The 213,018-nt window shown below is 58.5% G+C and overlaps 1 protein-coding gene and 1 long non-coding RNA gene across 9 annotated transcripts; both read right to left on the bottom strand.

Moving 5' to 3' along the window:
• Positions 1-1,235: 1,235 nt before the first annotated feature.
• VAV2 (vav guanine nucleotide exchange factor 2) lies at positions 1,236-192,381 on the bottom strand. Of its 8 annotated transcripts, none has more exons than XM_070595452.1 (29): positions 191,321-192,381; positions 149,900-150,016; positions 90,180-90,238; positions 63,881-63,949; positions 46,277-46,379; positions 43,113-43,211; positions 40,779-40,847; positions 39,589-39,689; positions 32,582-32,681; positions 31,541-31,636; positions 30,847-30,915; positions 29,254-29,340; positions 27,067-27,152; positions 26,220-26,352; positions 24,985-24,999; positions 23,910-24,019; positions 22,564-22,665; positions 22,033-22,121; positions 19,196-19,212; positions 18,323-18,344; positions 17,165-17,292; positions 15,808-15,882; positions 14,955-15,007; positions 13,233-13,349; positions 10,908-10,995; positions 9,415-9,538; positions 8,446-8,532; positions 7,246-7,400; positions 1,236-3,525 (listed from the first exon to the last, which is right to left on the bottom strand). In XM_070595452.1, exons 1-29 carry the CDS (start codon positions 191,522-191,524, stop codon positions 3,478-3,480), a joined length of 2,622 nt encoding a protein of 873 aa, XP_070451553.1. In that variant the 5' UTR covers positions 191,525-192,381; the 3' UTR covers positions 1,236-3,477. The 8 variants fall into 8 exon arrangements, with proteins under 8 accessions (XP_070451553.1, XP_070451552.1, XP_070451556.1 ...); XM_070595451.1 differs by having other exon boundaries at positions 17,165-17,295; positions 191,321-192,380; XM_070595455.1 differs by lacking the exon at positions 24,985-24,999 and having other exon boundaries at positions 191,321-192,375.
• LOC139079617 (uncharacterized) lies at positions 55,815-59,631 on the bottom strand. The gene is made up of 2 exons (XR_011533376.1): positions 56,002-59,631; positions 55,815-55,909 (listed from the first exon to the last, which is right to left on the bottom strand). It is a non-coding gene; the product is annotated as an uncharacterized lncRNA (long non-coding RNA).
• Positions 192,382-213,018: the final 20,637 nt, after the last annotated feature.

The following is a 213,018-nucleotide window of genomic DNA, read 5'->3' on the forward strand; positions in this document are numbered from 1 at the left end:
CCAGGGCCTCTCCAGGGCTGCCCGGGCTGGCGTGGCCCCTGCTCAGGGCGGGGATGGGGGTGGGGGCCCAGGCTGGAGGGTGAGGGTCCCGGCCCTTCCATCCCCCTGCCTGAGGCCGGAAGAACTCAGACCAGAGGCCAGCTCTCCATGGAGGTGGTATTGGGACAACCAGGCCTGTTGGGGGGACTCAGCTTGAGAACTTCTCAGAGAGGGGACCGCCCCAGGACAGGCGGGCCTCTCCTCAGCTTCTTGGGGACACTGGCTTGAGCCAGGCTCCGGAGCTCTGGGTCCTGGAGGCGGGGGCTGCGGGAAGGCTCTGACACTCTCTAGCTGTGTCTCCTCCAACATGTGAACTCACATCCCTCGTTTGTAACAAAAACTGACATCTGCTGAGTGCCAGGTGTGCACCAGGCTCTGAGTCTCACCTGACCCTCACAACCCAAGGTGGGTCCTCTGGCTGGCTGCCCACAGCAACGGCCATGCTCCCATCTCCTCGGTAACACGACCTCAGTATTCTCTGGGCCGGGCACTCAGCTCAGCTCCTACATTTTCACCCTCCATGAAGCCAGGAATGGCCGCAGGCTCAAGCTCTGAGAAGGAGGGTAAGGGGAAGCATTGTGCTGACCTCCACCTCTTCCCATGGCCTTCATGGCAGGAGCTCCAGCAGCCACCTTGGACCAGGAGGCAACCACGAGCAGGGAAGCACATGCTGAGGATGAGAGGAGCCTGGGCTCAGCAGGAGGAGAGCACCAAACTACCCCTGGACCATTGCTTCTGGACTGCTTCTCCACGAGGGAGAATAAATCTCTACCTTACTATTCTGACTTTTTCTATCATAGGCCACAGAGCCCCCCTCCAGAGAGAGTATTATTTTTACCTCGAACTTGTGTATATAAAGCAGGGTCTCAGGAGATGAAGGACAGGCCCATGCCCAAGAGGCAAGGCTGGGGTTTGAATCCCATCCAGACAGGAAGACAGTGGTGACGCCGCTGACAGCTGCTGGGGGGGATCCACAGGAGGCTGGGGGGGGAACCCACGGCACTGTGCCAGCCCAGAGGAGACGCCTGGTTGGCAGGCTGGCAACATCATCTCCTCTCGACCCACAGCCTCTGCCCGAGGCTGTCTGATCCAGGCCACTGTCCCCTGGGCCAACAGCATCCCGATGGGGCAGACCCTGCTGGACACAGACAGAGGACTCCAGCCACTCCCTCCTCCCCGCATGAAAGGCCAGGAGCTCCTGCAGAAAAGAATGTAGGTTTATTTGCAGTAAAAACCGTGGTCTGAAAAAACCTGTTGGCGAATGTACAGCATGTGCTCCATTTGGGGTCGCCACCAGCTGCAGGACCCCCAGATCCGTGACCCGCATGCGTCGGGCTCCTAAGTGTTCACAGCTAATCTCAGGCCCAGGTCGGAAGCCCCCGAGGGCGTCCCGGTCCCTGCCGAAGCCCCCGCGTCCCGGCCGGCCCCTCCTCTCCTGCTCCATGCAGTGCGAAGACAAACCAAACCAGACACAGTTTCAAAACAAACAAAAACAGAACAAAACATTCACAAAAACCAGGTTCTACGTTAGATTTTCTCGATGTCCTGTTACCATGATGACTTCTTTCACGATGGCCTCAAATATACATCATTTCTTTGCTTATTATTATAAAATCTCTTCCTTATTATTCACAGACACATAAAGGGAACTTTGGATGAAATAATTACAAACTTTTTTTTCCCCTTAAAAGAAAACACGCTAAACCAAACACAAAACAAAACAAAACCCCCAACAACAACAACAACAAAACCAAACCTTTCTGACAACAGTAGACACAGAAGGGGCTGGCGGGTTTTCTCCCCTTCCAGCCTGGGCTCGTGCAGCACGGGCCGAGCCAGGGGTCATGCACAAAGTGCCGGGTGCGCCCTGACGACGAGGATTCGGGTCTGCTCCCTCTAAGGCCAATTCCTCCTCGCCTTGCCCCACTGCCCTGCGAACATGATCCTGTTCACCCTCACTTCTCAAGCCTTTGCAGGCTGCCTTCTCTCTTCCAGCTGCCGCTCATCATCTCAGACCCCTCCCCTCCTCCTCCCTGTGCCAGGATGCTGGGGGTGTGAGCCAAGCGTGGAGGCTACGCGGCTGACCTCAGAGGAACCCCAGGGTGCAGGGTGGCAACCAGCACCCCCCCAGCAGGGGCCAGCCTTCCCAACGCCCAGCCTCGGCCTGGTCCCTGCTTCTTGCACAGGGCTGTGCAGCTGACTGAAGCGATAAGGGGACACATGTGGCCCAGGTTTCACCAGTAGCTTTGGCACAGAGCTCAGAGGGAGAGTGTCACTAGGTCTCATGCAACATCTGGGCAGAGGAGACAGGGTCTGGCCAAGGCAGCCAGAGGTCAAGGACCAGGAGGAGTCAGGAGCAGGGGGTTAGTGGGCAGAGTCACCCCCAAGAGCACTTATTTTGGGCTGGCCACAGGCCCAGCTCATGGGCTACAGGAGCCCTCGGGAGGAAGATCTGCCAAGGGCCTGGCACCGACCTCCTGTGCAAAGGCTGGGAAGGCCCTCAGGGACCAAAGGGCACAGGAGACCCAGAGGGGGCCGCCTGCCTGGGAGCAGGGGGGCGTCCTCCTGGGGAGGAGTGTGAGCAGCAGGGACCGAGTGAGGGAAAGCCCTCCTTTTGTCCCACCCCCGTCAGGGTTTACAGAAGATGCATCTACCTGGCAGCAGGACAGGACAGACACACACCTAGGATTCGGGGCAAAGAACAGTACCATTGACTAGGAGTAGGGTCAGCCACTTCATCGTTCCTAAGGCCCCTCCCGAGAGAGGGACCTGCCCTGGGGATGAGGGGGGGTCTCTGCATGCCCCTGGTACAGAGGGACATGAGGTGGTGGGGGGACGGCACAGGCCCCCCTGCAATGCTCTCTTCTCTGACACCTGAGCACAGCTATGGCTGAGCAGGGGCTGCAGAGAACAGACTGGCTCTGGTCCCTTCTGCCTCTCAAGGCCTGAAGCCACCCCCAGGTGCAGCAAGAAGCGGGCGAGCTGAGAGTCCAAGGGCTGAGCAGAAGGGGTGGGGGAGGGACCCCTCTGCTGTCCCCAGTCCTCTCTGGGACAGTATCTGCTTTTCAGACCTAGGCTCCTGAATGCCATCTCAACAAGACAGGGGCAAGATGAGCTCTGGCCTCAGCTGTCACCCAGAACCTGGCTCAGGATGCCACTGGCGCTCCCTCTCTTCAGCGCTCAGGTGTGGCAGCCACAGCAGAGTTGGCCCCGATTTCCTCTATGTACAAGGAGCGTACCCAGGACAGGCCACCAAGGGCAGATTGGTGGTAGGACGGTTCACGTGTAGGATTCTGAACACCCTCCCCACCCGTACGGGCTGTTGAAGACTGGAAGCTTGGCGGGCATTTCTCCTCTGGGATGCGGACCTAGGGACGGACTTCAGAGCTGGAGTAACTCTTCCAAGAATACTGGCGAGTCCTGTCCGCGTTCCTGCTGTCACTGGACGCCCTCCTCTTCTACATACGTTGAAGGAAACCAGCCGATCTGAAAAAGAAGGCAGGCTCAGGTGTGTGTGTGCCTATGTGCACATGTGTGGGGGTGAGGGGGAGTAGAGCCTGTGGAGATGGAGGCCCCTTCAAAAGGCTGGAGCTCTAAGCCAGGCCTGTCCCAAGAGAGGCCTTGCAAAGAGGCTGAGAGCCTGGTGAAGCCATGGCCCAGGAGTAGGAGCGACCCCGAAATGCACCAGCCCTGAGCTGTTTTAGACAACCTGCCCATCCTCTAGCTGCAGCCAGAAAAAAGAAATCCTCTCCAGAGGAAAACAACATCACCCAGAGCCTCGATGGTGTTCTATCCACAAGCTCAGCATTCAATCAGGACCAAGTGACAGAAACTAGGAGAAAACGCAGACAACAGAAACCAGCCCACAGGTCATCCAGATGCTGCAGTCATCTGCCAGGAAAGGTAAATAACTCTGATTTGCATGTTTCCAAAAGGTGACAAAAAGGCAGGGAATTTTAGCAGAGAACTGAAATCAGAAATTAAATAGAAATCCTAAAAATGAAAAATATGCAATTACTGCCATTAAGAATCCAAAAGAAGGATTTAACAGCAGATTAGACCAAGCAGAAGAGACGATGAATAAACTGGAAGACGGGTCAATGGAGTAACTGGGTGGAAAACCAGAGAATGGATGAAAACACATAATACAGTGCAAATAACATCTGGGCCACAGTGGAAGAAATAACACCCGCGTGAACAGAGCCCTGGAAGGAGAAACACAAGAAAACAGAGCAGAGACTCAACCCGGAGAAATTCCCCAAACTGATGAGGGACATCAAGCCACAGATTCAAAAATCTCCATGAATCTCAGACTGAATACAGAGAAAACCACACCTGGGCATTGGTGGCAAATCTGATGAAAAGCAAAGGCATTTTTTTACATGTAGCCCAGCAGGGAGAAGCACAGACATTTCCTTCGAAAGAGCAACATGAAGGCTGTTGACTGATTTTCCTACAGAAATGAAGGAAGCGGGGTGAATAGGTAAAATTCATCAATGAAAGATGATACCGGTAGGTGAAAGTTTGATGAGAAATGGGATATTTATCTGATTTCAAAGTATTTCCCTGCAAATTACTTATTAATGACAGTAACTTCACAGTGGAGAAGCCTGGCAGATAACACCATAACCAAGCAATTAGAGTTAATGTCACAATAAGGGGACAAAATGATACCGTATGTCTCCTGATAGGACACACAGCACTGATAAAGACCCAACATCCCCACTGTGGCTCAGGAAGAAATACCAAACAAACATAAATTGAGGGATCGTCTACAAAAATAAGTGGTCCATGCTCTTCAAAAACATCAAAGTAAGGCCAGCCCGGTTGTGTAGTGGTTGCATTTGCACACTCCGCTTTTGTGACCCGAGATTCGCCAGTTCAGTTCTGGGCGTGGACCTGCACACCACTCATCAAGCTATGCTGTGGCTGTGTCCCATGTACAAAACAGAGGAAGACTGGCACAGATGTTAGCTCAGCAACAATTTTCCTTAAGCAAATAGAGGAAGATTGGGAACAGATGTTAGCTCAGGGCCTATCTTTCTCACCAAAAAAAAAAAAAGTCATGTAACACAGAGAAACACTGAGGAACTGTCCCAGAAGAAAGGAAGTTGAGGGTCATGGCAAGTAAGTGCAATTCATGGTCTGGGATGGATCCAGGCCAGGGAAAATAGCCAGAGAAGACACTCTGGGGACAAGTGGAGGAATTCACTGTGGACTGTGGATTAGAAATCGCACTGCATCAAAGGGGAATGTTCTTGATCTCAGGAAATACACACTGAAGTGTTCAGGGGGAAAGGGATATGATTTCTGCAACTGACTCTCAAATGGTTTAGGGAATAATAAGCATACACACAGTTACAGAGAGAGAGGGGGAAAGCAAATGATAAAGCAAATGGACGAACCATTCCTAACCTGCAAATCTGGGCTTGCGGGAGCTCTGTGTACCACAGCAACTTTTCTTTAACTTTGAAATTACATCAAAATAAATTACAAACATTTTACAATGGGAACACTAACAACGAAATGAAATAAAGATGTGTTCAAATCGAACAAAAACTGATCACTTATTAGCAGATTCACACTGAAAGCACACCAGGAGGAAGGAACCTGGGGCCGTGGAACATGGTCTTGGTGGACACACAACAAGGCAGGAAGAAATGAGGAGCCCCAGGCAAGGGAAATAGGTAGTAAATCTAAATGGACACTACCTACTCAAAACAAAAATAACATCCCATGGGTTTAAAAAAATATGTAGAATTAGGATACATGACAACACCTGCACAAAAGTTGGGAGGAAAATGAATACAGTCAAAGGCTGTAAGGTCCTAGCATCGTCTGGCAAGCAGTCACAGCACTAATTTCACATAGTCTGTCGGAAGTCAAAGTGCATGTTGTAACCCTCTAAGGTAGCCACTTACATAACAGGAAAAGAATGCGTAACTAACAAACCAATCAAGGGACGGGACGCGGAATAGAAAAAATATTGATTCATCCAAAAGTAGGCAAGAAAGGAGAAAAAAAGGAGAACTAGATGCAACCGATAGAAAATAAACAGAAAGATGATAGATTTAAATCTAAATAGCTCAGTAATTACACTAAATGTAAATGGAATACATTTTTCTATTAAAAAACAAAGTATCAGATCAGACTGGCTTTAAAAAGTCTGTTTATAATCAGTCGTATCTTAATCTAGCTTAAACATAAGAGCATGGGAAAAGCTGAAAGTAATACAAGAGAGAAAAAAGTAGGCCATGTAAAACACTGATGACCTCAAAAGGCTAGTGTCTCTCTAACAGCAGATAAAGTAGACTTTACAGCAAGAAGGACGGCCAGAGATAAAAAGAGACATTTCCTAATAACAGGGTCAAGGCAGCAGGAAGATTTAGTAATGCTGTAAACTAGTGGATCTAAAACTTAAGTCTGCACAGAAATCACCAGGGAAACTGGCTGGCCTCTCGATCGGGCTGAGGGCCCAGCTATGTGCTTATTAAAACACAGCCCCAGGAGGCACCTGGGAGCTAGTGGTCCCAGCTCTCTAGGTTGGCCAGCTAGGACTCGGCGGCCTCACACTTCTGAAGGGCTGCCAGGTGGGAAATGGATCAGGCCCGAGGTCCTGCCTCCAAGGGGCAGACCAGTTCCCACCACCTGGCAATGGAATGGCGAGTGATGGGAGCCAAGGCTGCCTGACCCTCCACAGCCCAGCGTGCCTGCCCGCAGGCAGCCACAGCCCCAAGGAAACCTGGAACGTTTCCTGCTCGGTGGTTGGTGGAGCTCCAGTACCACTGGGTGGGTGCTGAGTGGGCCTTAGGAAATGGCAGGAGCCCAGCGAGGACTCATGGGCCCTAGTCTTAGTCCTGTGGCCTCCTTGCCTGCAGAGAGGCCTGGGCACATGCAAACGACCTGAAGACTACATAAAATCTGTCTCCCTACAGTGACCACAAGGACTACAGAATAGGACCAAGCACAGACACGGTGTCAGACAGCCTTGGGTCCAGATCCAACCTGGCTTCCTCGCTGGGTGACCTTGGGCTCATGGTCAGTGTCTGGAGCCCGTGGACACCCAGCCTCCTGGGCACCATCAGCAGGTGCTGGAGCAAAGTCCTGCTGTGGTGCCAGCCTGCCCGAGCCCACCTCCCTGAGTGCCGCAATGAGGCCCGGCCTCCCCTGTATGGGGCCCAGGGGTCAGGGGCTGGCTGCACTCACCCGTCCGTTTGTCTCGCCCTTCCACCAGCCTTGGTCACCACCGATGCGGCTGTAGATTTTCACCACGTCGCCCTCCCGCAGTGAGAGCTCCCGCATGTCCCGGGCAGCAAAGTTGTACCTGGCCACAGCCGTGCCGATGACTCGGGGTGTGAACACTGTTGGGGGAGATGGACAGCGTCACACAGCTGCTGGGCAGGGCCCAGCCAGGACTGGGGGCCCTTGGGCTGAGCTGGGTCTCTCCCTCAGGGCTGGCCCTGGGCCGTGAGAGGAGGGCCATCAGGCGGAAAGGCTCTGAAGGGTCAGATCAGGCTCCAACCACAGGGCCCCTGGCTCCTCTGTGGGCGCCCAAACCTGTGGGCCCATGGCCCATCTGGGTCGTCCCCAGTCAAGGGAGTCACAGCAGTCACCACTCCCACTGGGGGCCATCACAGACGAGCGTGTTTGTGGGGATGAGAGTGGATGCCCATGCTCTGCCCGTTACAGCCCCTGCGGGGCCTCTCCCTGTGTGCCCGGTGCATGGGTGTCCTGTGGCTGGTGGACAGGTGAGTGACCACTGCCAACTCCCAGCCTCCACTCTGACAGAGTGCCTGGGACGGGACCCCAGAGCGCTGGCACCCGAATTCCCTCCTGCCCCCAATTCCAGAGCCCCAAACCAAACTGGAAACCCAGCTGGACCAGCTCGGCCCGGGACCCGGGTGTCCTGATGGACAGGTGACAATGACTGCGGTGGAGTCACACACGCAGCTGCCGGGGAGGGCTCTGACTCCAGCAGTGGAGGGCCATGCGGGTGGGGCCAACCGAGACCCCATCCCCCTGCACCCAAGTCCCACGGCTCCTCCTTACAGCTGCCAAGTTGGGCCCGCCCGGGTCTTCTCCCGCCTTTCCCCGAGGTGGCCACCCAGCTGGCTGCCGCTACCGGAGGCAAAGCTCTTGAGGAGCAAGAGGGACAGCGGCTCATGAGCTGGGGAGCAGCCGCTGGGTGAGCGTGTCTGAGAGGGGTGGCAGGGAGGAGGGCAGCGCCCGGCCTGACTGTGTCCTCGGGTGCCAGCAGCAGCCCCGCCCGCCCACTGTCCTTTCCCCCCATCCCGTGTCACCCGCCTACACCCCACCCCAGGCTGCGGGCAGCTGTGGACACTCAGGCGGGGGCTGTGGGCCAGCGGGCAGCCCCGGCCAGGCCCCCCGCCCCAGGAGCAGCGGTACCTGACCAGAAGGGCGCGGAGGAGCCCTGAGAAGCAAAGCTCAGACCCTGAGGACTGAGAAGGGAAAAGTTGTAGGAGGCGCAGGAAGCTGCAAAGAGGCAGAGAGAACGTGAGAGAGGTGCAGGGGCGTGCGCGCGCACTCGCAGGCAGGCACAGCCGGGGCTGGGGACGCAGCCCAGCCCTGCCCAGGGGCCAGAGGGACAGGGGCCAGCACGGCATCAGGCCCACCCAGGCACGGGAGTGGCCCAGCCATCTGTGAGCTGTCCTCACCCCACCTCCCTGCACTTGTTTGCCGGGACCACCACCCCGAAGCGGGCAGGCAGGCTTGCACGAGGATTGCTTTGTGCAAAGAGCCCAGCCCCTTGCCCAGCACACAGTAGGTGCTCACGAAAGGCCGGTCAGTCCTCTCCTGGCCTGCTCTGCCCAGGTGGGACTGCGGCCCTGCAGGCCCTGCGGCTGGAGGAAGCAGGTGCCTCAGTGCACAGAGTCCTGGGCTGGACGCCCAACGCTCTGGGCCCACCCACCCCTCACTCCAGGCGGCCCCTGCCCTGGGCTGTGGAGCCCATTTGCAAGCAGAGGGGCTGGCTCTGGCTCCTGCACGGGAGGCCCCCAAGGGGCTGGGCTCAGAGAAGGATCTGAGGACAGCCGGGACCTGCCCTGCTCTCTCCCCACGCCGACCTCCAGGCAAAGGCACCGAGAGTCGGAGCAGCGACTCAGAGCTAGCACTCTCCACTTAGCACGTGGGACCACCAGGGCACCCTGGCCCAGAGGGTGCTTGTGTCGGGCGGGGGGACCATGGCCCACTGCTCCTGGGGGTGAGGATCGGGAAGGGGCTCCTGGCCCAGGTCAGTGCAGCACACAGGAAGCCTTTCTCGAGGGCAGGTGGGCAGTAGGGGCCTGGGCAGTGGGAAGTGGGATGGAGGGGGCACCTCCGGGTGAGCCCTGGGGTGCCGGCGGGTGCGGGCATTACCTGGGGACCGGCTGGAGGCCCTGGAGGCTGCACGCTCCCGCGCCTTGTAGGGGTACTTGAGCGTGGTGTCCAGCTGCTTGAAGCTCTCCTTCAGCGAGTGGCACTGGTAGTACTCCACCAACTCCTGCAGGACACACACGCTCACTGACCACTGCCGCTGCCTCCTGGCAGTCCTCCGGGGTGTCCTGGTTTCCCTCTCCCACCTCCTCAGGTTCACTCGAGGACTCATCTTCTTGACCCCTGAGAACTACTCCTTTCCCTCCCCCCAGCCCCCAGCCCCCAGCCCAGGGTGAGTGGGCAGTATCCCAGAGACCTTTGATCCAGCAATTTCTCTCCCAAATGTGTCTAAAGGCAAAATCAGGGAGGATGCAGAGATTGAGGGACATGGACACTCCTACAACACTCTTTGTAATGGAGAAAAACGGGAGCCCCCTGTGTCCTACACCAGGGAAGTGCTTCCAGAAGTAACAGCCTATCTGAGCCACCGCCCGCCACACAGCAGCCAGCCGGGGCAAGAAGGGGGCTTGTTAAATGAGGACGTTGACTACGTGGAAGAGCAGGCTGGACGACGTGCAGGAGGCCCGGGGCTGTTTGGAAAAGCTGTGTGTAAGCCACCCCCGGGCCACACTTAGGGCGGGAGGACTCGCCCTGAAATGTGAACATCAGTCTTTTGGGGGTGGGGGGTCACTGCTTTACTCTGTGCTTTCCTGTGTCTTCAGCGGGGTGTCTAAGGGCTCTGATGCTCTAGTCGCGTGTTCTCAGTACGGGGAAGCCGGGTAACCAAGAAAAGAAAGAATGGGTCTGATTTTAAAACCATCTTAAGAAGGACTACGCCTTTGACTGCATTCTGGCTGGGCTGGGCGGTACAGGGGTCAGGGGGTAGTGGAGGGAGAGGCAGGTAGGGTCAGGTGTGGGAGGGTCACGTGGGGGCAGGTGGGGAGGGTCAGGTGGGGTCAGGTGGGGGAGGAGCAGGTGGGGAGGGGCAGGTGGGGGCGGAGCAGGTGGGGTCAGCTGGGGCAGGAGCAGGTGAGAGCAGGTGGGGGCAGGTCGGGGAGGGGTGGGGGACTATTAGAAGCCACACTTGTGTGAGGTCGGCTACATGGCCAGGCCCCGGATGGAGCCTCGTTGTGCTATGTTTTCTGGCTCTGGTAGGAGGATTGGGGTGAAGGGACTGCTGGTGGCCAGGGTGGGCTGGGCCCTCTCCCGCCACTGTGCACCAAAGTCAACCCACTGGGCCCTCTGGGGACTTCAGGGGACAGAAGGCCCACCTCGGGGCTGTGACAAGGCCCTAACTGTTCCAAGGTGCCCTTCGAGCCCGTCTTCCTGGGTCTCTCCCACACTGGGATGACTCGCTCCTCCCCGGGAAGAGTCCGCAGCCTGGCCTGCAGGACATGGGTGCAGCAGGCTGCCCCTTCTCAGTGTGGCTGCAGGGGGAGGCCTGGCCCTCCTCCCACGCTCGGGGCCAGGCCAGCGGGAGCCACGGGATCACGTACCAAGAGGCTCTCAAATTTCTTTGCTTCTGTGATGTGGATCCAGCTGTCCTTCTCCACCACCTTGATGTGCTTCACCTCGTCGTTGAACCTGGGCAAAGCGCACGGACCACGGAGGTCAGTACGTGGGCCACGTGGCCCCCAGCCCCCTGGGGGTCCAGGCTCACTGCATGTTTGCTGGAGCAAAGAGCCTGGCCTTGGCCACACCTCCCACTCTTATGGCCCTGCCCTCCCCTCCCTTCCCCTCCAGGCTCACGCCAGCCTGGGCCTGTCTCCTACTACTCGCCCTCCCCTCTGTCGGTCCACTTTGCCCGTTTGAAGCCCAAACTCCCAGGTCAGCCTCTGGCCCTGGAGCCCCACACCTCCCCTCCCTCCAGCCCCGCTGAGGCTTCCTATCTCAGGGTTCTGCTCATTCCCTTCTCTGCACTGGGCACGTCCTCCCCTTCTCTCCATTTCTCACATCGCCTGGAGAGGCCTTCACAGCCTGGTGTGTAAGTCGAAGGTCTGACCTTGGCCCATGAGGCCGGAGGGGAGCAGCCTCACCCTCAGGGCTGACACCATCTCATAAGTCTCTTCCTCCACACCTCCACTCCAGCCAGCGAGGCCTCCAGGCTCCTCCTCAGACACGCCAAGCACAAGCCCACCAGGCCCTGGCACGGGCTGTCCCCTCTGCCCAGAATGCTCACCTTCCTGCCGTCCTCACCACCCCCACCTTGCCTCTTCAGGTCTCAATTCAAATCTGACTTTCCTGGAGCCTCCTCCTATCCCTCCCTCCCAGAGACCAGCCCAGCCTTTGCCAGCTGACACCAAAGCCAGACAAAAATGTCACAAGAAAACCACACACCAGTATCCCTTAGGAACACAACCGCAAAAATCCTCAACAAACCATTAGCAAATGAAACCTCTCCACGTGCACGTCTCTACAAACCAAACACACAAAAGGACTTCACACCACAGCCAAGCGGGACATTGCAGGAATGCAAGGTTGGCTTAACACCAGAATCCAGTTTATGGGATAAACGGTTGTGAATGCCCAGCTTCCCAGTCTCCTCTCCTGTGGGGCTTTTGTGGACCACCCACTGTTTCTCCTGGATTAAAGTGAGCAGAGTGTGCTCAGCCCCACCCCACGCTCCTGGGGCAAGGCCCATCTGAGCCCCACTCCAGAGCCTGCAGGCCAGGCACACGGAAGGTGCTGTGCCAATTCCTATCAGGCAAGTGATGTCTCTGCCACTTCTCTGCTTGGTGCTGGCCTCCAGCCTCCGCCCCAGACCTACCACCATGCCCCACATTGCACGTTTCTCCCAGGGCCCTATGGAGACTGTCACTGACAGGACCCACCTGCACTGTGTCACACTCCTTATGATGCTCCCACCACCCACGGCAGGTACCATTGACCTCTGCTCGAGAGCAGGTCCTGAGTATTAGGTAAGCTGGGTCACGTCCAGCTGACCTTTCCTTGGACATTTGTCACTTTCAATGTTGGGGTTCTCTGGACTTTAGAGCCAGTGCATTTGTTTCAGACCCCAAACAATCGTGGGGCCTCTTGGAAAGGCCGTGGGGATCCTGGCACTGTTGGCCCACCTGTGGGGGCTCATCCTGCGTTCCAACTCCTTCTAGTTGCCCTGATCCTGACCCCCACCACTTCTACCACTTGTACCCACTGGGTGCAGATGTCGAGGGAGCTGGTTCACACGAGAAGAAGCAAACAGCAGCTGAGATGGGCAGCGGGCGTGGGCCATGTGTTCAGGGCCTGGGCGCGGCCCTGCTGAGCCGGGCCTGCACCTGCCCCTAAGGGCCAAGAGGCCTCCTGTGTCCTCCAGAACAGCCCCTCTCTGCTCCTGCATGTCGGCTCCTGTTACTCGAACCAGAAGCCCCCAGGCTGGAAGGCTGCAGACGTGGCCTGGTCACAGGGCCTGCCCCGCCCAGCACCCACCCAGCAGACCAGAGGCAGCCTTCCCTGGACATAAGCCACCTGTGTGAGCTCTCCCATCGAGGTCACGGCAGACCAGAGCCCTCTATCTGCTGGCCTGTGGCCTCCTGTCCACTGGACGTCCTACACTGAAGGGATCAACTGCCAGCCAGACTCCGTCTTTGAAGAGCGGGGGCAGACCCACCAGAGGTCTGGGCAGAGCTGACAGTGGGCCCGGATTGTTCAGGCATGTCTCGGGCTGCTACGTTGTGTAGACCCAGTGAAGATGCCCTTTCATCTCAAGTGTCTGGTTTGAGCGATACATTCCACGGCCACCCCCTGCCCTACAAGCCCAGGACCTGGAGGGCAGTGGGCTCCGTGGTTCAGAACCGCATTGGGGAGGGGTCCCCTTGACGTACTTGATGCTTATGGCAAAGCGCTCTGCCTCTGCCGGCCGCTCCCTGATCAGGTAGGTCCCGCTGGCATGGGACTTGAGCAGGTTGTCGGTCTGCTGCCTCTCCATGTTGCCTGCAAACCTGGAGCGAGACAGTCTCTTAGGGGCCAAAGAGGAAATGAGAGTGGAAGCATTGACCAGCCTGAAGGGTGGACGAAGAAGTCTAATATGCAAAATGAGCCCACCAGGAAATGTGGTCCCTCCCTACAGGAGGGAGAGACCAGACGGGGGTGGGTCCAGGGGCATCTGCATGCACACAGCGGGCGCAGGAAAGATCATGGGGGAGGGGATAAGGACCCCAGACCTCACCCATCCACTGGGGGGTTTCTGCTCTGCAGAACCCTCGGCCTGCAAGAGGTGTTCAGCGTAACAGGAACAGTAGATCAAATTTCTAAGTTTTCACTACTTAAGAAGCAATAGCAGGGGCCGGCCCCGTGGCCGAGGGGTTCAGTTTGCCCGCTCTGCTTCTGTGGCCCAGGGTTTCACCAGTTCGAATCCCGGGCACAGACATGGCACCGCTCATCAAGCCGTGCTGAGGTGGCGTCCCACATGCCACAACTGGAAGGACCCACAACTGAGAATGCACAACTCTGTACCGGGGAGCTTTGGGAGAGAAAGGAAAAATAAAACCTTTAAAAAAAAAAGGAAAAGCAATAACAAAAACTGCTCATGTGTGGGAGTTTGCATCCTGTTGGAACACACTGAACATCTCCGTGAATGGGTTTTGCATAGACTTGCCCCTGGGAGGGCAAGGCAAGCCCACCCTCACCCCCGCGAAACAAAACCTGGTACTGTCCACACCACCTGTCAGGCGGAACTGGGACTTTCGTAAACACTGGGCACCCAGGACAGAATCTACATTAGAAAATTAAACGGCCCTTTGTCACTCCGTCAACTGAAAACCACAAGTCAGTCCTTCACGGGGTACATGAGACCTCAGTGCATCGTGAACGACGTCCCTGATCAGACCCGGGGGCCTCTTGACCACATGGACAGAGTGCCCGAGCCAAGGTGCTGGGGACACCGAGGGTGCAGGCACAGCGTGCTGCCAGGCACAGGGGTGGCTTCAGGGACAAACCCCAAACCGCGACCACGAGGGCAAACCCTCCTGGGGCAGAGAGCCACCACACTCAAAGTGCCTATTAGTCTGTGGTGGCTGTGGGGCGAGCATCTGCAGGGAGACACTGTCACCAAGGGCTGGGCACTCGGTCATTGTTCGAGGCAGCCCAGTGACCCAGCAGGCAGTGATCAAAGTTGCACCCCAAGGCTGACATGCATCTGTGACACATGCCTAAAACACCGACCTTCACAATTTCATTACTGCAAACGGCCTCGCTGTTCTCATCCAGCAACTGGATGAGAAGTCACGCGATTGTAAACTTGGCCTTAAACAGACCCCTTTTATATATTTCATATGGTGAACTCAACTGATACACACAAAAGGGCTTCATTCTCCCAAATGTTCGGACCTGACGATCTGTTCTGGTGATGGGGAAACAGCACCTCAGAGGAGAGAGCACCTTGCAGGCCCCCGGCAGTTTAGGGCCGAGGAAGGAGAAGGGGGCTGGGGGCAGCGGGGCTCAGCCGCCCTGGAGACAGCGAGAGGAAGCCGGGGCCCAGACCCAGCCTGCTCCTGAGCTTGTGGGGCCGCACCCCACAGCCAAGGGCCCAGTGCCGATCCACTCACCAAGGGTACGCGGTGTAGTCGATCTCCCGGGACGGCGGCCGGCCAATGGGGGGCTGAAAAAGAGAGCATTCGGGTTAACACCCCGCACCCAGGGCCATCCACAGAGTGGGGGCCGGAGGGGGCTTGTCGGCAACGACCCCACCCTCGGGTCCAGCACCTGCCACCAGGACAAACGTGGACTGAGCCCTGGAGCCACTGTGAGGGCCCTGAGGGCAGCGGCTGGGTGACCATCTCTGAGTAGATGCTCAGCAGGTGTGACAATGATTGACCGACTGAATGAATGAGTAACAGCCAGCCAACAGTGCACCGAGTCCCCAGGGAGGGCAGTGACCAAAGGCGGTAGGAATTTCTCAGCAGTGGAGACAGCACACCCGACAGCTCTTTGCTGCAGAGGGGTCTGAGGCCCCGAGGGGGTGCGTGGCCGGCAGCAGCGTGGATCTCCAGGTGGCAGGCCGCACACTCCCTAGACCCCATCCCTGGCCGGAGCCCCCATCCTGGCCTCCCCTCACTGGGCCACAGGCTGGGCACACCCTCACAGGCTACCTATCTCCTCTGCACCCCATTCACCAGGCAGATGGGGAAACTGAGGCCCATGGTGGGGACGGAACCTGTCCCAGGCCACCCAGTGAGTTAGTCACGCTTTTCCTCCTCTGCTGTCTGGTCTCCCTGACCTGTCAGCAAGGCCTGGCCGGCAAGGCTTTCTCCTTCAGCTGGACAATGGGAGGGCACAGAAGCAGCCGGCTGGGCAGACAGTGTCCTGAACAAGCCCAGGACGTCCCAAGTGAGGCCCAGCTCTCAGAACCCTCAGCGCCCTGGCCACTGTGCTCCGGAAGCTTCTGTGGAAAGTACTCACTCTTCCATCTACGGGGCAGGGCTTCACAGACGAGCTCGGAAAGTAACCTGACTTCCTGGTTTGCACCAGCCGACCCTGGAAGAGGACAGAGAAGATCAGGGCCACCGGGGCCCGGCCTGGCCAGTGACGGGTGTGGGGGCATTTTAGTGTCTGCTCAGCTCGCCAAGGACAGGACGAGGGGAGCTCCTGAGAAGTGCATTAGAGCGTCACCTCCCCACAGGTGACGGGGGAGGAAGGTGAGGGTGTCCCCACAACACAGATGAGAACACTGAGGCCCAGAGAAGTTAAGTGACTTGCTCAGAGCTGGCACTAGACTAGAGCCCCATCTCCTGGCTGCCGTCCGGTTCTCTTGTCTACACCAGCCCTTCTCAAACCATAAGGGGCACATGGACCCAGGGATCTTAATAAAAAGACATTGTCTGGGAGGGTCTGGGGCGGGGCCTGGACTCAGCTTTCCCTCTCCCAGTTCCATCTGCCAGGAAGACCCTCCCAGGGTCCTCCCATACCTCCTCCTCAGCCTCTGCTTGCAGATCAGCAAAGTGTCTCTGCAAGGCCACCAACAAATGATGGCCCTGGTCACAGCTGGGGAGGGGACTGGGTGGCAGGGTCAGCGTGGGACAGAGACTTTGTACAGCAGACACCTTTCTGCCCCTTGAGAATCTCAGGTTATGTGCAGGCACGGTCTAGTACAACAAATTCATAAGTAAGCACATACTGACAAGGACCATTGCAAAATGACAACGATGGCAGTAACAGTAACACGAACATTAACGAACGTTTGCTCTAATGTCAGCTCTAGCTGGCCACCTGGGTGGCCCAGGCTGAGCTCCTGCGGCACCACGCTGACCCTTGTGGGTCTGGGGGCTCCCTTGAGCACTGGGGCTTGGAAGAGGTGCCCAGGGGCAGGTGGGCACAGACAGCGCCACCTATTAGGGCTTTTTAACTGAAACAGTGAGTTTCAAGGCTCAGAACTATAAACCATCACACTGGCATCTGTGGGGCCTCCTGGGGAAAGGCGGGGGGTGGGCCTCAGTCCTGGTGTCCCCCAGGGCCGAGCACGGTGCCTGGCCGCCTCGCAGCAGTGCTGGCCTGGACGGGGGCAGGGTGGGGAGGAAGGTGGGCATGATATGGCCGAGGTGGGGCCTGGGGGCTGTACAGGAGGCACCGAGGCAGGAGGCAGACGGGGACGCAGGGCTGGGGACCCCTCAAATCCATGTCATGGAGGGAACCGAGGCCTTGCCGACAGCCCACTTCTCTCCACCCGTGAGGGCTCTCACCCTCGCCTGCCCCTGCCCGGGGGTGCAGGACCCTGTGCTTCTGCCCTGGGGGACCCCACCCTCCCAGGCCCCAGACCCACCTCCCACCACGGAGACGCGGGGTCGCCTCGCAGTAGCTCGATCACGTCACCCGTCTGGAAGGTCAGCACTGGCTTCCCGGGGGGAGGGGGGTTGCCATGGTAATTCTGCACGGCCACCATCTTGGGACCTGCTGAGGACGGAGCAGCAGGCACCACTCGCTTGGTAACTTCGTCCTGGCTGCAGCCCGCCACCCCATCGCTGCCCTTGGCCTCCCCAGCCTTCTCAACCCCTCGGGGCTGCTGGACAAGAGACCACTCCCCACGCAGCCACAGACAGACACACGGACCTGTACTGCCCCCCAAATTCTTCCCGTAACCCCGCCCCCGTCTCTGTTCTGTATGGTAAGTAAACTGTTTATCCGAGAAACAGAGTCAGGGTATCATTGTGCGAAGAGCAACTTATTTTCAGAGGGCACTTTAGGTATTTTCTTCCAAACACCTTTCAAGTCTGTGACGAGAGACAGCCCCGAGGAGCAGGAGGGCACCTGCCTGTTAGACGGGGTGTGTGGGGGGGGGCACCAGGGGTCAACAAGGCCAAGGCCATGCCAAGGCCACACCACTGGTCTGGGGCAGCACTGGGGCTGAAACGGGGGTCCTGGCTGAGCCCCCTGAGAATCTGCAGGCAGCGCCTAGACCGAGCCCTGCTGTGACCCACGGGCCCCTTGTGGCTGTGTCTGTGGGCCCGGTCCCGATGCTGGCGTGCCCACAGCACTGGCATGGTTCTGGGCGTGCGTTTTCCATAATCAGGTCTAGATTCTGTTAGGCACAGCTCGGGCCACCCCAAACACGGGGCTTTCGATTCTCAGCATCTAAAAGCTATGCTCCTATTACACAACGCAAGGCACGGGGATACAAGGAAACAGGAAAATGGTCAAGTGACGTCTACTCTGCTGAGGGTCTTGGCTCAGCGCTCCGCCCCATCTGAAAGGACCCTGACCCCACGCCCAGCGTTGCATCATTAGAAACTAAGAGGGCTCCGGGGGAGGTGGCCGTGAAGGCGGGAGGGAGATGGGGCCAGAGGGAAGCACACACTCGGGGAGCCGGGAGCTGAGAATGCCGGGCCAAGCTGGGCGGTCACTGTGGCCAGGCGTGGCTCAGCTCCCAGGGTGACCAGTGGCACGGACAGTGGCTGAGAGGGCCCGAGTCCCGCAGACTCACCCGGTCCCGCTCCAGAGGTGTCCTGTGAGGGCAAGGACAGACAATAGTGATGAGGGAAGGCTGCCCAAGCATCGGACACTCCCTGCCCCCCACGTCCCAGATGGAAGGGTCAAGGCAGGAAGCAGGGGGGAGGAGACGGACACGCCCTGGCCTCCCACAGGCACTGGTGACACTGTTTCCCCAAGTGACACCCCACCTGCCCCCCACTATTATTACCTATACTCTGCACCTTTGTGCCTCTCTGCAGCCCTGGGACATCCATCCCTTTTCCTCTCCTATCCCTTACTATTAATTCCTACCTCCTCCAGGAAGTCTGCCCTGACTGCTCCCCGCCCTGAGCCTGGGGTTTGTTGACTGTCTGGGACATGTCCTGCTGCACAAGACTAAGTGCTGGATGTCTGTCCTGCTCCGAGAGCACCGCTCTGTCCCCTAGGCAGGGCCCAGGAAGTGTCCTTTAAGTGCTGTTTAGTTTGACTGAACCCCACGGCTGGGGTGAGGCGTGACGCCCACACCCCATAGATGAATTCAGGGACTTCATCCTCAAGTCAGCTAAACAGAGGGCCCGAGGTCAAATCAGGATGGGGGCAGGTGGGTGGATGCACGTCACAGAGCTGGGCCCCCCTCGCGGCATGCAAGCAGAATGGGGGGCAGCCAGCAGGGCGGCAGCTGCCAGGGCCCCGGGAGGCCGTGCACAGGGACCCATTCCTACTGACACCCACGAGGAGAACGAAGGCCCCTCGTGACCAGCAGCAGCTCGGGGTGTGTGGCCCCAGGGTGGGGAGAGCCGGAGCGAGGGGGTCGTTTTGGCTCCGGCTCACAGGGCTGAGTGGGGTGCGGGGCAGCGGGCAGGGTGGGGCAGTTTGGCGGACTCACCAGGTCTGCTGGAGAACCTGAAAGGGAAGCACAGTGGGCGTTAGGGGGCAAGCTGCCAGGCCCGAGGGCATGGTGAAGTGCGTGAGTGAGGCGAGCTTCGAGGCATAGATTACACACACACAGCTGGAGGTGCCAGAAGTCTCTTAATTACTTCTCACGGCAAATTCTAGCTCTGGTTTTAGGGGCGCACGGGAGAATGAAGCCTGGGTATCAGACCCGAAGGCAAACAGATTTTCCTATGTGGGCCGTTCTGCTCCAATGGCGGAGTACCTGGATCCCTCGGTGGAAGCCGGGCTCAAAGGGAAGATCTCCACAATTGATTAGTAATGCCTGCCGTGGGCAGGTGACAGGAGGTGTTGGTAGGCATGCTACCTATTTGCCAGGATGTTCATTTACCAACTTGGGGCACCTCAGCTTGTCAGATGGAAGGCAGATGTTCTGAAGATTCTTTCCACCTGCCCTCGGGTGACCCAAGGGGAGGACAGAGAGCCAGGCTGGCCCCAGCTTTCTGATAAGCTGGGCTGCCACCTCACTGGACAAAGCATGGACCACAGTGGCTAAGGCATGTGGCTGATGTGACCTCGACACCCTCTGACACTCAAGAGTTGCAGCCTGCTCGGGGCAGGTGTGAGTATCGGACAGACCCCACAGAGCAGAGATTCCAGGCTCAGTGGACGTTGGGCGGGGAGGGGCGGGCAGCCCACCCGCTGCCCACACGGAAGACAGCAGGAGGCTTTGCCCCGACGAGGGCTTCCCAGGGAGAGGCTGGCGTCTCTCGGGGGTCCCCTGGCCCAGGGCAGCAAACAGTGTAGGCTGCCTCGGCCCCGGTGATTGGCAGGTACAGCCCAGAGGTGGAGCTGACCAAGGGCCCAGCAGCGGCCTGGAGCCCACGCCCAGAGAGGGTAAGAGGGCAGAGCAGCTCCCAAAAGAGAGCAAGCAGCTGGGAACTCTCCAGAGGAACACGGCCAGAAGGGACTGGGGCAGGACAACGTCCCCAGCAGAGGGAGAAGTGAGGGAACCACGCATCGCCCTTGGGAGAACCACAGGCTCCTTGAACTAAAAGCAGGTGCCCAGCGAGGACTTTTAATGACATAGGGAGGATGCTCAGGATAACTTCAGCTTTCAAAAGAGGTGAAATCGCCTGCCTGGGTAGGTCCCAGGTGTGTTTATTATGAAAATATCAGAAACAAACAGAGACGGGGGTGGATGGGCACGTGCATCTGCAAAAAGGAGAGGAGGCCACGAGCTGTGCCTGGAGGCACTGAGCTCTTTTCATCTTCTCTTTTACTCCTCTCTTTCCACATTTCTATGGGAAACGAGGATTTAATAACCAGGGGAAGAAAACAGAAAGAATATTTTTAAGAAAGAAAACTTGCAAAGACATATACGAAAGTTTCGCCTTTGGTTATTTCTTGATACGTTTGTGGGTGATGTTTATCTTCTTTATTTCATTTCTTCTCTTTTCTTTCTCCAAGTTTTTGATAAGTAAGTATGTTACTTTTAGGATCAGGAAAAAAATGCCGAAAGAAACGAACTGTCCAGTCGCCTAGTGCGGGGGACAAGTGGCCACAAGAGGGCAGTATTGACGGGCAAAGCTGAAAAGCCGCGTCTGGGCCGGCAGGTGCCCGAGGTGTCTCCTGGCCCCGAGGAGGCTGCTGGATTGCGGACAGGGCAGGAGTGGGGTGCCTCGGGCCTGTGGCCGGGCCGAGGGGTTTGGGCTGACCTGTGGGACCCTCCTCCCAGATCAGGGAGCTGGGCCAGCCCTCACAGTAAATGCGGAACTGACAAAACCTTCTATTCTGGGCAGCGGTGTCTCGGGGTGACGAGCAGCTCTGATGTGATTTTCTGTCTACCTGGAACGAGCTGACCTCCTCTGAGAGCCGCTTCCCATGTGGGGACCGCCGTGTGACAGCACCATCTCATGGCAATGTGGGAGGGGCCAGGTCGCCCGCATGAAGCACGGGGAGCGGAACAGATCCCCAGCAGGTGCCCCGACCCCCGGGCTTGTGCTTCAGAAGGAAGCCTCGGCGCCCACTGCCCACTGGACCCAGTGCTCAGCCAGCCCCTGCCGGGTGGCTCGAAACCTTCCAGAACCATCTCAGGATTTTCGGCTGACCGTACAGCTTACCCCAGGCTGGGCACTCCCTCAAACCCATCCCCAAACCAAGAAATTTCAGAGGCGCCTCGGCACCCGGGTGCCAGCAGTGGGGCCCAAGTCCCTTCCCCTTCCTGAGCCTCAGGCATCTGCGTCTGACACACAGGCACAGAGAGAAGGGGGCCTGGTGAGTGCTGTGCGCACACAAGCGTGCTTGTGCAAGTACGTGCATGAACCATCTACTAACATGGCCGCAGCTGAGGAGGACCAGGTCTCCCTGGGCGCAGGATAACCAGGGTGAAGGATGACTGCGACCCGAGTTTCTCGGTGATCGGAAACCTCCACGCAATCGCCCAGAATGTTCCGTGCCCATTTTGGGGGTGGAGATTCCACAAATTTACAACTGGAATGGGGCAGGCAATGCAGGAGAGGCAGAGCAAACCCCTCGAGGCTAAGAGTTAGGAGGGAGCGCAGTGGCATGGAATTCCCCCACCGTCTGGGCCTCTCGACTGTGTGATCTGAGGCAAGTGTCCACCCCTCTCTGAGCCTCAGTCTCCTCATCTGGGCCCTGCCCCATGGGGTCACTGAGGTAGGAAAGGAGAATGGGCGCACATGGCCAGGGCTGGGAGGGTGGGAAAGGGCAGCCGTGAGTGACAGGACCCTCGGCATGTGGGGTGTCACGGGGCCTGAGGACCAGCCCCCGAGGCTCATGTCTGGTGGGCAGGGAGGGGTCGGTACTCACTGATCTTGCAGGGAGGCGTCACTTCCAGACACTCCTTGTGCGCCCCAACGCCACACTTGGTGCACAGGTACCCCTGGTAGAAGGTGCCCCTGCGAGGGGAGGGCGGAGTTGAGTCGGACGCGGGGCCGGCTCCTCACTCCCCACAGCCGCGGCAGGGCCCAGAGACGACCTTCCTGCCTCGCCGTGGACCCCAGGACCACCCATTCCTCAAAGGCCTGTGCCTCCAGGACCCCCACCCTGATGCACAGCCCTGTGCCCGCTCTCCCCTCGGACCGCCCCCGCCTCGTGTCCCACACAGCAGGACCTGGGCACCCACAGGGACAGTCACCTCCTCTCTCAGCTGGATCGGAAACACCGGAGGGCCCAGCAGGGTCTGACACTGAGGGATAGTCCCAGGGCCCTCTGGGTCCAGCATGGTGCTGGCCTAGGGGGTGGTCAGCAGTGAGGGGGACACTGGGTAGACCCCACACTAGGCCCCCTCGGGGCCGGGGGAATGTGGGTGGATGGGCAGTGGGGCGGGAGGCCCCTCACCTGAGGAACATCCTGCAGGCTTTGCAGTTGGTAGTCTTGTCAAACGTGTACATCTGGAAGCTGTGGTGGTTGGCGTTGGCTTTGTCAGGCCTGATGTTTGACCTGATGATGGGATGGAAAGAGGGCACCAGATCCCTGAGCCCCTGGGGGTGGGAGCCGGCCGGGCAGGGGGTCGGGGGGCCAGGACTCAGAGCCGGGCTCTGCTGACACCCAGGCAGCCTCGGGGGGCCCTGACACCCCGGGGAGAACAAGTGGGACCTTCAACACGATGCTGCGCTGGCCCGAGAGAACCTTCTGGGGTGACGGTGGTGGCTACGTCCTGACGAGGGTTTGGGTGTGGGCATCTGCGGAGCCCCAGCGGATGTGGACTCAGGATTTCACTGTGTGCAAGCTCGACGGTTCCAGACTAAACCACAGTGACCTCGGGCTCACAATGGCACCCTGACGTGTTAGGGGGACGTGTGCTGATGTCAGCAATTCCCTTAGAAACACACCCACCGTCAGGGGGCGCGAGGGCTGGGTGGAGTGGTCCGCGGCAAAGAAAGTAGGGCAAGATGTTAACGGTGGAATCCGAGGGTGTTTACCGGAGCATTCTTTCAACTTTCATGAATACTCGGAAAATTCCATGAAAGAATGTCGGGGAGGAAATTACAGCCTCTGGAAACCGAGGGGCAGACACAGAGATGGCCCATGGTTCCCCCCGCCAAGCCTTGGGGCCCGCCGCCTGGCCGTCACCTGTTCTGACGTGTCCTGGACGTGATCCCATTTGACCTCCCAATAACCCCGTAGCCTGGGCCCTCCTCTCACCTCCATTTCCCCAGGAGGAAAGGCGAGGGAGGCAAGCGCACCTGTCCGGAGGCCCCCAGCCCCCTGACGGCAGAGGCCACGTGCAGAGGGCCCTGCCACACTGGCCTCAAGGTCTGACGGGCCTGGGGACCCCACTGATCACTTTTCTCTGTGGGACATACTGGGCCTCCCCCTAGTGTTCACGGAGAAACAGCTCTGTGGCTTTCACAAAAAGGGGACGCTCCCCCAGCCTGTAAGGCCCTGAAGACCCAGTCAGCACGAGTCCCTCTGGCACCACGGCCAAACACCAGCCACTCTGCTCTGCCAGTCAGGCGAGTGAGGCCCAGCTCAGGGACAGCGGATGGCACAGCCCGCCTGGGACAGGCTGTAGCAGACGGAGGGCCCTCTTGCCCCAAGGAGATTAAATAGCTAGGATGCTACCAAGTTGGAGCTGGCATCCCGGGGGCGACAGAGCCTGTCTCAGTGTTGGGGCTTTCGAACCACCCCTTGTCTGTGAGAGCCCCGGACTGCATGCCCCGGGGCATGGACCGCAGACTCACATGGCCATCTCAAACTGCTCCATCCACTTCCTCTTCATGTCTTCCGTCTTGCAGAAAAACTGGAAGCCCTGCTTTCCTTGAAGGTGAATGAGATAGAAGCCGTAGGACCACTGCGGGAGGAGATGGCGTGCTTGCAACGGGCACAGCTTCGGGTGCCCTGCCTGGCACGTGTACACGCACACTCGTGCTTGTGCCTGCGTGTGCACACGTGTGTGCATGTGTCTGTGTGTGCATCCACCCTGACACGTGTACACGCACACTCGTGCCTGTGCCTGCGTGTGCACATGTGTGTGCACATCTGTCTGCATGTGTAAGTGTATGTACGCATGTACATGTGCACGCCCCTCTAACAAGATGTCCTGGGACCCTCTCCCACCCCCTCCAAGGTGCGCCCTCAACTGAAATCTCCTGGTTCAGTGGAGCCGACTCTAAATGATGGCACTGGGTCCCCAGGGAGCCTGTGTGTAGGAACCTGCCAGGGTGCTTCTAGGATACTGGCCCACCCACTTTCACTTCCTAAATGGGATGCTAAAAAAACTCACTGTCTGAAGTAAAATAACAAAAAAAAAAAAAAAAGGAAAAAAGGCAGGGAAAACCACGGGTTCAGGGAGCCCGAAGCAAAGCCGCCCACAGCTGCCCATCCCTGCGGCCACCCACCCGGCCAGCCGTCTCGCCGGCTTTTCAAAGGGGCCCAGGAAGAAGGGTGTGGAAAGACTGAGTCCATCTGTGTTAGAAAAGATGGAGGGAAAAAGGAAGGCAGAGAGGGAGGGAGGAGAAAAGGAGGAGAGAGGAAGGGAAGGAAGGAGAGAGGAAGGGAGGGAGGGGAAACACAAAGAAAAGACTAAGACAACACAGCGTGAGGGGCAGACACACCCCTGAGGGGCTACGCAACAACAGTGGCAGGGCTCCCAGTGGTCCTCCATCTCTGGGCGGGGCAGGGTCATAATTAAGACCCTGGGGGGACAGAGCCATGAGCCCAGCCTGCTCAGGCCCACAGGCCCCCTCCTGGGTCAGGATGGAAGTGTGGCCTCAGCCCCGATGTGAGGGGGGTGGGTCGAGGGTGCCTGGTGCTTACCATCTTCCCGTGAGACTAGGAAGCATGAGGGGAGGAAAGGAAAGGGGAGACAAGGTCACTAAGAGACTTGGCCGGGCCCCGAGGTGGGGACCGCAGCCCAGGATGCTGACCATGGCCAAGAGCCCCAGGTGGTGGAACCAGAGAGGAAGGCGCCAGGGGCTGGGACACGGGGGCTGCCTGGGGAGAGGCTCCGTCGCCCCCTCTGGGGCCCCAGCGGCTTGTTCTGGACATCAGGGCTGTGTGGGTCACCCTATGGCTCTCCCAGCTGGCACCTGTATTCTACACGGCAGCCTCTGAAGGCCAGGGTCCATGACTTTAGCACCCTGACTCCTGGCCCCCAATCTGACCCAGGGTGGCACACAGGGATTGCTCAAGCACTGGGGGCAGAAGCCTCTGCCAGAGCAGGACAGAGCCAAGAGGAGGTGGCAGCCCTTCCCTGAGGTCATGACCCTGCCCCAGATGTCATGGCCCCATCCCAGTGGTCATGGCCTCTGCCCAGTGGCCCTGGCCCTGTCCCAGTGTCCACAGCCCCGCCCCCAGCATCCATGGCCCCGTCCCAGCAGTCATAGCCCCGCCCCCAGAACCCATGGCCCCACCCCAGCAGTCATAGCCTCACCCCCAGCATCCATGGCCCCACCCCATCAGTCATAGCCCCACCCCCGCACCCATGGCCCCGCCCCGGCAGTCATAGCCTCACCCCCAGCACCCATGGCCCCGCCCCAGCAGTCCTGGCCTTGCTCCAGTGGTCATAGCCCGCTGGCTGGACATCAGAGACTGATGGGCCACAGGAGGCCCAGCCAGAGCCCCTCCAAAGGGGGCAGGCATGGGGAGGGGCAGGAAAGCCTGCTGGCTGGAGGGGCAACATGGCTGGCGTCAGGTCCCCAGGTCTAAGGCCCGCCCTGCTCAGTTGCTCAGTCTCCTTCCTGAGGAGCTGTGACCCCATGGTGCCCAGCTCCAGGAAGATTCAGAGACAAAGGCGCAGGAAGTGCTGGCCGGTCCCTGAGTGGGCGTGCCCTCGGCAGAGCCACAGTGACAAGAGGACGGCAGAGGAGGGAGACCCATCCTGGCTGCGGTGCAGAGGCTGCCTGGCCCGCCCAGCTGGCCCACTCGGGGTCGGCACTGACTTCCAGCCGGTTCACCTTTTCCCAAGGCCCCCCACAACTCGTCCCGCAGTGGGAGACCACTGCCCACCCTGTGCCCGGTGTGGCCCAGCCTCGGAAGGCCCTGTGTCCCACCTTCTTGACGTCCTTGTTGTTCATGGGGTCGTCAGTCATCTTGTGGAAGAGCAGCTCGATGATCTCCTTCAGCTCGTAGCTGTAGCCCCTCCTTTTGCAGACGATGACCACCTTGTCAAACAGGAACAGGTACCTGGCCCCACAGCGCGGCCAGGGGACCTGTCAGCACCACGGGCGCGCTGTGCTCTGAGGCCGGGCTGTGTGCCTCAGCTGGGCCGCGGGGGGCCCGAGACCTGCCCTCCCCACCTGCTAACTCTGACCCCTCGGCCAGGTCTGGGCGGCTCCGATATGGCTCCTCCACCCCCACGGGGCCTTCCTCACAGCACTGCCCCCGACGGTCAGTGCCCTTTTACATGTCCATCCTCTGCTAGACTAGGAGCCCCATGAGGGCAGGACCCATATCTGCTGTGACCCAGCCATGGCCCCAGACCTTGCACACAGTAGGTGCACAAGGAGGACAGAACAAGCAGGGCCGTGCCAGCTCATCCAGAGCCTTCCCTGTCACTGGCTCCAGCATTCCCTCGCAGCCATCAGCCAAGAGCTCGTGTGGCCACTCTGTCCCAGCTCCCGGGAGTCCGGGAGCTCGCAGGGCCTCCGGCTGCCCCCAGCCAGCCAAGTGCCGGCCGCGGGCAGAGCACCCCATGGGTGTGGCGGCCGCTGGCTGATGTGGCTGCCGGGCGCTCTCGCCAAGAAGGAAGGAAGCAATTAAAGCAGAACCACACAAAGCCGAGTGGGCAGGCAGCTCTTTCCACAGGAAAAGCTGTTTCCAGACCCGCCGGGCAGCGAGTGCCCTGGATTGGAGCGCCTGACCGTGACGGATGCTGCCCGGCCCGGGGCCACCGCTCACCTATCTTGCTTGGTGTGGTTGACTATGGACCGGACCTTCAGCTCCCCGTCGATCTTTGGCCTCCCAAATTCCTCCAGTTTCACTTGCTGGGAAAGAAGGGGAGGCTGTGAGCCCCAGGCGAGAGCAGCGCTCCCATCCCCCCAGCAACTGCATGGCGAGAAGGGCAGGTGGGCACGCGCCCAAGGGGGACGTTTCCCACGGAAACCAAACACGGACCAGTGACATGGACCAGTGGTTCCTGGCTGGGGCTTAAGGCTCGGAGGGGGCCTGCACTGGAGGCTCCTGTCCCTGTCCCCCCAGCCCCGCCGAGGACCCCCCTCAGCTAGGCGGGAACAAAGAGCGATTGATGGTGCCGGCCACGTCGACAGGCCGCTGTTGTGTGGAGCCCAGAGCAGGGCCTGGCAGGAGGAGCCAGCCGCCCCACCCCGAGAAACCAAATGAAGGGGAACAGACAGCCCTTATCAGATGCAGGGCGGGGGCGCGGGGGCCTGCACCGTCACCTCCCGCAGGAAGAGGCTCCCAGGCAAACCCGCTCTCAGATCCGCCGAGATTTCATTTTCGGTTTCCGTTTGGTTTCTAACTCCGCTCTGCTTTGCTTTCAGAGGACGCGTCTCCCGACACGTTCCCTGTGTGGTTCTCGAAGACAGGTCTACACGGACGGGAGTAGGAAGGGGGGAGCTCCCAAACGTTCAGGGGGCCCTGCTCATGGCGCCATGGTGGATGGTTCTCAGCATCCTCTTCCCAGTTTCCTAAATTTTCCGGAAGCTGCCGGAGCGAGACTAAGGGTGCAGCTTTGGTGTCACACAGCACAGAGGGAGCTGAGCGCCTGTGTCGCCGCTCGACTCCGGGCTCCAGGTCTTGTCTCTGAAGTGTGGGGACCAAACCGGGGGCCCGCCTGCAGTGCTGGGGCGCGGGAGACAGCCACGGCACTGGCGGGGCACCTGGCCCGCGGATCGCTCCACACCTGTTCACCTCTCTTGTTTTTGCTATTTAATGAACAATTATTACTCATAGATGAAAACTTTTAAAAAAAAACAAAAAGCATCTTTCTTCGTGTTGTCAAAGTGCTGAGGGCTCACCGCGTGGCCTTCAGAAACACGGGGGGGAACGAGGGGAAGGTGCGGCCCCCAGACCCGCCAGGCGCCACCCGGCTCACGGTCTGGGGCATGGCTATCCTTAACCTCCTCCGCACTCGGGCGACTTTCTTTCTTTCTAAAGAGAAAGAAAAATGGGGTGGTATCATAGCGCTGTTCGGCAGCTTCTTTCCTTTACTTGACGGCACTGCACGAGCGTTTTCTGGCCACTTGTTTGCAGAGGCGGGGGTCCTCTGGGCTCCTCTGACCCCAGGGGGTGACGAATGGGCCTCCGGGGGCATCTTTTGCAAAAGCTTCCGTGTTGATGCGCCCTTGACAGAGGCTCGCCCGACCCTGCCACGTCCAGGGTCCGGAGAATGAAAACGTTCGCACAGAAACCAGTGGTCCTCAACCAGGGGTGACGGTTCCAGGGGACATGGGGTGAGGTCTGGAGATGCACGTAGTCCTCACCACTTGGGCCCCCCAAGTGTTGGGGAGCTACTGGCATCTAGTAGGCAGAATTCAGGGGCGCTGTTCAACATCCTACAAGGAATGGAACAGACCCCATGACAAAGAATGATCCGGCCCCAAACAGCAACAGTGCCGAGGTGGAGAAACCCTGGTCTGAGCATTCGGCGGATCCGAGAGAAGCTGGAACAGCTGGCACAGGCGGGGAAGTGTCTGCCTCCTTGGATGGCTCGTTTCCTCTCCCCGCAGGACACAGGGGCTCACCCACCACCCCAAGGCCAAGCCTCTGCCAGACCGAGGGGAGAGGGTCCTGTGAAGTGTCAGCCCTGCCTGATGGAGGCCAGGGGGATGGGAGAACCCAAGGGCAGCTCCTGGGTAGAGCCACGAAACCCTGTCCATTGTCCCTCCTGAGGACAGTGGAGATGAAGGGGTCCAAGGACAAGAGGCAGCCTCATGCCCCAACGGAGCCACACCCTCCTCCTGGACCCAAGAGAGTTGAGGGCGCAGGCCATACAGTTCCTCCCTCAGGCCCTGCCCCTTAGCAAGCGGCCTCTGCTTCAACAGTGAGGCTGTGAATGCAATGTTTAACAACATGTCTACACGGTCATAATTAACCTTCACTCTCTGGAGGGTCAGCCGCACTCACCAAGTTTTCTATAGAACTCTGAAATTCGCTGATTTTCTTCAGGGTCTCTTTGTCCCGTTTAACCTCATTTATGTACATCGCCAAGTCCTTGAAAACAACGGGGAGCGGGGTGGTTAGCAGGCACGAGACCCCACCCCCATCTGCCCAGGACTGGCATCTTCAAAGCACCTTCCACATCCCCTGCAGGTGGCCAGCCCTCGAGGCGACACAGGGGTGAGACGTGCCACCCCCACTTGAAAGATGAGGAAACCGAGCAGGAAAGGTAAAACCAGCCCCAAAGTGCACCCCACGGAGGGCCGAGAACCCCAACTCCTGCCTCCTGCCTCTTTCTACCCTGTCAAGATCCCCGCCAGGTTGGAGGGAAAACAGCCACCTGGACTCAGACTAGCCTGCTCCTTCCTCTTGGGACAGGGGCACCCGCAGGCCGCCGCCTCCGGCACAGCCTCTGCAGAACGTGGGCGACCCTGTCCCCATATTCCCCCCGCAGAACGTGGGCAACCCCATGTCTAGCCTGGCCCATCAGGCGCTGGAGCCTCCTGCTGCCACCAGGGGGCAGTGCCCGCCGCGATCCAGACAGCAGCCTTGCTGGGCCGAGCACCCAGCGCCAGGGACAGCCCGGGGACCCGAGCCCTCCCCTCTGCAGAATGTGCGCGAGCGGGCGGCCCTGATCTGCCCAGCAGGAGGACAGGCTGCCTGGGGTGGAATCCCTGAGCCAGGCTGAGGCGGGAGCTGCTTCCGGCCTCCCCTCCAGCACCTCCAGCCTGGTCCCACAAGGAGCCCCCAGCAGGCCAGAAATCTGAGAGCCTGAGGCAGAAATGTTTCGAGATGGCCCCAGGGAACAGCCCCACCACTGTGGCCGAGGTGGTACAGGCCACGGGGCTGCCTCACGGCTGGGAGCGAAGTTCTCCAGGAGCGCGAGGCAGCTCGACGGCTCTCAGCACAGACGGCCGAGCAGCAGGGGGACGCAACGCAGAGGGGGCCACCCTCCTGGGAAATGCCACCTTGCTAAGACTGAGGGTGCACAGATGTAGCCAGGTGACAAGGAGGGGGTCCAGTCTGAGCCAGCACTCAGAGGTGGAAAAGGATGGAGCGTGTTCAGGGGCCTGGGAGGGGAGCCACAGGAGGTTTCTGAGCAGGGCAGTGACATGAGCTGAGCTCTCCTTCCAGGGGCTTCCACAGACACCGGAAGGAGGGGAGAGGAGGTGTGGCGGGTGGGGTGGGCATTTCAGAAGCAGAGGCCACAGGACCGGATGACCCAGAACTGAGTCCAGTGCCTGGGAACCAGTGACAGCCCGGTAGATGTTCGGGAAAGTAGGAGAGAGGCCCAGGAGAGTGACTGTGGGCCAGGCGAGGTGACAGATGGGGACACGGGGCAGGTGCCCGGCCTGCAGCCCCTCCCCCTGCCCCTCTGCCCTTGGGTGGGTCTGGTCCCCTGCTCCCCCCCTGCTCTGCCTCCTGCTTCCCAGGAAAATCTGCACCCAAGGTCACAAAGTGAGACTTGTCAGCAAGGCCAATTCCAGTCAAAGAACACAGGCTTGGTACATTAAGTCTGAGGCTGGCCCCGCCTCTCCCTGCCTCAGTTTACCCACTCACCTGCATGGCTTCCAGTGCTTCTTTGAGCTGCTGCCTCTCAGGCCGGTCGGTGGAATGGCTCAGAAGTTCCTGGAGGGGCGAGGGGAGAGCCAGGTCACCACTTGGGGGCGCTGGCCTCTGCCCCCACCCCCAGCTCAGGCTTTGGTTGGGCTGCCCAACTCCAGCAGACAGACAGCCAGCCCTCACCCAGGTGACACCCCGCTTCAAGGTAGGGGTGTCCCCAAATCCCGTGGATAACAGGGGGCCGTGAAGGCAGCACAGAGCACAGTGCTGAGCTCACAGTGACCTGTGGAGTCACTCAAGAGCCTCTCGGAGCCACTGTCCCTCCCCAGGTCTGTCTGTCCAGAAGGACTTCCTATTTCCATTTATACCGTGGCCACCAGGAAGCCCAGGGGCTGGTTACGTGATCGGCCACAGGAGCGCCTATTCTTGGTCTGAAGATGCTTTTTCTCTTTCAATTTTTCTCCTCTCTTACCCATTTTAATCATAACATTCCTTTGTTTATTTACTGATAAACACTCCTAACATACATATGTACTGAGCAGTTCCCAGTATATGCTGTGCAGTTTTTATGTGCTAGGCACAGACTGTCCTGAGTCGTCTGCTGCTTCTGTCTCAGCCCGGCCTGTCTGTGGGCCCCACCCCACTCCCCTGGAGGCCGCCAGGCGCGCGCCCGCCCCCGGCGGTGGCTCACCTTCAGGAGGAGGTGGTACTTGAGCACCCTCTGCATGGGGACCACAAGCAGGTCTTGCAGCTTAAACTTCCCATCCTGGACCTTCAGCGTGCATTCCTGGGGCGTCAGGAGCAGCAGGTCGATAAAGAGCATCCTTGCCCAGGGACGCTGGACCCCGACACTCCCATCCCCCAGCCTGGGGGGCGGGGGGAAGACCTAAGCCCTGAACTGGGGCCCGGGGGTCTGGTTCTTCTCTGGCCCGGCTCCCAGAACTGGGCAGCATCTCCCAAAGCCCTCCCCAAACCAGGTGAGTGCGGAGGGGCGGGCTTCACAGCAGGCGGGCAGGGGGCCTCAGGGGTCTGCAGTGGCCACGGGAGGACTCTGGGATTCTGAGCGACCCCTGGCCCGGCATCTATCAGGCCTGCCCAGAGACCCTTGGGGCAGCCAGCTCAGGAATCAGGGGTTCCCCACTGGCTGCTGGACACACGGGGGCATCGTGAGTCTCCAAGGGGCACACTCCCAGCATTGCTGGAGCAAAGGGGCCTGCGCCAGCATCCGCCCCGGACACAGGGTTTGACTGGCCAAGTACAACGTGGGAACCCAGCCTCCGGGAGCAGCCCGGCTGCCCCCGATGAGGGCGGGGAGGAGAGGGGCCTGGAGAGGGGCTCATGTGGGGAACTCGACAAGAGCCAGAGGCAGGCCCTCGGCCTGGGGTGAGAACGGGGGAGGGGTGGGAGGCTCCACGGCTCCCACAATCGTCCAGGGTCTTGGGGTCCACACAGGCCAAGGTCAGAGGTCAGTCACTGCCCCTCACTGAGCCAGATCTGGTCCCAGAGGACTCAGGCTGTGTTCTGGCCCGGGATGAGGACTTCTACCTGCCTATTCCTCACCCCAACAAAATGCAAAGGAAACAAAAATCATCTGCTAAAAACATCTACAAAATAGTCACATGGCTACCCTGGCTCCCACCTTCCTCTCAAATGGGCAAGCGGAAGGCAGCGAGCTGCAACCTGGGAGCCGACCAGGGACGGGCTGGGGGCCACCCGGGAAGCCCCCCCGTACCTCAACTTTTTGTCTGAAGTCCTCCCGGCCGGCGAGGAGCTGGTTCAGCGTGTTCTGGGCGTGCTCCATGTGGCTGCAGTATTCCCCGTAGATGAGGAGCCTGGACGGTGCACACACATGCACACTTTGCACACTCGAAGGCTGATAAGCCACCGGCCCCGCGGGCCTGCCTGGGCTTCCCGGGAGGCTGCGAGCGATGGCAAAGTGCTCTCTCCCCGTGACAGCCCCGTACGCGCTAATACGCTTAACAGTTTTGTTCTTGTGTGGCTGCTGTCTCCCCCTTGCCGAAATCCCGCCAGGCGCGGAGCGGGGCTGCCAACATGCTGGGAGGAGGGGCACCCCCACTCTCCCAGAACCAGTGGGCCCTCCTGTGGTTCTGTTTCAGGTCAGGACTGGGTTTGGGGATGTGGTTCTCACCACCCCATCCCACCCCTACAAGGGGCTAAAGCAGAGAGGAGAGAAGCCCCCTGTTCCCCCAGGGCTGGGGGACCCCAGGAAGGTCACACGCCCACCTGCAGGCCCGTCCTGGCTCTGGACTCGCTCCGGGGGGTGGCCCTTGTGCTGATATTTTGGGGTGTGTGGACCCCGGGGTCAGCCCTTGCTGCTTCCACGAGGCACCGACGCCCTCTGCCTGGGTTCTCAGGGCAGGGTGACATCAGCCCCGAGGGCCCTGCTCGTCATCTGCGACCTGGACATGGCTGTGCTGGCCTCGGGGTGCCAGAGGCGCCGCAGATGCAGAAGATGCTCGGGACGCAGGAGCTCGCTAATCCAGCTCCACCCGCTGCCCACTCCTCGCTGCTGCCCATCACGTCCCCACCCCCGCAGTCATCACGATTCTCAGCCCAGAGTCCTCATGCTGCTGTCTCCCAGCCCTGACGCCCTCTGCTGTGTCCCCGCCTGTCCCCCAGGGCCACTGGCTCTTCAGAGTGGGGCTCCAGCACTCTCGGGGCCTTGGGCTACTATCCTGAAACTTCATCTTTGAAAACCTGTCACCCGACTACAGAGCAGAATCCCAGAGAAGGACCGCGCAGGCGACGATGGCAATGACAAGGGTGACAGTGATAGCCACCACCCACAGGAGCCACGTGACACACAGCACGTCGTGACCCTTCACCCACTCATAAAGGCTGGAGGGATCAGCCCCATTCTCCAGGCAGGAACCGAGGCCTCAAGAACTTGCTAAGAGTCACCAGCCAGTAAGCGGTGACGGCCTGGCCTGGCCACAGTCTCAGCTTCATCGGGAAGCTGCGCCACGTCCACAGTGGTCTGTCCTGGCTCTGGGGAGCTCAAGGCAGTCTCTGGGAGCAGGTCAAGGTGACCTCAGGGCCATTTCTCTGTCCGTCGTGGACACTGCTTCACCCTGGCACCTGGTGAGGCTCGGGGCAGCCGGCTGGGCCTGTCTCTGGCCCGACTCCCGAGGAGGCTGGCACTCAGAAAGAGGCGGCCTGGTCTGCGGGACCCCTAGGCTCTCGCTGTTGGGCCCTAGGGGCCGCGGTCACCACAGCTGGGCCGGACATTGGCTCTGCCACATGAGCCCCAGGGCAGGTCTCCCCTCCCCCGGGCCCTGGGGGTTTGGGACAGATCACACCCCATTCCTCCCGGCCCTGGAGTTCCAGGCTTCCTGAGAACAGAGCGGCATGCCAGTATTTCTGACCAGAGAACACGTCATTTCAGAACAGCCCCGAGTTGGGCACAGACGACACCTCCCGAAGCACCTCTCAGCTTCCGACAAGTGTTCGGGATGCACTGTTTGTTCTCTGTGTGGTCGGAGGCTCCGGGGCCTGCACTGGGCCGAGCCACCTGCACGTCCTCAGGCCACCCTGAGGGCTCTCTCCCGCCTGGGCCTTCGGGGAGGCTCCCAGGCTCGGGGGCCAGGATCCTCCGACTCCAGCGAGACACCGTGGTCCAGTCCTGAACCGGCACAGAGGCTCACCTTCCGGCCACGGCAAAGTGAACACCCCGGCTGCGTCCTGCGTCCACAGCCTGGCGGCGAGAGACACCGACCAGGGGCCACTTTGCCCTGGTTTCCACTTAAATGAATCTGTTATTAAACTGAGAATTTTAATAAAAAACTTGATTAAAACCCATCGTCTCTGGAAGCAACTGGGGACGGATGGGAGACTCAGCCGTTCCCGGGCACGTCTTAAGGGAGCCGACCCGACCCGGGATGGCCCAGCCCCCATCGAGGGACATCTGTGGGCAGGAAGAGCTCTGAGTGCAGCCGGCAGATACTACTCGCAGCCCAGGTCGCAGAGGCCCTGCCTCCCACTCTCTCTCAGTGCCCTTCTGTGCCCCGCAGGCCTCCTAGGCACTCGGTGCTCTGGAGCCGGCCGAGCCGGCCTTGGGTGCTCCCCTTTAACTTCTGCACTCCCCTGGCTCACCTAAGCCCGAGATTCTGGCCCACAAGGTGTGCACAGAGGGGGTCCCAACTCCGCTTTCCTACAGCACACCCCACCAGACCCCACGCATCAGCCACAGCTTGGCTGCACAGGCAGCTTTCTCTGCCCCGGCAAACTTCTATTCATCCCTCAAAACCCTACCCCATCATTTCCTGCTCTGTGTCCCGGCGGGGCCAGACAGAAGAGCAAGGAGACAGATCAGGGAGATGTGGGGCAGAGGCCTGGCCAAGTGGGGTGGGGGACAGCCCTGGGTCACCCAGTTGCCCACCTCTGAGCTCCATGGACAGGCCTCACACCTCCTCGCGTCCCAGTGTAGGTGACCACAAGCCCCCTGCCTGGACTTGGGACTTTCTTTTCATCTGTAAATGGACAGGGGCGGGGACAGTGGCATTGACAGCAAGTGGGAGTGCCATCGTGGGGCAGAGAGAGAAGCTTTAATAATGATCTAGATGCAGCCACACCTGAGCTCAGCCCATCCTCCCAAAAACACCACCTCGAGGTCAGGGGCTCTGAGGCTCAGAGAGGGGAGATGACTCTAAGGTCACCCAGTAAGTGAGTGGCAGGGCCAGACTCCAGAGTGAATCCCATGGCTCCCAGCCCAGTCTGTGAGGCCCCGCCAGCCTCTTCTGAGTCTCGGGAAAGGAGGGCTGGACAGAGTGGGAAGGAGCGGTCCGTCCAGCTCAGAGGGTCCCACGCAGCCCTGCCGGATGGGGCAGCCAAGCGAAGCCCTGCGGGGGTTCCAGGAGCCTGGACGTGGGAGGCCCTCTCCGTGCACGCCTGGCCAGGACCACCCACCCTCGGGCTTTGAGGATAAAATGACCCGTGAGCAGAAATCCAGCCGGAGCTCAGTGTCACCCAACTAACGTTCCGAGATGCCAGAAGCCACCGAATGCAAAATGCTCCCCCGTCTCGGAGCCTTTCCATCCACACACTCTCGGACCTCCCGTGGGTCGGGGTCCGGGGGAACTGGCCTTTAATTGTATTCTGATCCGGCCCCTCCTAAAAGCTAGTCCTCCCACCTTCCTTCGGGGCCACTGACTCCCCGCGGCTGCTTCCCTTCGCAGTGCTTCTGCCCCACGTCCATCCAGCCTGACCCACTGACCCTCTAGAAGTCAGGCTCCAGGCCCAGCTTGGCCAGCCCCAGCTATCAATAAAAATAATGTGGCTTTATGTTACATCCACATCTGTAAAATGCAAGCCTTTCCCAAGGCCTACTTCCCTCTGTGTGGGAGATGTCCCCTTCAGGGCCACAGGGCGAGGCTAAGAGGAGCATCTGCTTTGTCTGAGCACCGAGGCCACATTAATGGAAGCATAACCTCCAAAAAGAGGGAGATGATTGTCCTCTGCCACTTGGCACTGGTCATACCACACTTGGATGCTACTCATCCTTCATCCGTGATGAGCTGCCAGGATCTTGCTGCTAGAATCGCTCAATGGCTTCTCCCGCCCTCATAAAAAAATTCTAAATCCCTATCTTGGCCAAGCAGACACCTGCAGAACCCTCCAATGGTTCCTTAGAGAACTTCCTCCTCGCCCACTTCACTCCTGCTCCTCTGGCCTCTGCTAGTTCCCAAAACAGCCTCTCGCAGGGGCCTTCCCATCACTTCTATTCCGCCCCCCGCCCAGAGCTGATCTGCTCTCACCCAGGTCCTCAGGGCCCATCCTCAGCCCCGGGCCCCCTGCCCCCGCCCCCTCCCTGTGCCCTTGGGCTCTCCCACAGCCACGGTGAGGCCTTCATCTGTGGACTTGTTCCTGTCTCTCCCCGACCCACGCAGAGCAGGGCCTGTTCTGTTCACCACGGTGCCCTTGGCCCAGAGCTCAGGAGCTGCACACAGCAGGCACTCTATAAATGCTTGTGGGATTAAGAAACCAGCAAACATCAGGACCGTAGGGGCTGACTTGGAAATAAGAAGAGAAAGTGGCAGGAGGTGGGCGCTGGGATGGAACCACATGACTTGGCAAGTGAACTCTGATGAAACTCAGCCAGCTCTTCCCCAGAGGGACCCCAACCACAGGGCCTGGGCCCCTGGAGCCTTGCTGGGCAGGTGACGGAGCAGCGCGTCGGGGGAGCTCCTGGTGCTGGAACACGTTCCACTCACGGCAGCAGTTTTCAAAGGTGGAGATGACCATCATTCCCGGAGGAAACAAGGCCCGGGAGCCAGGTCAGGTCCAAGGCTGCGCGCGAAGGATGGCGGCCAGCTCTTGTTTAAGGGCAAACGGACTGTGGGGACAGGCCAGACAGCCGAGCTCTTGGGCCGGGTATGCAGAGGTTCCTGGGGGAGGGCGGGTCATCCATCTGTCCCTTGGCCACGTGGCCAGCCATTTTTGCCCTGGAGCTGCGTTAATGGGCCTCAGAATGAGTCGAGCGTCATCCACGGCCCCCCACCCCCACAGCTGAGCAGCAGCACTAATGAGGGGCTGAGCCACGTCTGCTTATGTCTGCCCCCGGGGGGGGGTCAGGTCTGACAGTCAGCTCGAGCCCACCAGCTGGGTGCCGACAGCTCGCCTGGCACACTGGCTCACAGCCAGGTGAGAGGCAAACCTTGCTGGGAGCAGGGGGCGGGTTCAGGAGCCGGCCTGACCCCTAGCCCCCCTTTGCATCCCTCCCCTGAGGCCGGCCAGCATGCTCACACCTGCCGTGGCCTGGAGAAATGTAGTCTGCTCTCCTGGCCACCTCTGCCACCTGGTCGCGGGCACTGCCTACCCATTCATGGCTCCCGGGAGCCCCCCACCCCGTGGCCCCTTAGAAAGCAGACGCAGGGCCCTGTCCACTCAAGAGGGGAGAAAGCACCTTGCCAGGAGCCAAGGGGCACACAAGGGGAGCACCTTCGGGTCTCCTAGGGGAGGGTGCCTGAGCATCCAGCCTGGGGACGGGCTGCCTGGGTCGGGGGGTGTGAGCTGAGCTGACAGTCACCTGGTGGGAGGAGGACGGGTTACACCCGGGTGCCAACCAGCCCCCTCGGGCCTTCTACAGCTCCCAGGACCCCCTCAGACCCTGGAGAGTAAGCCCGGGAGCTGGTATTTCTAACAGGCTCCCAGGCGGCTCTGAGGAACAGCCAGGTTCAGGAGTCATTAAGACAGAACCTTCAGGAACCCGCTCCACAGACTCTACGAGGGGAAGAAAGCAAGGCGCTGCCTCCCGATGGTTCTCCTGAGGTTTTGTGGCTGAAAACCCCACCTCCCGGGCCGCCTGCAGGCCGCCTGCAGCGCCAAACACCCTGCTGAGCCCGTCTCGTCCTCATGTCGTCCTTGTCAGCAGCCCCTTTTAAAGGACCCGCTGCCAAGGCTCAATGGTCAGAAGCAGGGGCCCGCGATCCCGCTCGGACGGTAGAGCCATCCTGACAGCTGCCCCCTCACCTAGTCAGCAGCTTCCAGAATCCCAACCCTCTCCCTGCCAGATCCCGCAGGGCATTCCAGAGAAGAGAAGGCTGCCTTCACCCCATCCATCAACGGGTACGGAGTGGCTAAAGCAAGGAATCAAAGAGGTTCAGAGAGGCTTTGCAGCAGCGACGGAATTAACCCAAAGAAGGGTCCCTGCACTGGTCCTCAGTGGGTGGTCACGCTCCTCCATCCAGTGTTCCTTCTGGACGAGGGGCCTGGACGGCCACTGGAGCCATGCTAACGGGCGTGACTACTGCAGGCGTCCTTCTGGTGTAAGGAGGCCGGCGCCGTCCCTGCGTCCAGACTCAGCCCGACCCCGGGGCGCAATCCAGGCCCCTCAGCTTCTGACCAGGAGCATCTACACCCTGTGGGCTTCTCGGACGTTTGCCCCAAAGCCTCAGAGACTTGGATGAGACCACAGTTGGAGGAGCGAGGACTCGGCGCTTCTCGGCCCCGGAACCACCGTCCCCCGACATCCAGGACCGGTTTACACCAGGACAGTTGAGCACCTGTGCCTGCCGCTGTCACCATGCACCCCTCCCCTGTCCGTCCACCCAGGTCCAGGACCTTCTGCCCACCCGGCCACCAAAGCCCTTCGCTGGTTGTGGACCAGCTGTGTCAGTGGCACAGGCCCGGCCTCAGTTTACCCTCATGGCACCAACACCATCCCTGTCCCTAAGTGAAAAGTACGGAAGTCAAGGCACAGTGTCATGCACAGGCAAGGCAGCAGGGAAGCGGCCTCAGCCCTGGGGACCCCGGAGTCTGAGCTCTCAGCCACGTCCTGCTGAAGCCCCTCACTCAGACCTTTGCGGGGGCGGGTTTGGGTTCTGTCCAGCAGCAGCACCTGCCACATGCCACCTCCCCACCCGATGAGCTCCAGGGGGCAGGCTCCCCGGGTGCCCAATTCCCCTGGGTCCTGGGCACACTGCAGGCGCCCTGTAATGGCACAAATGTCCTTCAGCTGCCAAGACCCCCAGGGACAGAGGCAGAGGGAGCTGCCTCCTCCCATCCAGGCCGTCTCGGGGGTGCCCTCCCAGCGTGATGGCGGGGATGGTGGGCAGCCTTCTCAGTTTACAGGTGAGGACAGCAGTCTGGAGGGGCACAGCCACCTGCCTTGGCACCACAGTGAGAGATCCCACCTCACCCCGCCAGCTCTGCCTGGTCCCCAGCGTGGAACCAGAGAGGCGCCCGGACAGGGAGGGGCCGGTGAGGCGACCTGCCACTCACCTTTCCTTGAAGTCGAGGAAGACCTTGGCCAGAGTACTACCCCCTGCCATCATGGACACGTCGATGGCCCTCAGGAAGCTGTGATGCACCTTAATTAGGTCCTGGGACGAAAAAGCAATTCGCACATGAACGGGCTATGAGGACAGGAGGAGGGAGGTGCTCTTTAATTACACTTCTCCAGATCTGTTTACGAGACAGGCCCGGGTGCTGGGTGGGGCCACAGAAATGCCAGGCTGTGGTTCAGCGGGAAGGTGCTCTGGTGATGGGCGCACAGGGGGACCTGAGCCCATGAAGTCCTGAGGGGAGGCATCCACAGCCTGCATCAGCCTGCGTGAGGAAGCCAAGGGGCTCTTGGGGGCGGCCTGGGGTCACAGCTCTGAGGGATGGAGTCTCCGTCGCAGAGCAGGGCCTCGGGCCTGGGGAGGTGCGCTTCCCCACGTTTCAGAGCAGATGGGTGACCAGTAGGCAGCTCCTGTTCTGACAGTGGCCATTTGCACTGGCCACGGCAGGATGAACTCCGGATCGGCGGCATGGAGAGCGAGGAATCCAGAGTCTGGACCAGCCCCGAGCAGGCGGCGACCAGTGCCCACCCCTCGAGCTGATGAGGGGCCAAGGGAGACTGGTGGGAGTGGCCGCACTGGCTGTTGGCACCCTGCAGCCGCCAGGCAGAGGGGAGGAGCAGGAGCCGGCGTTCCTGGAGGAAGCCCATCCATGCGCAGCTTCTGGAGCCTCAAGCCAGCCCGCCCTGCTCTGCTGACCACGTCCAGGTGAACCTGCCCACAGGGAGTCGCCCTGTGTCCACGTTCAGACATCCGCAGAGCAGGGAAGGGGGCCCTGCTCAGAGGGGTGGAGGGGACGCATTTCTCTCTGGCTGCTGACAAAACCCTCACACCTCTGCCAGGACGTGTGCTTCTGAGCCACACCCACCGGCACAGACAGTGGGCAAGGAAGGCTCCCACAAACCACAGCCTCCTGTCTCCTAAAACCAAAGTTCCCGGGGAGAAGGGCAGGCTGCTGTCCTCCTCCCGTCTGTCAGCCATAAAAATTTCCTTTAGCCAGGAATAGCAGTGCCACTGGCAGGGACGCAGGTCTCCAGGACCCCCGGGGACAGCAGCGTGGGAGCCCGCCTGATGCTCAAGCAGGTTAGGAAGCAGAACCCGGTGTGGCAGGCTGGGGGCTGGGACCCTCACCTCCAGGTTGATGAAGATGGCCGCCATGTCCGCCGGGCTCAGCACCAGCCTCAGGGGCGCCATGTAGTTCTGGAAGAGAGAAGCCCATTGCTGCCATCTTGGCCTGGAGGGCACCAGCCACCTTTGAGGCCACAGCCATGGCGGGAGGGGCTCTGACCACTCCAGCAAGGTCCCTGGTCCACAGACAGGGACAGCTCCACAGGCCTGGCTCGTGGCAGGTGCTCGTTACTGGAGAATGCACGTGTTCGGGGGAGATCTGGGCTCCGTTCCGCAGGGCGAGTACAGTGCAGGAAGGTGCAGGGCCAGGTGCATGGGGCCTGAGTATCCATCATGTAAGTGCCCACACCCGCTACAGAGGCCACGACCTACGGGGGGGCCACTCAGTGTGGCACTGGACTTCAACCCTGCAGCAACCCAGGTGGGTGCTGCTATAGCTGTTTGAGACATTTGAGGAAACTGAGGCCCGGGAGGTGGAGGGCAGCCCCCAAGGGTACGGCGACAGGGCCAGCATTCCCACCCCTGACTCGAACTGCTGTGCCTGCATCCTGAGTTCGACCCTGACCCTGCCATCAAGAAACGTCCTCCGCCCGCAGGAGCCCCACGTGGACGGAGCAGCTTCGCCCCTCAGATGAGACGAGCTTGTGCAAAACTGTGGACTCCCGCCCCGGAGGCCCCTGCAGGGAGGGACCTGCCACCCTCTCCTCTCCCTGCCCTTCTGCCCCGCGGGGTCCTGGCCCCCGGACCTCTCCTTGGCTGCCATACGGAACGGGAGAGAATTGTCCAAGTGATCAAGCACAGATGGCCAACAGATGCGGCCGAGTGGTTTTCCCCACGCCCAGGACGGGCTGGCACGGGCCTATGACTCGGTGTCCTCACCTGTGACATGGGGACAGCCACACTACCTGGAACTGTTGGGGGAGGGTTATAAACACATTTGTCCTTGGAAGTGCTCAGGACACCGCACGCCTGGCCGTGCACCCTCCCGCTCAGCCCCCAGGTGCACTGCGCCCGGGACCGCAGCACCTCCCTCAAAAGCCGCGGCCCAGGGTGGAGACGGACCGCAGCGCCCCGCTGGTTTTCTGCACTGGGACTTGGGCCACACGGAGGAAACGAGGAGGTCTGCAGGGTCCTGGAAGGAGCTGCCTGGGGCCAGGACTCGCAGCGGTGGGACTGCAGGCAGGGGGAGGGGAACGGCGAGGGCCAGGGGTGCAGCCAGGACGGGGCCTGGAGGGTTTGCTGAAGGGCCGGTGGTTGGTGGGGCTGTAGGGTGGGCACACAGTGCTCGGGGGCAGGAGGAAGGGAAACATATCAGAGGCCTGGGCCAGACCTGGGGCCAAGGGGCATCGCGGGACTCCCAGCTGGAGGCTCCATGGTGCCCTGAACAGTGAGGGACCCACTTAGGTGTCCCCACTGTGGCCAGTCTTGACCCTGCACCGCAACCAAAGAAAAGTCAGGAAGGCTCCATCCGAAAACAATGCTGGTCCTCTCACCCCAGTAAGCTGTGGCCATTGGCAATGAGGATGCCCAAGTGACAGGGAAGTGCCACTGAGCCAGTGCCCATGGGAGGCCAGAGCGGGGCGGGGGCAGGAGAAGGCCCATCGGTGGTCCTCTAGGAGCTTGGCGGGCAGCAGCAAGAGAGGACTGACAAGCCACTCAGGGGAGCACAGCGTCTGCCATGGGGGCTCCAAAGGCTCACATCATCGGGCCTCACTACGTCCCAGGTGCAGGACACTCACAGCCACCTACGGGTGGTGCTGCTGTCACCCCAACTTACAGAGGGGGGCTGACCACAGAGAGCCCTAGGTGAGAAGGTATACACGGGAGCTTGCCCCAGCGCCCCGCCTGGGCGAGAGAGTATACAGAAGGAGCTCGGCCCGGCACCTGGCCTCAGGGAGAGAATATACAGAAGGAGCTCAGCCTGGCACCTGGCCTGGGGGAGAGAGTATACAGAGGGAGCTCAGCCTGGCGCCTGGCCTCGGGGAGAGGGTATACAGAGGGAGCTCAGCTCAGTGCATTGAGGAGCAGAAGCCAGGATAACGCACAGCTTAGGCTGGAAGGAGCTGCAGATACCAGCTCAGGACGGTCTGGGGCCCAAGCTGAGGGCCAGGAGATGGGTGGGTGGCAGCTGCCGCAGAGAACGGCCTGGGTACGGAGCACAGCTCAAGACGGGGCAGAGGGCAAGAGGGCTGCGGAGAAATGGGGAGGGCAGCCTCTTTCCTGGTGAGCGGTGCCTGATGCCAAAGCCGAGAGGGCCACAGAGCCCCTCCACTCGTCCCCACTGCCTTGAGTCCCTGCCTGTGATAGCACCCCCAGGAGACCGGGGCCCACATCCACCTTCTCAATGTCCTCCAGGGTCCGGTAGTACTTGGCTTCAGTCTCCTGAATCTCCAGCAGGCAGCAGTTCCTCTTGTCATCCTCGGTCATGCCCATTTTCTAGAGGAAGACACGAGATGTTGGCCAGGACCCCTGGCGGGCCCACCGCCTGCTGACCGCCCACATGGGCTTGGCTGTGGGGTCACTAAGTATGAATGGTGGGGCCAGATGGGAGGCAGAAAAGGGGCCCAAGCCCTTCCTCTCCCTTTTACAGATAAGGAAACTGAGGCACAGGGAGGGGATGTGGTGTGAACCTGAGAACTGGTGACAGCTCGGAGGAAGGCATGGAAGCTTCCAGAATCCAGGCTCCTGCTGCCCTATTCTGAATCTCAGTCTTCACCAGATGGGGTGAGGCCCTCAGTAGCTACCCCCTCCAGCATATACAGCAGGTATGACACACTTAAAGAGCCTACTGTGTGCACAGGGAGAGGCTGTGACCAGCTGCCTGAGGACCCACGTCTGCTAGCTGAGTGGCTGTCTCAGCACCGGCCAGTTAGCGGCTCAGAGGAAGACACCAACTCCCCACAGGGCTGGACCTTCCGAGTGTCCACTGCCTCCAACCAGGGTCCTGAGATAACAGCCCATTGGCAGGGATCACTGGGGTACAGGCCTCCACGACAGGACCTGCCCCCACCTCCAGGGAGCACGTGGCCGAGGGCGGGGCGGGTGGGACTGACCAAGAGTGTGGCCACAGGGGCCAGGGAAGAGGCAGCAGAGGGTGACTGCTGGGAGGCAGCTGTGATTTTACAGACGCTCTCCTTCAGTTCTTTTAGGCTCAGGGAGCCACATCTGCCCTAAAGGCTCTGGGGAACGGTGTGGGGTCATGCGACAGGCCATTGGGACTCCATCCACCCTAACATCATCCTCCTCCTCCAAGAAGTGCCCAGGGCCCCACTTGAGTTTGCGGGGGCCGCAGCTCTCCAATGCAACATGCCAGGCAGGCACATGCCCCAGGGGCCTGGCAGGTCAGTGGCCAGGGTCAGGCAGGAGGCCCCCCAGGTCTCCTTCCCGAGCCCAAAGCGCCGCTCAGCCTGCGGGCTGCACTGTTACTCTCGGAGCTTCATGCGGACGTTGAGGGTCCATGATCTCCCTAAAACCACGTGTAAAAATGTGGTGCCCCACCGCATCTCCCTGGGGACGGGGTCTGGAGTTTTTCCAGGGATTTGAGACCTCCCGGAAAGGTGGAGGAAGGTGGTACCGTCAGAACTTCCCGGTTCCCCTCCAGCGGCCACTTACCTGCATGTATCTAATCTGAAAGCATGGAGAAATAAACAACAGAAAGGACCTATTAGCGGTGGCGGCTTGTGACTCAAGCTGTGCTTGGGGAAGTGAGGGAGGTGCTCCCACATTTAGCCAACAGCCCCAGAGATCACAGCTCCCCACCTGCCCGCACGTCAGCCTGGCTGGGTGGGGGACAGCACTGGGACCGAGCATGTCGTCAGAGTCTTCCCCACATCTTGGCTCTGAGAGTGGCACCTGCCATGCTCTGGCTTTATCATCCTTTGCAAAAGTCACCAACCAGACACGATGGAGGGGGAAATAAAACCAACTGTTTCATCTCAGAGGAGGTGGCAGGAGGTGGGAGGCCCCCCTGCTTGGATCAAAAGGACCGCTCGTGAGCACCAGCACCAAGCGAGCCTTAGGATGCTGAGCTGAGCGGGGCAGGGGGGACACCAGCTTGTCCCCAGGACACAGGCGAGCATCTCCCCCCAGGCCCCCGCAGGTGCTGCAGACAGCCCCAGGTCCCATGGTGAGCATTTCAGGACCAGGGACAGCAGCGGGCTCTGGGGAGCGCCCACTCAGGGCCTCCGCAGGCCAGGCATAGATGGGGGTCTCTCGGGAGCTTGTATGCGGCAGGCAATCCTCCAGCAACTGCACGGGCCACTGCACCCACATGCTCTCGCTTTACTCACAGGACACCCAGCTCCCAAAGTGGGGAGTGAGGGGCCCCAGGCTCAGCTCGCTGCCAAATCAGGAAACCAGCCAGGCTCTCAGGCCAGGTCCAGGAAGGCAAAGCAGGCCCTCCAGGCTTTGAACCCCCTAAAAGACTTCCCTGGAAGGTTCAGGAGCAGAGCTGCCCCACTGCAAGTCTGCTGGGGAAGTGCAGGGCGGGCCCTGGGCAGACCTGGGGTCAGAGACCCACAGCCAGCCCTCCCGGAGAGAGACCCCTGGTAATTGTGGGGAAGGAAACCCACCTTCAGACCCTTCGGGGCAAAATGAGAAAGTGGTTCTTAAGAGCAGAGTTTGGAGGCTGCGATCACCACCAGCCGCTGTGGTGCTGGCAGAGGTGGCAGGTGCCAGCAGAGCGGGAGAGGCCTCTCGGAAAGGCCTCGTCCAGGGGCTGTTTCCCCAGCTTTCTGTTTCTCTACCACCAGCTGGTTATTCTCACAATGAAGGAAAACACTGGAATTTGCTTTTTGAGAAATTCCCCCCATTTCTTCGGGGAAAGTAAATGGCAGCAAAAGCCTCCACCGTTGGCAAGTGGTATCTTGACCACCCCCAGGAGCCTAGGGGTCCAGGAGGGCTGTAGCTGCCCCCGCAGGTCCCCATCCCCACCCGGCAGGGCCCCCACCCTCCACACAGCAGCTGTTGGCAATAAACCCACGCTGCCCCAAACTGGCGTCCGCGAGATTATTAGCGAAGGCCTGCTCAGAAATAAATATCCTCGCCACACAAAAGACGCACAGCTGGCTAATTGAGCCCACAGTGGTCTCGTCGCTCTCTGCACAAAGGGGTGAGACGAGGCGTGCTGTGTGAGACTGAGCACCGAGTTACTATTTTAAGTCTCCCTGGGCAGAAAGGACACCCTTCGGAGCAGAATTCCATGGCAACACGTTCTGGAAGGTCTCAATGGCAGTGGTGTCACCTCCCGGTCTCCTTAGAGCATTTCTTAGGGAAGAGGGGCCCGCAGTAGACCGGGTTCCAGGAAGGGGAGGAGCCCCCGGGGGCTGGGAAGGGCCAGGTACAGCCTCTGGAGCCCCCCGCCCAGGAGCAGCTCCTCCTCGGTGGCTCAGACGCTGCGGTTGGCTCAGAGTCCTCAAGGAAAGGGCCAGGCTGCTGCACCCAGGCTAAGGCCCCATCCGGGCAGGGGGAGTGGCGCAGGCACAGGTGGGCGGACAGCTTACCATGGGCTGCTGCACCTCCACCTTGATGATGTCCTCGTAGATGTCATCCCCTTCATCCTCGCACGGGACGCAGTCGTAGATGTCCTCCCCCAGGTCATGCTCGCTGCACAGGAGGAAGGTGGGTTAGAGGGACAAGAGGGGCCAGCCAAATCTACGAGGCGACACAGCCTGAGGGGGCCTGGCGCAGAGGAGAGGCGGTCAGGGCCACAGCGAGCTCTGCTCTCAGCCCCAGTCTCTCGGTCTAAGAAATGGGGTGAGGACATGCCTCCCAGGGTTCCGGCGAGCGCATCAATCGTCTCGTGCTTTGCCTGACGTACTTCTGGAAGGACCTCCCACGGTAAAGCCCTTTAGTAAGTGCTGGGGACACGCTGCAGGCCCAGGGGTGAGACCCCGCCTATTGGGAATCTTCTCACGGCTAGTCAACGCGAGCACCAGCCCTGGCACCTGAGCCCCGGCCTCCAGACCAAGTGCCCTCTCCCCGGCCCGCGCTTGTGACCCGGAGCCCAGGGCCTCCCCAGGCCTCACAGCCGAGGTGTGAAGGCCAACGCGCGGAGCTCACATGGGACATCTTCCCCACCAGGCAGGAGGGAAGCAGAGCGGAGACGGACGGAAGTTCCCGATGCGCCTGCCCCAGCGAGCACCAAGGAAGTTACCGCCCGATTTATAGTTCAGTAAACTTTGTTTCAGTTCATGATCATGTGTTCATTCTACTCCCACGTTATCCCCTCTGCCCTGCAAGACTTAGGTTGTGGGACACCTCCTCCAAGAGGCCTTTGGGGATCCCGCACCCAGCCTGCGATCTGGGACTCTCCCTGGCGCTCTCGTACCTCCTGCTGCACCTCCAAGGGTTTCACAAGGGCCTGTGGACGACCTGTCTCCTTCTCACATGGAACCCAATTTATCAATCCCTTCTCTTCACCACACCTGATACCAGCAGGTGCTCGGCAAAGTTTTCACCGAATCAGCACACAAGCCAATCCAACCGCCCACCATTCCCATGGCCCGGGACAAGCCCCCTGGGGGGAGGTCACTCTAGCCTGGGGTTCAGGGCCAGGAGCCACCATAGTCCTGGGGCTGGCCAGCTCTTCAATCTGCCATGGGGTCCATCCTCAGGGTAGATGCACCGTAAGCTGGAAGCCAGCTCGCCCTGGAGCCCCGTGCCAGCCCCGCCTGCCGTCGTCTCTCTCTGAGCAAGGACATCTCATAGTCTGGGCTCAAAGCAGGGCCTGGCAAAGTTCCCTTCCGGAAGGCATTGAAATGTGGTGGAGCGCTTCCCTTCCCTGCAGCACAGGGCGGCCAGAGCTCAGGGCACTGGGGAGGGACGAGGCGAGAGCAGAAGCGACACCCAGCAGCTCTCAAGAATGGGTTTGTGGCCCCGTCCCAAACCTGGCCTTAAAACACCAGCTGTATATTATAGATTGGGGAGGGCTCGGGCGGGGAGAGAGACAGCATTCAAAACCTGCTTGAGAGAGGGGCAGCGTGTTTGTATTCGAGCAAGGCCTCTGCAGACAGAGGACCCCCAAAGCCCAGGCACCTGCCCTGGGGGACAGAGGTGCAAGGCGACTGCAGGCAGATGCATCAGATTGCCCTCTGGGGGGTTTCTGGGTAGGGGGGCGACAGCTGGAGAGAAGGGACGGAGAAGAAGCAGCTGCTGTGGGTTCTTCGCTTTCGGTTTTGCACCGTGTGAGGGAGCCCAGAGTTGGCCTGAGGACAAGAGCTGCTGAGGGACGGATGGCACTGTGCTAGGCCAGCTAACGGACTGCTGAGCAACGATGAGACGAGCTGCCCACCACTGGGGAGCCCTTTGTGCCAATGCACATGCCAGGCACTCGAAAAGCACGTGTGCCGTTTGACCTCACAGGCCCGCGGAGGCAGAGAGCGCCAAGGCCATTTCACAGAGGACACACGCTGAGGCTCCACACTGCGTAGGCCACTGCCCGGCCCAGCCTTGTCCTCTCTCCCGCCGCCCACCCTCCGCTGTCTGGACCGCGGAACCCACTGTCCAGAGAACCCATTCTGGGCCCAAAGCAGAGCCGGACAGTGACCGAGGCTCCCCTCGGAACCTGCGGGAAGGCAGGCACGGGTGCCTGTGACTCATGGGGTGTCCTACACACCATCTCGGAGGCCCGTCCCTCTAGGTGGGCCTTGGGAACGGTCACTCATGTTGACACCAATCACCACCCCGGATCTCCAGATGCTGTCCTCAAAGGAACCAGCTCCGGTGGCCCCACCTGCCAGGCTTCTGGGGTCTAGGCAAGTACCCTCAGGGGCTCTTTCCAGCGGGTGCCAGCCACCCCGACCTCTGTCGTGCTGCAGAGCGAGGCTGGTGACAAGCCACTGTCGAGAATTCTGACAGCGCGGAAGAGTGGGAACATGGACAAGCTCCTGGGCTGCTAAAGGGGACCATTCCAAGGCAGACGAGGCAGTTCACGAGTCTGGAGACAGGCATTGGCTTTGCTCTGATGGGCCGGTGGGAGGAGGTGGAGGGTGGGCAACCCTGATGGTTAAATATTCTAGGAGCCGACAAAATGAATAAAAATGACTGGAAGGGGGCCCGGAAAGGGGCCTCGAGGTCATCTGGCGCAGGGACGGCAAACTGCCAGCCCAGGAGCCCCCCTGTCTCATCTCACGTTTGGTGAGGACATCCTGTCCACCCAGCTCAGATCCTTCCCAGCAGGGACCTCCGTGCAGCCCCCAGCGCTGGACAATGAGTCAGTGCCCAAGATGCAATGTCTTTACTTTCCCAAACGAGCCGCTATAGGACGGGACAGCAGGGTGCGCGACATCAGGGGACTGGCCGAGGTCTCCTGCATCTTCCGGAGACCAGAGACCGTAGTCCCGCACTGCTGCCTCTGGGCAGGTGTGAACTGTCACTGTGCTTTTTATTCGGCGAGTACTCAGCGACGAGCCGAGCTCTGAAGTGGGCACTGGGGGTGTTCAGAGCAAATCAAGAGGCGAGCTGTCAATCTCGCTCGGGGTGAGGCAGGCCCCAGCCTCACCGTGAGCCCCAGCAAGGAGGGAGAGGACAGGGACGGCAGGAGGGGTCACGAACTTCCTGGATGGGGGACTTGGAGATGTTCGGCAACCCGGGCGGATTGTTGGGTGCTAGAAAAGGTGCCTGAGGGTAGAGTGGCTTCCGCGCCTCCCAGTTCCCTGGCGCCACCTTTACGTCAGAGCTCACTCACCCCTGCCTGGGCCCGCACCAAACCTGGAGGGCACCTGCTGCGTTTCCAGCACAGGGCGCAGGTCCTAGCAGGCTCATCACCGTGTTTTTGCTCAGCTTTACGTAGATCGAGATGCACCCGTAGCTGTACCATTTGACAAATGGATACCCCTATGTGGCCAACACCCATCACATTCCAGAACACTCTCATCTCCCCTAAAAGTTCCTCTCCTTCCTGATCAAGCCCCATCCCCTTCTTCCAGTCACCGCCCCTCTGACTATTCTCCACCACACGTTAGTCTTCTCTGTTCCAGAACGTCACGTCAATGGTGTCGTGTTACGATCACTTTTGTGTCTGGCTTCTTCACCAACATCAAGTCTGCAGACCCCTCCACACTGCCGCCTGCACAGCAGCTCAGTCCTCTTCACGGCCGGGGACTGATCCATCCTATGAACATCCCACCGCTCATCATCCATTCTCCTTTGGATGAGCATTGGGGTTGCTTCCAAGTTTTGGTTATTGTAAGTAAAAGCTGCTATGAGAATTTGCCTTTTTGTTTCGTTCTGTTTTGGTGGACATATGCTCTCATTTCCTTTGGAAATGAAATTCCAGGAGGAGTGGAACAGCTGGGTCCAAGGAGAGGTGTGTGTTTAATTTTGTCAGCAACGGCCAAGCGTTCTTCCAGAGTGGTCGCAGCATTCACACCCCCACCAGCAGTGTGCGCGAGCTCCAGTGGTTCTGGTTCTCTTCCTCGCTGGTTGCTGCTGGGCTCTTTCATTTCAGCCACTGTAGTGGGAGTGTGGTTTTATTTTGCATTTCCCTGATGACTAATGATGTTGAGGATTTTTCCGTGTCCTTACAGACACTGATCTATCTTCCTTTGTGAAAACCTGCTCGAGACTTTTGTCCATTTCTAAAAATTAGTTGCCTATCTTTTTCTTATTGAATTCTGGGAGCTCTATATATATTCTGGAGACAAGTCCTTTGTCAGATATGTTTTGTGAATTTGTTCCCAGTCTCTGGCTATGGCTACTTCTTTTTTAATAGTGTCTTTTGATAAGCATCCATTTTTAATTTTAATGAAGCCTAATTTACCAAGTTTTTCTTCTCTGGTGTCCTCTGTCTTGTGTCCTAAGAAATCCTTGCATCTTGTGCAAGAAATCTTTGCTTTCTTCCACGTTGCAAAGGATTTTCTCCTAGGAGCTACATAGTTTTAATGTTTATATTTAGAGCTCTGATCTTTCTCAAATTAATTTTTGTGTGTGGTGTGAGGCAGAGATCGAGGTTCATTGTTTCGCACTGGGATATCCAGGTGTTTCAGGACAATTTGTTGAAAATTTTATTCTTCCCGTTGGATTGCTTAGATCCCTCTGACAAAAGCCAAGTGACCACGTGAGTGTGGGTCTATTTCAGAATTCTCTGATCTATTCCATCAGCCTATTCCTCTATCCTTATGCCAACACCACCCTGTCTCGATGATTTTACTTCTATAGAAAGTCTTGAAATCAGGTCGTTTAAATCCTTTAGCTTTGTTCTTTTATAAGATTGTTCGAGCTATTCTAAGGCCCCTTGTATTTCCATACAAACTTTGCAATCATCTTGTCAATTAAAAGAAAAAGCCTGCTGGAGCCATAACAGGAGCTGGATTGAATCTACAGTTTCATTTGGGGAGAAAAGACATCTTAACAATATCGTCTTCCAATCCATGAACGTAGCATGCACTTTCGTTGGTTTCGGTTGTCAGCATCATTTTGTAGTTTCATCACAGAGGTTTCGGAATTTTCGAAGTTTGGGGCCACTATTTTTTTCAGCAATTTTTCCTGCCTCATTCTCTCTTTCTTCTCCTTCTGGGGTTCCAGTTACACTCATGTTAGACCACTTGACATGGTCACACGTAGCTGGGGCCCTATTCACATTTGTCAGTCTTCCTTTCTTCTGTTACTTGGAGCGCATCACTTCCATTGAATACCTTCAGGTTCAATGACTCCTTCCTCCACCGTCTGCAATCTTCCATTAAGCTGATGCAGTGAGCGTACACTTCAGTTATGCTTTTCAGTTTTAGAATTTCCATTTGGCCCTTTCCTACAGCTCCTATTTCTCTCCCGAGGCTCCCCATCTGTTCATTCATTTGGCACCTATTTTCCTCAGTCCCTGACCATATTGCTAAAAGCTGCTAATTGTAACAGCTGAGTCATCTCCAGGTTGGTTTCCATTGACTGCTTTTTCTGGAGCATCACTCACTTGTTCCTGTTTCTCCGCAAGTCTGATGATTTTTTATTGGACGCTGGACTTGATGAATGATACATTATAGAGACTCTGATGCTGCCATTTCCCCTGAAGAGTAATATTCGTTCTGACAGTGGACTTGGTTGGACTCCAACTTCCAACTCTGTCTTCCGTGCAGAAGGCTGCAGCTGAAATGCCTGCTGAATTCAGTCTCCAGCTGCTGCGGAGGTTTTCTCGCTGGAAACCTTAGGGTCTTTCCTGTATGTGTGAGGTTTCAGGGTCAGCCAAGGATTTAGGAGGATTACAAGTGCAGATGTGGGGACTCCTGCTCTCTGTGGGTCCCTCCCTTCCAGCATTTCTCTCCTATTTTCTGGCTTTTCTGCCAGCCCCAATTTCTTTCCTCTGACACCTCAAGCCAGTGAGGATGCAGCTTTCTGCATGCATTGGGGAATGCCCTCAGACGAAAGGCTGCAAACTCTCAAATCCCGTCCACAGGGAGCCCCTCCTGGAGAACCGGTGGGTTCCTCCTGAGATGACACAGTCCGGTCCCCCTCCCTGCGCTCACAGAAAGGACAAGACCATAAGACTGAGACACCGGGAACACATCCAGCGTGGATACCCCAACACATGTCCACTACCGTGTTCTCAGCTTGCTTTTCTTTCTCAAAATCAATAAAGCCAAGGAACATTCATTCCTACGGGATCATTTTTCATGCACCACTTCCCATTCATCTCTTCTAATTCACTCAGCGCCCTGAGATTAAAAATAGGCAGCCAGAAACACGAGATGGAGAGCTGGGTCCTGGCATCTTCACTTGGGACAGAAAAATCTCAAAAATGCAGACACCAGCCCTTCTCTCTATTCTGCACAATGTCTGTCATCCAAAGCCTGGTGAGGACTGGGGACGTGAATCGTCACGTTCCTGCCTGTCCCGAGCTGGTGTCCCCTCCTCTGTGGGTCCCCATCACGGGGCCATCAGGACACCCACAGTCCTACTTCCTACATCTGTGGCACGCTCCACTTAGGAAAATACTCTCCCAACCATTATGTAATTCAGGTCAACGAGCACTGAGAAATACAGGTTCATACTTATCACGTGAGATTATAAAACGGTAGCACTAACATTTCCCTTTACGCATGTTGCACATTATGGGAGAAGGGAAATAAAAGAAATAGCAAAGAAGTGGGTTTTTTTTTTAAATGAAAACAAAATTATGAAAGTAAAATCAAACATGCTTGTTAAATTCAGCAACTAAGATAAAAAGACCATCAGATTTGATTGGTTAAATCAACACATCCCAGGACCAATTCTGTGCAGGTAACTCGTTGGGTCCGGGGCAGGGGGTACACAGACGACAAAAGGCAGCAACACTGTGCCATGGACCTCACGGCCCAGGTGGGGAGACCGACGGGGCAGCAGTTACTTGTGTCTGAGACACAGATGCTTCTAGAAGGCGGTCGTGTCATGGTGTGGGGGCACAAGCTCTGGTCCCCAATAGCTCTGCTCCCTTGGCCAGCACTGGCATGGACATTCCGCTATTTCCTCCCTTATTAGCAAAGGCGTCATCTCCAAAAGGAAGTGTCCCGAACAGGGTGAGGGACAAATGACAGTACCAGGCATCTGTTACATCGTGGCCAGTGGGGCCCAGGGCATCTGGCAGCCATGGCTCCTGGCCGGGAGGAAAAGGCAACGACAAGTGTGGGTTTGGGGTTTGTCCCTGAGTATCTGAAGTGTCCTGGAGGGCAGTGCAGGAACCAGGAGGTGGATCTGACTGTGCGAGGATCCTGGCCTCAGTTTTTACCTGCAACATGAGCTCACCGCTGAGTGTCCACCTATGACCCGGCCCCCAGAACCGGAGGCGGCCCCAGAAGGTCCCTGCACACGGTCCCCTAGGGGAGAGGCCAGGCTACTGTGCCCCCCATCCAGCCTGGTGCACTTGAGCCAACCCAAGCCCAACCTCCCACAGTCCTTGAAAAGGACCCCAAGGCCCTGCAAAATCCAAAAGCATCTTCTGAGCCACGTACAGTGCAATTCCATGGTGTCAGGCTATTCCCTTCGCACGCTGATTCTTTTCAAATCAGTCTCTCGGGCCAGCAAAGACACACCTTGTGGAGGCTCCCAGTTATCAGAGGCTACACTCCATGGGAAAACTCCTTATCCCTGTCACACTGGAGCTGTGCACGGGAACAGCGCTTGGGCGATGCTGGACCACAGAGCTGGTGGCTCCGCATCTCCTTCCAGATCATGCAGGGCACTCAGGTCTCTTTTAGGTAGAAACCCAACTCTCTCGCTAGTGACCGCCCCCTCCAGAGGCAAAGCGCTCAGGTAAGCCCTGGATTCTCAGTCCTGCTAGTTTCTGGCTTTTAACTCTGGGCAAAACAACCTAAGCCTCAGTTTCCCAATCTGCAAAGCGAGAACAAGACCAACCCCTTTGTAAGGTCATTGGAAGAATCAGCCACAATGTAAATGACCAGCACAGGCCCAGCACAGAGTAGGTGTTCAATAAGTGCTGCCTGTGGCCCACCACCCCAGAGGGCGGGAGGCGAGAACGCTGTCAGTATTAAAGACGGCGGACGTTTGGCAACGCGGGAGACTAGACGGTGAGGAGCCCGGCGTCAGCGCCGACTCGCCCTTCGCTGTCCAGTTGCCCAGGAGAGAGCCCGAGGAGGATGCGCACGGAGGCATCCTGGACCGAGGCAGGAACGGGGATGCCCAGACGCAGGCGAGCCTCGGGGCCAGGCCGACGCCACAGCGAGACCTCGGCCCAGCTCTCCACGTGGACACCGCAGCCCCCCAGCCCCCACCACCGCCCCTCCGCCCCCTCTCCCTGTCTCTTCCTTTCGCTCCTGCCGTTTTCCGGCAGGCAGCTGTGCTGACAGATGCTAAATCCCCACAATTATTCTAGTCCTCACACGGCCCGAGACCCTCCAGGAGGGGCCCGAGCCCGGCCCGCCGCCCTCCAGAGCCGGCAGGACCCGCATGCCCCTCCTCCCGCTGAGCCCCCGTGCACGGCCCCCCGTCCCAGGAGCTTCGCCTGCCTGCCCCGATTTTGTTACAGCAAGTCAGCTGCTCAGAGGGGCCCCCGTGCCCCCACCGCCTAAGGAAAATCAAAGAAAATTGAACAAACTCTCCGCTTTCCGCCTCAGGCGAGCCTGTATGTTTACGGTGGGCAGAAAATATCACTGCTGACAGGCGGGATGTGCCTTCTGGCCCAAGGCTGTCTGATGCTGGGCAGCAGGGTACAAAATTGTCCTTAACCTGCGACTAGGAAATGAAATCAGACATTTTCCAACCTCGGTCCACACCATTCGGTGGGGGCAGCAGAGAGAGGGGGCCTCCAAGGGCCTGAAGAAGCCTGCTGGGGGCTGGGTGGTCTGCATGTGGGGACAGACAGACAAGGGGCTACTTCCACGTGTGTTAGGGAAGTGGGCCTCACTCGCCCTCAGCAGACTCTCGTCCCAACCGGTGAGGGAGGGGCTGCTCTTCCTACAGATGGGGAAACTAGGGCGCAGAGAGGGCAAGATAGTCCCCCAAGGCTGCAAAGTCACATAGGAGCACAGCTAGACAAGACCACAGCTATCGGACTCCCAGAGTGAGTCTGGCTGCCCTGGCTTGTGTGCTCCCCACCATAACCCTCTTTCCAGGGCTTCTTTCGAACCAGCAGAAGGGCCTCCCAGCATCGGGACGGGTCACCAGGGAGAGGGGAAGCCAGGGGAATCTCCTGGGCCAGGGTGGCTCAGGGTTTTGATCCCGCCTTTGTCATGTAAAGTGTGCTATGTGACTTCAGGCAAGTCACCTATCCTCTCTAACCCTTAATTTCCTCAACTGCAAAATGGGGGCAGGACCACCTACCTTGCAGTGTTGTCACAAAGGCTGAGATGATGTGACAACACTCGGGCACAGTGCCTGGCACTCAAGGGACCCACAGAACTGCCCCTGGGACCACCACTTGGCTCCTCAGTAAAGGAACGCAAACATTCAGGATCTCACTCCGGGCACTGCCTCTGTGCCACAATGTGCAGGGACCTGTCAAGTCACCTGCCCTTGCTGTGCTCTGTTACCCTAGGGATGACTCTTAAGGAGAGCTCACTTCTGGGGGGTGGGGACAAACTCAGGGAGACAATGATAACACACTGACAAAGACGATCCTGGTATACTTTTTAATCTGGGGAAGGGGCACTTCATTCAACCTGGTAGGGCTGGAGACGGCTTCTTGGAGGAGGTGACCTCTGGGCTTGGTTCTGTAGGATGAATAGGAGTTTGGCAATCAATACAGTAGATTTTACGTACATGACAGGATTTTTTATAACAAAATCCGGCATGTTATGCTTACCCATTTTTTAACCAATATTTCTTAAGTGCCACTGTGCGTCAGGTTTGTGTTGAACACAAGAGAAATAATGTTAAAAAGGCCTAGTTCTTTATACTCCTGGGGTCCCAGAAGACAGTATCAGGAGAGTGATTTGGAGAGGCTCTCACTGGACAGAACATAAATCTCTCCTTCTGGCCACAGCCCAGCTGGTCCCTGCTCCTTTCTGGAAAACAGCAAGATGGATGTGCACGTCTCAAACACTTCCCCTTCCACGCTGGGCTCTCCACCCTACAGGGACTGTGTTAAATCAGACGACAGAATTGCTGTGACTGCCTCGGACCTGAAAGGACCCGGGTTTAACCAGGTATTAAAAATAAAAATTCATATAAGTCCGAGCCGTTTCTCCCAGACGGAGCGGCAATGGGGCGTCTGCTCTGTACTCACCTGGAAGGGCCCCGTGTGCTCACACTAGCAGAGAGAATGGAGAAACTTCTTCCCCAAAGTGCTGGGGGGTCAGGGAGCAAGGTTTCAAGGTCACTGAAGCCCCGGGCCCCGATGGCAGCCAGGGCCTTTCAGGATGGCTCAGGTCCAGATACCAGGGGGCCATGACGTCCCAGGAGGGCAGGCAGGGCCCTTGAAGACGCAGGGAGCAGAGCAGGCGGCTGTCAGTCCCGCCGGCTGTGGCTGCTGCCTCCATGTCCAGAGAAGAGGGAGGCAGTCCGAGCCCGTCCAGCGGGCAGGCTGTGGATGGGCTGCCCTCTGCCCAGCCTGTCCTGCAGCCAGCTCTGAAGGGCAGGGGCATCGGGCAGCTTGTCTAGACCAGAGGCAGGAGAGCGAGGCCAGGGGTCCCGTGCTGTCTGCGCAGCCACTGGGCTGCCTACACGGGTGACTTTGGGATCAAGACCGCCAGCCCTCAGTTCCCAAATAAAAGACACAGCTGAGGGGCTGGCCCGGTGGCGCAGCAGTTAAGTGTGCACATTCCGCTTCGGCAGCCCGGGGTTTCCCCGTTCGGATCCCAGGTGTGGACATGGCACCACTTGGCAAGCCATGCTGTGGGAGGCGTCCCACGTATAAAGTAGAGGAAGATGGGCATGGATGTTAGCTCATGGCCAGTCTTCCTCAGCAAAAAGAGGAGGATTGGCAGCAGTTAACTCAGGGCTAATCTTCGAAAGAAAAAAAAAAAAGACAGCTGAGACCCAGACTCTCCCAGGACCCCAGCCTCAAATAAGACAGTGACTGGCCTGGTGGGGATGCGGGCAGGTTTCCTAAATCACATTTTGAAAAATCCTGTGCACCCACAAAGTGCATTTCTAGCAACACCTCCTCCAGGAAGCCCTCTCGGTCTCTTGGCCTGTCAAGGTCTGATCCCAGTGGACACCACCTGGATAGCTCGTGGGAGAGGCAGAAAAGCTGTAAGAGGACTGCAGGCTCCCAGGTCCCAGTGGGGCTCTATCAGACAGCCCAGGGGCAGGGGGGAGGGAAGAAGGGGACAGACAGGTGGCCTTCTGAGTCACACAGACCTGGTTCAAATCTCTGCTCTGCCCTTAGTTGCTGTGTGCCCTTGGGCAGGTACCTTCACTTCTCAGAGCCCGTCTCCTCCCCGCCCTAAGGGAAGGCTCCAGGACCCAACCACGGACCCAACCATGGGGCTCGGTGTGGGATCAGACCTCAGGTGTGCTCCATGGGCGTTGGCTTCATTCCTGCCATTAGGTCAGTCCCCATGGCTGGGCCGGGCCTCCCAGCATTTCACATGAGGATGGAGAGACCCTTGACAGGCCCGGGACGGCATGTGCGGGGAACACAGTCAGCTCCCTAAGTGTTTGTTGTACAAACAAAGCCCTGAACGGCCAGAGGGGAGGCAGCTCAGCCGGCAGAGAAGGTGGCCTTGTGGAGGAAGGACGAGGCAGAGCAGAGGCCACTGTGTGCCCGGCTGTCACCAGCTCACCAGCCCAGAGCCAGGGAGCCCAGTTCTGGGAGGAGCCCTCCAGCAGCGAGACTGCAGAGTGAGGGCACCTGCACAGCACCATCCCCGGGAGCCAGCCTCGGCCCCGTGCAGCCAGCCTCGGCCCCGTCCAGCCAGCCTCCTTTCTACCCACCACCTGCTCCCACCATCGGCCTGAGGCTGGCGGCCATGCAGGCTGGCCGAGGAGGGCGTCTGCCAGCACCTCCGCTCTGGGGGGGCTTTCCTTTCAACCTCCTCAGACTGCGGTGGGGTCTGTGTTCTCCACCGAGGCGCGGGGAGGGGAGAGGCTGCCTAACAGGCTGGATTGTTCGTTCCTAAAGGGGCTTGTTTCTGTAGAGCGTTTTCAGACTTGTCCCCTTGGAAAGGCAATCCTTCGGGTGAACATGAGATGTCCCCAAACCCGGCCTCACACATGGTCGTCCCCACAGATGCAGGTCTTGCTGTGTGACCCTGCACTTTCACATGGGGCGGCTTGGACATAAGGGAACTCGGGATAGCTTTTAGACAAACTGCAGCTGGGAGAGGCAGGAGGGCGCGGACACGGGTGGGGCGAGGAGGGTCGCGGTCAGGCAGAGCGACATTCCTCGTCTGGCCAGTAAGGGGCGCCGCGCAGAGCGGGCACGGCTGCAGGGCCAGGCGGGAGAGGCGTGGCCTCCGCCCTCCCAGCAAGCAGCCCCCACCGCCACCTTGGTGCCCCCACCTCCCTCCCCAGGAAGAAGCAAGACCAGCTCCCAGAAGATGTCACACCTCCTCGAAGGCGGCATCCACTGCGGAAGCTCCCTCTGCATTTATGCACCTTAAAAAATTATCCCAACGATGCTAACATGACACATTTAAAGCTGCTAAGTCATTTTATGATGCCATAAAGCATGCTGCTATACGTTTACGGATAAATTGTATTGCCTGCCGCGTCGCGATCACATTTGTTTAAGCCTGAAAATCATTTTAACCCCGAGGAACGGGAAACCAGCGGTAAGCAGCAGGCTCCTCGATCATGAAACATGGATCCTTCAAGCTCGGAGGGATCCACGGACCGCCTGGGCTGACGCTTTCCTTCCAGGGTTGGGGAAACCGAGGCCCGGAGAAGTATTAATGCGCCCAGAGTAAGACAGAACACCACCCTCAGAGCCGCGGCCTCACCAGGCAGACACTGCCTGCGTGAGCCCCCGTGCTACTTTCAAGGCCCCCCCACACACACCTGGGTGCTCCCCGTCGCTGGAGCACACCCAGCGGGAGTCACAGCAGGCATTTCGACATGGGCCACGCCTTCCTGGGGGTGGGGGAGGTTGTCCCTGTGAGTCCCAGGGAGCCTCAATAATTCTGATTTCTTGCAAACACCACGAAATGTCGCACATCCACAGGGGCCATGCCATGCCACGTCTCTGAGCTGGGAGCCCTGGGTCCTGGGCAGGCTGGTCCTGCCTCGCTCTCCGGCCCCACCTGCGCCCCGCCCCAGGCACCAGGCCTTTGCAAGGCTGCTGCTTTTGCTGGGATGCCGGCCGCCTCCTCGGCAGTTGCTTACTTGGGCTCCCACGGTGAGCATCTCCTGTGGGCCGTTCTTCTGTGTGCAAATCTGCCTCCCAGCCCTGGACGGGGGCTCCGCCAGGGCAGGCCCCTAACCTCAGCCCCGCCCAGGAGTCGGCAGGTATGAGAAGTGAGCAATAGCACCCCTCCAGGCTCCCAGGAGCACCCTGGAACAGGAGAGGCATCACAGGGAGGGGTAAGCCATTATGCAAATGCAAGGCACCAAGGGTTAGGGCAATTTAAAAACAGGCTTCTCAATTTGGGCTCGGTTTGCTTGATAAAGCGTTTTTAAGTGGCAACATTTCATGTAAATTTTTTCAAGCAGCTGCTCTATTGTCTGATTATAGATGTTCAGTGATGGCAAAATGAGCCTGGCGCGCTGGAGAACATAATCCCAGTCCACTATCCTCCGTTCAACATGGGGGGCTCCGCAAGAGCTCCCGGATGACATCCTGGGTCTGAGACCTGCACCGCCCACACCAGGGCCACCAGCCACACGTGGCCGTGTGCTCACAAAGGCGGCCAGTTGGACTGGGCTGTGCTTACGTTCCACAAAAGAGAATGTAAGTTGCTTCATTAGTGATCTGTTCCGTTGTTATGTGTTGAACTGGATAATATGTTGGATATATTGGGTTAAATAAAAATAAACTCTTAAAATTAAGTCCACCTGTTTCTTTTTCTTTTTCTGATGTGGCTACTAGAAAATTTCCAACCCCGCCGTGGCTAGTATTTGATATCTCCCGGACAGCGTTACCATGGCCATCTGGAAACTGGAAAGTCACGTTCTTGGTAAAAGGGGCAGACGGGAGCCCATCCCTGCCCGAGCGCTCACGGCATACCCGCAATGTCACTGTCGACCTTCCTGGCAGATGCCAACACCGCATGTTACACACAGGGGATCCGAGCGTAGAGGCGTGGGTAACATGCCAACGGCCACATAAGCAGGACACGGCAGAGCGGAGGCTCCCCAGGTCTGTCTGCTTTGGGAACAAGGCGTGGCAGGACAGACAGTCTCTCCAGCACGGCCCGGTGCACCTGCCACAGGTCGGGTGGAATGGGGAGCAGCATCGCATGGGCTGAGGCTACGGGCCCTCAGTAACCTGCTGGGGTGACACTGGGGGCTGTGAAAGCCCCAGACACCCTGGGAAGAGTGGCCTCTCTAAGGGGTATTCTCTCACGTGGGAGACCCATGCCTCTCCTCCAGCGATGCCCGAGGCAGCCAGTGCCTGCCCTTCCTGCAACCCCCACCACACTGCCCCGAAAAGGCCCTCAGCTTCTGCCTCCCCCCATCGAGCTCGGGGTCCTGGGAGGCAGGGCAGCGGGGTGGGGGGGGGGGGGCGGGTCTTACTCCCCTTTATAGTTCCGGTTGCTGGCCTTGAGCTGACACAAACAGTGCTTAGTAACAACTGGGCAACGAATACATGGTTGACTGACTGACTGACTGATTGAGTGTGTGCCCGGGTGCGCTCACATGACACTCCGTCCCTCACTGGTGCCCCAAGGAGCAGACCAGGCTCTCGTATGAGAGGGAGCAACAGCCATGGAGCGTCTGACGTCTGGGCGAGGGAGGGGCCTTTAGAAACACAAGGTGATCATCGCTTCTGACACCCGGCCAAGAACCCAAAGGAAAGAATTAGCCAGTTCTGCCCAAAATGTCACTCCCTTGCTCCCCGCCACTGCCTGGCATCAGATCTAGGCCACTGCCCAGCTCCAGCCTCGACGAGTCACAGCCACACTCCCCCCACAGCAGAGGCCAGGTAAGAAATGGCATTTCTGTTTGTGCCCTGGAAATTGCCACGACGGATAAATATCAACCCCAGGTCCACGGAGACAAGATGCTAGGAGACCCTGCTTTTCAGTGAGAGGAGAAGGAAAAAATACCATGAAAAATTTATTAAACTGCAGCCACTGGGACCAAAGCGCAAGTTAAAGACTCGAATTCATTCCCCTCCCCTATAATTCGTGATTTACGTCTGCGGCGACTGCAGCCCTGAGGAGCTCACTGCATCCAGGAGGATCGCTCTCTCTGTCGTGAGATAATATCATTGAACTGTGGTCCCCCGCCCCGCCCCGGCTTCTCCGTGCGAGAGGAATTACGTCCCAGGTTTTGGTTCAAGAGGTCAGTCACAACCAGAACGGGCAGGGAACAGGGAAATGGGCACCCCGGGGTCGCTGTCAGACTCACGGAGAGGAGTCTGCAAAACTCCACGCGCACCGCAAGCCACGGGACACAGGCAGGGATCCCGGGTTGGGGGGCAGCCGAGGGGCGGGTCCCCGGCTGGTACTGAGACACTATTTCATGCTCGGTCTGGGCTGCACAAGGCCGGCGTGGCCCCTTGTCCTCCTGGAGGCCTCAGTCTGTGCTGACCCCTGAGGGATGTTTCAGGGGGGCACAGACCCCCAAACTCAGGCTGGTGACTTAGGAGAAACGGCAGCTCAGGACCTCGCCCTCCACGCTGGCCAGCGGGCTCCCAGGCCTCTGGGGGCACCGACTTTGCATGGTGGGGATGTTAGGGCACAGACTGGGGTCAAATTGCGGTTCTGCCACTTGCTAGTTGAGCGACACAGGCCAGTGGCTTCCCCTCTCTAGGCCTGTTTCCTTGTCTGTAAAATGGGGGTACCCACAGAACAGACCTCACAAAGAGACTTGGGGGAGATGAGGAGGAGTCCCAGCAGTGCCAGCCCCATAAAGGCTCTGAAGCACCGCCTGCCATCACCGTCATCGTCACCGGGGATTTCTGCTTCCAGAGTGGGCACAAGGGACACGCTGCAAGGGGCTCAGCGGGTGCGGGAAGAAGACGCAGGGTCTGACCTCGGCACCTTCCGGTCAACAAAGACAGACATTTAACCAGTTAATCGTGGTGCAGCCACCGACAGCCCAAAGGTCAAACGGCTGGGGGTGGTCCGCAGGGTGGGGTTCGGTGGCGATGCTGGCCGGGCAGATGGAGGATGAGGTGCTTCCCAGAGTGGGAGACCCCCGGGCCCAGACTCAGCAGGTGAGAAGAGCCCCATGTCTCCCTTCAGCGTGCTCTCCAGTTCTCTAACTCACATGGGGCCGGCCAGGTGTCCCAGGCAGCCCCAGCTTCACAGTGAGGCCGTCCTGGGGCCGGGGGCGGGCAGCCCGGTTTCAGGAAGATGGGCTGGCGGCAGCTACTCCACCAGAGTAGGTATTTCATTCACAGATCCCCTGAGATGGGGCCACCACCATGCTGATGTTTGGAGTACTCAAATTGTTTAAATAGACAGGGATCCTGCAAAAGATATTTGCCCCCGACCCTGGAGGCTGCCGCAGCTGTGAGGGTGGGCCTCGACACAGCAGGCACGCAGCGCACGCTGGCTCTTATTCTTACTGTGATGCTTATGCTCAGTCTGTACCGTAAGCTGAAGGGAGAGAGACCAGAAGAGTCAGCCCAGAGGAACAGCCATGTATCTGGGCACAAAGAAATGTCCCCTGTCAAACAGGAAGGAGGCTCCCCATCCACAGGAAGCCTGGGCAGAGTGTTCTCCACCTGGCCTGAGGGCAGCTGGCCAGCCAGGTGAGGGCCACCAGTGACCACCCCAGGGCCTGGGAAAGCCCGTCACTTGTCGGGCCTTGTCTCCCCTCCTGCAGGATGGGGCCAGCCCGGCCTCCCCCATCCTGCAGGAGGGAAGCTGCCCGGCCTCTTCCCAGCAGCAGGCTGCAGGATCCCAGCCCTGGCCACAGCGGACCCTGCAGAACTAGACGAGGTATTCAGGAAGAGCCACTGCCTAGGGAGTCTAGCGGAACTGGGGGGCTCCAGGACCACAGGGTGAAACAGCCGGGGAGGGATGGCCAGGCCTGGGCTGCGTGTGGATGGAACAAGGAAATCCTCAGAGGGGAACGAAGCAGACACAAAGCAACCCAAAGACGGGGTCACCAAGACAACGGGAAATGCCTCGTGTCTTCAGGTGGCCTGGTCTCAGTCCAGCCCCATGCCCACCCTTCAGGCCACGAGACAACCCTGGGCCCCAGGGCCCTGCTTCTGCAAACACCAGCTCTCCCATCACCAACACAGCATCCAAGGGCCCGGCTAGGAAACCCCTCAGGCCCAGGCTCACCCCGACCCTGGCTTTCCCTGCAGCTTCGCAAAAAAGAGCAGCCCTCAACATCCGACCTTGCAGAGGACAGCCACGGGCAGACATGCTGGGGAGCCTTCCGGAATACATAGGAGGTGTGAGCTGAGGCCCAGCTGCCTGACATCTTGCAGAAGCCCACATTTCCACTCGGGCATGGGGGAACCCACACCACCCTCAGTCACGTAGAGATGCCCTGGGCAGGACAGCGAGGCCAGTTCCACCTGGGGTGGGGCCGCCACATTTTCTCCCAACCCCCCGCAGCCATGTGAAGATTCTAACCGCCCCCTCTCCCCATCCTTCTTGGGCCTGGTTCCTTACTCAGCCAGCTCCTCCAGACTGCGGTAGACGTCATCGTCATTCTCCGCGGTCTCCTCCGAGGGAAAAGGCCTGTGGGAGAGGAGATAAGAGGGAAATGAGCAGGTCTCTGTGGCACCACCAGCCCCGACCAGGCCCCCAGCCTGGAATCCATCACAGGCCCGCCAGAACTCGAGCCCTGCTTGGCTCTGCCAGGAGATGCAAATGGGCTTCTGTCTGCTTCTCATGGAAGGAAGCCGGGCCTGCATTACACGGATGGGTGTTACAGATCCAACCGGGTGCAGGTGCCAAGAGCAAGAAGACCCTGCCCAGCTCTGCCCTGGGGCACCGGGTAAGTCAGTCTGTCTCTCTAGGCCCAGTGGCCCTGTTGACAAAGGAGGGAACTGGGTCAGAGGGAGCAGGAAGCTTTCATCCCATGTGACACTCCAGGGAAATTCCAGAAACAGGGGTGTGGGGCTCCCCTGGCACCCTCGTGGTGAAGCACAGGGCAGGAAGGCTGCCAGCTCCATCCGCCTGGAGGAGAGGATGCAGGAGGGGATTCTGGCAGGGAAGGGCAGAGCTTCTGGGGCATCCATCCTCCTCCCCCCAGGGTAGGGGCCTTCGAGACAGAGGACAATGGCAGAGTCCTGTGAGAAGGATGGCGCTCACCCACCACGCCCGCCCACCAGCCCACTGGGGCCTGGCTCAGGGTCAGAGCAGGTCCTGAAGAGCGATCAGCCCTCCTGACACCAGCTGCCTTCCCACAAGGACCTGGAAAGGGACACTCTGGGAGCAGGAGCCGCGTGGGGAAGAGCCCCAGGAGGGCAGTGGGTCTCTTGAAACGTCCACCCGATGGCAGCACCAATGTTCCCTCCCTCCTGGGTCACCCCCACCTGTAAGCTGTCTCTTGTTGCGCTCCTCAAGTGCCCCAGCTCTGCCACGAGCCTCGGGAGCGGTCTGCACACCTTCACCACCATCTCCCCCACGTCGACTCCTCACTGGCCCTTGACCCCGTGTCCACTCCCCCAGTGAAACTGCTCTTGTCCAGGGCGACAGTGAATCCAAAGGCTGGGTTACAGATGTGCTGAGCACTCTGCAGAGCGGGCGGGTGCAGGGTTCCTGGGGTGGGGGCTGTGACCCGGCGTGGGGTACTGGGAATCGGGTGAAGGGTTTCACTATAGCAGGCCTTGTCAGCGCCTTGGCGCTCGCATGGTCCTCGAGACTCGAGGAGACAGACTGGGCCAGCAGTCCCAAACGTACCTGCATTTGAGACCCTTTATTATTCTTTTTCCATGAAAACCTCACAGTTCCCTATTTGGGGGATGCGCAGGGTCCCCACCAACTCTGCCATCCCAAGACGCATCTGGGAGGAATGAGAGAAGAGGCGGGGCGTCAGAAAGCCCCCCGGCTGGTGGGAGGGGTAGACGGCCGCTGTGGCCCTTGGCACACGGACGTCTGCCTGGGTGGCTCAGAATCCAGTGGAACAGGGACTCAGGGAGGAAGGGGACTCATTGACAGAATGCGAGGGGCTCGGGCCGCACCCCCCAACGGCGCCTGACTCCTGCCAGCGGGCAGGCCCAGCACACACTGCCCGGGTGTTGGGGCGGCCGGCACAGGTGAGGCATAGAGGCCCCCCCAGGGACAAGGGCCAGGGCCAGATCCTGCCTTGCCCTCCCTCTGAGCCTGTGTTTGCGCATCCATGAGACAGGGGCGCACGGAGTCCAAGGCACAGCTAGGGCCAAAGGAGAGAAGGCAGGTGGGAGCCACACTGTGCCCGCACAGCATGCACTCGCCAGGAGGACGGGGGAGCCCCGCGGGCCTGTCATCTCTCAATGCCGCCTGTACATAAGGAGATCCCAATGCACAAACTGGAGGAAGGGGCAGGTCTGCAGAGAGCCGGCGCCTTCTGGTTAAAGAAGGAACCCGGGGAGAGACGGGGGTCGGGGCCACTGTGTGCACCACGCCCACCACCAGCACAGGAGCCCAGGCAGCAACACGAACGGAGTCAGCTTCCGACGCCTTCTCCAGGGCCCCTGCAGTCCCTGCGCGCCCGTGTGCCAGCGCCCACCCCCGCCGTTCCCCGCGGGGAACTGCAGACAAGGCGCATGTCCTGAGTCAGGTGAACGGCCCACGACAGGCAGGGAGGCTGGCCTCCAGGAGGGAGGACGGGCAGGACTGCAGAGGAGATGCCGCGAGAAGGGGCCTGCCAGCTCCTTCTAAAGCTGTGGGCCCAAGTCAACCCGCCTCGAGAGGAGATGAAATGCCACCTTTAATGAAAGGGCACATCTCCGTTGGCCCAGGGCTGCGTGTTCTCCTAGGAACCCATTCCTAAGGATCCCGCAGGAGACCCCGGCTGGGGGCTTCCTTGCTGGGGGTCAGGCTGACATTTGCTCAGCAGGGGGATGCGGGAGGAGTTGCTCCTACCAAGACTCCAAGGCTAGGGGCCTGTGCTTCCTGGGGTGGTGGCCCCAGGGGCCCACTGAGCCAGCTCCTGGAGACCTGGGTCCTGCCCGCTCTGTCACAGACCTGCTATGACCCTGGGTCTGAGGTCCCCAAGGTAGATGTACTGGCCCAGTGGTCCCCATCCCTGTGGCTTCATGGCAGTAGCCTGTGTCCAAGGGGGCAGCTTGACCTCTCCGAGGGTGGGCTTTCTCCTCCCTGTAGCTCTCCCCCTCCTTCCTCCCATCACCATGACAACAGCATCCTCCACTGGGCATCATGTGGCAAGAAGGGAGGAGCATAGCTGTGTGTCTTCAAGTCACAGGGAGAGCTGCCGGCCATCATGATGCCCTGGCCATAAGCAAGGCAGGCCCCTACTGCCCATCATCCCTCGTGGTTGATGGGATGAGGGCTGAGGGCTGAGGAACCGAGCTCTCGTTCCTTAACTGACCCTGACTGCCGAAGGTTCCAGCCCACACTCAAGAGACCACAGAAGGTGCCGGGGAGGCTTGGGGTGAACTGAGATGTGGCCGTGGGATCCCAGAGGCAGAGCATTTCCTCCCACTCAGCATGAGACCCCATTGCCGGGACAGGCTTTCCACCGTCCCGCCCCCATGCCAACCACCCTGGGTCAGTTCTGGCCACCTGCCTATCCAACCACCTCGTCAGCCATTTCTGCTTTTTCCAAATTTTGAGTGATGAATGGTGTTAATTCCATACTTGGGAAAGTATATAATCAATATTCTTACTTATTACAAAAAACATTTCTCATCTATGAATCAAAAATTTAAAAACCAACTAATATCCTAGAAAAGGATGCTGTGTATAAAATGACACGATGGCCAAATATTAAAGCTTTCGGATACAGAATGTAGAGAGGGGAGAAGAGCGTAGAGTTTGCCAAAGTGCTGCAGGACCGTGACTCTGTCCAAACGCTAACCCGGGGGCGGTGAGGGCCGGGACACCGCCGTCGCCACTACCCCTGGGGAGTCTGAGCCCACACAGGATGGCCACCTGGGGACTCCATTTCCAGAAACCCACCCTGCACCCACATTCCGTGAGGAAATCGCCGCAGTGCAGGGTGAGAGCAAACCCAGGGCGGGGGCTGGACGCACACCAGCCACCCGTCCCACCAGGACTCTGCGCCCTGAGCGGCATGTTTCCGAAGAGCATGTGCTGACGTGGGAGATGCTCCCGGCCCCAGCTTGGAGGCAGGATGTTCTCAGCTGTTTAAAGAATTAAAAGATGTAAGTCCACACACGCATGAACGTACACAAACACCCCAGAAAGCTGACACTGTGACTTCCGAGGGACTCAGGATAAACTATTTTCTTCTGTTTCCCACCTTTCTACAATGAACATAACGTGTGTGTTTGAACCAGAGCACAGACCATCACTCAGCTGAGAATACGGTGCCCGTGTGCACAGCCCTGCCCACTGTTTGCACCCCCACTCTCTCTGGCAGGAAGCATCCGTCTGCTCACACCTGGGCCTGGCCCAGCCTCATCGACACGGGGCAGAGGATTTGGAGGCGAGCCCAAGTTCCTCTGCTAGCGCCGCCCAAGGTCCTGGGTCCTCCTCCTCCAACTGTGCTCCCAAGGGGCCAACAGATGGCATCAGGACTCCCTGGGGCCTCAGCAGACATGCCGATTCTCAGGCCTCCCCCAGACCCACTGGGTCAGGATGGCTGAGCGTGGGGCCCAGGAATCTGGGTTTCCATAAGCTCACCAGGTGACCCCCTCGAGTGCTAGCGTTCATTCTAAAGTCCCTTGGGAGGGTTTATCTGGTGGGCTCCGCCAGGGACTCTCTGGGGGACCTGGGCAGCTGTCCTCCTCTGTAGAAGGTTGTCAATGGGAACGTCCCTGAGGTCCTTCTTGCCACCAAACCCCCATGGCGGGCTCAGGCCCTCCCGGAGCAGGGGAACCCACAGGGTCGGGGTGCAGGGATACAGAGGCTTGTGAGGCCAGTGGGCAGGGTAGTATGTTTTCAACTATGAAGACATGTCACCAGAATGGGAATTTTATTTCATGAGCTCCATTTTACATCTGCTCTTCCCTCTGCCTTCAGTCCCTGGCTCCACCGCATTCACCTAGGTCCTAGTAACCCTCAAGACTCAATTCAAGCCCCACCTCATGTGGGAAGACTTAACTACCCTCTCAGAATGGGTCCACTTACGCCTAGCACAGGGCCTGGCATGAAAAAGGCATGAATGGATGGAGGGATGGATGGATGGATGGATGGACGGATGGATGGATGGATGGATGGACGGACAGATGGAGGGACGGACAGATGGATGGACGGACGGATGGATGGATGGATGGACAGATGGGTGGATAGATGCATGGATGGATGGACAGATGGATGGATGGACGGACGGATGGACGGATGGATGGATGGATGGATAGATGGATGGATGGATGGATGGATGGATAGATGGATGGATGGATGGGCGGACGGACAGATGGACAGATGGATGGATGGATGGATGGACGGATGGACGGATGGACAGATGGATGGATGGAGGGATGTCTGGGAGGACAGGTAGGTGACAGAGTGGCTGGATTTGTGGGTTGACGGACAGACGAGACGAGTGAACGGGTGGGTTGGGGGGGTGGAAGGATGGATAGGTGGGTGGTCAAGAGGACAGGTGGACGGGTGGCTGGATTAGCTGGGAAATGGATGGGTGGGCAGATGGATGGATGGTAGATATTCTCAAGCTGTTCCTTCCCCCTGAAACAACAACAAATGGCAGCTCTGAATTAGATATGAGGAAGCATCTTCAAGAAGAGCATATGAGAAATCACACAGAGGTATTCAAGCACCCCTGAGTTATGACTTTACAACCCTGACCCTGACTTAACACTGAGAGACACACTCGCACACAGGGAGTGTGAGCAGTTCCTGGGGCCACATTCCAGCTGTAACTCAAAGCCCAGAGGGGCTGGAGCATGTGTGACGCTGTGGTCACTCTGCAACAAGGCCTGGCTCCACCCCTCCTGTTTCAGGTGTCGGTTTATCCTCCAGACCCCACGGTGCTGCATCCACCCCCCAATTCCCCCTTCCCTGAGCTCAAGAAAACATCCACACGTTAACCGGTGGGGTTCATCTGCTCTTTAAAAGAAGAGGAGAGAAGAGGCAAGCACAGTAAAGCTGTGTGCACAGAAATGATCGTGGGTTAAGCACGGGCACGAGGTCATCCAGGTCCCCCAGGTGACTGAGTTCCTCTCAGCCCATCCAACCCTTCCTGAGGACGCACTTCCTCGTGCCTAGCTTCTGGGAAGCCAGCTTTCCCACTTGGGCCACCGAGGGAATTAAGGGGATGCCCGTGCTGGGATCGGGAAAGCTGCCCGTGCTGAGAAATCCCATCAGAGCCTGTGGGCCAGGAGGTGTCCACCCCACCCCACCACGCTTCCCAGCACCGTCCTCCCGGGGCGCGGGGAGAGGCCGCACCACTGCGCCTCAAGGAGCCCCCGGCACACACAGCACGCCTCCCCCATCAAGGTCAATTTCAGCGTCTAGTTGCTACGGCCAGTCTGGCCATATTGGGGCAGGACAACCCCAGTCTCAGTGCTGGGGCCAGAGGGGTCACCAGCTAGAGGAAGAAGATCCGAACAGATGGCCCCCTAAGGGGGTGCCTGAACCCAACCCCTGGACAAAGAGCTGAGGGGACACAATTCCTGCTTCCAAATCGTTGCTTCCTTCTCCTTTTTTCATTCCACGGGTATGTACTGGGCAGCTGCTCCAAGCTGGACTGTGGGGCTGCCATCCGTCCCTGCTTCAGGGAGACGGCACCACGTGAACCCAGCTCCCAGACCAATAAATCGGGCGTGGTCCTTGCTCTCAGGACTTCGAGAATCTGCCAAAACCTACGCTCCTGTGAAGTAACCACATGTGCAATCATGCCTATGGCTGCATGGGGAAGGGAGCATGGTCTGGAAAGGCGGCAGCCGGATGCTCCGGGGGTCCTGGAGCTGAAAAGGGCAAACGGGTCCGTGCCAGCTGGGAGCCCAGGAGCTCAGCTGGATGGGGAGCGGCTTGGGTTTGCTTTCTTGGAAGGCCCTGAGCAGTGAGCTGCCAGATTTGGTTTGTAAGACAAAGACTGAAGCAGCCAAAGAGAGGACCCCCAAACACAGGCGCCCTCGCACCTCGGGAGGCAGGGGCCAGGTCTCTGGGATCTGGGGGGGAAGACCAGTTAGCTTCACGTCCTACTGCGCATTGGTGAGGGCTGTGGGACCTGGAACACAGGGTTCCGTGAGAAACCCGACCCACTTGTCAGCTCTGATTTAGTGTTTCGTCAGACAGCCCCGGATGGGAGCGAGCAGCACGAGGCTGCCCTCTGAGCTGAGGACTCTCCACCTGGCTCTTCACGCACTTCAAACCAGGCTCGGACTTGCTGACCCCGCCCAGCCCGGCATCTGGCAGCGGCCTCCTCTGCATTATTAAACCTAATCCAGCACTCCACCGTGCAGGGCCACGTGGCAGCTCCCAGGCCTCCATCCACCCCAGACCCCGGCACGTAGCAGGTCTGCAGGTGGCCCTCCCAGGACCCAGACTGCGGCCCGGGGGCTCCGTCCCCCACACCCTGGAAATCGACCGCTGGCGAGAAGCCAAAGCAAAGGCCCACCACCTCCGTCGCCTTCATTTCAGGGGACAGCAAAGAGCAAGGCCTCTGCAGGTGACCGATCAGGGATCAAATCCTGGCTCTACTGAGGGCTTGCTGTGTGACTCTGAGCAGGGCACTCTCCCTCACTGAGCCTCAGTTTCCCCAACTGTAGAACGGGGGTAGCAGCAATTGTTAAGACTCAATGAGATAACACATGCAGCTCCTTCCACCCAAAGGGTTCCTGTACATGACAGCGGGGGTCACCTTCCTCCCCTCTGGGCGGCTCGCCCCCAGGAGCCCACCTGCCAAGTCCAGAGCCTCAGACACAGGCAGTCCCCATGGTCCCCACGGCCGCCAGAGCAGAGCTCCAGGCGCTAAATCCTAGAGCTGGCCCCTGGGCTTCCGTTACAACTGGAAAGTGCCCCTCAGCCAGGCTCCCCCAGCCCTGCCCCAGGGTACGCAGGGTCAGCGCTATTGCCAGGTCCTCCGACCCACCCTACTGAGCTCTTTCTCCTCCTGCCTGGGAAGGAGACCGGCCCCCAGAAACAAATGTTCACATAAGAAAGCTTCGGGGCAGCGCTCGGCTCCAAGTCGGTTACTCAGGACATCGAGCACCATTCAGAGAATCTAGGACACGGCATTTAATTTTCCACCTTGTGTCGGCGTTTCAGGTGAAAGCGATCCAGCCTGAGACACCTCTGAACTTCTCCTCGTTGACTTGGCACGTGCAGGGAGGAGAGCTGGGTGCGACTCACTGATGTCGCTCCCTGCAATGTGGCCCCCAAGGTCCGTGTCCACCAGCAGCTTCCCGGACCGACCCCCTGAGCAGACGCCTCTGTCCTCCTTGGCCCGCCTGATGCAGCCGAGCAAAGGGGCAGGGGCAGGGCCCCGGGTTCACCTCCTGTAGGGCGACACCAGCCCGCAGTCCCTGAGAACCAACTCGGCCTCAGAGGCCTGGGGGTGCCCAGCACCGGCACCTGTGCTGCAGGGCCTGCCACTTTGCTGGGGACGAAGGCATTTCCCGGGATGCGGGAATCCCAGTGCTAACGCGGGGACAAGTTGAGTACCCAAGGCCTGCACGTGGCAGACAACAGTGCTTCAATTTATGGCGCTGACGTGACCTGAGGGGCCCGCGGAGGGCCACTTCCCGGGCCCCAGCCTCAGTTTCCTATTCTGAAAACAGCCTCAGAATTAGGTGAGGTGGGGCTGTGGGAGGGCAGCGGGAGGGGGGCGGTGGGAGGTCCCCACACCATGACAGCATCAGGTTCAGCCTCATCTCACCAGGTGTGACCAGGGGCCAAGGGCAGGAGCAGTGAGTTAGGAGAGGCTGGCAGGGGCAGAGGGGCCATGGGAGCCCGCCCCCAGAGACGAGAACCGGGCCACAGGCCCCTCAGGCACCAGCTTGCCAGGGAGATGGCAGCCGGGCAAACTTTAAAGGCACACGGAGAACCGCAGCCTGGAGGACCTGACAGACCGTTAATTATTGGAGGAGTCACCTGGTGCCGCCCGCTAATTGGCAGGGAGTCCTTGAAACACTAGGGTTTCACTCATTAAAAATGGCTCTCCTGCTAAAGAGCCCCAACTGTCAAAACAAGCTGATGTGTGGCTTTTCTCTTCTCAGACCGCCGCCCCACCCAGTGCAGACTGCCATCCTATCAGGGGGCAGTGCCAGGCCGTGCCACCTCACCCATGCCCACACCCAGCTCAGGCCACACCCTGTATCAGAGACGAGGGGGACCCGCACCCACCATGCAGGCCACAGGGCGCAGGAATGGCCAGAAAGGCACAGACAGCAAGAGGAGAAAAGGTGGAAGGATAGCCTGGGGAAACCAGGAGGGCTTCTGGCAGGAGGTGGTGGGGAGCTGGTTTGGAGAGCAAAGTCTAATTCTGAGTTCAGAGTTCAGCCCCGTTTCAGACAGACGTCGGGTAGAGTCAGCCACACAGCTTCCTAGCCCATGAGCTTGCCCGGGGACTGAGCCCCCAGCCTCAGTAACTCATCCGTAAGATGGGGACAAACCACGTGCCTCAGCATCTCGTGAAGCTTCACAAGATGCAGCATGGACACGCCTCCCACGGGCTGGCACGTAAGGAGGTGGGGGGGAGGGGTGACGGCGAATGTGGTCATGACTTAAGGCTGGAGGAGGCAGCTGGGCAGAGGTGAACATGTCCTGTACACTTGGGGACGTGCAGGCTCAGTGTGGCCGGAGGGGGAGGCTGACGTGCTGGGAGGGGCAGGAGTCTGACGGGGAGGGAGACAGTGACCAATAGGTGCGCCCCGGTGCCACCAGCAGGATCTTAAACCAAAGTCAGCATAGAGTTGGAGGGTCTCTGTCTATACGTGGTGGGGGTCTAGAAGGCGGGGCTCTGAGCTGAACCCACTGCCTGCCCGGCAGTGACCTCTGATGTCTGCCAAGGCAGGTCCAGCAGAGGTGGGGGCTGGGGGGAGAGGTGCGGCCTGCTCCGAGGTGACAGGGGGAGACGCCAAGCGCTCCCCCAGAGGAGAAACCTGAGGGACCCCCCAAATCCCAGCCAGGCTGCTTCCAGAACCCTAGTGAGGCAGAGGAAGCCACTCTGACCTCAGGGTCAGCAAAGAATGGTTTGTTCCCTTCAGCCCCCTGTCCGAGGAGGGAGGGCCTGGGCGGCTTCTCAGCAGCTGTGCAGCCTACTGCATTTCGACTTTCCGGTCCACTTCTCAGAATGACACAGGTTTGGAGCGGAAAGGCTGGTGGGTGGGCAGGGCCATCCTCCCCGACGAGCGGGGCCCAGCCTCCCGCAGCCGCTCTCCTTTTCCTTCCGTGCCATCTTGGCCTCTTCCCAGGGAACACCTGCCCAGGCTTGGCAGGAAATCTCCACAGCCTGCCAGGGCCCTGCCCGGACAGAACGCTCGGGACACATCTTCGGGGAATGGGGAAGTGACACAGAACCCGTCACCGGCCTGCACAGGAGCCTGAAGAGGCCAGCGGGGGGCACCCCAGCACCCCGGCCTGCACAGACCTCTGGTAGCACGGCTTCTCCTGTGGCCTCTGGGCTCAGGCTGCGTGCATCTCCCTGTCTGCCGACAGAAACACACGACACCCTCTCCACACAGGTTTCCAACCTGGGCCATGATGGGCCAGGGCCCCCAGTGTCCTCCCGGCCTTGGCCCGGGGAACGGTGCCCAAGCTTGTATGTGCTGGGCTGGGAGAGGCGGACAGGCTGACAGACAAGCAAACTGTAGCCCAGGCATCAAAGGACGGCAGGCCCAACGCCCGAGGAGCAAATGAGGTGGCTCTGTCCGAGGTTCTGGAGCTGGGGCCTGGGCTTGACACACTCTGCACCCCAGCGGCACCTCCCACGCCCCAGATGGCTCCCCTTGGGGCGGCTCAGACCATGGGCTGACCACCGCACCCCGGGACACTCCAGCAGCTACTGAAATAAAGACGACTTCTTTTCCTCCTTCTCCACAGCCAGAGCTGTCCACTGCTGAAATGACCCCCTGGGCCCAGGGACGGCCTATGGGGCAGAGCAGGGCCCGAGCCGCCTCTGGACCCTCCCTCTGCTCCTGATCACACAGTCGGGCCGGTGCTGGGACACAGGCCACAACGCCATGTCTGAGCTTCTGCCCTGGCACAGCAGTATGAGTCAGGAAAAGGAAGCAGGAACACTCATTTGCCCTGCGGGTGTCAAATGCACACTGCTGCTCTGGACAGGGACCGTGGGAGGAGACTGCACGGCAAGCCCAATGGACGGGGACCGTGGGAGGAGACTGCACGGCAAGCCCAAGTCACGGTGTAAAAAAAGCAGATCTTAGCAAACACAGCAGAGCTAGGAGACGAGGTAGGGATCTGGGGGGAGGGACCGGTTCAGGGTTCTGTGGGACCAGCAGGTTGCTGTGTGACCTCAGACAAGTCCCCTCCCCTCTCTGAGTCATGTTCTACCACTTCAAAGAAGAACAGATGGTGGTGGGGGGATGGAGGGGACGTGGAGGTGGAGGTGGCCTTCTCCCCTCCTCTGGCTATCCTGCCTGCCTGCTGTGAAATGAAGCGTCAGCCCAGTGTCCCCAATCCTCTGAGTCCCACGAAGGCCTTTGCATGCCCCCAGGGAGCCACCATGACAGGGAGGGCAAACCAAGGCCTGCCCGCAGTCACACCCACCCCCACGACCCCGGCAGCACCGGCATCACTAACCCATCACAGGGTTCGCTCTGGCAGACCTGGGATGGACGGCAGTCCAGGTGGAAGGCTGGCCTGTGGGCCCTGGTGAGAGAAGCAGGTCAGCTTCCCGGGCGCTCTTGCCAGTCCCTCATTGCACACCTGCTGCCCAGAGGTGAGGTCAGTCTCAGGGCAGTCCAGTGGAGCCTCTGCCCGCTGGCCGGGGGTCCAGGGGCAGGGCACACCAACCCTGCTCAAAGGACACAAGTGAAACTGAAGCCCTCCCCCTGGCTCACAAATGAGGGGGCGGGGAAGGACTCAAGAACAGGGGGCTGTCCCCAGGTGTCCCCCAGTCAGGCATGACAATCGCCCACAAGGTGGGGGGCTGGTGCCGTGTCACAAAGCAGACACCAAGACTCAGAGAGGTGAAGAAACTCGCCCGAGGAGACCAGCCAGGAAGCGGCAGAGCTGGGCTTGGAGCCAGCACTGCCCCCAAGAGGAGCCACAGCAGGGAAGAAACCCAGGAGGGAGCAAGCTTGTGCCCCCCGACCCCTGCCCAGGTTCTGGCAACAGCCCCGGCCATTCCATGGGACTGACCAGACAGAGGGCCTGAGGTGTCGCTCCCTGCACCCCCAGCACCTCCTGGTGCCCATCAGCCCCTGCCGCCCTCCCCCACAGCCCCCTCCCCGAGCCTCCATCACCCCCTCCCCGATGTCCATGGCAGCCCCTCACTGGTCCTGGCCTCCACCCTGGAGCCTCCGTAGTCCACGTGGCGCCAGAGGACGGTTCTGGACAAAATCCCAGAGGCCACTGCTCTGCTGAAACCCCAGGGCTTCCCCACACACTCAGAGAGAGCAGAGACCCCCATCCATGCCCACCCCCCCCAAAACGGTCTCCTCCCCACCCCGGCCCTGGTGCTCCTGCCCTCACCCTCTCCATCCCGCAGGGACCCCAAGCATCCCTCCCAGAGCCTCTGCCTGAGCCTCCGAGGCCCCAGACCTGCTCAGGCGACTCTGCTCACTCCCCAGGGGTCAGCCCGAACGGACGTCGCCTCCTCTGATGGGCCCACTGACCATCGCATCTGAGTACCCCGACTCCCGCCCCTACCCTGTCCCTCTGCCGTCCCACCCTCACACTTGTCCCTTGGAGCCCAGGGTCTGGAAGAAGATGACACACAGTAGGTGCACAAAACTAGTGATGGGCCAGGATGAGAGCGGGGAGCTGCATGCCAGAATGTTCTGGCACCGGCCGCTCTGGACGTGGATGAGGACAAGGGCAGGACTGCAAGCCCTCCCACCATGCACCGGGGGAGTCTGGCCTGGCCACCTCCGGGTGGAGAACTGGACCTCAGCCCTGCTAGATGGCGCCAGCCCTGGGTCTGAAGGCGGCCTGGGCGGGCTGGGCTGGGCGAGGGCCCGTGTCCAGGCCTGCGATGGCTCACCTTGGAGTCTGTAGGGCTGAGGGCCCAGCCAAGCCTCAGGGCCGGGCTCCAGCCTCAGCTTTAATCAGAACCACTGGTGCCGCACGGCTGCCCTCCTGGGAGTGGCGTGGCTGGACACCCATCCATCCAAACCCCGCTCCCGGACCACTGGCCAGATTTCCAAGCTGGAGTGATGTGCAGGGCCCCATGACGGCTCAAGGAAGGGAGAGTCCAAGAACAGAATTCACCAAATGGCAGAAAACCCAGCTTTCTGAACCACCCAGCCCCTGGGGACCAGGCCAAAGCCAGATCAGCACCTCCACTGTGAGCAGCTCCAGCGCCGGGTTAGCTCAGTGCCTGCCTCAGTCTCCCTACCAGGGACCCCAAAGGGGAGATGGAGCCTCAGCTGCCTACAGGGTCAGCAGGTGAGGCCCAAGGCCAGTTTTCCCAGCCCCCGGACGCCAGCCCTGCCAGGAACTGAGGCTGGAAGGGCCCGGAGACGCCCTGGGCAGCGGATCTGCGCCTGGGTCCATGCTGGGCCTGGGATCCCTGACTCCCAGCTGACTCCCCGCTGAGGACTGTGGGGCGGAGTCCCAGTTCCACCACCGACCGGCTGGGTGACCCTGGGCAAGAGGTGCCCTCTCGGGGCCTCAGCCTCCTGCTCTGCAAAGTGAGGCTGAGATCCCAGCCTCCAGGGTCCAGGTGAGCCTCAGTGAGCTGACCACGGGAAGTGCTCAGCCCCAGGAGAGGTCGCTCTGCTGTATGGGGGGACAGGAACAGGAGGGGGACAAGAAGGGACAGCAGCTCCAGAAGGGCCAACCGCGCTGCCCAGGACATAGAACCACACACCACGAGCTGCGCTCACCACACGACAGTGAGCGGAAACAGCCACTGACACCTGATCGGTCCTTTATCAAAGGTCCAAAACAATGAAGACTAGACAAAACTACACACGAACTACAAGGAAATTAATTCTACAACGGCCAGGAGACAGACAACCTCACGTCAGGACGGCGGCTCCTTCCTGATGGGGCCGCCGCGGGCCAGGACCAGGGAGGGCACAGGTGGAATGTTCTAGTTCTTGCGTTGACTGGTGGGCTCATGAGTGTTACCAATAACTAAAAATTAAATAAATGAATGAATAAGAATTAAAGAGCGAGAGATCAGAACAAACAGAGAAGAGGAGGGTAATGAAAAAAGCCGGACGGTCACTTCCGACGTTCCTTTCTCTCCCGTCAAAAGGCTGCTCCGCGCTGAGTAACAACAAGGCCGCGTGGTGGTGGGGCAGCCCACCTGAGTGGGGAGCCTGTATCTCTGCGGGACGAGCAGGAGGTGAGGGAGACGGCTGTGGGCGACAGGCCGGCTGCGGGCTCACTCGGGCTCCCCTGCCGAGGGCCACACGTCACCGCGCCGGCTTGTGTTTGAGGTCAGCTCCACCATCCCCTCAACGCGTGACCTCGGGCGAGTCCCCCAGCCTCCCAGCCTCAGGTTCTTCCCCTGTAAAATAGGAATGGCAACAGTCCCCACTCCCAGGGGTGAGGAGGATCAAGCAGTGTGGCAGGTTGGACTCCTGTCACCAAACATCCTGGCTCCACTGGCGGCGCAGAGTCTGTTCCAGCCGGAGGCTGTCGGTCAGCCTGGCCCCGGGGCAAGCAACGTGGAGCGGCACACGGCAACGCACACGCTGGCGGCTGTTAAGTCACAGAGACTCGGGGGCTATTTGTTGCCACTGCAGAACCTGGTCGGTCCTGACTGACAGAAGCCGCCGGCGCAGACGAGAACGACAGTGAAGACAACACGGGGACATTCGGAGGACAGGCCCTTTAACACTAAATAATAATTGGACCGTTCAATAAGAAATAGTAAGAAGTCTGTCCCTCTTGCAAGGACGAGATGAGCGGGACTCAGGCTGGTCCGAGGGCTGTCCCTGCACATGAGTAGATGGACCCAAAGCACCTGAACACAGCTCCCTTTCAAATGACGCTGGATCTTACGATGTTTCTGATTCATTTGTTCGGCAGCCTCTTGCTAAGACTTCGGCAGGTCCCTCCCTACTGGCCACAGTTGGGAGCAGAGCTCAGGGTCGCAGTGAGCATGGACGACCTTGCCCCAGAGCTGGGCTGGGGGGCCCTGCTGACGACTGGCCTCCCAGCCCACAGGCCCCAGTGCTGAGCATGCCGGGACATCCCGTTCTGTTCCAGAGGCATTTTTAATGCGCTCTCATCCCTTCTGCATATGGATAAACCCCACTGCAAGACACGACAAGACTTTCCTCTCGTTCTCTGCAAACGAGCCAGCAGCGGCGTGCAGCTGCCCCCATGAATTTTTCATGGTGGTATTTGCTGGAAAGGCTGCCTTTGACTGTTTTCCTTGTTACCGAGTGAAGCCGCCCTTGCTCCCTAGAGGCTCTGAGAAGGCTCGGGCCCCGGCGCACGTGCACATGCTTCCCACCCCCAGCACTGAGTGCTGTTGGTACAGGGCGCCCACAGAACAAGAAGACCACTGTCCTCGGAGGCCCTCCCTCCCGTCCCTGCTAACTGGAGGGGACCTGGGAACCCCAAGCTCCCTGCCAGTCGCCGGACTCTTCCTCGGCAGCCCGGTCTGAGGGCGGCAGGGGCTGCAGAAGGACTGGGGTAGGGCTCATGGGGGCATCGATCAGCTTCCAGGAAGGGCACCAGGTATGCCAGAGCCTGAGGGGCCCCCACCTGGTCCCTGCCCAGAGCTCAATGCCCAGCAAAACCCACGTCCCTGCTGTGTTAGCGTCCTGGGGCTGCCACTGACAGAGTCCCACAATGGGTGAAAACAACAAAAATTCATTCTTGATGCTAGAGGCCAGAAATCCCAAACCCAGGTGTCACAGGGTCATGTGAGGCTCTGAGGAGGAGCCCTCCTGCCTTTCCCAGCTCCTGGGGGCCCCAGGCGCTCCTTAGCTTAGAGCTGCATCACTCCAGTCTCTGCCCCATGTCCACACGGCCTCTCCTCATCTCCCTGTGTCTCTCCTCCATGTGTTTCCTACAAGGACACTTTTCGCTGGATTTAAGGCCCATCTGGGCAATTGGGGTGATCTCATCTCAGGATCTTATTTAATTACATCCGCAAAGACCCTTTTCCCAACAAGCTCACATGCACAGGTTGGGGCATATCTCCTTGAAGCCACATTCAGCCCCCCAACCCGGTTGGCCTGGGCGCGCCATGGAAAGCCAGGGGCTGGGACGCAGTGGCCTCAGGCCTCCTCGCCTGAAAACCACCGCTCCGGGCTGCTGGGGGCGGCCCTGCTCCACCCTGGCCCCAGGCTCTCAGCACCGCCTCTGACCATCAGGCCCCTGTGACCCTCCCTCTCCAAGACCAAGAAACAGCCTCAGAGCCCAGAAAGCTGCTGAAAATCACAGCAGCCTGGACCCAGTGTCTCAGGTCGGCCCTCAACCCTGCACACCTGCCCTGCGTACAGCTGTGCTGCATTCACCTGCCCACGGCCAGGGGTCCAATATCCATCTCCCCACCTGACAGGGACCAGTGCCACAGTTCTAGCACCCGGCCCGGGGTCTGGCACCACCAGGTACCAACAGAACGAACGAATAAATGAATGTATGGCTGCTGACTCCCCGGGCCCGGTCATGACCTGCTTGGGATCTCAGGAAAGTGATGCCCTCTGGGCCTCAGTTTCCCCCAGTGCCAAAGGAGGGCAAGAAGGGTCCTTCTCGCGTAAATGTTCTGGACCATGAGACCAAGGCAGAGTCTGGAAGGGGGCTCAGGGAGCCTGTGAGTCTGCGAGTGTCATGGCGACGAGGCCAGGCCTCAACGCCCCTTTGCTCTCCGTCCTGCTGCCCAGCGCAGATGACCTCTTGGCCCACGAGGCAGCTCAGGCTCCAGGATTTTCATCAAACAGCGATTCTCTCGTCTGGACACGGGGATATCTGTCAGCGAGGAAGGACTAATGTGGGCACCCGTGACATGTCACCCACCAGGATTCCAAATCTGGGCCCCTGGGCTGCCCCGAGGAGGCCGGGGTGCTGGTATGACGCTGGTGAGCCGCAGATTAGAGCAGACACACCCCCCCCGGATGCACAGCACCCTAACGTCTTCAAGACATCTCAGGCACAAGCGTGACCCTGGGCTCTGCGGCTCGCACACTGAAGAGCTCCCCAGCAGACGGAGCCCACTCTCCCTCCACCCTGGAATCGGGGATCAGAAACTCACGCACGGCCTGCTTTAACTCTCAGAGCCCACTAGCACATGGGGAAACTGAGGCACTGAGAGGCGGCTCCTGCTGCCCCTCAGCTCTGGATCTCTGCATGCCAGGCGCTGTGCTGACACACACAGACGTTGTCTTTCAAATCCTTACAACAACCCAGGGAGTTACAACTGAGACCCCGTTTAACCAGTGAGGCCATCAAGGGTCAGCGGACGAGGACAGTGACCCAGCGTCCCACCGCCACCCAAGTCAGCAGCTCACTCCTTCGTCCACCCCCTCCGTTATGAAACACTGTTGAGTGCCTACTCTGCGCTGGGGGGGGCAGACAGGTCCTAACGTAGTTATCACTGCCAGACGACAGAGGCTGTGACCTTAACCACCTTACAGCCCCACACCAGCCACCGACCAACGGACATTCATGTGACACAGGGCATAGGGAGGATGGACGGAAGGACAGTGGACAGATGGAAGCACAGAAGGACAGATGGGTGAGTGGATGAGTAGAAGGACAGACGGACAGGCAGACAAATGGATGGGTGGATGCGTAAGTGAATAGATGATGGATGGGTGGAAGAATGGGTGGACAGATAGGTGGATAGATGGATGGATAAGGGGGTGGAAGGACAGACAGACAGATAGATGGGTGGATGTCTAAGTGCACAGATGATGGATGGATAGATGGGTGGATGACGGACACATGGATGGACAGACGGTTGGATGGACAGAAGGACAGGCAGGCAGCTGGGTGTGTGGATGGGAGGGAGCGAGCGAGGGAAGGGAGGAAACAATAACAACCCACGAGATGAGCAGTGTTCTCTGGGGGCAGACTGACAGCACGGGCAAGTCCCCCCGGCACGACGATAAGGACCCGGGAGTGCAGCAAGGAGAGAAACTCAGCTGCGTTTTGTCTCTTAAGGAAGGCGCGGCAGACCGCCTGCTGAGGGAGCTCCGGCTGGCTGTCCGTGCCCCTCCTGCCGGGCTGCCATCTGCATCTCTTGACTGACGCCTCCAGCATGAATGAGCCCCAGCCGACCCGGCCAGAGGCGGCCAGTTAACACACTTTTGAACAAGTGTGTCTCCTTGCAGCTCTCGTGCCCTCGATGGCGGCAGCAGGGAGAGGCACACACAAGCACTCCGTGGGAATTCTGTTCAGCGGTGGGAGGGAGGACGGACCCTCCCAATGTCGGGGGTGGAGCTGGCCTCTGGAGGTCAACTGGCCCCTAGCCATCAAGTACTGCCCTGTGGGGCTCACCATGGTGCGCTTCCACTCAGTCCTAATGACAACCCCGTTCACAGACGGTGGCCGGGGCTCAGGTTTCCAGGGAAGGACGCTGCAGGCCCTGGACAGTGGAGAAGGTTCGAGGCCTCTACGGTGCCACCTAGGAGCTCCGTCCTGGTGGCCAATGAGAAAGGACGTGGCCTTGGTGCCACCGAGGTCAGCCCTGGGCTCTCCCCTCTCCCCCAGGGCTGCCCTCTCCTCCCGAGTGTGGGTCACTGTCATGGACTCTGCAGCAGGTGGGCCTGGGGGTTCACATGGCCCAGCTTGTCCCCCCACAGCAGATCCACTGAGGACAGGTGGCCAGGACGTTGGATGTCACCAGACAGTACGATTAAAAGCATCTTGCTGGCAGAATGAGCTGCTAAGCATATAAACCACCACTTCCTGTCCAAAGTTCCTCTCTTGTGGGAAGTCCAATCACCTGGAGTTAACCAGGCAGCACAGGTGGGGAAAGGGACATTGCCAGCCTGGATGGTGGTAACAGAGAGACCTGGGGACGGTGCCTCAGAAAGAGGACTCTAGGAGCCAGGGCCAACGTCCGCAAACACAGGAAAGACTTGAGAAGAGGTGGGGTTTCTCGGCCGACAAGACCTTCACCTTGGTGAGAATGAACGGACGTTGTGGTCTCCTCCCCAGCAACGCACAGTGCGCCGGGTGCCCCAGAGCCCCTGCAGCCCCTCCGATTGAGAAGTCTCGCTTCAGAGAGATCCCATACCTTCAGGCGATTGAGAAGGCACAAGAAGGTCTGGGGGTGGGAAGTCAAGGGCACACCGCCAACCATCTGGATGGACTTTCCTGGTCACCGAATGGGCTCCAGGGAGCTCTCAGCCCCTGGAGGAACGAAGGTGGAGCCGTTGGGGGCCGAATCTGGAGAGCCCATTGGGCAACAAGGTTGACTGACTGCTGAGCTGCTCTGCCTTCGGGTCTCTGACCCACAGGAGCATGTGGGGTGATGGCTCCCTGTCCGCAACCCGACACACGGGAGACGGGAGGACGGGCTCTCTGCAGGCAGCACGAGACGAGAGCGTTCACCCTCAGGTCCAGAATGCTTTGTGGGGCTTGTATGTGGACACGCGTGTGTGACATTCTGAGAATTCACTTCAAACTCAAAAGGGAAGTTCCAGCTCGCCAGGGGCCGAGGGACGTCCAGTCTTTCCCACCCCCTGCCCCCTGCCCCGCCCACCCACCCACCCTGCAGCCTGCTGGGGCCCCAGGGAAAGAGGTCAGCTGAGGCAGCCACTGTGGGCCGGCCCCTCTCCAATGGGGCTGGTCACTCAGATTGGAAGAAAATAAAAGATCAAGCATGAGGAGCCCTAGGCACCCCAAATTAAGTACAGAAAACAGAATTTGGCGGTGGTAAAAATGTGCAAGAGCTACTGTGGTGAGGGGGCTGCAGGGCCAGCCGCAGCAGCCACTTCCCACCTGGTGGCCTGGCAGGACCCTCCCCTCTCTGAGCCACAACTTCCCCATCGCGTGATGGGGCAGAAACAGCGCCCTCCCAGCGGGTTCTCTCCCAGGCAACAGGAAACCCGCTCAGCCCAAGGTGGCCCAGGACAGCCACCAGCAAAGGAGAGCTGTCGATGAGCGAGCCCATTACACAGTCATCGCGTAATCGTCCTCTGTGATGTGGACACGGGGGCGGGCGGGGGGAGGACTCAGCCTTTCGCTCACCAGCCCATCCAGGAGATTGGGGATCAATTTTCTGGGAGAGCCAGTCTCATCGATGTGTCTACTTTTGTGTTTTTTTAGGGCAGAAAATAACCAAAATGTCAGAAGGCAACCAAAAGAATTGAAACGAGGTATTCAAACAAATACGGGTACACGAATGTTCACTACAGTATGACTTCCAACAGCCACAGGGTGGAAACAATCTAAGCGTCCATCCACAGACGAATGGGCAAGGACCGTGGTCCATACGTACGATGGGATGCTCGCCAGCCACAAAGGCATGCAGCCGTGACACACGCCACAACACGGGTGAACCCTGAAAACATCACGCTAAGGGAAAGAAGCCACACAGAAGCCCACACAGTGTATGGTCCTGCTTGTATGAAATGTTCAGATCAGGCCAGTCCGTAGACAGAAAGCTGCCTGACGGTCTCCAGGGCGAGAGGGCGGGGGACGGGGAGAGACTACCCAATGGACGTGGGGTTTCCTCTTGGGGTGTGGAAATGCTGTGGCTCTAGAGAGGGGTGGTGGTTACACAACACTGCGAGTGTGCTAAGTGCCACTGAATTGCACACTTTAAAAGGGTTAAATCTACGTTACGTGAATTTCACTTCAATTAAATGAAAAGTCAGAGAGCAGGAGAGAGGACGACCGGGCTGGGCCAGGATTGGGAATCAAAGACGGAAGCTGGCCCCTGCCCCCAGGAGCACTCAGCCCGGGGAGGACCCAGAGCCCACCCCACGACGGGACGTGCCACATGCCTGGGGCTCCATGACAGCCTCTCTTTGAATCCAAAGGACCCTGTGCGGATGTCACCTGCGTTCACTCCTACTGCTGCTGTCACCATTGCCTCAAACAACACGGATTTATCACCTTGCAGCTCTGGAGGTCAGAAGTCTGAAATGAGTCTTATGGGCTCAAATCAAGGTGTCCACAGGGCTGGCTCCTTCCAGGAGCTCCAGGAGACAATCTGCTCCTCGCCTTTCCAGCTTCTAAGACCACCCGCCTCCTGCGGCCGCATCACTCCAGCCTCTGCTCTGTCATCACGTCTCCTTTCCCTGACTTTGATCCTCCTGCCTCCCTCTTGTAGTTACAAATTCTGCAAATTGCATCTATAAAACCCACTTACATCCACAGAGGGTCCAGGAGAGAGGAGGTGGATGTGACTTTCGGGGAGCCTCCTTTCAGCTCACTGCCCCAGCCAGCGGCCCGTGGGCATCCACTGAGTGTCAGGGGCCACACTAGTCACGCTGCACAAAGTACAGCCTCACAGCAGCCTTATGTGGCAGAGTGAACTTTCCCAGTCTATAGAAGAAGAGACAGAGGCTCCGAGAGCACACCTGCCTAAGGTTACTGGGAAAGCAGGTGGCTGACAGAGGAGCCTGCACAGCTGAGGGCTCCCCGCCCCCACCTTCCAGTGTCAGTCAGAGAGTCTCGCCCTTCGCCATCTCTTCCCTCCCAGCCATTCGGAGCTGGGATGGTCCCAAAGCAGGACACCTTCAACCTGGCATCCCCACACGCTGAGGTGGGTCACTCACCGTGGAACTCCCCCCACCGCACTTCTGATCTCCCAGCTGGCACCAGGGTGCAAATCCTAGATTATGTCTCCTATTCATCAGCCTTTGAGAAGTATAATTGGGGCTTTTATGGAAAATCAGCTCATTATGCAAAGTGCAAGGGTTGTGAAAATGATCATTTTTAAAGGAATATGTTGGGCTCCGATCCAGCCACGGAAGAAACAAGGAAGAGATTCCGCAGGGCTGTGGGCTCATCTGCATTTTCAAAAGATGAATGGGCTTAGCTAACCAACACCTTTTGCTGATCCATAACACAACACACCCTTAGACGGAGAGCCGGGTTCACGTTTTGTAAGGTCCTGGTGGTCCCCACATGTTCAACCGCCTGCGGAACCTCTCGGCCTGCACGGGGGACGGGGGAGAGTGCTCACTGGCGGTACTGCATGGGCAGCCAGAGCTCGCTGCCCGGCCCCTGGGCTCGTGGGGTGAGCTGTGTGGAGTGACAGAGGTGCTGTCCCCATCTGCAGAGGGCCCGCGGAGGGAAAAGACCTCGGAAAAGCTCTGGATTGGGGCTCAGACAAAGAGGGGGACATGCAGCGTGGAGGAGAGGGCACAGAAGGAAAAACACTGACGGGCGAGGAGATGCGGTGAGAGGGCAGTTCCTTCTGTACAGGTGCCCCTCCGGATCCCGAGGCCCCTCCCCTCGTCTACAAACATCCCCCACCCCCGTTTCCCCACTTCCTCCTCTTCCCGTGGGCAGCAGAGGCTTGACTCAGCAGACCTGGGGCGCCCACACCCTGGTCTGGCCCTGGCCCAGCTCTGGGGAGGGAATTCCAGCCCTGGGGAGTCCTGCCAGACAGCAGTGTCTTTGTTCCCTGGAGCCCTGGGCCACGCCAGCGAGTCTCTGCTGGTGACGGGATTTACGGGGAGCCTTGGGCTCGACCTCTGCAGAGGCTGGAGGCTAGGGTCAGCCGCACAGGGGCTCAGCTGTGTCTACATGACCGATACTCAGCATACTGGACACAAAGCTCCGGGGTCTTCCCTGGTTGGCAACCCCCCTCGTGTGTTGTCCCACGTGGTTCTGGGAGAGCTGCGCGCCGTCCACAGGCCTCCGCTGGGAGGGGGCGACTGGAAGCGCCGGTCTCTCCAGGACCTGCCCAGGTGCCTTTCCTATTCGCCAGTTTGACCCTGTATCCTTTCACTGCAATAAACCATAGCCGTGAGTCTAACGGCCTTGCTGCGTTCCGAGAGTCCTTCCAGCCAACTGTCAAACCTGAGGGTGGTCTTGGGGACCCCATCACACCCCGTTATGTTATTAAAACAAACTTTAATATCTACGGAGCCCTTCTCTGGGCCAGCACTGAGCTAAAGGACTTACACACCTCATCTCAACAATCCTGAGACGCCCCTGCGTCCATCCCACCGCACCCATGTCCCCAGGGACTCAGAGGGCAGCCTCCACACAAGGCCCACAGCTCACAGGGACCAGGGGGCAGCCTCCGCACAAGGCCCACGGCTCACAGGGACCAGGGGGCAGCCTCGGCACAAGGCCCACGGCTCACAGGGACCGGGGGCAGCCTCGGCACAAGGCCCACGGCTCACAGGGACCAGGGGGCAGCCTCGGCACAGGCCCAATGGCTCACAGGGACCAGGGGGCAGCCTCCGCACAGGGCCAATGGCTCACAGGGACCAGGGGGCAGCCTCCGCACAAGGCCCACGGCTCACAGGGACCAGGAGGCAGCCTCCGCACAAGGCCCACGGCTCACAGGGACCGGGGGCAGCCTTGGCACAGGGCCCACGGCTCACAGGGACCAGGAGGCAGCCTCCGCACAAGGCCCACGGCTCACAGGGACCAGGGGGCAGCCTCCGCACAAGGCCCATGGCTCACAGGGACCGGGGACAGCCTTGGCACAGGGCCCACGGCTCACAGGGACCAGGGGCAGCCTCGGCACAGGGCCCACGGCTCACAGGGACCGGGGGCAGCCTCGGCACAGGGCCCACGGCTCACAGGGACCGGGGGCAGCCTCGGCACAGGGCCCACGGCTCACAGGGACCAGGGGGCAGCCTCCACACGAGGCCCACGGCTCACAGGGACCGGGGGCAGCCTCGGCACAGGGCCCAGGGCTCACAGGGACCAGGAGGCAGCCTCCGCACAAGGCCCATGGCTCTCAGAGACGCAGGGTTTGGATCTGCGTCTCACCCACTCCCGCAGCCCAGGCCTCACCCCTCTCGGCTCCCCATCTCCCGATGGGGTGGCAGCCTTCTGAGCCGGGGTCCTCTTTCCCCCCGAGGGACCCTGGCACTGCCCAGGTGGTTCCCGGAGAAGAGAGAGAAGAGGGTGTGTCTCTGCTCTCCTCTGCCCTGTGAGGGTGACTATTCGCTTCTGCCCACCCAGGACAGGAGCGGCTTGGGAAGCACCTGCATTGTGGAGCAGCTCGGGCCATCGGGGTGGAGATGGGGGGACAGGGCAAGAAGGCCAGGAGGGAGGGCATCACCCCGTTCTCACGGAGTCTCCACACGAATCAGAGGGCAGGACACACACTGGGACAGAGGCAGGACCAGCTCCCGTGTTCTTCACCACCCTCTAGGCCATCAACAGGGTCCCTCTGCCAGCTGTCCCCCAGGGAAACAACGGCTCTCAGAGCCTGCGTGGGGAGGGAGCGGAAACGGCCTTGGCCTCGAGACAGCAGGGGCACGGAGAGCCTGGACACCTCCGAGGACCGTGCTGAGGCCACAGCGGGACCACGGCCAGCACAAAGCCAGACGGGCTCGTCCACCCCAGGAGCACAGCTGGGCCCCCAGCACCAGGCGCTGGTTTGGAGAGAAAGTTTGACGGATTTAGAAAAGCGACTGCACTCTAGCGTTACGTGAAAGAGCAACAAAACGACTGACTCCTGCTGCTCAAACTCCATTCCTGCCCACGCAGACGCGCAGACATGCGTGAAGATGAAAGAGCTGCCGAAAAGACGCAGAAGGCACAGCCACACACGTGTCGTCACGGGCTGGCGGGGGACGGACAGAACCGTTTCTGAAAGAAACCAAAACCAAAACCACGCACAGGTCCCCTGCTCCACTGCACCTCGAAGAAACTGCGTTTTCCACAAGGCCCTCGACCAGCAAAAGGATTATGACTCACTAGGGCTCAGATGACGGTTAGCATTTCTCAGCAATGAAGTATTTTTTAATTAAGGCATGTACATTGGTTTTTTTTTAGACATAATGCTATTGCACATTTAATAGACTACAGTATAGTATAAACATAACTTTTTTTTTTTTGGTGAGGAAGATTGTCGCTCAGCTAACACCTGTGCCCATCTTCCCCTATTTTATGCGGAAGGCCGACACAGCATGGCTTGATGAGTGGTGTTGGGTCTGCGCCTGGGATCTGAACCCGAGAACCCCAGGCTGCTGAAGCGGAGTGCAAGATCTTAACCACTACACCACCAGGCCAGCCCCTAAGCATAACTTTCACAGGCACTAGGAAACCAAAAGCGTCACGTGGCTCGCTTTACTGCGATATTCGCTTTACTACGGTGGTCTGGAACCAAACCCGAGATATGTCCAGAGGTGTCTCTGGACTGTCTTTGTATCCAGAAACGAGACACTTTTTTTAATCAAACATTTTAAACCGTCCCTATGACACACCTCATAAAATCTACACTGAAAACAGCCCGTGCGACTGAGGGCCTCAAAGCTCTTAAGAACATTCTAGAACGAACATGAGCTGCACGGTGGGTACAGGGGTTTTGTCTTATTGTTATTCTTTCTACCCTAAACGTGTCATAAATATTCTTTTGTATGCATTTACTATGTAGTCTAAAAACATTTCTAAACAGCCTATCCTGCGTCTGACATTAAAAACAAAAACCCAGGAACAGCCCGGTGGAACAGCGGTTAAGTTCACACGTTCCACTTTGGCAGCCCTGGGTTCACCGGTTTGGATCCCGGGTGTGGACCTACGTACCGCTTGTCAAGCCATGCTGCGGCAGGCGTCCCACATATAAAGTGGAGGAAGATGGGCACGGATGTTAGCTCAGGGCCAGTCTTCCTCAGCAAAAAGAAGAGGATTGGCAGCAGATGTTAGCTCAGGGCTAATCTTCCTCAGAAAAAAAACAAAAAACAAAATCCCTAACTCAAAAGAATTTCCAAGTCCTCTGAGAACCCAACAGCAAAAGAAGTCCCGGTGGTCCCCCGACATTTGTATCTGTTCCGGTGACTCTCTGCACCTGAGCAAACAGCTGGGTCCTGGATGCACCCGGCACCATGGCCCTGGGACCCCAGCCTACAAGCATGCGGCGAGCCCCACAGGCACACCAGGGTGAAGCCACCTCCACGGTCAATCACCCTCACGTTTTACTGGCACCCAGGTGTCCCACCCGTCCACTCCGCCCTCAGGCAGGGCTCTTCCTGCCCTCCCTAGCCTCTCATTCCCACCCCACTGGCCCACGTCCTCCAGGGACATCGAGGAAGGGCAGCTCGGCCCCACCCATGGAGGATCTGGAGCCTGGCCCCTCCTCAGATGTCTCCCTGACCTCTGCTGTATGGGTCAGAATCTGCAATGACCTGTTCTCACTTGGGGCCGCCCCCTTCCCGCGTGTCCCATCCACATGTCAGAAACGCGCAGCCAGACCTCGGGTGTCACCCGATTCCCTGAGGCTGAGCCCTGAGATGCAGGCAGAATTACACCCGAGAGCGGGTCCACCTGCTCCAGCCCCGACACAACAAATAAATGCCAGCGGCATCCTTTGAGGCAAAGCCCCTGCCTCTGAGGGGTGGAGAGTGTATTTAGGTGGGCAACGATCTATGAAAGGATTAATTTGCTGATCTTATTACGTAAATGGAAAGAGATTTTGCAGCCATCAGTAACAGGCTTGCAAGATTTCCCTGGTGTGGACGGAAGGCTCCCCGGCTCCCCGCCCCTTCCAGCCACCACCAACAGGCAGCTCGCCAACACGCTGAAAATGCACGACAAAGAGCCAGGCAGAGGAAATCTGCTTAAAACTCCCATGTCTGTGACGAGGCACGCCGGTGGCCAGCAGACTCAGGGCCCGCACTTTGCACCCCAGAAAGCTCACCTGATCCCTTTGTTCTGTGCCACATTGTGCAGAGAGAGTCTGGACACGGCAGAGATGACCTGGGGGAAGATGAGAGAGAGGCTCTGTAATTTCACAAGAAACCAGAAAGTCATCATAAAATGGTAATGAACTGTTTTGTAGACAGAGAGAACTGTTCACTAAGCACATTTTACCGTGATAAAAAAATTTTTAAAAAACACAGCGTATGACTTTGTAGGCTAGGTCCCTAGTTTGTATTTATCATGCAAAACGTGTCGTTTTGGTGCATGAATATTTGCTGAGGGCTGACGCACGGGCACAGGGCCTCAGAGAGGAGAAGGGCTCGGCTGTCGTCCCCGCCCTGCCGCCCCTGGCACCAGCTCCTGACTGATCGCTGAGCGTCATTCTCACCCAGGTAAGGGCCTGCTCTGTCAGGGCTGCTGGGTGTCTTAATGGAGACCACGCTTGAAAAGTGCTCATTCCAGGGCCGGCCACGTGGTGCAGTGGTTATGTTTGGCATACTCCACTTTGGTGGCCCGGGATCCAGTGTTTGGATGTTAGCTCAGGGCAAATCTTCCTTGCAAAAAAAAAAAAAAAACCCACCCACACAAAGTGCTCTTTTCATGCTGCTGGAAGTTATATGATTAGTGACAACTCATGTTCACGGTAGTGCTGATCCATTTCAGAGATGGGGAAATGAGGGCCAGAGAGGTCAACTGACCTGCCCAAAGTCACAGAGCAGGCCAGGGCATGGTCCAGCCCTGTGTTCTGGCCAGTCTCTTCCAGATACACAACCCGCTTGTCTCCCAGCCTTAAAACCCCGACACAGTTATTGCATAGATCTTCAAAACAACAGGCAGCAAGCAGGCATGAGGCTCTGCAGATGATGATGGGGAAACTGAGGCAGGGAGGGGGAGGCCATGGACCACAGAGCACAGAGGATAACACACACAGGCACGACAGGAAGCTGCTCACACAATTCGTTACAGGATTTATGGGACAGCTGCTGTGCCAGACATCATGCACTGAGGAGGGAGATGCCAGCCTCGACTTTGAGACCTCATTGTGTGAGTGTGCATGCATTCATCTGTGTGTGTGCACGCGTGAGCATGTGTGTGCAAGTGGGTGTGTGCACATGTGTGATTCTGAGATCATGTGTGCTTGTGTGTGCATGCACGTGCATAAAAGTGCATGCAAGTTGAAGTGTGTGCATTGCGTCAGTGTGTGCCTGGGGAAAAGGAATGTGACCGTGACCCATGATGATCACTTGCTAAATACACAGACACCCCCTGTGGGGTGCCGGCTGTCTCAGAAACCGAGCCCAGTCATCCTGGTGGATCCTCACACCCTACAAGGCAGGTCCTGCCACGTACATTTGAGAGACAGGAAACCTGAGGCTAGGCCACTTGCCCAAAACCCCCCGACTGGGACACAATCCCTCAGACTTCCTTTTACTCTGTTCTCCTTCTAGCAGCGATTTTTTAAAAGGGAGGGGAAAACCGCAACCCGCACAGAAGGGTCCTTTCTAGCCTGGCGAGACGGCAGATCGGGCCCATGAGTCGAGTGCCGTGTGCCGCCTTCCGAGAGGCGGTTCTATTTCAGACGCCAGGACTCACAGAAGTTATGAGTCCGAGGAATGACTAGGGTCCTCTGTGTTTCCCCAGACAAGACTCAACTGGCTTATTATGCGGCTGGCCCAGCCGGGGCGCCCACACTTGTGTGCTACAAGGGACCTTTCACAAATAATGAGCAACTTGGCCTCGACTGTTGTTCTTGGCTTTTAAGAGCTCTAAATATTTAGGGAGAACAAAAATTAAAGCAATATTGCTGTACGTCCTTAGAGTTAGTTGATGGAAGGCTGGAAACGTTAGAGGTTGAAGGGTTTGGCAACTGTAGGGCACACACGCCACCCCTCTCCTACGCCTCCCTTGGCAGACATTGCTAATCGACTGCCACACTCCTCCCCACTGATCCAGACTCAGGCTCAGGATCCTCCTCGCAGAGTCTGCACGGAGCACTCAGGGTCGGTCAGCATCGGCCTGGGAGACGAAAACTGTCTGCCCCCCTGAAGTTAATGCAAAGGCCGAGCTTTGTAAGGTGGAGCCCATACAGAGGAGCCACCACAGGTGAGTGACCAAGGCCAGGAGACGGGTCTCTGACATGGCCACGTGTCCGTGGTCCCAGAGGACAGAAGGCTTCTCCAGCCGCTACGACCACGGCAGCAGCAGCCCTGAGCTGGCAGCCGCTTCGCTCCAGGCTGGAATCTGTCACTAGCAGTTTGTCAGGGGCTCAGCTCTGAGTTCCTGACACCGGACAGGGGCGGCTATTTAAATGAGGTTAAATGTGCCAGCTCTGCCAGAGGCGCCCCAGCCCTCGCTCCACCCGACCACGTGCTTCATGGCTGGCATCTGGGCAGGAAAGGGAAATCTCAGGGCCCATCACGGGGAGCCCCGCTCCAGTGACCCGAGGCCCAGGGCAGGGGCTGCTGGGAGCAGACGGGGGACCCCGGATGGCCATGAGGTCAGTGGCGGCCCTGCCTTAAAGGTTAGGGAGCAGGTGCATCTCCCTGCAGGGGCTCCCCAGGGCGCCTCCGCCCACCCCCAGGATGGAGCATCTGGGCTTCCCTAGGGGCCTCATGCCATGTCACTGTCAGGGGACCACCAAAAGCCCCCGGCCCACGGCCCCTGCCCACGCTTCTGAAAGGTACATGTAAAGGATGACGTTTTCCCAGCTTCTCTCTCCACTTGTCCCCAGAGGCCTGGCTAACGTGAAATGAAGACACACACCTGCTTCTCCCCTCTCCCTTCACAGGGACCAGCTCAGGCCTTGGGCTCCGCGATCCACGAGCCACTCCTCCTGCACCCGCAGATCCTCAGCCCCGGGTGAGCCAAGGAGTGTGCGCGCCGGGGTCCGCGCAGGGGTAACACGGGAGAAAGGGGCGCCCCCGAGAGGACCAGTCCCGCTGGGAAGAGCCACACGCCCCAGCAGCTCCCCAGAGCAGTGGCTGTCTGTGCTGGTCACCTGTGTCCGCCCCCCACCCCGACATGACCTTTAATATTTCGGACTCCTTCAACACTTGGTGAAGGAACAAGGGGTAGATGTGACAGGGCGGGAGGGCGAGGTCTGGGGTCTGGACCAGGTGTGCGCTCTCGGCTCCGTCCCCACCCAGCCACAGCCTGCTCTGACCCCACGACTCTGAACCAGGTCTATACTTGGGGCCAACAGATGCCTGGACCCAGGGGCCAATCAGCTTCCTCACACTCGTTGGGGGAGCTCTGGGATGCAGCCCACCCCAGAGGCAGGGACAGACACCAGGAGACGGGAGCGAGACAGAGCAACCAGCATCCCTTCATGCTCGACCATCTTGTCCACATTCGAAGTCCCTCTTTGTGCCACGGAAACTTTCCAGGGTTCCCGCAGCGGTCCCCTTTCCGAGGGACTTCATCCCTCTCATGCTGGACGGAGCCAGCGATCAGGGTGTCCCAGCCCTGCCGCCCGAGCCTGCCCCGGGCACAGTGCTGTGCGGACCCTGCTCCAGCGCCTCCTCCCGTCCGGGCCCCAGCACAGCAGGCACAGTGGCTGTGGGGTGGTGGGGGACTGGAGAGGGTCTGGGCTGCAGCCAGAGGGTCTGCTGAGGGGACGAGCCCCGACCGTCCTGGGTTCAAATCTGCCACACCCTGGGCCAACCGTTCCCCCTCCCCGAGCCCCACATGCTCCCCTGTGACCGGGAAGAGGACTGTCACCCGCGGGACGTCGGCAGAACGTGACTTAGCGCCCGGCCCACAGCAGGTGCTCACGAACGGCTTGCACGACCAGGGGAGTGAGGAGAGCGGGCGGTGAGTCAGGGTGGCCTCTTCCGCCACCTCGCTTGGAGGGAACAACAGAGCAAAGCGCCTGGTTCAAGGCTAAAGGCTTACGTGGCTGTACAGCTTCAAAAAGAGGAGATCAGGACAAACGCTGGGAAAGCAGAGCGAACGAGACCACAGGCAGAGGGAGAGATGGAGAAAGAAGCTCTTTGACTTTAAAAAGCAGGGTCACTCGGGGGTCCCCTGGGGAGGTAGGGAGGGTGTCCCGAGGCCTCTGGGCAGCTCCGGAGCCGTCTTGTGGCCCCTCTGCTGAAAGCTGCCCGGAACGGCTGCCTCGCAGGCACGGCCACGAGCCGGGGTGGTGGGGCAAGCTCTGGGCTTGTGGGGTTTGTCCAGCCCTCCTGCGCTCAGGGCCTCAGTCGCAGGAGGCCCAGCCACGTCAGCCAACCTCCTGCCCTCGAGGGTGAGACTCGGGTGACGACAACTCAGCTCCTCCCTCCCCAGGAGCAGGGGTTTGCACACAGCAGGTGCTGACCCATGGGCATAAACTCAGCTGAAGGCTCCTAACAGCACTTTCTTAAAGAAGTAGGACGGGATGGGAAGGGGTAGCAAGGTATGAGATGGGCTACGGGACAGAAAATACGGGAGAAGAGGAGTAAATTAAGTTTAGTTTCATGAAACTTGTTTCACTGTAGAGGAGATGAATGATTTAAGCTTCTCTGACTTACTCATCAAATGTTCAATGTGCCCTACTAAGCACAGGCACTATGCCTCGTGGTGAGGATGTAACAGAGTGTGAATCAGGTACAGGGACACTTTGTCCCTCCACAGACGCTCTCTCAGATCTCCAACAGCCCCAGGAGGGTCCCTCCCACGAGATGAGCTGGCCTGAGACTGCTCCCCCATTTTACAGGCCTGGTGACTCGGGGACTGGCTCAAGCTCATACAGTCAGCGGTGGCTCTGAGAGGAGGACTTTCTGTCACCACCCCCATTGCATCCTGGCAGGGGGCGTCCATGGCAAAATGTCTTTCAGCCTCCACACTCCCCCCTTCCCCTACAGGTTGGGTAGAGGTCATGGTCCAGAGGCGCCACGTGGACGCCACGTCCACAAGAACACACCCTGGTTGGCTGTGCCTTCTGCTGAGGACGCCCATTGGCACTCCGGCTCACCTCAGGAATCCCAGACAATTGGCGTCCTTTATGGGCCACATCCAGCTTTGTCCAAGCTCTTTTGGGGCTGGCATCACACCTGACCTTCAAAACCAGGCTCTGAGCTGCCTCTTCACATTTCACAGTTAAGAAAAGCTTCAGCTCAGAGTTTATATGATGGATTTAAGTCACAGAGTGGCTTTAAGAATGCTCAAACAATGTCTGAGTATATGTGTGGGTGGATGGTTGCATGGTTGGTTGGACAGATAGGTGGGTGGATGGTGGGTGGATGGTGGACAAATGGGTGGGTAGGTGGATGGATGACTGGATGGATGGATGGATGGACAGATGGGTGGACGCACAGATGGACTGATGAACAGATGGGTGGATAGATGGATGGATGGATGGGTGGATGGTGGGTGGATAGATGGACAAATGAGTGGGTAGGCGGATGGATGACTGGATGGATGGATGGATGGGTGGATGGATGGGTGGATGGACAGATGGGCGGATGCACAGATGAACAGATGGGTGGATAGATGGACAAATGGGTGGGTAGGTGGATGGATGACTGGATGGATGGATGGATGGATGGGTGGATGGACAGATGGGTGGATGCACAGATGAACAGATGGGTGGATAGATGGATGGATGGATGGATGGGTGGATGGTGGGTGGATGGATGGACAAATGGGTGGGTAGGTGGATGGATGACTGGATGGATGGATGCATGGATGGATGGGTGGATGGACAGATGGGTGGATGGATAGATAGATGGACAGATGAACAGATGGGTGGACAGATGGATGGATGGATAAATGGGAGGATGGGTAGATGGACAGACAGAATCAGCAGCAAAGGTTCCAGTGAGAACCTGCCTCGCAGTCCCCACGCCACAAGGATCAGAACATGAGCCCCCTTTATTGAGCACTCACTCTGTGCTACACACCAAGATTAGCATGACACAAACATTATTCCTGCCCATACTGTTCCCTCCCCCAGCTCTCCAGTTATTAGATGCAGACCCTGGGGACTACAGAGAATAAGGACCTCGCCCCAGGTCACCCAGCAATAAGTGGCTGACTTAAGAACGAGAGCCAGGTCTGCGTGGCTCAAGCCTGTTTCTATTCGCTGCACCACCCCACCACACAGGCGCCTGCAGCTGGCCACAAAACCCTGTCCCCCCTCTTCTGGGCCTGGCTGGACAACATTTTTCAACCTCTCCTTTAGGGACTGAGGTCCACCCAATGGATGGGAGCGGACATCAAGTGTGCCACTTGCACGCCCGGCTCATGAAACCTCCCTGTTTCTGAGGCGACGTCAAAAGCTTCATGTTAAAGCCATCAGCCTGGGTCCCTGAAGTTCTGCATGGAGCAGAGCCTCGCGCACACACGTTCGGCCCGCCCGGAACCTCCCTGAACTGTTCCGTCTCCCTTTTAAGCCGTCACAGCTCCGATGTGCCTGCCACAGAAGCTCTGCTGTGATCGCAGCACCTACCTCACTCTTCCACGGCCACTCGATCCTGAACGGAAGCACAGACAGAAACGATCCAGCACAACAACAAAGACCGATACGAGTCGGCCTCTAAAAGGGATCGGGGCTTCTGTGTGCTGGCGACGAGGTGGGCAACAACCCGTAAACGCGCAGGTCCCGTCAACCCTGGTTGCTCGCAAAGCTGTACAGATCAGGAGGCTTCCTGGCCCCCAACTCTCCCTCAGTCATCAGGAGTCAGTAAGCAGGAGCCGCACAGACAGGCCAAGGCCGCAGACCTTCCTGATCAGCCATTACCACGCATCTGGAAACCCACGCGGCTACACGGAGCCAAATGGCAAGATTAGCAAACTCATTTAAATACGTCGCCCCAAAAACTCCCCTATCTGCCCGGGAAATCTACAGCTCACACAGCTGCATATTGAGAAGCAGATCATTATAAACTGCTTCCTCCAGCGTGGCCCCACATTGTCCTGTTTTTCCTCTTTTCACATAGAGAGCAAGGTCAGAAAAAACTTGGTGCTGTCGCCTTCAGAATGACAAGTGACCAAAGAGGAGGGATTAATCATGAAGCACGTACAACCAGAGTTGTGAATTCAACCTCTGCACCGGGAGAATGCCAGGAAAAAAAGCAAACAGGAGAAACCCGGCCACTTGGCTGCAGCACCTGCACACAGTACCAGACGAGCCAAGAGGACGCAGGACACGGGCTGAGTTGAACCCCGGGCCCCCAGACAGCCAAGCGCAGAATGAAAAATGTGGTTCGCCAGAGCCGGGTGACCGGCAGCAACTTCGGAGGGGAGTGCATGGAACGAGGGTCTGGTAATCCTCAGAAAGAGGGTCAGAGCTCAAAACGACTTAGGATGAAAAAAAAAGACGGGATAAAAAAGAAGTCTGTGGATATCTCAGAATGGGCCCAGTCCTCTTTCCTGCCCCTGAAATGAGCTTTAGGTGCAATGTGAAACGATGCCCAAATCAAGCTGTGCATCCTCAGTCTCATTGGGTCCAGAGTAAGACCCTCAAATGCAAGGGAGAGAGACTACCCTGAGCCTCGGGGACCAGCAGCCCGAATCTCCACACCTTGTGCTCTGTAGGATGGATGAATGAATGGATGGATGGATGGATGGATGGGTGGGTGGGTGGATGGGTGGGTGGATGTGTCAGTGGATGGGTGGACAGATAGACAGGTGGGTGGATGGATGGATGGATGAATGGGTAGATGGGTGGATGGGTAGATGGATGGATAGATGGATGGATGGGTGGATGGATGAGGAGACGGATGGATGGATGGATGGATGGATGAGTGGACGGATGGATGGATGGATGGATGGATGGATGGATGGATGAGTAGACGGATGGATGGATGGATGGATGGATGAGTGGACGGATGGATGGATGGATGGATGGATGGATGGATGGATGAGTAGACGGATGGATGGATGGACGGATGGATGGATGGATGGACGGGTGCACAGATGGACGGATGGGTGGATGGACGGATGCCAATGCAGAGGGATCCCTCGGCCTGAACCCTCCTGATAAAGACAGACCCCTGACAGTGGCCTCACACCCCTCTGCCACCAAGCACCTCCTGGAGTGGAGCCTCACCACCTAACACGCCCTCAACTCCCTCTGCACGTGGGTCCCTCTGTCTCCACGGCCACCACCCACCACAGGGTCAGCACTGCCCTGATTTGCAGAGTAAGCAAACTGAAGCTCAGAGGACTGTGATGTGACAGAGGTCTCTGCCGGGGGAGGGGACTATGCGTGAGCCCAGCTCCTAACCACGTAGGGAGGCCATACAAAAGCAAGGACCCTGAGCGTCTGTCCCAGCCACCTCCCCAGGGCCAGGAGACAGCCCTGGCCCCTCCTCAACCAGGGCGGGGTGGCTCAGGGACCAGGCAGGCTGGGCCCTGGCTCTGCTCCCACTCCACCCTTCCTCTGAGTGTCTGCCCCACCCCTCGGGCCTCGCTCTCCCACTGAAATGAAAGGCTGGGCCTCAGGTCTGGAGTTTCCCCGGCTCCAATCACGACCAGGAGCCCTGGACCACAGTGCATAGGGCAGATTCAAAGGGCCTGTGGAGCCCCAGGGATGTCACAGCTGTGAACCAGACTCTGACCAGGGCCAGGGACAGGGGGAGGCGGACTGGACATGGCCCAGGGCCTCCGAGACCCAGCTGATCACTACACTGAGCCCAGGAGGCGAGACAGGCAGGGGCAGGGGGCCGGCCTGCATTACCCCCACCATGTTCTCTGTGTCTCTGAGGCTGCAGTGGGCAGCAGGCTGAGATTTAACTTCCCCTCCTCCTTGACACGGCGTGGCATGCTGGAAGAGGAGGGCTGAGCAGCGGCCCTCACTCCCAAGCACCATCCCTTCCCCAGTGCCCAAGCCGGCGGGCGAGTGACGGAGCCAGGCTGTGTCTGAGCCCAGCCCCCGAGGCCTCAGAGGAGAAGGAAGCCTGGACCAGGAGCACCGCAGGACATGTGGTGGGGAAACCTCGGACTCGGTCGCTTCACACATCCTGGGAACCAGGACAGAAGAGGCTGGAAGGGAAAGCTGGCCCAGGTGTCCTCGGGGAATGGTGAGGAGTCGGGGTCCAATGGGGCGCCCAGGGCAGCGCAGTCCTCTCTGGGAAGCCACTCCAAACTTGGAGTTCCAGAGGCCTCTTCATAGGCAGAGTCTGTGGCTCATGGAAGGAGGCAGACGGCAGGGAAAGATGAATGCATGACCCTAACTGGATGCATTTATTAAGTGTCTACTCCGTGCCAACCACGTTACAGAAGCTATTTTTATTAACTTGCAATTAGGAGGAACACAGCAACAAGGCACAAACTAGGACGAAATGCTGGAGACCTGGACTCAAGTCCTAAACCTGCCACTGGACATCTAAGCCACTTCTCTCTGAGCCTCAGTTTCCCTATCTGCAGAACAGGGAACAACATTACATCAGAATCAGCAAGAGCACCGCACACGTGCCACCAGACTCCATTGCTGTGCTCATGGCAGGCATCGTTAATCGATCACAGCGCTCTTTCCTGCTAAAGCCAGAGGCACCCTCTGGAGCTTTTTCTACACGGCACGCTGGGCAGCCTCTGCCTCTGGAAAAGATCTGGCATGCGAGAAGAAAGCCGTGTCCACCTGGGATGTGCCTGAACCAGCTGGTCTCGAGTCCCTCTGAGCACTGACTGTCTACTGTCCTTGATCCGTGACAACAAGACAAATGCTGCATTGTCACATCTCGTTACCAGACGAGAAGCTGAACTTTAGCTGTTCCCGACCAGGAAGGTCTGCAGGAATCGGTCAGGGAAATTTAACAGCCTCAGTGGAAGGAGCTTAGCTCGTCCAAATTCTTCAATTTGCAGAAGGGAAACCCAAAACCTAGCTAGGAAGATGTAAGCGATTGGCGAAGGCCACCCAGGACCTTCCAGGCAGAAGCAGCCTGGAGTCAGGATGCTGTCTGGAGTTCAAGGCCTGCTGTCTGACAGGGCTTCTTAAGTCCAGCTAACATTTGTCTAGGCCTCCCGCCTGCCAAATCCTTACCAGCTCTATTTCATTTTATTCCCTAAAAACCCCCACGAGACACTCTGTCGCTCTTCCCATCTCACGGAGGAGGAAGTGAGGCTGGGGCTTCACGGCTGACAAGTGGCGAGCCGAGGCAGACCCAGCTCGTCCACGGCCCCGGCCCAGACAGGCCGGCTCTTCCGCCCTGGAGCACAGCGCCCCCGCCCCCCCAGGAGTCAAGAGGAGGGCTGCGAAGTGGAGCCTGCAGTTCCTGGAGACCAGGACACCCATCCAACCACGACAGCGCCTTGGGGAGCCGGTTGGGTGGGCCGGCCCTGGGCTACTCACCGTCTGCGAATGCTCCCTCCCTCACCCCACGACACTCCCTCCCTCCTCCCCGGGACACGGCAGGCCACCTCGCCAAGGCTGCAGGAGGGCGCACAGACCCGGCACCCCTCCCCGTGGGGACAGGGTGCGTCAAGCTGCAGAGGCATCGCAAAGGGGCCTGCAGACATGCAGCGGCTCGGCTCCCCTTTGATCCCAGGCGAGGCCACGAACCCAGACGCGGGTCTGCGGCGCAGCAGCGTGAGTCACTGCCCCAGAGGTACAAGAATCCCAAGGCAGCACCTGGCGGCCTGCCCGGGCCTGAGGGGAGGGGCAGCCCCAGTCCCACGGGGGAACCTCGCCCTCTCTGAAAGGCCCCACCCACACTTTTCCCTCCTTTCTTCCTGGGAGCTGAGACTGAACCAAGGGGCAGGAAACCAGGTGTCTACACAGCCTGCTGCTCCCAAGTGGGTCTCTGTGCCCCCGCCGGCCTGCCCACGCTGGCCTCTGCCTGGTACCTTGGTTCCTGCCTCGGCACGTGTGGTGTGGCCCCACCACGACTGTGTGGGGTCGTGACCATCATCCCACTTTCCAGACGAGTAAACTGAGGCCCCAACGGGTGATCTCACTTCCCAGGGACCCGACCCAAAGAGGCAGCTCCAGGACCGAGGCCAGTCTGTCTGAGCCTGAGTCCTTCCCCAGGCACTTCTGCATTTTCACCGAGCAGTGAAATGCTTCCCTCCCTAGACTAAAACGTTGCCAGAAATAGGGAGTGGATTCTGTTTTCCCCATCTCCCTCCTCAGGGTGCCCAGAAGTGGGGCTGGGATGGCGGCAGTCCTTGGCGCCAAATCCCAAAGGATGCCAAGCCACAGACCCTGGAGGCTGGGACCCGCACACCCGGCGCACTCACACCCATTTCACTGGCCAACCTGGCGAGCCCGCTGAGTGGAGCCCCGAGCAGCACCCAGCATCACACCCACCAGGAACCTCCTTGAACAAGTGAGCCTGAGCCCTGAGCCCTGACCGTGAGCCTGAGCCCTGAGCCCTGACCATGAGCCTGAGCCCTGAGCCTTGACCATGAGCCTGAGCCCTGAGCCCTGACCGTGAGCCTGAGCCCTGAGCCCTGACCGTGAGCCCGAGCCCTGAGCCCTGACCATGAGCCTGAGCCCTGAGCCCTGACTGTGAGCCCGAGCCCTGACCATGAGCCTGAGTCCTGACCATGAGTCCCGAGCCCTGACCGTGAGCCTGAGCCCTGACCGTGAGCCCGAGCCCTGACCACAAGCCTGAGTCCTGACCACGAGTCCCGAGCCCTGACCGTGAGCCTGAGCCCTGACGGTGAGCCTGGCACTGGGCTCCAAAGTTAGCCCACTGCCTTACTGAATGCCCCACCACCCAACGGAGTCAGTGTTACTGTGCCCCTTGTCAGACAAAGAAACTACTGGTCACCTGCACACAGAGCGGTAAGAACCTGGAAGGTCTGATTAGCTCCTGGAGCCCTTATAGGGGAAGCATCCAGAAGAACCACCTCAGCCTTCCGGCCGAGCCTCACCCTCGAATATCCCGCCCACGGCACTTCTGGCTTTCATCCGCTCCAGGTTCCAGGCCTTCACCATCCGTCAACTCCCCGCTTGTTAATGGGGGAGACGTGACAGCAGCCATTACCTGGAGAGGGTCGATGGGTTTCAGAGCTGCTTCATTGCCCTGCCTGATTAATGACCATTTTAACGGGAAGGGGAACAAAAATTGTCTCTTACACCACTGCAATAATTTTTTGATATGCGCACTTATCTCGGAGTGATGACTCAGTCACTCGGTTATTAAGTGTGAGCAGAGCCGGGGGCACCGACGAGGAGACTCTCTCCACTACCGGATCAGCTCCCGCTGGCTCCCTGCTCCCAGCCAGCGGGGCGCTGGGTTGAGGCCGCTGGGCTGAGGCCGGAGCCGAGGGAGCCTCAGAAGCACGTGGCACTCGCACCCCCACCCAAGGTGTTTGCTCCCTGGCCCGTCCGATGGCAAAGGAGGGCGTGGGCCACCTGGACAGCAGGCCAAGCCAGGAGTGGCTCTCTTGGCACAGGGCGGGGCTCGGCTCCTTTGTCAGGACGCCCCAAGCAGCGCCCAGGTGGGCACATCCCTGCGCTGATATCCCGCAGGTCGGGGAGCAGCCTCGGGCGGGACCGGGGACAACGAGAGGCCTGCCCGTGGATGGCCGGGGTGGCCACGCAGATGACAGGACGGACTGCAAATCCCAGCACACTCACAGTCGGGAGCACGTTCATGGTCGGGCGTGTGTTCCTGGAAACACCGGGCACGGCTGCGCACGAGAAGGGCTGTTCCGAGGCCGACATGAAGGTCTGGTCCGTGCCCAGCCGGGGAGCCAGTGCGAGTGCAGCTGGGCCTCAGTGTCCTCGGCTGAAAAAGGGGGGCGACACACACCCACGTGGCTGCAGGGGACGGCTCTTGGCCACGGTTTCATCGCCCAAATCATAGTCGTGGTTTCTGTCCTTCCGCTGTGAGCAGGCCCCCCATGTCCCCGACCGAGACCCTGTGGTTGCCTGTCACTGGACAGAGACTCACACTGCTTTGGACGGAGTGTTTGAGTCCCCCTGAGGTTCACATGTTGAAGGCTCAACCCCCATGGAGGGTGTCTGGAGGTGGGGCCCTGGGAGGTGATGAGGTCACGAGGGTGGAGCCTCAGGAATGGGATCAGTGCCCTTAGAAGAAGAGACGATAGAGATATGCTCTCTCTCTCTCTGTCTCTCTCCCACCGCCACTTGAGGACACGGGAAGGCGGCCGTCTGCACACCAGCAGGACAGCTCCCACCGACCTCCTGGGCACCCTGACCTCAGACTTCCAGCCTGCAGAGTTGCAAGGGATAAATTTCCGTGTCTCAGCCGCCTCGCCTCTGGCATTTTCGCTGGAGCGGCCTGAGTGACCGGAACATCCCCGGAGCAGCAACCCCTGGAGACCTCACCCCCACCGGCCCCGGCACAACTTCCAGGAAGCCACATCTCAGGGAGACCCCAGGCAGCAGCCCCTGCCCACTGCCCACATCAGGGGTCCCCCTCCCGGCCGGGGCGTTTCCAAACAGATCAGCAGAGCCTCAGGGGGAGGGGGCAGGTGGGCGGGGGGCCGAGGACGCTTCCGATCACGGGATGTGGAGCAGACACCTTCCTGGCTCACCCATCGCACCCCCTGGTAACAGAGACGCTTTCCCCAGAGACGGGTTGCACATTCGAGAGTGGGAGGGACCATGGAGGTCGATGAATTCAGAGGTTGACTCCCTGGGGGTGGGACGCATCTCAGGGTGCCTGTGGTATGGCCGTCCGCGGGGGGGTAGAGTGCCAGGCCTGGCACCACTAAACCCGGCTTTGTATCCAGCTGCAGACTGTCCCCTCAGACTCAGCAAGGCCCTAAGTTTTGGGGGGTCCCAGGCCCTCATCTGTAACATGGGGACGATGGTGCCCACTGAGGGTTTCTCGCTGCCTATGTGTTCAAGAGCATGCAGCGAGCAGCTGCTCTGTACCAAGCCCTGAGCCAGGGACGAGAGGCCAAAGGCGGCTGCCAGAGCTCATGGGACCCAAGACTGTGAGCTCAGGGCTACAGGGCAAAGGATGGACTGGCCCTCAGGACAGGAGCACCAGCTGGCACCTAACTGCACAGGGGGTGAGGGGTATATCAGAGAAGGCTTCCTGGAGGAGGTGCCACTCCACCCGAGACCTGGGGGATGAAAAAGCATCAGCGGAGTGAAGGGCTAGCAGGTGGCAGTGTGCCAGCACATGCACAGGAGCCTCAGGACAAGTGAGGGTGACCTTCCCGCTGGGTGGCCTCAGGAGGCGGCCCCAGGGCATGCGTGTTCGGCTGAAAACCGCTCTCCTTTCTGAAGCAGTGCCAGCCCCGGAATCCCACGTCTGCACACCCATCTGTGCAGAGCTGGCCCTCGGCAGGAACAGTCTAGCCTGGTTCTCCTCCCCTGCACACTGTGACTGTGGAAGCAGATGGGAAACAGCCGCAGACCAGGCTCAGGCTGCTTCTGAGAAAAATGGTGCCAATCGGCCCCTGCTTAATCCTGGCCCACCGAGGCCTTTCCACGCCAGTCATTTTGTGGTTTTTTCCTCCCTAAGGGTCAGGTTCAAAGACGCATTTTGCCCAAAACAGCTTCTCCACGGCCTCAGGGAGAGAGCACGCCTGAGATGCAGGAGAAAGCCGAGCAACACTGCCAGGGGAGACGGGCCAAGGAAGGACCCGCTGCAGCTCCCTGCACCCCACTACACCCCACTTCCAGGGGCTCAGCGTGTCCCCCTGGCTGGGCACCAGGGCCGACTTGGGACAAGGCTCTTCTGGATGCGTTTTGGGTTGTCCTGTGTCCACAGGGTTTCTCCCGAGGAGAAGGGAGCTCCCCCACAGGAGTGAGGAAAAGCACCCCCCTGGCTCAATAGTTCCGGGAACAGCCTCCCACCGGGGCACACGGACAGTCTGGGGGGGACACAGTTCTCTGCCGGGCTCTGATTAGAGTCACAGCTCAAGCCTCCTAAGGACTCTCCAATTTCTCCTTAAACAGCTTTCCCTGCAGGTGTAGACAAGGGACCATAGGGCCTGGGCCCTGGAACAGTGTCCCGTGCTCCCCAGCCTGCAGCTGGGAGCACAGGAAGGGGAGCCCAGCCAGGTGAGCCTGTCAACAGCCCAGCAGAACCCACCGGAGTCCCAGCAGCTCTCGAGGGGGGCCTGGAAGCCACCGGCAATTTCGAGGGGCTCCCTAATGCACCTGACACCAAAATGTCTAATTTAATATTCTATATTTTCATCGCAGACCGGACTTAATTATTTAATGTCTTGTCAAAAGCGATTCCACCCTCTGCACTGATTCTGACGACGCACTTCCTCCCCACCCCTGCTGCCATCACAGCACACTGGGGAGAAGGCCGGGCTGGTCCGCAGCCAGCACCTGCTGAGCACCCACGATGTGCCAAGCAGGCCCTGCACTCTCACACAGCACCAGACCCAGGTCACTATGCCACATGTGGTACTCAGCAAGTGCCCAGAGAGCATCTGGGGTTACTAGGGAGAGCATCAAGATTTCAACCTATTCTCAACTGATTCCTACTTTTTGGGATGCATCATGAGAGATATAATGCACGGAACAAGGAAGGGGAGAGGCGGTCATCCTGACACCTATGTGGCAGGCCCCGGGCTGGGCACGGAGGTACACAGTGAACAGACAGGCCCAGCCCATGCCCTCAGAGATTCCAGGGCAAGATGCAGACTAAATAAACAGAAACAAGGAAATGAACATGTGGATTCCAGACCATGAACCATGCAAAGAAGGAAGTGAAGAAGTAGAAAGCCGAGAGGGTGGGGCTATTCTGGATAAGATGGAGGTGAAAGGCCTCTCCAGGGACATTTGCAGATGTAAGATGCCTCCAACAAACAGACCTGAGTCCTCCCCACCCAGGTCCCCAGCCTGGCTGCCCCTTCCCTCTCTGCCCAGATAGGCCATGCCTCCTCTGGACACAAACAAGCCCGAGGTGTTCGCCTTCCCTTTGCCACAGTCCCCACCACTCTCTGTTGTCTGCACTCTTGCACTATGCACTCTGATCCTCACCCAGCCCCTTGATGGGCATGAGGTGGGTGTAGCGGGGGGAGGAGATGTGGCCAGGCTTCAACCGCACAGGACTAGCCAAGGGGCTTGGACATCACCTCGGAGGTCATGGGAAAGCAAGAAAGTTCACAAGGGAGGAACAGGACGCGGCACAGGAGAGGTACTGGGGGCAAGGCCAGCCTCCGGCACCTCGTCCACCCTGCACCCCCTCACTCAGCCCAAGGGTGCGGCTCCCCAAGGGCAAAGACCCTGGCTGCTCGGTCTGTGCAGCCCCCAAGGAGTGGCCCTGCCAGTGCCTGGAACAGGGGACAGGCCACCTGAACATGCTGCTGTCACAGCCGACTGAGGCCTGAACTGGCTTTGAGGGTTCCCCAAAACGCACGTCCTTCCCAGAACCTCAGAACGGGACCTTACCTGGAGAAACGGCTGCTACAGGTGTGATTAGCTAACATGAGGTCACAGGGGAGCAGGGTGGGCCCTTAATCCAATGTGATGGTGTCCCCATAAGAAGAGGAGAGACACCGGGACACAGGGAGAGGAGAGGAACCACGCGAGGACGCAGGCTGAGAGGGCAGGGACATGGTCCCAGGCCAAGAGCACCTGGAGCTGCCAGGAGCTGTAGAGGCAGGAAGGACCCTCCCTGGCGCCTCCAGAGGGAGCTCGATCCAGCGACACCTGGACCTCGGACTGCCGGCCTCCAGAACGCGGAGAGAACGAACGTATCTTGTTTTAAGCCCCTGGTTGTGGTCCTTTGTGGCGGCCTCATGACATTGACACAAGGTTGAAGGTCACAAACACTGGCCCAGGGTTAGGGCACTCGGCCCCTTGGAGCAGACGGGTGCCTGAATGCTCGGGGATTAGAATGCTTAAGGTGACACTCGGGGGACCTGGGACCCCCTGCAACAGAGGGCAGCCAGCCGCCGAGGCAGGGCTCCCCAAGCAGGCGACAGCTGGGTGGCCCAGAAGGACAAGGACCACTTCTCTGGGAACGAGATGGCAACGGTGCATCACAATGACCCGGGGCATTGATTCGGCTTTTCCTGGAGGCCCCTGGCATCTTGGGTTTGCGAGGGGCCCCACATCCACCCCGTGCTGGGCCTGACCCCACAACGACCTCCTTCCCCCAAACAACCTCCCGCAGCTCCACCCCTGCGCCCCCGCCCCGCCCCGCTCTGCTCTCTCTGGATCCTTCCTCCTGAGTCGCAGGGAGCGACGGTCCCCAAGCCTGCAAAAGCCTTGATTTGCCCACACCCCACTCCTCAAACAGATGGACCCTCTATCATTTGTTCATTTCACGCACCAGCAACGATTCAGAAAGAGTCCTGGTAATTGATAACCACGCTCTCTCTGCACAAAGTTGGTGGCTGGCAAGACTCGGAGACAGCCTCCAAGGAGACAGCACACAGCTGCCCAGCTGCGGGAGGTGAGGTGTGGCGCTGAAGGGTGTGAGCAATGGAGCGGGAGGGGAAGTCAGCAGAGTCAGCTGGAGGGAGCACAGAGCCAGCTGCTGACCTGCTGTCGCAGCTCAGGCACTTAAAAATTAACAGGAACACGTCGGAACGATGCGGTGCTCTGCTCAGGGGCATACCGCCCGGAACCAGGGCAGGCGGCGGCTGAGCTGGAGGCGGGTTTGGGTTCAGGTGAAGCAGGCCCCCAGGCAGACAGGCCGCAACCCGGGGTAGTGAGCGCCCCGTCACAGGAGGTGTGCAATAAGGTGGTGTTGGCACGGCACAGGTGATCAGACCAGAGGTCCTGTGCCACTCTGGAGGCCAAGTACACCCCAAAACTGTCACCGAGGCCCACAAATGACCAACAACTTTGCTTAGACTAATTCTAGCAGCTCTTGTGGCCAAGGAGAAGGAATTTGAAATGAATAGCAAGCTTTGGGGAGACTAGCACCAAAAAAAAAAATAAAACCAAACACACACACGCATGCACACATACACACACGTGCCAAAGCCGCCAGTGCGAGGTCAGGAAGCACACCAGCGAGCACAAGCATTGACTATGCCCCAAGTGCTCCCCAGCACCCGTGCTGCGGCCATTCCCTCCACCAGGAGAGCTCTCATCTGCCTCCCGCCCTACCTGGGCCCGCTCCGAGGGACCCCTCAAAAGTCATTCATCCTTCTATTCCTGGGGTCCTCATCAGAGGCAGCCCACACCCTGCCTGGGTCCCACCACATTCTCAACTGATTAGGGAGGCAACGAACCGCTCGGCAGTGGGGGACGGCGGGGGGGGGCACTCCCAGGCGCTCGATGGATGCTGGCCACGTCTGTCTCTCGCCTTTCTCTGTGTGTGGGCTACCTGAGAAGAAGTTTATGTAAAAGGAAACCCAAATATCTCCAGCTTTAAATCTGGAAATTCCAAAGGCATTTAATTAGCTTTATTCATGCAAAAACACAGCTCTGGGCCTTCAATGTCAATGCTCAGTGAGGATCTGGGATCCAGCAGAAGGAGACATCCAGAGACTGGGCAGGTGGGTGGCTCAGGGACCCCTCAGCCCGGCCCCAGGTCTGCACCCAGCCTCCCCTCCCAGTCCAGCCGGAAAGGGCACGAGGGAGACCACGCGGGAGGCGGTCAGGGCTGGCCACGATGTGCATCCTCGTCCCCACAGGTCAAGGGACCGCTTCTTCTGGAAGGGCCTCGTCCACTTCAGGTCCATCAACTCCGCCCGAGACACCGCGATGACAGGCAGAGTCAGGACCATTCAGGCCCTTCTGGACGTTCCTCTCCAGCGGCTTGGAAGGCACAATCCACATTCATCGAGACGTGTGAACCTTTTCTGAAGGCAGCTTCGTTTGCTCCAGAGCCCTGTGATTCTTCCAAACCCGTGAGCCCAGGTGGCTCGGGGCGGCCGGCCGTGGGGAACGCCAGCCCCAGCAGCCACCTGCCGGGCCACCGGCCAGCTGCTTCTCCCCTGCGACTTCAAGGCCTGTGTGTTCAGCGTCCCTGTCACATTGATGAGCACCCGCAGCCCAGCGACCTGGGTTTCTCAGAGCCCTTTAATTCCAAAACAAGTCTTGATCAGAAAGCACCAGCTCCCCAGCAGCACAACGACAGCAACGCTTCCTGCGAGCCCACTGTGCGCTCCTCGGGTGTCTTATTCAATCGAACACCACAAGGAGGTACGATCGCCGTTCACACTGTACACACCGTGCCCAGGGGCCACGTAGTGAGGGTGCAGGGAAGATGTGACCCCGGCGAGGCCCTGCCCCGGAGGCATGGCCCCGAGGGACAGGTGACATTGCCCCATGTCTCCCCCCACAGCCATCTGACAGCTCCAGAATGAACAGCTTCCATGAGTGCACCGGCCCAGGATGCTCCAGAGCCCCCGGGTGGAGGAGCAAACACACTCCACACAGCCCCGCCCTCTCGCAGCGCAGCGCGACGGTCACGTCTCTCCGGGCCAGAAGGACCCACGGACTCCCGGTCCAGCATCCGCTGGGGGGCCCATCCATGACAACCGAACTCCAGTGTTCAAAGCTTTACAACGCAGTTCTCTGACGGCCCCGCTGGACCACAGATGCAACCTCGGTCATAAATCTCACATCAGCACACAGCAGGCCCATCTGCACGAGGCAGGGGCGGGAAGGCCCCGAGAGGCCCAGCGCTGAGTCGGCAGCCCCAGGAGGCCTGGATGCAGCTGAGAAACCAGCGAAGGCCGACGGGGGAGGCAGACACCTGGGCCCCCGGCAGCCCTGGAGCTTCCTGCAGATGGGGGCAGCCCCTCACCTCACCCCTCCCCCAAAAAAAACCAGTAAAGAAAGATCCCAGTGATTTTGGGCCTGGCTGACCATCGGGAATGTGGAGTCTCCCCTTCCAGGGACCCCTCTCATGACCTCATGGGGGTGGGGTGAGGCCGAGGCAGTGGCCTCTGGGCACAGCTGTCTACAACCCCAGGCGGGCCCCTCCAAAGTCTAGGCTGGGAGCCAGCAAGCCTGCCCCCAGGCCTCCTGGTCAATCTCCACTCTGCTCTTCGCCAGCCTGACCCCCTCTACGCTCCTAGCCATACATGCCGCCAGCAACTGGATGCCTCCCCTGGCCATGCCCAGGCTCCCCGGCCTCCAGGTCCCCACGGCGAGCTCCCACCGCACACCGTAGCCCCCAGCCCAGCAACAGCGCCCTCGACACTGCCCACGGGGTGAGCCCGGCAGGGACGCGCAGGGGGAGCAACCCTAAGCCTGCCGCTGAGACCCACACGGTTGCTTCTCATCGGCCTTGCGGACGGAGGAAAGTGCTGCCCAAGGGCCCCAGCTCCAGGGGCCCGAGGTACAGACTGGAACCGGCATCCGCTCGGCACCACCAGGCGGGGGATTCAACGAGAGACGAGCGAGGCGCTCGGCACACGAGCAGCCCTCGGCGTCAGTGACAAGAGCCACTCCTGCCCGACACACAGAGGGTCTCAGCTCCACACCAAACCTCGAAGAGGGGCCCACAGAACCAATGATCGGCTCTTCAGAACTCTTGTCAGGCCAGCACAGCGGCCAGGCGGCTGAGTCCATCGCACGTGGCGCGAGTACCTTCGCTCCTCCCTGCCAGCTGAGCAGCTGGCCCGGCCCTTCACCCGAGTCCACAAGGGCACAGTGACCCCTACAGGAAGGGCACCCCCTCTGACCTATCCCCTCCCGGGCAACCAGCCATGCCAGGGTCTCTGATGGGCAGAGCCCACCACACAGCTCCTTGGGACACTCTGCCCCGAGGGGCAAAGGCCCTGCCTCCTCAAGGCCCCATGGGGGTGGGCCTGGCGTGAGGTCAGGGCTTCACTCTGGCCTGCTTCAGAAAGGGCGCAGGTGGAGCCGATGGCAGGGCCTGCACCCAGGAGCCCTCTGCACCCAGGTGGGCACTGAGCTCAGATGGGGACCTCCCGAGCCCCTCTGAGCACCTGGCATGTGTGGGTGAGCCGGGGGGCACAGGCTGGTCCTGGAGGGCCTCCCCGGCCGAGCCGCCCGGCGTGCTGTGGCATTTGGCCCCTGTCGCCCACCTTGCCTGGGGGCCTCCCACCCCCTTGCCACCTCACTAAACCCCCAAGCCACCCACCTACTCAGCAGGCACTGCGATGGCCCCCTTAGACAGACAGCAAAACTGAGTCAGAGGAAGGACGGGTCACTTCCTCAGGGTCGCCGCGCTAACAAGGCCAGAGGGCCTGGGGCTCCAACCTGGAGAGGCCCACCCTACGACCTGCATCCTGGTCTCGCCGCCTCGGCACAGAGGGCTGCCTTTCCCACGCCGCCCCGGACCCCGCGGGAGGCTCGGCGGCCCCCCACCCCACTTGCACACCGGCCATGCTGGCCTAGCACCGTGAAGCGCCGGTCAGCTGGACACACCGGGAGCAGGTGCCGTGTCGTGAGTCCTAACAGGCCTGGAACTGTCTGCATCGGCCCCCGCGTGATCGAGGCAGCGTGAGCGTCGGGCCTCAACCGCAGCCCGGAGCCAGGCCGCCGCCCACCTCCGGTGGAAATCCACGCCAGCCCAGCACCCGTCCTGGCCTAAAGCAGGAGTCTCGAGGAGAACGGCATGTGAGGGGCGCCCGCTAGCCCCCCGCCTCCCGAGGAGAGGGCAATGGTAACCCCACTTCAGGGGGGCGAGTCAGACTCAGAGAGGCTAAGCAACCTGCCCATGGTCACCCAGCTGGAACCAGGACTCAAACCCAAGCTAAAGACACCAGCTATGCCCTCTCTACCTCCAGGCCTGGGCCCTCCGCCGCGGTCTTTGAGGCATGCGTGTCTGGTGGCTGCAAATCCCTTCTCCTGGAGACAAGGAAACAAGAGATGCCATGGGAAGCGAGAAGGAGCCCACTCGCTCCTGGGGCAGACCAGGGACATTATCTACCCGCTGAAAAGTCGCTCCTCTGCTGGCAACACACATCTCTAGGACAACCTGGCGGATCCACCAACAGAGGGTCCAGTTTCACTGGCCCAGAGAGCAGATGAAGTCCACAGGCAGAAAAGCCTGCTTTCGTGCAGGTGCGCCGGAAGCTACTGGGGCCATGGGGCTCCCTGGCAGAGCGGCGGGGGGGGGGGGTGTTTCCAAAATGCAGGGCAAGGTTCAGGGGCTGCCAGTGCCCTCGGGCACCCTCCCCTTCTGTCCAGACCCCAAGAGGGCAGACGTTCTCTTCCAGGGGACACAGATGCTCCGTTCCAGGCAGGACAAGGCAGGAGCTGACCCCGAGGCCGGTCTTTCTCTTCTGCAGCAGCCGGTGTGGGGGGCTGTTGACCCCAATGGGGGTCCCTGGGGCTCAGGTCCGCTCAGTCAGGAGCCAGCGGCCAGCCGCCTGGCACGGCCCCAGGACAGCAGGCCTCCCACTCATCTCAAGTCACGCCCTCCTTTGGGGTGTGGTGGGGGCGGGGCAAGGGCCATCTGCTGGGCCCATTCTCTGGGAAGTGACCTCTTCACCCCCACGGAGCCCTCAGGGATTCCCTGCAGGAACTAATTGCCTGGAAGCATAAATAACAAGGCTCAGGGATGGGGCGGGGGTGGGGACAGTGAGGCCCCCACAGGCCCCCCTGAAAGGGGAACAAAGCGGGCCTCAGCTGCTCCTGGCCCACCCACCCACCGTTCCCAGGGAGGGGGAAGAAGCCAGGATTTCAGAGACACGGACATCTGGGCCCAGGGAACTCTCTGGGTCCTATGAACCCCCCTCTCTAAAAACAGCGATTACCAGCCAGCAGCCCCCTGCCCCACTGGACCCCACTGCCAGCCCCAAACACACACACGCCCCCACACACATCCCAGGAGGTATCACAAGAATCCACTGTAGCTTTGTGAAGACCACCAACAGAGACCCTCCGGACCCCAGCACCCCACGGACAGCAGGAGCTGAGCAATGGGAAGTCGCCTCTCGGCAGCCAGCCACGGCGACTAAGACAACATGCCTGTTCATCCCAGCCACCTGCCAGCCCACCTTTGCTTCCCCATTACGTCCTCCATAAGCCCTGGGGGAGGCAGGTGAGCCCCTGTTGAGAGATGAGGGAACGGAGGCCGGAGGGGAGGCACCCACCCGAGGTCATCCTGCTGCCTCCACTTCTCCCGAGCACCTGAGCCACCCCAGGGACCCCCCGCTCCCCATCCAGGACAGGGCCCCGGACGCAGGCTGCATGGGAAGGTGGGGTGTTTGAGCAGCCCCCGCCACCGACCCCTGAAGAAGAAGAATGAGAGTGGCTGCAGAGAACATGGGAGCAGAGCAATCGACAGCTCCTGGCTGCTCCTCCGCAGAGGCGAGGCTGAGGGGACATCCAGCCAGCGTGAGCCCCCCATGCCTCCCACCACAGCCAGTACAGAGGAAGACAGCGCTAGCAGCTCAACCCCAGAGGGTGCGCCGGCAGACCTGGGCTCAGGTCCCAGCTGCGCCACCTGAGACAGGATGAGTACGTCGTGGGGTCCCAGGGAGACACTCTGGATGTCAGATTGGGGTGCTCATCCCCCACCATCCCCAGGTGACGTCTGCCCCCGGCCTAACTTCTGCAAGTCCTGCCAGGTCAGGTTATCAGAGCCCCCTGCCTCACGATGTCTCCTCTTCGGAACCTACCCCCGACCCCCAACTGCTCCTGGGCGGTACGCCCCCCCCCAGCCACGCTGCATCCGGAGTTGAGCCCGCTCCACGGCGAGGTCTCTACCTCCTGCAAGAACCCAGAGTAAAGTCTGTTTTTACCACTTCACCTGCTGCCCGGCTCTGGTCTTACTTTGAGAGATGGTGACGGGCGAGGTGGCCCGACAACGCAAACGTGCTTGACGCCACAGAACTGTACACTGCGAAACGGTTAGAAGATAAACTTTACGTCATGTGTATTTTACGGCAGGGAGAGAAGGCCGCTGTGCGCACACACGACTGTGCCCTCCGGCGCATCAGCTCTTTGGAACAAAGAGGGACGCTCTCGCTCTTCCCAACAGGCCATGGCGGGCCTCATCCAGAGTGGTTGCCATGGAAACCACTGCATCCGTCCATCCATCCGTCCGTCCGTCCGGGAGACAAGGGCAGGCTTCCTCGGCGTTCTCATCTGGAGTCCCAGCCTCACCGCAGCTAGACAAGACCCACGTCCTCCAAAGTGTCAACGCCAACAAACCCGGATTTTACCCCCATTAGCATCACAAGCCAGAGCTAATTGATGGGTTGCAAAGGGCAGCACCACATCAGTTGGCTTCAAGATACTTAACATCTAATTTCCAGATCCGGAGAGGCTGCCATTAGCACGATTAATGGGACGCAGAAGCTATTTAATTCTTCCCCCTCTGCAGAAACAAAAGTGACATTTCTCCCGACTAAAAGATGCGAGTCCCTGGGGAGACGGTTGGCCACGCAGGAGGAAGATGCAGCCTCAGCATCTACATGGAGTGCCCCGGGGTACTGCCTGCTGGGCACCAACGTGGCGTCAGGCCTGGGCGCCCCTAGAGGGCATGCAGGAGAAATCTTCTCACCTCCCACCTTCTCCGTGGTGAGAGGGGCCGGCCTGAGCTAGGACAGGGAAAAGAAGGGACCTGGACCCTGAGCCGGGAGGATCTCAGCATCGTCTACTCTTCTGCCCTCAGTTGAGAAGTCGAGGCCCAGAGAGGCAAGGCCACAGACAAGGGGCCGGAAAAGCCTGGAACGGATGCCCTGTGACCCTGGACTAGTGGCCTCCCATCTCTTGGCCTCGGTTCCTCGTCCAGGAAATTGGAATCTTGACAGCCCCCACCTTAGCGGGGCGTGCTGAGGACGGAAGGGGCTTGGGGATGGGACGCCCAGCACAGTCCTGAGGCGTTCGAGCACAGACATTTGTTTATGAGACATTTCATTTAGAGAAGTGTATTTTCTTCTTTCTCCTCCGTCCCCGTTAAAGCTAATCGGGCTTCCACACGTGAGGGCACTTTATTAATGCTTGCAATGTTAATATTGATACAAGCCTGGGGACCCCCCCTGCCTCCACCAAGGAAGAACTCCAGGCTGGAATATTAGTATTTCCCATGAATAATACATGACCCACAAGGGCCACTCCTGGGATGACCCCACAAATTACTAGCTCTGCAGTGGAAGGAGCTGCCGACGCAGTGGGGGACGAGCCGCAGTTAATTAGCATCTGCGAGGAGGGCAACCCGTGAGGGCTGCAGCAGGCGCGGGCCCACCAGGAGGCGCCAGGCTGGCAAGTCTGGGGTGCACGGAGTGAGCTGGGGTGTACCCAGGCTCCCACTCTTGGGATGTAGAGAAATACATCCCAAGAGAGGGAGGGCACTGGAGCTTAACTGTCCCCACCTGTGGCAGACTATTAGCCACCCTGCCCCCCAGATCCCTTTTCCCTCTTATTTTTTGGGGTTTTTTTCTTTTTTTTTCTTTTTTCTTTTTTGCTGAGGAAGATTAGCCCTGAGCTAACATCTGTGCCAATTTTCTTCCACTTTCTATGTGGGTCACCCCCACAGCATGGCTGACAAGTTGTGTAGGTCTGAACCCACGAACCCAGGCCACCAGAGCAGAGGGCGCCAAATTTAACCACTATGCCACGGGACCAGACCCCTTCTCCTTCTTCCAGAGAGACTAGTTTCAGACAGGCACGGAGCTGCTGGCTCCAGACCCCAGTTCCCATCCTCCTTCACAGGAAGACGTGGCCTTACAACCATGTTCTGGACAGCAGGCAAGAATAAGAGGGCTGTGAGGAAGGCTCCTGCTCCTCAAAGGAAAAGGTTCCCTCCTCCTTTTCCTTCTCTGATGCATGGAACTTGGATACAACAGCACAGCCAAGCAGCCATCCCGCACCATGAGGAGGCCACACGTTGGGGATGGGGATGGCAGAGAGGGGACATTCGGAGCCTGAGCCATGGGGACTGGTGCTGCCTGGAGTTCTGCATGGAGAGCAGTGTCCACTCGTCCAGCCGCTTTTCCAGGACCGCCTGTGTCAGCAGCTGTGCCTGCTGCATCACCGGCCATTCGTCCTCCCCACCAGCAAGGACCAGTCATCTTTATACACAACATACGAAAACACTCAGATCTCCCAACATCCATCTGGGCATTTTCTGGCCTGAAGAGGGGAGGCTCACCGGCAGGACGAAGGGACCCTAGCAGCACCAGAGGTGATTCTCCCAAGGGGGCACCCTGAGCCTGCCACCCACCCTCCTGGGGTCTATAGCAGAGACTCGCCCAACCCACTCCCTCAGGCTTCCCCAGGGGACAACGTGCGCAGGGACTCAGTCCAGGTGGCCCAGAGGGCCCAACGAAGCCTGCTTATCCCATCAGTGGAGAACGTTCCAAACACAGTGCCGATACCTCACATCAGGACTGGTCCTCTTGGGGACCAAGGGTGACAGAAGAAGCAAAGGAAAAAGGCAGGAGGAGGCACCTGTGGCCTTAAGAACAGGAGCCGTGGAGTGAGACAGCCTCACCCACCCTGTGCCCTGGAAACATGGCACCTGCTCCCCAACCCTCAGTGTCCTCACCCATGACAGAGGGGACAATAGGACAGCAGAGGGGGCCCAGCACAGAAGAGAAGCAGGGAGCAAGGGATGGTAGTGCTGCTGAGGAGGAGGAGAAGGATGCAGGGGAGGATGCAGAGGAGGGATGGAGGGGAGGGTGGGACAGGGGGACAGGTGGCGGAGGCAAGGGAGGGTGGAGGGAGCGGTGGAGGAGCGATGGAAGAGGGAGGGAGGGATGGGAGAGAGGAAGATTGTGAGACCCTACTTGAGGGTCTGGGTAGGGGCCTGCTCAGGCAGCGATGGGGAGAGGCCGCATCTGGGGGTGAGTCTAAGGGGCTGTGCAGTTTGGATTCAAGGCCATCCTGGCCCAGGAGCAGAGGCGAGCGGCTTGTGAGCTGGGAGTGTCCTCTGAACACAAACAGGCCTCTGTTTATTTTGGAAACGTGAGGCAGGAGGCTGAGTTGGGGGGGAGGCGGACACCCTTCAGAGAGGCTCACACCGCAGTCTATAAACACGCACACATGCAGGGACGGAATTAAGTCTCTTGCCCAAGGTCACTCAGCGAGGCAGCCCCAGGGTCCCACAAAAGTCAGCCTGCAGTGATTCCCAACAATTCCCAGTGCCCGATGCCAGCGGGCCCGGCTGAAGGGCAGCCAAGCGGCCACCTTGGGTGGATATCCATCCCGGGTCTCCACCCCCGAATTAGACGTCAGCATGGAATGGAGACGCACGAAGGCTGCCTTGGGGACAGAGGAAGACAGGAGCCTGGGACGTGGCCCAGGCTGGACCGAGGAGAGGAAGCTCGGGGTGGGGAGTGAACCTCAGCTGGGCTGGGCTCAGAGGCCACCCGGGATGCAAAAGCCTGGGCCAGCTCAGCTTAGCCATGGAGAAAAGCTTCCAAGAAGCTTCTAAGCTCTTTTAAGGAGGAAAGAACAAAACAAACCATTTGTACCACACAGAGCCCCCGCCCAGCTGGTTAATGACCTCGTTTCTGTGATGCTGCACAACCTGCCCCCAAACTACCATCCGCACGATGTCGGACAGACAGACTGCAAAGGAGAACAGGCCATCCCCTCCCTCATCATGAAGGATGTAGTAGCGGCAGCAGCAGTAGCAATGGTCCCAGCAGTGGTGGTGGTAGTGTTAATGGTGGCAGTGGCAGTGGCAGTGGTCCCAGCAGGGGCAGCAGCAGCGTCAAGAGAGCCACATCAGCTCTGCCCATCCCCGATCTTGGGTACCCAGGGAAGGTCGCCAGCCAGGGCTCGAGGTCCGACCCGAGTCCACCCAGGGCCCCCCCCATCCTGGTCCTGATCCTCACGAAGCCTACCTCAGGCCCTGCTGTGCAGGGTGGGGGGAGAAGCAACAGCTGGTGGGGAGTTGATGCCAGGACCCCGCCCTGGACCCAGCCTGGCCAGGGCTCTGTGGGGACTCGGGCCAGGCCGAGCTGGCCAGGAGAGAACTGGGGGTGGCACTTAGGACCCATCCCAGGCCCCCTGGTCTGCGCTGCCCGTCAGAGTCCTGGAAAGCGGGGCGGTGGTGACCCTGGGGGTCCCCTCACCCAAGCCCCTGTTACATCCCTCCCCCCCGCCCACCTGGGAGCGCAGCTGGTAGGGTTTAAGCCCACCGCAAGGACACGAGGGACGGCAAAGGTCGGCGGGACGCTTCAGCCAGGTCTGGGGCTGCTATAACTGACCACAGAGGACACTGAAGCTCTGTTAAGCAAGGCTTAGGGCACAGAGGTGGCTCGGTACATCCACTGATGTGCAGAGGGAAAGCGGGGCCCTCCCTGGGCAGCTTGGACAAATCGGCCATTGGACAAATCAGCGGGTCCCCCAGGACAGCATGCCCACCAAGGTCTCCTCCGGCCAGGACAGCAGGAAGGACAACCCACCATGCCCGACGGACAAGGATCTTCAGAGCCCAGGGGAGTTCAACGACGGGGCAAGAGCACGAGGAAGGCCAGAGCCCAGCACGGTGGGGCAGACAAGCAAGAGGGCCACCCCTTTCCCCACTTACTCCACCCCCGAAACCCCCCGAGAATCCAACTGAGGCCGCGGGCTTTTCCCCAGAGCCTAGAGCCCCCGGGAACTCCTGAGAGTGATCGCAGCCACAGCCACAAGCCGAGCACAGCCCCACGCTCAGTGTCAGCACTGGGCCCCGAGGCAAAGCCCGGCCGACAGCGTGGTCAGACGGAAAGCAGCGCCACTGTCCTCCAGCGGGTCCTCCAGCGGTCAGATGGCGGAGGGGGAAAGGCAGGCGGGGGCCCAACGCTCTGGGGACGGTGTCGGGGATGTCAGAGAGCAGAGGCACGGATGCTACGAGGACGACCCATACAGGAGTGAAATACTAGTCCAACAACCAGAGGAAGGCAGACGCTGATCTTCCAAAGCAAGCAGTGAACAGGTGTCTGAAGTCAGGAGATCAAGGGTAGTTCCCTAAGAGCCACAAAGGCGACCAGAGGAGAATGAAAGACAGAGCCTACGGCAGCCCCCGGGGCAGGAGGCGCCGGCTTTGTTCTTTCAAGCCCGTCTGTATAACCTGACCGTGTTTTGCCATGTGCGTATATAATTACTCAGACAGAAATACAAAAATAAATACAAATTAAAACAATCAACCCAAACGTCCATCAATGGATGAACGGACAAACAAAACGTGGTCCCTCCACACAGGGAATGTTATCCGGCCACAGAAAGGAACGGGCACTGCCACGCCCTACAACACGTATGAACCTCAGAAACACCACGCTGGCTGGAGGAAGCCAGACACAGAGCCACACAGTGTCTGAGCCCATTTTCATGAAACGTCCACAAGAGGCCATTCCACAGAGGCTGAAGGTGGACCAGTGGTCACTGGGGGCTGGAGGAGGTGGGGGGATGGAGAGACGGTTAGTGGGTACAGGGTTTCTTCGTAGGGTGACGAACACGTTCTGGAATTAGATTGTGGGGATGGCTGCACAGTCCTGGGAATATACGTACTAAAAGCCACTGGCCGGTAGACTTTAAGGGTGAACTCCGTGGATGTGAATTATATCTCAATAAAGCTGTGATTAAAGAGAGAGGGCAAGCACTGGCTTCTGCACGTCGGCGACTAGCAGCCTCGAAGGCCGGGCTCTCAGACCGAGGTCAGGCCTCCTTCTGCAGCAGCCGCGCCACGATCCTTATGAGACACAGAGAAATTCCCAGTGTGGTAGCGGGGCCACGACCACAAAGGCAGCGTCAGTTACAACTACAAGCAACTTCATCAGCGGTTGGCCTGGCGGGCTGAGGCTCACCCTTCGCCACCCGGGAGCCGGGCACAGAGGCCAGAGGGGCTTCTAAGGCCGTGTCATCTGCTCCTGCCACAACAGAAAGATCCTTTTTAATCTTCTCAACTCATATTTAGATCTCCGTCCAGTTTTAGGAATATTTCATGGAAAAGAGCCACCCCTGTGGCCCAGCGGTGTTGGTGGGGACCGTGTGGGGCACCTACTGCCCGACAGGCCCCAGGCCGCACATTTCCCATAGACGCCCTCAGGGAATCTTTCCACCAACCTTTCAGAGACGAGCTGCTATTTCCCCATCTTAATGGGACGTGGAGGCAGATTAAAGATGGCTGCCTGTCTTTATATTCTTGAGACTCCTTCAGCCAAGAGGCGAGGTCTGTGTCCCCATCCCCACATCTGGGCTGGCCTGTGACAGCCCTGACCAGTGGAGTGGGGCTGAAGTGACTCTGCGCCTGCCCCAGGTCTGGCCTTAAAGAGGACTAGAATCTTCTGCCTTGGTTTCTTGGAGCCCTGAGCACCCTTTACAAAGTCAACTACCGCAAAGGAGAGACCACACGGAGCTGGCCTGAGCCTCGAGGAGGAAGACAGGGGCCAGATGAGGCTAGACATCTGCTGTCCTCGCCAGGCACACGAGCAAAGCCAACCGAGACCTCCAGACGAGACCGGTGGCCAGCTGATCACCATCAAGCGACCCCAGCAACACCACGCCAAGCCGAACTGTGCCCCAGTCCCTGACCCCCTGTGATCTCAAAATATGATGAAACAGTTGTTTTAAGCCTCTGAATCTGGAGGAAAACTGTTACACAGCAATAGCTCACTGGCTCAGATTCTGAAGCCACCGGCCTCTCTAGTGGCAACAGCTGGGCTCGGTCACCCTCCCATTCTGCTTTTCCACCCTCAACTAAAGACCTGACACGAGGGAAGGACCAACTTGCAGCCATCACTCTCTGGACACGGCCAGCTCCTCACCAAGAGCAAAGGCGAGAGCCCCAGCCCCAGACCTCCCCCAGCCCACGGGTTCTGAATCCTAGGCTCTTCTGCCCCAAGCAGAGGCCCAGAGCTGCCCTGAGTGGGCCTCGCCAGCTCCTCCAGGGGCCCACCCCGTCCCCTGGGGATGTTGGCCCTGCCCAGTGTGACAGCAGCTGGGCCAGGCCGGGCCTTCCCAGGCAGTTCTCCGGGTCTGCTTCCCAGGGCCGTTCCCAGGAACACGGAGAGCCCGGGCACGAGGCTGCTAACTCAGGGCCCGGCGAAGTTGCCGCGCTCCCTCGGAGCAGATTTACGGGACAGGAGAAAGCCTCGCTGGAGTCAAAACTGATTTACGGACACTGGATGGGGAGGCTGACATTTCCTAGATCCCGCCGCCGTCCTCGTAAATCAACGCCCTCCTCCGCTTGGCCCGAGCTGCGCCAGCCTTTGTAAATAAATGCCAAGCCTAATGAGTTTCGAAACAACCAGGCTGAAAGTAACAAAGAGAGTGACAGTCGCTGGGCGGTCCTGAGCGAGCACCGTGGATAATCACAGAGGCATACCCAGCGCGGTGGGGAGGGGGGACACACCTTCCCCCAAGCCCCCTGGCTGCACACCCCAGACAGCGGAGGACGGCAGAGGGCACAGAGAGGGCGCAGTGTCCCCTGGCTGCTGAGCATGCCGACCCCCCGGTCACTCCAGGGGAGAGTTCCAGGGGTCCGGGGGTGGGCGGGGAGGAGGGGAGCCCGGGCCTGAGGGAGTGAAAAGGCAGAGGGAAAAGCCCCCCAAACAGGAGACACAGGTCCTCAGCATCACCCCACTCCCAGCTCCAGGCAAGGCCAGGGGGCACCACGTCCTCCCCCCGAGATGCTCTGTGCGGGTGGGCACGTGGACCCTCCCACTGTCTCACTGCCCCTCGCCTCTCAGGCCCTCCCCCTCCCTGACACCCCCAGACCAGCCGAGGACCCCCATAGGGTCCACCCCCAGCCGGTCCCAGACCCTCATGGCACATCGCGGCTCTGTGGTCCCTGGACCATTTGGCATCTCCTCCCATATATTTGTCTCCTGCATCCTGCCCTCGCCCAGACACTGTGCTCGACCCTCGGGGAGCCCAGAGCAGGGAGGGGACACAGAATGTCCTCTTTCTCTTTGCACATCAGCCGTCCAGAAGCACAGAGCCCAAGTGTGGACACTCCAAGCATCCACAAAGGGCCCTGGGGCCACGTTCCCACGTTGTCATCACTGTCTCTCCCAATTTATCATTTTCCTGGTCACAGTTTTTTTCATTTTATGGAAATGAAATCCTTTCTGCAGTGAGGGGGGTGGCTCATTAGCGAATTACTGAGTGGCTCTTTCTTCCAGAAGCCGCATCTGACCTGGCGCGTGGGCACCGTTTACTTGGTGTCACAAAGAAGCCTTTGCTAGCACTTCCTCGAAGACAGAAGCCGCGGTGGGTGGAAGCTGGGACTCGTCTGGGCGGAGCCCCCACACCCCAGCGCGGTGCCAGCGTCTGCGGGAACCCCAGGAGCTGTCACCTTCCCCAGAGGGAAAGCCAGGCTCCCGACTCTGTCCCCCACAGAAAACCACGGCGGAAACGGCAAATCCCTGGAGGCCAGGAGAGCTGTGCACCAAGACCAGGGCCTCCGAGGAAAAGTCTGGAACCTTTGAAGCTAAGGTCCCAGGAGGACTCGGGGATGGGGAGGCAGCTCGAGTCAATTCTGAAGCCCTGAAGGGGACCAGAGGATGGCCACGTGGATGCCCTGTCTGCTTCTGGGTCCCTCCAGGACAGACACATCTACAAACCTGGGAGCCCACGTCCCAGGGCAGGAGCACGCCGGCCCGCCGGGGCTGGTTGTGCAGCCCCGAGAACCCCGTGCGGGACCCAGCCACCAGCAACGCCCCAAAGCCGAGGGCATCACGGCCTAGCAGGGCCCCCCAAGAAACTGCTTCCAGGATCCCAAGACAAACACTCACACCTTCCGTTAAGGAGGAGAGGCGCCCCAGGAATAAAGCAGAAGGATGCCACCCGGTACAGACATCAGGCTCAAAAGAAGCAACTTTGAGTTACGGAACTTGAGCATGCGGCCCCAGTCCGGGCCCCTGCAGGAGCCCGCGGTGAGCCCCAAATGCGCCCAGCCAGTCCCTGCAGAGAAAGCACGTCATAAAAGATGCTTGAGGAACCGTTCCAGCAAACCGGCTCCGGGTGGGGACGGGGGAGACACCCGGAAGCAGGGTTGGGCTTTCTGCCTCGTTTGCCTTCCTCAGGAGGGGGGAGACGAGGCCGCCTCTTCACAGTCGCTGCTGAAAGTCACTCCCAGGGCTGAGTCTGAGCCCTAGAGCCTCACCAGCGGGTTCAAGACCCAGTTCCTGCACTGTCGAGCTGTGTGACCATGGACAACCAACCTCTCTGAGCCTCAGTTTCCTCACCTGCAAAATGGGTCTGGGCAGACCAACAGCCGCAGCCAGCAAGACTTCGGTACCTGCACAGAATCCAGTTTATTCCTCGCCCTTGACACAGTCGGGGCGGGGCAGCGGGGGCACAGCCAGGGCAGGCCGGGACGAGGCGCACGTCAGCCCTGCTCGCGTCCTGCCGGCCAGGCCATGGCCAGGTGTGTCAGCAAAAAGTCTGGAAACTGTCCAGCGGTGGGGCCCATCTCAACGAGCTAAACAGAAAGTGCTTAGAACTGTGCCTGGCACAAATTGGCGCCTGCTAACTGCTGCCAAGGGTGGAAGGATGTCCACAAACCCAGCCAGGGGCCGGGCGGTCTCCCACAGCCCGACAACACCTGGCCGGAGCCATGCAGACCAGACACTCGACTGGGGGGAAGAGGAGAAAGCCTCGTGGAAGGCGAGGGCACACAGGTGCGCTGGGCAGAGAGACCAGACCCTCGGACCCGACGTCTCTCTCCTCGATTCTGAAACTGCACCTGAAGGTTGTACTTTACTTATCAGTATGTCCTCTGAAATCCCAAACGTGCGCTAACTTCAAACTTTGTGTACACCCAGAGGGCCAAGCTCACAAACTTGCTCTCCCTCCCAAGCTCAGCTGCTTGCAGGGCAGGGACGGCTACTGGCCTCCGGTCCTCCGTCCTCGCCTTCAGCCTTATCAGGTGTTCTCTCACCTTATCAGGGACAGTCCAGTACGAAAGACTACATTTCCCAGGCTCCCGTGACTCTGTGAGGCCATGCAACTAGGATCTGGCCAACGAGGAGGAAACAGAATGGTGGCTGGAGCTTCTGCAAAGTCTGCTTAAATGAGTTTGCTTCCCCCTCACCATCCTCCTTACTGCCCAGAATAGAGAAGTGATGGCTGGAGCTCTTACAGCCATTTTGGACAATGACCTTAAGGACAGAAGCCAGTGATAAGGAGGCAGAGAAGAAAGATGGCAGGTGCCTGGGTCCCTGATGATTCTGTGGCACCATCACACCTGCCCTGTACTGCCTACCTCCAAACTTCCTTTACAAGAGAGAGTAAACCTTTGTGAATTTAGGCTACTGTCGTGTTGTATTTTTTGTTACAAGCAGCCAAGTCTATTCTAACCGATGCAGGCTACAAGTTCAAGTCCTCCACGTGAAGACAGAGGACCCAAGGAGCACCATGCGGTGAGCTCCCTGATTTAACCCGCAGTGACCCCACGTTACAGAGGGGGTACCGAGGTCCAGTGAGTCTTGCTCAAAATGACAATGGGAGAAAGAAATGGACCCCAGACCTGTCTAGCAGGAGCATCCGTGAGTACAAAAGAGGACGCAGAGGAATGAAAGTTCATGAAGAGCAAGGCCGTGCTGAGGCACCTCCACGTTCACTCCGCGTCGCTGCGGCAGTGGGACACAGCCAGAAATGAAGCTGCAGCTGGGAGGGCCGTGGTCTCTTGACCCTCAAAATGCCTGGCCAGCTGAACAGGCCGTGGGAGGTCAGGCTGGGCACAGCCACGGCCCAGGACCACAGGTCTGATCTCTACTGTTTTGACGTCTGATGAAAGAATATATTCACACATCCACAGCGTAACTGGAAGTACATTTTCTAATAAAGAAAAAAAAAACAAAAGGCGTGTGCCTCGCTCACAAAGCAGGTCCCACCTGGGAACACCTGCTCCCAAGCGCCTTGCTCCAAAGCAGCAGTCTCACCGAAATTTCCACGGTGATGGAAACGCTGTGTGTCTGCACTGCCCAGGGCGGGCAGGAGTCCCCAGCCACACGTGGCCTCTAAGCACCTCAAACGTGGCCAGCGCAACTGACAAACTGCATGTTGAATTATAGTCATTTTCAACAGCTTTATTGAGGTATGATTGACATACAATAAACCGCACATATTTAAAGTGTGTCATTTGGTCGGTTTTGACACATTTATACACCCACGAAGCCATCAACACAATCAAGATGGCGAACACACCCATCACCTGAAACCTTTCCTCTTGCCCCTGGGCAACCCCTCCCAACTGTGTGGACAGTGTGGCTCCCGAGGGTCCTGAGGCCGGCCCAGGGCCAGCAGGCAGTCTAGCCAACTCGGAAGCCCCCCAGCCTCCAGGTGGAGATGAACCTGCCACCCAAAGGTTTGTGTCAGGGCTTCCAAGGGGTGATTCTCAGGCCCAACCTGTCACATTACCCAGTGCTGGTGAAAATTTCAGAGCCCCGGGCCCCAGTCCAGGCCAGCTGAGTCAGAATCCCCCGAAGAAAGGGCCCAGGACTCCCCCTGCTTCTGCTGTTGCCCACCCAAGCTTGAGGATCACGGTTTGCAGCACCGCCTGGAGGAAACTGCGTTCGCGCAGCCCCAGACAAGTCTGCAGGGGTCTATTTTCTCCCAAAAGATGCTGTAACTGATAATAGACCTTCTCAAAAAACCCAGAAACAGTGTGTACACTTGTGCGAACAACTGCGGACACAGGAGGGTGTGCCGTCCCCCTCTGTGACCTTCCATCCCTGTGCCGTCGGAAGACACTTATCTGGTCTGTGCCCCCAGTTCCTGACACAGTGCTCCTCAAGCCCTTGGGATTTCCTGGGTGATGGGAGCACCTTTTGTTCTAACGAGGAGACTCTGGGTGGCTCCAGGTAGCTCAGGAGGGGGCTGGTGAGCAGAAAGACCAAGCCGTGACTGGAAGCCTGGAGCTTGAGCCCCACGCCCGTCCTCCAGGAGGGGAGAGCGATGGGGTTCGGGAGCTTCTGGCTTGAACACGTGCAGGTGCTGGTGGTGGCGCACCTGGAGAGGGCGTGGTGGCTCTGGCCCCTGCCCACACCTGGCCCTATTTAGCTCTTCCTCTGACTGTTCCCGAGCTGTGTCCTTCATCATAAACTGAGCATCTGGTAAGTCAACTGTTTTCTTGAGTTCCATGGACTGTTCTAGCAAATTCTCGAACCCAAGGCGGGGTCAGCAGGAAGCCCTAGTTTACTGTCAGTCGGTCAGAAGCACAGGGGACAACCCGGCCTTGTGACTGGCGTCTGAAGTGGGGGCTGTCTGTGGGAGGGAGGCCCTCGCCCCAGGGTCTGTGCTAACTGCGGGCGGCGTCAGCACTGCTCGGTGGGGAAACTCACACGTTTGCTGTGAGCAGTGTTCTCTGAGAGCAAATGGAGTGTTTCCCCTTAGTCCCTGTTCACCCCTTTCTGCTGATAAACAGATGCCCTTCTGGGAACAATTATGTACACCGGAGGGTGTGCTGTCCCCTCTCTGTGACGGCTGTCCCTATCACACTTTTCTGCTGAGAAATGCCACCTCAAGGGTGCTGGCCCGTTGGTGCAGCGGTTAAGTGCAGACGTTCTGCTTTGGCGGCCCCGGGGTTCGCCGGTTTGGATCCCGGGTGAGGACATGGCACCGCTTGTCAAGCCATGCTGTGGCAGGCGTCCCACGTATAAAGTAGAGGAAGATGGCACGGATGTTAGCTCAGGGCCAGTCTTCCTCAACAAAAAACAGGAGGATTGGCGGCAGATGTTAGCTCAGAGCTAATTTTCCTCAAAAAAAAAAGCCACCTTGAAAAAGTTCCTCAAAGAGCTGTCGCATCCTTGATGTACTTTGGCCCCAAGACAAAACTCCGAGACGAGACATCTGGCAGACGCCCTGGGCGGCTCAGCTGGGTTGGGTCTGTGTTCCGACCACGCTTACCGGGAAGGCCTGCTGGGCAGGGCAGCCTCCTGGGTGCTGGAGAGAACCCCCAGTACTGCGTGCCAACGGTCCTGCCCCAGGGACACGGTCCCAGCAGGGGTCCTCTGAGAACCGCAGGCGCTGACACTGCTCCAGGATGGTCCTGCCCCAGCTGAGGTGCCCTCTGCTCGTTAGCAAATGGAGAGCAAGATCTGGGTGGTTCTGGGAGGTCCCAGGGGGCTCCCGAGGGGCGTTAACGTGCTCCAGCGGGGTCTTCCCCCAGCTTCTAACGCCAGGGTGAGAAGCAGAGGTCAACAGAAGGGTCTGCTGACGCTTCCTGCCCCCAGAGTGAGCGTGCAGCCCCCAGGGCCAGCCCCGCCGCCCTGCGCTGCCGGGGGCACTGCCAGAGCACACAGGTTTGTTCAATGAGCTCAGGGAACGAAGAGGAAAGGCCAGCTGTGCTCCAGAGAGAAGCAGGCCCCGCAGGCCGCCTGCGTGCATTCAGGAAGAAAAGAGAGGGTGCCTCAGGCCATCCCAGAACCTACTTCCCCTAGGGCCTGCTTCACTCATTCATTCATTCAACAAACGTTTACAGGCCGGCACTGTGCTCCAGGCTTCGTTCTGGTTCTTCAGATCTCGATGAACAGGAGACAGATCCTTGCTCTCTCAGGGCCCTCACTCTCTAGGGAGGGTGACAGAAGCAAATGAAGATGGTTAAAGCATCCTAGAGGACACTGGCAGGGGACAGGTGAGGAGTGTAGGGAGGGAGTGGTCAGAACAGAGTGGGCAGGGCGGTGAGGACCAGGAGGTGAGGGAGGGGCCTGCAGCCGTCCGGGGTAATTGTGATCCAGGTGGAGAGACCAGCAAGTACAAAGGTCCTGAGGTGACAGCAGCGTGGCTCGATGGAGCAGCAGCAAAGAAGCCAGCAGAGCTGGGCGGGGTGAACAATGGGAGGGTGCAGTGAGGCCCAAGGGACAGCAGGGGCCAGCCCATGTAGGCCTTGACGATCACCGAGTGAGAGGGCATCCAGGAGGGTTTGGGCAGAGGAGGGACACAATGAGACTGGCACCTGGCATGGTCACTGTGGCTGTTGTGTCGAGAACAGGCTGGAGGTAGGGGTGGGCGGCAGGGCAGCAGAGAGAATGGACAGGAAAGTGCTCAATTATTCCAGGAAAGAAATGGGGAGAGCCTGACTCAGCAGGAGAAGCGGTGAGCAGCAGTCGATTCTAGATAGGATTCAGGGTTCCTCAGACTCGGCCGACGGACCTTTAGGGCTGGAGATCTATGTTGTGGGGATGTCCCCTCTCTACCCAGCAGCATCCCTCCCCCTGCTGTGACCATCCACAATGTCTCTAGACACTGCCACGTGTTTCCTGGGAGCAGAATGGCCCGATGGGAGCCACCCACAGCCCCACAGCCCATTCAAGCTCAGTCTGACCCACCCACAGGCCCACGGCCCATGACGGCTCCCTGCCAGCACCCTCTCCCACCTAAAGAACCCAGCCTGGGTCAGTCGCCTTCCCTACCCAACCCGGCCACGGATGCCTCAGGGAGGCCACCCGACCCCAGCTCCAGATGGACTCAGGACAGTGTGCCCCCCAGCTCCTGCAGCTGGTCCGGGGACCCCCGGCAGCTCCCCACCTCCTCCCCACTAGTGGGCCATGAACAAGGGTGCACAGAGCCCAGCAGCTACTGAAGATGCTAACTGGAGCCTTCCTCCCACCTGCCTCCTCTTCCAGAACCCCCCAGCGGTGCCACAGCAGAGGGGCTGGATGACACGGGACCCCACTGAGAGGCTCAGATTCTAGGACACCAAGGCCATGCTTGTGAGCCATGGGGAGGCCAGCCTGATGGTCCCGGAGACGTGGCAGCTGAGACTGCCATGTGGGGGTGGCCACGGTGAGATTAGAGGGAGCAGGGGGTGGGCCCACAGCAGAGAGGAGCAGAGAGAAGAAACAGGCAGGGGCGCCAGCCAGGCTCTCTCCAGGCGGGTCCCCGGGGGAGAACACGGCCTCCCTCAGGAAGCCCTCCTGCTGGGGCCCCGGCAATGCAGCAGACGTCCGGCCCCAGGGCAGGGATGGCCAGCTGGTTACAGCTCACCATTAATCCTGATACACAAACCGCCAACCAACCAAAACGACAACTCAGCTTAAATATCCCCGAGCCTCAACCCCAGGAGGTGACCTGGGGGGGGGGGGGTCAGAGCAAGTCAGAAAGGCCCTGGTGAGCTAGACACAGAATCACCACATAACCCAGCAATTCGGCTCCTGAGTGTGTGGCCAGAGTCAAAAACAGGTGTTCAAATCCTTGTCCACAAATGTCCACAACAGCTCTATTCACAGTAACCAGACAACCCCAATGTCCACCAAGAAACAAAGGGCCAAAGGACTGGTGTATCACAGCATGGAATATTAGTCAGCCATGAAAAGGAATAAAGCTCTGACACGTGCTCCAGCGTGGATGAACCTGGAAAACATGATGCTGAGTGAGAGAAGCCAGATGCCAGAAGCACAGAGCATCATTCCATTTACATGAAATGCCCAAAAGAGCAAACCCACAGAGGCGGAGAGCAGACTGGGGGCTGCCAGGGGCTGGGGGAGGGGGGATGGGGAGCGGCTCTGAACGGGTACAAGGTTTGCTTAAGGGGTCACGGAAATGTTCCGGAACTAGACAGTGGTGATGGTGGCACTGCACTATGAATTTATTTAATGCCAAAGAATGATACACTTTAAAGTGGTTAAAATGGTAAATTTTATGCTGTGTGTATTCTACCAAGAAAACGAGAGAGAGAGAGAGACTGACGCCGGCCCTCCTTTGTGGGTCTCTGTTGCCAGAGCCCTGTTCCCAACCACTCAACAAGCAGAGCAACGGGTCTGGGCTTTGGAAAACAACATGACGCCGGTCACCGGTCCACCAGCTGCCATGTCCGCCCTTGGCCAAGTGACATCAACGTCCCTCGAGGCCAAGGACAGCTCGCCCGTGGGAAGGAGCCAGGAGGAAGCACACAGGTGTCGTGCTTGCAAATCTTAAAAACACCAGAGTATTTCCAAAAGAGAGGCACGCCGGAGGAGCCCGGACAGCTGTCTCTCTAGGGCTCCTTTCCTCCCAGCTCAGGGGCTCCCACCGACGGAGAAGCGCCCAGCTCCAGTGCTCATGGGCTCTGGTGACCTCGAGAGCGTCTCTCATGACGGGGCACGGCGGGGGCTCCACAGCTGGGAACCACTGCCCCGAGTCTCACGCTCCTTGTGATGAGTGCACGACTGGACCTCCCTTGTTCCCTGCAGCCCCCGAAGCTGGTGTTTTCAGGGGGATTCACGTTCTGAGAGTCCACGGCTCTGACTGCCGACATCCAACTGACTTTCTCCCAAGGAGCAGAGTTGCTATAAGGAGGAACTTTCTTAGGAAGAAAATGCCAGAGGAGGGGGCCTTGGCCGCTTTGCAAAGCACCCCGAGAACACGAGCTTCCAATGAGCCCCTTGTCTCTGTGGAGAAGCCCATTGGAAACACTGAGGATGCAAAACTCACACACACACGTGCACACACAACACACACACGCATGCTTATACCACAAACACGCAACACACAAGCACACACACAACACATACATGCACACAAACAACACACACGGGCACGCCCACGTCTTCCCTTCCCGAAGCCTGGCAGGAAATGGGCACAGGCCACGGGCACGCCCACAGGGAGAGGGGAGGTCGGGCAGGGGCTCTTCCCAGACGCCCTCTCGCTCCCAGCTGGTCCTCAACTGCTCCGAGGAGGAGGCTGAGCGGCAGCTAGAAGCCAGGCTTGCTCTGCTCAGATAAGGCCGAATGAAGGAAGGAGGGGAGCTGCCGGCCCAGCCAGGACTGGAGCGGAACGCTAACTGACAGTGATTCATGAGGGGAGTTTCCTCGGGGTAAAGCCCTGCTTGTAGGAAGGGAAGGTGGTGGGTGCTGACAACGGCTAAACGTGAGTGGCAGTGCGCACCCAGAACAAGCCTGAACATCTGCCCCACGGCCCCCGAGCCTGGTCATCTGCGCCCCACTGACCACCGAGTCCTTCTGGGGACCGTGCGACTTTTAAGAGGGCGTCTGTCGCTTGCAGAAGGTGGCGTGGGCGAGTGGGAGCCTCGGGGATGCCACGGAGAGGCAGAAAGGACGGGGTGGGAAGAGAGAAGAGGAAGAAGAGCAGGGGGAGGGGAGCAGGCAGCTGTGGGTTCCAGAGTCGGGACGGCTGCAGGGAGCTGCCCCTGTGGCCGACAGCACGGGCCCCAGCCCTCCACCACAGCTGGGTTTCCTGGACCAGCCATGGCTTTGTCCATTCCCTGCAAAGCACGCCCTGGGAGCCTTTATTAAGCACCTCCTGTGTGCAGACACAGAGGCAGAGGCCTGGGGTGCCGATGTTCTGGGTCTCCAATAGCACCTGCTGTGTGATCTGGAATGGAGACGGTCACTCCACCACTCGGAGCCTTGGCGTCCTCGTCCCTCCAGTGTGAGGATAAATGAGACCCTTCCACAATGAAGCCCTGCGCCTCGGGGCTGGTGCCCAGTGAGGGCTCCATAAAGTGTTAATGAGAAGGACAAGGGCGTCCCTCCATGGGCCCTGTGGCCTGCGTCCCCACCCTGCCTGCCTTCCCTCCCTGCCTCCTGCAGAAGTCTTTCGCCACCCAAACCAAGCAGGCCCCAGACCGTCCCTCCCACCCAGGGTGGTGACGGGACAGCTGAGAGTTCACCCAATGATCCACACCCGACACCTCTCTTTCCCGCGGGCCCCCGACCCTGTCCTCCCTTTCGAGCGGCCAGAGCTCCTTCTCTGCTCCTGATCAGAGGCCATTCTCGAGAGAGGACCCGACAAAGCTGCCGGCAGTGGGGAGTGAGAGCTGGGTCACCTCCATCCGCGGGAACTTCAGTCATGGGAATGAGTCTCCACTGGCGGAATGTCAAGCTGAATATTTCTTACGACCTATCAGAGAGCTGGGAACCGACCAGGAGGGAACCAGAAGACTCGTGGTTTTGCTAGAAGGGCTTTTTTATGTTCACAAAAGACAGAGCTATCATTTCCAGTAAGTTGAAAAGACAGACAACCTCCCAAGTGCCATTAGCGACTCAAACACAAAAACGCTGGCTCCACTGGAACCGTGAACGCCGCACACAGGGGCTGCGTCTATGCGGACCCACTCAGACCGGACTGGGCACCTGGCCCCGTGGGGCTGGCTTCCTCTCTAAGCCCCCAAGGCAGGTGCCGCCCTCCCTTTTACGGACAAGGAAACTGAGGATTAGGGAGGGGGGCAGTCTGTCCCACAAGGCATCTGTTAAAGGGCTGAGCTGGCTCTGCTCCCCGGGAACAGAACCCAAAGGACCCAGAGAGGGAGCTCTGGAGACAGAAAAGCCTGGGCGGTGCCTCGGAGTCCACTCGAGCTTCAACAGCAGAATGCCACAGACACGACCTCTCACGCTCTGCAGGCTGGAAGCCCACGGTCAAGATGCCGGCAGATCCGGTGTCTGAGGAGAGCCCGCTGCCTGGTTCAGAGACGGCGTCTTCTTGCTGTCCTCATGCGCAGTAAGGGCAAGGGAGCTCTCGGGTCCCTGCACCAGGGCACTGATCCCATTCAGGAGGCTCCACGCTCACGACCTAATGAGCCCCAAAGGCCCCCGTGCAAAGTGCCATCACCCTGGGGATCAGGTTTCCACATGGCACCTGCAGAGGACACGAACACTGGGTCTACAGCCCCCCCACCCTCTGCTGGCAGAGAGACGGGGACCACGGGAGAGAGAACGCACGCGGGCTCGTGCACACACCGGACCCACCCAGCTGCCTGTGCAGCACCCGGCCCTCCCTGGCTGAGACCCCCGTCCGCGGTGCACCAGCACTCCCATCACTCCCACCAGCACCCCGTCTCCTTCCCCGAACTCCTCCGAAGGGCGTCAGCAATTTCTCATTTCCCCGCATCGCCAACTCCACTTTCCAAAGTGATTGAGGTTCTAACACCATTAAACATGATTTAATTTGCTTTTCCTAATGATATGCCCATGGTGTTAGGACATCTCTCCTTTTCCACTTGAAAGACATCTCGGGGTGAGTTTCTCCAGTTAAATTAATTGGGAAACCATTAAAAACATTAAGGAGGAATCGGTGCCTCCAGCTCAGCTAGAAACTATTTTTAAACAAAGCAGAAGCGTGGTCTTAGCTATGGCGGACGACGTAACGGGCAGAAAGTCTGTCCTTCTCGTGTCCTGTTTCTGCACCTTCAAGTGCATGTATGTGTGGCCCCCGCCACCACCATTACTAGGAAACATCGAGGAATCCAAGCCAGAGACGAGGGCCCCCTGAGCAGTGTGCCCCACCTCCAGGCACCCATTGTAAGAGCCAGGGGGATTTCTGAGCCCCCTCTAGAGCAGGGACGATGCTGGGTCCTTCACACACGCTCAATTCACAGCCTCACAGCTCCACAAGCCTGATATCATTTTCATTCCCATTTTGCAGACGTAATGACCGAGGCCCACAAGGTTATGTCATATGTCCAAAGTCACGTGTTTCATTAACACCCAGGCAGAACCCCAACCCGGCCTGCCTGACCCCAGCCCCTTCTCAGCCCCCTTGGATCCACAGCCTCCGAAAGGGCCACAGTCGTATTTTCAAATTATTTCCACCACCACTCTCTTCTCATCCTGACCTGGCCACGGTCCTCGTGGTTTGTGGCTTGACCATCCATCGCCCTCCTCGGGCCTCCCTTGCTGCCATGTCCCTGGATTTCTGACACACGCCCCACTGCCCACGGAAGGGTAAAACCACCACTGTGCACTGCTCTGGAACCTTCTACAGGTAGAGCGCCGTGGCCACCCTCCCCCTGAGTCCTGGGAGCCAACCTGTGAAGCCGGTGCCAACAGGAAATGGAGGCCCCTGGAAGCCAACTGGTGCCTAGGCCTCGCCACCCGTGGAGAGCCCAGGTGGGCTTTGAAATCAGACCTGGGGCTCCAGGCCTGTGTGTTCTTTGCTCCACCCATGGGGCTGCCTCCCGGGACCAGCCCCGAAGCACAGCCCTGGTTGGGGGGTTCCTGGAACCCAGGCGCACAGACCCCCTGGCCCAGGGCCTCGCTGTCTCCAGTGGCCAGGAAAGCCAGCTGACTTGCCTGCGTTTCCAAACCATGGGTCAAGGGCTGCCTGCTCAGCAAGGGAAGGCCCCCGGACACCTCATTTTTCTTGAACATTCCTCCTGTCTTGGGAGGGGAAAAGGGGCACTTTGCCATTTTTGCCACCAGCTAAAATATTTCAGTCTCAGATCAAAAAGGAATGCAAGCCGGAAAAGGCCCAGCAGCTGGAGCCAGATGCATGTGATCTGTCTCAGGGAAGCACAACAAACAGCAGGCTCTTGGCATGGCTGCCTGCCCTCCACCCTCCCGTCCTGCAGCGGCGCCCAGAGCCCGCTTCTCCGGCCCCAGACACGTGGGGCGGCTTCCCGCTGGGCTCAGCCCTGTTCTGCCGGGCACCACACACCCCAGTCAGTGCGTCCATCTCTTGCCAGGTGCTGGGGGAGGCCAAAGAGGCCTGGGTGTGGGCAAAGGTGGCCATATGTACTGACCCTCCGACCTGCCGGGAGGCTGGCCTCGTGACCCCACCCTCGTGGCCTCCCAGATACGACAGCAGCAGCTCAGACAGGTAAAGTGTCTGCTGTCAGAGGCTGAGCCAAGAGCCTCATCCTGCTCAGCCCGAAGGACTGTGCTCAGTCCTTCTGTCACCTGCAGCCTGGGCTCAAGGGGCCCAAAGAGCAAGCCCGGGCTCGCCTTGGACCCACAGAGGGCCACAGGGCAGGCCCTGTCCTCACCAGGCCTCAGTGTCCCCACTGGTACAACAAGGGTTCTTGCTGGAAGACTGCTAAGGCCAGCCATTCCAGAACCTGTGCCTCCTGCCTCAGGCTGGAGCAACCCAGGGTGGCTTCACAGATGAGGAGACTCTGGGCTGGCCCAGAACCATGCTGCTGGGTCAGTCGGTGAGAGAGGAGAGCCTGGTGGTGGGGCAAGGGGCCCACTGCACCTTCCGCCTGCCCACTCGGCCTCGGAGGCCCAGGCACCGAGGTCCACAGCTTGGTGGAGACCATGCTGACACCAGCGGGGGTCATTCCTCCCCAGATGCCCGCCCTCTGACAGCCGACCCTCCCAGGCCCCCGGCACAGATGAGTCTCAGGTTGGCTCAGGATGGGGGTGCTGCCTGTTGCCTCTGAGCTCCCTCTGCTGTCTCTCCACAGCAGGCTGACACCCGCCAACCCACCACAGCTGTCCATTGACGCCTGGCTGTGCCGTCTGTGGTGAAAGGCACCCATACCGGGGTCCTTGAAGGTCATCGTCCCAGTGTGAAGGTCATTGTCCCGACTTGGAAGTTCCTGCCCACCCCCTTCCTGGCTGGCTGGGGTGCCCTCCGTGGGGGCGCACGGCTTCAAGTGTGCATCAGAAACTAATCAGAGATATAACTCAGAATCAGTCTTTGATTAACTAAAAATGGGAAAACTAATTACTTCATAAATGTCGTTGGTTTCTTAGGTGTAATCTTTGAAAACTCGGACCCTAAGAGAAGACGAGGATATTCAAAAAGGTCCTCGGGGGGGGCCAAAGCTGGGGACACAGAGTCAGTGGGTTTCCTGGAGACCTCGGCCCTCAGCTTCTGGGCTCGGATACGGGGGAGAGATCGCCCCGCCTCACCCACAACCAGAGAATGGGGCTGCGGGGTCTGTCCCCTCGCTCCTCGATCCCCTACATCTGGCCCGCAGCAGGCACTCCACAGCATTTGTTGAGTGACTGACTGAATGAATGAATGAATGGCTTCTTCAGACCACTGAACGTCCAGAAGGAAAGCTGCATCGAGGAGCCTGGCCTCTGGGTCTCGAGCCCAGATGACCAGGACCCCCTTCCCTGACAGCTGCTCTCCCCAGCCTCGGAGACCAACCAAGGACTGCAGCCGGCGACTCCCCTCGGAGCTCATCCCTTCTTGCCGAGTGACACTGAGCAAGGACGAAACCCATCTGAGCCCCCGTCCCTCCAGGTCTAAAAGGGACCAGGGATGGTCATGTTCCCTGCACCTGCCCGCAGGGCAGGGACCCGGGCGGGATGGAGGGCTGCACAGAGAACGAGGCCAGGGGCCAATATTCTCCATCAAAGGTGCCAACACCTCCGTGCCCCTGCCCCCCTGGGAGGGCCACACTGGTGGTGTCACCGGGGCCGTGGTCACAGCTGCCTCATTCCCAAGAAGGCTTCGTGACAGCCACCGTGGTGACAAGGCTGCACCGAGGCCAGGACAGCCACAGCACAGGCCAAGGGCCCAGCCTTCCCAGGACAGCGGGGAATGGTCCAAGTCCTCACTGGACCAGTGTGACCGGGACCGGCCTCGACCTCCCCCGATGAGGTTTCTCGTCTGTAAGAACAGCCAGCAGCAGCCCATGATGACATTCTCAGTGAAGACGGCGCTCCCCCCCCTTTCATCACCGGTTACTAGCCCTCCTGGAGGAAGCAGCTTTGCTTTCCCTGCGACCCCTGTTTCATCTGGAGTGGCCCCCACCTCCCCAGAGGCTCCGACTTCAAAGCCGCCCTGTCGCGTCCCCACGAGCTCCTGTTCCACCTGGCTCCGTGGCGCAGCCCCGAGGAAGCCCGGGGCCTGAGCGAGTACGAGAACCAACCAGTGACGAACACAGGTCTCCACGGGGCCCATCTGCCGAGACGCCGTTCTTCACGGAAGTGAAGCCAGGAGAACGGGACGTGAGGGCTGTTCTAACGACGCCTGCAGGCGGCGGTTAACCTGGGCGCGTCCAGAGCTGGCAGGTTTAGCGGGCCGGGGGAGGGTGTGCAGGTGCGCCTTATTGATAAGGATGAGACACTAAGCGCCCCAGGATGGGCTGCGCCTGCCCGAGCCCCCAGCACAGAGCTGGGGAGCCCCCCACCGCTGGCTTCAGTGTGCTCTGCAGCCCTGGAAGCTTCTGCACCCTGTTCCTGGGAGGCAGTGGGGCAGCCCCAACCTGCTCCACCTGGCAGAGCTGGCAGGAGAGGAACGCTCACCCCGCCATGGGTTCTCTCTCCTTGGCTCTGTCACAGCTGTGACCCCAGAAGTGTCGACCTGCCTGGGTCTCATACGCAGAGAAGGGGTCTGAAACATGCCCACAGGGAAGCCGAGGGGCCTAGTGGACCAAGGGGCTTGGTGGGGACAGCGCTGGAGTTGGGGGGCTTTTAAAGGTGGGGACCTGGGAGCAGTGAGAGCTGAGCTTGACCGGCCAGACTCTTCTCGGGCAAGGCAGCAGATCTGGTCATTCGGTGGACATTTCTCTTACTGCCCGTCAGCAGGCAGCTTCCGGCTGCCCCTCCCACTGAGGCTGTGTCTTCAGAGCTGACACCTGCCATCCCTCAAATACATGGTCAAATGAAAAGGGAAACAACGACAATAAAACGACTAAAAGATGGGCAAAAGACTGGAACAGACGTTTTTCCAAAGAAGATGCACAGATGGCCATAAGCCCATGAAAAGATGCTCAACATCGCTACCCATCAGGGAAACGCAAATCAAAACCACAGTGAGCCACCACCTCAGACCCGTCAGGGTGGCTATTATCCAACACACGCACATACACACGGAGAAAACAGCAAGTGTCGGCGAGGAGGTGGGGAAATTGAAACCCTTGTGCACTGCTGGTGGGAATGTAAAACGGGGTAGCCGCTGTGGAAAACAGTATGGTGGTTCCTCAAAAAATCAAACATAGAATTACCATATGATGCAGAAATTCCACTTCTGGGTAGATGCCCAAAGAATTGAAAGCAGGACGTCAAACAGATATTTGCACGCCCGTGTTCACAGCAGCATCATTCACGTGAGCTCCCAGCCTCACTGTACCCACAGATCTAATCTGTAAACCAGCCGAGCATTCCAGCAGGCCTGCTCGCGAACTTGGACTGGAGCACGCGGTCTGGAAGGCCACTTATCTCCAGCTCTTCCCCTCGAGAGCGACAGCCCTCAGCCTGGGGCCCGGGGGTGGATCTCCCCCGGACTGACCATGGGCTTCAGTCCACAGTGAGGGTCCCCAGCCTTCTGGAACCTGGAGCCTTGGAAGGTGAGGGGGCTGCGGGCTGAGGAGTGCAAGAATAAATGTCAACCAACAAGGCCTGTCACAGCACACACTATTCACAAGAGCCAAAAGGCAGAGACGGCCCAAGCGTCCATCAACAGATAGTGGATAAACACACGGTCCATCCACACAACGGCCCTTACAAAGGACTGGAATTCTGACACCTGCTACAACACGGATGAACCTTTAACCCATCACGCTCAGTGAAAGAAGCCAGACACAAAAGGCCACGTGTTTCATGATTCCATTTATGTGAAATGTCCAGAACAGGCAAATCCATAGAGACAGAAAGCACATCAGTGGTCGCCAGGGACTAGGGGACGGGAGAGGAAGAAATAAGATTTCCTTTTGGGGTGATGAAAAAGTTCTGGAACAAGATAGTGGTGACAGCTGCACAACACTGCGAACATATTGAAAACCACTGAGCTTACACTTTAAATTTATGTTAGGTTCATTTTATCACAATAAATTTTTTAAAAAGAATGAAACTCAGAAAGTATCACCACGGTTAATGTCCCAGGGCTCCAGCCCAAACACCCAGCCCACGTTCCAGGCGGAGGGCGGGCATGCGCATGCGCAACCAGCACCCTGGGGGCCGGGCACCTGGGGAACGCTTTCTAAGCCACGGCGCCCCCCTCAACAAGGCCACAGCAATGCCCCGTGTGACTCAGAGGGCCCCCACCGGAGGACCTGCCTGGCCGCAGACCCCTATGTGCCTCTAGAAGAACAGGTATTGCTTGAGGAGGCCCTTCCAGGGTGCCAAGAAAGGACACTTTGTTACAATTAAATATTTACATTTTGATTTTTTCTCCTTCTCTCTTTAGTCTCATTCAGCTTTTTTTGCAGCAAACATCAAGTTAGGCTTCAATAGAAACAATTAACGTCTTGGGGCGCTGGGAAGAAACAATTAGCCAGTTAAAATTTAATTAACTGTGGATACAGACCAAAAAAAGCATGCAGCAGTCGCTCCACGACTAGTTGAGAAAATACAAACTCTTGACCCACGGGGTAAGGTAGACACAGAAGAGAGCTGGCAAAGATGTGCGCAGCTTGCCTGACACCTGTGGGGACCAGAGAGGCACCCCTGATGACTACCACCAAGAAGTCATCAGCCAGTCCAGCCTTCTGTTCACAGATGGGGAAACTGAAGCCCACAGGGGACAGCAGCAACCCGCTCACGTGCAGCGAGGCTCGGAGGCCAAAGCAGGCTTGGACACAGCACTCCTGACTCCCATTGCCTCCATCCCCGACTTCTCCATCAGACGTGACCGCTGCCACCACAGAGGCCCCTCTCCCCCAAAATGAGTCAGAAGCAAGAAGGGAGTCACAGGTACATGACCAGGGATCAAGGATCGACCTACTCAGCCAAAGGCTCCTCTCAGAGACCCGACTGGGGTCTGGGAGTCACCGCCTCCCTAGGACTCCGCCGAGGGTTTTGATGGACCAAAACAAAGACCCAGAGGCTCCCCAGCCTCCCATCCCAGTTTGGACCATCTCACGTGGCGGGGTGGGCTGAGATCTCCCAGCACACAGCTCATCAGACTGGCAGAGACTCGGCGACGGAAACCCTACCGCCCTCCACCCTCGTGCACCAGGAAGGTGCTGATGGCCAATGGCTCCCGTCTGGAAAGGGAGAAAGAGAAAACCATTCCCACCACCAGCTAAAAAACAGCAAGTCAGCATCCGATGGGCTTATTTGAGTCTGTGCGTGTGTGCATGCATGTGTGCGTGCATGCATGTGCGTGCATGCATGTGCGTGTGTGCATGTGTGCATGTGTCCGGCTGTCAAGTTCTTCTGAAAGCGGATGGGCTAATAATGCCCCAAACTGACAACCAGCAGATAAAAGGGGGAAACGTTTTCAAGCGGAAACTCCGCAGCCTCGCCGACAGCCCTCACTGGGCTCTGAGGGAGCCTGGAGGCAGCTCCCGCTCCACGGCAACCGCGTGTTCACGAGTAACCAGCACGGAGCGGGTGCTGCGAGAAGAGCAGAGCGGCTCACCGACAACATTAAGACAGGCGTGTAAATGAACCCGCCGCAGCATCGACGTCTGAGTCATCAAACCAAGCGGCAGAAAGTCATCCGCACTCAGCAAGTTAACGCGCAAACATTAAGAGGAAATGAGCACACACGTGGCGGCGCGGGGCCTAGGCATAGAGATAAAGGGTGTCCGATCGATACCCCAAGGCTGCCTGCTACCTTCTTCCCTGACCAGACAGGCCCGGGGGATGTGGTCATGGACGCAGATGCTAACGGAGAAATCGATGGTGCGGCTGAGAGGGCACCTTGGTACCCTGTCGACCCCTGACGGGATGCAGGTGGGACGAGGTGGCTGGGGAAGGCTGGCGCTCCGGGCAGCAGAACGAGCAGTCGGCTGTACCCTGCCCACTGCCAAGGCCATCGCCCGCCCACTCCGTGTGGGCTGGTCTAACGAGGGCACCGTCCCGAGAGCTGCCGCCTTCAGGACTCACACGCGCAGCCAGGCAGCCCATCTCCTTGGTGCTCCTCCAGCTGCTCTCAGAGCAGGGGTCGACCTGCAGACCCATTTTACAGACGAGAAAACTATGGTCCCAAGAGGCACAGTGACCTGTGGGTCGAGCCCAGCGCCGTCTAGGTCCCGACTGCAGCCCGCTCCTCGTCACGTTCCGTCCCGAGCTCGCAAAGGTGTCCACTGTCACCTGGCCTCTGGAAGCAGCAGCACTCTCAAGAGGTGGGGAGGACAGCGGTGGGGGGGGTGTCTGTGGGAGGGGCAGGGGCGACAGAAGGGTTCCTGCCATAACAGGGGCAGACGGAGCATCCGTAGAGGACCTGGTTTCCGCTCACATGCCAACTCCAGTGGGCTGTGGGGTGCTGGGGTGCTGTGCTGCTGGGCTCGGGAGGGCGGTGCTGGGATGGACAAGTGGTGGGATGGACAGCGCCTGCCCCAGGCGCTGGAGGGGGCGGCAGCAAGTGCCAGGTGCTGCCAAGCCCAGGGGATGGAGGAGGGGGAAGGACAGGCTGAAGGAAGAGGGTCCCAGGCAGAGAGGAGGCGAGGAACAGAGGGCTGGCAGGCAGGGAGGAAGGGCACCTCTGCCGAACAGACGAAGGCCAAGGCAGCTGGCGCTGGGCAGCAGACCCGGGCCCGGGACCAGCCAGGTGGGTGGCCGTGGATGGACCAACAGTAGGAAGGACGGGGATCCTGGCAGATGTGTCCCCACCTCCCACATCCAGGACAGACACGCAGCTGAGGCCTCGTCATCCCGGAGGTGTGGCTGGGCCTGGCCTACTGCCAGTGACCCCGGGCGGACCATGAGACCACAGCCCCAGCCACCCCACCATCCCAAATCCCAAACCCCAGAGAGTGGGTTTCTTGGCTGTTATGGTCCGGTGGTTTCAAATTAGGTTTTTAGCCTCTTCAGAACCCTTTCTATAAGCAAAATGTCAGCCAAAATGCCATCCAGAAAACAGACACAAGTGGACTCACCGTGATTCAGCGGGCCCTGCCCTCCCTGCCTCCTGAGAAGGCCCGAGGGGTGCGGATCAACCCCTCGAGGGAGGCATCGGCCCCTGCTCAGACCTTCAGGACAAACAGGCAACCACTGCCCCATGTCCTTGAAAGAGAAGATGCTCAGCCCTCTCTCCTGGTTTAGGCCTCTCATGGCCTCTCTCCACACAGCCCTGCCAGCCTCCACACTGCCCTCCTGGCCTCCACACTGCACTGCCCCGCTGGCCTCCACACCACCCGAGTGGCCTCCTCACCGCCCTCCTAGTCTCCTCACTGCCGTCCTGGCCTCCACTCCACCCTCCTGACCTCCATATTGCCCTCCTGACCTCCTCACCGACCCCCTGGCCTCCACACCACCCTGCTGACCTCCTTACCACCCCCCTGGTCTCCTTACCGGCCCCCTGGCCTCCTCACCGCCCCCCTGGCCTCCACTCCACCCTCCTGGCCTCTGCCCTCCTGGCCTCCATATGGCCCTCTTGGCCTCCACACCAACCTCCTGGCCTCCTCACCACCCTCCTGGCCTCCATATTGCCCTCCTGGCCTCCTCACTGCCCTCCTGGCCTCCACACTGCACTGCCCCGCTGGCCTCCACACCACCCCAGTGGCCTCCTCACCGCCCTCCTGGCCTCCTCACTGCCGTCCTGGCCTCCACTCCACCCTCCTGGCCTCCTCACTGTCCTCCTGGCCTCCTCACCGCCCTCCTGGCCTCCTCACCGCCCTCCTGGCCTCCACACTGGCCTCCAGCCTGGCTTCCCCACCCGCCTGCAGATGGCAGAACTCCACACGGTTCACCACGCTCCGTCCCTGCAAACAACTGCCTCACCTGGCACAGGGACAGGCACAGTAGAGCACAGAAGATCTCGACCTCCGCCGTCAGTGGGACCCCCCCACCCAGTTTCACCGTCACCATGGGACACAAGCAAGATGCATCCTCTCCAGGCCCTGGGGTCCCTCCCTCCTCGTGGGCTCTTGAAGATGGCAGGAGCCATGGCAGTGAGGCACCCAGCACGCGGCGGTGTTCAGTGCGTGCGTGCGCTCACCACTGCGGGAGGAGGGCCGGGCTCAGGCAGATGGGCTGTGCGGCCGGCTTCACACACCAAGTTAATGCACGGCCTGCCGGTCCGCCCTCAGCCTCGCTGAGGGCCAGGTGTAACGGCTTGGAAGTTTCTGAGCCTAGCAAAATGTTTTAATGAATAATAAGTAGAATTAAACCCGCTCTTTAGCTCAAATGAGAGAGACAGCCTGGCGGGCCTTCCTCTAGGTACTTAATTCCACCCAAATCAGAGGCTTAAAAGAGGCGAGCTGACCATGTGGAGCTGCAGGTCCCGGGGGGCGGGGGCACGCAGGGAAGCAGCGTCAGACTTCGCTGGAAACGGGTCCCGGAGGTGGGTGATGGGGTGCCACCCCAGGGTACATCCTGGAGGGCCCCCAGGATGTCCCGTCTCCCCAGGCCCCAGCAAGGCGTCTGGGCCAGCCTGGGCTTCGTGACCCACCAAGGGCACCCAAGCCTCTTGCAAGGTGACCCCTGTCCCCACTACAGGCTTCCCAGCTCCTCCTGTAAGACCCACGCAGTCAGGCAAAGACAGCCTGGTGCCCCAGCGTACCAGGTTCGAGTCTGGGCACCTGGGAGACGTCAGTAAAGAAAGCATGAAAGTCCCTACAGCCGGGAAGCTCAGAGTCCAGTCAGGAGAGGTGACTGTGAGCAACGAACCTCGTAAGTAAAGCAACGGCTTAGACGGAGGGCAGCCTGCGAGACAGGAGGCCGCAGTGAAGGGGGAGCAGCACCGTTTCAAACACCGAGATTTGAGCAAGCGCCCAAGGACGCGACGAAGGCAGCCCTGCAGCCACGGGGGAGCCTCTGGGGCAGGGGGGCAGCAGGCAGGACAGCCCAGTGACGGGAGCCTGCGAGGCTGGTCAGCCACTGGGCATGAGCATGGGGGGAAGCAGGGAGCAGGTCCCAGGAAGGACATCCCAGAACCGCCTGCTGGGGTTCCACCCCACTGGGCTCCTGGGCCACCCAGGAGAAACTCCCCTGCCCCTCCCTCCAGGCATCCAGCCTGCCTTCCCCGTGTCCTCCGCCCACAAGGACAGAGTGGCCTCCTGGAAGGCTCTCTCACTTCTACTCCCGGCTTAACCATGTGAGATGGTGGCTGTGACCACAAAGGAATATGGTGGTGGTGGTGATGGTGGTGGTGGCGATGATGGAGGTGATGGTGGTGGTGGTGATGGTGGTGGTGGTGGTGGTGGTGGTGGTGATGGTGGTGGTGATGGTGATGATGGTGGTGATGGTGGTGGTGATGGTGGTGGTGGTGATGGTGGTGGTGATGGTGGTGGTGGTGATGATGGTGGTGATGGTGATGGTGGTGACGGTGATGGTGGACACTGTTCTAACTCACTGCTTCCCGGACTCCAGCCCACAGAGAGCTTCCATGCCACAGCCACCTACAGAGCTCCGATAAAGAGGGGAGAGTGGGTCCAACTGTTCCCACTTTCCAGATGAGGAAATCCAGACTCAGAGAAAGTCACCTGCCCAGGGTCGCTGGAGGCAGCTGGGCCGACCCCAGCAGCGACGCCAGGACCAGGCGCCACGTTGGCCAGGCTGGCCATGACTTCGCTGCCCTCCTGAGGAGGCTGCAAGGCCGGGAGAGGGAGGGCCTTGGGGACAGCCAACTCCCAGACCCAAGACCCCAACGGCCGTGCGACCCGAACGAAGCAAGCTGCTCAGAAACCTCTGCCTCCCGGTCTAGAAAATGGGGTGACATCACGTCACCCTGGGAAGATTATATGACTGACCTACGGGGCCCAGCTCACACTAACGAGACGGGACTGTCACTTCATAGTGATGATTATCCACAACCTTCAGGACCAAATATCATGATTAAGCCACAGAAACCCCGCAGCCTTGCCAGGAACCTCCCTGCAAAATTTCCAACCAGATTTCAAGCTACAGCAGTGGTGCCCCTGCAAGATCCAGCCGACGCTGGCCACCCACTCTCCCTCCCACGCTCCCTCTCACCCTGAGCCCTGTGCATCCGACACACAGCCGGGAACAGGGCATGTGCCGCCGAGGAGGGAGCAGGGCCGGCCGGATTTCACCAGCCCGCCCTGCTGGCTCCAGCTTGCCCACCTCGGCCCTCGGCTCGCCCGCCCTGGGCAGCGCAGAAAGCACTCACAACTGCTTTGAGTCGAAACCTAATACCTTTAATGTGGCCCTTCGGGAAAATACCAGGAAAGGCAGCCAAAAAGGGAAAGCCCTCCAGAATCCACTTTCTGGATCTCTCAGCTCCTGCTGGAGCTTGCTGGCGGGTTAGCAAGAAGAGGAACAAAATACTAATAAAAATGTCTAGTCTGTCACTTCCTCGCTGAGCCCTCAACACAGTGCCACACACCAGATCATTACTGTCTTCACTTTCTCCCTGCAGAAACCAAAGCTCAAGAGCCCAGGGACTTGCAGAGTCTGGATTCACACCCAGGTCTAACTGAGGGAGGGCCCTCTTTCTCCCGCCCACCTCCTCCAGCGCCTCCCTCCACCAGAATCCGGATGAGAGAAGGCACCAGAAGGAAGGTGCAGTGGACCGGCCTGGCTGGCTTCCCCTGTGCGGGGGGCCTGCTCCCTCAGTGGTTGGCTGCACCCAGGGGTCCACAGCCCTCAAGGTCTCCAGGGCTCCAGCTGCCTGCTGCCCTGCCGAGGCCTCTGCCAAGGGTCTCCCTGGGTGCCCTGGGGGGGAGCAGAGAGAACCAGTCTGACATGGGGCTGCCCCTCCAAGCACTGCTCCTGGGTCAAGGAAACACTTCTTGGAGCTTCGTGCACCCCAAAACATCAGCTCCCCTCTGCACCTGCCCCGCTCAGTCCACTCTGCCGCAATGGAAATGCGGGAGGGAGAAGCCCAAGGGCCGGGGGCGCAGGCTACACTGAAAGAGCACGCGGAGGGCCTTCCTGTTGTGTAAACAGGACGAACACCGTGGAACCAGCTCCCAATCTCTGCAGCGCATCCCCAGGGAGAGGGGCTCGGCGTCTCCCCAAACAACAGGGCTCTTGTGGCAGTGGTACTTGCACAGCGCACGATCCCCGCCCCCCATGACCACATCACAGAGGAGAGGCTCGGGTCAGGGCTGAAGGCGGGCCAGAGCCGGCCAGCCCCAGCAGAAAGTCCTAGAGCTTTCACCTCCTCACTCCGCTTTCCCACCGTGAACCGCACAACAGCTAATCCAGGTGTCCCCTTGGAGAACAAAGGCCATGACGGTCCTTCGCTGCCTTTTATCTCTACTACAACAAGTGCTTAATAAATACTTGTAAATTAGATGCTTGATGGGCAGATGGATGGATGGATGGATGGGTGGATGGAGGAATGAATGAATGAATGAACAAATCAATAAATGAATGCCTTTTCTCTTTCCAAAGAATGACTCCAACAACATGAGAGACTTGGAAAGATGAGAGGCAGCTGTTTAGAAAAAGAACAAGAAGGCCCAGAACCCGGGCAGGACCTGAACACTACAAACCTTCTTAAATAATAGCAAAAAAAAAATCTAGAAATTTCTAAACCAGGCTGAGACTGACTAACCAGCTGTTCCACAAGGATCCTTCTACTCCTGAATCCTACGGATGTACGTGGAAGATGACCAGGCAAGAAGTGAGAGAGAGTCCTGTGCTTCACCTCAAATCCACCCCCGCACTCCCAGCAGACCACCACTGATGGACCCTAAACCCTTTCCCCCCGCCCTGCAACAGGCCTCAGCGTCACTTTCAAGACAGCCTGGCAGCTTCTGGTTGGCAGCAACCGGAATTGGCCCTAAAGATCAACCCTCGGCCCCTCTGGCCTCGTCCACCCAGAAACCACGGGTCAACTCTGCTATCACTGAGCTTTGTGTTCAGGAGAGGGATGGACACTGCCTTCCCGCTGGCTGGGACTCATCACTCCTCAGGGCCAGCCGTGGCGTCCGGCGGAAGGCAGAGCAGGCGGGCACATCTGCATGGGCCGACGTCACTGAGGGCCCCCTGCGCACTTCTGGAACAGCCGTGGGCATCCCTACTGGGCTGGGCTCCTGAAGGGCGAAGGATGCATCTGGGCCCATGGGAAACATTAGTCCACGTCCCTGAAGAGACGCTGGGACGTTCGCTCTGTCTCTGTGCCCAGAGGGAACCCTGCACCACAACCTCCATCCCAGGCCCGTCCTCAGAAAACAGCCCCTGAGTCAGCCTCTCCAGACCTGCTCTCACCACCCCAAGCCTAAGGACCAGGAGGCTGGAGCTGGCAAGTCCCCACACAGTCCACTGCTGCACCCTGGCCAGGCCGCACTCTGGGGCGGGAGTCCCGTGTGCCTTCACACCGAGCAGAGCAGGCTGTGGGTGGGCAGAAGGGCGCCGGGACTCGGCTGTGTTTTGCTTTTCCAGGGGATCCCGTCCCTGGACATCAGGAGGCACTGGCCAAGCAAACAGGCTCCGGTCAGTGGCTCCTCTGTGGCAAGAGCACGCCCCAGCGTCCCAAGCCTCAGCGGACCCCAGGTCAGGCTCAGCTTGGAAGTGCTGACCAGAGGCTGACCACAGTAAGACAAACACACAGGGAAGGAGGAGAACGAAGACACGGCCGCTGAGCCAGACGGACAGGGAGGACGAGGCGGGGGCCAAGCGATTCTGCTCCTGCTGCCTCCGTGGGCACCAGCGCCCAGCACATGGTCACAGGGTCCCCTTCACACACAGGGACGACACAGGCCGCCCCACACGGCCAAGAGGAGGCCAAAGGACCAAGGAGAAGCGCGGCAGAGAACAAGAGTGGGCCTCACGGGCAAACACGAGTCTACTTCCTGCCCCACAGGAAGGCAAGGCAGCATGCTCATCGCCATTTTACAATTAGGACCTGGAGAAACTGAGTCACCTGAACACGGCCACCCACTGGTGACGGCAGAGCTGAGACTCAGACCCAGCCTGTGGGGTCCTAGGGTCGGTCCTTAGCCACCTGGCTCCGTCTTCCAAAGGTGCAGATGTTAAGTCTTTACAAATAAAATAATGGAGAAAAGCATAATCGAGAGGCAGCTGCCACCCACCTGTGAAAGCGTAGTTTCGTTTCAACCAAACCTGGGGGTGGTGGGAATAAGGATGGTGGCAGCGACCCCCGGGCAAGGAGCACCCACTCTGGGCTGGGCACCCTGCTGAGGGCTCCCTACAAGTTCATCCACCTAGTCCTCTTGTCCACCTCTCACAGCCGCGCAGACTGAGGGTCAGTCACGGCGCCATCTGCCAAGGTCATCCAGCCAGTAAGGGGAGCCAGCTTTTAAACCAGGTTGGTCTGACTCGAGGGTCCGACCTGAAAAGCGGCTGCAGGACAGGGCCGCTCTGGGCCATCAGAAACGCTCTCCCCGAGCCCAGCCCTTCCTGCAGCCTTGGGCCTCCGTGCAGGGCATGAGGCTGAACCAAGGCACCTGCGGCTAGGCGCCGGGGTCCGAGCGGGTGTGTCTCTCCCATTCCCAGCACCCGACACGGCGATTCACAGCCCAAATCCACTGCCCACTCCCAGGGTCCCACAGTGGCTGCCACAGCATAGCAAAGCACCACCACTGACAGTCACAGTGCGTCGTGGGCAGACCAGAGGCCAGCGTGAGCAGCAGCCCCCATGCAGCCCCTCTGTGCTGCTGACATGCCTACCTCGGGGCCAAACCACCTCGCTGGAACCATTGACGACAAAGAAGGGCGCCCCACTTGCACACTGCTCAGCCGCACGGCTGGCAGGTCATGTGATGAGACTTTAATCCAAATTTGTGTACATCTTACATCATGGCATTCGGCTGGAGCAAACTCAGAGCAAAGTGGGAGTAGAGACTGACGACTCTGCATTTTAACTGCTGGCCAAGAAGTGGGTTTGGCCAGGGTTTATCCTGCCTTTTTCTCTATACAATTATTTTAAATACCAGTTGTGTGCACGACTGTCTATGTGAAAGTGTGTGTGAGAGCTGTGAGCGCACGTGAGTGGATGTGCATGAGTGAGAGTGTGTGTGTGTGTGTTCTGAAGCCCCCTTCTCCAGAGCCTAGAGCCTTCGGCACCGCCCCTGGCTAGGCACCGCTGTTTGCATGGAGAAAGAACGGAGAGAGGTTCCAATGCATCTGAAAGCAGATCTGTGGGAACCAAGAGGCCCTTGATGGGCAGGACCAGCCTGGTTGCATTCAAGCTTCAGCAGCTCCCGCCCCAGCAGACGCGCCCCTGGGCAGAGGGATGCACGCAGCCTCAGGTCCCCGGCAGGTGCACTGCAGCAGAAGGCACAATGCTGAGTCATTCAAGAGAGGAACAGAAACCTCTAGAACTGGCTGATTACACAAAGAGATGGGCTTCTGAACAGGTCTCCAAATCTCGTTCCCAGAGACTTTCAGAACTCAGGAAGAGTACCGTCAGGCCCAGGTGGCTTATGGGAAAGTCCTGGTTATTGATGCTAATTTGACACTTCACAGCACTTCAAATGAGGGCTCCTCCTCTTGAAGTGGATTCTCAGCATTTGCGATAGCAAGTGCAAAATTCCCTTCCCGCTTCATCAATCGTGTACTCCCTGAACACTTCCTCAAACACTAAGTCCCCAATAATGGTCCTCAGATAAATCAGGCAATAAATATCTCCTGATATTTCCCATCAGCAGGTGGAGACAAGCTCCTTGGGGAATCCAGGAAGCAGCCATTGGCAGAGGCTGTGCCAGCGGCAGAGGGAAGGGCCAGGCGTGGTCCTCCCAGGGCACACAGGGACTTGGGGACACCTGGACCACAGGCCGTGCAGAACCAGGTCTGCACTGGAGCCCTCAGCCCCTGAGATCAAGATACCTCGGTGCTGACGCCACCAATTTAAAAGGAGTGACCTTGGACCTGCTGTGCTTTCGGATGGTGCGGGACACCCTGCATGGGGACTCTGAACCCAGGAAGACATAAATGAGCCACAGCCTGCCCCGCCCCGGCCTTTGTACCTGCCCAGCCTCAGGTACCCCTCGCCTGTGCCAGCAGGGCTTCTGCAGGACAGCTGCCAGGTGACACTTTGTGAGAACACAGGGAGACCCCCCAGGCTGTTCAGCCCGGACCCAAGAGGTCGCCTCCAGGGACCTTGGGAGTTCAGGGAATCACCCCCTCCTTGACCAACACCTGCTCAGAGCCCAGGCAGTTCTGCTTGTTTCAGGTGTACGCGTGAAGGCTCCTCTCACGGAGCACCACGATAAAAGCTGTCCCCGTGTCATCCCAGCCAGCCCTCAGGAGCTGGTCCTAACACGGGCCCATCTCCCACGAAGAATCTGGCTCAGGGCAGGAATGAAGCTCTCAGGGTCCAGATGGAAAGGCAGGGCCGGGACCCCATCGCCAGGTCTGTCCTCGTCCACGTCCAGCTCTCCCTCTGTCCTCCTGGATGCATGATGCCTGGCCTCTCCCTGAACGGCGTGAGAGGAGGGAGGGGCCACCCCGCTGCCCCTAGCCCCCAATACTCCCCCGACACCCATTTGCAACACAACCCAGCCCGCACTTGCCCGACACAGGATGGAAGAAGAGCCTTGGCTCTGTGTTGGAGGGGCCAGGCCCGTTCTGTTCACTGGGGCCACCAGCCACTGAGCCAGCCCCTCAGCCCCCACCCCTGCGTGGCTGAGAGTAGAGGAAGAGGCCACTCACCTTCCCGAAGTCTCGGACATCGAAGAGGTCGAAGGGGTCAAACAGCTCGCTATTTCTTAATCCAAATTTATCATGGCAGACCTTAAGGAAGGTGCGGATGTTCTTCAAACACAGGAACTAGAGAAGAGAAGGGAAAACGATTAAACCTGCAGAGTCTGTAGGGATCAGAACAATAACAGCAGCCAACTTTCGCTTCCGTGTGCCGACACGGACGAGCACGCTCCTGTTCCGAGAAGACCCCCAGATCTGGCTGTCGCAGACGGGCCCGGCTCGTCTTGGCCATTCAGGACGCCTGCAGCCCTGCCAGGGGGATGTGAACATTTCAACTGTGATAATCAAGACGGGAACAAAAGATGCCGCCTTGAGTCAGCAAGGGTGGAGCACACACACACGCACCGCCTTCAACCCACCGCACAGACCCAGCACAGTTACTTTACACGTGACAAAGCCGGCAGCCAGGACCCACCCTGCGAGGCTGTGCTGGACCCCAGGAGCACACGCCACACACACAGCCACGGTGGGGGCCAGCGGGGACACAAAGGCCAGAGTTCCCAGATGAGCACCCGGGGCACCTCTTCCACTGGGCCACCCAACCGCAGTGGGCCTGGCAACACAACTGGGTGGGGGCTTGGGGGGCCGTGAGCAGGATCGCCAGCTTCCAGACCCTGGGGAGAAGGAGCTGGTAAAGAACATATAGGGGGAGCAAGGGAGGCAGCCTGGAGTGCAGACTTTGGAGTCACTCAGCCCTGGGTTCAAATTCTGTCTGCTGATTCTAACTTTGGGGACAGGGAGAATGGCTTCGGCTCCTGAGCCTGGTTTCCTAACACCATGTGCTCCTCTGGGTTAATTGCGTTCCCTGAGGGCACAGGTGGACATTTGGTATGTGGGAGCCATCAGCCCACCCAGGCCAGCTCAGTGTGGGCGTCCACAAGGCAAGGACGCAGACACACACACAGCTGAAGAATAACCCAGGATTTCGGACCTCCTCCTCATCAATGACCATCGTCTAAGGGCTTGATTTCAAGCGAGCTGCAGAGCCTGCGCCTGCTCACCGGGAATCCAGACAGATGGACAGCTTCAGACGAAGGCCAGGCCAGAATCAGAAGCTGAGGCAGGCCGGGTGCAAACCAAGCTGCACCGAGAACCCCATCACGGCAGGGCGGATGTGCACCTCTGCTGGCCCCCCACCCCCAGGGGGCAGTGCCCCAGCCTGGAGCACCCTCTGCACTGGCCACTTCTCTCGTCCTGCTGGGACTGGTCACTGGTCACAACAACACTGACTCATTTGCTTTGTCGTTTACCATTCTCTCTCTTTGTCTTTGTGTGTGTGTATCTCTGTGTATGTGTCTGTATGTCTATCTGTGTGTGTATGTGTGTATCTGTGTGTGTGTATCTCCATGTATGTATCTGTATGTGTATCTGTGTACCTGTGTACCTCTGTGTACGTACCTGTATGTGTATCTGTGTGTATCAGTGTGTATCTGTGTGTGTACCTGTGTGTATATGTGTGTGTACGTGTGTATCTGTGTACATATGTATCTGTGTGTGTATACACGTGTATATGGATCTGTGTGTGTATCTCTATGTGTGTACCTGTGTGTGTGTATCTCTGTGTATGTATCTGTGTATCTGTGTGTGTGTGTGCCTGTGCGTGTGTAATTTTTCCTGAACGTGTGAGAGTAAGCTGCAGACATGATGCCCTTCACCCCCAAGCATCTGATGTGTATTTCCTGAGGACAAGGACGCCCCTTCCATAAGCACAGCACCAATGCCAAAGTCAGGAAATTCACGTGCCCACCACATGCTACCTGGTCTACAGACGGTACCCAGGGACATTTCTTCAATGTAGAAAGATAAAGGACAACCAAAATGTCCTGATGGCAAAAAAATCTCTGGCCCAGGGTCCAATCCTGGATCCACATGACTTCAGTTGTCACCTCTCTTTTGTCTCCACGGACCCAGAACAGTTTTTTCCAATAGAACTTTCTGGAATGATGGAAATGTTCTACATGCACACTGTCCAGTACAACCACTAGACATGTGCCCAGTGAGCACTTGAAATGTGGGTGGCCTGGCTGAAAAATTGCATTTCTAACTTAATTTTATTCTAACTAATTTAAATTTAATAGCTACATGTGAATCTAAAACTCCTCAGTGTTTGTCTTCCACGACCTGACGTTTTTGAAGAACACAGACACAAAAGGACAAATACTGTAAGGATTCCACTTATATGGGGAGCTCGGATAGGTAGACCCACAGAGACAGGAAGTGGGTGGTTGTCCCGGGGGTGGGGCGGGGGGAGTGAGGGTTTCATGGGGACAGAGCTTCAGTTCGGGAAGACGAGCAAGTTCTGGAAATAATAGTGGTGACTGTTATGTAATACTGTGAATGTGCTCAAAGCCACTGAACTGTACACTTAAAAATGGCTAAAATGGTAAATATGTTTTATATATTTTACCATGATAAAAAAATTTACTTAAAAAAAAGAGAGAGACACAGATAAACAGATGCACGGGGAGGAGGCCACGCGGTCATGGAGGTAGAGATTCGAGCGGTGCTCCCACGAGCCAAGGAAGGCCAGAGATGGTCAGGAAACCACAAAGAGGCTGGGACGGAGGGCTGGACAGACCCCGCCTCGGAGCCCCCAAGCCCCTAGTCCTGCCAACACCTTGATCTCGGACTTCTGGCCTCGGGAACCGTGAGAGAATACTTTCTGTTGCTTCTGTCCCCGAGTCTGTGGGACACAAACATGCTGCCCGGGCGTGCAGACGCAGGAGGCGGGGTCTGACTCAGCCCACCCGGCTCCCCTCGTTCCAGCCGGTTCCAGACCCGCTTCCTCCCGGCCGCCGCCCTGCAGGACCCACTGCAGCTCCCAGCCTGGCTCCACTATTTTTTGCACACCACTCGTCTCTCATTTCCACTAGGCATTTATTTTAATGGCTCCTCAGCCTCCCATTTTTGGAGTTAATTACCCAGCTCCTAACCATAATCGCAGCCGCCAAGGCCAGCCTTCCTTTTGGGGCTCAGCACGGGCAGGCGCCCCTTGTCTGGTGGGCACAGCGTCTGCCTGGCCTGGCTCCACCCCACTGTGGCCACCCGGCCCCTAACCTTCCAGAACCGCTCCCCACACAGCTCCAGGCCCACCCCAGGCCCCAAGGCCGGTGGCTGGAAAACTGAGGCTCACAGACGAGTCAGACTTCAGGGAAAGGGAGACGGCGGGACGGGGAGGAAGAACGTGGACTGGGCCTCAGGCCCCGGGGAGGGGGCAGCCCCTAGCACGGGCGTCACCTCCCAGCTTCCTGTGCGCCTGGCACGGCACTGCGTGGTTGGCCCACCCGATGTGTTTAGTCCCCAGTCATTCACCCCATTTTACAGGTAAGGAAACTGAGGCACAGAGAGTTAAGAACCTTGGCTCCCAACCAGAAGGCGGCAAAGCCAAGATTGGAACCTACATCTGCTTCAGAGCCGAGAGGCCCTTCGAGAGGACGGGTCTGCCCGCAGGGAGGCCGTCATTCCCGGTCCCTCCGTCCTGTGCTCTCATCACCAGCATCCCTTCACCCTCATAAGAGGCCCATTTTCAATGATAAGTGACAGGGTCACTCTGCCCACCTCTCTCCTTGTACAGTTAGGGAAACTGAGGCCCAGAGAGGGAGAGAGCAAGGAAGGCCCAGGCCCTGTGTCCAGATTCCTACCCCCTTTTCTTCGCATTTGGCGGGGCCAGTTCCTGCTGCTCGTGTCCACCCACCTGTCTTCCGGTGGCCCCCATGCCCCCCATCCCTGGGCAGAGGAGGGCGTGAGGCTGGGGCCTGGCCTATCAGAGCCTCGCCATCCCTTGCGCACAGCGGGGACGGTCAGATTCCAGGAAAGAGACTCCTTGAGGGGTGAGAGCGGACAGGACGCAGGCCCGAAGCGGCTGCAGGCACGTGTCAGCCATGCGCTGAGACAAGGCGGGCGAGGGAGGGCCCAGACAGGGGCCAGTGTGAGGCCAGAAGCTGCCCATCCTTGTCACATGGCCAGGGGAGGCCTGACGGCCGCCATGTCCCCTAAGGCTTCAGGGGCGGGTGGCATTCTTCTCTTTCCTCAGCCTCCCAGGCCCTCTGCAAAGGGCAGCCACCATGTCACCAGCATCTCAACATGAACACGCAGCCTCGGAAGTCACTTAAGTGGCCACAGTGAGGATCTGTCCCTGGAACACTGGCCCTGTGACAAGCGGCCCAGACGTGAGTCGGCCCCACTGGGACGGCAGAGACCAGGGCCCCCGCTGGGCTTGTTTAGGGCACTCCATGGGGCGTGGGCTGAACGCAGGGAGGGCTCCCGCCTCCCAGCCCCAAACAATCCGTCCTCCGGGCCTGGCTGTTGTGCAGCGGTCATGTCAACCTCCTCTCTCCAGCCCATTTGTCAGCCTCCCCAGACCTAATCAGGCTGCAATCAGATAAACGAGAGGACACAGGCTCCGTGCCCAGCCGCCACCTCCCCGGGTGCAGCAGGACAGCACAGCTGTCATTCAGCTCTCAGACGGCCCCAGCAGGGGAGTCCTGGACGTGAGAGGCAGAGGAGGGCCCTGAGAGCCAGGACCCCGCCTCTGAGCCTCCAGGCCCCGAGGTGGCCCAGCCCAAGTGGCCTCACTATGGCCACTTAGCGGCCAAACTACTGGCCGGGGAGACACTGCCGGGGACAGCCCCACCCCACCAAGGAGACACAGAGGTGCTGCCCCACCGGGCCGGGCAACCTCACTGGGCTTGCACATCCCCCCAGGCAGTGCTGGAATGGGAAACAGGACAGCCACCCTGCCCCCGGAGCCCACATCCACCAGCAGCTCCTCACAGGCTGCTCAGGTATCTGAGCACTGAGAGGCCAGCACAAAAGGGGAAACTGAGGCACACACAGGTGAAGCCCATCGCGTGAGGTCACACGGCCACAGGCACTGGACAGGGATTTGCCGTTTGAACGCAGGCAGCCTGGGTGCCGACCACTGGGCAATGGAGGGAGGGAACAACTGGGCTCAGCGCCTACCGCGAGCGGGGCAGCACACGGACATGCTCCAGCGCACGAAGCCGCTTACCGACCGCAACGGTCCCGTCAGGTAGGAAGGTCCTCACCCCAGTCCACAGACGGACAAAGCGAGGCTCGGAGCAGCCAGATCACGGACGGGCCCAGGGTCACGTGGTAAATGGTGCGGTCCAGATGACGGCAGAGGCCCCACCTACAGCGCGGAGGGAAGCCCTGCGGCAGCCGAGGACAGCGGCAGAGGGCCCCGGGCCTGCGTTTTCAAGGCGTGGCAGGCTGCCCTGCCCCTTGGGACCCCGCTTGGCACCAGATGCTGCCCTTTGTGAAGTGTGACCCACCCCTCTGGGGTAGACCTGGCTCCTGGTTCCACCCCTCACACCACGTGGGCTTGGGCGGTCTCCTCCTTGCCAAGCGAGGGGCCGGAGGAGGGCTCCAGGGACCCTCCTGGCTCTGACCTCCTGGGCATCTCAATGCAACAGCTCATAAGAATCCCAAAAGCTCCCACGAAGTGAGGGTCTCCGTGTTGTCAGGTGCTACTCACAGCAAGCCGGGTCATCACAGTGATTCCTAATTTCCAGATGAGGAGACTGGGGTTCCAGGAGGCTTCCTCGCCTGCCCAGGGTCACTAGGAAAAATCTGGGACCAATTAACCTCCAAGGCCAAACTGCTGCCCTTTAAGCCATCCTGTCTATAGGTTTCTGAGCAGGAAGACATGATTCTTTTTTATTTTTAAGAAGAAAACAATACTTGTAGGAAAACTAAGTCTGATTGGGGGTGATGGGGAGACAGAGGGTAGGAGCCCAGCCTATGCGCTTGACAGGCAGGCCCCACTCACAGAAACCGGGGCTCAGGGGTCCGGCCGGCGGGGTGGGAGGAGTGTGAACTGATGTCTGTGCAGACAGTACCGGACCAGCGTGTGCACACCGCTTCAGAGTTTGCTAAGACCTTCGTTTTTACATCTGCATTCAGTCCACCCCTACCATGGACTTTTACTTTGAGCTCCAATTTGCAAATGCGGAAACCGAGGCTAGAGAACTGGCGACGAGGAGGGTGACCTCTGGGGGTGCCCTCCAGCCTCTTACAGGGCCTGTCCCAGGGGAAGTCCCTTTGGCCAGCTATGGCAGGAGGCGGGCAGCCGCAGCTCCCAGAAGTGATGCTCGCTGAGGCGGCCCCACAGGGGAAGCCCCTGGCTGTGCTCTCTAGATCCCCCGACCTGCCCTGGCCCCTGTAAATTGTCACTGACATGCAAAGCTCCTCCCGGGGCTCTGGCTGGTGTCCCCAGCCCACTGATTCCATCACACGCAGCCTCTGGGGCAGGCCAGGAAGGCTCAGCTCCACACCCAGCCCAGACCCTGCAGCAGGCACGCCCGGCCTAAGAGCCCTGCCCGCCGCTGGGCTGGGCCTGCTGCAATGCAACAACCACTTGTCTTCTCTGCACCCCAGTTTTTCCATCTGCAAAATGGGTAAAGAAAATCCTGCCCTCTGACTTCTAGGATGCTGAGCCCCTCGCTCCAGATAACTGCTTTAAGGGGTGACAGTTGACACTGGGGCCATCTCCCTCAGGAGGTCCTAAAGTCCCTGTGCCCAGGGCTTCCCTGTGGCATCATGCCGTGGAAGATCCAAGGCCAGGCCCTTGCCCCCAGGGCCCCTCCAGGCCCTACGATCTGCACTTGAGGCCAACATCCGAACCGGACAGCCAGCCGGCGCTGAGGGTGGCCACACCCTGGTCAGACCTGGGCCCTTCAGCCCCACCTCTGCGGCCTCTAATTACTAGCCTAACTCCTCAAAACTGTGCCCAGAGGCTGGGGCAAGAGACCGCAGGCTAGCCAGAGCCCTCCGGGAGAGGACCTGAGGCTCTCTGCTCACAGCCAAACCAAACAGCGAGCTCACAGCCAAACAGCGAGCCAATGGGGAGGTGAACAGCACCCTCCCCACGCTCCCCCTGCCAGAGAGACCCCTGGACCCCGCAGCCGCAGCGACGGACGGGGCCCTTCAGCTTGGGAGCTGGGGCCATCCAGACACTAGGAAGTTCCTCTTCAAGCCTCTGCATCTCTCTGAGAGGCGGGGTCTCCGTGTCTGAAGTTCACATTCTACAGCAAAGGCCCCCGAAGTGCTGTGGATAGCCCTGCGTCGTCCTGTCATATCTCCACAAGTGGCACCAAACTGCGCTTCTCGATGATGAACAGCAGGCCGTCGCGCTGCTGCGGGAGTGATCTGAACTCCCCGGGGCCGCGCAAACCGGACGCCCATTAGACGCTCTGACGGACGTCTTTGATCAATAAAAAATGGGAAAACGAATTAATTTCCTGTTTTATTTATGCCGCGCTCATTCCAAAAACCATTTTAAGTGGCTTCATGACTATTTAATAGATGCAGCTTGCTGGAATGGGTCTTTCAAATTTGGGCCCTTGGGGTAAATACACAGGGGGCCTTAAGGTCACACGCTGGCCAGACGCACCTAGGGGGCAGAAGCTGAGACCATCTCCCCCCACTGGGTCCCGAATACCCTGGACGATGACCCACAGCACGGCTCGAGATCTAGTGAATGAATGAATGAACAAAACGAATGTCTACAAAGCATCATCCTTTGCTGACGTCTTTGAAACGGCCCTGCTTGGCCCCTAAGCAGGGGTCAGTCCATCACGGGGGTGATTCGAGGCCCCCACGGACAGCTGCTGCTGCTTGGGTGGCAATCAGCACTCCAGACACATCTCTTCTGAAAACAAGCAGGTGGAGTCTGGGGTTTGGCCATGACCCTTTATTCCCACACCCATCGATACAGTCCGTGGGCCCCGAGGCACCCGCAGGCTGGGCCCGCCAGTTCACCAGGTCCAAAAACCACCCGGGCAGGTCGGGATCATTTTTCATCAGATGAGGAAACTGAGGCTCAGGAGGATAGGATCTAGGATTGGAGCTGCCCAACTCCACAGCCTGCGGCTTCCCACACTGTCACAGGGCCGAAGCCGCTGTGACCAGCCCGGCACTGAGCACAGGGGGCTCCCGGGGGAGAGCGCCGACGTGGCTGCAGCTCCCCGGCTGCCCCAGGCAGGTTTTGAAAGCGCGGGCCCAGCCAGGGATTTATTTGAGGAGTGTCGGGGATTCGATTATGTCTGGACAATTTAACATGAACGCTGCTCCAATCAGGCCATTTCCTCAGCTGCGCACACACCGGGGGGCAGAGGCGCGAGCGGGCGCCAGCGGGCTGACTGACGAGCTGAGCCGCCTTCGCGCAGGGCCTCGCTCCGTCTCCCTCTGCGCGGCCAGAGAGAGGGGAGGGGTAGCCCCGGGAGGAGGGCCAGGTTTGCTTTGTCCACGACGTTGGCCAGGGGCAGGCCTCGCCCCGGATCAAGGGCAGGAAGCGTTGGGCATGGTGGCTACCGCTTGCCGTCGGGCAGTTTAACGCACGGCCGCTAGATTTTGTCACCCAGAAAGGACCAGGTCAGCAAGGTGTTTCATTTCACTTTCGGGGCAGGTTTCCAGCATTTTAAGTCTGCTGACACTCAGATGTGCCGAAACATCCTAAGGTGGTATTTCCGCGTTCTCCAATAATAAACAGTCAGGCGCTGGGCCTGAGCCCAGTGCCGCATGGAGCCCCTCGTGTCCATTGTCTGGTTCCTCTAACATGATTCATGAGCTATCGTGCATCCCCATCGCACAGGTGGAGAAGCTGCTTGGGGACCGCGCGCTCTCATAGCAGAGAGGGGAGGGCCCAGGTCTAACCCAGGTGGTCTGGTCCAGGCCTCGTGGTCTTCACCTGCTATTCTCAGGGCCAATTCCTGCGTGGGCCTGGCTGCGGAGACAAGCCCTGCTGGAGCCTCCAGCTCCTGGCAAGCACCAGCCAGAACCAGCAAGAACCAGACAGCAAGTGCCCTATGCTCCCCACCAACGGCCGGGCCAGTCTGGCTGGGCTGGCTGGCTGGCTGCAGCCCCTGAGCCACGGGAAGCAGGTTCTGAAAGGTTGGGAAGTCAGCTCTCCAGCAGAATGGAGACGCGCTGGCAGCCAAGCACAGCCGGGCTGAGCCACGCTGGTGATGGCCGCAGGACGATTCCTCCCCGTGCTGATCTTTAAGTCAGGCCTTCCTCATCGACAGTTGAGGGGCCTCACCAGGAAAAACACTCCTGGAAAATGACCAATTTGGAAGTCTGAGCAGAGCAGGTGTGCAGCTGCATCCTCATTCAATCCACAGTCAACAGACACTTAACAGGCGCCTACTGTGTGCCAGGCCCTGCCCCGGGTTCCCAGGCTCAGAGAGCGTGCACAAGGATGCGTCAGGGACTCCTCTGACCCACAGCTGTCCGAGGAAAGAGTCCGAGATTTCCTCCGGACACCTGGATGGAAACGGTTCCCAGCAGTCCTCAAAAGATCCGCCGCTCCGGCTGATGGCCTGTTTGAGCCGGCGGGATAAAGAGTGGCCCACGTTATCAAGACTTCAAGGTCGGGGTCAAACAGAAGATTTTCTACAAAGCCAGCAGGAAATTGCTTTTCTAGTATTTCCCTGTGCAACCATCTTCCCTGAGCCGGCTCTGAGTGCCGGAGGGTTCAAATCGCACGCTCCCGCTGCCTGGCTCCTGCAGGCGGGCACAGCTCAGAGAGATGAGCTTGGCCGCTGCCCGGGCCGTGCGCCCCCCCACCCCGGAAGCCGCGGGCTCTCTTCTCTCTTCTGCAGACCATGAACGCTGGCCCACGAGCCGTCGGTGAGACCGCCCTTTGCCTCTGCACTTCATTTTCTCCGTCTTTTCTCCCTTCTGGAAAGCGGCCTCGAGGTCGTGACCAGAACAGCCCCTGCTCCTCCAAGCTCCCTCTTCTCCAGTGCGACTTGGACCACCCAGCTCCAGAGAGACCCACGCAGAGCACGCTCGGCTCTTTCGGTTTTCCCGTTTTCGGTTTCACCATTGCCCGCTGAAAACGAAAGCTCACGCATCCCGCCATGGCCAGCACACACCAGTCCACGGCTCTCCAGCCTAAATGGGTGAGTTATTATCCCTTCCCGTGGTGCCGAAAATGTGGAAGGAAAACCGTAACTGCAGCACCAGAGGGGCTGCCAAAACAGGAGGGCAGCACCAGCCTCCATCCACATTCGGACCCCAGGGAAACCCAGCCCTTCCCGACGAGGACACAGGTGGGCGCTGGGCTCCCCTGCGGGAGGCCCCACTGCAGCCACGTGCACGGCCAAGTGTCAAGGCTCTTCCTAGACCAGCTGCCAGGTGGGCAGCCTTTCTACGGGGGCCGGGGGACACAGGAGGGCACCTGAGGAAAATCAAGTGGGAGGGGAGGGGGTACTGGGTGACTTTTCTCTCCAGAAGAGACCCCCTCTCACCATGTGTCTGGTTAGAACCCCCCTGCTGGGGATTGCCAGATGCACCTGCTGGAGACTTCCATCCTTCCCTCCCAGGGAGGCCCACAAAGCCCCAACCACGGGGGGCAGCAGTCCCCCACCAGGGCAGAGCCCAGACCCACATGGCAGCATCGTCTCCTCCCCCAGCAGCAATGTGTTCCGTGAGGCCCACAGCCAGGAGCTCGGTCTGGACACCCCAGACCCGCCACATCCCACTCCAAGCCTCACCTGTCAAATAGGGTTCAGGGTGATACCCAGAACAGCCACCACCATGGGGGAGTCACATTCCCCACGCCAGGGAGCATGCTTGGACCTGGAGGCAGGCCAGCTCTGCTGACGTGCACATGCTCGAGGAGGACAGACATGATCCCCGTTTGTCAGATAAGGAGATAAGGAGGCTGAGGCTTGAGGAAGTCGTTTGCCAAGTGTCGTGGCTTGAATGGTGGTCCCCAAAAGGACACGTTCTTGTCCTGAGGCGCAAAACCTGTGAATGTGACCTTATTTGGGAAAAGGGCCCTAACAGATGTAATTAAGGGTCTCGAGGTGAGATCATCCTGGATTCAGGTGGGCCCTAAATCCAAGGACGTGTGTCTTTACAAGAGATACTCAGAGAGACAGAGAGAGAAGAGGAGAGCCCACATGAGGATGGAGCAGACTGGAGTGAGGCGGCCACAAGCCAAGGAGCTCCTGGGCCACCAGGAGCTGGGAGAGGCAGGAGGGATCCACCCCCGAGAGCCCCTTGAGGGAGCATGGCCCCACTGACACCGTGATCCAGGCTCCCAGCCTCTGGAACCAGGAGAGAAGGAATTTCTGTTGTCATAAGCACCCAGTGTGTGGTCAATGGTTACAGCAGCCCGAGGTCACCAGCTGGTAGGAGGCAGCCCTTACGCTTCGAACCACTTGCTCCATGACCTCAACACAGCAGGTGACGCCAGCACCCACAGGCCCTCGGCAAAGGTGGGTGGAATGAATGGATGAATGAACGAAGGAAGTGGGTTTTGATGAGAAACTGATGCAAGAGTCCTGGTTTCTTCCACCTATTGTCCCAGCTCTCCACCATTCACGCTGCTTGCTGGATCCCGATGGCCTCACTCGGCTGGGAGACCCTGGACCCTGGACCTGGCACACAGGAGCTCTCAGCAAATGTGATTGACCCCTCAGGTCCAACCCAGGGCTCTCTGGCGGACAAGGGCCCCAAAGAGACTCCCAGCCAGGCGAGGAAGTCAGGAAGCGGCTGTGCTGGGCCCCAGACCCACCTCCTCGCCGCCTTCCTCTGAACATCGCAGTACCCTGCCCCAGCTACAGACACCCCTGAAGTGGGGGCAGGGGGAGACCCAGCCAGCTTTCAGGCAGATAGATTTAGATTCAAATCCTGAAACTTCCCCCTGCCAGGCCCTCCCGGGGAACCCCGCCCCCATGACCCCAGCTTCAGGCTGACTGCACATCTCAGGCCCCAAACCTGCCTGTCCAGCAGCTGCTTCCACTGCTCTGTGGGAAGGGCTCAGGTCCAGTACCCCAAAATCAGGGGACCACAACATGCCTGTGGCTCTCCCTTGAAGTGTCCCCACTCCATGACAGCCCCCCACTCCCCCAAGGGCTGGAGCCAGCACCTGGAGGCAGTGGAGACCCCCACACTCACCCCTTACAACCCGATCACTCGAGTCACCTCCCACGTGTGACACCCAATGTCTTACATGTGGTGTTTTAAGGTCCCAGCACCATGAACACCGAGGGACCCAAACATCCACCCCCAACAAGCCGACGCTGCAGAAACCGCCCCTCGGAGCAGCACGGCTGGCACCCACGGGGAATCACTCCTCAGGCCAGCACGTGTCATTTCAAGAAGAAAGAATAAAACACGTTTGGTTATCATCCCCACAGCTCCCAGGGGTTTCTGAGAAGCGGCGTGGGCCCCAGCGACCGCCAGCTTCCCCCCAGAGACACACACCACAGCCACCTTCTGTCTGTCTGCCTGTCTGCCCACAGGCCACCTGCTCAGGGCCTGTCACTCCCACATGCATGGCGAGGCTGCTGAATCAGCTCCGTCACCGTGGGAGGACAGGGGGTCACCGCAGAGCCAGGTGGCAAGGCCCCATGAGGAGCAGTGTCCCTACAACACCCACACTGGGGAGAGGCCTCGAGGCTGCCTCGTTCTCTGCACAAGGCCTTTCCAGAAGCATCTCTCCCCAAGTGCTGGAAAGGACCCAAAGGGCCCAGGGCAGGGGCAGCCCTCAGAGGGTGCTCAGTGAAATCTGAGTGAATAAACAGAAGCATGCCTGGAAGGCTTCAGGGAGGAGGGGGCCTTACCACGTTGGGAATGGAAGGCGCTGTAGCCCTTTCATTTGCTTCCACAGCCACCCTTGTGGGTACACTGCTGTGGGGGGGGGGGGGCTATGGGGGTGTGCGTGGGTGTGCCATACCATGTCTGTGTTATGACTGACAAAGCTACGCACAAATACATCTGCATGTGGACAAGGAATGAGAGGAATGTTCCGTGAAGTCCACGCAGGTGGAGGGCAAGATGTAGACACATTTCTCCCATTTTCAAAGCGCTTCATCTTCATCACACGGCCATGTGGGTGCATAGCTGCGAGTGCAGCCAGGTGAGGAGACAGGAGGGCAGGTCCTCCTTCTGAGGCCTCGACAGAGAGCCACACGGCGGGAGGCCAGGGCGCCCTGCCCAGAGGAGCACAGAGGCCAGGGCCATGCCCAGGCTCCATCCGGTGGGGAGACTGGGCTCCCCGGGAGTCATGCCGAAGCCCTGATTCTCCACATGCCCGTCCAGGGGGTCTGCAACCTGCTGGGAGCCCCCGCCCCTTCAGGGTCACAATCCTCCGTTTATCAAATATGCACTGACTCGTGCCCCAAATACTCACACTCATCTACGGCCCGGGCTGCAGGGACCCCGCAGGGAGCCACAGCCTGCTTGAAGAAGCTGGGGCAATGGTCCGACTGTGGATGCCAGCACCGGGTGCCCCCACCTGGGCCCCACTCCCCGGGCCTCCCCAGCACACAGGGTGCCCTTTAAATACTGAATCTCAGGCTGGGCTTCCGAAGTCACTTCCCTCCTCATCATGAGGGAAAGAAACGGTTCCTGTGTCACTTCACTCCCTGCCCGTCCCTGGGCTCAGAGGGCAGCCGAGGCCTCCAGCAGCCATGACGGCTGGCGCTCTCCACCCGGGTGAAATGCACCATGGGAACTCTCCAGAATCAGGGCCTCATGCCTCTCTGCCGGCCGCTCCTTTCTGCCCCATCTTACCACTGTCAGGGGTTGGGGGCACACACGCTGGAGATATAGCTACTTGCTGGGTGACCCTGGACAAGTCTCCAGCCCTCTCAGTGCCTCAGTTTCCCCAATTCAGAGGCCCCGAATGCAGCCGCTGGAGTTCCGAGGCAGCCCTCCTCACCAGTCCCTGTGGGAGAGTCGGGGGGCAGGGATCTACAGCCTCAACACCAGCCTGAAGGAGACCCCACCTCACCCGTCGGGTCGGCTACCATCCAAAAGACAGCCATCAACCAGCGCTGGTGAGGGCATGGGGAAATGGGGATCCTGTGTGCTGTTGGTGGGCAGGTAAAACGTGCAGCTGCTCCGGAAAACAGCATGGCGGGTCCTCAAAAAGTCAAACACGGAACCACCATACAACCCAGCGATCCCAGTTCACGACGTATACCCAAAGAATCGAAAGCAGGGGCGCTAGGAGACATCGGTACACCCGTGTCATGGCAGCATCCTTCCTAAGAGCTCAAACATGGAAGCAACCCACATGTCTACCGACGGATGGGTGGATAAACCAGGTGTGGTCTATCCATACCACGGAATATTACTCAGCCTTAAAAAGGAAGGAAATTCTGACACAGGCTACCACATGGATGAACCTTGAGAACATTATGCTCAGTGAAATACGCCAGTCACAGAAAGACAAACCCAGTATGATTCCACTTAAATGAGGTAAGCAGAACGGGGGTTACCCGGGGCTGGGGAGGCGGATGGGCAGTTGTTGGTTAATAGGTAGAGTTTCAGTTTCACAAAGTGAAAAGAGCTCTGGGGGTGGCTGGTGGTGACGGCTATACAACGGTGTGAATGCAGTTAATGCCACTGAACTGCGCACTGGAAAATGGTTCAGATGGTAAACACGCTAAGTATATTTTACCAAAATAATAAAAAAAAAAAACCCTGGTTTAAAAACCTCAGAAACTAGATGGCCCCAAGGTCCTCCCCCTCCACTTCCCCCCTAGCATGGGAGCCCCGCTGGGATCACGTGTTCATCTGGGGCCTCCCCCACGGCCATCCCCGCTTCAGCCCCACAGCCCCTTCCCACCCGTGTGGCCCTCAGCCCTGCGGCCGGCGCCCTGTAGGGAGGAGTATGGACACAGGGCGGCCGGGCCTTCCACCCCCCCAAGCAATGGTGACAGGGGCCTGCCCGGGGAGGGGGTCCTGCACACCCTGCTTCCTACGTCTCTGAGTTGTTGGGTTTTCCCCCCAAGGGCAGGCATTAACTTAAGATTTCCTAAAAGGATATCTCCACTGCGGACTGGGTCTGGGAGGAGTGGACGCCACAAACGGAATAAAAACACAGCCCAGCAGCCAGCACAGCAAGTTTTGGAGGAAGTCGCCTTCTCCAGTCAGAAAATGTGAGGATCATCTCAAGTCACTGCACTTTCTGGAAATTCCAGCCGCACCAGCGCCAGGCCCCGAGGGCAGAGCGCCAAGGGGGTGTGGGGAGCGGGGAGCGGGGAGCGGGGGGCGCCATTGTCTGCCAGGGAGCAGCTGGGCTCTCTCCCCTGAAGCGGGGTCAGGAATGTTCGCAGCTGCAGACTCACCCTCCACCCCCACCCGGGGGGGAGCCAAGCGGAGGAGGGAGGCTGCGCCCGCCCGGCCCTGGGGACAGAGCCCGTCCAGGGAGACAGGGGTGGGAAATGCCCCAGTTGTCCTTGCACAGGAAAGCTGAGACAGAGCTGGGATTCCAGCAGCCAAAAGCCAGGCTCCAGCCCCAGTCCCACCTGCTGGGGCAGAAGGTGCCAGCTCACCTGCCCACGGGCACCCAGGGCCCTGGCGGCCAGGCTCTCTGGTCCTTTCACTTTCCTGAAGGCCTTGGCCCTTCCTGTGCTCTCTGGGCTGGGATAACCATCACCACTCTACCAGGTGGGGAGACTGAAGCCAAGACTGGACACTCAGGGGCCTCCCCCTGCACCGCTGCCAGTGAGTCCCGTCCGATTTTAACAGAGAAGGAAACGTGCCGGGACCCCACTCCACGGGATAAAACTCGGTTTCGTCTCTTCTCCCAGTATAGAAAGAGCCTCTCCTACCTGGGGAGGAAGGGAAATGAAATAACCTGCACGGTCCCCCAGCCTAAAGCTGCATTCCCGGCTTTCTGTCCAGCCTCTTGACTTTGCTTTTTTTTTTTTTTTTTTTACAAAATTGACTGCTGGAATAATACACAATTCTGAGTTGAGTCCTGGCATTCCTCACTGGCAGCACAAGCCTGTCTGTCCATACCCCCACCCTCCCACTGCCAGACATGCAGGGCTGGGGGTCTGGGAACCTCCTCCTGGCCCGGGCCACTCGTTCCTCATCCAATCCCCTCCCACTGGACATTCCGGTTGTTTCCACAGTTTCACTATTATATTTGCGTGACAGCGAACAGCTCTGTTCCTAAGAAGCATTTCCCACAACTGAGCCCAAGACTCCACCTCCACTAGAGGGTACGAGCCATGGGGCTACGGATGGTGACTGTCACAACCCAACAGCCTGCAGCCGAGATGGGCTCCAGTAAGTAAAAATGGTTGAGCCAATGAGCATCTCAAAAAAGCCCGGGACATCCATCACCAACCTCCATTCATCCACCCATCCATTCATCTGCCCATCCATCCATCCATTTATTCATCCATTCATCCACCCATCCATCCATCCATCTATGCACTCATTCATCCATCTATTCATTCATCTCTCATTCACACAACCATCAGGCCCTACTTTGTGCCAGGTACAGGGTCACCAGGAAGGAAAGCACATGACCTTGTCCACCCCCCCACAGGAAGAGGCAGTTAACCGAGGCTCCCAGGTCGGGCCTGCAAGGTGCTGGCCAACCCCGGGTGTTACTTTCAGGAGGAGGGGGTGGGGGCGGCCAAGGGAAGTGAAAGGGCAGCAGAGCGGCTCCGAGGGGTGAGAACAGGGGTGAAAAGCGAGCGCAGCACACCAGCTGCAGACCACAGGGGCGGCCCAGGGCGGGCCACCAGGCAGGGACTGAAAGGTCAGCCCAGAGGTCAGAAACCACGGGAGGAGCCTCTTCCGTGCAGACAGGAGACAAAGGGCAAACCCAAAAGCCCTCACCACCCTGGCTGGGTGAGGGACACTCAAAAGTCTCCTGCAGGAACCGTCCAGGCCCCGGGGCCCGTCATCTCAGGCGGCTGCAATGTGGGAAGCCCAGGCCAGAGACGCGGCTGTGAGCATGGATCCAGACTCCCGGCGACCCAACCAGCCCCACTCCTGGGCTTCTGTCCACCCCCTGCCCAATCCAGCTGAAATGCGACCGACTCCCGAAGACCTGTTCGCCCCTTCCCTTCCTGGGGGCGCCCACCCCTCCATCTTCCCTCTTCCACAGCCTCATCACACTTCATCCTCGAGCTCAGCTGCTCAGCAAGGCCTGACTCCTACACCCCTCCCCATCAGGAGCCCAGGGTCTGACCCTTACACCCCTCCTCCCCATCAGGAGCCCAGGACCTGACCCCTACATCCTTCCCCAACAGGAGCCCAGGGCCTGACCCCTACATCCCTCCTCCCCACCAGGAGCCCAGAGCCTGACCCCTACACCCCTCCCCATCAGCAGCCCAGGACCTGACCCCTACACCCCTCCCCAACAGGAGCTCAGGACCTGACCCCTACAACTCTCCTCCCCATCAGGAGCCCAGGGCCTGACCCCTACACCCCTCCCCACCAGGAGCCCAGGGCCTGACCCCTACACCACTCCCCATCAGGAGCCCAGGACCTGACCCCTACACCCCTCCCCAACAGGAGCTCAGGACCTGACCCCTACAACTCTCCTCCCCATCAGGAGCCCAGGACCTGAACCCTACACCCCTCCCCAACAGGAGCCCAGGGCCTGACCCCTACACCCCTCCCCATCAGGAGCCCAGGACCTGACCCCTACACCCCTCCCCAACAGGAGCTCAGGACCTGACCCCTACACCCCTCCCCAACAGGAGCCCAGGGCCTGACCCCTACACCCCTCCCCAACAGGAGCTCAGGACCTGACCCCTACAACTCTCCTCCCCATCAGGAGCCCAGGACCTGAACCCTACACCCCTCCCCACCAGGAGCCCAGGGCCTGACCCCTACACCCCTCCCCATCAGGAGCTCAGGACCTGACTCCCACAACATTCCTCCCCACTAGAAGCCCAGGGTCTGACCCCTACAACCCTCCTTCCCATCGAGAGCCCAGGGCCTGACCCCTACACCCCTCCCCACCAGGAGCCCAGGGCCTGACCCCTACACCCCTCCCCAACAGGAGCCCAGGGCCTGACCCCTACACCCCTCCCCACCAGGAGCCCAGGGCCTGACCCCTACACCCCTCCCCACCAGGAGCCCAGGGCCTGACCCCTACACCCCTCCCCACCAGGAGCCCAGGGCTCCCAGGCAGCAAGTACCCAGCTAATGTCTAGACAGAAGAAAGAGGAAGCAGGGTGCAGTGGGTCGAATGGTCCACGTCCTCCACCTGGAGCTTCAGGATCTGATCTTATTTGGAATAAGCGTTTTTGCGGGTGTCATTGAGGTAAAGATCTCAAAAGGAAATCATCCCAAGTAGGGTGGGCCCTAAACCCAGGGAGCAGGTCTTTTTAGGAGACAGAAGAGGAGAGAGAGGCACGGAGAGGACGAGCCGCATGAAGACGGAGGGCAGACTGGAGGGAGGCGGCCACAAGCCCAGGAGCCTGGCCCACCTGGAGCTGGGAGAGGCAGGAGGGCCTCTTCCCTGGAGCCTCCAGAGGGAGCACAGCCCTGCGACACCTTGATTTCCAACCGCTGCCCTCCAGAACTGGGAGAGGAGGAATTTCTGCTGTGAGGCCCCCACTTTGTCGGGGCCACCCCCAGACACCAGTGCACCGGGAGAACCCCAACCTCTAGGCCATCACTGGAGGTGTCTCCACCACCCAGGGCCTTCCCTGGGTTGTCATTCGTTGCTCCACTGTCACAGGGAAGAATCAGACCAACAGATCAACCAGGGATGGGGCCGACACGCTCTCCGAGGGCTGACATTCCAGTACTTTGTGACACCAAACCCTCCATGGGAGACACTGCCAGCACAAAGGGATCCACGTCGCCAGTGCACGCAGAGGTCAGAGCCACCCCGCCCAGGCCCAAGCTGCGCCCAGAAACTTCTGATCTGTGGGCAATTTCATCATCTCACAGATGGAATTCTAAATCCTGAGAGACTGAAGCCTTCCTTCCTCCTCCCCCCGGTCCCTGGAGAGGCCTCCACCATGGGACCAAGGCCAAGGCAGCAGGGGCAGCCAGAGATGCGCAGGATCCCCCCAGAGCTGCTCACGGGGAGGTTCACCCCGAGCGCTGGCCAAAGGGTCGTGCAACTGGGTGAATCGCTCCACAAAGCTTCGCCCCAATTCCTGTCTCCACGGAAGCACTGCCAATTATCTCCTTGAGCCAGGGGATCAGCACCAGTCTGACGGAGGGAAGCAGCGGTTAAGTGCCTTATGGTTCCTCTTCCCTAAGAGTTGAGAGGCCAGCAGTCACAGAAAAGGGAGGGGGCCTGAATGAGGGTGAGGTACTTTCCTCTCTCCCGACAGTTTATGTGGGATGCTCCCCCAGCCAAGGCGGGTGGCCTCTGTCTACCAGACTCTACAACAGAGGGGTCTCGGACCCAGGGAGAAGGGGCCCCAGATGCAGGGAGAAGGGGTCCAGCCCCAGGGAGATGGGGCAGTAGCCGCAACTCCCTCAGGAAGACAGGCTCTTCATCGGTAGCACTGAGCGGCACCCCCACCAAGCCAGGCCAGGGAATGAAACTCCCCAGGGCCAGACCAGCGGGGTGAGAGCAGAGCTGGAAGCATGGAGCAGGGAGGCCGTCTGGGGGCAGGCTTGAGCCGGCCTTGGAGGAGCACCAGGACGGGGAGGCAGGAGGCAGGCGCTCAGAGAAGCAGAGCCCTCCCGCAGCGGGGTACCCCAGGACGCGCTCCAAGGCTGACCACAGACGCTTGCACCAGGGACGGCAGACAAGCACAGTGTGTCCACCGCCCACACCCAGGCAGACATCACTAGTCCATCTGGCCGCCGAGCAGCCATGCCCACACACCCTGCCCCATCCTTCTCAGGGCAGCTTTCCAGGCAAGCTGGGCCCAGGACCAGATCTGGACCCCGCCAGTGAGGCACTGGGGACACTGAGGGAGTGCGTGCCCCAGGCCCTTCCCTAGGCCGGAGCCACAGCGCTATTCCCACCGCTCAAGCGAGGGTCTATAAGGGCCCCCGCCCCCCTTCCGGACACTGAGCTGAGAGCTGGCTCAGGAGAAAGTGGCCAGGCGGGCAGGCGAGGCCCCACGGGCTGACCAGTGGCTCCCAAGAAGCGCATAAGCTGCCGTCGACTTCATTCCCCATTTCCGATGCCCACACCGGCTAGCCGGAGCCCTCCTCCGCCAGCGGCACCTCGCTCTGTAAGAAACAAGGACGGGTCACAGGAGCTGCTCGGGGACCGGGCCACTGACAGCCATCCAGGAACCAACACGCCACTACCAGACGGGTCCGAAAGCACGTGGAGGGCAGCCTGAGATGCCCAGAGGTTTCGGGGAGCTGCACCACCCCTCGCTCTGCACCTGCCCCTAGGCCCAGAGTGAGAAAGGGGTACCCTCCCAGAAGACTCCCGTCAAATCCTCATCCCACAAGGGTCCGTGCAGATCCCCAGCATCGTCCCCCAGCCTCCTGACGGCTTGGTCCTGGGACACCCCCCCAGTGGCCCTCAGCCACCACTGTCCCCCGCCTAGGTGGCCTCATGGAAGCCAGAGGCTGGGCAGGGACACAGCAAAACAAGCTGGCCTGGTGCTGGAGGGTGAGAGGAGCAGGTAGACCATGCGGAGGCCCCCAGCCCCAACTCTGCCCACCAGCTCCCGTCTCTGACCATCATGGACACCCGGGAGCAGAGGCTCCGGAACACACAGCTGGACACAGAGAGGGATGAAGACAAAGGAGCCATCCCCCACCTCCCCCGACCCCGGGCACAGGGGCCGTGGGTCCCCTGCAGAGAGGGGCTAGGTGTGGAGCAGGCTCGTCCCCCACTCTCACCATCCTCCGGGTACCTGGGCTGCCCAGGTGGGCTGCAGATGAGGGTGCCCTGGGACGCCCGCCCAGGCCCTCCCTCTGGGCTGCCTCTCTCTAATCACAGCCGAGAGAGGCCTCGCCCACCCCCGAAAGGCCCCGGGCACCGGGCTCTGCACCGTGAGCGCCGTTTCCGTGACCACTTTATCAACATGGGGCACGCTGATGACACCATGTGGGACGAACTCTGCCAAGTCAACTAATTCTTTGAACAGTTTGCTAGAGATCACTGTTTGACGTTTAGTTTTTTGTTTGTTTCCACTTTCCATTTGCTTTCACGGAAGTCATCCTCGGCTTCGCGCTGACCCTGGGGGCTTGGCGCCGCAGGTCAGGCTTCCCTGCCCTTCAGGGCACCTTCCATCCTGCGGGTCCTTCCCGGCTGCTCACGCTGTCAGCTCTCGTCTCTCCAAAGCAAACTGCACAGATCTCAGTTTCGCCAAGAGATATGATGTTTCATCCATTTTAGTCAACAACGAACGTTACTGAGGACAGCTTTCCTGACAGTCACTTTTATTTTTGTGTCGATCATTCCCACCGATAAGAATCCTGTGAATTATTCAAAGGTAAGACTATTTATTTCTTGGAGCAAAGGCCCTTTAAGTGGTGCAAAGGAAGCGATGGGAACAGTGCAGTTCTAGAGTGTGCCCAGAGGGCTGGCCCCCTCCCATAGTTCACGGCAGACCCACCCTGCAGACCCCACAGGGACACAGGTCGGGGCCCGGGGCGGGGGGAGGGGGGGGTCCTTTCCCTTGAGACAAGCTTCATCAGGACCCAGCACCAGGAGGCCCAGTGAGAGGCCATTTCTTCACTACATATCAACTAATAATCAGTCGACCAGAGACCGGAGCCCTTTGCAGAAACAGCAGCCAGGGTTAACCAGCACGGCCAGGACAACCCAGGGGGTGCCCCGGGCTAAAGCCGAGGGAGGGCAGGCAGCGGGCACAAGGACCAGTGTGCAGGGAGGGTCACAGGTGCCCTGGGTGGACCAGGACAGCACAGCCCAGCCTCGTGAGCCCAGGCTCCCTGCCTCAGATGGGGCCCGGGAGACGCGCCCCAACCCAAAGTCGGCCAGCTGGGCCGGGCCTTTCCGTAGGGAGCTCTCGACTGGCCATCCCTGTGGCTGCGGGAAACAGGACAGGCTTTCTAAAAAGGAGGGCCGTGGGCATCCAATCCTGGGGGGAAGACCGTGTCACCTCTGGAACTTCCAGACACTGGGCAGCCCATAAAACAAGGTGTAAAAACGCCACGTTTCATAAATGTTGCTGAATTAATGAAACTAAAAAAAAAAAAGCCACATTTCATCATGTTGAAGGCACGGCCAGATGTAAGACTCGAGTGACTTTAGGTGCCACAGGGGTAAACGTGGCCCCAGGAGCTCTGACACCCCGATCATAGGGCTCCAGACCCACCCTGACTTCAGCGATGTCAGAACATGAAAAAACACCCATCTTGGAACGGGTGAGACAGGTGCACGGAAAGACCTTGGGGACAGGCGTGGAAACGACAGAAGCAGTTTCTGAGTGCTAAGAACAGCAGGGCCCAGCTCGGGACTTCGCGGGGGGCTTACAGGCAAACAAACGTAAACAGCTCCCTCCAGCCATGAGCAGCCCAGTCAGCCTGAAACACACAGATGTCTGCGTCTGGGGCCGCCCACAGCAGGGCCTGCACACAGGAGAAATGTGCTGCTCGGGGACAGCCCACAAGGCTCCAGGGTCCCGACCCACGGGCTCATCCCACAAAGCTGGGTCTGTCCTCCTGAGGGCACAGCCCCAGATGCCCCTCGACAGGGACCACACCACTGTCGTCCCCTCTCCTCTCACGGCGGCGCCAACCTCCTGCTGCGCACCGCCTCGCAGTACAGAACCTGGCGTGCCTCAGACAGAGGAAAAGGCGGCTGGGACAGGAGTTCATCCTGTGTCTGAGCCCTGTGTGGGGTCGGAGAGTGGCGCCCCATCCTATGACAGCCCTGAGCCCACTCCTGGGGTCCGCCCAGCCCAGGCTTGGACCGTGGGGATGAGAGCCCGAGCGGCCAGATTGCAAGCGGCCACCCCAAGTCTCGGGGCACGCTCCTTGGTGAAAAACAGACGAAGCCAGCCAGTGACCCTCCCCGGAACCCCTGTGCGTTGTTTCCTGATTAAGGCTTTACCGGATCAATAGCGATAAAGCAGTCTGCAAGAAATCAATCCAAGGCAATGCCCTTGTTAAGAAAAACCACTCTTTCCACAGGCAAAAACACTTCAAAATAACGCACAACTATCTTGGGATTTGCAGCATTGCCGGGTCTCTGCAAAGACCGTCATGGCACCTGGAGGCGATTCGTGCACTGGGATCTCCTCTTCCCCAGAGAGCTGGGTTCCAACACACCCCCCGCCCGGCCCGTGCTTCTGCAGGATGATAGGCAACACCAGTTTACAGCTTTCTGAATAAACTGCGTGCTTCTTAAGACAAAGCTGTTAGCATGGCAGAGAACACAAACGCAAGGAGGGAGAAAGAATCTGGACTTCAGTCCCTGTCATCAAGGGGGCTTCTGTCCGTGGACCGGGCTCTGCCAGAGGCTGCAGAGCTGGGCACGTGGGGCCGGGGCCAGCGTGACTGCCCCCACAGCGAGTCCAGCCTGGACACTGATGTGGTCAGTCACAGAGACCGGAAAAGAAGCAGGAAGCTCAAAGCCAGACAGAGAACACAACGGGATGGGGCTGCAACATCCCCCAACTCTGGTCAGGGCAGTTTCCGGACGGACAGCCGGGAGAGCCAGGCCTCCCCTGGGGCCTCGGCCAACAGCGGACCTTGGACCCCGAGTGACGAATCTGGACGGCCCCACCACCCCCACTGTGCAAGCCCAACACCAAGGCTCCCTCTCCCTCACCCCACGTCCACTCAGTGGCCAGCCCCGGGAGCCGAGTGCTTCTCCCCCTTTCCCCCCGGCCCCTCCCCCGACAGTGCAGGCCCGATCAGTTTTCCTGCCAGGGTGACCGAATCCGCCTCCTCCCCAGCCTCCTGGACTCCAGGCCTGCCCTCCCATCTACTCCCAGCACACGGCTACAGTGGAACTTTCTGAAGCCCAATCCAGGCATATCACACTCTCTCCAACTCCCCTCCAGGCTCCTTGGCACCCAGGATGGAGCCACCCAGCCACCACCCACCGAGGGTGTCTCTGTGTCTTCAAGGCAGTGTCTCTGTGTTCCCGTCTCCTCCCCTAGAGGTGACAGCCACTCCTACAGTCTGGGCCCCCTCCGCTCACCCCCAGACTCTGGGCTTCTCGAAGGAGGCACCGGGTTGCACTCATCTTCCCTCGCCCCGAGGGCCAATCGTTCACAGGCAGCAGGTGCTCAGGAAATGCTCCCTGAAAGCTGGAAAGGCCAAATGACCTGCGGGAGTTGCAGGAAGAGCTGGTAAAATCCAGGAGGACTCTCTGGAGGAGAGAGGCCTGGCAGACCTTAAAGGAAAAAGTCTCGGACAGGTGGCAGGGAAGGAAGGCCATTAAGACAAGGAAGAGCCACCACCCCGAATCCAATGACACGTGAGGGGACCACCATCTGTTCCACGGGCCCAGGAAGGCCTGGGGCCAGGTGTCCTCCACCGGGAGCCCACCTGTGCCCTGGGGCCAGGTGTCCTCCACCGGGAGCCCACCTGTGCCCTGGCAAGGCCCCTTACACCATTTAGAGACTCAGACATAAATTAGAGCCCGCCAGGTCCAGTAAGCGAATCTGACAGGAAGCAGCAGTTTCCGAACTAAAGAACGGGAAGCCAGCTGCCACGTTCCCGTGCCCACTGGGAGCCAGGACCGCAGCCGGCGCCAAGGCCGGAGACTCCCAGGACCTCACCAAATCACACAGCAGCCCCCTTCACAGATGAGCCACTGGAGATCTGGCTGGAGCAGGGTGATTAAGAACCTTGTCCAGGGCTGGCCCGACGGCGTAGGGGTTAAGTTCACACGCTCCACTTCGGAGGCCTGGGTTTCGCAGGTTCAGATCCCAGGTGCAGACCTACACACCGCTCCTCAAGCCACGCTGTGGCGGCATTCCATATACAAAATAGAGGAGGACTGGCACAGATGTTAGTTCAGCGACAATCTTCCTCACCAAAAAAAAAAATGAAGCTTGTCCAGAGCACACACGGCAACATGAGCAGTGGGGCAGCTTCTCCCTGAGCCCTGGCCACAGCCAAGCCCGCATATCAGCAGCCTCCCATGCTTCGGGGCCCACCACTGGCCTCCAGCCCAGCCACAACCAAGGAAGTTCCTGTTGGCCTCAGGGACCCAAGGGGGCCAGTATAAACGCCCCAGCTCCCTTGGCCTCTCGGTGCCAAGTGCACCTCCACGCGGGGGTGGGTCTGACGCGCGAGCTGGTGCCCCCACGGTAGACACAGATTACGTCCCGAGCACTCTTGTTTGAGTCTGCAGCTCTGCTCTCCCTGCGCCTCGCTGGCTAACAGATGTTTCGTTTAAGCAGCTAAATTACTACAAAATACACTCAAGGAGATGACAGGCCAGTTTCTCCCAAGGTTTATTTGCATGAGGAGGGAGCGGGGTGTGAAGATTCTACCTTCCCTTTTTTGAAAAAAAAAAATGTTATCACACACTCGAGTTCAGAAAAAAAGAGAGTGGTTGCCAGCACATGAATGTCCGACAGGAGTGTTCAGACGGATATCAATGCCGCCTCTCAGGATCCCGCTGGCGCTGTGCGGGAGAGGATGCTGCGGCCACAGGTGCGAGAGAGGCCTACCTCCCTCTCCTGTCGGTAAACCCAGACAGCCCCTGTGCTCACTGAGCCTCAGCTTGCAAAGCTGTGAAACGGGTGAGAATAACTCTCACCCCAGCGGGGCCAGGCCCACAGCAGAGCGCCTCCAGTACCGGGACTAATCATGACCACGCAGCATCGCCAGGCTGCCCAGAGCAGGCACAGTGTGACTGGTAGGACCAAGGAAGGCTGGAGGGGGCTGAGCACTCTCGCACCACAAGAAAGTGTCCTGACTGGACCCACTGCTCGCCACCGAGGCAGCCCAGGTGGTGGCCTGCACGTCCCAGGCCGCCACACGGCCAAGAGAAGAAGGGCTGAGCTTCACAGCCACTCCGCCACATGAGGAGGGACATGGCCATGACATTCTGGCCTCCTGCCCAGGCTGACCATTTCCCACCCTGCAGGAGACAACCACCACCAGCCGGAGGCCCAGGCAGGAGGGAGGGGGCAGGACGGGGGCCCCAGAGCTGGTCCAGAGTGTGGCTGAGCCCCAGGCCCCAGTCTGGGGTCCCCAGCATCCACAGAAACAGCTCATCAGAGGCCACCTACACCTGGTCCGACTCACAGCCAGGAGGCGGCCAGGGCGCGCTCCCAAGCAGAGAGGATGGACAGAGCTCTGCAGGCAAGACCCTAGAGCCCTCGGCCACTTTGAGGAGGGTAGACACAAGCGCAAACAACACAGAGGAGGCAGAGAGCATGACCCAGACTTGTCAGGGATACAGACAGGCACAGGGCGGGAGCCCCGCTCACAGCGCAGATGGCACACCAAGGCTGGCCTCCTGAGCCCAAAGGCCACTCGGACTCATTCACACACACCTAGTCCCAGAAATGAGACGACACCACGTCGCCAAGGGGCCCAGCTACACAGCTGGCTGCAGAGACAAGCCAGACTGCGAACACACCCATCCACAACCGCTGTGAAGCAAGGTTCACAGCCTGAGTTTACTGACTCAGTGACCCACTCCCGGCCAAGGTGTCTGTCCTACACGGCCCAGCCTCGGCAGGAACACCTGCAGCCCCCACCCCAGCCTCCCCGCGGGGCTGAGAGCGGCAGGTGGGGAGGCTGAGGCCCACCACGGCATCCGCTACTGAGAGAGACCGAGCTTCTCCCAGATGCGGCAGAAAACCCAGGTCGGCACGGAAAGCAGACGCCGCCTCCGCACACGAGGGCTCCCCACGACAGCTGCAGCTTCTGGGGTGGCTGGTCTACTCGGGGCGCTGATAGAAAGCGCTCCTCCTTAAGGAGGGATGGGATGCCCCACCAGAGCGCGGGGACTCGCTGAGTCAGAGGCAGGCGGCTTCCCACGAGAGCAACCACACAGCCCAGATCCTGCACCTGCCCTCCTGGCACCCCGACGGAAGGCAGGTGGCTTTCGCTCCTGTGAGGGGGACTCCAGACGCCACGGGAGCCTTCCTCCCATCCACCCTTGGGGCACGTAGAGCAGAAACGACGGCCCCATTTACAAGCGGGGCAGCTGAGACCCAGGGACAGGCAAGTGGCCCAAGATCTCACGTGCTCCCTGGATCAGTCTTCCCCCCTCACCTACCCTGACCAGGCACTGGCCACACACAGGAGGTGGGAGGAGAGGGGACTTTCTCTCGGCGGCTCAGCGAGGAGCCCTCCTCGGCTGCCCTGTCTAAGTGCTGAGTTGAGAGCCCGAAGCAGAGGAGGCTACATCCAGGCTCATCGCCACTTTGAGCCTCAGTGCCAGAGAGGGGAGGAAAGTCTGAAGAATCCCCAGGCAGCCCTGCCCAGGGCACCCAGCCCTGCCTTGGTACTCTGAGTCACAGGAGGTGCGGGCCCAGGGAAGAAAGGGCCACAAGGAAGACACACGAAGGCCAGGAGGAAGCCACAAGGAAGGCCATGAGGAAGACACACGAAGGCCAGGAGGAAGCCACAAGGAAGGCCATGAGGAAGACACACGGAAGACAGATGGAAGCCAGGAGGAAGGCCATGAGGAAGACACACGAAGGCCATGAGGAAGGCCACGCGGAAGACAGATGGAAGCCAGGAGGAAGACCAGGAGGAAGCCACACGGAAGGCCATGAGGAAGACACACGGAAGGCCAGGAGGAAGGCCACGAGGAACACAGGTGGAAGGCCATGAGGAAGACACACGGAAGGCCAGGAGGAAGGCATGTGGAAGGCCAGGAGGAAGGCCACGTGGGGCACAGGGGATTCAGGCAAGAGCCTTCTGTGTACCAACGTACAGAAGCCAACAGCCACCATTAGTCGGGCATCAGGCCCTGCCTGGCCCGGTGCTCAGCACCCCTTGAGCATCATCTTCCTTCAGCTTCACAATCCATCCAAACAGGAGGAACTGGTGTCATCTTACAATACTCAGAGAAGTCAAGAAACTTGCCAAAGTCACTTAACCAGTTAATAAGGGGCCTCGTGTGCCTGGGAATGCCCGACTCTCTCCCGCAGCCCTGGGGTGAGCTGTCACCTGAGCATCCTTATACCAGTGGCTTACAGTCCTGACCCTCCAGTGGGGCCTGCCCCTGGCAGCCATCAGCAAGGGGCAGCGGTACAGAAATCACCCAGTCCTGTTTTATAGGAGGAAAGGGACTCAGAGACGGGGAGACGACCTGACGGTGCTCAGCCCACACCCACCCACCAGAGCAGGAAGAGACACCAAAGAAACGCAATCCCACCCATCAACCAGGGGGCCCCAGACGCCCCATACAAGGGCAGGCGCCTCGTCCTTCTCCCCAGGGACACTCCCAGTGTGTGGCCGGTGAGACTCACGCATGCCACCGCACCCTGCCCCACCCCCCATCAGGAGAGAGCACACCTGTGCGTGCCCCCTGAGGAGGAAAACCTAAATGCAGGACCCCCAGGCAGTGGGGTGAGTGTCAAATTCCCGCTCGGTTTACTGCAGAGAAAGAGCAGCTGGACAGAGAGACCAAGGCGCCCAAGGAGGAAAATGAGACAACAGGAAACCAGGGCTGGCAGGCCTAGGAGCCAACCCAGTCCTGGCCTGAGATCAATAAGCAGGGAAAAAGGTGGGGGGTGGGAGGGTGCTGTTAACCTGTTCTAGAACTCTCCTCCCCACCCCCAACCCATGCCCACCTGCTCCTGGCTGACTCCTACTCCTTGTTCAGGGTCAGCCAAAAGGTCACTTCCTCCAGGAAGGCTCCCTGACTATCGAGACTGGGTAGCCTCCCCACCGCCCTGGCTCTCCCACCAACTCAACACAGAGCTCCAAGCAGTGATGGAGCCCAAGCCTTCCCCACCGCTTCTCCTCCAAAGCCTTCCAGGTCATTCACATGCGTTAGCAGAAACCAGCACTCACTACTCACATAGAGGGGCCCGGTCCATCTCAGGCCTTTCTAACGGCCTCTTCTGCCAACGTCAGCGCAGGTGAGCGCTCCCCCAGTCCGGGGCTGAACTGGGGCAATAAAGGGCTCAAGCTGTCAAGTCCCACTCGAGAGGCAGAGCCACTTTCCTTTCAGCAATGGTGGGCACCCCACCAAGTCCCCAAGACTCACCACTCCCGGGCCTGCCCCAGCACTGCCCTCTGTGCCCGAGGCTCCCTCCCAGCCTAGGACCCAGGAGCAGTGGTGGAGACCCCGTGTTCCCCTCCCCAGGGCCCTGCACTGGGAAGACATCCTCACCGCCCTTCCCTCCCCGGCCTCACCTCCTGACTGGGTTGCGCCGGGGGGCCCAGCCTCAGACCCTCACACGCAGGATTAGCACGTGCTGGATGCTGGGCAGAGCATGCCACTCACATGAGCTCATTCGACTTTTGAAACAGCGCAGTGGGAATTATGATCAGTGTCCACATCCCCCATTTACAGATAGGGAAACTGAGGCTCAAAGAGATGACGAGATTGGCCTAATTTCACACACCTGATAAATGACAAACACAGGACACAAAGTGGACCTCCTTCCAAAGTCCCAGTCACCCATCCTGCCTGGAGCGGCCGGGGAGGACCACGTGGGCCTGACCCGTCCAGTGGGCAGAGCACCCAGCATTTTGCCAGGGCCCACGAAAGCGCCCTGGGTTGAAGACAATACTTAAATATGTGCTATTAGCATATCACTTTCACCCCAACGCAGTCCTAAAACACAACTTTTAACGTTGCTTACGGAGGAAGGAGCCCACGCTGGCAAAGCTGTCCCGGGCCCGTGAAGTCACTGCGGCCTGGGGCTCCGGCCACGGCGGGCAAGGACCCCAGCGCTCGCCTGCCAGGCACCTCTGCAACTCCTTACGCAATTCTCCTCTCGACCCCACAGGGCAGGCTGTTTCTCTCACTGCGGTAAAGTACAGGTAACATAAGATTGAGTACATCCACACTGTTCTGTAACCACCATCACCGTCCAGTTCCCGAACTTTCTCATCACCCTAAACAGAAACCAGCCCCTCGAGCAGGCCCTCCCCACCCCTCCTCCCCCAGGCCCCGACGACCAACGATCCACGTTCTGTCTCTGTGGGTTTGCCTCCTCTGGACATTTCACACAGGTGGAATCAGACAATACGTGTCCTTCTGTGTCTGGCCTCTTTCGTTCAGCATGATGTCCTCGGCTTCACCGTGCTGTATTGGGTGTCACAGCTTCACTCCTTTCTACGGCTGAATCGTGCTCCATCGTCTGGATGGACCGTGTGTTGTTTATCCATTCACTCGCGGAGGAAGATACTGTTTTCATCCCCATCCTACAGAGCAGGAAACTAAGGCTCCGTGAGGGTCAAGGTCAAGGGCCAATGGTCAGTAGCAAAGCCAGGACTCCAGCCCCGAGCCCTAACCACACCAGGCGTGCCCGGACACCACGAGAGGTGGGGGCGTCTGGCCGCTTCTCCAGCCAGGAACACAGCGGTCCAGGGGAAAGAGCGATGCAGCAAGCCGAGGGAGCCCGCTCCCCGATCTCCAGCCCGGCCAGGCCCCACTGCCCTGACTCCTGCCTGCTTCCTGTGAGCCCAGTGTCGGGGCCTGGGAGCAAGCCATCAGCTGCAGAGGAAAACAGCGCAGGTCTGAAAAGTTCTTGTCTTCCACCAAAATGACTGTTGGATTGTCTCCCTCTCTGGTCCCAGCAGCAGAGAAGCTAGGGGCTGGGGGCAGGGAGCACAGACGCCCCCGTCTCTGGGGCAGAGGGTAAATGAAGAGTGGGAGGAGCTTAGGAGCAAGGCAAGGAGGGTCTCAGGAGGCGGCTTTCATGATCATGAGAGACCAGAACCTTCCACCACCCAGGGGGCCTGGAGACAGGGTGTGAACAGACTGAAGCTTCCCTAAGGCCCTGAGTGCCCTAGAGGACTCGTGGCGACGGGCGGGGAACCACACACCCTTATGCAGTTGAAGGATGGGGCAGTCCTTGCTGCATCCACGACTGCAGTCACATGGGGCACCTCCCCGTTCCTGGAGGGACACTGAGGCCTGAGGCAGAGCCCCAGCAGGCCAAAGCTGGCAGGAATGCTCCCGCTGACCACAGCCAACCCCAGAGGGGAGGACGGGCCGAGAAACCAAAACCCGGGCCTCATGGCTCTGTCAGGAGGAAGGCCGGGTGAGTCCAGACCCGCCACTCGGAGCTCTACGGCCCTGGCAGGGGGCTCGGCCATTAGGGGCCCCTTCACCTGCGGTCTGGTCGTCTGCCCTCCCCTGGCATTCGTTACGAGACAAACACGACGATCAGGCAAATGTCGATGAAAGCGAAATGTGTGGACGACCAGGAAATCAAGGCGCAAAGTGGAGGGAGGGCCAGGCAAAGGCAGGGCCGGGCTGGGACGGGCGGGGAGGCGCACGGAGCAGAGACACGTCTGACACCCAAACCTGCCCACCTGGAAAAGGACTGCAGTCCTGGCAACACCGGCCTGGCACCCCAGCCCGCAGCCTGCCGCATCTCGGGGAGACACCTCTCCTGCTGGAGCTGCAACGGCAGACAAGGCCCCAAGCAGAGGGATGGACTTGTCACAGGGGAAGCGGGAGACAGTGACAGCAGCATTTTAAAACGTCCTCTGACAGCAGAAGACAGACACGTGTCCCCTCCCCCCACACAGATGGCAGCACAATCTCGGTGGCCTCCGGGACAAGCCCTTATTCCTGGAAAGACCTGGAGTCTGATGAGCCCAGAGGAGGGGACGGGACGCCAGGCAGCCGGCAGCTGAGCTCCCTGCCCACCTGGGCCGGCTCTAGCCGGATGCCCCGTGTGCACCCTGCCCCTGACAGCAAAGGACAAAACACAACGAAGCAGCAGAAGTATCTGTGGCTTTACTTTTAAGTTGGCTCAGGGGGCGAGGAGTAGGTGTGTTAAAAATAAAGATTTTAATCCTTACGTAAACTCTAGGAAGACCGACAGCAGACCCCACAAAGCAGAAACAGCGTGTGCTTCTAGCAGCACTCAGACTCCCAAAACCTGTGGCTGGCAGGCGTCCGGAGCCGCACGTGGGTGCCACCACCCCCGCTCCTGGCACCCAGTGCACAGCCCTGCCCCCCTCCACAGCCGCATGTTTGTTATTCTTGTGTAGCTTCTGGATTCTGAAACCGAAACAGTCGCAGTGGCTACAGGATGCTGACCAGAGAGCCCAGGGGCACGGAGTTTCAGAGGACCAGAACACAGCACCCGAGCATGGGGCCCGTCCCCCCAACTCGGGGTGCATGCGGCCAGCTCCTGACCCCGGGGTGAGAGCAGGGGTGCAGGCCCCAGAGCGTCCACTCCCGCGCACTGGATCCTCTCCCCATGGCCTTCATGGGCACACGTGAGGGCAGGGGCCGTGAAAAGAAGCCAAAGCCCCAGGTCTCGAAGAGCTGAGACCCAGAGAGCGGGCATCGAGGGAGAGGAGGACGCCGCACGCGACTGCAGGGGCACCATCCACCGAGCACCTATCGCTCCAGACGCTGGGCTCCGACATTGGGTCCCCTCTTCCCTCTATCCTCAGCCAAACCCCACGAGGTGGCTGTTGGAAACGCCCTTGGCAGGCAAGGAAGCAGGGTCCGGGGGGAGCCGCTCAGCCAAGAAGCTGCAAGGCAGGATTTGAACCCAGGTTTGAAAGGGTCCAGCACTGTGCCCGTCTCCACCGCAGGGATGAGCTGGCGGCCGCCCCACTGCCCACAGCGCACGAGGCCAGCCTTGGGGTGAGAACCAGGTCCCCGGGCTGGGGCCTGCACCAGGACGGCTCCGCCAGAGTGGGTGGGCCCAGGGTTCCAGGGTGCATGAAGGAGTGGATGCTGTACAGCCGTCCAGAACAGGACAGCAGGTGTGGACGGGGTGGGAGGACACGCAGACACGAGGCTCCTCGTGGCAGAGGCTGGAACCCAGGGGCCACGGCTGCTCACAACACAGCCTGTGAGGAGCTGACTGGAGCCCCACGGCTGGGCCCCGGACACACACAGACCCCTCGCCCAGAGACCACTGCTTCGGGCCCAACAGCCTGAACTGCACTTGGGCGGGCGACCTGCCCAGTTCCGGCTCCAGCTGGGGCTGAACCAGCATCGAGGACGAGGATGGCAGGTGCAGCTCGGGGAGGCGGGGCACAGCAAACCTCGTCAGAGAGCACGGCTGGCAGAGGGCCGGTCGCCCCCTCGGGAAGCAGCCCGCCCCGGCCTCCTGAGCGACAGCCCAGCCTCCTGCCTGCTCTCTCTGCATCTGAAAGGGCCAGTGCTGTTTCTGCTTGAATCTCTTTCTCCGTCTCCCTTTCCAGAAGACCCCCAACATGGGACGGTTTCCATCTCTTCTCCCCAAAGCCCCCGCAGGGATGCTCAGCAGTGGGAGTTGAGTAAATGGTGGAGTGCACCCCCCTCCCAGCCGCCTGAAGCAGCTCCACAAGACCCTCAGCAATCGAGGACGGTGCCAAGGGCCTGCGCTGCTGGTGGAGGGAGGAGCGGAATGAATGGAGCTCCAGACGCCAAGAGACCTGCTTGCGTTGGTGGCAGGCCTCAGCTCCACGCCCCTGTGAGACCTCTGGACGGCCCCATCACCTCTCCACTAACCAGGCCACAGCCACCTGACCTGGGGCCTCACAGGGTCTCCTGAGGCCCAGAGGAGGTGCCAGTGCTGGGCAGTCAGGGAACAAACCCTGCCAGGACGGGGTGTAGCCAGGCCTCAGATCTAGAATAGCTGGGGAGCAGAGCGGGAGCCCCCCAGAGCCCCGCCCCTGCAACACCCAGCCATCTCCAACCTTTAATTAGTGGAAGGCACCCAGTTTTCAAGGCCAGCTCAAGAGCCACCTCCCCCATGAAGCCCTCTGCAGTCACTCTGCCCCCAGGGATCCAAATGTTGGCATCAGCAGAGCATAAGCACAGCCGCCAATGCATTGACAGCAGATGCTGCGTCTGCTCCATCTCCCACCCTGGCCAGCCCAACGGGTCCTTGGGAGCAAGAGGGGGTGTGAGACCCCTTCCTGCAGGTGTCCCTGGTCACCCTCAGTTAGAGGAGGGCCGCCATGCCCGACCCTGGGCCCTCCACTCCTTGGCCAAGGATCCTCCATCCTCCTAAATACCAGCCACCACACCGCCTCTGGGGCAGAAGCTAAACTGAGTGCGAGGGGCTTAGGGGGTGGAGAAGGAGAGCGGGCCGAGCCCAGGGCCCCGGCAGCCCACCCCACCCTTTACCACCTCACGGCTCTGCTGCGGCTGGGCGGCCAGAGGCGAGGTGAGGCCAGGGGCCCAGGGAAGGCGGCTGCCCCAGGAGGCAGGGCCGCCCCAGGCTCCCGCAGGCCACCAGCTGGGGCCACCCTGGTGCTGAGGGACGAGCAGACGGCGGGGGAGCGAGGGCCAGTGCCCAGCCAGCAGGGGCAAGCTGGCCACTGCAGGTGCAGGCCGGGGCGCAGCGTTATGAGACGGATGGGGCCTCAGGCCAGCAAGGACAGCGTCAGGCCCCCATTTGCCCCCCAAAATCCTGCCAACAGCCTGCGAGGGGGCCGCTGTCATCCCCTTTCCAGACGGGGAGACCCAGCCTCAGCCCAGCCAGTGACACCGTCGCCACTAAGATTCCCACCGCAGCCGAGTGGCCGAGTGTGGCCCCCCGCTGCCATGTCGGGGAGCTCACCTCGCTCACTAAATGTTTGAGGACCTCTTTATGGCCAGCGCTGTTCCAGACACAAGGCCACCCAGCCTCTGGAAGCCCTAGGTTCCTCATCTAGAAAGTGAGCCGAGGGCAGACCCCCAGCGACAACTGCTCCAAAGACAAGACGAGATCACCGACACGGCCCTTGGTACGTTTTCTGGCACAAGGTAAGCAGAAGAGAAAGCTTTGTTCTTGTTGAGAAGCAACAGGAGGCCTTCCTGGTGGAGGAGCCAGTGCCAGGGGCTCTGGATACAGACGGAGACACAATCACAAACTGTGATGGGACCAGGGGGCGCCCAGGGGACCAGGACACCACCACAGGCCCCACAAGGCCTCTCAGCAGAGCCAGCCCGCTGCCTGGTTTTATAAAGCCCGTTGCCTGGCTTTGTCCAGCCTACAGGCTAACAAAGGTTTTCACGTTTTTCAATGGTTGGAAAAAAATCAAAAGAATACTGTTTTCTGACGTGAAAATTATACGAAATTCAAATTTCATTCTCCACAAATGCCCAGCCACACTCATTCATCTACAGCTCGTGTACGGCTGCTTTCTCACCACGAGGGCAGAGTTGAGTAGTTACAACAGAGACTGTCTGGCCCACGAGGTCTAAAATATTTACTGTCTGGCCCTCTACAGAAAACGCTTGCCAGCTCTGCTCCAGGAGAGGGGTGGCGGGGCCGCCTGTGGTGCTCGGGTACAAGGAGTCGGAGTCAAGGGGTGGTTGGGAGGGAGGTCCCCCTGGCGGGGTGGCCTTAGCCCCAGGGCTACAGGGTCCAGTCTGGGCATCTGCCTAAACCAGGGCCCCTCCACACCAGCCCCACCAGCACTGCCCTGTCCCAGGCGTCCCACCCCTCAAACTCAAGAAGCCACAGCCACAGACATCGTCTGGACACAAGGACAGCAGGAAGTGGCCAGACAGCATCAGGCTGCTGACCACCTAGTACCTTTCTAGAAGGATGAGGGAGTCCCTTTCCAGGAGGGGGACATCCTTGGTCCCCTGGGCCTCACGGCATGAAAGGGCTCAAATGAGGCACTGGGGAGGGGGCGCACCGTGGCTACCCACCCTTGTCAGGCCCCCAACAAGGATGCTGCTCCCACTCCCAGGCCAGACACAGCCGAGCTCCCCATTGCCGGCGCCGAGAGCCCAGACCGTGGACTCAGCCCTCACGACGGCCTCCCCACCCCACACACACCCTTCTTCTCGGTTCCATCCCGGCCAGCTCACACCAAAGCCAACTTGTGCGATGAGTGCACACGGCACAAACAATTCATTTGACACCAGTGCCAGGCTGTGCCCTCCCGAGGACTCGGGGACATCGATGCCCATCGGCCTTTCCTGCTGATTCCAGACCCACGCCTCAGACCCTGCCCCGCACAGCCCTGCAGGTGCCCCTCCAGGCAGTGGGGTCAGTGCCAAAGACCGACCCCTGGCCCGCCAGCCTCTCTCTCCCACCCCGGCTCCCTAGGGCTCGGCTCCTGCTGCACATGCCCTGCCACGTGGAAAGGCGAATGTCCGGGAACTCAGTGTTTCTCAACCTTCTTTTCATCATCACCTCCCCAGGGAGTATGTTCAGGCATTTTCCCTCATCACCTTCCCCACATGAAATTTTAATACCACAGATGTGCCGTGTATCTGTTCTGTACTCTGTGCACATCTGTGCTTTATTCATAAAAAGAGTAAGATTTCTTCACCCCCTCAAAGATCTGATTTCCACCCCCTTGGGGGCAATACCTCTCCAGTTGAGAATGCATGAGTTAAATAAAATAGATTATTAAAATTAATGTTACACATTTCTTTTTACACCTTTAACATGACCACCAGAAATTTTAAAATACAGATGTGGCTCACGTTTCTCTGTTTGGCAGCACTGATGTGGGTAGAAAACAAACATGAATGTAAACGTGGGCAGGCACACATGTGTACATGGACACACACATATCCACACGTGTGTACTCACACGCACCCATGCACAGACTCCCCAGGTCCGACCGCTGAGGGCGCCTGGAGGCAGGGACGCCCCAGCAGCAGTGTGCACACCTGCACCCCGATCTTGGCTTCTATGCACCCTTCTCCACCTTGCAACCAGAGCTCCTTGGAGAAGCAGCTGATTCCTGCACTGGGATGAAGAGAAACACAAGAGAGCCCAGACATCTTGTGCCGGAAAGGAAAGAGGTGCTCCAAAATGAGAGGAAGCAGTTCCCCCTGGTCAAACCTCTGAGACCATTTGAGCATCAAAATAAATAACGACAGTAACCATGATAACCATGGAGTAAAGCAGGAGGCCATAATCCAAACTAGCAGAGAGAGAGAGGAAGGAAAGAAAAGAGAGAGAGAGAGCACTAGAGACGCCCATGGTCTCAAGGCCCCTTCTTGAGAATATCCACGAGCAAAAGAGGGAACAGAGTAACTTCACAGTGGAGACGCCCGGCAGCACTGCCTCCATCAAGTGATGACAGCCACCCCCAGCCATGGGACAAATCTAAACCATGGGCCACCTGAAGGGCAGGATGCAACCCCACGGCTGCTCTGCCCAACGTGCACGACCTGGGTCAAACCCCGAGGAGACATCAGATGAACCCCAATGGAGGGACACTCGGGAATAAAAGGAGCCTGTCACCTTCAAAAGCGTCAAGGCCACCAACAGAAAGGAAAGGCTAAGAACTGCCCCAGACTGAAAGAGGCTCCAGAGGAACAGCCTAGAGCAGCACACGACCCCTGGGGTGACCCTTGGGCGGAAAGGGGCGTTTACTGAAACACCTGTCAGACCTGAGTGGGTTACGTGGGGGGACGACCGCAGCTGTCTTCCGGATTCTGACAGCTGATGGTGGAGGAGAACACCCCAGTTGCGGGAAACACACTAAAACCTGTGGGGGTGCAGGGTGCCAGGTCACCAACTTACTCTCAAATGGGTCAAGAAAAAGTTACACGTGCTGCACGTACGGCTTTTCCGTAATCCGAGATATTTTCAAAATTAAAAGAAAAGAAATCTGCTTTAAAAAGAAAAGAAAAGGCTTCCTTGTTTCCGCTGGAATCGGCCTTCCTCTCTGCCCCCGGCAGCCTGGCGTCACGCACCTCGGCCTCGGGAACCAGGACGCCCCTGCCCGCACTCGGGAACCCTCTGGATGCTGAAGGCCACTTGTTCAGTCAACCAGCATCTCATCCACACCTGCTGTGCGTCCTTGCTCGCCTGGAAGCATCATGAGAGCAGCGCTGGGCCGAGCCGGCCCCCAGTCCCCCGGCGCCAAGCACAAAGCCGGCCGGGCAGTGCGGGGGCCCATAGTTACTCCTGCAGTGAAGAAGCAAAGAGAAGAAGGAGCGGAGGAGAGGGGCGCAGGCTCTGCAGGACCCGAGATGAAGGCTTGGAGGGGCTCACACGGGTCTGGAGTGGGGACAAACAGCCACACACGGATGCTGGCACCCCTCACTCAAACTCTACCCAGCTCCTGGACTCTGGGGAGTGAGCAGCAAGAGCATGCCTCCCAAGTGACGAGTGCATTAAAACGAAGTGTGCAGAGTGCAGGGTTAGGGGTAGATGCCCAGTAGACTGGGGGCCAAGCCACGCTCGCAACGCCACCGGACACAAGAGAGTGAAATCAGAAGAGGCTTCCTAGAGGAGGGGGCCTCTAGACTAGCTCCTACAGGAAGAACCAGGCCAAGAGGAGGGGAGGTCTTCCGGCAAGGGCACAGCAGGTGATGGACGGTGACAGAAAAGGCGTGGGCGGAGGGAGCAGGCTGGGGTGTCAGCGAGGCTGGACGGGAAGGGGCTGACGCTGGAGGTACAGGCAGGGGAGAAACCCAGTGGGCCCTGAAGACTGGCTTCCCGATCTGTGCTGCGAGGCGGCGGCCTGCCAGGGAGGCGTGGGCCAGAGGCCAGGGGGCAGTGCCCTCAAGGTTCAAACGCAGAGCAAATGCGAGGGCCGTCTGCTGGCATCAGGACCTCGGGACCTCACCAGCGAAGCTGCTCCAGACACAAGCAGTCTCCGATTAGGCTCAGCAGGTGGCGGCCATATCTAATTAGCTTAATTAAACCCAAGGTGGCTTCCAGGCATTTTGGATAAAAATATAAAGCACACCCCGCCAGCTCCAGGAGGGCTCGGCAAAAGGGCAAGCTGGACCTCTCCGCGAACACCTCCTAGTACCCGGCTCCGTAGACAACAAGTGCTCAATAAGTGTACATTGCTATTGTGCTCCTTTAGGGCCAATAACCAAGCTGAGATCAATTCACAGGAGGAGCACTCCAAATGCTATCTTCTGAAAACAGCATGTCACCATGAGACACCAGCCTGGCATTCTGGAGCAAGAGGACATCCGGAGGCCTTTGAGCTGGATGGGTCCCGGGCACGCTGGGACACCAAGGAGATGGAAAGGCCTTGCCGACGGATTGCAGCAAAGTATCCAGATCCCCAAGAGCACAGGCATGCGCTCGCACACGCTCCCCCCTCCCGTGAGAACAGACACACCACCAACCACCCGAGCAGCTGGCCAGGAGCGTCCATCAGAAAGTCCGCAGGACAGCTCATGGTAGTCTTGAAGTCAGAATTTGTGTAAACAGTCCGGAAGGGAGACCAAAGTTCGTGTCTTAGTTTTGCTGCTTACTCTGTGTGACCTGGGGCAAGTCCCTTGACCTCTCTGAGCTTCAGTCGCTTGATCTGTGAAACAAGGGTGGTGTACCGCCTCAGGATCGTAAGGTGAGTAAGAAAGGGCAGCTACGATTTTCTCGTGATCCAGCCACGGTGGACCAAGAGGACATCTCCCCTCCCCTCCAGGGCTGCTGAGCTCCCTCATAACAAAGGGCAGCCAGGCAGACAGGCCGAGCTCCTCTCCCAAACCCACCCAGCCATCCGCGGGAAAGGGCACTGTTTCTTTAACTGTAAATGTACAGAGGGAGCCACCAGCTAACCCCCGACCCAGTGGACGCGGGTTCACGGAGCGCCTGCAGCCATCGCGGTGCAGCAACAGAGGTACAAAGATCCGTGTGACCAGCCCCACCCGCCATGAGACTCCAGCGAGCCAAGCTCCAGGAGACCACGAGCTGAGCTCAGGAAGACCAGCCCTCCGCGCCGAGGGCGACACTGCCAGTGTCCCAACGACCATCGGAAGTGGCTAAGGTTTATGCAGCACTGCCCTGAGGACATTCTCTGCCCTCACTCGTCAAACCCTCACAACGTGGCTGAGCTGGTGGCTACTATTACTGTCCCTATTAAACAGATGGGGAAACTGAGGCCCCAGAGGTGGTCACCTACCTGAGAGGTGACAATGCCAGGTGTCAATCAGAGCATGGGGCCATGAAGACACACAGACACTCGTTCAGCCGCTTCTCCCTACCACCCAGGCCCGCTTAACATGGCTTCACCTCGGCTGGGGCAGGGGGCTCCGGGGGACTGTGTAGGTGTCAGTGTTGCTGCCCGCCCCGCTGGCCCCAGGGCCCCCAGGAATCCTCTGCACTTTGCACTGCAGGGGCCGAGCCAAGCCACCTGCCGCAGCCAGCGCCCCCTCCTCCTCCATCCTGCCCAACCCCCAGCTGGGGAGGGGTAGCCCCAGGACCCAGCAGCCCGCCAGGCCCAGCCTCTGCTGGGCGGACCCACCCACCCACCCCAGGCTGTGCCCTGTGCCCCGGCCTCCCTGCCAATCAGCCAGGAACCCCGCCAGGAGCCAGCAAGCCTGGGCAGCCCCTGCGGTTCACAGCCAAGAGCAGCCGCTCCCGCCCAGGCCAGCTCGGCCCTCCACGGCACTTCCCCCTCAGTTTCTCCAGCCGTAAAATGGAGCCAGTACTTTCCAGCCCCCAGGGGTGAGGACGGAGGGCTGGATCCGGGAGCACTCTGCAGTAGGGCGCACGGCCCCAGGGACCGTGGGCTGCCTAAGGATGGCGCCGGTTTCAGGGAGCCCTGAGGACCAGGCCGGGCACGGCCAGGACTCCCTCGCGGGGCTATCCGCTGCTCTGGTCCCCACTTGTCATTACTGAGCGAGAGGGTGGCCCCCCCATCCCCTCAGAGCTCTTCTTTGTCAGCAGCCACCCCTTACCCCCCACCCCCTCTGGAGGGGGGTGCCCCCATTCCCCTGGAAATGTAGTCACAGCCAAAGGGCAGAGGCCACGCAGCCCAGCCTGGAAAGCAGTGACTCACTCCGTCCCTCCCTCCCTCAGTTTTCCGATGTCACACTTGTGAATGGCTGTTGTCCACGGGCACTCGCCGAGGTCCACGCAAAAAGGGGCTACAGGGTGAACAGGAAAATCGCTCCTGGGAGCTGCTGGCCAGACCCAGGCTGGCCCCCTGCCCCCTTGGGTGCTAGGTGGGGGTTCTGTGACCCCCAGAGGGCAGAGCCGGAGCCTCCATTCTGCTTCCATCTTAGCCAAGTTCCCTTTAAGGGGCCAAGAAAGGCAGCTCCTGCCGGCGAGCAGACATTTTCCTGTCGCCGGTGGCCACATGCGCCTCGGCCGCGACAAAGGCCACACTTGAGGGTGCTGGGGAGGCGATGGGGGCTGCCACTCTTGCCAAGTTAGGCGGCCCTGGGGGCCTGATGGCGCTCGCGCCCGCCGGGCCGGGAGGAGGGAGGCCGGCGAGGGGGCGGCGCCCGGCCCACCCGCTCCCTCCGGCCGCGCCCCGAGCCCCGCGGCGCCTGCTCGTCCTCCCCGGCGTCCCGCCACCAGGCAAGGAGCCGGAGGACGCGACGCCTGACGAGGCCACCCGGCGCGGCGGGCTGCCCGGGGTCCGGAGGGGCACTCGCGGGCCCCGGCGCCCAGGTCCGCGAGAGGGGCGGCCGCCCGGGTCCGGGTCGGCCCTCACCCTGGGGAGCGCAGACAGGCAACGGGCGCTCTGGGGCAGTGCCCGCGGGCGGCGGCGGCGCGCCCCAGGCTGGGGGCACTTCGGGCAACTTCGCGCTTCCCGGGCCGCCCCTCGGAGGAGCCGGCTCCGAGCCCCGGGGCGCGCCCCCTCTCCCCGCTCCCCGTGCCGCCGCTCCGGCCAGTGTCCGGGGAGCGCCCGCGGCTCGAACACCCGGACACAGGGCCCCTCCCGGCGCGCCCGGACCCTCACCTGGGACATCTGCGGCCGGAAGTTGATGTCCTTGAGGTCGATGGAGCCGGGGGAGAGGTTGTGCAGCAGCTGGCACAGCAGGACGCCGTCGCGCAGCGCCTGTGCCAGGTCGAAGACCACGGCCGAGGGCCACACGACCCGGTGGTTGGGCGGCAGGACTTTGCAGTCGATGAGCCAGCGGCCACACTGCCGCCACTGCTCCATGGCGCCCGCGGCGCCCGCCCGCGCGGCCGCTGGGCCGGCCGGCTCAGGGCAGCGCTCCGGCCAAAGTGCGGCGGCCGCGGGGCATCCCGCCCGCCCGCGCGGGGCTCGGCGGCCGGGGCGGGGCTTCTCGCGGGCGGCCCCGGGTCCCCGCTGCGCCGCCGCGCGTCCCCTCCTCTTCCTCCTCCTTCTCCGGCTCCTCGCGGGCCGCCGCTCCCGCCCACGTGCGGCCGCGGGGTGGGCGCCGGGCAGCTCGCCGGATCCCCCCTTCACACACACAAGTCCCTCCGGGCTCCGGGCCGGACTCCACGGCACCCGCCGCAGCGCTCCGCGATCCACCCGGCCGGGCGCCGCATTCTGCGCTCGGGGCGCCCCGCGGCCGCCACCGCTCCTGCCCCGCCCGAGACAAAGGCCCGGCGGGTCGCTCGCTCCGCGCGTCCGGGGCCTGGCCGCCCTCGCCGCCGCCGCTTTGTTCGCCCCGCCTGCGGGCTCCGCGCTCCGCGCCGGGCGCTCCGGCTCAGCCGCTCGGTGGCTCCGGGGCTCGGGGGCGCGGGGGCGCGGCCACGGGCGGGGCGGGGCGGGGCGGGGCCGGCGCGCTCGCCTGGCACCTCCCTGCGCCCCAAGCGCCGCCCCCGCCCCCCGACTTCCTGCCCCGCTGCCGCCCGCCAAAGTTGCAGCGGGCGGGGGGGCGCTGCAGCGCGGCCGGGTTCCGGGGCCGCCCGACTTTCTCCGACGAGCACCCCGACTTTTGGGGAGCTCTGCCCTCGGGGCGAGCGACCTCGCCGGTGGAGTGATGGCCGCGTCGTTGTCTCTGCGTTTCTCCTGCGTTCCCCTCCTGGAGATCAGGAGGTGGCCCGTGTCGCGCTGGGCGCCTCTACATGGCCCTTCCGGACGGACAGACCCAGGAGAGGGTCTGAGGGCCCCCCACGTCCCCTTTGTTCATCAAGCGGCCCCCGCGGAGTCCCTCGAGGCTGGAGGCGCGCCAGCCGAGGACGCGCCCAGATCCCCCTTTCCATCCGCCTCCCTGGCCGGGGACCCGCAGGAAGCCCCCCGACTCCGCACAAAGGCCGGATTCCCCTGCTTTATGACCCAGAGGCCCGGCCACTCGTAGCCGCCCAGAGGGCAACTCCTGGCGTCCGAGACGGAATATGTGAGATAAGTAAGTGGAGAGAGGGACGGAGATGAGGCCGGACGAGCCCTGGGTGCGCCCGCCCCCATGCTGGCTGCAGGGTCGGGTGACCCTGCCCTGAACTCCTTCCTGGGCCACGCCCTCTGGGAGGGGCTGCGTTCTCTGCAGCTGACCTCCTGTGACAGTGGGAGGGCTTCAAGGACATTAAAGAGCTGATCTGACAGAGAAATGATGTGGCTCCTCGTTCAGCTGTCAGGGGCCCCGGGCTCTCACCACTGGTGTGCTGGGCCACCCTGGGCAAGTCTGAGCCCCTCTCAGAGACGGGCTCAGTCATGGGGTGGAGGGTGGGGGTGACCAATCGCCCTGGACGCTGGTGGCTGAACCTTGGGCCTGCATTAGCTGGGCAGCACTGGGCAGCTGCCCCCATGGCCCACTCCTCCTCCTCCCTTGACATTCCAGGGGCTAGAGCAGGGTGACACCCCCAGCTCACCGTCAGCCCAGACTGGATCCCTGGGCCCTCTGTTCAGAGACCCGGGCTCTGCAGAGAGTCAGACCCATCCCTTCCCACAGTGCAGATAACACGTGGGGCCCAGGCCAGGGTCTGGCCAACTGAGATAGGTGGGGGCGGAGCTGGCCTCCCAGGGCACACCCTGGCCTTGCGAAGAGTGACCTTGGCTGGAGTAAGCCAGGCCAAGTGACCAGTGAGCCCCAAGCTCCTGTCCAGGCATCCCTCTGAGGCAGTGGGTGCAGCACCTGGGTGACCATGCAAGGAAAGAACCTGCCTGGGGGGCGAGATCAAGCCTGCCTTGCCTGAGACAAAAACAGGTAATCCAGCCACACGCGGCCTCCTCCAGCATCCGTGGAGAAATCGCAGAGCAGGGCACAGAGGCTTGCCCCTCCACCCCGGCTCTGAGAACCCGCACAGCCTCCTTCCCCTGGCAGCGCCCCGCTCCTCCGTGGAATGGGGAGCCCCTCACCCCATCAGAATTACCTGTGGGGAATGAACCAGTTAATCATTGGGAGACTTTGCGCAGTGCTTGGGGCCAAGTGGGGCTCCCCTAGCTCCTCCCCTGAGCCCTATTCACGGTGCTCTCTCAATGCCTGTGTCTCCCTCCCTCCTCAAGAGCCGGGGCTCTGTCCTCGCTGCCCTTGGCCTTCCTCCCTGGGCAGAGAACCAGCCAAGAGGAGCCCAGGTCTGGGACACAGGCATCGGCCAGCAGGCAATGCAGACGGTCACCTGCTGCCCCCTGGTGGTTGCGGAGGGCACTGTCGCCGCCTGGCTGCCCCTTGGGCCGGCTTGCTGCCCAGCTGCTGGGGAATCTGGGGTTTTAGCCTTGAGACTAGATGAGTCGGGAGAGGTAGGCCTCGCCACTGTGTGGTCCTGAGCATCACAAGGCCTCGCTGACCCCCAGGTTCCTAATCTGGACACTGGGGACATTCCGTCGCCCATGTAACTCCCAGGGTCCTCCAGAGGCTCTGTCGGCAGGCTGGATGTAAACGAATGAATGAGACCTGGACGAAACTCTTGGTGTGGGCGTACTGAGCAGGTCCAGGCTGTCGACTCCGGGCGCGGATCATGAAGAGGGGACGCAGGTCCAGAGAACCCTGCCGCCGTCCGCCTCCTCTCGGGCTCAGGGCTGTGTGCCAGGACTGCTGGGGCTCACCTCCGAGGGCGCAGTGCCATTGCATGTTGTGCGGGGGGGCAGGCGGCAGACAAGCACGCAGGCTGCAAGTGAGCGGGCCTGGAGGCTGCACCTCCGCCTGGCCCGCCTTCAGCGCCGGCCGTGATGTCATCTCTAGTGAGAGAGATGTCCGTGGGAGAGGCGGGTGTGGAGGAAACCCAGGGCAGCAAGGGCCCATGCCAGCCTCCTACCCCAAAGGACGGAAGGAGGATCACAGGCCCCGTCCCTGCATCCCTCAGCAGCCTCCACCTGCACCCCCGTCACCCCTGCCTCTGTCCTCAGCGGCCAGCAAGGACCCAGTCAGACCTTGGTGAGCCCCAGTCACTCTCCTGCCCAGAGCAGAGTCCTCTAGGGCTCCCCTCGCCAGAGGTAAAACCTGATTCCCTCCCTCGAAAGCCCCGTGTTGTGCCACCTCCCTATGTGAGCTCATTCCCACAGCTCTCCAGCTACACCCAGCAGCCCCTACCTCAGGGCCTTTGCACTGCAGCCCCCTAAGGACTCTTGCTCATGAGGCTGGCACCCTCACTTCCTCCACTGACCCTTTCCCCCTACTGACTCCCTCTGCTTCCCTGCACTTCTCACCACCATGTGTGCCGGGTGGTTGGCTCAGGCTCAGCCTCTGGACTGTCACCTCCGTGCCAGCCGGGACCTTCTCTTCTGTCCCCAGTTCACGCCCAGCACGGCACACTGGGCTCAGCCCACAGGAGGTGGTCAAAAAGTCGTTGTTGAATGAAACACCAAATGAATAAACCAACAGCTTGGCGAAGCACTCCAGCTACAACTTTAACATCCGATATATTCTTTCACAGAAGTCGCAGAAATGTGTTAAGCCGTTAAAAATAGGCGATATAATCTATTTATTGATTCGTAGCATATTTTAACATCATTATGTGAAAGTATAACATCACACTACATCACATTTGCACTTGCAAGTGGCACAGTGTCACTTTCGGCTCATTTTCTTCCTACGATGTTCAGGACTGTGATAGCCACTCCCTTTTCTAGAGCACTGAGCGCCGGCCTCAGGGCTGCGTACGTGCCTTCTTGAAGCCTCACAGCTATCGTAGCTGTCATTGTCCTGAGTGTTAAACACAGACACCAACGCACCAAGCACCTTGGTGAGCTGCCTGGTGTCACTCAGCAACGCGTGAAGGAGCGGGTCCAGGCGCCAGGCCACCCGGCCCTGCCCAAGCACCCAAATGTTGCTGTTGAAAGGGGTTTCCATGCCTGGAACTTCCTGCTGTCTCTTGACGTGATGACTTGGGTGGGTGGGTGACAAGGGAGAAGGGAAAATGCTGTGGCATCTAAAACATGGAGATCCTGACTCGACCACGGAATGCAGTGCCTGAAGAGGCATGCACACACACACGTGCACAGACATGCATGCACATGCACACACTTGCACGCACACACCCCACTCAGAGATGGCACAGGCACGGACAGTAGCAGCAGGGTTGGCTGGAAAGCGGCCGCTGGGGAGACAGCCTATGTCTGAGCTGGCAGAGGATTGGGTATGGAAGTGCTGCCACCCAGCCTCGAGCTCCTGCAAGCCTGGTGGCCGTGGGGTCCGTGGGTCCCAGGGAGGAGGCCTTTGGAGGAGGGCAGGCTGAGAGGCCTTGTGGGAGGCAGGCCTGTGCTCCCCACCGCTGCTTCACTCTCTGGACACACTCACACAGGGAGTGACCGTCCAGCTCCCACTCAGAGCCCTGCCTGCCCTCCAGGTGCTGTGCCAGGTGCACCACGCCCTGGGTGAGGCACCACTGTCATATGTGTCTTACAGGTAAAGGTTCGCAGAGCTTGAGTGACTTGCCCAAGGTTGGGCGTCTAGCAGAGCAGGAGTTTGAACCCGGGTCCAGGAGGGGTCGGTCTCCTCCGATGCCTCCAGCTGAGGACTTTGCTTTTGCTTCCGGCTGATGATAGAGGTTCAAGGACAGCAGCACAGGAGGAGTCTGAGTCCACGACCGCCCCACAGGCCTCCTGGGCTCCCCGGACCCGCCCTCGCCAGCTGGAGTCCTCATTCCTGGGACAGCACTGCTCTGAGCAGGAATGTGTGTGTCTTCACATGTTGTGCGTGGTGCGTGCTGCAGTGGAGGGTCTGGAGAAATTTCTCTGCCCATCCAAACATCTGAGACTGTTCCTTTCCACACGGGCCTCCTCAGAGAACTGCGCAGCCCGACCAGGGGCTTTCTCAGCCCAGGTTTCCCCCACCAACTTCAAGAGCTGCTGCAAGGTCTCAGTGCTTCTTGTCAATGGGGCCCATGCCGAGGCGGCTCTTAATTCCATGGGCAGGATCTCAGGGATGTAGCGAGAGATTCTCCTGCAAAGGCCCTCCACAGAAGCCAGAATCCGGACATCTCCCACCCACCACTCCCAAATCCCTCTGCAACCCCCCATCCATCCCACCCATTCCTCCCATTACCCCCCATCCATCCCACCCATTCCCCCACCCATCCGTCCCATACCCGCCATCCGTCCCACCCATTCCCCCACCCATCCCTCCCATATCCCCCCATACGTCCCACCCATTCCCCCACCCATCCCTGCCACATGCCTCCACCTACCCTCCACCCATCCCACCCACCCCTCCCATCTCCCTCCATCCACCCTCCATCCATCCCCCCGTTCGTTCCTCCCACATCCTCTGTCCGGAAAGTATTTACTGAGCACTGGCTTTGTTCATGGAGGAAGGGAAGTGAATGTTTTGACTCTTCCCAACATGACTGGGTGAAGGAATTATTCTCACGTCCAAACCACATGAACACACGCATTTTGCAAATTCCATTTGTGGCTACATCATGCAAATTCAGCTGTCACAATTTCCCGGGAAACTATAGGTGTAGAAAAAGACCATCTGGCCCGCCGTGGAGTCAGATTACGCCCCGCTGGATGGTTGGGTGCGGGCTGGTTACATTTTGTTTGAAAAGGCAAAATATGGACTTTTCACTGCCTGTTGTTTCAACTTTCAAAATTAAGTCAAATGCTGGAGTCCATGGTATGTACTCTGAACTGTGACCTCTGACATCTCACTCCCAAAGAGCCCCCGCCTGAGCCCCCCTAACCACAGCTCAGGGCACTTTCCTCTGAGCCTGCTCCAGGCTTCCATCTCTTGATCTCTTCCAGGGGCGCCTGCGGGGTCAGGGAGCGGGGGTACTGAAGGCTTTGAGGACGGACGGAGAGAAGGGGCTCATTTGCAGGCAGGAGGCTGAGAAATAGGGATTTGGAGTAGATTCTGGATTTCTGCGGGAGCCCTCTCATGGCACCAACTGGCCACCTCAACAATGCACAGTGGTGGGAGTCCAGTGCGGCTGAAGGGAAGCCCCCTGCCCTGGCTGAGAGCTATGGGACCCGAGGGGTGACCCGGGCCGCCCGCCGTCACTGAGCACGTTCCTGGGTGGGCTCGGCTGTGACACTGGCTGTCAGAAGCTCTGGCTCTTACTGAAAGGGCAGCAGCACACCGTGGCATTCAGACCCCAGAGCCAGGGAGAGCCAGGTTCAAAGTCGGCCCCACCCGTACTGTGTGCAACACTGCCCTTCGACCTGGGTGGGAGGCAGCCCCTGCAGCCGCCCTGCAGCCACCCTGCAGCCCTGCCACCTCATGGGGCAGTCAGTCAGCACCCAAAGGGGAGGTGTCTGCCAGACCCTGCTGGGAGGCCACAGAGCGAGCGCTCTGAATTCTAGAATGTTCTCATCGCCCCCAGAAAGACAGCCCGGACCCGCTGGCTGTCACCCCACACCCTGCCAGCCCCAGTCCACTTTCTGTGTCTATGGTCTTGCCTGCTCTGGACCTTCCACATACCTGGGATCACACAGTACGTGGCGTTTTGCATCCAGCTTCTTCCACTGGCATAACGTCCTCATGGTGCACGCGTGTCGTAGCGTGTGTCAACAGGCACTTCACTCCTTTTTATGGCTGAAGAGTAGCTCATTGTAAGGGGAGCCCACTTTAATAATGCGTTTTATTTAATCCAATATATCTGAATTACTATCATTTCAACATGTAATCAACTGAAAAACTTATTAATCAGATATTTTACAGTGCACTTGCAATGGTAAAGTCTTCAAAATCTGGCGCATTTTACACTTCGACAGAGATTTTCACATATTGAGGTATGTGGGGTAACCGTTTGGGTTCAAAACCAATTCAGCTTAAACTAAAGTAGCATGACTTATGGCCTATGGAGCACGCCTTGTCCATCTGCTTTGGCCGCTACCGTAGAGAACACCCTCTCTTAAGACAGGAGTGCAGACTTCCCCTCCAGCCGCCGCCAGCAAACACCTGTGTTAGTCCTTTTCCCAACATCACGGTCATGTTGACCTGCTAATTTGCAACTGAATACCTCTCTGAAACTTTGATGCATATGTGTCCTGGGCGTGTTTAATCTAAGTTCTTTGTTCTAGAAAAGGTGTAAGAGTGTACCGAAAATATTTTCTTCCTTTCTGGAAAATGCCTTCCCGGGTTAGAATCCTGTTTGGCTCAAGTAAACCTCACCTTATTGCTCTTATCTATAGGATGGTTATGGGTTATTTTGTGTCGACAACCTACAGCACATTTCAACTTGGACACTAAATGTCATCAGAAACATTTGATCTGTATTTAGGTTTCGTAAAATTTATCCTTTTTTTTTTTTTGAGGAAGATTAGCCCTGAGCTAACTGCTGCCAATCCTCCTCTTTTTGCTGAGGAAGACTGGCCCTGAGCTAACATCCATGTCCACCTTCTTCTACTTTATATGTGGGACACCTGCCACAGCATGGCTTGACAAGCGGTGCCATGTTTGCACCCGGGATACGAACCGGTGAACCCCGGGCTGCCGAAGCAGAATGTGCGCACTTGACCGCCGAGCCACCGGGCCAGCCCCAAAATTTATCCCTGAAAAAGTAGATTCGTGCACCCAGTCATTTCAAATATACTTAAAAGTTTGCCAAAAATTGAACTGAGTATCAAATGTTAATTAAAATTAAATACAATTAAAAGTTCAGCTCCACAGTCAGAGTAGCCACATTTAAGAGTGCAGAAGCCACACGTGGTTTGTGGCTGCTGACACATTAGGAAGCCTGGGCGCTGCTCCTCCAGCCGTGTGACATTGCAGAGGGCATGCGTCTTCTGTTTTTTCACCCAGGAAATGGGTTTCACGAGACACCCCCCCACCCCCCCACCCATGGAGGGGTTTCTAGGGGACGTGAATGTAAAGGATTTAGCGCCGGGTCCAGAGCCACAACATCAGTGGAAGCCAAGACTTAGATGATGGAGATTTTTCTCCTCCATCATCTCAGAACGGGGCAAGTTTTGCCTGTTCCGGGGAGACTTGTAACAAAGGCAGGCTCTGCTGTGCGTGCTGGGAGCTGAGGAGAGCGGCTGCGATCACACCCCCCGAGGCTGGACGGAGGCTTCCTGGTCTCCCCTCCCCACCGGACCCCTGCCCACCACCCCTGGTTAGAAGGAGTGACCCTTCTAACCCACAAAGATGGCCATGCTCCCTGCTGCTCAGACCCCAGCCTGTGTCCACACACCAGCTTGCACACCCATGTGCGTAGAAGCACTATTCACAATAGCCAAAAGGGAGACACAACCCAAGTGTCCATCGATGAACGACGAATAAACAAAATGTGGTCCATCCACATGATGGAATGTCATTCAACCATAAAAAGGAGTGAAGTTGGGACACATGCTACAGCACGCACAAACTTTGAAAACATTCTGCTCAGTGAAATAAGCCTGTCACCAAAGGTTACCTATGACGTGACTCCATTTATGTGAAATGTCCAGAATCAGTACATCTGTAAAGACAGAAAATAGAACCGCGGTTACCAGGGGCTGAGGGGAGGGGGTGGGGAGCTAGGGATTAATGGGGACAGAACTTCAGTTTGGGAAGATGAAAGTTCTGGAAATGGCTGGTAGTGATGTCTGCACAACTCTGTGAAGATACTAAAAGCTATTAAATTGTGCACTTTAAATGCATGGATTGTGTAGTTTTATCTCAATAAAGCTGTTACATTAAAAAACAAACAAATGAAAACCGCCCTTGGCTCCCTTTGCCCTCTGAGCACAGCCAGCCTCCTGGGCACGACTTCAAGCCCCCTGCGCCCCGTCACAGCCGCTCAGCTGAATTCACGCCATCTCCTAACTCCCACCCTGCAAGTGAACTGCTCGTCCCGCCACCACCACCAAGCGTCTCCAGCCCCGGGCCCACGGGAGCCCGCTCAGCTCGGGAAATATGTTTTTTCTAAAGTCCATCTCAGCCATCTCTTCCCTTGGGGACCGTCTCCTGCCTCCTCAGTGCCCCTTCGGTGCCCTGCTTGGAGACATCCACCTGGGTGTGGGGTGGACTGTGGGCTCTTCTGGGCCTGGCTTGTAGACTCACCTCCTTCATGTCCTCCCAGTGCCCAACACGCTGCCCCGCATGAATTCATTCTTTCACCCACCCATCTTTGCATCCATCATCAATCCACCCATCCGTGTATCCATCTACCCATCAGCCTATCCATCCACCCGCCCAGCCATCCATCCATCCATCCACCCACCCACCCATCCATACATCCATCTATCCATCCATCTACCCATCCACCCACCCATCCATCCATCCATCCATCTACCCATTCGCCTATCTATCCACCCACTCAACCTTCCATCCATCCATCCATCCACGCAACCATCCATCCATCTATCTGCCCATCCATCCACGCAACCATCCATCCATCTGTCTGCCCATCCATCCGTCCATCCATCCGCCCATCCACCCACCCATCCATCCATCCATCCATCTACCCATTCGCCTATCTATCCACCCACTCAACCATCCATCCATCCATCCATCCACGCAACCATCCATCCATCTATCTGCCCATCCATCCACGCAACCATCCATCCATCTATCTGCCCATCCATCCGTCCATCCATCCGCCCATCCATACATCCATCTATCCATCCATCTACCCATCCACCCACCCATCCATCCATCCATCCATCTACCCATTCGCCTATCTATCCACCCACTCAACCATCCATCCATCTATCTGCCCATCCACCCATCCATCCATCCACCCATCCACCCAACCATCCATCCATCCATCCATCCACCCACCCGCCCATCCATCCATCCATCTATCCATCTGCCTATCCATCCATTCATTCAGGAAACGCTTCCTGAGCACCTGGCTTCATAAACCCTGCTCCCAGTGGGGAGATGGAGCTGACCCAGGATTATCACAGTCAGGAGGGAGGTCTCAGAGGGGTGGGGGCAGCATACGCTGCACTCAGGCCTCTGGCCTCCTAAGCAGGTCCCAGGAGTCCCAGAGGGCACCGTGTTGTTTCGGAGCAGAGCTCAGCCCCTGCAGACATCTTGAGGCTCCACCCGCCTCCCACGCACACTCCTAGGCTTCCTCCTGACGTGATGTGGTGACCACCCCAGCCCTAGCAGGGCCCCGGCGGCTGAGTGATCTCACAGGTCACCTAGGGGAGCTCAGAGGGAGGGACTACCCTGTGGGGGTCTTTACAGGTTTCTTGGCTCCCTCTAGTGGGAGAAAATAATGGTCCAATACCGCAGCTTCCGCTGGTCCCAGGAGCCGGCTCGGCGGGAAGACGCCCCATCACAGAGCCCTCTGTGCAGTGTAACGGGACCCGGAGAGGGCCGTAGGGGTGACCTCTGGAAACCTGGTGCCCCTAGAGAGGACCCCCACGATCCTGCCTCTCCAGCACTTCACATGTCCTTGGGTTGACCCTACCCTAGGAGGGCCGGGGCCTCCCCCAGGGAGAAAAAGGCCATGAGTGAGGGCTCCCGAGTTCCACCCAGTCCCTCTGTGCACTTGGGCAAGAGGCTTAAGTGTCTGAGAGTCAGACTCCTCATCTGTGAAGGCAGAACGGTGTAGCCAGGGCAGAGGCAGCACCGCAGGGTCAATGAGACGGACGCGTGCACAGCCCTCAGGACGGCCTGACCCTCTGCCACCTCGGGGTTGAATGCAGTCCTGGCTCAAGTGTCTTCCCAGCCAGGAGCTTTGATCCAGGAAGTCAGAGCTCCCATCGTCCAGTGGCGGGTCTCCACTTCCTGAACTGTCCCAACCCCCACGGCCTTCCTCATCCCAGAAGGCAACCTACCTGGGGGTCCCAGCATCTCTGCCACAAAGGGGTGCTGTGGGGCGCCAGTCCGTCCCTGCCAGGGGACAGCAGGGAAGGGGGCACGTCCAGCCTCTGCAGGCCACAGGCCGTTTCTGTCACCTGAGACCTTGGCTCGGAGCCTGGCCCAGCTGGCCTGGGTCCTCCCAAGCCCCTGCTGCCTCCAGTGTGGGCTCAGGGGGTCACTCTTTGAGGTTCGTGCTCACACTCTTGCTACTGGGGCCTGAACAAGGGGTCTGTCCCTCGGGAAAGACGTGTCCATCAACACAGAGAGAGCGGGCGTCTCCTACTCTGCACATTTTAACTGGAGCCTCACCAGGCACCTGTTTTACTGTATTTCTGGGTACCTACCTTCTCTCCTGACTCACCCAAGGCCGCCTCTCTCCCATCCCTCCAGGGTCAAGATGCAGGTCAAAGTTCTCACAACCCACCTGAACCGCCAACTGACTGACCGGCTGTCCTGCCTCGGCAGCTGCAACGTCATGAACCCCACTCATCTCGGCTTCCAGGGCCCACACCTTGGATTTTTCTTGTTGCTGCCATCATGACAGGTCTCGGCTGTAGCAGCCGGCACCAGCCACACACGGCCCAGCTGTGCCCGCTCCTCCTGCTGCCCTGGCCCAGGGGCCCCCTAAGCCAGGGTCCAGGAGCGGCCTGATGACTTCCTAGCCATACCACCTGCCTTTCCTCTCAGGCAAAAAAGACGCTGTTGTCGGCTGTGTTCCCCCAACACCCAGTGTTCTCCTGCCCCCCGCCCCCCACTCCCAACACTTGGTGCCTGGAGTGGGGGGGTCCCAGGCAGACTGTAGCTGCTATTAGGGACCGGCTGGCCTCGGCCAGTTGGCAGCAGGAATGCCACCGCTGACAGTAAGTGGAGCACGGAGAGCCCCGGCACGGGGGAGCGAGTGTTAGAACTAGTCCCGGTGGTGACCTGGGTGGGACGCCTGTGGATGAGAACTGGCTGGGGGTGCAGCATCCCAGACGTTTGAAGGGGGGCGGGGAAGGGTGACTGTTAGAGCCACGGAAACGGGCGACTGTGGCAGGCGGCTGGGGTGCATGGGAGAGAGTCAGGGAGGGCTGAGGGGGACTCATCACCCCTTAAGGAGACGTTGGAAAGCCGGAGCTGCTTTTCAGAGCACATACCGCAGTCCCCGTGTCCGCGGGCTCACTCCCTGCAGTTTCAGTTACCCGCAGTCAACTGAGTCCAGGTCCAAAAATATTAAATGGAAAATTCTAGAAGTAAATGATTCATAAGTCTTAAATTGAGTGCCGTTCTGAGTGGCGTGATGAAATCTCGCACTGTCCCGCTCTCTCCCACCCGGGACGTGAATCCTCCCTATGTCCGGCGGATCCGCGCTGTAGGCGCCCCCGCCCGTTAGTCACTGAGCAGCCGTCTCGGTTGTCGGACCGACTGTCGTGGTATCGCGGTGCTTGTGTTCGTGGAACCCTCATTTTACTCAATAATGGCCCCAAAGCGCAAGAAAAGTGATGCTGGCGATTTGGATATGCCAACGAGATGCCGCAAAGTGGTTCCTTTAAGTGAAAAGGTGAAAGTTCTCCACTTAAGGAAAGGAAAAAAATCGTATGCTGGGGGTGCTAAGATCTGCGGTAACTTTTATTACAGCACCTTGTTATAATTGTTCTATTTTATTATTGGTTATTGTCAATTTCTTCTATGCCTGATTTATCAATTAAACTTTATCATAGGGCCATATTTGCAGGAAAAAACCTAGTATCTACAGGGTTCAGTACTATCCGGGGTTTCAGGCATCCACGGGGGTCATGGAACCCGCGAATGAGGGGGATCACTGAATAATGAGACTTTCGTCCCCCCAGCTGCAAAGCAGAAAACGTGGAGGAGCTCCAGGGAAGGCTGCCAGCCAGCAAGTCTTCCGGGAAAGACCAGGGCCCTGATTGGGAAGGAATGGGGCCACGAGATGTGGGAGGGGGACATTTAGATCATCATGCAGGACACGTGCCCCCTTGGGAGCCTCTGCGCTGGCACAAGTGGCCGTTCCCCCGTTAAAGGCCAGCCTTCTCCCTGCCTGAGGACAACCCATGGCCTCTGCCTTCCGAGACGCCACACCTTTGCTCTGGCAGATGGTGTCCTTGGGTGTCTGTCTGCGTCTTGGACTAAAATGTAGGAATCTTAGCTTTTTATTCTATTTCTTGAAGAGCCATCAAAAAGGTTTCCGGCACCATAGCCATTCACTCCTCTTTTTGGCACCACTCCTTGGTCCTCCAGAGCCTTCCACCAGGCTTGTCACTCCAGGGGACCACAGGAGACAGGTTACTCAGCTGTATCCTAAGACAAGCTGTATCTTCAATGCTTTTAGCCGCAGCCCAGCCAAATAACCAATCCTGGCTTCCACTTTTCCTGGACCGATTTCCGTGTTAGGGTTTACAGTGGGTTGAAGGTGGACCCTAAAAAGCTGTGTCCACATCACATCCCTGACAGCTGTGAATGCGACCTTATTCGGAAAAGGAGTCTTTGCAGATGTAATTAACTGTGGATCTCGAGACGAGGAGATGATCCTGGATTATCTGGGCCCTAAATCCGATGACAAGTGTCACTAGAAACACACAGAGGAGAGATAAAAGGAGAAGAGGAGAGGCCACGTGGAGACAGATGCGGAGACGGGAGTGATGCAGCCACAAGCCGTCACAGCCAGCAGCCCCCAGCGGCGAGGAGAGGGGCTTGGAACAGAGTCCTCCCGGCGCTTCTGGAGGGAGCGTGGCCCTGCCAACAACTTGATTTCCTCCTGACCAGGTATGGGAAATCCTGAGCCTCAAAAAATAATGAATGCAATTGACTGAAAGACATCAAATACATTAAAATTCATGAGGCTGTATTGATATATTTTTTTAATCTCTGACTTTCAAAAAATCCCTTTGGAAGTTGATGAGCCCCGACTCATTATTCTGAAAACAGGTCGGGAGAGGGAAGAACAGAGCATTTATTCTGCCTTTCCTGTATGAACGGCATTTCAGGGTAACCAAAGAGTTGATAAAGAAAGTAATACCCTAGGGGAAAATTCCAGAAAATAAAGGCAGAAGTAAAATTAGAATCAGCAAATCACCAATTTGCAATCCTTAGTGAGACGTGGATGGAAGTTACCATCGTTGACGGCAGTTAAAATGATCCAGTGAAACGGTGATGGGGAGTTTCGTAATGGGTCGATCAGGCTGCCAATACTCGAAGCCACTGGCCAATCTTAATACTGAAGGAGAGAGAGAAAGCCACACAGTGTGTGCCCCCCGTCCCGCCCCGGTCCCTGAGTGACGTGCTAGGAAGTTCAGAGTCAGAGCAGCCCCCCACACAGGAGCCTGGCCAACAAGAAGACCCTTAGTCTGATCAAGGCTAAGATCTAACTACCAGTTTTCAGAACACACAGAGGAGACAAGAGATGTTAATGACACCATGGAGATGCAGCAGCCAAATCCAAGACGCAGATGCTTCTAAAGAACACATGACCTGGTTTCTTCATGAGCTAAGTGCAAGGAAGAAAAAAGCAGTAGCGAAAGCATCACGGATGAAGGGAGATTTAAGAGACATTCAACCAAATGCAGCCACATTTGGATCCTGTTCCAAACAAATTAAACATATAGTCACATTTATCAGATAATCAGGGAAATATGGACATTCACCAGATATTAGACATTAATGAATAATTGTTACCTTAAAATGTGACTGGGTTTCTGTGCTTGTGTATAAAAACACCAGCGTATTTAGAGGTGAAATAATATGATGTCTGGCATTAGCTGGTAGCTATTTTCTCACAACAATAATTTGCTGCTGCTGCTTTTTTCGTGGTGAGGAAGAGTGGCCCTGAGCTAACATCTGGTGCCAATCTTCCTCTTTCTTTCTTTCTTTCTTCCTCCTCAAAGCCCCAGTACACAGCCGTGTGTCCTAGTTGCGAGTCATTCTAGTTCTTCCATGTGGGACCCCGCCGCCCCCTGGCTTGACGAGTGGTGCGCAGGTCCGCGCCCAGGATCCGAACTGGTGAACCCCTGGGCTGCCAAAACAGAGTGCACAAACCGAACCACTCAGCCACGGGGCCAGCCCAATTTGCTTCCTTTTTAAAATCTTGGTGAAATATGACACTAGGCATATGCACATAAGACATAAATGTGCACCTTAATACGATGCTATAAAGCAAGAAGCTAGGTGACCAGCACCAGGGCAAGAATCAGAACTGTGACAAGACCCCAGAAGTGCCCAGCAAGCCTCCCCCCAGCACAGCCCCTCCTCCCCAGGAGCTACCCCGACACTGACGTCTATGGTCCTCACCTCATCACTTCTGCAGCTTTATCTCTGAGTGTGCGACCAAAAATACTATCATTACTTTTGCCTCTTTTTGAACTTTTTATAACAGAATCATTCAGTAGAGTTTTTTCATGTGTGGGCTGGCTTCCTTTCCCTGAATATTTTGTGTCTATGACTCATTCGTGTTTTTTTACGTACTATGGCTAATTTATTTTCATTGCTGTATGCTACAGTATTTCTTTGTATGGCTATGCCACAATTTAGTTCCCCATTCTAATGACAGACGTGGGGAGTTTCTAGCGTTAAGCTGTTAGCCGTAAACGCTGCTCTGCACATTCTCACCCACGTGTGTAGATCACCCAGCTCGATGCACCCCGAGGAGCGGAACTGCGGGACGATAGGGCACAGGTGCCCTCAGAGGTCGTGGAAAATAGCAGCTGCGTCAACCTGCTTTCCCATTGGCAGTGGAAGACAGACACCACCGCCACCCATCATTGCCATCACTGGCAGTCTCTTTGCTTTTAGACTTTCTTGTGGACGTGGGTGGTTTCACGCTGTGGTTTTTATTTAGATTTTCCAGATGACTTTTTTTTTTTTTACTATGAGTTTGTCTTTTTCTTTCCTTTTTTTTTTCAATTGAGTTTAAGATGTTTACAACATTGTGAAATTTCAGTTGTACATTGTTGTGTGTCAGTCACCTTATAGGTGTGCCCCTTCGCCCTTTGTACCCACCCCCACCCCTTTTCCCCCTGGGAACTACTAAACAGTTCTCTTTGTCCATGTGCTTGCTTATCTTCTACATGAGTGAAATCATACAGTGTTTGTCTTTCTCTGTCTGGCTTATTTTCCTTAACATAATGCCCTCAAGGGCCATCCACGTTGTTGTGAATGGGACGATTTTGTCTTTTTATGGCTGAGTAGTATTCCATTGTATATATATACACCACATCTTCTTTATCCAATCGTCTGTCAATGGGCGCTTGGGTTGCTTTCACATCTTGACTGTTGTGAATGATGCTACAATGAACACAGGGGTGCATAAATCTCTTTGAATGGTTGATTTCAAGTTCTTTGGATAGATACCCAGTAGTGGGATAGCTGGGTCGTATGGTATTTCTATTTTTAGTTTGTTGAGAAATCTCCACACTGTTTTCCATAGTGGCTGTACCAGTTTGCATTCCCACCAGCAGTGTATGAGGATTCCCTTTTCTCCACATCCTCCCCAACATTTGTTGTTTTTTGTCTTGGTAATTAGAGCCATTCTAATGGGTGTAATGTGGTATCTTAGTGTAGTTTTGATTTGCGTTTCCCTGATGATCAGTGATGATGAGCATCTTTTCATGTGCCTATTGGCTAGCCATATATCTTCTTTGGAGAAATGTATGTTCATATCCTTTGCCCATTTTTTGATCAGGTTGTTTGATTTTTTTGTTGTTGAGTTGTGTGAGTTCTTTATATATTATAGAAATTAACCCTTTGTCGGATATATGATTTGCAAATATTTTTTTCCCAGTTGGTGGTTTGTCTTTTCGTTTCAATCCTGGATTCCCTTGCTTTGTAGAAGCTCGTTAGTCTCATGACGTCTCACTTGTTTATTTTTTTTTTGTTTCCCTTGTCCAAGAAGACACGGTGTCCAAAAAAGATCCTTTAAAGACTGATGTGAAAGAATGTACTGCCTATATTTTCGTCTAGAAGTTTTATGGTTTTAGGTCTTACCTTTAAGTCTTTGATCCATTTTGAGTTTATCTTTGTGAATGGTGTAAGAGAATGATCTACTTTCTTTACTTTGCATGTGACTGTCCAGTTTTCCCAACACCATTTGTTGAAGAGACTTTCCTTTTCTCCATTGTATGTTCTTAGTTCCTTTGTCGAAGATTAGCTGTCCATAGATATGTGGTTTTACTTCTGGGCTTTCAATTCTGTTCCATTGATCTGTGCATCTGTTTTTGTACCACTACCATGCTGTTTTGATTACTGTGGCTTTGTAGTGTGTTTTGAAGTCAGGGATTGTGATACCTCCAGCTTTGTTCTTTTTTCTCAGGATTGCTTTAGCAATTCGGGGTCTTTTGTTGCCTCATGTGAATTTTAGGATTCTTTGTTCAATTTCTGTAAAGAATGTCATTGGGATTCTGATTGGGATTGCGTTGAATCTGTAGATTGCTTTAGGCAGTATGGACATTTGAACTATGTTTATTCTTCCGATCCATGTGCATGGAATCTCTTTCTATTTCTTTAGGCTATCATCAGTTTCTTTCAGAAAAGTCTTGTAGTTTTCATTGCATAGGTTTTCACTTCCTCGGTTAAATTTATTCTGAGATATTTTATTCTTTTTGTTGTGATTGTAAATGGGATTGTGTTATTGAGTTCTCTTTCTGTTAATTCATTATTAGAGCATAGAAATGCAGCTGATTTTTGTAAGTTTTTTTGAACCCTGAATCTTTGCTGTAATTGTTGATTATTTCTAATAGCTTTCCAGTGGATTTTTAGGGTTTTTTATATATAAAATCATGTCATCTGCAAACAGCGAGAGTTTTACTTCTTCACTGCCTATTTGGATTCTTTTTTATTTCTTTTTCTTGCTGAATTGCTCTGGCCAAAACCTCTAGAACTATGTTGAATAAGAGTGGCAAGAGTGGGCACCCTTGTCTTGTTCCTGTCCTCAGAGGGATGGCTTTCAGTTTTTCCCCAGTGAGTGTGATGTTGGCTGTGGGTTTGTCATATATGGCCTTTATTATGTTAAAGTACTTTCCTTCCAAACCTATTTTATTGAGCGTTTTTCTCATAAATAGATGTTGGATCTCATCAAATGCCTTCTCTGCACTGACTGAGATGATCGTGTGGTTTTTGTTCCTCACTTTGTTAATGTGGTGTATCACATTGATTGATCTGAAGATGCTGAATCATCCTTGCATCCCTGGTGTAAATCCCACTTGATCCTGGTGTATGATCTTTTTAATATATTGCTGATTTGGTTTGCGAATAGTTTGAGGATTTTTGTGTCTATATTCATCAGCAATATTGGCCTGTAATTTTCCTTCTTTGTGTTGTCCTTGTCTGGCTTTGGTATCAGGGTGAGGTTGGCTTTGTAGAATGTGTTAGGAAGTGTTCTGTGTTCCTCAATAGTTTGAGAAGGATAGGTATTAAATCTTCTTTGAATATTTGGTAGAATTCTCCAGAGAAGCCATCTGGTCCTGGACATTTATTTTTGAGGAGGTTTTTCACTGTTGTCTCAATCTCTTTACTTGTGATTGGTCTACTCAAATTCTCTATTTCTTCTTCAGTCTGTTTTGGAAGGTTGGAAGAGTCTAAGAATTTATCCATTTCGTCTAGATTGTCCAATTTGTTGGCACATAGTTTTTTATAGTATTCTCTTATAATCATTTGTATTTCTGTGATACCTGTTGTAATTTCTCCTCTTTCAGTTCTAATTTTATTTATCTGAGATTTGTGTCTTTTTTTCTTTGTAAGTCTTGCTAGGGGTTTGTCAATTTTGTTTATATTTTCAAAGAACCAGCTCTTTGTTTCATTGATCCTTTCTACTGTCTTTTTTGTTTCAATTTCATTTGTTTCTACTCTAATTTTTATTATTTTCCAACTTCTACTGAGTTTGGGCTTTGTTCTTCTTTTCTTTTTCTAATTCTGTTAGGTGTCGTTTGAGATTGCTTATTTGGGATTTTTCTTGTTTATTGAGGTGAGCCTGTATTGCAGTGAATTTCCCTCTTAAGACCACTTTTGCTGCGTCCCAAATGAGTTGGTATCATATGTTTTCATTTTCATTTGTCTCCAGATAATATTTGGTTTCTCCTTTGATTTCTTCAATGATCCATTGGTAGTTCGTTAGCATGTTGTTTAATCTCCACATCTTTGCCCCTTTTCCAGCTTTTTTCTTGTAATTGATTTCTAGTTTCATAGCATTATGGTCGGAAAAGATCCTTGATATTATTTCAATCCTCTTAAATCTATTGAGGTTGCTTTGTTTCTCAACATATGGTCTATTCTTGAGAATGTTCATGTGCACTCGAGAAGAATGTGTAACCTGCAGTTTTTGGATGGAGTGTTCTATATATATCTATTAAGTCCATCTGGTCTAGTTTTTCATTTAATTCTACTATTTCCTTGTTGACTTTCTGTCTGGATGATCTATCCATTGGTGTAAGTGGGGTGTTGAGGTCCCCTATTATTATTGTGTTGTTGTCAATAGCTCCTTTTAGGTTTGTTAATGGTTGCTTTATGTACTTTGGTGCTCTTGTGTTGGGTGCATATATGTTTATAAGTGTTATGTCTTCTTGGTGGAGTGTCCCTTTTATCATTATATACTGTCCCTCTTTGTCTCTCTTTATCTGTTTTGTCTTAAAGATTTTATTTTTCCTTTTTCTTCCCAAAGCCCCTGGCTACATAGTTCTATATTATAGTCGTGGGTCCTTCTAGTTGTGGCTTGTGGGATGCCGCCTCAGCATGGCTTGATGAGTGGTGCCATGTCCGTGCCCAGGATCTGAACAAGCGAAACCCTGGGCCGCTGAAGTAGAACATGAACTTAACCACTTGGCCACAGGGCCAGCTCCCCTGTTTTGTCTCGAAGTCTATTTTCTCTGATATAAGTATGGCAACACCTGCTTTCTTTTGTTTGCCATTAGCTTGGAGTATCATCTTCCATCCCTTCACTCTGAGTCTGTGTTTGTCTTTGGGGCTGAGATGTGTTTCCTGGAGGCAGCATATTGTTGGGTCTTGTTTTTTAATCCAGATATCCTGCCACTCTGTGTCTTTTGATTGGAGAATTCAATCCATTTACATTCTGGGTGATTATTGATATATGAGGGCCTAATGCTGCCATTTTATCTCTCGTTTTTCGGTTCTCCTGCATTTCCTTTGTTTCTCATCCCATGTAACTTGGACTACCAATTCAGTCAGGTAGTTTTCTATGCTGGTTTTCTTAGTTTTATCCTTATTTATCATTTGTGTCTCTGTTCTAATTATTTGTTTAGTAGTTACCATGTGGCTTGTATAAAAAATCTCATAGATGAGATAGTCCATTTTCTGATAGCCTCTTATTTCCTTAGACTAAGCCAGTTCCCTCCTTTTCCTCCTCCTCTTCTAAGTTGTTATTGTCACATCTTATTTCATCTCATGCTGTGAGTTTGTGGTTAAAATGACAAGATTATGTTTATTTTTGGTGTTTTCCTTTCCTTTATCTTTAATGTTATAATTAAGCATTTACTAACCTGTTCTGATGAAGAGCTGCAATTTCATGGTTTTGTCTTTCTACTTATCTCCTTGCTCAGGGTTTTGCAACCCCTTTCCTTTTTTTTTTTCTTTTTCCTTTCAGGTATGAGGGCCTTCCTGAGGATTTCTTGTAGCAGGGTCATGTGGCAATGAACTCCCTTAACTTTTGTTTATCCAGGAAAGTTTTTATTTCTCCATCATATTTGAAGGATATTTTCACTGGATATAGCGTTTGTGGCCGAAAGTTTTTGTCTTTCAGAATTTTGAGTATATCATTCCACTCTCTCCTAGCCAGTAAGTTTCTGCCAAGAAATCTGCTGACAGTCTGATAGGGGTTCCTTTGTAGGTTGTTTTCTTCTGCCTTGCTGCCCTGAATGTTTTTTCTTTGTCATTGACTTCTGCCAGTTTTATTACTTTATGCCTTGGAGTTGGTCTTTTTACATTGATAAAGTTTGGAGCTCTATTGGCTTCTGTCACATGGATTTTCAGCTCCATCCCCAGGTTTGGGAAATTCTCAGCCATTACTTCTTTGAACAAGTTTTCTGCTCCATTCTCCTCTTCTCCCTCTGGGACATCTATAATCCTTATGTTGCATTTCCTAATTGAGTCGGATATTTCTTGGAGAGTTTCTTTATTTCTTTTTAGTCTTGGTTCTCTCTCCTCCTCTGTCTGAAGCATTTCTGTATTCCTGTCCTCCAGACTGCTAATTCTGTCCTCCATATTATCAGCGCTACTGTTCAGGGAATCTAGATTTTTCTTTTCTCATCCATTGTGTTTTTTATCTCCAACGTTTCTGATTGGTTCTTCTTTATAGTTTCAAGCTCTTTTGTGACATAGCTCCTGAACTCATTGAGTTGTCTATCTGTAATCTCTTTTAACTCGTTGAGTTTTTAAATGCTAGTTATTTTGAATTCTGTTTCTTTTAGGTTATAGATTTCTGTGTCTTCAGGTTTGATTTCTGGGTACTTGTCATTTTCCTTCTGTTATGGAGATTTAATACATTTTTTCCTACTGCTTTATGGTGTGTATTTGTGCCTCCGCATAGAGATTGAGTTTGGTTACTGCTTCACTTGCTGCCACTGGAAGGAGG

Source organism: Equus przewalskii, chromosome 26 (assembly GCF_037783145.1).
Source record: "Equus przewalskii isolate Varuska chromosome 26, EquPr2, whole genome shotgun sequence".
NCBI lineage: Eukaryota > Metazoa > Chordata > Mammalia > Perissodactyla > Equidae > Equus > Equus przewalskii.

Bases quoted from the DNA above. Each gene is read 5' to 3' on its own strand.
- VAV2 (XM_070595451.1), bottom strand. From the start codon at position 191,524: ATGGAGCAGTGGCGGCAGTGTGGCCGCTGGCTCATCGACTGCAAAGTC. The intron at 150,017-191,320 runs GTGAGGGTCCGG...TCTCTTCTCTAG, and splicing joins TCCGGCCGCAGATGTCCCAG to TTCCTGTGTTTGAAGAACAT. The intron at 8,533-9,414 runs GTAATGCCCGCA...GCCTCTTTGCAG, and splicing joins GGCCTCCAGCCGGTCCCCAG to CTTCCTGCGCCTCCTACAAC.